This window comes from Molossus molossus, unplaced genomic scaffold, assembly GCF_014108415.1.
Source record: "Molossus molossus isolate mMolMol1 unplaced genomic scaffold, mMolMol1.p scaffold_m16_p_3, whole genome shotgun sequence".
NCBI lineage: Eukaryota > Metazoa > Chordata > Mammalia > Chiroptera > Molossidae > Molossus > Molossus molossus.
In genome coordinates this window covers 100219135-100477874 of record NW_023425366.1, presented here as the reverse complement: position 1 = coordinate 100477874, position 258740 = coordinate 100219135, and the positions used below count along the sequence as shown (strand labels likewise).

The window sequence follows — 258740 nt, the reverse complement described above, 5'->3', positions numbered from 1 at the left end:
GGTTGGATGAGGCCCACACACATAGGGGAGAACAATTTTCTTTACTCAGTCCACCAATTAAAATGCTAATGTTTCTTCCAGAAACATTAACAGAACACTCAGAAATAATGCTTAACCACCTATCTGGGCAACCATCCTGTGGCCCAGTCAAGTTGTCACATAAAGTGCCCTTGACCAGAAATGCGAAGCCTCGACTCCTTGGTCCACAGGCCAAAGCTCTAAACGCTGAGCCAAACCAACCAGGGCTCATATCTGTTCTTCTACAAACTGGTAATGCTGGTAGAAGGTAGGCTTTTTAAAAAATCTTTGTCAGAATTTAAAAATGTATAACCCTATGTGGGTCTCTTGAATTTCTAAAACATTTTACTTTCTTTTTTTTTTTTATGAATTTTTATTTATTTTTTTGTTACAGATATTTTACCTTTTTACCCCATTGGCACCCCCACCCCACCCCCCCTCCACCCTGTCCCCGGTTTAGTTGTCCATGTCCATTGGTCATGCATACATGCATATAAGTTCTGTGGTTTATCTCTTCCCACCCCCCCCACCCCCCATCCCCTCTTCTGAGGGATGTCAGTCTGTGCCCTACTTCCATGTGTCTGGGTCTACTGTATTCCTCAGACTGTTATGTTCAAAACATTTTACTTTCAAGGACTGTCCCAAATACAGAACCTTTGGTTTGAGATTTGGGGGACAAAAGGTGCGGTGACGAACTCTGCAGTAAGAACCACAGCCACTGGGTGGCAATGCTTGCCTATCAATTCTGTGGCTCCTGTTAACAGAAACAGGATAACCAAGCCTAAAAGCCAGTTTCTTCCATTGAAGAGCTGGACTAATAGTCACAACTGGGCTTTCATATTTTACTGTCAAAACTTGGTTGGGCCCTGGCCAGTTTGGCTCAGCAGTTAGAGCTTTGGCCTGAGGTCTGGAGAGACCTGGGTTCAGTTTCCGCTAAGGGCACGTACCTCGGTTGCAGTTTGGCCCTGGCCCTGGTTGGGTCGTGTGGGTGGCAACCACTCGACGTGTCCCTTTCACGTCGATGTTTCTCTCTCTCTCTCCCTCCCACTCTATCTGAACAAAATATCGAAAAATGTCCTTGGGTGAGGATAAAAAAAAAAAGAAAAAAAAACTTGGTTGGTTTTACATACTGGCTGTATGCTGGCAAATACGGTACATGCATTTTTGTCCAATTTGTTGCTTGGAAAAGATGGCCCCACAGCCGAAATCAGCTACTTGAATGTATTAAAAGATCTGCTAATGTTAGCTAAGCTAAATTTTCCCACCACATATAATGACATTTTCCTGTAGATGTTCTCATTTCTTTGTTAATTTAGAGTAGCTGAAATTCTCTAGTTTGAGAAAGAGTGAAGTTAATCTTATATATTTTAATTATTATCATTAACTTTTTTGCATTTTATTTTTTATTGAAAGTAAATTATTAATTTTCAGTTATACAACTAATATGATTTTTACCTTTGTAAAAAAATAAAACACTAATATGGATAAGGCTAAAGACCTCTTTAACTACATCTCACATATATCTGGTGCCATAAGAAAATACTTTATGTGTGTGGGTGTATGTTTAAAGAAAATTGGAATAATATGTATCTCATTCTGCAACTTTGTCTTTTCACTCAAAAGTATATTGGAGAGCCCTGGCCAGTTTGGCTCAGCGGTTAGAGCGTCAGCCTGCGGTCCACAGAGACCCGGGTTCGGTTCCCGCTAAGGGCATGTACCTTGGCTGCAGTTTGTCCCCGGCCCTGGTTGGGTCGTGTGGGTGGCGGCCACTCGATGTGTCCCTTTCACATCGATGTTTCTCTCTCTTCCCCTCTCTCCTTCCCCCTCTATCTGAGTAAAAAATGGAAAAAAAAAAATGTCCTCGGGTGAGGATAAAAAAAAAAAACTATATTGGACATAATTTATAACAGTTTTTGTTTAGGTCTACCCCATTATTTTTCACTCTTGCATGTTAGTATGAATAAACTACATCTTGTTTAACCATTCTTCTCTTGACGTTTGGACATTTCTGATTTTTGCCATTACAAGAAATATACTTGTACAAGTTTCCTTTTGCACCTGAATGAAGGTATCTCCTAGGTAGGTACTGATAAACAGACCTACTAGGTCATAGAAAATGCTCATGTTAAAACCTTAATAGATATTTTTAATTTGTTCTCCAAAAGTTGTGCTTCAATAGTATATGAGTGGGTTTATTTTTTCATATACTCAACCCCTGATACAGACTTTTTTAAATGTTTGTCAATCTGATACCTAAAGCAAATCTCATTTTTATTTACTTTGTATTTCTTTAATCTCTAGGGAGTTTTAACATCTACGGTAACTGACATTTCATGTTTCCTCTACTGAGAATTGTCTAGCCTTATCTTTGGCCACATTTCTATTGGGTTGTCTCATTCATTTATGGAAATAATTTATATGTATAGTCTGCATAGAAACTCTTAAGTGTTGAAATATGTTATTCTGTATTTACTTAGTGTCTTCTGATCTACAAAATTTTATTTTGATATAGTCAGTTTTATTAATTTTATTCATTAGAGCTTTTGCTTTCTGTCTTGTTTAGAAAGACTATTAACCAAGACATAAAGCTATTCTATAATAGTTTTAAAACACTTAATCTAATGCTTTAATTTTTTCATATTTAGATTTCGAGTTGATCTTTATGAGTGGACTGGACTGTATATTTATCAATATTTTTTCAAAAGATATTTGATGCTCTAAAAATAATTTTACCTTAATGGACTTTATCTGAAGGCTCGAAACGCCATTTATAACATATAATAAATTTCCATATACATGGATCAATTTCTGGAAACTATTTGTTTCTACTGATTTATCCTTGAAACATTATGACAAGTTTTCAACTGCTACAGCTTTATAATATGCTCTGATTTTTATTCACTCAAGTCACTCTTCTTTGTTCTTTTACAACATTGTCTTTGCTATTCATAACATTTACTTTGATGTAAATTTTAAAATCATCTTGTCAAGTTGCATTAAAAAATCCCACAGGGGTTTTTATTGGAATTGCATTAAATTCATGAGCTAATTGAGAGGAATTAACTAGGAGAAAGATGACATTTTACCATCTTCAGTCTTCTTATATCACATAAATGTGGTATACTCTAATATTACCATTGGTTTCAGTCATCTTCTTGAATGGTCTCAAACCTCTGCTTGTAGATGAATTTCTTCTTTTCAGTATTCTGAGAACAGGATCTTCCAACTTTTTAGGGAAGTAGTCTTCAAATTATTTTGATTACACAAGAGTAAAATTTGTGAGCATGAAAATATATATACAGATAATTTTACACATATTATTATACTAATACAGTTTATAAAATATACAAAGTAATTATGTCAATAATGAGATAAAGATTAACCAAACAACTTTTATTTTTTATTTATTTATTTATTTTTATCCTTACCCGAGGACATTTTTCCATTTTTTACTCAGATAGAGCGGGAGGGAGAGAGAGGAAGAGAGAGAGAGAGAAACATCGATGTGAAGGGACACATCGAGTGGCTGCCACCCGCACAACCGACCAGGGCGGGGGACAAACTGCAACCGAGGTACGTGCCCTTAGCGGGAACTGAACCCGGGTCTCTCTGTACCGCAGGCCGGCGCTCCAACCGCTGAGCCAAACCGGCCAGGGCCCAAACAACTTTTAAACAAATGTCTTATTTTGTTTATTAAACTATTGGCTCTCATTAGAAATCGTTGTGGTTAGACAGTAGCAGTGGTAAGATGATTTTAGTGAGAACAGTGTGCCTGCATATGCTCACATTAAAGTACTTTTAACATTTTATGATGCAGAAATGTTAAGGGCTGATTTTCTTAATCAATATGGGGGTGTAATTTATGTATTAATAAGCTGCATTCATTTAAACAGTAGTTTGACAATTTTTGAGAAATGTGTAATGTGACCTGGCCAGTTTGGCTCAGTAGTTGAGCATCGGCCTGCGGACCAGAGAGTCCTGGGTTCGGTTCCTGCTAGGGGCACATATCAAAAAAAAAAAAAAAAAAAAATGTGTAGTGTATTCACCTCTTTGAGCATCACCATAATCGCAAAACAGCATAATTCCATCCCCTGCTAAGTGTCCTTATGTCTTTTGTAGTCAATTGCTTTCTCCACCCCTGATGCTAAGAAATTTATATATTTTCCACCATTATGAAAGTTTGCACTTTCTAGAATAATATGTATATATAATCATAAAATACAGACTCTGTTATGTCTGGCTTCTTTGACTTAACATGATGATTTTGGAAACTAATCTATGTTTTTACATGTACCCAGAATTCACTTTTTGATTGCTGAGTACCATTCCATTATATGGACATAACACAATTTGCTTATTGATTTCCTTGTTGAATGACATTTAGCTTGTTTCCTGCATCAGATATAATGAATAAAGCTGCTGTGAACATTCATGTAAGAGTCTTTGTATTGACATATGTTTTATTTGTCTTAGGTAAATATCTGTAAGTGGAATGCCTGCATCATATAATGGGAGGATTTTCACCTTTAAAACTTTTTTATTGTACCTGGCTCAGGTTGAGCGTTGACCCATGCACCAAGAGATTGCCAGTCCGATTCTCAGTCAGGGCACGTGCCCAGGTTGTGGGCCAAATCCCCAGTGTGGGACATGCAGGAGGTGGCCAGTCGGTATTCTCTCTCATCAGTGTTTCTATCTCTCCCACTCCTTTCCTCTCTCTCTAAAAAAAGTCGATAAAGAAAAAAAATGTTTTAATGTTTTTATTGTAAAATATACATAACAAAATGTATCATTTTAACAATTTTTAAATGAAAACAGTGTATTGAGAATTTTTATATTTACATTATAAGTCAAAGAAGCCACTATCACACTGGTCTGTTTCATGCTCTATTTTTTATATTTTTTGTGATGTGTGTTGGTTTTGCTGTTTAAAATGCCCCTGAGGGGATTAAGGGGTGTCAATCGCAGAGGGCTTTCTGTGCACGTGAAACCCAAACGTGTGAAACCTGAACGGGAGCCTGTCCCCTCCAGAATGAAGGACTTCCTGCCACTGCTGCTGGCTGCCCTTCTGAGTGTGGAGCGAGCCCACTCCCTGGTGTGCTTCTCTTGCATGAATCAGAACAGCAACTTCTACTGCCTGATGCCCACCATCTGCTCCGACTCTGACAACTACTGTGTGACCATATCTGCTGCGGCCCAGCGTGGGGAACATGGTGGACTTTGGCCAGAGCCTGAACAAGGACTGTTCCCCGGTCTGCCCCACACCCCCCAACATCAACATCGGCATGGTGTCCATGGGCACCCACTGCTGCCAGTTTCCTGTGCAACATCAGCGCGGCTGACAGTGGGCTGCCGGCCAGCGCCACCATGCCTGGCCTCAGGCTCTTGCTTAGCCTGCTGTCGGCTCTGCTGCGCCCGGGTGCCTGACCACAAGGACCTGTGCCGGGCCCTGCCTCCCACAGCTCAGTAAGGAAAACCCAGCCCCACTCGACCCTCAACTCCTCGTCCTGCCCCATCCCACCCCCTCCTCCTCAGTCCCCACCGTCAGGCCTGTCCCCTGCACCCTCAATTCCAGGGTCAGTGATGAGACTGTCCTCATTTGAGGGTCCCTCTGGAGCCTTTGGGTTCAGTAGTCAGAACTGAGTCACAGAGACACTGGAAAGGATGCCTAACCCCAGGCCCTGCTCCCATCCGGGCCCTGTCTGCCCTGACAATGGCATGGGAACATGCAGTTGACCCCAGCTGTGTGGACGGATGTCTGTGAAGTCCTGCTGGCTGTGCTGGGGGAACAGTTGGGGGTACACAGCCCAAGAGCCCTGAGCTCCAACACCAGAGCTGGTTCTTGGGCACTTCTGTACCCCCCACTCCACAGCAGCCTCCAGGTCCAGGCTGTGGGCCCAGGGGTCAGCCCTTACCCCCACACCCAGCTCAGTCTCCACCATGCCCACCCCCACCCCCACCCGGGAGCCTCTTGCTGCTTTGGCACCTCAAATAAACATGCCCCCCCCCCTTAAAAAAATGCCCAGGAGGTGTTGTCTAGTGTTCCTAAGCACTAGAAAGGTATAATGTGTCTTATGCAGGAAACACTTGCTAGATAAGCTTCCTTCCACATGAGTTACAATGCTATTGGCTCTGAGTTCAACTAATGAATTAACAATATATCGTAAATAAGTTATCTTTAAACAGAAACACACATAAAACAAGGTTATATATAGCTGAGATCACAAAAATGTAATGGCTAGGCTGGCAAAAACCTAACCTTGTGTTTCCCCTGGGAACAGTGGTTCAGTTTTGCTAAGTCAATATTTACTATGACTTTATAGAACATTAGTGAATAAGGAGAATCAACTCTAACATAACAAATATTTTCAAATATCTTTTATTTTTTATTAATCCTCACCTGAGGATATTTTTCCATTGATTTTTAGATAGAGTGGAAGGGAAGGAAGGAGAGTGAGAGAGAAATGATATAAGAGACATATCAACTGGTTACCTCCCACACAACCCTGACCAGGGCTGGGAATGGAACCTGAGACCCTTCAGTCCACATGCCAATGCTCTAACCACTGACCCAAACCAGCCAGGGCTCAAACATCTCTTTTTAAAACGATGTCAAAAAAGCAGGTACTTTCTCAACTAATTATTTATCTTTACCTTGAAAGCCCAGATTAAAAAATACAAAAAAGAAAAATAGCCATCTGTTAGGAAACATATTGATAGCCACTTAGTGTGGCTCAGTTGGTTAGGTGTCCTCCCAGGCACCAAAAGGTTGCTGGTTTGATTCCCAGTCAGGGCACATGCCCAGGTTGAGAGCTCCATCCACCATAGGTGGAGGGTGTGCAGGAGGCAGCTGATGGATAGTACCCTCTCACATGTTTCTCTCTCTCTCCCCTCATTTCCTCTCTAAAAGATGAATGCCCTGGCTGGTTTGGCTCAGCGGTGGGAAGGGTCTGGGAAGGGTCTCGGGTTCAATTTCCAGTCAAGGGCACTTACCTAGGTTGTAGTTTTGAGCCCCAGCCCTGAAAGGGGTCGTGTGGGGGTCTATGTGTTTCTATCACATAGATGTATCTCCCTCTGTTCCTCTTTCTTTTTTTATCCTCACCCGAGGACATTTTTCCATTTTTTGTTCAGGTAGAGCGGGAGGGAGAGAGAGGAACAGAGAGAGAGAGAAACATCGATGTGAAGGGACACATCGAGTGGCTGCCACCCACACGACCGACCAGGGCCGGGGACAAACTGCAACCGAGGTACATGCCCCCAGCGGGAACCGAACCCTGGTCTCTCGGGACCGCAGGCCAACGCTCCAACCGCTGGGCCAAACCGGCCAGGGCCCTCTCTTCCTCTTTCTAAAAAACCAATGGAAAAATATCCTCGGGTGAGGATTAACTCCCCCTCCCTCAAAATCAATAAACTATTATTTTAAAAAAATGTCAGCATGCTTGGGACACTTTTTTGCAAAAGAAAATATGTATTAAAACACATTGGCTTCAAGACAGCAGTTATCTCTGGTCAAGGAAAGGCAGAGGAATGAGATCGTTGCCTTCAATTTTGTCTGATACTTCTTTAAAATATAAATAAGGCATGATGGACAGCTCATGACTGGTTGGCTGTCACTGACCCCACGGAAAGGTGAGGACACGCTGTTCCAGTTTATAACAATTCGATGGCTTCAAGGCAGCTTCACCCCGTCAGTGGAGTTGTGATCTCACTACAAAGCTACACATAGCAACCACACTAAAGTACATTAAATAACAGCAAGAAGGTACTCCACGTTTGGGGGCGGTGTCTAGGGATGAGGCCAGACACGTGCCAGCCACTCACTCAGCGGCTGGAGCCCGATGAGCCCGTCTGACCTTCAGCCCAGCCGGACTGAGCCTCCACACTCAGCGTGCAGCCGAGCTGGATTCTGCAGCACCGGAAACGGCAGCTCCCACTTGGGGCGCTGCGGACACACGAGTTGAGGCTGCCTTCCAGGAAGCCAAAAAAAAAAAAAAGGGAAAAAAAGAGAAAGAGAAAAAGGAGGGATAGTGGGGAGCAGGCCCTCGATCGCCGCCCACGCGCCGCGCCCCCACCTCTTCGCCGTCCGGCTGCTACCCTCAACCTTTGGCCGCTCCCCAGTGGCCTAGCCCTCGGACCCCGCGGCCTCCCGGCCGCTGCCCGCTGGCGGGACCTCAGGTGCGTACCCCACCCCCGTCGCCATTAAGAGTGGGTGCTTTTCTTGGTACTTTCTCCTTCTGCGGGCCTGTCGAAAGCTAGGCTTAGGGAGGCCGCCCGCCCAGGCGCACGGAAGGATGCTCCCCCTTCCCCGCCGGCCCAGCGGGCCCCGAACCCCGTTGCCGGCGGGCAGGGCCCGAGGAGTGGGGGTGGGGCGAGGAAGCCCAGCCGTGGGGGCAACGGTCGTACGCACAGAACGCGCATCCTTCTCCCTTCTGATTGGCTAGGCGGAGCGGTGGGGGAGGATGCTGCAAGCCCTTAGCTCTCTGGAGCCTGATGCGCGTAAGATCACGCCCCATTTGACGTACATGGGGCTCTTGAGCTGCCTGATTGGTTAGGTTAGGGGGCGGGGCTCCCCCTGTTGCCTGGTAACTACGCCCGGTTCCATGGCAAAGGCGCCTTGACTCCGCCCCTCACCTTGTGCGTAACCGAGTGGCCTGGGGCGTGGGTTTTGGTGGGGGTGTAGTCAGTCTTGCAGTCTGTAGCGGCTTGTTGGCGGAAAATAAACTCAGAGGCCTTAAGATGGGTCTCTGGCTCAAGACTGCAGCCCATCACTTATGGTTTAGAGATAAAGCGGGGGAAAGACGGGTAAGGCTGTATTTTCTGCCCTTTAAACCCAAGCTTTGCTGTGTAATAACAGCTTTAGTGTGATATGCCATAAAAATCACCCTTTAAAAGCGCACAATTCATTGGTTTATCGTTTATTCACAGTTTTGCAGCCATCACCACTATCTAATTTCAGAACATTTTCATCACCCAAAAAGAAACCCTGATTCCATCCAGGGGTGGGGAGCCTTTTTTCTGCCAAGGGCCATTTGGATATTTATAACATCATTCAAGGGCCATACAAAATTATCAACTTAAAAATTAGCTTGCTATATTTGGTCAGGCTAATTTGGTGAGGCGTGTGATGTTAGCTGGTATTGATTTCTCGGGCCTTATATGGCCTGCAGGCCGGCAGTTCCCCACCCCTGCACCCTGGACACAGCCAGCCTTAAAAACCACAGAGCAGCCAGCACAGAGAACAGACTTGGAGGAACAGCACTAAGGGGCAGTAGGCCCCTTGCTGCCATAGGGACCACAGAGTGCACAAGGAGACCCTGGAGCACTAGGTAAGGTTCCCACCCATGGATGCAGACAACAGGCCCCAGGCCTCAACTCCATAACCTCATCCACACTTCCTGGAGGCTATGGTAGAAGTCCCTGCTCTGTCATCACCTCTATCCCTTCCCCCCAAATAAATGAGAGGTAACAACCCAGGGTTGTCCTAGGTGTGGGCATGAGAACCCACATCTCGGGCATACAGGATGTTGTCCAGACCAACCCAACCCACCCCAGCCCTGCACGACTGGCTCCTCACCCGGAATCGCTCTTCCAGCAGGGAGAGTTCGCTAATGAGGTCTGTGATGGCATTGGTGAAGGCCTCCTGGGGGCTGTAGTCTGGTGTGGTTTGCACACGGATGATGATCTTGTGCTCCAAGGGGTGGGGGACTTTGTAGCCAGCAAACAGCACCTGTGGGTCCTTCAGCAGCTGTCTGCTCATACGGGTGAGCAGTGTGAGGAGGCTGAGCCAGTGCCCTGGAGCTCTGGCACCTTGTACCTTACCAGGCCTTGTAGCCAAGGGGTCTTCCCACCGGTTGAGGCCTGTAAGCAAATGTAGCTGGCAGCTGACACCAGGTGGTTCCCTGCTCTTGATTTTTTGTTTGTTTTTTTTTTCCACCCAAAATAACCTTCAAGTGAAACATACTTTGGAGAAGATATACCATATGGGGACTTCTCCCACACTCACCCCTATATCCTTGAGGATTAAGAACTTTAACTGGTAAACAGGGTTTCCAATAACCTCTTCCCTTAGGGGAAGTCAGGGACCCTGCAGTGCCCCTAAAGAGACCTCCCTTGGCAGTAAAAATCCAACCAAAGTTTAGTAAACCAGAACACAAAAGCCCCATTCCTAGCTCAAAAAGCACCTGGCACAGCAAATCAAGGTGCAGGGGGAGAAGGCCCCAGGCTCTGAGCAGTTGGGAAATGGAAGTCCTTTGGAAAGACATTGGCAGCTGCTGTCTGCCCACTAGGGTCCTGTTCTAGGAGGTGGTGAAGGGAAGCCAGTGTTGTGCACATGGGGGGTTTCTCCAGAGCAGCTTAGTCAAATGTGAGCACCTACAGGGAGGGCCCTTGCATAGGTGAGGATATGACTCACACAGCAGTAGAGCAGCAGGCCCCAGAAGAGCCAGGTGCACCACTGGCTTGGTGTAGGGTGGGGGTCATCCAAACAAAAGATGGGCAACGCTACCCTCTACTTACATCAGGAGACCAGACAGGCTTCAACCCAGTCTCAAACACACAAGCCTGGGGAAGGCCTGCTGCAATGATGGTACTTCTCAGCAGTGACAAGTCCTTGGGTCAGAGCATCAATCACATTGCTAGCCACCTACCTGGCCAGGACTTCACTGGTGTAAACAAACACCCACCAACCAATAACAGGTGCCCACCAGGGGAACGGGATAACCATTGAGCCCCATTTCTTACTTTTTCCCCTTATTTTACTCAGTCACAATCTCTGGCACATCTTAGAATGGCAGGTGTCACTGAGGTCATTGTCATAAACAGGCAGGGTGGGTGAGAACTAACCTTGACTATTTCTCCATGTTCATTAGCACAAAACCAGAAGTAGAACTACTTTTCTGTAGCTTCCTGCATCTTCACTTATTTTTTAGTCACATAAATGAGCCAGGGCAGGAATGCGGCTTTGTGAACAGATATAAGACTCATTTTGAAGAAAAGGCACTGGAATGAGTGAACTGCCAGAGCAGGCAACCAGAAGGACTTCGTGAAGCTCAGAGAGACTTAGGAAAACCTTCTGGGCCCTGGCTGATTTGGCTCAGTGGTTAGAGCGTTGGCCTGTGGTCCAGAGAGACCCGGGTTCAGTTCCCACTAAAGGCATGTACCTTGGTTGCAGTTTGTCCCCGGCCCTGGTTGGGTTGTGCGGGTAGCAGCCACTCGATGGTCCCTTTCACGTCGATGTTTCTCTCCCCCCCCCCCCCCCCCCCCCCCCACTTCTCTCTCCCTCCTACTCTATCTGAACAAAAAATGGAAAAATGTCCTCAGGTGAGGATAAACAAAAAGAAAACCTTCTGGAACTTGCACTTTGCCTCACAGAGCCCCCATTAAACTGTGACAGTCATTCCCCATTTCCTGCCCCTGCCCCTGGCTCTGCCTATTCTGGACATTTCCTGTAGATAAACTAAGGGGTCATTTAGGCCTGGTTTCTTTCTTTCTCTTTTATGGCTGAATAACGATTATATGGGTATACCACATTTTTATTTTCTGTCAATTTATGGAAATTAAGGTTGTTTCCATTTTTTGGCTATTGTGAATAATGCTGTGAGCATTCGTGTACACGTTTGTCTGTGCATATGTTTTCAACTCGGGTATATACCAAGTAATGGAATTTCTGGGCCAAGCTTTGTGTTTTAAGGGGGAAAATTTTTACAGTTCAGTTTCATGCTGTACTTTGAAGTAAACAGACGTCTATGTATAAGACTGGATTTACTCAGAGCTGCAAATGAAAAATTAAGCAGCCTTTTCTCCCTCTTTTCTTCACTTGGAGAGGAACGTGTGATATGTGTGACTGACCACCTCACCTTTAGTGGACACAGGGCTTGGCGCCAGCTGCCACAGGTGTTAATCTGCAGTAGCAACTTGGAGTGGGTCACCGTTCTTCCTGTTTGCCCCTGGTTTAGCCCCTGATGTTTGCTGCCCAGAGCGCCAGGGGTTTGCCCACACTTCAACCTGGACCGTTTCTTTCCTCAGAACTTGCTGAAGAGCCTTCACTCTCTCATGCCCTCAGTGGTTGATTCTGTGTTCCCACGTGCCCTGGACCATTCCAAGGGTGTCTGGCTTTTCACGGTGCCTTTATTACTTGCTATCCTGCCATGTCTGTGGTCTGCCTCACTTGAGAGCGCGGGAAGTGGATTTTACTCACCTTTGTTTCTTCCCTGCCCTTCCTGCCAGCGTGGATGTTTTCACATAGCAGGTGCTCAGTATACTTTTGGTGGTTATTGTTTTTAATGTTTATTCATTTATTGAGTTAAGCTAAAGTTCTTGGTTATTTGTTAATCGTTTATATTTTATTGAAAATATGTGTTGTTTCTCATTTTCTTCCATACTCCTTGATCGTTCCAGAATAGAATACTTGATTCTCTTAAAATTTCTTGTTATTCTTTTCTTAAAAATGTGTGCCAGTTTTATTGAGATAGAATTGACATATAACATTGTATTCGTTTTAGATGTACACCATAGCAATTTGATGTATATATTGTGATCACAGATGTTATATAATACATAATTTTTTGCTCTTTAAGAACTGGACATGTAAACTTAAAAATCTTTCAAATTTCATATAGTTTTCTCAGCAATCTTTGAAGACTTTCTCGACTTTTCAACGTAATAGTTACTAACGAAAAGTAAACATCTAGAACGGGTTAACGGTCTTCAGTCTGTGGGTCAAATCCAGACTGCCACCTATTTTTGTGAATAAAGTTTTATTGGAACACAGCCACACTCATTGATTTACAGCTTGTCTGTGGCTGCTTTGCTGCAGGGTTAAGGCACATGAAGAAGACCACATCTCCAAAGCTGAAAATATTAATTATCTGTCCCTTTACAGAAAAAGTTTGCCTGTTCTGATCTAGAATTCCTTTCCATCTATTAAAATTCCCATCACTTGGGCCCTGGCCGGTTTGCTCAGTGGTTAGAGCATTGGCCCGCAGACTGGAGAGACCTGGGTTCGGTTCCCACTAAGGGCACGTACCTTGGTTGCAGTTTGTCCTCGGCCCCAGTTGGGGTCGTGTGGGTGGCAGCCACTCCGTGTGTCTCGCATCAATGTTTCTCTCTCTCTCTTCTTCCCTCTCTCCCTCCCTCTCTATCTCAAGATAAATGCAAAAATGTTCTCGGGTGAGGATTAAAAAAAGGAAAAAAAATTTCCATCACTTGAAATGTCATCCACTCTGTTTATCAAACCTCTGAAATCTTGAAATGGATGCCTCGTTTATTTTTTTATGTTCCTAATTTTTATTTCCAAAGGTTAATATTTCAGGTCTCTGAGACCTTGACTTTAATTAATAAGTTCCTGAGGTGCCCATTTCTCCATAACTCAGCCCAGGCATACAGTAAAAGGAAACTACAAACTCAAGTGTAACTTACCAAAAAATTTTTATGACATGAACAGGTATTTCACCTTTGATAGTCAGAGATATAAAATGTAATTCTAATGAGGGTCTAGTTTACATTAGTTGAGGAATTTTTACAATAAAACTTGTTCCTTTTTCTTAAAAGGAAAGAGTAAATGGTCATTTTTACCATTTTTCTTCTTGCTAAATAAAATACGAAGACATAAACAATGTTTGAGCTCAGAAAATGAGTGTCCCACTTTGATTGTTTTTTTGAGAAACCTCTGAGCTTAGAGGTTGTTTCAAGGACATACAACAGTCATGTCCTTGGGATGTTTTTTTCATTTCACAAACCACCCACATGGGAACAATTTATAATGCATTCTCCAGGCACTGGAGATCGAAGGGAGTGCTCTTACTAACTTACCCGCAAGGCAGGGTGAACTGGGACTGATCTGGCCTGGGACATGTGGTCACCCGAATGAATCATGGGGCACCTGCCCCTTCGAGATCCTTTATCTGGGCTCTGAGTGGCTTTCAGTTTGCTTGTCTGCTCCTCCACTGTATCCCAGCCCCCGCTCCACCATGCATCAGCTGCACAGCCCTGAATAGGCTCCCCCCATTCTGAGTGCTTGCATGGGAGTAATTTTTCCCTTAGAGAGTGTGTATTAAATTGGATTATCAAAAAAGCACTGGCAGCCCTGGCCGGTTTGGCTCAGCGGTTAGAGCGTCCACCTGCGGTTCGGAGAGACCCGGGTTCGGTTCCCGCTAAGGGCATGTACCTCGGTTGCAGTTTGTCCCCGGCCCTGGTTGGTTGTGCGGGTGGCAGCCACTCGATGTGTCCCTTTCACATCGATGTTTCCCTCTCTCTCTCTTCCTCTCTCTCCCTCCCACTCTGTCTGTACAAAAAAATGGAAAAATGTCCTCGGATGAGGATTAAAAAAAAAAAAAGCACTGGCAAATAGTATGTGTTCTCTAAGTGTTAATTTCCTTTTTCTCCATCCAACCACTCTGATTTTGTTTGATTTTTAAAAACAGCTTTATTGCCCAGCCAGTGTGGCTCAGTGGGCTGAGCGCCGTCCCATGGACAGAGATCCCAGTTTGATTCCAGGTCAGGGCGCATGCCTGGGTTGTGGGCTTGATCCCCAGTAGAGGGAGTGCAGGAGGCAGCTGATCCATGTTTCTCACATTGATGTTTCTATCTCTCTCTCCCTTCCTTGCTCTCTAAAAGTCAATAAAAACATTTAAAAAATCAAAATAAAAACGGTTTTATTTAGGTAAAATTCACATACCACACAATTCACCCATTTAAAGTATACCTTCCAGCCTGGGCCAGTTTGGGTCAGTGGTTAGCACGTCAGCCCTCAGACTGGAAGGTCTCGGATTTGATTCCCAGTTGTGCCCGGGTTGCAGGTTTAATCCCTGCCTCAGTCAGGATCATTGGGGAGGCAGCCAACTGATAGGTCTCTCTCACGTCAGTGTTTCTCTCTCTCCCTCTTTCCCTTCCACTCTGTCTAAAAACCAATGGAAAAATATCCTCGGGTGAGGATTAATAACAAAATTTAAAAACTGTCATAAAATAATGTATACAGTCCAGTGGTTTTTTTTTTTAAATCCTCACTTGAGGACATTTTTCCATTTTTGTTCAGATAGAGTGGGAGGGAGAGAGAGGAAGAAAGAGAGAGAGAGAGAAAAACATCGATGTGAAAGGGACACATCGAGTGGCTGCCACCCGCACAACCAACCAGGGCCGGGGACAAACTGCAACCGAGGTACATGCCCTTAGCAGGAACTGAACCCGGGTCTCTCTGAACCGCAGGTCGACACTCTAACCGCTGAACCAAACCAGCCAGGGTGCAGTGGTTTTTAGGGTATCAATTTTGGAACATTTTCAGCACCCCAGAAAGAAACCCTGCATATATAGTGCAGTGAAGGCAGGGGTGTGGGGGGTGGGATGGTCAATGAATGGGGGTAAAGGAGGGACATCTGTAATACTTTCAACAATAAAGATAAATTTAAAAAAAATTTTAAAAAACCTATATCCCATAGCTACCCCTCCCCTCAGTCCTAAACCACCTCTGATCTTTGTCTCTGAGATTGTACTGTTCTGGACATTACATATGGATGGACTCATAAAATATGTGGTTCCCTTGATTTTAAATTGAGGGGGCTCAGAAATGGTCAGAGGTGAAGGTGATTGATTTAGTGTTTCCTTCCTCGTAGAGGAGTCTGGGTGCAGCTCACTGCGGTCACGGACTGGTTAATGGTCTGGGAAACCCACAACCTGGCTTTCTTGGCTGCCGATCCTGTGGGACCAGTGCCTCATGCCTCACGCTCCTTGAGCTGGTGTCACCAGCCTGGCCTGCTTTATTCACCTTTTGCTTACAAATATAATTAAGCCAACTATGGCAGGGGCGTGACAAGTATTCATTTTGCATGCTTTATTTTACAAAGTTTTCTATGGTGTCAGAGAAACTTTTCAAAGGAATTTTTTTTTTTTTAATCCTCACCCGAGGATACTTTTTTCCCATTTGTCTTCAGACAGAGCTGGGGGGGGGGGGGGAGAAACATGAATGGGAGAGAGACACATAGATTGGTTGCTTCCCACACGACCCCAACTAGGGTCGTGGACTGAATTGCAACCAAGGTACATGCCCTGGACCGGACTCGAAGCCATGACTCTGGTCTAACCGCTGAGCCAAACCAGCCAGGGTTCAAATAAATGTTATAATGCTAACTCGATACAGAGTTTGGCGAAATTTGGAGTGAGCTTTTATGCAGAAGTCCTAGCAGGAAAAGAAGGGATTTTATCTTCCCGTCTTTAGTATACAAACCCACGTATCTCCTTTTCTGTGCATGTGAAACAGAATGTGGTGTCTGGCACTGCCGTGCTGAAATCTGCAAAACGTCACTGGATCAGTAAGTTCATGCCTTCTCCTCCTCATCTAGGAAGTAGTTACCATGCTTCTCTAGCATAACACCTGAATTTACTTTATGAGGAGGTGATGTCTAGGTTTAGTAGAAAATATATCCACTATATGAAAGCATTACTATACAGAGATCTTGGGTAAATCAATGTCATTTAGTGTCAATTTCTTCAACTCTGAAGGAAGGTTTGAACTAGGTCATGTGGTGGATCTTTACAGGTCTAAATGTGTGTTTAACAAGACACTGGATTTCTTCCACTCACTTTCTTCTTAATTCTCTTGCGCAGGGATCATGGCACAAGTAGCCACGTCTACCATGCCCATGGAAAACGACGCATCCCCAGAGAGCAGGATGGTGGTGACGTTCCTCGTGTCTGCTCTGGAGTCCATGGTGAGATGGGGTACAGTTCTATAAGACGTTCCGCGGTTGGGTAACCATAGAAATAACACAACTGTGAAACACTTCACTGTCATTTTTAATATTCAATTAAAGTTTTCCATCTTGTCTATGTAAGCATAACCTTCATAGAGGATAATCGGATTGTCAGATAATTTTTTTTTTTAATCCTCACCCAAGGATATTTTTCCCTTGATTTTCAGTTAGAGTGGGAGGGGAGGAGGGAGGAAGAGAGAGAGAGAGAGAGAGAGAAAACATCAATGTGAGAGAGATAGCAATTGGTTGCCTCCCGCATGACCCCAACCAGGGCCAGGGATCAAATCGCAACTGAGGTATGTGCCCTTGACTGGAATCGAACCCGTGACTCTGATCCTTGGGCTGACGCTCTAACCACTGAGCAAAACCGGCCAGGGCTTGTCATATACTTTTTAAAAATTATCTTATTTTTGTTTTTCTTACATTATGGATAAAAATGTAAGCTTTTGCCCTGGCCGGTTTGGCTCAGCGGTTGGAGCGTCGGCCTGCAGTACAGAGAGACCCAGGTTCGGTTCCCGCTAAGGGCACGTACCTCGGTTGCAGTTTGTCCGTGGCCCTGGTTGGTCGTGCAGGTGGCAGCCACTCGATGTGTCCCTTCACATCGATGTTTCTCTCTCTTCCTCTTCCTCTCTCTCCCTCCCACTCTATCTGAACAAAAAATGGAAAAATGTCCTCGGGTGAGGATAAAAAAAAATGTAAGCTTTCCAGATCTGAAATTTTTATGAAGGCACCTGTGTTACCTTGTTTGAGAATTTGGTTTTTTTTAAATCCTCACACGAGGATATTTTCCATTTATCTTCAGATAGAGTGGGAGGGGTGGGGGGAGAAACATCAATGTGAGAGAGATACATCGACTAGTTACCTCCCTCATGACCCAACCAGGGCTGGGGATGAATTGCAATCGAGGTACGTGCCCTTGACCGAAATCGAACCTGAGACTCATTGGTCCATGGGCCAACGCTCTAACCACTGAACAAACCGGCCAGGGCAACCACAGCGGTTTTAACCTTCATCACAGAGGTTTGCCTTTCATCACTTTGTATCAGGTGGTTCATGACATCAACATGTCTAATCACTGGTAAGGTTCACCTTGATCACTTGGTCAAGGTGGTGTGATGATTAATTGTATGTGTCAAGTTGATTGGGCCAGGGGATGCCCAAATAACTGGCTAACTAATACTTTGGGGGTGTCTGTGATGGAGTTTTGAAAGAGATGAGCCCTTGAGTTTGTGACCTGAATAAAGCAGGTGGCCCTCCCGGCTATGGGAATGCATCCTCTACCCCACTGAGGGTCCAGCTAGAACAAAACGATGGAAGGTTGAATTTGTTCTCTGCCCGCCTGTTGAGCTGAGACACTGATCTCCTGCCCTCTGCACTCCTGCTTGTCAGGCCTTCAGACTCGGACCAGAGTTTACTCCATCAGTTCCCACTCCTCGGGCCTTTGACCTATACCACCGGCTTTCCTGGGTCTCTCTCTAGCTTGCAGACAGCAGACATGGGCCTTCTCAGCCAATCACATGGGCCATTTCATTGTAACAAACCTCATGTTGTATGTATACAGTCTCCTATTGGTTCTGTTTCTCTGGAGACCCCTGACTACTACAGGTAGCATCTGCCACATTTCTCCCTTGTCACGTTACTGTTTTTCCCGCTCCATGTCCTGTTCTGGGGAAGCAAGTCAGTAAGCCCAGCCCACAATTAGTGATTCTCAGTGCTTGTGATGGTGAGGTGGCATGGCCTCTATTATAGTGCTGGTGGGAGTGTGAGCCCCTCTGAAATACTATTTGTAATACGTTTCAAGAACCATAAATAATTTATACCCCTTGACTCAGGTGTTCCACATGTCTGATTCTGCCCACAGAAATAATCGAACATGTACAGAAACATTTATGTTCTTGGACGTTTGTTACAGTCTTATGAGTAACAGGAAAAAAACTTTCAATAATGTTATGGTTAAACTAACATTGGACCCAACTGGATAACTCAGGACAGATTATTATATATTTACTTAAAAATCATGTTTTTCAGGATTATAAATGCTCAAAAATAGTAAGTGAATAAAGCAGAAGGCCAACCTACTGTATAGTAATACGATTCTCATTTTGTTTTTAAAAATTATGCCCGGCTGGTTGGCTCAGTGGTTGAGCATCAACCCATGCACCAAAAGGTCGCCGGTTTGATTCCCAGTCAGGGCACATGCCCAGGTTGTGGGCCAAATCGCCAGTGAGGGGCGTGCAGGAGGTGGCCAGTCAATGTTCTCTCTCATCGATGTTTCTATTTCTCTCCCTCTCCCTTCCTCTCTCTAAAATCAATAAAGAAAAATAATTAAGAAATAAATAAATAAAAATTACGTATGTGTGTGTGCATATTTCAAAACGTAAATAGTGCTTAATTCTGGATAATGGAGTTCCAGGGGATTTCTTTTTTCTGTGTACTTTTCTGTATCTGCTAAAGTTTTATAATATGTATATTTCATAATGAGAAAAAATGCTTTTTAAAAATATATTTTCAATTGATGATAATGACACAGTAAGACTAAGAATGGGTAACTTCACCTGATACCAGAGTCTCTACGTCACATTAACTGCTGAATTTTTGGTTTATTTGACACAGAGAGATTTGCCATGAAGCTGAAGGAGCCTGAGTTCTGGGCTCCCCCTTGCACTGGCCCCTTCCACGGTCTTGGGAGGGTCCTAGCAGTATGTGCACATGTTTTTGTAAAATTTGCTGGAATAAGGTATGTTAGCCACATCAGTTAAGGTTGCTGTCTCCTTCTACTCTGACTTTCTTTGCCATAGCCCCTGTACTAGTTTCCTACAGCTGCTGTAACAAACCACACAAACTTCGTGCATATTATAAAATACACATATTATAAAAATTTTAGCATACATTTACTGTCTGAAGGTCAGAAGGCAGAAAATGGGTTTTGCAGGCCTAAAATCAAGGTGTCAACAGAGCTGTGTTGCTTCTGCAGGCTTCCGAGGAGAATCTGTGCCTGGACTTATCCAGCTTCTAGAAGCCACCCATATCACTAGGCCTGTGGCCCCTTCCAGCAAGGGCACCAATCTGCCCTCTGATTCCATTGTCTCATCTCCTTCTGCCTTCCTCTTTTCCTTATGAGCACCTTTGTGATTACATTGGGCCACCCTAGATAATCCAAAAGTACCTCCTTGTATCGAGATCCTAAATGCAGTCACATCGGCAAAGTCCCCTTTGCCATGTAAGGTCACCTATTCACAGGTTCTGGGGATTAGGACATGGACATCTTTGTGGGGCCATTATTCTGCCGACCTAATCCACCATGTCAGGTGATGTTGGAGCCGACATGGCATCTTTGGGGTCTTGACAAGGGGAAGATGGACTGAGGATACATTTAGTTTTAGTTTGGCTTGCTGTTATTTTTATATCCAAGTAAGTTATTGCTCAAAATCCCAGTGTAGGAATAGTTTCCAGGAATTTTTCTATAGTCCACTATGTCAACTGATCCGGTAACATGACATCAAGGGACAAAGCCTGGGGTTGTTTGTGGTGTGAGCATATCTGGGTAGCGGAGATGAAACAAGGTTTAGCCAAATGCTGGTCTGTGGAAAATTCTTCTGATCATTAAACAGGTAAAATTATAAACAGAGGATTTGTTTTTTATTGACGCCTTGTCGAAATATACCCATATATGGTCAGGAATATACCCAGTAATGTAGCATATGTAGTTATAAATACACCAAACATTCTTTTAACTCTTTGAAAGGAATTCCACATAGTACAGTGTGTCAGAATGCGTGTGTAGACCATATAAGCCTGCAGCACTACGATGAACAGCAAGTGTGTCTGTGTGTGAGTTTCATGTTTTATACGTCCCTACCATCAATAATGAAAATGTAATGAACCATGTTGGAGGACATATTAAATTATTAAGATGATGTTTAAATGATTATTGTCACAGGAAGAGGCAATCAAAGAGTTGACAGCCAAAACTAGAAAAAAAAGATTCTGCACCTAATTCCAATATATTGGGGCAGGTTTCCCACACAAACAAGCAATTCTCCGACCCCAGCTGGTATCCTACAATTCAACTCAGGTCTGACACTTTCTACCCAGAGACAGCATCCGGTCCCACCAGTTACGGGTTCAGTCCTACAGCACTGCCCCCCTTCAGGTGTCTGTTGCAATCACATTGTCACCTGTGCTTTTGATCTGTCATAAATGTGGGTTCTCATGACCCACTTCTCAGGTTTGATTAATTTGTTAGAAAGGCTCACAGAACTCACCTTTATCATTCTCTTCACTGGGAAAATTCCAAGGGTTTTAGGAGTGGTGTGCTGGGAACAGTGGACAAAGACCAAATATATATTCCTTATTGTAAATCACAGTATCACAGGTAGTCCATAAAACTATGTTCTCCTCGGGGTTCTATGATGGGTTTATGGTATTTGCTTGATACATTTGTTTTGGTTTCTTCTTGGTGATTTTTCTCATTCTAAAAAATGTTGCACCTAATTTTGTACTTTCTTAAAGCAGTCTTCTTAGAGCCCACAAAGTCTGGATCTGCCCTTGAATAGAACACTTTATTTTTGTATTTCAGTGCAAAGAACTGGCCAAGTCCAAGGCAGAGGTGGCCTGCATTGCAATGTATGAAACAGACGTGTTTGTCGTTGGAACCGAGAAAGGACGAGCTTTTGTCAACGCCAGGATGGATTTGCAGAAGGATTTTGCGAAATACTGTAGGTGTTAATATTTTTATCCTTTGTATTCAAACAAAATCTTAAAATATTTGCAGGCAAGTCTTATGTATCGTTTTTTTCTAAGATAAGCATTATTCTAAAGATAGTTCTGACACATCTCCTCTAACTTGGCATACCAGTGAATGCACTAACCCTGGAGAGTCCAAGAAACACTGTCAGTGTGTTTGTACTGGGACTCTGGTTTTGTAAACTAAATTTGAAGCACATAAAGTAAATTGTCTTTGATTCCTAAAATAAACCCACATTTATAAAATACTCTTATTTTACTCCTTCCCAAAGGAAAAGGTAAAACTCCTTGGGGGCTTATTTGGTATTATTTTTGGTTAATGACCATTTTACTCCATTTTCCCTATTTTTACTATGGGACTTTCAAACCTTACATGCCAGTATGTGTTGCGAGTGCCCAGGGGCATTAATGAGCGTATGTGGCCATGTTCGAGGGAAATTTCACTCTAAGGCAGCGGTTTTCAACCTTTTTCATCTTATGGCACACTCAAACTAATTCTGTAGCACACCAAAACATATATTTTTTGCTGAGCTGACCAGAAAAAAGAAAAAGGGTATAATTTTGATTCATTCACACCAGACAGATATTGTTGTGTTGGCTTGTTGTCATTTTTTTTATCTGACAATGTAAGGGGGAAGAGATCAGTGCCCCTGACTAAATAGGCAGGCATTGCATGTTTTAAAAATGCTTGAGGCACACTGGTTGAAAATAGCTGCTCTAAGGTGTTAAAACCTACATTTTGTGTGTTGATTATCTGTACCACTGTACATCATCTACCAAATACTGAGTTAACAATTTTGTATTTTCTGGAATCAAGCAGAAAAGAAAAAGGAAATTTTAATCAAAGGGTAAATAAAGATATATAGATATACATATAGATGTAGATTTATAGATATGTAGATGTCTCCAAGGATTGACAGAGGAGCTATATGTATAGATAGAGATATGATCTTGACTTGATAGATATACATTTGTTTTGTAGTAAAATTATGTATATGTCTCTCTGGCCCACACAGCATCGCCTCTGGTCAGACTAAAGGAGCCCCTCAGTGTAGTGTTTCCTGAGAGGAGCAGCTATGGAAGAAATGGGGGACACAGAACAGGACTAAAGTTGGAAGGGACCTTAGAGATACACAGTGAGAAAAGGGAGAGAGCACGCTCCTTAGAAGCTATTTCCCAGAAGCCAGAAAGGCAGGACATGTTATCAAGGGGCTCAGGGTCTAGGGAAGAGACCTTTACACCCACTCGGACATTAAGAAACAGGCTGAGATGGGACATGTCCACCAGCTCCCTTCCGAATCACAGAGAATTTCCCATGTGTGTGTGCCTCTGTGTGTGTGTGTGTGTGTGTGTGTGTGTGAGAGAGAGAGAGAGAGAGAGAGAGATTGATTCGTACTGACTTCTAAAACCAAAATTTAGGGTCTCTACTATCAAGAAGATAGATTAAAAATATGCTGAGTGTGTGATTGAGGAGGGTATTCTCGGTTCATTAATGTCTGCTGGCAATTAGATTTCTAATTGTTGAAATTTAATTACAGAGTTTTTTAAAGTTTCACAATTGCTTGGTAATTTTTCAGATATAGGATTATTCATGCCTTTTTTTTTTTGGTTACTCTTCACCTGAAGATATTTTTTCCATTGAGTGGAAGGGGGGGGGGGGGAGAGGGAGAGAGAACACAATGTGAAACATCGATGTGAAAGACACACATCAATTGGTTGCCTCCCATATGCGCCCCAAGTGGGGCTGGGATTGAACCTGCGACTCTTGGGTCTACGGGCTGACACTCTAACCACTGAGTCACACTGGCCAGGGCTATTTATGTTTTCTATTCCTCTTGTACCCAGTTCAGTAGACTTTATTTTTAATTTCTTTATTTCATGTCAGTTGTCAAATTTGATTAAATGGTTTATAATATTGGCTTTATAGCTTTAATCTCTGTATTGATAGCTCTACTTTAATTTCTGATATTGATCATTTGTGTTTTCTCTCTTTTTCTTGATAAATCTTGCAAGGAATTCATCCATTTTTCTTATCTTTCCAATGAGCCAACTTTTGGCTTTATGATTTTCTCTATTGTTCATCTTTTTTCCTTGTCAATTTTTTTTCCTCTTATCCTTATTATCTCCTTTTTTTATAATTTCTTTACATTTATTTGCTTTTAACTTCTAACTTTTTGATTTGGTAGCTTAGGTCATTGTCTTTTTAAAAAATATTTATTTAAAGTTATAATTTTCCCTTTAGGTTCTGCCCGAGCTGTACTCCAAAGACTTTGCATGTTGCGGTTTCATTATCATTTAGGTCAAAATATTTTCTAATACCCCTAGTAATTTTTTTTGACCCGTAGTTACTTAGGAACATGTTTCTCAATTTCTTAATATTTGGGAATTTTGGGATTATTGATTTCTAATTAAATTCCATTGTGTTCCAGAAATATACTGGATATGATTTTAATCTTTTTAAATTTATCAAGAACTAATTTATACCTTAGCACATCATTTATGTTGGTGATGATCCATAAGCACTTGCAAAGAATTTTGGATTCTGCAGTTAATAGATTAAGTAGGTCAGGTTGTTAAAATTCACCTTTATCATTTTTTAATTTGTGTACTTATTTTTATTAATTACTGACAAAGGATTGTTAAAATATCCAACAATATTGTGTATTTGTCTGCTTTTCCTTTTGGTTAATATATTTTGCTTCATATATGTTGAAGATAGGGATATGAACATGTTACTAAATACATACACATTTAAGATTGTAATGTTTTCCTGGTGAATTGTTTTTTCCCCTTATGAAATGATGAAATGTTCCTCTTTGTTTTATACCTAGTCTTAAAGTCTACTTTGTCCTGTATTAATATAGCCATATCAACTTTCTTATGATTAATATTTGCAATGGTATGTCTTTTTCTATTCAATTACTTTGAGCCTTCTGTGTCTGTATATAAACTGTGTCTCTTACCCTGGCCAGTTTGGCTCAGCAGTTAGAGCATCGCCTGTGGCCCAGAGAGTCTTGGGTTCGGTTCCCGTTAGGGGCACGTACCTCGGTTGCAGTTTGTCCCTGGCCCCGGTTGGGGTTGTGTGGGCCGCAACGGTCAATGTGTCTCTCTCACGTCAATGTTTCTCTCTCTCTCTCTCTTCCCCCCCTTCCTCCTGCTCTATGTGAGGATAAATGCAAAAATTTCCTTGAGTAAGGATAAAAAAATAAATAAATAAGAATAAAATAAAATAAACTATGTCTCTTATAAACATATGCAATTAGATCTTTTTAAAAAAACTGAAAATTTCTGATTTTTTCTTGGATTGTTTTATCCATTTACATTTAATGTAATTACTTATATGGTTTAATTTAAGGCTTTTATCTTGCTGTTTCTTTTCTATTTGTCCCATATTTACTTTGTTCCTTTGTGTGTAGTTTCCTACGCAGTTTTTTTTTATCCTCACCCGAGGACATTTTTTTTGCATTTATCTTCAGATAGAGCAGGAAGGAGAGAGGGAGAGAGAGAGAAACATCGATGTGAGAGAGATGCACCGAGGGGTTTCCACCCACATGACCCCAGTGGGGCCGGGGACAAACTGCAACCGAGGTACCTGCCCTTAGCAGGAACCTAACCCGGACTCTCTGGTCTGCAGTCCGATACTCTAACCGCCGAGCCAAACCAGCCAGGGCTAAAGTGAGAAATTTTTGTATTACATTTTCTCTCCTCTATTGACTTTTCAGCTCTTGGTTTTATTTATTTTTTTAATTGGTTGTTCTTGGGTTACAATATGCCCTCCTGATTTATCACAGTGAACCAAAATTAATATTTTACTGCTATACCTCCAGTGTAAGAACCTTTAACAGTATAATTCTGTTTACTTTCCTCTAGCACTAATATGTTATATATTTTTGTTGTTGTTGAGTTGTAGGAGTTCTTTATATATTCTAAATCTTAACCCTTATAAGACATATGAGCTCTTCCCTTTGCAGCCCTTGTAGAAGCACCAGCAGTCAAAATGAAGTTCAGTCCCTTTGTGACTTCTGCCGAGGGCAAGAACCATAAAGGCATTTCAGTACACCTTCCCACTTTCATAGGAAGGTTATGTCTTCTCCTCTTCCCAAAGAGCTGAGACAGAAGTCCAGTGTTCAATTCGTGCCCACCTAAAAGGATGATGAAGTTCGGTGTGTGCGAGGACACCACAAAGGGCAGCAGATTGGCAAAGTAGTCCAGGTTTACAAAAAGAAATATGTCGTCCTGTTGAATGAGTGCAACGGGTAAAAGCTGATGGTACAACTGTTCGTGTGGGCGTTCACCCCAGCAAGGTGGTTATCACTAGACGAAAACTGGACAAAGATCCTTGAACGTAAAGCCAAATCTCGCCAAGCAGGAAACGAAAGGGGCAAATACAAGGAAGAAATAATTGAGACGATGCAGGAATAAAGTAATCTTACAAACAACTTTCATTAAAACTTAAAATGAGCCCTGGCCAGTTTGGCTCAGCAATTAGAGTATCAGCCCAAGGTCCAGAGAGACCTGGGTTCGGTTCCCACTAAGGGCACGTATCTCGGTTGCAGTTTGTCCCTGGCCCCGGTTGGGGTTGTGCAGGAGGCAGCCACTTGATGTGTCCCTTTCACATCGATGTTTCTCTCTCTCCCTCCCACTCAATCTGAACAAAAATGTAAAAATGTCCTCAGGTGAGGATAAAAAAAAAAAAATTAAAATGGTGCTTACCTGGCAGGGAAGATACCATGATCACGAAGGTGGTTTTCCCAGGGCGAGTCTTATCCATTGCACTCCATTTGTGCTGACCCCTGCGATACCCCTCTCCCCCCCCAAAAAAACATTGAAAATAAAACATGATATGCAAATATTTATTCCCGTTCTGAAGTTTGCCTCTTAAATCCATTGATTTTTGTCTTTTCGTGCTCAAAACTTTTTAAGTTTGATGTAGTCCTATTTTTCTATTTTTGCTTTTGTTATCCTGTCCAAGAAATCATTGCCAATCTAATGTCTTGAAGCTTTTCCTCTGTTTTTCCCCCCTCTGGGAGTTTTAGGTCGTATGTTTAAGTGTTTAGTTCATTTTGAGTTACTTCTATGTATTGTGTAAGATAAGGGTCCAACTTTTTTTGCATGTGATATTCAATTTTCCTATCAGCATTTGTTGAAGAGACTATTCTTTCTCCATTGAATGCTTCTGGCACCCTTGTTGAAGATTATTTGACCATGTATATGAGGCTTATTTCTGGGCTATTTTATTTCATTGGTCTGTATGTCTGTCTGTATTTTGGTACTACACTGTTTTGATTATTGTATTATATTTTAATATCAAGACATGTAAAGTCTCCAATTTTATACTTCCTTTTCAAGATTGTTTTAGCTATTCAGGGACCCTTCAAATTCCATATGAATTTTAGGATGAAGTTTTCTTTTTCTGCCCCCCCCCCCCAATAATTTGGATTTTGATAAGGAATGTTATAAATCTGTAGATTGCTTTCGGTAGTATGGACCTCTTAGCAATACTAAGTCTTCCAATCCAAAACTTGAGATGTCTTTTCATTTATTTATGTCTTCCTTAATTTCTTTAGCAATTTTTTTTTAATCCTTACCTGAGGATATTTTTCCATTTATCTTCAGATAGAGTAGGAAGGGGAGAGAGACACAGAGAGAGAGAGAGAGAGAGAGAGAGAGAGAGAGAGAGAGAGAGAGAGAGAGATGGGAGGAGAGAAAGAAACATCAGTGTAAGAAAGACACATCAACTGGTTGCCTCCCGCACAACCCCTACCAGGGCCGGGGATGAACCACAACCGAGATAACGTGCCCTTGACCAGAATCGAACCCACAACTTTTTTGTCCACAAACCAACACTCTAACCGCTGAACCAACCAGCCAGGGCTTCAGCAATGTTTTATAGTTTTAGTGTACAAGTCTTACCTCCTCGGTTAGGCATGTCCCTACGTTTTTTATTCTTTTTTATGTTATTATAAATTGAATTGTTCTCTTAATTCCCTTTTGGATTATTTCTTATTAATGTATAGAAATTTAAATGATTTTGCTGTGTTAATTTTATATCCTTCAACTTTGCTGAATTTGCTTATTAGTTCTTACTGGGGTTTTTTGTATAATCTTTAGGGATTTCTACTTATAAAAGCATGTCATCTGTGAACAAAGATAATTTTACTTCCGTTCAAATTTTGATGCCTTTTATTTATTTTTTCTTGCCTAATTGCTCTGGCTAGAACTTCCAACACTATGTTGAACAGGAGAGCAGGCATCCTTGCCTTGTTCCTAATCTTTGAAAGAAAGATTTCTATCTTTCACCACTGTGTATGATATAGCTTTGGACTTTTCATAAATTGCTTCTCCTGAGATAGTTCCCTTGTATTCCTAGCCTATTGAATCTTTTTAATTATGAAAGAGGATTGAATCTTGCCCTGGCCAGGTGGCTCAGTTGGTTGGAGCATCATCCCATACACCAAAAGATTACAGGTTCGATTCCCAGTCAGGACACATACCTAGATTGTGGGTTCAATGCCCCATTCAGGGCACATATAAGAGGCAACCAAGTCTGGCTGGTGTGGCTCATTGGTTGAGCATCAACCCATGCACCAAGAGATCACCAATTCGATTCCCAGTCAGGACACATGCCCAGGTTGTGAGCCCGATCCCCAGTGTGGGGCATGCTGGAGGCGGCCAGTCTATGTTCTCTCTCATCAATGTTTTTATCACTCTCTCCCTCTCTTTTCCTCTCTCTCTAAAATCAATAAAGGGAAAAAAAATTTTTTTAAAAGAGGCAACCAATCATTGTTTCTTTATCACATCAATGTTTCTCTCTCTCTCTCTCTCTCTCTCAAATCAGTCAAAATGTATCCTTAGGTGAGGATTTTTTTAAAAAGCATCGAGTCTTGACAAATACTTTTTTCTATATCAACTGAGATATTTATGTGCTTTTGTCCTTTATTCTGTTAATATGGTGTATTATAGTGATTGATTTTCTTATGTAGAACCATTGTTGCATTTGAGGCATACATCTCACTTGGTTTAATCTTTTTAATATGTTCTTGAATTCTGTTTGCAAGTATTGGTATTTTTTAGGATTTTTGCATCAATATTCATCAGGGATATTAGTCTGTAGTTTTCTTATAATGTCTTTATCTAGCTTTGGTATCAGGTTAATGATACTCATTGTATGAGTTAGAAAGTGTGCCTTCATCTTCAGTTTTTTGGAAGAGCTTCAGGAAATTGGTGTTAATTCTTTAAAATTTGTTGTTGTTGTTGTTAATCCTCACCCGAGGATATTTTTTCCAATGATTTTTAGAGAGAGTGGCAGGGATAGGGGAAGGGAATAGAGAGAGAGAGAGAGAGAGAGAGAAAGTGAAACATCATGTGAGAGAGACACATCAATTGGCTGCCTCCCGCACGTGCCCTGACCAGGCCAGGGATTGAACCTTGGACCCAGGTAGGTGCCCTTGACTGGGAATCAGTCCTGTGACTCTTTGGTGCAAGGGCTGACACTAACCATTCAGCCAGTGCCAGCCAGGGCAATTCTTTATTTGATGGAATTCTCCAGAGAATCCATCTGGTCTTCAGCTTTCCAGTGTTTAGAGATTTTTCATTATTGATTCAATACCCTTACTCATTATTGTCCAGATTTTATATTTCTTCATAATTCAGTCTTGGTAGGTTGTGTGTTTCTAGAAATATATCTATTTCTAGATATATTTCGAGTGGCTGCCACCTGCACGACCAACCAGGGCCGGGGACAAACTGCAACCGAGGTACATGCCCTCAGCGGGAACCGAACCCAGGTCTCTCCGGACTGCAGGCGGACGCTCCAACCGCTGAGCCAAACCGGCCAGGGCACTTGTTGGTTTTTTAAATATTGATTTTCTATTCTCTATTTCATTTATGCTCTAGTTTTTATTATCTCTTTCATTCTGCTACCTTTGGGTTTAGTTTGCTCTTTTCTAGTTTCTTGGGGTGTAAAAGTTAGTTTGTTCATTTGAGGTTTTTTTTTACCTTGTTTTTTGAAAAATGTATCTTTATTGTTGAAAATATTACAGATGTCCCTCCTTTTTCCCCCCCACTGACTCCCCTTCTCCCCACTCCTGTCCCCCCCCCCCATCTTCCCCACACTATTGTCTGTAGCCATTGGTTATGCATATATGAATATAACTTCTTTGGTTTATTCCTGTCCTCCTGCCCCCCCTTCCCTCTGAGGTTTGTCAGTTTGTTCTCTGTTTCCATGTTTCTGGACCTATTGATTTATTTCAGAGAGAGAGAAAAAGAGAGAGCGAAAGAAACATTGATTTGTTGTTCTACTTATTTATGCATTCATTGGTTGCTCCTGGTATGTACCCTGACCAGAGATCGAACCTGAAACCTTGGTGTATCGGGTCGACGCTCTAGCCAGCTGAGCTACCCTTACCCTGACAGGGCTGAGATCTTTTTTCAATGTACTCATTTACATCTATAAAGTTCCCTCGTAGCATTGCTTTGGCTGTAACCCATAAGTTTTGGTATGTTGTGTTTTCATGTTCATTTGTCTCAATGTATTTTCTAATTTCTCTTGTGACTTTTTTGATCCATTTTTTAATTTGCACATATTTGTGGGTTTTCAGTTTTCTTTGTGCTATGGATTTCTAGTTTCATTCCATTGTGATAAAAAAAAAAAAAAAAAAAAGATACTTTGTATGATTTGATCTTCTTGACTTTGTTAAGACTTGTGGCCTAACATTTGGTCTATCCTAGGGAATGGTCCATGTGCACTTGAGAAGAATGCACGTTCTACTGTTGTTGGGTGAAGTATTCATAAAGTTTGTTATGTCTACTTGGTCTATATGTTGTTTAATTCCTCCAATTCCGTTTTTATTTTTTTTTTGTCCGATTGTTTTCTCCATTATGGAAAGTGGGTGTAGTGAAGTCTCCTACATTATTGTGTTGCTCTCTATTTTTTCCTTCATTTTTGCTTCATATATTTAGGAGCTCTGAAATTTGGTACATAAATATTTACAGTTGTTCTATCTTCCTTTTTTTCATTATATAGTGCCCTTCTTTGTCTCTAATAACAGTTTTTTATTTAAAATCTATACTGACTAATATAGCCATTCCCGGCTACCATTTGTATTACCATCACCTTTTGCATCTTTATTGGTTGTCATTTGCATGGAATATCTTTTTCCATCCTTTCATGTTCAGTCTATGTATGCCCTTAAATCTAAAGTGAGTCTTGTAGCTCTGGCCAGTTTGGCTCAGCAGTTAGAGCGTCGGCCTGAGGTCCAGAGAGACCCGGGTTCGGTTCCCGCTAAGGGCATGTACCTCGGTTACAGTTTGTCCCCGGCCCTGGTTGGGTCGTGTGGGTGGCAGCCACTCAATGTGTCCCTTTCACGTCGATGTTTCCCTCTCTCTATCTCTTTCTCTCTCTCTCCCTCTCTCCCCCTCCCACTCTGTCTGAACAAAAAATGGAAAATGTCCTTGGGTGAGGATAAAAATAATGATAATAATAATAAAGTGGGTCTTGTGGATGGCATAGTGTCCCATACGTCCTTTATGCTATCTTCACCTTTTTTCTTTTTTCTCCTCTAACTCAGTAACTTCAAATGACTTGTTTTTGAGTTTGTTTATTCTTTCTCCTGCCTGATCAAGTAGGCTGTTGAAATTTTTTAGTTCAGTTATTGTATTTTTCAGCTCCATAATTTGTTTGCTTGTTTTTTATAGTTTCCATCTTGGTCACTATTCTCATTTTGTTCATGTGTGATTTAGTTGTCTCTCTGTATTCGCTTTCAGCTCCTTGAGCATCTCTGCGTTATGACAGTATGACAGTTATTTTGAATTCTTCATCAGGCAGTCCATAGGTTGCATTTCTTTAAGATCATTTCTGGATTTTCATTTTGTTCCTTTGATTGTGTCTGTTTCCCTGTTTCTGTGTATGCCCTGTACTTTTTTTTTTCCCCCTGGAATTTGGGCATTTGAAAAAGCCACCCCACCCAGGCTTTGCATACGAGCTCTGTGCAGGGGAAGAAGACTGCTAGGACTGGACCTCTCAAACCTTTTTGAATATCTTTCTCCCCCTGGTGTCTGCCCACAGAACTGCAGCTCTGACATGCTGCTCACCCCTGTTTTCAACAACTGCCAAACTGTAGTATGGATCCCATCAGTGCTCTGATTGAGACAAGACAGAAACCATTTCCTCCTGCAGCCGCCAGACAAGCGAGAATATTGGACACACAATTCACTGTTTTGTTTCCATCTCAAGGGAGCAGCCCCAGCATGGGGTTTTCCTCCCAGTTACTCTGCTGCTATTCTCTGTAGAGGGAGAGACATAAATAGGCACATCCAATGCCAGGAATTTTCCTACCCCTTATCCTGGACTCCCCTCTCGTTTGTACAATGGCTTCGGTGCAGTGGCTTCTCAGCTGGTCGGTGGAGTTGTAACAGAAGTGTTCTGGTCTATCTGTTGTTAATTTGCTGTTATCTGTGGAGGAGGAAGGGTTGTTGCTTCTGAGTCTGCCATATTGCCAACGTCACGCTCCTTTTGTTTTTTGTTCTTTTAGCTCACAGGTCATACAAAACCAGGCAGTGAGTGTGCAGGATTTGGCCTGAAATATTGTCACTTCTCTACCACTCTATTAACTTCTTTACCTGTAAGCCAGAATTGTTTCAGTGACCAAATATACATAGGTTTTCAACTGCTTCCTTCAGAGATGATCATCGTGTTCATCATAAATCGCTTGTTCTTTGTTTTTATTTAAATCGACAAAGATCTTGTTTTACGTTTATTACTCTTTTCCCCTTTTTCCTTTCCATGTACCAGAAGCATAGAGATGAAGGACATGTGCGGTACAAATGCCTGGGTGCTGACTGCCGCTGCCTTGTTCACAGGTGTTGCGGAAGGCCTGCCGGAGGTGAAGCCCCCGCGCCCCGGGAACGGGGTGCAGCTCGACTCGGGAGAAACGGAAATACTCAGGAAAGCAGTCGAGGACTATTTCTGCTTTTGTTACGGTAAAGTGCACTTGAAGCATTAATTCTCTGACTAGTTCACTACAGAGCGGGACAGTGTTAGATCATCTTATTGGTGTGACTATTTAGAAGGTTTCTGACATCTGAAAATCCATTCTCATCGAGTGAAGAGCTAGTCCTTGAGTACCAGATGAAGTTCCCTTAAAGTACACAACTTGGTTTCCTCTGGTCCGTTGAAACCTCTGGATTGATCTTTCTTTGGGTTTCAATCTTTGCTCCCATTTTAGGGAGCCCCCCACTTGTCCCCACTCCCTGGCCATCCCAGTTACTAAAGATTTTTATTGCTGCTTTGGTCGCCTCATCTGTCTCTCCACCTACCCACATCTTTCCACAGGCATTCAGACGGGTTTTTTAAATACCTACATAGTGTTTTAAAGAGCTAGATAACCGAATAACTATACCAGTATTATATTTAATTGTGATATAAGCACCTTAGCATCTTAGGGCCTTGTTTATCATTCTTACACAGCTGCACATATATATGTGACCTGCAAGTCCCTGTGAGCATTTGACTTTGGGGACCCCCCAGCACAAGGGACCCCGGGATCTCAGGCTACACTTATCTGTGAGAAATGGGGCTCCATCACCTCTCGGCTGGCCAGTCAGTGCAGAAAGACACAGCCCCAGAGGGTGACATGAAGCCACTGTTGACTTCATAAGTTCTCCACAGGCAAGTTGGCCTGACTTGTTTGGTGTGACATAGGGCAGTTAAACTTTTTTAAAGTTTTATTTTATTGATTTAGAAAGAGAAACATCAACTTGTTCCACCCATTGATGCATTCCTTGGTTGATGCATGTGCCCTAACCGAGTCCGCAACCTTGGCATGTTGGGACAGTGCTCCAGCCAACTGAGCCACCCAGCCAGGGCCAGTGACAGTTGAGCTCTGAGTGGAGGCTCTGTGCTCTGTTGGCAGCAGCCTGAGTATGCCAGGGCAAGGACCCCAAATTGTACAACGTCGAAGAGAATGGAGGAAAAGACTTACTATTTTCTTTCTTATGTGAAGGTTTAAAGTAAATATTATAAATTTTTTTAGATTTTTTTTCTTTATTGTTGAGAGTATTACAGATGTTCTCCCCCCTTTAATTCCCCCCATAATATTATAATTTTTTTTTTATTTTGGCCCCTTGGTTGGGAATTTTTCTAACTTAGGATGTAGGATACCTTATGTTTCTAATGTATCTTCAAAGCCAGATGTCACCACCTATGTTTATTACACTAAATGAAACTGAGTGGTAGGGTTTTACACTTATATCATTTATTTTTATTTTTTAAATATTTTTTCTTTATTGATTTTAGAGAGAGAGGAAGGGAGAGGGAGAGATAGAAACATTGATGAGAGAGAACATCGATTGGCCGCCTCCTGCATGCCCCCCACTGGGGATCGGGCCCACAACCTGGGCATGTGCCCTGACCAGGAATCAAACCAGCAACCTCCTGGTACATGGGTCGATGCTCAACCACTGAGCCACACTTGCCAGGCTACACTCAAACCGTTTAAAGTCTGCCTTGCCTCTTCTTCTAGGTAAAGCGTTAGGAACAACAGCAGTGGTGCCTGTTCCGTACGAGAAGATGCTACGAGATCAGTCAGCTGTGGTAGTGCAGGGGCTTCCAGAGGGAGTTGCCTTTCAGCACCCACAGAACTATGATCTTGCAACTCTGAAATGGATTTTGGAGAACAAAGCGGGGATTTCATTCATCATAAACAGGTGACAGGTGCTATCCCATCATAACAGTATATTTGAAGATAAACAGCTTAATTTCAATTAGTTAATGTCCTATTATATTCAGAAATTGGTTATTCAGATGTTTAATTTGACGTTCTTGTGTGTTCACGCTGAGTAATAATGTTGCTTTTCTTGCAGACCTTTCCGAAGTCCAGCACATCAGCAAAGTAAGTGACAGCCTCTCATACTTAGTGACTGCTCTTGGCTGCTGAACCAGTTCCGCTATTCTAATTAAAATGCAGGGCTGGCACACCCTAAGGCTTGTTCATCTTCGCCCTCTCCTGATTGAGGCACTCTCTGACATTCAGGGTGGGTGGCCATGATGTTTGTGTGGTATACAGCTCAGGGAAAGACATACCCCGCCTAGAGCTGAGACACCACTGGCCCCGCTCACTCGCCAGTGAGTTTCTGCTCCCAGACCACTGACAGCAGTAGACCTACCTTGTCCTTGTACACTGGAGTGAGGATTCTGGGGTCACCTCCTCGTCTTTGACCACCAGCCAGAGGCCAGTTGATGGGTTTAGGAGTAGGTCTAGGATGTGTGACTGTTCCCATGCTTCTGAAACTCAGTCCAGGGGAAGGAATGAGACTGTCCAGCAGGTAACCAGGTGTGGCCCGAGCTCTCAGAATGGCTGGAGGAAATCCATGAGAGTCCCTGCAAAGCGGTTCAGATTGTGTGGTTGGAAGGGCTTCAGGGAGGAGTGGGCCCTCAAGATAAGCAGGGAGCCAGCAGGAAGCCCATGCCACGTGATCAGACAGAAACCTGTGTGGAAGGGTGTTTGAGGCCACATTTGGGAACCAATGACCCCTTATAATCTCCTGGACTTAGGACTCTGAAGAGACCCCCCCCCCCCAAAAAAAGTAATTTACTAGAAGTGTTCAGAGATCCACCTATGACTACTTCCTATTTTCTCAGATTATTATTCTGAATATAATTGGAAACCACAGCTGCATAGGAGAGATCAGGTCTAAGGAGGGTGTCATACTGAGACTGCATACGTAGAGATGGCCCAGGGGGCAGAGGATGGGGTGCACACAGTTCACAGGGCACAACGTGGGGTACAGAGGGCAACGTGACACGCCCTAGGTCTTCTGAGCACAGACTACTCGCAGAGCAAAGTCTGTTCTGGAAGGATTGTGAGCTCCTGGCCTCCTCCAGCTCGCTTTAAAGGAGGGACTTGAAGGTGAGGGTGGCAGGTGACAGGTGACTATTGTGCCAGAAGACTTGTATTTTCATTAGAGAATAATAATAATAATAGCAGCCGACACTTATTTTGTGCTTACTGTGTACCAGGCACTATTCGAAGCTCTTCACATGTATTAATTCTCACCTAACCACCATTTTTAGATGAGGAAACTGAGGCACGGGTGGTTTAATAAATCGCTAGAGGTCACCCAGCTGGTGAGCAGCAACGTGGGAGTCACACCTGCGCTCCAGCCCCAGGCTGCTCCTCGGCCCCCTTTCGGCCCACACAAATGGCCCAGATCATGGGGCCAAGGTTGAGATGGTCTCTCCCCCCACTGCTGTTCCATGATGACTTAGAGATGGGAGTTCTGTTCTCCCTGTATTTGCTTTCACTTGATCTGCCTTTGAATGCTGTCATATTTCAAAACGAGGAAAGGGCTAGTGTGTGTCTTTCTACTCCTGCGCAGGTGGGCCTGGAATCGTAACAGATGCTGAGAGATCAGTGACATCGCCACGTGAAAGGTGAGGGATAGATAGAAAACACAACCCATACCCAGCCCCAAAGTGTTACTTTTTAGACTAGAAAGTCTTCCTTATCTTGTTCCACAGCTGATTCTTGAGCAGCATGGGTTTGAACCACGCAGCTCCTCTTACACCGGTAGCGGACCAGCGCAGTGTAGGCCTGTGTTGCTCAGGGTCACCTGTACTTCTAGTCCACAGCTGGGAACACACGTATGTGGAGGGCTGGCATATATTATATTCAGATTTTCCACTATGTAGTGGATTGGTACCCCTAACCCCCAAGTGTCCAAGGGTCAGCTGTATATTCTTTTTTTTTAATTTAATATTTTTTCTTTATTGATTTTAGAGAGAGAGGAAGGGAGAAGGAGAGAGAGCTAGAAATATGGATGAGAGAGAATATCGATTGGCCTCCTCCTGCATGCCCCCCACTGGGGACTGGGCCCACAACCTGGGCTGTGCCCTGACCAGGAATCAAATGGCAACCTCTTGGTACACGGGTCGACGCTCAACCACTGAGCCTCACCAACTAGGCAACAGCTGTATATTCTTTATTCAAAAAGATGTTTGGGATTATAAGGCTAGATGCAGTTGACGCCTTTAATCTTGTAACACATCATTAAGAACGGTAATGGTAAAGTTGTGGCAGTTTTGCTGTTTGTCCTGCGGAGGGGAATTTGACAGCACGGAAATCTGGAGAAATGGAGTTCAGTGTCCACATACCCGTGTTCAGCTTCCGCCCTGCCCGCCGTGACCAGGTCCCTTCTCCTTGCAGTTGCAGCCTCATCCGTGTGAAAGCCGAGCCCATGGAAGACTCTGGTATGTACCTGTGCTTGTAGAATCCGGTAGTTAGCACGTTATCATTTGACGTCCTTCTTTTGTTTTACTTAAAAAAATGGGACTCTAAATAAACTAAGAATAGAGGGGAACTTTCTCCACTTGATTTTAAAAATTTACTAAAATATACAGCTAACATTATACTCAGTGGTGAGAAACTACAATCTTTCCCCCCAAATTCAGGAACAAGATAAGGCTACACCCTCTCCCCACTTCTTTTCAACTTCATACCAGAAGTCTGAGGTAATGCAGTAAGAAAAGGAAATAAAAGGTATACCAATTGGGAAGGAAGAAATAAAACTGTTTGTTCACAGATGACATGATTGTCTATGCAGAAAATCTGAGTCAACCAAAATATGAGGGCACTAACTTCAAATGGGACCTTATTTGAAGAATAATCATAATTTATTCAAATATCTAGAAAATAACCTTCTCATTCAGTAAATACTAAGTACCTGATCTTATTAAGTAGATATATTTGTGCACAAGATATTATTTTAATTATATTTAAATTAGGACCTGACTGGGAAATGAGTAAAAGGTCTTGAGCACACATTTGAAACTAAAATTGATTTACAAATGGAGCAGTGTGTTCATTTTGGACATGTTTTACTGCTTTCTTGCACTCTTCCATCATTTCTAAATGTTATACAATGAACATGCATTACTAAGACAATGTATATTAGGAAAAAAATCCCTCTTCAGTGGATGAGAGTAGTTTATCTCCATCCCTGCCTCTCCCCAGTCCTCAAAAAAGAAAAATGGGCCCTGGCCTGTTTGGCTCAGCGATTAGAGCATCAGCCCACGGACCAGAGAGTCACGGGTTTGGTTCCCGTTAAGGGCACGTACCTCGGCTGCAGTTTGTCCCCGCCCCAGTTGGGGTCGTGTGGGTGGCAACCACTCTGACGTCGATGTTTCTCCCCCCCCTTTCTCCCACTCTTTCTGAAGAAAATGCGAAAACGTCCTCGGGTCAGGATTAAAAAAAGAAAAGAAAAATGGCATTGATTGGATGGAAAATGTTAAAAAGTTAAAATTAGAATTTTTTAATAACTCAGCTGTTTAATCAAGAGATGGGAAAATATTGACAGTATTAAAAGTGGAAAGGTCAGAAAACCCAAAATAGTCAAGTACATAAAATTCAGACCTCAAAAAATTAAAAATGAACACAAGCTAGTTATAAAAGATTAAAACTAGAATTTAATAATGCTCACAAAAGCAACCTAGAATATGAAATAAACAGTTTTTTAAATGTAAAGTTAAAATCAAATCTAAGATAATCCAAAAGAAAAACAATACTCAATACTAAGAAGAAAAGATGTAGAAAAAGGGAAAAGAGACTTCGAGGAGAACTGAAGGCGGAGCACCAGCGCCGGAAAGCCGTCCAGGTGTGGTTTATCCTCAGCAGCCCCCCCAGTCACTGGGGAGCCTGGACCTGAGTGGACCAGTCTCTTTGCCACACCCAAGGGTCCCCAACTACAGCTGCAGGTGCTTGTGTCCCTCCCAGCCACAGGTAAATACGTGCTTAGTAGAAGTTCCACCTTCAGTGACAGAGTCTGAAAACAGTGACGCTCACCCATCTTAGTTATTGTAGGTAAAACCAACACGAGTCAATGAAAAGAAACGAGCCACGGGTCTCAGCTGAGCAGAATTCAGCTGTGGGGTCTTCATCTCTCATACATGACATGTCTTCAACTCTTGCCCGTTTAATCTTAGCCTTGGGCGCTTTTCAAAGTTCAGATATGTTCCTCTTGCAGTCCCCTCTTAGAAGGATGACAAGTGGGGCCAGAGGGAGTTGTCAGCTCTCCCCAAGGGCCCTTTCATGGATCCAAACCCAAACCTCCCCTCGCCTTTCTCACCAGCTGCTGGGCCCAGTGAGCATTTCCCTCCCACTTTAAAATAGGCCTCTTGTTGAGGCCTTTCTTTGGAGATGTGGTTCTGTTTAAACAAAAATATGCTCCCTGTTAATGAGTTCTGTGGACTTGATGATGCAATACAAATTGCTTCCAGCCGCCTGCAGGCTTCTGCGAGTGGCCGCCAATCAGCCTTATTTCTCATCGTATTTGTGTAGCACTCGTTACGCAGAACAAATGTTTAATGGTTTTGAATTTGAATTCCTTTCTCGGGTCTCTCCCTTTTCCTTCTCTTCCTCCCTCTGTCTCTTTAATTTGAGGAAAAACTGCAATAAATCTGTTTTCATTAGCATTTCAAACAAACTCTACCCTGTGAAGTCTGGTTTCAATTGCCTGGATTAAAGAGGAATTTTTCCTTGACAGCTGTGACATGTTTATCAGATGTTTCTGTTAGTAGAGTCTTTAGGGCCTAATCAACTTGGAATGTGTACTTTAATTAGAATTTTACTATAAAATATTACAGGAGTCATACATGTTTAAATTTTTACAAACTCAGACTTATAAGTAGTAATAAAGAATCCCTCCTCACCCTTTCACTTTCTCCTCTAAAGCTCCATCCCCCTAAGCCTCCCGCACACCTCAAACCCCTTCCCCATGTAAGGGCAACAACTTAAAACCAATTGGTGAAAATTCAGATCACAAATAAACACATAAATAGTATTTTTCCTTTTTATGCATAAGTTGATCTCCATTTGTTAACTTTCATTTTTCTATAATATTACCTTTTTGTCCCATTTCTGAGCAAATTCCTTAACTTAATCTACCATTTTACAAATATGGCCACCAGCCATATTCATTCTGTTCCTCGGTTGTTCTATCAAATGTTCCTTCTTGATAATCACATTTTAAATATTCAGTCTCTCTGTTCTTATACCGACAGCTGTTAATTTTCAGAAGACCCCTCAGAACTTGTAAATTAATGCTAAACAGTGAATTCCAAGCTGTGCCACAATTTTTGCTTTTGATGTTACTAACATTTATGGTAAAATTACATGTATACTTTAGTAGCAGTTATCTATTGCTGTATTAGAAGTCACCAGAACTTAGTGGCTCCGTGATTCTGTTCTCTCACAGTTCTGTGTGTTGGCTGGGCATTGCTTGGCTGCCTGGCCTGGGAGGCCTCGCTCCTGGGTCTGCCGCTGGAGCCAGGAGAGCTGGGCCCACTGCTCACAGCCTCCAGGAGGCGAGCTCGGAGGCACACCGGTTCAAGACTCTGCTTTTGTCCCATTGGCCAAAGCAAGTCACATGGCCAGGCCCAGCTAGAAAGGGTGGAGAAGTAGGCCTTATTTCTAGAAAATAGGAATAGGCAAGTCACATCACAAACAGGTGTGATACAGGATGGGCGAATATTGTGGCTAATTTTTGCAATCTACCACACCTTTCCCTGATAAGGGCTTTTGGTTTTACTATGTAGTTTACCCAGGTTTTCAAGTTCGTTCCATGGTAGTGGGTCAAGATTATATGTGCCACCCTGGCCGTGTGGTTCAATGGTTAAAGCGTTGCCCGCCCATGCACCAAAGGGTCCTGGGTTCAATTTCCGGTCAAGGGCATGTATCTGGGTTGCAGGTTTGATCCCCAGCCTGGTCCAGGTACATGCAGGAGACAACCAATCAATGTGTCTCTCTTGCATCAATATAGGTCCCATTACAGAAGAATATTTACATATTTCATATTAAATGCACATATATATTCAGCCATCTTAAAAGGAGACGTTTCCCCAAACTGGGATCTAGATCTATTTCTCTTCCCATCTTGTCCTCCCTCCATTTCTTCTTTCATCCTTCTCTCTCTCCTTTCCTTTTGTGTTAATTTTATATTATTTTATTTTTATGTTATTTATATTTTTATTCAGATAAGCCATTTGTTCATAGTGAGTGAGCTACAAGTTCTTTCGTTGATTATAATATTGCTGTGTTAATGAAAACAGAACCTGGAAGTTCTGTCAGCTGGTCACCTTTCTGTGTTGGTGGGTTTGGGCCTGACGTGTAATTCTGTAATTTCCATTGCATTCAAAGGCGTTTCACTGAAAGCAGCCGCTGTGTCAGTCAAGAAAGAAGCAGAGGACCCTAATTACTATTGCTATAATATGCAAGGTAATACTGTTTTATAGTCATTTTTTCCTCCCAAAGTTATTCATGATGAAAAGTTTTAATTACCACCCATCCGAAACACAGGCAAAGACTAATAAAGATCCATGCACGTTTACTTATGCTCTCGCATGCTGTCATTTAGAGCAAAAAGTTTACAGTCACTAATCCATATGCTCCCAGGCATGTATGAATGTAGAGGTATTTCTGGGTGCGTTTTATTGAGTTTGTCTTTTACACAGTCTTATTTTGTGTGTTCTATAATATTGCCCCCTTGCCCAGCTGGTGTGGCTCAGTGGATTGAGCATCGTCCCATGGACTGAGAGGTCCCGGTTTGATTCCTGGTCGGGGCACGTGCCCAGGTTGCGGGCTAGATCCCCGGTGGGGGGTGTGCACGAGGCAGCTGATTGATGTTTCTCTCTCACATTGATGTTTCTATCTCTCTCCCTTCCTCTCTCTCTAAAAAAAAATCAATAAAAACATATTTAAAATATTTCCCCCTTAATCCTTTCCAGTCTAGTCTGTCCCTCTGTTACTGAGAAAATATTCAAAGTTCAAAGAAATGGAGATGAGAGTTAAGAAATTCAAATGCCTGTTCTTAATAATAGTTGCTTCATTGACATCATGCAAGTTAAATGGGGAGCAGAAGACCATTGTTACCAAATGCACACAATTCCCAGATGTGGCACAGGTGGGCGCCCGTGCATGTCCGCGGCTCAGTTCTCTGCTCAAACACTGGACTCCTGCTGATGTTTGACGACATGGTTTGGCATACCAGACCGCGTGAAGCTTGACGACATGGTTTGGCATACCAGAACCGCGTGAAGCTTGACGACATGGTTTGGCATACCAAACCGCGTGAAGCTTGACGACATGGTTTGGCATACCAAACCGCGTGATGTTTGACAACATGGTTTGGCATACCGATGTGCATGTGGGCAGATGCAGGGCAATTTGAAATTTCATTTCTCAAACATTGTTATCACATTTAAAATGTTTCCTACAAAATCTTAACTTTGAAATCTTCCTACAGCATCACATAGCTCCATAAATTTTACTAAAACATTTTTTTCAAAAAAAATCTGAAGGCAGAGACTAATGGAAGTGCCTGTTATTGCTGTGCTGGACAGGGTCCCCACCTGCCTGTTGTAACCCCTGCTGACCAGTCTCCCTCCCTCTGGACAGAGAATCCCTTTCTAGTCCATCTTATACCATTCCCTTCCCCATAAATTTATTTTCTGAAAACGGGGCTAGGTCCACTGCCCTCTCATGCTCACAATGGCCTGTGGCTCCTCATCACCTGTAGAGTCACAGTTTATGGGCAGTGTGTCCACTGCTCTTTCCAGACTCTCCTCCTATTCAGTCTGCTCCCCCATCACCCTCTCTTGATTCTTTGGACACACTGGCTGGGTCTGGGATTCCTTAAACAGGCCCCAAATCCTCCTTCCACCGGCTTGTATATAACCCCATGTCTGTGACACCCTGCTCCCTCACAGACTCCAGATGAGTTCCACCCTTCCTCCTGGCCCGGCCAGAATCTCAGCTGCCCCGCGCAGTGTGTAGTGTGGCCTGCTGGGTTACGTCCGTGCCTTGCGGGGGACTCCCTTAGCTAGCAGCGAGCTCCTGGCGGGGAGACGCAGCATCTTACTCCAGCCCTGGAGCCCCAAGCCTGGAGCTTTGTACACACTGGGCACTCACAGGTACTTGTTGAGTTGAGCGTGTCCCTCACAAGGAATCAGTGTAACCTTTATTTCTAAATTACTGTTGTTTTGAAAAAAATTACTTATAATTAAATTATGTCTTGATTCCCAAGAGTATATTTTTGTTAATCCTCACTCAAGGATATTTTTCCATTGTTTTTTTTCCAGATAGAGTGGAAGGAGGGAGGGGGAGAAAGTAACATCAATGTGAGAGAGACACATTGTTTGGTTGCCTTTTGCAGGACCCCAACTGGAGCTAGGGATCACACTTGCAACCCAAGTATGTGCACTTGACCGGGAACAAACCCTTGACCTTTTGGTCTGTGGGGCCACCAGGGGTGGGGAACATCTGGCCTGCTGGCCGAATCAGGCCCTCGAAATCAATACCAGCTAACGTCACATGCCTCACCAAATTAGCCTGACCAAATTAGCCTGACCAAAATTAGCAGGCTAAGTTTTAAGTTGATAATTTTGTATGGCCCGCGAATGATGTTATAAATATCCAAATGGCCCTTGGCAGAAAAAAGGTTCCCCATCCCTGCGTCAAGTCTAACTGCTGAGCCAAACCAGCCAGGGCCCAAGAATATATTTTTGAACTTAAATGACCTTGGTGTTGATCAAAACATGTACAGTTGGGGACAGGCTACTTGTAGATTCTGCTCCCAAAGGTAGCAGTGAAATAAGTAAGTGATTAGGTAACTGTACCTGTAATCCTTATATCTTAATTTTTCAGAAAGAAGTACATTACCTTAAGAAAAACATTTAGGTGAACTGTATAATACATACCCTTCCTCATGCTTGGCTTGGAAATGACAGAACTATCCAAGAGATGCTCTGTGTAGAACTCCTTTAGTTCGGCAGCTTCCTTCTTTATGCCCAAAAAGTTAAAAATGCCAGATATCGTGGAATCTATTTCTAGCACTGAATGGTTTTATAGCCATTTAGGTTAAATATTCACATACTGAAGTATTGATGTCTTTGTATGTTCTTCTAGCAAGGGAGAAATTTTAAATCCATAAAAGGCAACAAATGCAACCTTCTCAGAATGGCGACTGGCTGTTGGGGAGTCACCCCCACACCCCCCACTAAAGTCAGCCATGGCCCCACAGTGTTCAGAAGCTCATGTAACATTTCTGTGCAAATCTGATTCCCCACTCAGCCCCCACCAGGACCTTATGCTCTGTTTGCAGCACAGACCTCTTGGAAAACTACACACACAGACACACACACACACACACAGTGGTCCCTGTGGAATCCACAGAAGACCCATAAGGTTGTTTACACATGCAGGGACCCCCATCACCAGGGCCCCTGGAAATGCAAACATATAGTACAAGCTTAGATGAGATACACTATGCCCGGGCTCCCCTGAAATTGGTGGATGTAAGAACATCAGTGCCCGGCTGGTATGGCTCAGTGACTGAGCACCAAGAGGTCGCCGGTTCGATTCCCAGTCAGGGCACATGCCCAGGTTGTGGGCTTGATCCCCAGGGGGGGCATGCAGGAGGCGGCCAATCAATGTTCTCTCTCGTCAGTGTTTCTATCTCTCTTTCCCTCTCCCTTACTCTCTCTCTAAACTCAATAAAGAAAATCGATAAAAAAAAAAAAAGAATATCAACACCATTCAGTTTTCCTCCCAGCTGACACTATGACTTGGGGGAGGAGCCTCCCACGCAAAGGGAGAAGTGGATGGAAAAACCCAAGACCAAGGAATTAACATTATCTTCTCACATCACATCACTCTGACACTGACTTCTTCCACATTGTGATTCCATTGAGCCCAGCTGGATAATGCAGGATAATATTTCTGAAGGTCAGCTGATTAGCAAATTTAATCCTTCTGCAACCTTAATTGCCCCTTGCTATGTAACAAAATATAGTCAGCTTTTGGATATCTTGGGGGAGGGAGGGCATCTGCCTACCACAAATACTATGAACTCTTGTAAGCCAACAAACTAAATAACCTAGATGATATGGACAAGCTCCTGAAAATGACTAAAGGTAAAATACAAACTCTGAATAGGCATATAACAAGTAAAGAATTTGAATTAGTAAACAAAAACTTTCTACAAACAAAAGCCCAAACCAAATGACTTCACTTGTGAATTCTACAAGCATTGAAAGAATGAATACCAGTCTTTCACAAACTCTTCCAAGAAACAGAAGAGGAGGAAACACTTCCCAATTCATCTGATAAGGCCAACATTAGCCTGGTATCAAAACCAAATAAAAACATAAGAAAACTTGGCCCTGGCCGGTTTGGCTCAGCGGTTAGAGCGTCGGCCTGCGGTCCGGAGAGACCCAGGTTCGGTTCCCACTAAGGGCATGTTCCCCGACCCTGGTTGGGTTGTGCGGGTGGCAGCCACTCGATGTGTCCCTTTCATGTCGATGTTTCTCTCCCCCTCTCTCTCCCTCCCACTCTATCTGAACAAAAAATGGAGGAATGTCCTCGGGTGAGGATTAAAAAAAAACAAAAAATCATAAGAAAACCAAAGATTAATATCCTTATTAATATACACACAAAATTTTTCAACAGAATACTAACAAATGAATGTATCAACATATAAAAAGGATTACACATCATGACCATGTTGGATTTATCCTATGAATGCAAGGTTGGTTCAGTATATAGAAATCAATCAGTGGAATACCACATATTAATAGAATAAAGAACAAAAACTCCACAGTCATTCCAACAGATGTAGGAAAAGGCTTATGACAAAATCCAACACCTTTTCATGACAAAAAGAAAACTCAACAAACTAAGAATTGAGGGGAGCCTCGTCAACTGAATAAGGAGAAGCTGCAAAATACCTACTGCTGACGTCATACTTGATGAAAGGCTAAGAGCTTTCCCGCTAAGAGCAGGGACAAGACAAGGATGTTTTGTTTCTTGCTACTTCTTTTCAACATTGTACTAGATGCTCTAGTAAGGGGCAGGGGGAGGCACCAGTTTGGAAAGGAAGAAATAAAACTATTTCTAGTTGCAGATGACATGTTCTTGTATATGGAAAATCCTAAAGAACACACACACACACTATTAGAGCTATTAAGTTTAGTGAGGTTGCAGGATACAAGATCAATATGCAAAAATCAGTTTTATTTCTATACATTAGCAATGAATAATCAAAACATGAAATTTAGAAAATTCCACTTACAATAGTATCAAAACGAATAAAGTACTTAGGAATAAATTTAACCAACGAAGTACAAGACTTATATACTGAAAACCACAAGATAAAACACGCTTGAAAGATATTAAAGACCTAACTAAATGGGAAACCGTCTGTGTTCATGGATTGGAAAACTTCCATAAGATCCATATGGAGCCCTGGCCAGTTTGGCTCAGCGGTTAGAGCGTCGGCTCGGGTACCAGAGAGACCCAGGTTTGGTTCCCGCTAAGGGCACGTACCTCGGTTGCAGTTTGTCCCTGCCCCGGTTGGAGTCGTGTGGGTGGAAGCCACTCAATGTGTCTCCCTCACATCAATGTTTCTCTTTCTCCCTCTCTCCCTTCCACTCTATCTGAAGATAAATGCAAAAAAAAAAAAAAAAGTCCTTGGGTGAAGATAAAAAAAAAAAATTATATAGAGATGCAAGGGACCCTGAATAGCTAAAACAATATTTTCAAAGAACAAAATTGGCCCAGACAGTGTGGCTCAGTGAACTGAGCACTGTCCCATGGACTGAGAGGTCTGGGTTTGATTCCCAGTCAGGGCACATGCCCAGGTTGTGGGCTTGATCCCCAGTAGGGGGCATATAGGAGGCAGCCAATCAATGTAGCTCTCTCACATCGATGTTTCTCTCCCTCTCTCTCTCTCTAGGGAATCAATAAAACATTTATTTTTAATTTTTAAATTGGAATTAAAATCTTACTGATTTCCAAACATACTACAAAGCTACAATAATATTCTGTGGAACTGGCATAAGGGTAGACACATGAACCAATGAAGCAGTCCAGAAGTAAACCATAATCTGAAAACTGATTTTAAACAGGGGGACCAAGACAGTTCAGTATTAGAACAACTGGATAGTCACAGGCAAAAAAAGTAAATCTGGATCTCTACCTCACACCATATACAAAATTAATTCAAAGTGGAGCAAAGGCATTTAGAAGAAAACATAGAGGTACATCTCTATGTGACTTGGATTAGGCAATGGTTTCTTAGAAATAACACCTAAAACACAAGCAGCCAAAGAAAAAATAGATAAATTAAACTTCACCAAAATTAAAAACTCTTGTGCTTCCAAGAATACTATTAAGAAAGTGAAAAACCACCAACAGTAATTGGAGAAAATATTTGCAAATTATATATGTGATAAGGCTCAGTATTCAGAATATGTAAACTCAACAGTAAAAAATGCAACTACTTAGTTTAGAAATGAGCAAATGATTTAAATAGATTTAAATTTCTCCAAAGCTATACAAGTGGCCAGTATGCATGTGAAAAGGTGTTCAACATAACTAATCATTAGGGATATACAAGCCAAAACACAATGAAATACTGCATACCCACTAGGATGACAATAATTTAAAAGGCTGACAATAACAAGTGTTAGTGAAGATATGGTGAAGTTGGAATCCTCATACATTTCTGGTGGGAATGTAAAATGGTCTAACCACTTTTTTTGTTCTGTTTGTTTTAGTAAAAAAAGAGCAGTTCTTTAAAAAAATATATTTTATTGATTTTTAGAGAGAGAAAGAGAAACATTGATGTGAGAGCGGAACATCAATTGGCTGCCTCCTACACACCCTCAGGGACAGAGCCCAAAACCCAGGCATGTACTGTGACTGGGAATCGAACCAGCATCCTTTTGGTGCACAGGACAATGCCCAACCAACTGACCCACACTGGCCAGGGCAGTCCAGCCACTTTGGAAAATAGTTTGGCAGCTCTTCAATAAGTTAGAGAGTTACCATATGACCCAGCAATTCCCCCTCTTAAATATCTATACAAGTCTATGTATATACCCAAGAAAATTGAAAACACATGTCCAAAAATATTATACTTCATTCCCGATAGCCAAACAATGAAAACAACCCAAGTGTCCACCAACTGATGAATGGATAAACAAAATGTGGTATAGTCATACAACGGAATATTATTCAGCCATAAAAAAAATGAAATACTGATACGTGCTATAACATGATGAACCTTGAAAACATGCTAAGTGAAAGAAGCCAAACACAAAAATACTACAGATTGTATGAATACATTTACATGAAATGTACAGAATAGGCAAATCCATGGAGACAATGTAGATAGTGATTACAGGCGTCTAGAGTGGGAAGGAAGTGGGGAGTGGCTGCTAGTGGGTACCCGGTTTCTTTTGGGGGTGCTGAAAATGTTCTGGAAAGAGGTAGTGATAATGGTTGTACAGCCTTGTGAATATACAGAAACCACAGGCTTGTATACTTTTAAAAAGGTGAATTTTATGGTATGTGAATATATTTCAATAAATTGAAGAGTAAGCAGATTCAACATAAGGTTAACCTGTATCTATAATCTGTATAAAATAAAATTTGTAAATAATTTTAACTTTTGAAAAGACTGATTATCAGATCATTTTCAACACATTTGATACCTATTCAATACATGTGGTTTTTGCTGTTAAATCTCTAGACCAGGAAAATATTTTTGTTATAACTGTCTATGGATAAATTTACCACAGTCCTTGTCCTGTTGGTAAGTTGACACTAGTCATCTTGTCACTCATCTTTCTATTTTTATATTACTGTGGTAGAATATACATAATGTAAAATTTCTTTTTTTTTTTATCCTCACCCGAGGACATTTTTCCATTTTTTGTTCAGATAGAGTGGGAGGGAGAGAGAGGGAGAGAGAGAGAGATACATCGATGTGAAGGGACACATCGAGTGGCTGCCACCCGCACGACCAACCAGGGCCGGGGACAAACTGCAACCGAGGTACATGCCCTTAGCGGGAACCGAACCCGGGTCTCTCTGTACCGCAGGCCGACGCTCCAACCGCTGAGCCAAACCGGCCAGGGCTAAAATTTCTTATTTTAACCATTTTAAAATGCACAAATTCTCTCTCCCATTTTTGGGAGGCAACCTAATTTTTGGAAGCCTTGTTTCAACAAGGCTGAAAAAATAAAAAAATGCACAGGTAAGTGGCATTAAGTACATTTGCACCGTTGTGTGGCAATCACCACCACCCAGCTCTAGAACTTGATCACCTTCACAAAGAGAAACTGTGAACCCCTTAACAACTCCCCATCCCCCTCCTCTCTGCCCCTGGCAACCACCATTCTTTTTGCCTCTGAATTTGCCTGTTCTAATTACCTCATATAAGTGGATTCATGCTATATTTGTCTTTATGTGACTGGTTTCTTTCACTTAGCATCATGTCCTCAAGGTTCGTCCCCGTACATGTGTCAGAATCTTTTTAATTTTGCCTTTTTTCTCTGTGAAATTACCTCTATATCTTAAACCAAATTTGATGACTAAATTTGTACTCCAAAGCAGGTCCTTTGAAGTTACTCGGCTGATGAAAAATTCCTCATGGTGAAGTATTTCAGATATATCCTCTGTCATGATCTAGAGCATGTCAGTATTTTAGAGTTAATATACATTGACTTTACTGAGTGTAATACTTAGCCCTGGGTTTGCCTTTTCGAAATGGAAGGAGGGAAAGAAATGCATTGGCTTACTTTCTCTTGCTTAGACTTGAACCTAACAAGAAGAATTTGTTTTTAAATTATTTACCTCTACTTCTATTCCGTAAAGTCATATAATAGCCTTTACATTAAAGTGGTTTGTATTTTGTATTATTTGTGGCTCCGTGCTGCCCAGCCTGAACAGTTTGATGATGCAGTTACTTGGTGTTCTTTCCATAAATGAGCCGAACATGGCCTCAGTGTTGGCCCCTAGGTTGTTCATTTCTTCACAGCAGGCTGAGACCTAATAGCTCAAAGCCTGCTGGTGCCAAGTTCCAAGTGTACCCAACATCTGCTAGGCATAGGTGAAGAAAACCCCAGGACTGGAAAGACCCCCAGCACTGCTGCTCTGCACCGCTCTGACCGGAGACCCCCATCCGTGCTGCTGAGCAATGTCACCTAGACACATAAGCCCCTTTCCTGTCTCCCTCTCCTCAGGTGTCCCCTTGCCCCTCCCCCTTCTGCGTGCTGGTCCCTCACGGAAGCCCCAGTACCTTTCATTCTGGGACTTGCCCCACAACCTGTCAAAGCCTCGCCCAGAAAAGGCTGAGTGTGCTGGCGCCACCTCGTGGTCAGATCTATTTATTCATCAGCCCTGAAATCCCTCGAACCCCCTACCTCAATTTGGCTGGATTGTGAAAGGAATAGACGGATTGCTGAAGCAGTTTGCAAATTCAGTTGCCGCACTACGCCCTTTAGCTGTAGAAAGGCCTTCCTTGAATCTGTTTTGCCTGCGAGCAGCCCAAGATTAACTTGCCCTATATGTCACCCCAGGCCCGTGTGTAACAGTGTGCTGCAGATTTAAGGCAGTGAGGACCGTTGGTGAAGGGGGCCAAGAGCCTGGGAATACACGGCCTCGTGTGAGCGCCGGTGCGAGGGCCACCAGGGGTCTGTCCTGGTCTGTGTGGGCTGCCCTCACCAAGAGCCTCTTCTCAGCCCACTCCCTGCCTCAGTCTCCCTCCTGTTCCTTCCCCCTTTCGATATGACCAAACATGGGCAAGAGGCTGGAAAGAGAAAAAAGCTTTCTTCAAATAATTGCAGAACTGGTAAATTAAATGGTAACTGTGCTGTCAGGCTGTGTCCCACTTGAAATATGTGGGGAGTCTTCCTTTAAGACCTCAGTTGCTCTGATTTCAGCCACCGGAATGGGAATTAAAGCCCCACCATGTTAGTCTTCCCACCTGGCCAGCAACAATGTGACAGGTTTCTTTTGATCACTCACTGGAATGAAAACTTTGTATCAGCCCTGGATGGTTTGGCTCAGCGGTTAGAGCGTCGGCCCGCGGTCCTGAGAGACCCGGGTTCGGTTTCGGCTAAGGGCACGTGCCTCGGTTGCAGTTTGTCCCCGGCCCTGGTTGGTTGTGCGGGTGGCAGCCACTCGATGTGTCCCTTTCACGTGGATGTTTCTCTCTCTCTGCCTCCCTCCCTTCTTCCCTCCCTCCCTCCCTCCCACTCTATCTGAACAAAAAATGGAAAAATGTCCTCGGGTGAGGATAAAAAATAATAATAATAACTCTGTGTCAGTAAGTTCCATGCCCATGTCTGCACTTCACAATAAGGAAAACAATAAAGCATAAAAGATGCTTTTGTTTTTTGTTGTTGTTGCTGCTAGCACACAGACATTGATTAATAATTTTATAATGTAGTTAGACTGATGATAAAAACCAAAATGTATTGGGATTCAGTATTTTTCCCAGCAAGTAAAGATTTGCTGAATTTCTCCTTTCTCTCTCTCTCTCTCTTTTTACTTAAAATAATTTTGGGGAATAAAACATAAGGCTTTGAAAAATAAGTCATAAAGTGTCCTTATTTTGCAACCCCTAATGTAACAGTGCGTCTCAGCTGTAATCAGCAGTGGCCATGAAAACCATTCATAACATGTTGATGGGACTTTGTCAGGAGTGGATCAGGCTGGCAGGTCCTAACTCACTCACTGGTCCAAGGTTAACCTCGCAAAGTCGAGGTAACCAGGTATTATGTGCCTCCTGACGGGATCTAGTAGGAAGTACACCTTTGGGATTCATGTCCCCCCAAATCAAACCTGTCTAACCCAGTCTTCAGACTTAACTACCAATTTGCAGGAAATATGGGAAATACAGGAACATGTGAAAACAGCACCACAAGGATGCAGGCAGTAAACCCCAGAATGGGAGAAGCTCGACAAGACAACTGTGCTGATTTCTTCGTCATATAACTGCAAGGGTTTTTTAAATGGAGAGAAACCTGTTCTATAGTAAAAGTTTTAAGAGACATTTCAACCAAAAGCAATGTGTGGGCTTTGTTGGGATCCCAGTTTGAGCAAATCAACTGCAAAAGGACAATTACTGCTTCCTGTGGGGTGCCAAATAATGACTGAAAAGTGGCAGGAATGCTGGAAATGGAAAGTCATTATTTTGTAACCATTATAATAAAAGATGGGATCAAGAAAGAATCATCAATGGATGCTAAATCCAGTACTTACGTGATCTTAAAGTTCCTCTCCACAGACTGCTTGTCAGTTGCGAGAGGGAGGGAAAAAAAAACAGTAATTATACAGTGGAGAAATCAAATAACACCTTAATCAGATGAACAAAATTCACATCACCAGAGAGAAACAGATGAACTCTGTCTCAGTCCATCTGGACTGCTGTAACAGAATACCATAGACCAGGGGGCTTAGAAACAACAAACATTTATTGCTCACAGTTCTGGAGACTGGGGAGCCCAGGATCAAGGTGCTGGCAGATCCAGTGTCTGGTGAGGACCCACTTCCTGGTTCAGAGATGAGCTCAATGTGTCCTGCCGTGGTGGAAGGGCAAGGGGGCTCTCTGGTGCCCCTTATATAAGGGCAGTAATGCCATTGATGCGGGCTCCACCCTCATGACCTCATCACCTCCCAAAGGCCCCACCTCCAAGTACCATCACATTGGGGGTTAAGATTTCAACATATGAATTTTGAGGAAACACAAACATGCAGTCCATAGCAACATCATATGCCTCCAGATGTGATTCCCTGCAGAGGACACACCATCACCCAGGCAGTATTCTGGCTGCAGATGCAAAACCTGGATCACATCATGAAGAAACATCAGACAAGCTCAAATGAGGAACATTCTGAGGGGCGGAGGTATAGTCTTTAAAAATGACAATGCCATAAATATCAAAGACAGACTGTGGAACTGTTCCAGATTAAAGGAGACAAGAGACGTGACAGCAAAAGACCATCCTGATGGCAAACTGGATCCGCGACAGAAAGCAGAAGAGCTGCAGATGACATTTGGGGCAACTGACAAAATTGGAATATGAACGATAGAATAAGTAAAAGTGTTGTCTCAACATTACATGCTGTGATTTTATAAGTAACACTGTGCTCATGTAAGACAATATCCCTATTCTTAGGAAATAAGCATTCTGAGATAAAGGTCCGTGATGTATGTAACTTTCTCTGAGGTAGTTTGATGGGGGAGTATGTATATATACATCTCTCTCTCCCGTGTAGGTAGATTGTGCGGAGGGAGGGGAGAAATTACAAATGATAAAGGAAACGGTAAAACGTTAACATGTTATCTGAGTAAATGGTTATATAAGCTTTGTTCTGTTTAATTTTTGCAACTTCTCTGTAATAGTTAAAACTATTTCAAAATAAAAGGCTCTTTTTAGAAAAAGACATTTGTGAGAAAACTGAGAAAATTTGAATGATGATTGGATATGAGATGATAATTAAAAATAATTTAATTTGGGGGCCATCGTGATATTGGGGTGATGCCGAAGGACGAGAGTTATTATCTTGTTGGTACCTACACAGTATTTGCACATTGAATTCTGTCACATCTGGGATTTAGTTTAAATCACCAGCAGGGTTGGGGTGGGAAGGGCACAGAGGAAACAGGATCACATGAGTTGATGACTGTTGACGCTGGGGGATGGGCATTATACCATCTCTCTGTTCTGTATGTTTACAATGTTCTGAAGGAAGAAAAGGAGGGAGGGAGGGAGGGAGGGTCATTTGTGCAAATTTTATTTCAAGGAGTCCAAGTATTTCATGTACATTTCTGTGACTGCCTGGATTGTTTGCACTGTTTTAAGTTATTCTTTTTTTAAAATTTGTGCTTCCACCTTTTTTTATATATCGTTTGCTTTCCTTTCAGAAAGCCATCAGTCTTCTGCGATCAATGAAGTAATAGAAATGGAATTGCCAATGGAAGGTTAGAACAATGAAGTATTTTATTATATATATATTTTTTAGTTTACAATATTTTACAGAAAACAGGGTCTTTTAAACACACATATTTGACAATAAAGAAGGGGACTTCCTGGCGTGCTTCCTTAGAGAACTGGCTGAGTCCTCCCTCCCTCTCTCTCTCTCTCTCTCTCTCTCTATCTATATCTCTCTCGTGATCTAAGTGATTCTGCTTCAAGCCCCTGGATGCAGAAGTTCAGTGGGAGGAAAACTTGGCACCGGTGCCATCTGTTGCTTTATTTCCTTTGGCCTTTTGGATGGGCGTACCCCAATTCTTTTGAACTGAGTTGAAAAGTGTTTTAGGAAATTATCTAAGTAGAACTAAAATTTGTTAATACTTCTCTACATTCATATAACTCTTGAGCATCCTATTTAAGGCCTGTACTCTTAAAGCGGTTTATACATGTCCACAGGAACATTAATAAAGGAAGCTTCCTCTCCAAATCCAGAGGCGTGAAATGCCTTTGTCAGCTTGCAGGCATGATGAACTTATTTTTAGGAGGTAGTCCATCTTTCTTAGTAGCAAAATGATTTGTATTTTTCTTTAAGTCAAAAGCATTTTCCAAGGAGCTGATTTGCAGTCTTTTTTAATAGCTTCTCTGATTTAGGGGGTCTATGTTCTTTCTAGTGGAGGACAACTCCAATGGCCCCTGAGTTGTTTGTCCAATTGGCTGACCTAAAAGAATTTGGATAGATTTTGCCAGAGAACATACTACGCTAGAGTCCGGTCTTAGAATTGTTCATTATATATATATTTCTTATTGTGGTAAAAAACACATAATGTGAAATTTACCATCTCAACCATTGTTAAATGTGCAGTTCAGTGCTGGCTGAGCCCATGTGTTGGGTATATTCACATGGTTGTGGAACTGATCCTGAGAACTTTTTCATTTTGCAAATCAATTCCCATTAAACATCCGCTCCCCCTTCCCTGCGGCCCCATTCTACTTTCTGTCTCCGAATTTCACTGCTCCCGGTGCCTCGTATGAGTGGAGTCATGTAGTACTTGTCCTGTTGTGACTGGCTTATTTCACTGAGCGTGATGCCCTCAGGATTCATCCGTGTCGGAGCATGTGACAGGATTCTTCCATATTGTTTTTTGTTTCATTTTTTCTTTTGCTTCAATGCAGTCTCTGACCTTCTCTGGGTATGGGGGAGGACAGTTGTTTTGAATTCTGTTGAAATCTATACCTCCCATACATTTTACTTTTCTTTGTTAAAGCCTGTTAAGATATTGTTTTTTTTAATGGATAGATAGTATTTAGAAACAAGAAAACCTACAGCCCTGGCCGGTTTGGCTCAGCGGTTAGAGCGTCAGCGCGGACCGGAGAGTCCTGGGTTCGGTTCCCGCTAAGGGCACATACCTCGGTTGCAGTTTGTCCCCAGCCCTGGTTGGGCTCGAGTGGGTGGCAGTCACTCGATGTGTCTCTCTCACATCGATGTTTCTCTCTCTCTCTCTTCTTCCCTCTCTCCCTCCCACTCTATCTAAAAAAAGAAAGAAAGAAAGAAAACCTACATAGGAAAAAGTTGTAGAATTGGTGTTGAGTGAGAGTCAGAAAGATGTCATTGGATGTTGGCCTTTGAATTGCTTTATTTCTGAAAACATTTTTATTATCACACTATAATGGGAAGCCCATTTACAACAGATCTGACTTATTTGTGTTTTACTTTTTATTCTGAAATAATTACAGATTCACAAGATGCTTTGAGAATTGTACGTTCACCCATTTTTTCCCAAAGGTTCCATCTTACATAGCAATGGTGCAATGTCAAAAGAGCTAAAATTAGTTTTGAATTCGAGTCTTTTTTTTTTTTTTATCCTCACCCAAGGATATTTTTCTATTTTTTGTACAGATAGAGTGGGAGGGAGAGAGAGAGAGAAACATCGACGTGAAGGGACACATTGAGTGGCTGCCACCTGCACGACAAACCAGGGCCGGGGACAAACTGCAACCGAAGTATGTGCCCTTAGCGGGAACCGAACCCGGGTCTCTCCGGACCGCAGGCCGACGCTCTAACCGCTGAGCCAAACTGGCCAGGGCTGAATTCGAGTCTTTACTAACAATTAATGTAAGCTTTGCCAAATCTTTCTAAAATGAGCCAGAGAGTTACATGAGATATCCTAGCCTGGCTTTTATCAGTATGTAGAATTTAATACTCTGTTGTAACCCTTGTCTACCAAAAAAAGTGATTGTGCTGCCCTGTGAGGACAGACTGAACACCCAGGGGCTGCTGGCAAATGGCTTTTTTTTTTAACCCTCACTCAAGGATATTTTTTCATTCAATTTTAGATAAAGTAGAAGGGAGGGATGGGGAGTGAGAGAGAGAAGCATCAATGTGAGGGAGACACATCGATTGGTTGCCTCCCACATGACCCTGACCGGGGCCGGGGAGCAAACCTGTAACCCAGGTACACGTCCTTGACCTGAAATCAAACTCGAGACCCTTCAGTCAGAGGGCTGATGCTCTAACCTCTGAGCCAAACGGGCCAGGGCACAAATGGCTTTTTTTGGTCATAGTAATTCCTGATGACAAGAAAACACTATAATCACATGAATTCCATTGGCTCAAATAGAATGATATTCTGTATCCATTTATATGGGTAACTTCATATTATTTGATAATTATCTGAAAGTTTCTTTTTTTTTTTTTCCTGTATTGATTTTAGAGAGAGAGAAAGTGAGAGGGAGAGAGAGATAGAAACATCGATGAGAGAGAACATCGATCGGCCGCCTCCTGCATGCCCCCCACTGGGGATCGGGCCCACAACCTGGGCATGAGTCCTGGCCAGGAATCAAACCGGCGACCTCCTGGTGCCTGGGTCGATGCTCAACCACTGAGCCACACTGGCCGGACTGAAAGTTTCTTATCTCTTCTTGACCCTTATAAGATTATCCTTTGTCATCCTATTATCCCTTCTAAAATTAAAATTACCTTTATGTTAATACCTTTATTAAGTACAAAGTGTATTTTAGATGCCGGGATAAGCTACATTTTTGGTATAGGAGCAGTAAAATGGTGGAACATGAGAATACATAACAATGAATGTCATTTTAGAAATTTTTTTTCAAGATTCTACTCAGCTTGTCCCTTCAGAGTCGAGTGAGGACCCTGACGCTGAGGTGAAAGTGGAAGGTTAGTCGCCAGAAGCCTCGCCATCCGCACTGCTGTCTCCATTTCTTCTGGGAGGGTGTTGTGGGGAGGTCGGAACTGACGTGTGAGCACTGCGGCCAGCGGTTCCTGCGGCCAGCGGTTCCTGCAAGTCCAGCGCTCCAGGCTTTACACTGAGCTGGGACGTGCAAGTCGGGGGGGGGGGGGGGGGGGCGCACACGGCCTCTGTCCCGGGGGACGACGAAGGGGGCGGGGCAGGGGGAGGAAAAGGAAGGAAAGGACCACTTCCCCCCACCAGTGTGGTGCACAGCTGTCAAGTAACACGGATCAGGCCCGAGTCAGTGAGCTCAGTGTAAGTGCAAATATCTAAAGGATGTGAACTTCAAAGTGTGCTTTTTTTAAAAAGATTTATACAATTCACTATGTAAGATTATCCTCTTTAAAATACTTACAAACTGCCCTGGCTGGTCTGTCTCAGCAGTTAGAGCGTCAGCCCTCAGACCAATGAGTCTCGGGTTCGATTTAGGTCAAGGGCACGTACCTCAGTTGTGGTTCATCCACAGCCCTGGTCGGGCGTGCGGGAGGCAGCCAACTGATGTGTCTCTCTCACATCGATGTCTCTGTCTCTCTGTCTCTCTCTCTGTCTCTCTCTCCCTTTCTTCCTCCCACTCTATCTGCTGAGAAACAAAAAAATATCCTCAGGTGAGGATTCAAAAAATAAAATAAAATGAAATAAAATACTTACAAACTGATATGTTTGATTTGGTGGTGGTTGTTTTTTTAATCCTCACCCGAGGACATTTTTCCACTTTTGTTCAGATAGAATGGGAGGGAGAGAGAGAAAGAGAGAAATACCAACATGAAAGGGACACATCAAGTGGCTGCCTCCTGCACGACCCCAGCCAGGGCCCAGGATGAATCGCATCTGAGGTACGTACCCTTGACCGGAATCAAACCTGCAACTCATTGTCCACGGGCCAACGCTCTAACCGCGGAGCCAAACCGGCCAGAACAAGGGTGTTGTTTTTTTTTAATGTGGCATAATATTTTTCTAAGACTAAATCTTTTTAAATTAAATTTATTGGGGTGACTTTTTTGTTCAATATTTGTTTGAATACTATACCCAGTAGTTATATTCTAAGGATAGTCTTTATAGTTAAAAGTTTGCTTTTTAAGTTTTTTATTTTTCATAGTAATGAGACCATTTATCCTGAAGTTTGTGGATTTTCAGCCCATTTAGTTCAAAGAATGTACTATTTTTTTCTTTGTTATCCATTTAGTAATCTGCTAAAAATATTTTTACCTCTGATGCTGAAACACGAGCTGATTTATAGTGTCTTTTTAATATGAGAACTTCTTTTATTTTATGTCTTTAATATTGTTATGAGCCCTGACCAGTGTGGCTCAGTGGATTGAGTGTCGTCCCATGCACTGAAAGGTCACCGGTTCGATTTCCAGTCAGGGCACATGCCCAGGCTGCGGGCTCCATCCCCAGTAGGGGGCGTGTAGAAGGCTGCCAATCGATACTCCTTTTTCACATCAATATTTTTCTCTCTCTCCCTTTCCCTTCCTCTCTCTTTAAAATCAATAAAAACGTATTTGTAAAAGACTATAAACAACCCTGCCAGTTTTGCTCAGTGGTTAGAGTATTGGCCCACAGACCAATAAATTGCGGGTTCGATTCTGGTCAAGGGTACATACCTCAGTTGCGATTAGTCCCCGGCCCTGGCTGGGATTGTGCGGGAGGCAGCCACTCGATGTGTCCCTTTCATGTCGATAGTTCTCTCTCTCTCTCTTCCTCTCTCTCCCTCCCACTCTATCTGAACAAAAATGGAAAATGTCCTCAGGTGAGGACTGAAAAAAAAGACTATATACATTAAAAGATAATAAAAATAATGTTATGAGGTCTCAGAATTAGTAATTAGGTATATAATTTTATCCTAGCACTAAATTAACCGATGTGATTTTGAATTAGTAAAATCTGAATTATAAAATTGCAGTTTTATTTTTCCAGTGGAAACATGATTTAACAAGAAGATAGTAGTATTTGGATAATAGTGTATAAACATACAAATTATGCTTTTAAAATATACATTTATGACCCTGGCCAGTTTGGCTCAGCAGTTAGAGCATCGATCTGCATACCAAAGAGTCCCGGGTTTGGTTCCCTCTGGGGACATGAACCTCGGTTGCAGTTTGTCCCCTGCCCTGGTTTGGGTCATGTGGGTGGCAACCAGTCAACATGTCTCTCTCTCGTCGCTGTTTCTCTCTCTCTCTCTCCTCCTCTCTTCCTCCCCCTCTATCTGAAATGCAAAAATGTCCTCAGTGAGGATAAAAAATACATATATACACATTTATGCCTTCGAAGTTGTATGTACTTTTTTTTCTGAGTGAGTCCTTTTTACTTAGAGATAATGTTACTTCCCTTGAAATATCACAGGGTCTGAACTGGTTCTGCCATGATTGGGGGAATTTTGAAATTGAATGAATGTTATTCCCATCCGAATTTGATGATTCCGTTGTGCTTCGGTTTTTTGAATTCTAAAAATGGTTTCATTGAGTTGATTACTTTAGGGGGAAAGAAACCTCTTTGTCATTATTTATAACAGAAAAAGTGGGTGCAATTTAGGTGCCCAACATGTAGAGAGTGGATTGTGGTGATCCATATGAGAAAATGCTCACAGTATGTTCAGTGAGAAGCAAAACTGTCTGGCTCAAGACAAGTTATACCCAAAACAGAGGGGGACTAAAAGAAATCACCATTTACAGTGGGATCTCAGTTTTGTTTAGAAAAAGCATTATACAGGCGTCCAGTCAAGATAACGGTGTAGGGAAATGCTGTGCTGACCTCTTCCCACAACCACATCAAAACTTCAACTAAACTACAGAACAACCATCATTGAGAACCCCCTGAAGTGTAGCTGAACAGAAGTCCTATAACTAAGGATATATAAAAGAAGCCACTTGGAGACTGGTAGGAGGGGCAGAGATGCAGAACAGGCTGGTCCCACACCCACGTGTGACAGTGTAAAATCTGGAGGGATATCGCAGCTTCACAGGCCCCACGAGGAGCGAGGGGTTGCAGACCCGGGCCAGGCTCTCCAGCCGGGGTTACAGTGCTGGGAAGAGAAGTCCCAGACTTCTGGCTGTGAGAATCAGTAGACGGTGGCTGAGTGAGACAGAGCACTGCTGGAGGCCCCGGTGTTCCTCTTCAAGACCCGTGCGTGGACTTACTCGGACTCACTCCCTCTGAGCTCCAGCACTGGGGCAGCAGCTCAAAAGGAGCCAGACACATATAGGAAGGAACTGAATTGTCTGGCTTCAAGGCAAGGGCTGGATGGACAGCTTTCTCCCAAATAGAAGTACTAGCAGGCACCATTGCTCCTTTGTTGAGCCCTCCCTCCCACCACAGCCTGCAGGCCCTGGCAAATGCCATATCTGAGTCTCCATCAGCCTGGCTAACACCATTCAGCCTGACCTGTTGATTCCCTGAGACCCTACCTTACCCAACTTGCAGGCCCACCCAAGCTGCTTTCATTGGCTTTTCCTGTCTTGGCTCATACTGCAGACTTTCCTAAAATCTCTTGAAGATTCACAAACCCCAAACAAGCAGCATCTGGCCTCAGCAGTCACTGTACCTCTTGCTAAGCAGCCTCAAGCCTGGACCAGCATCAGCCAGCCCCAGGTTGCAACTCAGCCTCTCCTAGGCACTTCCAAGCCCAGCACAAGTGGCAGCCATCTGCAGATCATTTTGAAGCTCATACCAGGTGGCCCCAGGCTAGGCACAGGCAGTGGCTTAACTTGGCCTAGACCAAAATCCCTTCTAAGAGGCCCTAGAACCAGCACACCTGGTGGCCAGCTTCAGACCACACCAGAGTACCACCCAACCACCTCAACAAATTCTACTCCTAAAGAGCAGGCTTTGCAGGCACCAGAGCCCTGCCAAAGTGAATCCTGCTCCATAGGGTCAGCCCCTGCACAACAGCTCCCCGACTGTAGTCACTGCCAGTCCTCATAACCAATCAGCCTGAGGGTCAGTCGACCTCCCACTACTGTGCCAACAGCAGTCACAACTCAACTACGACAGGAGGGCACACACAACCCACACAAGGGACAGACCTGGAGCACCAGCTCAGGTGCCCAGGGAGACTGCACCAGTTGGCCCCACAGGATACTTACTATATAAGACCATGCTACCAAGACTGGGAGACATAGCAGCTCTACCTAATACATAGAAAAAACACCGGGAGCCCTGGCTGGTTTGGCTCAGTGGTTAGAGCATCAGCCTGCAGTCCAGAGAGACCCGGGTTCATTTCCCGCTAAGGGCACATACCTTGGTTGCAGTTTGTCCCAGGCCCTGGTTGGGTCGTGCGGGTGGCAACCACTCAATGTGTCCCTTTCACATTGATGTCTCTCTCTCTCTCTCCCCCTCCCACTCTATCTGAACAAAAAATGGAAAAATGTCCTCGGGTGAGGATAAAAAAAAAAGAAAGAAAGAAAAAACACAGGGAGGCAGCCAAAAGAAGGAGACAAACATGTCCCAAATGAAAGAACACAACAAAACTTCAGAAAAAGAATTAAACAAAATGGAAACAAGCAGTCTACCATATGCAGAGTTAAAAACACTGAATATAAAGAATATCAATGATCTCAGTGAGGACTTCAGCAAAGACATAGGAAACACAAAAATGGAGATAGAAAACAAAAAAGAACCACCAGTCAGAAATGAAGAATACAATAACTGAAGTGAAGAATACATTACAATGAAGCAGAGAATCAAATCAACGATTTAGAATATAAGGTAGGAGAAAACACCTAGTCAGAGCAGCAAAAAGAATCCAAACAAATGAGGGCAGTGTAGGTGCTTCTGGGACAACATCAAGCATAACAACATTTGCCTCATAGGAGTACCAAAAGGAGAAGAGAGACAGCAAGGAATTGAAAACCTATTTGAAGAAATGATGACTGAAAACATCCCTAACTTGGCAAAGGAAATAGATATACAAGTCTAGGAAGTCCCAAACAAGATGAACTCAAATAGGCCCACACCAAGACACATCATAATTAAAATGCCAAAATTTAAAGTCAAAGGAAAGAATATTAAAAGCAGCAAGAGAAAAGCAGATACCTACAAAGAGCTCACATAAGACTTGCAGGCCAGAAGGGATTGGCACAGAATATTCAAAGTGCTGAAAAGCAAGGACCTCCTATCAAGATTACTCTACCCCAACAATTTTCAACTATTTTCATCTCATGGCACACATAAACTAATTACTAAAATTCTGCAGCACACCAAAACATGTATTCTTTGCTGATCTGCCAAAAAAAAAAAAAAATAGGTATAATTTTGTTTCAGGTTTTTTTTGGTTTTGTGTTTTTTTTTTAACTCATCTTTATTGTTGAATGTATTACAGATGCCCCCCCTTTTTTCCCCAGTGACCCCCTCCTCCTCAATCCCACCCCCTCCTGCCTTCCCCACACTATTGTCAGTGTCCATTGGTTATGCATATATGCATAGAAGTTCTTTGATTTATCTCATCCTGCCCTCCCCCACCTTCTCTTTGAGGTTCATCAGCCTAACAACCAATGTGTACTTCTTAATTTATTCATCTTTTTCACCCATTCCCCCTGCCCCTGCCCATCTGGCAAGCAACAAAAAGTTCTCTGTATCTATGAATCTGTTTCTCTTCTGCTTGCTCATTTTGTTTGTAAATTCAGTTGTTGATAGATATGTATTAATTGCCATTTTATTGTTCATATTTTTGTTCTTCAAAAATAGGTATAATTTTGATTCATTCACATCAAACAGCTATTGTGTTGGCTGTTGTCATTTTTTTTTATTTGACAATCTAAGGGAAAAGAGGTCCGTGCCCCTGACTAAATAGTCAGATATTGCATGTTTTATTTTGTTTTTTGTTTCGTTTTTTCTTTATTGATTTTAGAGAGAGAGGGAGGGAGAGGGAGAGAGAGATAGAAACATCAATGAGAGAGAACATTAATTGGCCGCTTACTGCATGCCCCCACTGGGGATTTGGCCCACAACCTGGGCATGTGCCCTGACCGGGAATCGAACCAACGACCTCTTGGTGCATGGGTCGATGCTCAGCCACTGAGCCACACCAACCAGGCAAGTATTGCATGTTTTAAAAAGTCTTGCAGCACACCGGTGTGCCATGGCACACAGGGTGAAAATCGCTGCTTTACCCAGCAAAGCTACCGTCTAGAATTGAAGGACTAATAAAGTCAAGACAAGAAAAACTAAAGGAGTTCATGAGCACCAAACCAGTATTACAAGAAATGTTAATGGGACTTGGAGGAGGAGGGGGAAGGGGGGGGGGGAGGAAGAGGAGGAGGAGAGAGGAGGGGAAACAAAAACATGAATAATAAAATGGCAGTAACTACATATCTATCAACAGTTACTTTAAAGGTAAATGGATTAAGGGTCCAGTAGGGTGGTGCTCCGTCCCTATTGCTGGAGAAGAAAAGTGCCCTGGATCCTTTCAGGACGCTTGGTCTTTGGGGCGCGACACAAATCGAGTGAGGGAAGGAGAAAAGTCCCCTGGATCCCTGAAGGATTTATTCCAAGAGGAAAGAGTAGAAAGTGGTCAACATGCAGAAGTCTTGCGAAGAAAATGAAGGCAAACCACAGAATGTGCCAAAGGTTGAGGAAGACCACGCTTCAGAAGATGTACCCCAGGAGGCAGAAGGGAAGACAGTGTACCCCGGGAGGCAGAAGGAAGTCCTCAGCCTTGGGAAGACAGTGTACCCCGGGAGGCAGAAGGAAGCCTCAGCCTTGGGAAGACAGCGTACCCCGGGAGGCAGAAGGAAGTCCTCAGCCTTGGGAAGACAGTGTACCCCGGGAGGCAGAGGGAAGTCCTCAGCCTTGGGAAGACAGTGTACCCCGGGAGGCAGAGGGAAGTCCTCAGCCTTGGGAAGACAGTGTACCCCGGGAGGCAGAGGGAAGCCTCAGCCTTGGGAAGACAGTGTACCCCGGGAGGCAGAGGGACGCCTCAGCCTTGGGAAGACAGTGTACCCCGGGAGGCAGAGGGAGTCCTCAGCCTTGGGAAGACAGTGTACACCGGGAGGCAGAGGGAAGCCTCAGCCTTGGGAAGACAGTGTACCCCGGGAGGCAGAGGGACGCCTCAGCCTTGGGAAGACAGTGTACACCGGGAGGCAGAGGGAACCTCAGCCTTGGGAAGACAGTGTACACCGGGAGGCAGAGGGAACCTCAGCCTTGGGCAGACAGTGTACCCCGGGAGGCAGAAGGAAACCTCAGCCTTGGGAAGACAGTGTACACCGGGAGGCAGAGGGAAGTCCTCAGCCTTGGGAAGACAGTGTACACCGGGAGGCAGAGGGAACCTCAGCCTTGGGAAGACAGTGTACACCGGGAGGCAGAGGGAACCTCAGCCTTGGGAAGACAGTGTACCCCGGGAGGCAGAAGGAAACCTCAGCCTTGGGAAGACAGTGTACACCGGGAGGCAGAGGGAAGTCCTCAGCCTTGGGAAGACAGTGTACCCCGGGAGGCAGAGGGAAGCCTCAGCCTTGGGAAGACAGTGTACACCGGGAGGCAGAAGGAAACCTCAGCCTTGGGAAGACAGTGTACCCCGGGAGGCAGAAGGAAACCTCAGCCTTGGGAAGACAGTGTACACCGGGAGGCAGAGGGAAGTCCTCAGCCTTGGGAAGACAGTGTACACCGGGAGGCAGAGGGAGTCCTCAGAAGCGCTGACCCAACCTGTCCAGGGATTTAAAGAGGACACTCCCGTCAGGCATTTGGACCCTGAGGAAACACTAAGAGGAGCAGATGAGTTGGGTGGTTTAGGGAAGAATAAGAAGCTAAGAAACTAGATGGTGATGATGCGTTGGAAGCAGACATTCACTCAGACGACTTATCCTGTGTGCTTTAGGCCTTAAATTCTTTTTTTTTTTTAACCTGATAGTAAAATCTAGCCCCTGCTTTCTTTCTGTTAGCATTTTGTGACATATCTTTTTACCTTCGCTTTACTTTTAATCATCAGGTGGAATTTTATTTTAGATAGTTTTCTTGTTAACCAGCATCTTACTGGATTTCATATGTTGACCTATTCTCCAGGTCTGTTTTTTAATTGGGAAGTTTCATACAAATGCATGAAAGTATCTTCATTCCATATTGTAAACTAACATAAGTTACAAAGTAGCTTATTTAGTATCAGCTCACAGACGTAGGATAAAAATCCCAAATTGTGTGCGTGCGTGCATGCGTGTGTGTGTGCATACATGCATACATACATACATCAAAAACTTAATTGCTTATTTCTGTGTGGTGTGAGTTTTCTTTTTTGCTTATATGTATTATTTAGTGAACTAGTGTCACAGACAATTAAAATTTTGTAATAAGTAAGGAAATCAAATAATGTGCAACCAGCTTATAAGAGCAATGGGGGCATCTAACTCCTGATGAAATAACTATTAAAATGTAAACCTCCAATCACCTCTGGATCTCTTGGCCAAAGGAATAAAACTGGCAATTATTACAAACAAACAAACAAAAGATATAGGGTGGCTGAATGGATAAGAAAATAAGATGCGCCCAGCCAGTGTGGCTCAGTGGATTGAGCATCCTCTGATGGACTGAGAGGTTCCGTTTTGATTCCTGGTCAGGGCACAGGCCCGGGTTGCAGGCTCGATCCCCAGTAGGGGGCGTGCAGGAGACATCCGATCGATGTTTCTCTCTCACATCAGTGTTTAGAGTGAACAATTAATTAAATGGCTTTTTGTACATTCACGGTGTAATGCAACCAACATCACCTCTATCTAGTTCCGAAACATTTTCATCGCCCCAAAGTAACACCCCATACCCATTAGGCTGTTCCTCTCCCTTTCCGTCTCCCACTCAGCCAGCCCTGCCAACCAGCGACTCACTTCTGTCTGTTGCTTCACCTAGTCCACATATTTCGTATTGATTTCACATATACAGTATATAACCTTTTGTGTTTGGCATTTTTCATTTAAAGTCTTCAGAATTTATCCAGGTTGCAGCATATGTCAAACTTCCTTTTTAAGTCTGACTACTATTCCATTGTATGTATAAATCAAAATTTATTCATTGTTCTATTGATTGTTTCCTTGAAGTATTTTTAACACTATAAAAGAAAGAAGTCCACATCAGAACCAAAGTCCAGCAGTGATTTGAATGCCAGAATGTTCCAAAGTAGCCTCTTTCCTGTGCTGTCTGCGGGGCACCATGATTGCACAGGAAGCGTAGGCTGAATCACCCTTCGTGCTGGATAGAAGTGTGTATATCAGATAGATAGATAGATAGATAGATAGATAGATAGATAGATAGATAGATAGATAGATAGATTTATTGGATAGATAGATAGATTTTATGGAGAGGGAGAGAGAGATAGAGACATCAGTGAGAGAGAAACATCAGTCAGCTGCCTCCTGCACACTCCCTACTGGGGATCAAGCTGGAAACCTGGGCATGTGTCCTGACCTCCTGGTACATGGGATGATGCTCAACCAACTGAGCCACACCAGCGGGTCTGGACAGAAGCTTTTATTTATTTATTTTATTTTTTTATCCTCACCCAAGGACATTTTTTGTTGTTGTTCAGATAGAGTGGGAGGGAGAGAGAGGAAGAGAGAGAGAGAAACATCGACGTGAAAGGGACACATCGAGTAGCTGCCACCCGCACAACCAACCAGGGCCGGGGACAAACTGCAACCGAGGCACGTGCCCTTAGTGGGAACCGAACCCGGGTCTCTCTGGACCGCAGGCCGACGCTCTAACTGCTGAGCCAAATTGGCCAGGGCTGGACAGAAGCTTTTAAATGGCCCTGGCCGGTTTGGCTCAGCGGTTAGAGTGTCGGCCTGCGGTCCTGAGAGACCCGGGTTCGGTTCCCGCTAAGGGCGCGTACCTTGGCTGCAGTTTGTCCCCGGCCCTGCTCGGTTGTGCAGGTGGCAGCCACTCGATGTGTTCCTTTCGCATCGATGTTTCTCTCTCTCTCTTCCTCTCTCTCCCTCCCACTCTACCTGAACAAAAAATGGAAAAATGTCCTCAGGTGAGGATAAAAAAAAAAAATTAAAAAAAAAAAAAAAGAAGAAGCTTTTAAATGAATTAACCAGCTTGGCCGGTGTGGCTCAGTGGTTGAGTGTCGACCCATGCACCAAGAGGTCACCAGTTCGATTCCCAGTCAGGACACATGCCCAGGTTGTAGGCCAAATCCCCAGTGGGGACGCGGAGGAGGGAGCCAGTCGATGTTCTCTCTCATCCTCTCCCTTCCTCTCTCTCTAAAAAAGATCAATAAAGAAAAAAACTAACCATGCCCTGGCTGGTTTGGCTCAGTGGTTAGAATGTCAGCCCATGGACCAAAGGGTTCTCGGTCAAGGGCACATACCTGCATTCAATCCCCAGCCCTGGTCGAGGTCATGCTGAAGGCAACCAATCAATGTTTCTATCTCTCTCTTTCTCTCCCTCCCTCTCTCCCTTCCACTCTATCTTAAAAAATCAAAGGAAAAATATCCTCTGGTGAGGATTAACAAACAAATAAATAAATAAAAGAATTATCCATAAATTATTTGGCAAATAATTTAGCCACTAACAAGCTTGCATCTAGCAATGGATTAAAAGCGTTTAGAAGTTCATTGTAGGAGTGTTCTTGTCCTTCATCTGACAAATATTATCATGATGGCTTGTAGCATATAAACCAGATGAGCAGTTTTAAACTAACTTACAAGGTTATTGAGCATTCAATTAAAATAGAGTCATTGGCCGGGCCGGTGTGGCTCAGTAGTTGAGTGTCGACCCAGGCACCAAGAGGTCACCGGTTTGATTCCTGGTCAGGGCACATGCCCAGGTTGTGGGCCCGATCCCCAGTCGGGGGCATGCAGGAGGCAGCTAGTCGATATTCTCTCTCATTGATGTTTCTCTCTCTCTTTTCCTCTCACTTCCTCTCTCTCTAAAATCAATAAAGAAAAAAATTTAAAATAAAAGTAAAAAAGAGTCATTGTTTATGATGTAAAGTAAGAGCTTTAGAGGAGTTAAGATTTGAACCCCTTAGTTAAAATGTCATCCATTTATTTGAAATGTGCAGCAGAGTTATTAAAATGGATTAACTGCCAATTTGTGCATTAATTATCATTGGGTTGTGATCACTTTTTAAATTGCGCTTGGTGTGTTTTGTGACACATTTCTATGTTCTGAGGAGTCAGTTTAAATGATAAAACATTAGCCCTGGCCGGTTTGGCTCAGCGGTTAGAGCGTCGACCTGTGGTCCTGAGAGACCCGGGTTCGGTTCCCGCTAAGGGCATGTACCTCGGTTGCAGTTTGTCCCCGGCCCTGGTTGGTCGTGTGGGTGGCAGCCACTCGATGTGTCCCTTTCACATCCATGTTTCTTTCTCTCTATCTCTTCCTCTCTCTCCCTTCCACTCTAACTGTACAAAAAATGGAAAAATGTCCTCGGGTGAGGATAAAAAAAAAAAAAATGATAAAACATTAGCACTTTATTAGAACATAATGCCTCATCTTCTGGCACGCTCTTTCTTGTTGATTCTGATGACCTGGCTTTGGTTCTGGGTGTTTCGGAGGCTCGCTGGTGTTAAGCACTCTGGAAGATCTCTCTTATGTCAAGATGCTGCTGGCGCCCCCAGTAGTTTCAGTAAAGCCTTTACTGTGGAGCCTCCCTGTTAAGAACTAGACCTTCCAGGATTTATTGGACTGATTTAAAAATGACCAATTTTAAGGAAAAGGGAAGCACATTTTCTCCAAAAGTTCTGTGTTTGAAGCAGCATGGAGCACTTTGGATAAACCGGAGGGCTTTTGTTGCCAGTGTGGCTCCTGGCGTCCCTCTAAGGTCTTGCTCTTCTGATGCATAATCTCAAACGCCCAAATGATCATTCACACAACATACGGACTGGGCTTCGAGTTCCTGGGAGAGGACTGGACAGTCTCGTTTACATTTCTCACCTAGAAATGAATGTTGTGTTTATCCTTTGACCAAAATACATGCTAACATCGACTCAGCTTTTACATGAACCCTGCCAGAGTGTTTGTTTCTGTGACTGTCAAATCGTTTTTCATAGGATGTCTGTCTGCTACTTAAATGTCCTCTTAGACACATTTATATGTCTTAGTTCCTTTTACCCCCTTTTAAACTGAGAATAGAAACAAAGGAAATATACTTTTAAACATCCTTCTTTTAAAATCTAGTTAGACTGACTGAACAAAGTCCTGGGGATAAGAACTAAATGAAAGCGGTGTGCCCTGTGCCCCTTGACATCACCATTGAACCGCGGAGACTCGAATAGTGATTCATGCCAAGCTGTCTTGTTTTCTTGCAGCTAAATGTTCTCAGGATGTTAAAATTTTCATTCTGGGCTTCTGAGTAGTGGCATTTCACATTTTTAGAGGAAAATTAGCCTAATTTTAAATTTCTGTTTTAAGGAAACACAGATTCATCCAATATTGCAAGTTCTGCAGCAGGTGTTGAAGATCTTAACATTGTTCAGGTGACAGTTCCAGGTATGGAAGTTTATCTGGCTTTATCACATTTATATTATATTTTTTATTTTGTTATGTTTTGACTATATTATGACATTGGACTAGTCTCTTGGATTCTGGGGGAGGTGAGGAGTGGGGAGGCTTAGTTTACCTGTCCACTATGGAATGACTTTAATTCAGGAATATAAACTATGCTGCAGATTCCCACACTGAATTACCTTGCTTATATCAAACATTGTTAATCAGAGATATTGATCTCCCAGCCATGCCCTGGCGATACCTGGAAAGTGCACCTCAGGGCAGATGGCTCCAAGCAATAGCTACCATTGAATCGGAATTGGCCACAGAGGTGAAATTTATTTGCTTCCTATCAAGTAATAAATGTATGTAAAATATATGTGGAGAGCTACCACAGAATCTAATACCATAATTCCTCCAGGGAAGGAAACCAAGAGCTAAGATAGGGATGGGAGAGAGACGTTTCACTATGTACTAGTTTATATCTCCTGAATTTTGAATCATGTAGTTGCTTTATTTACTCAAATTAAATAGAATAAAAATTTTAAGTATTTAAAAATATCTTCTAACCTTAATACATCTTATTTTCTTTACATGTCATATTGCATTGGATTTCTATTATAATGTTGAAGAGTTGGGGTTAAAGTGAACATCCTTGTCTTTCATGATACTGAAAATGTTCCCGAAAGTAGTATGTAGTATGTTTATATAGAGTTATAATTTGGAAAATTCTATACCATTTGTAATGGCTTCCATTTACGAATTTCTAAAATGCTTAATTGTTGGTAAAACTAAACTGAATGATAAGCCAGGTAAAATGCTTTTTCATATGCTAACAGGCATTTCCTCCAACACCTTTCTTGGGGGCAAATCTGTCAATAACCCTAGTTTGCTTATTTATTTAATTATTTTTAGATAATGAGAAGGAAAGATTATCAAGCATTGAAAAGATAAAACAACTAAGAGAACAAGTCAATGACCTCTTTAGCCGAAAATTTGGTAAGTTTTTATATCATTACATATCCAAAGCTTATATATTTAAAATATTTCTTTTTAACTGAATACATTACCTAAGAAACCGATCTTTCTGTGAAGGAGCTATGATCAAAATTAGTGTGTATTTTTACTGAAGAGCTTTTACATGGAAACACTATTTACAATAATAATAATAATAATTGCTATCTTTGATTTACTGCATTCTTACCATGGCTAAGCATTGTTTTTATTTATTTTTTTTATTTTTTTAAAATCTTTATTGTTGGATGTAAAATGTATTACAGATGTTCCACATTTTTCCCCCATTGACCCCCTCCTCCCCACTCCCACCCCCCTCCCGCCTTTTCCCACACTGTTGTCTGTGTCCATTGGTTATGCACATAAGTTCTTTGGTTTATTTCTTCCCACCCCCTCCAACCCCTTTCCCTTTGGGGTTTGTCAGTCTAGCAATGAATTTGTACTTCTTAATCTCTTCACCTTTTCACCCATTCCCCCAACCCCCCTCCCATATGGCAACCAACAAAATGTTCTCTGTATCTGTGAGAATGTTTCTGTTCTGCCTGTTCATTTTGTTTGTAGATTCCATTGTCGATAGATATGTATTCATTGCCATTTTGTTTGTACATATATTTTATCTTTTTCTTCAAAAAGACCCTTCATCATTTCATATAATAACGGTTTGGTTTAACTTTTTCTTGTCTGGGAAAGTCTTAATATGGCCATCGATTCTAAATGACAGCTTTGCAGGTTAGAGTAATCTTGGTTGTAGGTTCTTGCTTTTCATCACCCTGAATATTTCTTGCCACTTCCTTCTGGCCTGCAAAGTTTCTTTTGAGAAATCAGCTGACAGCCTTATGGGAACTCCCTTGTAGGTAACTAGCTGCCTTTCTCTTGCTGCTTTTAAGATTCTCTCTTTGTCTTGAACCTTTTGCATTTTGATGATGATGTGTCTTGGTGTGGGCCTCTTGGGGTTCATCTTGTTTGGGACTCTCTGTGCTTCCTGGACTTGTATGTCTGTTTCCTTCACCAAGTTAGGGAAGTTTTCTGTCATTATTGTTTCAAACAGGTTTTCAATTTCTTTTTCTCGCTCTTCTCCTTCTGGCACCCCCAAGATGCGAATGTTGGCACGCTTGAAGTTGTCCCAGAGGCTCCTTACACTATCCTCATTTTTTTGGATTCTTTTTTACTTTTGCTGTTCTGATTGGGCGTTTTTTGCTTTCTTATATTCCAAATCGATGGTTTGCTTCTTGGATTTACGTACTGTACTATTGAAGCTGTGTAAATTATTCTTTATTTCAGTTAATGCCTCCTTCAATTCTGACTGTGCATCCATCATTTCTGACTGGTCCTTTTTTATGCTCTTGAGGCCCTCACTACGTTCATTGAGCATCCTTATAAGCAGTATTTTAAACTCAGCATCTGTTAGGTTGCTTATCTCCATTTCTAAGCATTGTTTTTAGTGCTCAACATGTGATTGAACATTTAATCCTCACAAAAATATTTTTCAATAGATACTATGGTAATACCAATTTAATGGATAGAGAAACTGAATCTGCTATACTACCCATTGACAATTTCAAAATCAGTAAGATTATTCATACGTCATAGTACTACTGGAAATTAAAGTAATAATGGCTGATCACTACTGTTGTCAGTTGATGCGAATGATTTAAAATCTTGACATTAAAGCCTGGCTGGTATGGCTCAGAGGTTGAACGCCATCCCATGCACCAAGAGGTTGCTGGTTCAATTCCTGGTCAGGGCACATGCCCATGTTGTGGGCCCGATCCCCAGTGGGGGGCATGCAGGAGGTGGCCAATCGATGTTCTCTCTTATCGATGTTTCTCTCTCTCTCTCCCTCTCACTTTCTCTCTCTCTAAAATCACTAAAGAAAAACAAATTTTTGATAATAATAATAATAAAATCTTAACATTAAAGATAAAGCATGGAGCCCAGCTGGTGTGGCTCACTGTTTGAGCTTCGACCCATGCACCAGGAGGTCGCCGGTTTGATTCCCAGTCAGGGCACATGCCCATGTTGTGGGCCCGATCCCCAGTGGGGGGCGTACAGGAGGCGTCCAGTCAATGTTCTCTCTCATCAATGTTTCTGTCTTTCTCTCCCTCTTCCTTTCTCTCTAAAATCAATAAAGAAAAAATATTTTTAAAAAAAGATAAAGCATAGTTTGGCCTGGCACGTGTGGCTCAGCGAACTGAGAGGTCCAGGTTTGATTCCCGGTCAGGGCACATGCTGGGGTTTCGGGCTCGATCCCCAGTGGGGGGCAAGCAGGAGGCAGCCGATCAATGTTTCTCTCTCACATTGATGTTTCTATGTCTCTCTCCCTTTCTCTCTCTCTAAAAAAATCAATAAAAACATATTTTTAAAAAAGATAAAGCATGCTTTGGGTTAAATACAAGACAAGTGCAACTAATTTTTTGCTGTTTGTCTCATCACAGGTGAAGCCATTGGAGTGGATTTCCCTGTGAAAGTCCCCTACAGGAAAATCACATTCAACCCTGGCTGCGTGGTCATCGATGGCATGCCCCCGGGCGTGGTATTCAAAGCCCCTGGTTACCTGGAAATCAGCTCCATGAGAAGGATCTTAGATGCTGCAGAGTTTATCAAATTCACAGTCATTAGGTAAGTGAGAGTTCCCCCGCGAGGGGGGCATAGGGACCTGTACCCCAGGAGGTGGACAGTGGGTCCCTGCAGTCAGCTGCTGGGCCGAGCTGCTCTCAGCTCATTTTACCGCACCCTGCTTCTGCGCGCCGTGTGTCCCTGTTCCTGTTTCTGGGTGATCAAGGGCAGCTGTCTCAGTTTTCATTTCCCACTGCCTGGCATAGAGTTGACACTCCCAAAAGTCTGTCAAATAGAACTAAATGGACAAGAGAGGAAAAATGAACATTGTTGCATTCACCGATGTCTCTTTCTCTTCAGACCACTTCCAGGCCTGGAGTTTAGCAATGGTGAGTATTCGTGGTGGTGAGATCACTGCAGCCACCGCTGTGCAGAGGGAAGCGTCTTGGTGGGAACTGACCACGGGGTCCTTACTTCTTGAGCCTAGAGCAAAGCATGCTGCTCTCTATAAGCATTTTATTTTTCCTGCTTTTTGCAAAGTCTTTTAATTCTGTTCCTTCAGTTTTTTTGTTTGTTTTTTTTAATCCTCATCTGAGGACTTTTTTTTTTTTTTTTTTTTTTTTTTGATATTTTGTTCAGATAGAGTGTGAGGAAGAGAGAGAAAGAGAAACATCGACGTGAAAGGGACAGACGTGAAAGGGACACATCAAGTGGTTGCCACCCATACGACCCAACCAGGGCCAGGGACAAACAGCAACTGAGGCACATGCCCTTAGCGGGAACCGAACCCGGGTCTCTATAGACTGCAGGCCAACGCTCTAACCGCTGAGCCAAACCTGCCAGACTGTTCCTTGAGTTTTCTTAGCGAGGTTTTTTCCTCACACAGCAGACTTGATGTGTGCGCTCTTTATGGTCAGGTCTCATAGTACTGAACCACTCAGTCTCAGTTGGTAGAAAGTGACTGCCTGGCCACCCCAGCCCCACCCCCGAGACCCACAGTTCAGAATGGGTGCTCCCAAACCTCCCAACCCCTCCCCCATCGGTGCTGAATTGACATCTGTTCTGATTGAGCAATGCCCCAGGCACTCTGCTGATTAAATATTTTTAATGTCTCCCCTGGCATTTTTCCAAGCAAGTCAAAATATCCTATAGGGTGAGTGAGGCAGAAGGTGCAGAGGTGTTCTCAAGAGCTTGAATCACTAGGGAACCTCCTCACTTAAAATTTGGAAACGAAAATATTCTTTTTAAACATTCAATTATTACTCCTGAACTCATCTGGATACTAAATAATTTTTTACATTTTAATAGCTTTATTGCATAATTTGCATACCAGAAAATTCATTTGTGTAGAGCATACACAATTTGGTGTTTTTTAGTAAATTTAGGGAGTTGTGCAGCTATCCCCACAATCTGATATTAGAACATTTCCATTGACCCCCAAATATTCCTCCTCCCTATTTTCAGTCATTTCCCGTTCCCACCCCCAGCCCCAGGCATACCAACCACTAAGTTGACTTTCTGTCTCTATGTGTGTGTGTGTGTGTGTGTATACACATATATATACACACACACACACATATATACATTTTTTAATTTGGTGCCAAATTCAAGCATTTCATTTTCTATTGGCAGTCTACCAAAAGTGAGCCTTTATGTCTGTTCTCCCGAAGTAAAGCTTACCTGCATCATGGCCAGGTTCTTTACATTTAAAATGTAAGTTCTGTGCAATTCTCTGGCTATCACCTGTGTCTTTTGTAAGTCACAGCAGGTAAATCATATGCCTTCCGTGCTCATTCCCGTCTCTGATTTCAAAGTTCTCTTGAGAACCAAATGAAAAAATGTATGTTAAATGCAAATATACTTTCAAATCATTCCTGTTTAAACCAGATGTGGCAAACAGAGCTACTTGCTGAACTTCACTAAAATGTATTTTGTTTGGCTCATATACCTTTTAAAAATGGGAATTAGTTCCCAACATTAAAAATTTAGGGAGCCCAGCCCGGCCGGTGTGGCTCAGTGGTTGAGCGTGGACCCATGCACCAAGAGGTCACCGGTTCGATTCCCGGTCAGGGCACATGCCCAGGTTGCAGGCCTGATCCCCAGTGGGGGGTATGCAGGAGGCGGCCAATCAGTGTTCTTTCTCATCGATGTTTCTATTTCTCTTTCCCTCTCCCTTCCTTTTTCTCTAAAATCAATAAAAAAAATTTTTTTTTTCTATTTAGGGAGCCCAGCTGGTGTGGCTCAGTGGTTGAGCGTCGACCCATGCACCAACAGGTCACCAGTTTGATTCCCAGTCAGGGCACATGCCCAGGTTGTGGGCCCAATCCCCAGTGGGGAGCATGCAGGAGGTGGCCAATCCATGTTCTCTCTCACTGATGTTTTTTTGTGTTTTCTTTTAAATTTTTTTTATCCTCACCTGAGGGCATTTTTGCATTCATCTTCAGATAGAGCGAGAGGTAGGAAGGGAGGAAGAGAGAGAGAGAGAGGCATCGATGTGAGAGAGACACATCGACTGGCCGCCACCCACATGACCCCAACCCGGGGCCAGGATCAAACTGTAACTGAGGCACGTGCCTTTAGCGGGAACCGAACCCAGGTCTCTCTGGACCGTGGGCTGATGCTCTAACCGCTGAACCAAACCAGCTAGGGCTCTGTCACTGATGTTTTTATCTCTCTCTCCCTCTCTCTAAAATCAATAAAGAAAAAATGTAAAAAAAAAGCCAAGGCTTTTTCGTGAAAATTGATTTTCAGGTTTCCTTTAGAAATCTGAAGCTCCAGCCTCAGTGGGCCCACTTCCCTCCAGCAGCAGTGTGCTGGGGCGGAGTGTCAGCCGTCCCTGTCTGCAGGGCCGGGTTCCTCTCCAGTGGACCACACCCCCTCGCCACTTGATCTGTCCTGTTTATCATCATGCTTTTGCTGCTGTTTTTCTAATAGTAGAGCTCAAAGAAAAGTGAAACATCTCTTGTCTCCATGTCTCTATCAAAAGTGGGAAAAAGAAAGATAGACCAAGAGGGCCGTGTGTTTCAAGAAAAGTGGGAGAGAGCATATTTCTTCGTGGAAGTGCAGAATGTCCCTACATGTCTAATATGCAAACAGAGCATGTCTGTGTCTAAAGAATACAACCTAAGACGCCATTATCAAACCAACCACAGTAAGCACTATGACCAGTATACTGAGAAGATGCGTGATGAGAAGCTTCATGAGTTAAAAAAAGGATTCAGAAAGTACCTCCTAGGGTCATCAGAAATTGTGTGTCCTGAGCAAAAACAAGTGCTTGCGAATGTGAGTCCAAATGAAAATGCTGCCTTGCAGCCTGTAGAAGACGTGACTGGAAACTTATGGGAGAAGTTACGTGAAAAAATCAAATCATTTGTGGCATACTCTATTGCGATCGATGAGATCACAGATATTAATAACACCACCCAGTTGGCCATATTCATTCGTGGTGTCGATGAGAATTTTGATGTGTCGGAAGAACTTTTGGATACGGTGCCCATGACAGGTACGAAATCTGGAAATGAGATATTTTTGCGTGTTGAGAAAAGTCTTAAAAAGTTTAACATTGACTGGTCGAAATTAGTAAGTGTGGCCTCAACTGGCACCCCTGCCATGGTGGATGCGAACAGCGGGCTTGTTACAAAACTGAAGTCCAAGGTGGCCATGGTTTGCAAGGGTTCGGATCTGAAGTCTGTTTGCTGCATCATTCACCCAGAATCACTTTGTGCTCAGAAGTTAAAGATGGACCACGTCATGAATGTGGTGGTTAACTCCGTGAACTGGATATGCTCCCGGGGACTGAACCACAGCGAGTTCACAACTTTGCTCTATGAACTGGACAGCCAATATGGCAGCCTTCTGTACTACACAGAGATTAAGTGGCTCAGTCGTGGGCTGGTGCTGAAAAGGTTTTTTGAATCATTGGAAGAAATTGATTCCTTCATGTCATCCAGAGGAAAGCCCCTGCCTCAGCTGAGCTCTCAAGACTGGGTCAGAGACTTGGCCTTCCTGGTGGATATGACAATGCACCTGAACACCTTGAACATCTCTCTCCAAGGGCATTCACAAATCGTTACGCAGATGTACGACTTGATTCGGGCATTTCTGGCAAAACTGTGCCTTTGGGAAACTCATTTGGCAAGGAATAACCTGGCCCACTTTCCCACACTGAAATCAGTTTCCAGAAACGAAAGCGATGGCCTGAACTACATCCCCAAAATTGTGGAATTGAAGACTGAATTCCAGAAAAGACTGTCTGATTTCAAACTCTATGAGAGTGAACTGACCCTGTTCAGCTCCCCGTTCTCCATGAAGATCGAGAGCGTGCACGAGACGCTGCAGATGGAGGTTATCGATCTGCAGTGCAACACGGGACTGAAAGCCAGGTACGACAAGGTGGGCATACCGGAATTCTACAAGTACCTCTCGAGTAGCTACCCGAAATATAAAAACCACTGTGCAAAGATTCTCTCCATGTTCGGGAGCACCTATATTTGTGAACAGCTGTTTTCCATTATGAAACTGAGTAAAACAAAATACTGCTCCCAGTTAAAGGACTCACAGTGGGACTCCGTCCTCCACATCTCGACATGAAGAACACGCTCCTGGCCATCCCCCCTGGGGTATAAGACTAGAATCCTCTACACCCGAGGGATTTGGGGATGGGAAAATGAATTATTAAATGTTTCTTTTGTTCAGTTTTTTTTTCACTATGACTCAGAAATATAATTTGCAGTATCATACTGTTTTTATGCTATTTTATGCTTCACTATAGTCTAGTAAAAATCAAGAAAGTTTTCTTGTATTTCTAGGAGTTGCCTTTTCTTATGCCTGACCCGTGTGACTCATTCACATACTTGCTCGACCCCTGTGGCATTGGGGCGACATCTCCAGGTTTAAGTCAGTCAACAGAGACCAGAGGGAGATGGACAATGTGTGTATTCATTAAGGGGCACGAATGCACATGCATTTATCACACACACCCTTTTTGAATGGTATCCCTTGTAACCTAACATGATTCCAAGTTTAAGTAAAGTTGGTCGGAGACGTATTCACAGACTGTAGTATTTCCGTGTTATCAGCCTCTGCCTTCACATGAACTCGAAGGTAGGGCTTGAAATGGAAAACCCTAAAACAAATAACGCGTGCCTTGAAAAGGCAAAGAAAAGTGAGGTTTGGAAGTTGTCTCTTTTTCAACTTTATTTTGAAATAATACAAATTTATAGAAAAGTTGCAGAAATTAAAAATAGTATGAAGAACACTTACATGCCCTTTAGCGCGATTCTCATATTGCAACATTTTACCCCTGTGTTCTGTCATGTGTTTGCTTTCTCTCCTCTCTCTCGTTCACATGTGTACAGCATTGCCTATAAGTGTATAAATGAATGAGTATCTATAATTTGTATGTATGTAAACTTATGTGCATATTTTTTTCTGAAAATACTTCATGGAGCATTTTCTAAGAATAGGGATACTCTTACATTATCAGGATCGAGTTACCAACTCCAGTAAATTGGACATTGGTGCAGTACTGTCATGCAAGTCACCATTCATACTCCAATTTTGTCAGTTGACCCAATAATGTCCTTTCTTTTATAGCATTTTCCCCTGGAGAGTTGCCATTCGAAAGCATAGATGTAGGTATCTGTGTTCTAGTCTCTATCTGTCACTGGAATTAGTGACCCAAAATTGTGAATACTTTCCAGGGTGGAAGACTTAATCTGACTGGGGTGCAAAACAGCTGAGGCTCCTGACCTGATGACCCATTTGGGAAGCAGTGGAGAAGAAGCCTTCAATACAAGTGCAGGGAGGCTACAGGGGGGAGAGACCACCTCCAGGTGGTTACGTGCATAAGGCATGCAGCCCACTGGAGCCTGGTGCATGTCCTCAGACACACGGGAAATTACCCAACCCCATCAGTTCCTGTCCTTGGAAGGTCGACTGCAGGTACAGCTGGGTCCTGCTAGCTCAGGGCTCACTTCCTGGGGAAGAGATCCAGGATGGACTGGTGTACAGTGGGAGTAGGGGGACCAGCTCCTGGTGCACCTGAGCACATGTGAACCCGAATATCAGAGGTGGGGCCCTGCTTCAACCAGACTTGCCTGAGGTTTGGGATCTTGGGTAATCTTCAAATAACACGGAATGGCCAGCAGGAAGATTTATAAATCAGCCTTCTTGATTTATAAACAGGCAGCTGAGGCTCAGGGTGGTCGACTGGCCTGCCCAAGCCACACATCCAGTAGAGGAGTCTGGGATTCAAACCCAGGTCCGTGTGACTCCAAAGTCCACGGTCTATTTCCCTTTCCAGGTGGCCACTGTGACTGACATGGAGACCTGGTGTACAGCCTTAGCTCATCTGCATGTGTGTGGCCTTCTGGCACTTAGCCCATTGGTGACAGGGAAGGGACAGCAGGGTTCAGCCTGGGCTGCTTTCCGCCGGCTGGATCACGCCTGGGGTGCTTTGAAGCAACTCCTGAGGCCCCTAGATTCCTTCTTTACTCTGCAGTGTGTGTTGGGACCAGAGTGGCTTGACCAGCACTGTCACTCATGTGGTTTTCAGCAGTTATGGTGATGCCGTGTCTACCAATGGGCGCACTTTGGAGTGCTGTGGTCACAGAGATGGGGCCTGGATTTGACAGGTCCCTGTCCGTTCCCAGGCAGAGGTGCCCTGCATCTGTCTGAAGGCCCTGCATTCCCATCCAGGGTGGGTAAAGGGAAGAGCCCCTTACTCCTCCAACACAGGACTGGAAGCGGGGGCAGCAGAGGGCTCTGAAAGCTGTCCCACATCACACTCCCTCCTCTGAGCTCCCCTCAACTACCGCACCGCCCACCAGGACTGACGCATGAACTCTGCAGAGTCCAGTAGGGCTTTGGAATCAGAAAAAAAAAAAAAAGCCTGGCTCTACCTCCCACCTCTGCCACCTACTTGCCCTATTACCTTAAACCACCAACATTATCTGAGCCTTGGTTTCATCTGTAAGGTACCTACCTGACAGGGTTGTTCTCAGAACTAGACACAATGTAAAGAGCCCAGCACTATGCCTGGACTCAAGAAAACCAGCTGCACAGACAGTACAGGCCTAATTCAGACCCAGGCACCCACCAGGCAGCTTCTAGTCAGTTTCCCTGTGCATGGCAGAGGCCTGTGGGGGTGCCTTCCTGACCTCAGGCATACCCACCTCCAGGGTCCTCCACACCAGCATGCTGTTGTGGGGCCAGCACACCACCACCTCCAGGGAACCAGAAATACAGAAAAACATGGGGAGAAGGACTTGACCTTGAAAAAAAATGAAACTAAGAATTTTGAAAATAAGTATTTTATCTTATACTGTATACGTTATAATTGCAATTGAATAAGCTAAGGTTGGGGTTGCCTGTGGTTACTTTTTCCACAGCTTTGCACGACAGTCTTTGACACTGGACTTTTCCAGCAAACAAACGGGTCTGCAAAAAGCAAAAGGATTAAGGGCCCAGTGGTTTTCTCAAAGCCTCAATCATTTGATGGTCAATTATTCTCTTGAGAGGCACCTGTCCCCTTGCGGATTTTCTCTGATCTCTAAGGATACCAGCCTTGCCTACCTCAGGTAGCCACTCCCTCCCCCCACCCCACCCCAGGAGGAGCAGCTCTTCATGCCACCCTTGGCCTTTGTGACAAGCTGCATCTTTTGCAAGATTTGCAGCTCCACTGTGCACCTTAGAGTCTTTGCATTTGGGGAAAGACCCACAGCAGAGCCTTTGAGTCCATGCGCTGGCAGTAATGCTGGGGTAGGTGGTTAGGATCTGAATATTTGCTTTCTGGCATAGCCTCCCAACTGAGCATGCTGTCAGTGAAGAATCAGAGGCGCCTCCTTCCTATAACTATTGCAAATTTTTTGTCAGCTAAGGTGCACATACAAAGTCACTCACTGCCCTTACCCCCTCACTGCTTACTGTATCCAACCCTTCTGCAGGACTGTTCTGCAGCGGGGCCAGAGTTCGAGCAGGCAGTTTCTGACCAAACAAATGGCCAGCGGGGCCAGGAGTTCCTTTTGAATGTGGCCTTGTGCAAACGATCTTGGCCAAGGCCAGGGCAGTATGCAATCGGATTTGAGCTCTTGCAATTTCCCACTCAGCAGAGTTCTAATTCCCGTCCTAATTCTAACCCAGCACCCCTCGAGTCTCTGCAGAGCCTCTGTCTGTCCACTCCAAGCAACATTTATTGAGGGTGGCAGATAGCTAGGCGGGGCGGGGCCCGAAGCTGCCTTAGGTGTCCAGACCTCAGGCTCTAATCACAAACATATAGGGATGGGGCGTAAGGGGGCGGAGGGTCCAGGGCGCCATGTAGGGGCGGTGCCCGGCCTCAGACGCCCGACTCCAGCTTCCGCTTGGTGCTCTCGCTGCAGCGGTGCAAGATGACGTCTGCGCTGGGCCGCGGGGGCACCGCCGGCTGCGGCCTCGGGCTGTCGGTCTGCGGCTGCTCCTCTGCTGGCAGACGGCGCGGCCGGTAAGAGGCCCCGCTCCGGCCCTCGCCCCAGTTCGCACTCCCCGCCAGCCTCTCCTCACCCTCCGGCCCCGCCCCGCCCGCCTTCTCGCCCGCCCGCCTTCCCGGCCCCGCCCCGCCTTCTCGGCCCCGCCCCGCCCGCCTTCTCGGCCCCACCCCGCCCGCCTTCTCGGCCCCGCCCCGCCCCGCCCCGGGCCAGCACTCACTCAGCGGGCTCCCTGCGCTCTGCGGCCCCGGCCGCGCCTGGCGGCGGCGCTGCTGCAAAAAGCGGACGCTGTTGCGCCGGTAGGTGTCCTGGGTGAGGCGCTTTCGTGATCGCTGGTGGATGCTCTGCGCATTGCGGATGGATGACCTGGGCCCAGCAGGCCGGGAACGTCAGTCAACGCCCCGCCCCGGAGCGGCCGCGTCCCAGCCCTTGGGGACTGGCATGGCCACCCTGGGGTCCAAAGACTGACCCGAGGAAGTGGGGCGCGGCAGGGGCGGGGGGGGGGGGGGAGGTCCGGCACGGCCTGTAGGCGGCTGCCCTTGCGGTGCGGTAGAGCAGGTCCATTTCCCACGCCCTTCACCAGCCTTTAGCCCGCCCTCCCCCCAGGAAGCCCTCCGAACTGCCACAGCCGTCACAGACCATCCCCAAAGACGCTGGCCATCAGTGCCTTCACCCCCACCTCACACCCCTGCTGTCCCGCCGCCCGGTGCCAGCACCACGGCGCAGCGCGGGCAGAGGGGTGGGGGCGGGATGGGCGGACAAGTCCAGACTCTTGACCCGGTGAGGGTGCTGCCATCCCAGCCAGGCTCAGGGTCCCCACCCTGTCACCCCCGCTCCAGGCCTGCCAATCCAGGACAGCCCTCCTCAGCCCGCCCAGTCCCCCCAGCCCCAAGGACTCACCTTCGGGGCGGCGCTCCTCGGCTCTTGATCTGCTTTTGAGCCTGGGCTATATCCTGCCCTGCTTTCTGAAGGTAAATGGACGGGAAGTAGCCTGTGACATCGTCTTTCCTGCAACAGAGATGGGAGCCTGGTCAGTGGGAAGACGGGGCTCCCTCTAAACAGTTATGGTCAAAGCAGCTGGGAGGTTGCAAACATTAGGTGGGCCAACACCAGACCCTGCCCCTCTGGGCCTCAGTTTCCTCATCTGTGCAACACAGACCCTACTGGCTGTAAGTAGGGGTGGGGAGGAAATTAGCAGATCCAGGTCTCCCCAGGGACATGTGTTTGCTATAAAACATCTGCAATATTGTATTTGTCAATTTTTCTATTATGGTGATTGTCTTGTGTGTATGAAGAAACTTTTGCCAACTCCACTCACCAAGTTTTCCTATGCTTTCTTCCAAAAGCTTTTTAGTTTGGGGTTTTGTACTTCGTAAAACCTGTGATCCATCCCAAATAAATGTATATGGTGTGAGGTAGGGGTCTAGGTTTGTTTTTGGTTTGGAGTTTTGTTTTGTTTTCCGTATGGATATCCAGTTGTTCCAGTACCATTTGTCGAAAAGGTTTCTTTCCCCATTCTCACTATTACATTTAGGAGGGGGGAAACTTTACATAATACAAACTTCACTCAGTCACACTGATTCTTCTTGGATGGTGGAGAATCACAAGCAGATTCTCAGGGGCATGATAAGGGTTAACTAAGTGTGAATCTGAAAGGTTGAGAAACCCTGTCTCGGGTGGAAGAGGGTGTAGGGGGGATAAATGGTGATGAAAAATAAGATAAAAGAAAAACAAAGAAACCCTGTCTCAAAGCCTCCAGCCCAGGACCATGCTGAAGATGGGTGTTGTACACTGGGGTCATGGGTGGGCCCTGTGACCCAAGGCTCTGAAAGCATGTGCAAGACCTGGGGAGACCCAGTGGCTCCAGGAAAATATCTCTGCTTCCCCAAGAACTGGGGGAGAAATTAGTATGGAATTATAAGGAAAGATTTAAAAGGAAAACAGATGACAGGTGTGTCTTACAAGTTATCAAACATAATGATTAATACAGAAATTAGTTGTGTTGCTGAAGAAGGGATAATAGATGGACTGGTCAAGGGATGTGACCCCAAATCACAAAGGAAAAATGTACCCTCTCTGACAAGGACACTGAACCCAAGAGACAGGCAGGGTGGGACTCACTCATCTGCTACCATAATGGACACTGAGCCCAGAGAGAAGCAGTAGCTTACCCAGTGTCAGGCAGCCAAGACCACACCAAGTCAACCCTGAGCCCAAACAGACCCTGCCCCAGGCCAGGGCTGGTGCAGTGGGAGGGAGGCGTGCTCTCCTACCTGATGACCCACCAGCCGTCCAAGAGCTTATGAATGACCTCGATGTTTTCGCCCTCCTGGAGGGTCAACTCATCCTCCAGTAAAGCAGTATAGGCTTTGATGGTGACGTAGGGCTCACCTGGTGCACAGTGAGGGGGAGGGACATGGTATGAGGATCTGCCCAGCACAGGCCTCGCCACCCCTCCTCTCCTCTCTGAGCCTGGGGCTTCCTCCAGCTGGTACTTCTTGGTCTCCTGCAGGCTCCTTTCAGCCACTGTGGGGCATCCTGCAGTTCTGCCCTCTCTCCCCTCTGGACCCAGGGGAGTTTGCCCACTCCCACCCACCACAATCCACACCAGGGACCAGAGGTCCTATGATTTCAGAGCCCTGGTGAGGCAACTACGTAGAGATTGCAGGAAGTGTGGGACCAAAACGCCTGCCCACAGGGCACCTGAGCTGCTCGACTCCAGACAACGGTAGGCCTAGTATACACACCTTTTCCAGTTTTTAAAGAGGATCCATAAATCCACATAAAATTGTGAAATCTCTCCATTTTAAAATACGCGTAACCAATTCTAATAGTTTTCAAACTCCTCAAGGGGCTGCCAGTTTTTCCCTTCTAGTCAGCAATGATGCCCCCTCCTCCAGGCAGCCCTCTTTCCTGAACCTCAGGTCTACTCGCCATTCAGCTTCCCACTGGACCTGGCCCCAGCCGACGGCCACCCAGTGTCCCAGGCTGACCTCATCACCCCCACTTCTATTCCTCCTCCTGGTTCCCTGCCTTGACCACCTCCCACCAGAGCCCCAAAGCCAAACTGTGGGGTTTCAACCCTGACTCCCCAAGCCTCCATGAGGTCCAATCCCAAAGGAGTCACTTCTGGTTTCTCAATATCCCCAGGCTCCTCCCACCCCTCCCTCCCACACCCCTATGGCCATGGATGACAGGGGACACCTGCATAGTTGGGCTCGGGGTCCTCTGCTTCATCAGGACTGTCCAGGGGCTCCAAGTAGGAGGCCGGGACCCAGCCTCGCTTTGTCTTCATTTGGCAGAACCACCAGCCTGTGAACAGGGTGTGAGGCCAATCGTCAGGATGGGCCTGGCAGCCTCCCTCGGCCGTCGGGCTGGGGAGGACACTTAGACATACAAACATCCAACACCTGGACTCAGAAATGTCACCTTCACCACACTCCACACCAAAATCACACCCCACACACACAGAGTCACAGGATCACAGCTGAGAACCCACTCCACACTCATGGTGAGGAGTTGGCCTGCCCACCGGATATGACCCCGAGACGCGCAGTGAAGTCGGCAATATGTGCGGATACCCACAGCCACCCCAGGGTGCACGCACAGAGACAGGGTGACCCACAGTGTGAGAAGGACAGTCAGGGCCCCAGGGCCAGGCGGGGAGGAGGCCTGAGGCTGCCTGAGGGGCAGCAGGGAAGGCCCAGGCGGGGCAGGGGACTGACCACTCTCGCCCTTCTCCACGACGTCCACCACGTCGCCCGTGGCCAGAGCCATCTCGGTGCTCGAGCTCTTCGCGTAGTCAGCGATGGCTCGGTATGTCTGCAGGATGATGGGGCCTGTGATGTCTGGGCAGAGGGGGACGGGGTCAGTGGATGCTGAGGGGGTGAGCGCCTCTTCCTGGCTCTCCCTGGGCCCCCCAGAACCGGCACCTGCCTCCCCTCCCCGCGCAGCTGCAGTCATGTCCAGGAGGTGCCCCTGCAGGCTGGGGGCAGCGGAGTAAGCTCTGCAGCCCTGCGCACTGGGTTCCAGACCCTAGTCACACACTCCACCGGCTCTTTCTCATCTGATGAGGTTAGCAAGCCATCCCCTCACCTTGAACGTGTGCACAAACCACCCAGGGATGGAGCTGAAATCAGTTTCTGACTCCAAAGGTCTGTGGTGAGACCAGAGTCTGCAGTTTCAATCAGCCCCCAGGTGCTGCTGCCGCCATGCTGTGGGCTGAATTGTGCCCCCTACTCCGAATTCGTACACTGAAGCCCTAACCCGGTACTCTAGAATCTGAGTGTATTTGGAGAAAAAGTCTTTAAGGAGGTGATTAACGTGAAATGAGGTAATTAGGGTGGGGCCTGATCCCACAGGACTGGGGTCCTTATAGAAAGAGGAAGGCAGCAGTGGGTGCCTGTGCACAGAGGAGGGGCCATGTGAGGACACAGACAGAAGGCAGCCACCCGCAAGCCCGGGAGAGAGGCCTCAGCGGAAACCAACCCTCACACCTCGATCTCAGACTTCCAGCCTCCAGACTGTGAGAAATACATTCCTCTTCTTTAAGCCGCCCAGCTGGTGGTACTGTTATGGCAGCCAGAGCTGGACAAGACACTGCTGTGTCACCCGTGAAGGCCTCCCTTGCCCCCAACCCTGTTCATTCATCCAGCCACATCCGCCAGCATCTGTGCTGGGCTCTGCAGCCAGGGAGGCCAGGGCAGTGCCTTTATTTCCAAGTGACCCCGAAAGGTCCCATTAGTGTAGCTACCAACACCCTTCGCAACTGCTCTCACCTGCTCTTCTCCCTGTACACCCTGAGCTCTGGTCCCTGGCCCTGTCAACGGTCCCCTTAGGGTGGCCTGCACTGGCTGCCCCTGGCCCTCTCACCGGCAGCGTTAGTCTTGCCATCTTTAGGCATCAGGTACGTCTCCGGCTTTTTCACCCTGCAGGAGAGAACACTCTGGCTTAGACGCTCGGCTCCCCGCTGGGGAATGGGACTCCTGGTGGACCGCAGAAGAATCCCCACGAGGAAAAGGAGCGTGGGAAGTGGGGGCCGCTGCAGAGAAAAGGCGGTGGATTGGACTGGCAAGGAACGGGTATTGGGGTGACGGAGTGCTCGTTCTACCAGCCTGAGGCGGGGACCCCAAGGAGAAGGTGCAGCTGTCGAAGACAGCGCGGGCCTCCTCCCCGAGCTGGAGAGACAGCCGGTCTGGGAAAGGCTCTGGGGCCAGCTCCCTTCTTCCGGAGCCTGGAGAGAGCAGCCAGTGGGAAGTGGGTACCCCCACCCCGGGCCCAATGGGAGCTGCCCTTCCCTGCAGCAGGGGTGAGTTTAGGGGTCAGTGAGCACTGGCTGGAGTGATGGTCTATGGCAGCCCTGTCCTCCCACCAGTCTCCCCAACACTCAGTGAGCAGAGGGAGACAGAGAGGGTCCTTCCCGGAGTGTTCCCGAGACCTCACTCAGTGTTTCGGGTGCCTTCCATGCAGGGCCCTGAGGACAGGAGACCCCGGGGCAGGGGCTGGCAGAGAATGAGGTGACAAAAGGGAGCAAGGGCCCTGACCGGTGTGCTCAGTGGTTAGAGCATCAGCCCACACACTGAAGGGTTGCAGGTTTGATCCCCGGTCATCAAGGGCACGTAGTTGGGTTGCAGGTTTGATCCCCACCCCAGTCGGGGCACATGTGGGAGACAACCAATTGACGTATCTCCCTCACATCTCTCTCTCTCCTGCCCTTTCCCTCCCTCCCTTCCACTCTAAAAAATCAGTGGAAAAAATCTCCTTGGGTAAGGATTGACAACAACAAAAAAGGGAGCCAAGGGCCTGAGACCTGCTCAGCAATGAACAGGGCCACCAACCCCGACTTCCTCTCACTTACCCTCTGTGAGCGATCTCCATGGCACCCGGGACTGCACTGGGCCCTCACCACCCACCACACGCGGGAAAACTGCGTTCAGAACACTTTCAGACCCCCGCCCCCGGGGTTCCTGCAGCTGCAATGCTCAGAGGGGTCCAAGTGGAGATTTGGAAAGGATGCTGAGTGGCTGCAGGTCACATGGGCCAGGGTTGCCGTCTTGCCTCCTTCTCTTCTTGGCCGTGTGACTTTGGGAAGTCGCTTCCCCTCTCTGAGCCCCAGCCTCCTTATCTGTGAGATGGGGAAAGTCCCACCCGCCCCTATCTAGGGTGGAGTTTACCACCCCATATCCTCTCCCATCTGCCCCGGAACAGGACAAGGAGGCCACTCACTGGCTGTCCGTGGGGAGCTTGAGGTCGTCGGGGCGCACCTTGAAGAAGTCCAGGAGGTGTGGGCAGCGGGAGATCTTGACCGGCAGGCCCATGAGGGTATTGCAGTACTCGGTGAGGGTGCCCTGGCGGCTCTCCGCTGCCCGCTGCCCGTCAAACCACCTGGGTGCTGATCGGATCGGGGAGGGGTGCCAAAGAAACAGTGAGCACGTTCTCCAAGGTAAGTCCAAGAAGGGGTGGGGGTGGGGAGGGCAGGTGAGGGGAGCCAGGACAGGTGACCCGGCCCTGGTGACTCAGCCCCTCACCTGGCAGGTGGGGGATGATCCTGTTCTGTGGGTTGATGTCCCCTGCCTCAATAGGAAACATCTCCTTTAAGGTTTTCTAGACAGAAAAGAAAATATGAAGGGATATTTGTTCATTACAACACTGTGAAAGCACAACATTGGAAACAACCGAAATACCCTCTAACCGCTCGGGTTACGCATCTCTGCTGGCGTCTTTGACTTCTCTCTCTCTCTCCCACCTCACACCCAGCCCCCAACAGATCCGTTCGGTTCTACTCCCAACATCTATCCAGAATCTGACCCTTCTCTCCACCCACACCGCCACCGCCCCGGTCCCAGCTCCCCCCAGGCCTGGATTTTACTACCTTTTATGTCATGTCCCCCTTCCACCCTTGTCTGTCCTCAATCCAGCACCCAGAGGGGTCCTCTTTTTTTTTATCCTCACCCGAGGACATTTTTCTATTTTTTGTTCAGATAAAGTGGGAGGGAGAGAGAGGAAGAGAGAGAGAGAAACACCGATGTGAAAGGGACACATCAAGTGGCTGCCACCCACATGACCCAACCAGGGCCGGAGACAAACTGCAACCGAGGTGCGCGCCCTTAGCAAGAACTGAACCCGGGTCTCTCTGGACTGCAGGCCAACACTCTAACTGCGGCCAGGGCCAGAGGCGTCCTCTTAAAACCTAAATTGGGCTCAGCTGGTGTGGCTCAGTGGTTGAGCACTGACCCATGCACCAAGAGGTCGCCAGTTCGCGTTCCGGTCAGGGCACATGCCCAGGTTGTGGGCCTGATCTCCAGTGGGGGGCATGTGGGAGGTGGCCAATCGATGTCCTCTCTCACTGATGTTTCTATCTCTCTCCCTCTCCCTTCCTCTCTCTCTAAAATCAATAAAGGGGGGGAAAAAGTTTAAAAAATGCCCTCTTAACTGTGGGCTGGTGGGGGCAGACTTTGGGCCCCTCAGCTCCCAGCTAACACCTGGGTCGCTCTCCTCCCCAAAAAGCAGAGCTGGGACTGGGTGTGGTGTGCCCTCCCCGCCCCCTGCCCCCGGCACTCACATGGAACTCATAGATCTCGGTGAACCGCCGGTAGACCACCTTCTCAGACAGGTCTTGCCACTTCACCAGGAACATGTACACCTGGGGGTGGGAGGACCCAGGTCAGCTGCCTAGGGGGCCTTGCCACATACTGGGCAGCCCTCCACCCCAGGTGGGAGCCTGAGGGACTTTGGGGCAACCTGGGTCATAGGAAGGACACGAACTTCATAGACCCCGGAGCTGCACTCTCAGCTTTAGGACCCAGGACAAGATGAACAACTGCTCGCGTATCAACTTAAACTCCTCACCTGTCATTGGAGATAAAAGTAGGACCTCACCATAGGGCTACTATGAGAGAGTTTCAGGAGACAAGACACAGAAAGGGCTGGGCTCAAACAATACAAGAACTCAGTAGGGTATTGTATGGGTTCACGTATATAAATGTGCAGAACAGGCAAGTCGATAAAGACAGAAAATAGATTAGTGGTTGCCAGGTACCAGGGGTGGGGGTGGGGGGAGGAATGAGGAACAACTACTGTCAGGATAGGGCTTCTTTGGGAGTGAAGAAAATCTTCTAAAATTGGTTGTCGTAATGATTGTGCAACTCTGCGAATATACTAAAAACTATCAACTTGTACACTTTGCATAGGTATACTGTATGGTATGAGATTTAATTTCAATAAAGCCATTATTTTAAAATATTAAAAAGAACTCAGTAAAGAAAAATAATAGGAGAATACTACTCAGCCACAAAAAGGAACAAATTGCTGATCTATACGACGACATGGATGAATCGCAAGATTCCTCGTGAAGAACCGAGGCTGACTGACAGCTTCAGCACAAGGAACGAGAGAGGCCCCCAGAAACAGGTCGGCGCTCGGGCGGGACAGGCAGGTGGGCACCCCACCCAACCACTGCCCTGCAGTCGCCTGCCCTAGGGCACAGCTTAAAAACAGCGGTTTAAAGGACACCTGGGCTGTATAGGAAGGAAATCAGTTTACTAACCCTAGAGCATTTGCCACGTGGGAAAGGAACTGTGAGAAGTTTCTCTGGGTTGAAGGCGACAGCGCACCATTTGTGCCCCCACTTCCTGATCCGGGCTGCGCTGCCCCCTGTGCCCCAGGCCCGCAGCAGCTCTGCCGCTTGTCCCTAGGACTCTGGCCAGCCGGCTCCAGGTCCAGAGCCTGAGGGGCCCTCCAGGAAGGCTCTGCACTGCTTGCCCTCAGGACTCTCCGCTCCACACCTGTCCTGGCTCCAGCTCCGGCCCAGGTGTGGCTTGTCCCCTGGACTTGCTGTAGACCATGCCCACTGTAGCTACTGCCCCTGCGGCTCACACCTGCTCCAGCTTCAGTTCCAGAGCCTGGTTCAACCTGCCCCTGGAGCCTTAGTGAAGCCTGAGCTCATTCCAACTACAACTGCTGCCTGCCTGCCAAGGCAGCCCTGGTCCAGCTTGCCCACTGGCTTCCCTTGGCCCATGCCCATTCCACCTACAGCTCCAGCCCAGGGGAGCTTGCCCCCAGGCCTCCCTCATGGGCCATGAATGCTCCAGCTCTAGTCCCAGCTCCAGCTGGCCCACCAGAGCCACCTGGCACACCCAGGCTACACAGGGACGCTCCTCCACAGCGTCACTCCTTCAAGACCGGGGGAGGCTGCTGTTCCACCTAATTCTTACAAACGCAGCCAGCCAAAGCGAGCAGACAGAGAATGTGCTCCAAATGAAAGACCAGGACAAAAGCCCAGAAAAACAACTAAATGAAACAGAGACAAGCAATCTATCAGATAAAGAGTTCAACGCACTGATTATAAGGATGCTCCATGAACTCAGGAGAAGAGTAGATAAATTCAGTGAGAAATCTAACAGAGATAGAAAGCACAGAAAAAGAACCAGTCAGAAAGGAAGAATACGGTACCTGAAATGAAGATTACGTTAGAAGGAATCAATAGCAGGTTGATGCAGAGGCAGCATGATGGAAGGCAAGGAATTGGAAATCACCAATTCAGAAGAGCAAAGAGAATAAATAACTTTTAAAAAATGAGGATAGTTTAAGGGGCCTCTGAGACAGCACAAAGCATACTAACATTTGAATCACAGGAGTCCCAGAAGGAGAAGAGAAAGGACAGAAAACCTAGTTAAAACCTAGTTAAAGAAAACCTAGTTAAAGAAGTAATGGCTGAAAACTTCCCCAGCCTAGTGAAGGAAACAGACACCCAGGTGCAGGAAGCATAGAGAGTCCTGAAGAAGGTGAACCCAAAGAGGCCCACCCCAAGGCACGGCATCATTAAAATGCCAAAAGTTAAATCAACAGGATTTTTTAAAAACTTCAAAGTTGGAAACAGAAACAAACTTACACACACACATACATCTCAGATTGGTAACAACCATATTAAAGAAAAATGGAAAAGAAAGAATCCCAGTAACTTTTAGCTATGGTATATTCACTCCTCGCAATCTGACGATAAAAGGACCAAAGAACTGCAAAGAAAATTTAAATCTGACTTCATAGTTTTATTAGGTTTATTATTGTTAATAGTGGTATGGGCGTAGTAATTCAGAAACAAGTTTATGTGTGCTGTAGAATTGAGCAAAGGAGTAAACATATGGATGTTGCTGGGGGCCAGGCCTCTCACGGTGAGAGAAAGGAGCCACAAATATAAAATGGCGGAAGGCAAGAATGATATGAAATGGCTCTTCTCGCCAGTCTGTCCACTGGAAGGACATGAGCAATGACACCTCAGTGGCAATGAGCTTCTGGATCTTTTTTTTTCTTTCTTTCTTTCTTTTTTTTTTTTCCTCACCCAAGGACATTTTTTGCATTTATCTTTAGATAGAGCGGAAGGGAGAGAGGGAGGAAGAGAGAGAGAGAAACATCGATGTGAGAGAGACACATCGACTGGCTGCCATCCACACAACCCCAACCGGGGCCGGGGACAAACTGCAACCGAGGTACGTGCCCTTAGCGGGAACCCAACCCGGGTCTCTCTGGTCCTTGGGCTGACGCTCTCACCGCTAAGCCAAACCGGCCAGGGCTAGCTTCTGGATCTTGGGTTCTAATGTCACTCCTCACTAAAAAGAAGCAGGGGTCCTTAGCAAAATGGCCGAGTGCAGGGCTGGGGCTGGGAGAGTGAGCCTGGACCATCTTGTCCAGAAGTAAGAATGCGCCCCAAGAATGACAGGCACAGAAGCCAGCTTGAAGGAGCTCCCACCGGCAAAGCTGGGGCAATCTGAGCATCAAAATAAGTAATGATTGCCCTGGCCGGTTTAGCTCAGCAGTTAGAGCGTCGGCCAGTGGTCCAGAGAGACCCAGGCTCGGTTCCCACTAGGGGCACGTACCTCGGTTGCAGTTTGTCCCTGCCCCGGTTGGGGTCGTGTGCGTGGCAGCCGGTAGATGTGGCTCTCTCACATGGCTATTTCTCTCTCTCTCTCTCCCTCTTGCTTTATGCAAAAATGTCCTTGGGTAAGGATAAAATACACACACACACACACACACACACACACACATATGTGTGTGTGTATATAAATACATATAATAAAATAAGTAATGATAGTAATGGATCATAACCCATTGAATAAAATCAGAATCCATGGACCCATATTGACAGAATTAATAAATAAGGGAGCAGGAAAGATCCTTACAGTAAAATTTTAAGTAATAAATGCAAAAGGAATGAGTGAGTTTAACAATCACAACCTGGCCCTGGCTAGTGTGGCTCGGTTGGCTGAGCATCCTGGCACGGCGCTGAGAGGTTGCCGGCTGACTCCTGGGCAGGGCACGTGCCTGGGCTGCTGGGGGGATCCCCGCTCAGGGTGCCTGAGGGAGGCAGCCAATGGATATTTCTCTCACATCAGTGTTTCTCTCTGACATCGATGTTTCTCTGTCTCTCTCGCTAAAGTCAATACAAATGTATACAAAATCACTATCTGGCAATCATTATAGTGCTTTGATTCAGGCAAGAGCCATCACTTCCTAGGAGGAACAGGATAGTCATATAACTTCAGATAATCTCCCCACAGGTTAGTTATTTAGGGGAAAACAGTAACTTCACAGCAGAGAACCTTGGAGGACATGCCCAGGACGTGGTGATCAAAGTTAACATCACTGATATGGGGACAAGTCACAGTCTCCTGCCTCCTGATAGGATCAATGCGAAGAACATAGAATCACTTCTGGGGTTGTCCTGCCTGAATCTAATGAAGGATAAACACCAATCAAGGGACATTCTACAAAATAACGGTCCCATCTCTTCAAAATGTCGAAGCTGAGAGGACAAAGACAGACTGACCCAGGTGAAGAGCCATGACAGCTGAAACGCAACAGGTGGTCCCGCTTGGATCCTGGACCCGCAGTGTTCTTACTGCAGAGGACAAGTAGGACAACCCGAAGTCTGAATAAAGTCTGTGGGCTGGATAACAGTGCTTCATATCAACTTCCAGACAATTTGCATTATTGTTATGTAGGAGAATGTCACTGATTTTTAACAAATATACAGCACAGATTTAGAGGTTAAGAAACAACTTCCCCAACTTACTCTCAAATGTTCCAGACGTTTTATATTCGGAGACACAAGGGATAAGGGAGGGAGGGAGGGAGGGACAGCGAGAGAAGCAGAATGATCTTCCTGGGCCCTCCTCTGGGCTTGAGGACTCCGTGGTGGGGTCTATGTCTGCACAGACACCTCCCCAGCTCCCCGGGAGCAGGAGGGGGCACTTTTTTGCCCCCCGCCCATGGTGGTGTCACCCTACTAGAGGAGACAGGACTCTCAGGAAACGACCCCACGGGGCGGCTCGGGCACAGAGAGCCCTCCGCCTCCCTCCCTCCCGCGGAAGGATCGCTCCCTGGGAGCGGGGATGGTCCGGGAGGGCTGCCCGGAGGAGCGCGCCCGGGACCTGGGCGCCGGCCGGCTGCCGGGACGGGTACGGGGAGTGGAGAGGGGACTCCTGGCTGGGGCGGGAGCGAGGTGGGCTGGCGGGGCCGGGGCGCCAGGGTGCGCATCCCTTTAAGGGTCCCACGTGGACCCAGACTGAGGCCCAGACAGGGAGCCGCTCGCCCACGAGCTCGCCCGGCCGTCCCAGCGCCCGGGGAGCCGGTTCCCCGGCGGCGGCCCTGGGCCGGGGACCGCGCAGCGTCGGGGCGCCCTGGCCCGGCGCTCCCGCGACTTACGAAGTGCTGGCTGGGGACGAAGCGCTTCTCGAAGCCCAGGAGGGCGATGTGGCGGATGAAGGGGTCCCCCATGGCGGGCTGCGCGTCCTCCCTCCCGCGCGGCCCCGGGCTGGCATTAAATGGGCTGGAAAGAGGAAGTCGCCGCCGGCGCGGCCGGGCTGGGGCAGGAGGGCGCGGAGGGCGCAGAGGGCTTCCTTCTCCTTTCAGTTTCTGGGGCGCCCCGGGCTCCCCACAGGGGTGCGCACGGCCGCTCGCACGCCTGTGTGCGAGGACGAGTTTGTCCGCATCCTCCCCGCGGCCCACGGGGCCTCACAGGTCGGGGGCCTCATCCACCACCCCTCTGGGCTCCCGGGACCCCGCCAGCCGCCACCGCAGGGCCGGCCAGGCCGCCCCCGGGGCCATCTCCGCCCACAGAGCTTTCTCTAGGGTGCTGCTCAGATGGCGCCGCCTCCGAGAGGCCCTCCATGATAACTACACATAACAGCAAACTGCGGCTTCCCCCATGCTGCTGTCTGTTTTACTCAGAGTACAGTACTTACCACAACCGGCATATTACCTATTTTATTATTATTTTCTTTACAATTTCTCTCCTTGCCAGAGTGTGAGCCCCGTGGGAGCAAGGGCTCGGGCGCGTGGGCACCCAGTGGACCCTCCGGAGACACCTGGGTACCAGCGTGTGCAGCAGCGCGCCCATCCCCGTGTGAGCCTGGCCGGGGCCCTGGCGACTGGGACAGACTCTCTGAACTGGGTTCAAATCCTGATCAAAGGATGGCCCCTCAGAGCTGACCCAGTGTCCTCCTGAGTGAACCGGGACCACCCACTCTGCCCAGAAGGGGGTTGGGGAGGAAGAGGAGGAGGGGAGGGCATGGCTGAAGAGTGGCTGCAGCCTCTCACTAAAGTCTGGGGCTCTAGGGCCAGGGTGGCACGGTGCTGGGATGCTTAGAGGTTATTGAGCTGGTCCAAGGTCACACAGCAAGCGGCTCAGACCCAGGCAGTCTGGCTGCAGGCTCAGGTGGACGGGACCAGTTTGTGGCCCAGATGCGCAGATTGCAAGATTGAGAAACATGGCAAAGGCGGTCAGCACCGGGAGCATGCAGAGCCATGGGTCCCCTGGACTAGCGGGGGTGAGGGCTGGCATCTGTCTCAGAAAGATTTGCTTGGGAGGTCCCCTTCAGTCACTGATGCTCCCCGCCCCTCCACCTGAAGGTCACCAGCCCTCAGTGTGACAAGCCTTGCAAGTCCTTTCTCTGGTCATATCAATTTACGCATCAAGGATTTTCCCACACAGAAGGGTACACTACCCAACAATGAAAAGGAACTCCCATGCCCTGGCTGGTTTGGCTCAGCAGTTAAAGTGTTGGACTGAAGGTTGTGGTTTGGTTCTGGTCAAGGGCACCTGGGTCACAGGTTTGATCCCTAGCCCTAGTTGGGGTCGTGCAGGAGGCAACCAATCAATGTGTCTCTCTCTTCCACTCTCTCTTTAAAAAAAAAAAAAGAAACAGAAAAGTAACTGCACACACACATGGGTGACCCTTCCAGACACGGCGTGGTGGGAGAGGAGGCAGACACAGCACACCTGCAGAACATGTTTACCCGCTCGGAACTGCCCACGCCAGTCCATGGTGTTGGAAACCATGGAAACCAGGGCGACTGGGGTGGCGATGGGGGCCTGGAGTGACTGGAGGGGAGCAGGAGGCAGCAGGGAATGGGCCTTTTCTTTTTTATTATTATTACTATTTTTTTATCCTCACCTGAGGACATTTTTGCATTTATCTTTAGATAGAGTGGGAGGGAGAGAGGGAGGAAGAGAGAGAAACATCGATGCAAGAGAGACAAACCGAGTGATTGCCACCCACACGTCCCCGGTGACCCCAACCAGGGTCGGGGACAAACTGCAACCCAGGTACGTAAGTGCCCTTAGTGGGAACTGAACTGGGGACTCTGGTCTGCGGACGGATGCTCTAATCATGGAGCCAAACCGGCCAGGGTGGGATGCTAGTCCCACAAGTGTGCTCAAGGCTAGAAGATTTTCAGATGGTTCTGTTCTGTGGCTATGTCTTACTTTAATAAAAAGTTGAAAACAAAGAATGGGTCAAGTGGGGTCATATGATGGATGACTGTCCTCACTAAACTTCATGTCAGGAGGGCGACCCCTGGCAGCACTTGGCTCACTGCTGAGCGGCTTCCTTTATTCCGTAAATGCCCCTCCCTGACAGACTGTCTGTCTCTGGTCTTTCCTCTGCCACAGGTGCTGCCTCGAGGTCCCTGCACAGAGGCGGGACTCACAGCATTACCTGGGGCACGGCTGGGGCAGGGCTGGGGGAGGCGAGGGGCGGGCAAGCAGGACCTCCTCCTGAGCACTGCATCCAGGGCCCCCAGCACTTCCTCCACGTCCTCCCAGAGGCCTTTCCACTCTTGCATAACTGGAGGACACCAGTCACAGCTTCCCACTTCCCTCCAGTGGCCTCTCCAAGGCTCGCCTTACCCCTCACATGGCACCCGGCAAAGAGGCGTCCAAGGCACAAAGCGGTAAGAACTCAGTGTTACCCCGTAATGACCTGTCAGCTGGCTCATAGCCCTTTGTCAGGATGAGAGAGGATTGTCTTTAATGCATAGATGAAACAAGTGAGTGGCCAAATGATTGAAAATTAAAAGGAATATGCCCTGGCCAGTTTGCCTCAGTGGTCAGAGCGTCTGCCCACGGACCAGAGAGTCACAGGCTCGGTTCCCACTAAGGGCAGGTACCTCGGTTGCAGTTTGTCCCCAGCCCCGGTTGGGGTCACCGGGGTCGTGTGGGTGGCACCCACTCGGTGTGTCTCTCTCGCATGGATGTTTCTCTCTCTCTCTTCCTCCCTCTCTCTCTCTCCTGCTCTATCTGAAAATAAATGGAAAATGTCCTTGGGTGAGGATTAAAAACAAAATTAAAAGGAATAAACAAAAATGCAGGAAGGAGCCCTGGCCAGTTTGGCTCAGCGGCTGGAGAATCGGCCTGCGGACCAGAGAGTCCCGGGGTTCGGTTCCCGCTGGAGTCACGTACCAAAAAAAAAAAGGAAGTAATAAATAAATATAATATGTGGGGGGCGTGAGATACAAACTTTGTTTTTTATGTTTCTCCTTTTTCCCCCTAGACACGCTCCTCCTGATCCCCCCCCCACACCCAGCATTGCTGTCTATGTCCATTGGTTACGCACACATGCATATAAGTTCTTTGGTTTATCTCATCACTTATTAAAAGTTTTAAAACTTTTAAAGTGTGAAATATGTAAAAACTGTAGAAAATGTATGGTTTATTATAAAAATCTTGTTATTAGAAAGTAGATATCCAGCTATTTATATCACCTGGTATGAGAACAATCCGAGTCCCCAGAACCCCCCACTTCCCATGGAGTGGAGGACGTATTCTGGGTCGGGGGTGCTTTATATCTATGATCACATCTTATCCTCACAATGAGGTGAAGGAGGCACTACTATCATCCCCCCTTTACAGAGGGGAAAGCTGGGGCTCAGGGAGGCAAACAGGTTGTCACAACTGCGAAGTGGAGAACTGGGACTTAAACCCGGCAGTCTGCATCCCAGGTCCACTTCCTAACCCTAACCACTGGGCTCCCTGCTTCTTCTTTTCTTTATTGATTTGAGAGAGAGAAGGGGAGGGCGAGAGAGAGAAACATTGATGAGAGAGAACATCGACTGGCCGCCTCCTGCATGTCCCCCATTGGGGATTTGACCCACAACCTGGGCATGTGTCCTGACCGGGAAATCGAAATGGCGACCTCTTGGGGCATGGGTCGACGCTCAACCACTGAGCCACACTCACTGGGCTTTTTGTTTGTTTGTTTTTATCCTCACCTGAGGACATTTTTCCATTTTTGTTCAGATAGAGTGGGAAGGAGAGAGAGAAACATCGACATGAAAGGGACACATCGAGTGGCTGCCACCCACATGAACAACCAGGGCCGGGGACAAATGGCAACCGAGGTACGTGCCCTTAGCGGGAACCGAACCCAGGACTCCCGGGTCCACGGGCCGACGCTCTAACTGCTGAGCCAAACTGGTCAGGGCTGGTTTTTTTAAATATATAAATCCTCCCCAGAGTATATGATTTTTTTTTTTTTTTGAGAAAGAGAGAAACATCACTCATTTGCCTCTTGGACGCGCCTCAACCAGGGATCAAAGCTGCAACTTGGGTATGTGCTCTAACTGGGAATTGAACCCATCACTTTTTGGTGCGCGGGCTGATGGTCCAACCGTGCTGCCTGGCCAGCAATGCTTTGTTCTTGAACAGTGATAATGAAGGATGATTGGGGGTTCGCAAGAGAGGAGCCAGCCTGTGTGATTGCCCCAAAAGAGGGAGACTATCATATCAGGCTGGACTGGGGGAAGGCAGGGCTTCCCAGTCTGGCCTCAAGAAATTTGGCTTCTCAGCAGAGACCACTTTCTCCACCCTGAGGCCTCAGCCAGATGAGCTGGGCTGACCAGTTCCTCAACCAGGAAATCCCCAAGGCTATGCCATGGACAAAGGCTCTGTGGAGAAGGGTTTAGCATCTCAGCCTGAGGCCCAGGAAGTGCTTCTGAGGGGAACTGGGACAAATTAGCCCTCACTCTAGGACACTTCTTTCCTGAGTTTAACTCAAAGCCCACCTGCCCCTTCTCAAGCGAGAACAGCCTGGGTCCCCATGCAGGTCCTGTGACGAAGGCCTCCTGGGTCAGCCCACAGGACCAGTTCTCACCTGGTGCCCAGAGTAGATGGGGCCCCTAGTCACTGCTGACTGGTAGGCAGAGGGGCCACTTGGTGGTGATGCCAGCTGGGGACGGGGGGGGGGGGGGGGAGGCTCTACCCGCAAGCAGATGTCTCTGCAGGAAAGCCAGCCACTCACGATCTGCTTCCCAGGGGACCCTGAGTCTTCCTTTCTCAGCCAAATCAGACTAGGAATGGGCTCTGGCCAGGTCTGGGATGGACTTTGGCTACTCATCAGAAGGAAACCAGGTCCCTGCACACCCCTGGGAACCACACAACCCAAACTCCTTCTCCCCTTGGCCTCTGGACATGAGGACGGGCACACGCCGACCACTGGCTTGACAATCACAGACCTGCTTTGAACTGATTCTTTCTAGTTGTGTCCTTTGGCAAGTTAACACTAACAAGTGTACCTATTTCTTGGTCCAGTGTCCCATGATAGTAGGTATCCCAGGTTGCTGGGACTACCTGTGCAAAGCTTGGACCATGGGCTGGCCTGTGTTCTTTGTGGGAACTGTTGGCAGAGGGGTGGGGGGGAGTGTGTGGTGCAGCCTCTGGTCTAGAGCCGGCGGAGCTCAGCCTTTGCTCTGCCTGGGCCAGAGCCTAGGGCAAGGCCACGAACAGGAGCCTGGGAGTCCTGGGTTCAGGGCCGTCTGTCCCACGGTAATGCAGCTAGCTCCGGCACAGCTCCTGACACCAACTGGGCCCTTGGCAAGTACCTGGTGAATGGGGACTGGACTCTGCAACAAGTCCCCAGGGCCTGCTGTGCCCGCCCCCTTCCAGACCCACCTCCAGACACCCCTCCTCGTGAGCAGGCCCAGATGCAGTGAGTTATCTGAAGCCCATCAAGCAACCACCAAAGCTAAATCGAGCAGCAAGCTACGACCACAGGGTTTTATGTTGTTTGAATTTGAAACGAAGTCCCCGGGGTTAGGCACCTTTTCTTCGTTTCTCCAGCCCTGACAGTGCCGGAAAGTCAGCTGGCGGCATGATGAAGACAGGCCGGGACTTGCCAAGGGCTCAGTACCTTTGCCCCTTCCAAGGGGATACAGGACAGTGAAGACACACAGGAAGGCACAGGTCTGGAGTGAGGGGCAGGTCCCCTGTAGACAGGCGGCTAACAAAGGTGTGACGCGGCTGGTCTTATCAAGCCCCAGGATCGTGCCACCTGTGGAACTGAAGCTCCCGGAGGCCAGCAAGTGGACGGCTGCTATGGCTTTATGACCACACACCATGGTGGCCGCTCCGACCTGGCCTTTTTGGACACCTGAACTTGCCTTCTTTTACCACGGATTCTTCCCAGGGGACCTAGACTTGTCATCATAAAGGGGGGGACACTTCTGGTCTAAATTGCACAGCATCAATTCAATAGGCCCTTTGGGGACTTATCTAGATGGTCTCATGTCCTAGAAGGTGGGCTGTCTCTTAATGAAACAAGTGGGGACACCCCTCACCAGGTCCTCTGGGGCACTGCTAAGGGCAGTCTCTAACGGTTACCATTGCTTTACAGAACTCGAGGCGCTGCGGACTTCAAACGAGACCACGCGCGAAGCTGAAGCTACAAAATACCCGTAAACCACCTGCTCTTGCTTCTGAGAAGGAAATCCGGCAGGAAACACCTTTACAAATAGGTCTTGTATCACAGTTTGCTTTCAGTGCTAATTTTTCTGTCACTTCCCCAAAATAAAACCACGAGGTATGTGTGGTGTGGAGGTGAGGCAGGGCGGGAGGGGGAGGTAAAGGGACAGCCACGGCCGCTGTTGAGCAGGGTCGGGAAGCTCAGCGATCCTGCTTTGCTTTCCCCCCGGTCCAGAGGTGAGGAAGACCCTCCGGGGCGGCCAGGCCAGGCCAGGCCCACTCACTGTTTTGTCAGCAGGCCCCCAGGCTCACGGGAGTCAGGATTTCTACAACCTGCAAGCTGCCTCGTGTTCCTCGAGCCAGGGTTGGCAGCCAGGAGGCGAAGCACAGAAAACTAATGATCTCTCATCACACATTGGGGCGAAACAATGCAAACTAGAGAGGCTGGGGTAAGCAAGTTTCATCCGACCAGACGCCATGTCTGAGCGGCAGTGAAGTCAATACACTAAAGTGGCCACAGGTCATCTCGGTTCCTGAACTCCTGCCCCTCTTCTTCCCCGTCAGAGGGAAAGCGAGGCGTCCCTGGAAGAACTCATCTTCCAGACACACACCTCCATCGAGGAAGACGAGTACCGGGCAGTACTTCAGAGACGTGCCCCATGCTTAGGCCCAGCAAGTTCCCTGAAGTTTGGACAAGGGCTAGGTTAAGTGGACACTGGAGAGGCCTGTCCACTCAGTCCTCTCCAACAGACCTTTTGGTGCCTGGGGAAAGTAAGCAGAAAAGGAGGCCGGGAGGATGCTCAGAATTACAACCTACCTAAAGAGGGAACTGGCTGCCTCCTGTAAACAGCTCCGTTTTGGGCGGACTGAGGCTACAGACCTGGGCTCGGGTCCTGGCCCTGTTGTAAGATGAGGCACATGGGAGCACAGTGAATACACCCAGTCTCACTTTCTGGATCACAGGCAACTTAGACCAACAGAGAAAGGTCTGATGGTATGTTACCTGCTGGAAAGCGTAAGCTTAGTGCCCAGCACACAGAGGCCGGCACTCAGTCCCCCTTGCTGCCCCCCCTGCCCCCCAGGGCAGAGGCTGCTCCAGGTAAGAGCTAAAGGTCCAGAGCTTGGGATGGGGGTTAGCACTTAGCCCAACTCCACTGACAGTATCTGATTAATACCATGTGGACATTTCCTTGGTTTTACTGTTTTTCTGATGGAAATTTCCTCAAGAAAACAGCTGTCTAGAAGTGGAGCTTGGATTTGGCCACAAAGCCTATGTTCTTAGTCACTCTACTAAACTCCCTGGTAAAATGTTTAACCTTGAACTATTATGGAATCAGGATGTTGTTTCAGAAACACCAAGCATATTGAAATTACTAGTAAGACCTATTTGAACAATCTTTTTTTTTAATTCTCACCTGAGGATATTTTCCCACTTATTTTCAGATAGAGTGGGGTGGGGGGAGAGAAACATCAATGTGAGAAACATCAGCCGGCCCCCAGGCTCCGAAAGACACCGACCAGGGCTGGAAATTGAACCGCCCCCAAGGTGCGTGCTCTTGACCAGAACTGAACCCAAAACTCTTTGGTGAGGCCGATGCTCTAACTGCTGAGCCAAACCAGCCAGGGCAGTGTTTTAAGTCTGGTCTTTACTGACCTCATTAAAGATCTTGGTGGACTAGTCCCCACCCCCAGAAGAATCATGCTATGTATCAGTCGGCTCATTTATGGATGCACCGAGTACTCGTTAACACAGGCGGCCGCAGGCTTCGCCTTAGTCCGGGCTCTGGTTCAGCGGGCCAGGGCCACACCGCCACCAGCCTTTAAACAGGCCCACGGTGCTGAAACCAGGGCTCATTTTGCCATGTGGTTAAGGAGGCAATTTACCAGGAAACAATGCTGTTCCAGGGATTTACTGAGACACCTGGCTGTAGGAAGCACAAACTGAGTAAGACTCGTTAAGTGCCTCAGGAGACAAGTTAACAGGAATGCCTTGTCTCACTTCCACGCTCTTCCCGCCTGAGGTCCAGCATTTTTCTTGAATTAAGCCTGTTTTGCTTAGGGGAGAGAACCAAACAGGAGGGCTTTCCTCAAACCGTTACAAAGTTATGAGGATGCAGCACTGATTCTGTGCTGTTATCCAGAGCACAGAAACTGCTCTTAGATGTGACGTTTTTTAAAAAAATGCTAATAGCCCTGGTCAGTTTGGCACAGCGGTTGGAGTGTCAGCCCACGGACCAGAATCCTGGGTTTGATTCCGGCCAAGGGCATGTACCCCGGTTGCGGTTCGTCCCTGGCCCTGGTTGGGGTCGTACGGGTGGCAACCAATCGATGTCTCTCTCTCACATGGATGGTTTTCTCTCCTCCTCCCTCCCGCTCTATCTGAAGATAAATGGGAAAATATCCTTGGGTGAAAAAGAAAAAAAAAAGGCTAACAGTACAGCCCTGGCTGGTTTGGCTCAGCGGTTAGTGTCGGCCCACAAAGTCGTGGGTTCAGTTCTGGTCAAGGACACATACCTTGGTTCAGTTCAGTCCCCAGCCCTGGTTGGGGTCGAGCGGGAGGCAGCCAGCTGTGTGTCTTTCACATCAATGTTTCACTCTCTCCCTCCCATTCTGTCTGAAGATAAATGGAAAAATATCCTCAGGTGAGGATCGGGAAAAAAAGCTAATACTGTATATAAAAACAAAAACCGTGTATGCATATAACTTTTTATACTGGATAGGAAAATAAATCTCTTTGGTAAGTCTCTGATCCCACAATATTTTTGTTAAAAAAGGAGTTATGTATAGGAGCTTAACGCCCTTTACAAGGCATCTTTGGGGAGATGCTTCTCTAGTAGGGGAGGTGGCAGGCGTGGGCGAGGGCAGCACGGCCGGCTCCCCTTGGAGGACACTTTAATAAAAGACCCAGGAGATTCTACTGCAGAAGCGTCTCCTCCTAATTTCGGTTGTAGATGACTTGAGCACAAATGTGTAGGGTACAGAAGAGGCAGAGGGCTATACTGAGAGAAAAACTATGCTGAGCCAGTGTGATTTTTATGTGGGAGGAGCTAGACTGTATGTGCTTGTCTGGGAGGGGTTCCGACCTCAACACCACCCTTCAGCAGCCTGCCGCTGGCATGTATGCTACAAAGTTGGGGTCTCCAGCCTTGGCTCAAACTAGACACAGTGGTCTCAGAAGCACCACAAATGATGGTGTCCTTCAGAGGACCTGCCCTCCAAGCAGTGCCCACCTAACCCTCATTGCACTCCACCTACCACGGAACCTCCCACCGTCTCCCCCGACATAATCATGAAAACACCTTAGAAATGAATTAGTGTGTGAAAGGCATGGATGGATTTTATTTATTACCCTATATCTACATTTTAATTTGAGGTAAAATATAAGCAACACATAAAAATGCCTATTTCTGCTACCATGTAATATAATTCTCCATTATGAATATTGTGATAAAGCTAATGAACACTCTATGCCATCACATACTCTAGCTTTTCATATAGCTGGTATTTTACAACTCTTATTGTCTGTGAAATCTCAACACACGTAAGATTCTCCTACAAATGGCGCAGAATATCAGCGGGTGCATAAAGTAGCTTATGACCCCTCACTCCCCACAGTGGAGCCTCAATGTTACAAGAATTATAAAATAATGAAGGCAATGAAAACCCCTTGAGATTGATCCAAGCTGGAACAGTGTTCCAAAGAAATCCCCACACTAGGCTAGGCGACAGTGAGCCGTGAGTGTCACTCAGCCGAACACTCACACCTGGCCTCACATGTCTGGTACTCCATGCATTTTATTTGGATGGAAAGTAAATGTGGAAGAGGTGCTCTGTTTTCCGTCTATAAGCCACACGCTGAGATACTGACCTCTTACTGGCTATTAGGTAATCCAGATGGTTGTTTTTTTAATTATGACAAAAAAGCATATGAACCATGATAGATAGCTTAGGAAAAGGTTTAGTCAAATATACAGATACTAACTGTTCACTCAGTCATTAAGGAGAGCCGTGAACAAAAGGATCATTTAAGTGATTTTTCAAATAGAAAAACTAAAGAACTAAACTATCATAGGTGTTTTCTTCACTGCAGAAGCTGAGATGTTCCAGTAGGAGATATCTTGATATCTTCACTTGATTGGAAAATAAACACCATAGCTGAAGGCTCTGCTGAATCCGTAAAAAAATCTGGTGAGATTCATCCCTGTCGTTTTCCCTGTCGTTTTCCAGCATTGCTGTAAAATCCTTATAATACATTCCAAAGTGAACCAGCCATTCCAAATCTACAGTCACTCTGCTCTTTAATTCAATTCACAGAACTGCTGAAAAAGTAGACATTTCTATCTAAAAGTAGAAAAAAAGGTTTGTATAGAAGGTATTTCTGTTATACAAGTATATTACACAGCTTGGGGCAGTAACAGGTCCGAAAAGCTCTTCTCACCCACTGATACTTTAAGCTAAAATAGGAGAGAAGACAAGAAAACAGGTTAATCTGATTGTAAGAATTTAACATTCACAAACACCACAATTTAGCACTTTGATCCAGGAACGGACAGAACACGGCAAGTCTCTGCACAGAAATGCACGGCCGGGGCAGACAAGGACTGCCGAGCTGGATCCTGGGATCACCGAGACGGTCAGGACTCTGCTTGGTGAGGCTCCACAGGCACGAGAACCAAGTTCTGCTGATTCTTGTCTAGGGCTGCCCTCCTGTTACTAATCTGGCTAAACAAGAAGTCTGGAATAATAGGACCAGGCTTGTAATTTACTATGCAAGATGCACAATGGACTGGGAAGCTCAGCCAGACTGAATACTGTCATTGTCATTAGGGGGCAAGTGTAGTGATACTGACTCAGTGAATTCCGGTGTGAAAACAAGATTTCCTATGCATTAAAACAAACATTTTCTGCCCTGGCCAGTTTTGCTCAGCGGTTAGAGCATCAGTGGACCAGAGAGTCTTGGGTTCAGTTCCCGCTAAGGGCATGTACCTTGGTTGCAGTTCGTTCCTGGCTCGGTTGGGGTCCTGTGGGTGGCAACCAGTCGATGTGTCTCTCTCACATTGATGTTTCTCTCTCTCTCCTTTCCTCTCTCCCTCCCATTCTTTCTGAAGATAAATGCAAAAATGTCCTCGGGTGAGGATAAAAAAAACAAATTAAATTAAAACATTTTTCTTTTAAGGCAAAAGTATGTTTATACCTTTGACTGACAGACATATATTAATCCAAGGAAAAATCTCTGCTTGAATCTTCTAGCTAAAAACTATCCTGTGTGGCTTATACTTGGACCTCACGTGCCCTGAAGGTGGGGCCACCATTTAAGGCTGAAGCAAGGAAAACACGTTAGCTTATGAATACGCAGGTGGGTTCAGACGGACACTACACAGCACCATGGACACGGAGCGCAGTTACCCTAGGAGGGAAGAGGTCTACCACGTAGGGTCTGGTTCTTGCTTGATCTGCGAGCTTCCATCAGTCTCCTTTATTTCTATCAAGAAAAACAAAAGGGGACCGTTTAACTGCTCTATTAATGCAAATCTGCTCAATTGTAAATCCACTCATTAAACAATTTACTAACATGATTTAACAGGAATAATAAGATACTAAAAATGATTACATTTTCAGAGATAGCAATGTTTCTCTAGCTATAAGTTCTAAATTTTGCTAGTTAGGTTTTCAAAGTAATTACATATGTATGTAAAGGACCCGAACTATCCAGATTATGTAGTAGTCATTCCACGGTTTCAGAATTCATTTAAGAGTCATTTGGGGGAAATGGAGCAAAAGAACTCATGAGTCATCTCTGAACACAACGTTTCTGGGCATAAACTATAAATCCAATTCACCCAGAAACAAAAGAACAAAACCACCACAGTTTTAGTTTAAACGCTGTAAAAACACAATTAATCCTTTGTCTTAATACAAATCTCAAGGAACTTCAGTTTTTGACAACCAGACTACCCCTTTTTACCTTCTGTTGCAGGAACCTCCAACTGGCTTGGCTCAGCTGATTCTGAAAAGAAACACATGAAGATTTACTGTAACACTGTCCAAAAGCTGCTTTCAATTATGTGGACACCAGAGGGAGAAAAAGGAGAGAAAGCTCTCCAGACAGTGCACACAAATCACAAGTCTAGGATGAAACAACTGCTAGAGACTTGGGATTAAACACACAATTACTCAACCAGACTTTCAAAAACGATTTCTATGAAATGTGTTGTTAGCTTACATAACCGAAGCCTTAGATAACAACCCAAATTAAGACAGTTCTAACATGAAAGTCAGAAGTTCCTTTTTTGCCACCCCCCCCCCCACTTTCTTCTGTGAGTTCCCTTTTAATAAAAAGCCTTTCATTACTTTCAATGAATCACAGTAGCAGGTCTAAACACTTGTTTATAAGGAACTTTAAAAACCACAATGCATACATTTCCATCCAACACAATTTGGCTTACAACTACCATTATAAACAAATGGCATGAAAAATAAAGTTAAAAAGATGACCTTCTCACTGAAAAATTGCATTCTATGCCATTGATCTGAGGGTTCCTGACCTTAGACTTGACCTGGGACAGTGGGATCAAATGGCATGTGGTCCACAGTTCTCAATCAGGACCTACAGACTGAGCGTACACAGGCTATCAAACACAGGAGTCCAAGCAGCAAAGCCTACGTGCATGCATACACTTGTGTGTGCTGTGTAACTGACTCAAGTTAGACAAACGTAAGCATGTGAGGCTACACAATTGTGTCTGATACATTTTACTGGAAAAGTAGGAGTATTTGTTTTACCCTCCCTTATTTACCTTGTATCACTGGGCCTTCTGACTCACTCTGATCCACCAACTCTGAAAACAGAGCAAAGTCATTTAATAATTTAAAGACAGCTGTTAACATTTGAAAAGCATTTTTACATACATTGTCTATTTTGATGCTCCAATTTTTCCATACGACACTATTTTCCTTATAAGAAGGGAACAAACATTAAGAGTTCTAGTATGTCCCATCAAATAACTAATTCATAATAATTACCACAAAATTCTATTATAGACCTGGCACAAGGATGAGAACAAAACTGAACATTTTAACATAAAGTAAAAGGGCAGAAAAGATAAAACACAATGTCTTTTGAAACTAAAAATTACACAGAAAACAGGGGAATTGGGATTAATTAAAAAAAAATGTAAAAGAAAAATAATTATCATGGGATTTCTTTAAATAACAAAGTTTCCTAATGTGATTAAAGCTGAAAGTCACAAAAATGATTTAAAATCTACGAAGCAAGATATACCTCTTTCATACTGACATCACCAGATACTAACATACTTGGTTCCGAAAGAGCGGATACTAAAAATAGAATTTATATAAAAAAAGAATTCATGGATCAAGGATACAAGCAAATGAATAAATGTCAGGATAAATCAGAACTTGGAGGCAGAAGAGATGTAACCAAATCCATGATCTTGAAGAGTGAAAGCCAGAGGACAGGGTCAGCAGTGTGAAGCTGTCCAGACTGGCAGGGGATAGATGCAATGACAATACCTCTCTTGGACCAGGAGTGCAAATCAACAACTCACAAGGTTCTGTCACTCAGTGGTCACTGATTAACGCCTAAACATGAAACTGAAAAGGCTTACATTTTCCCAATGAATAAACTATAGAGTTGAATGGATGTATTTTTAGAAAGTAGAATAATAATACAATTTGGAAAAAAGATGGAAATGCAAATAGTATTAGAAAAGGATCATTCTCATAAAATTTTTAATATAAAGTCAATAGAACAAAACATACGCAAGCATAATTAAGTCTTGCTAAAAACAACTATGCCATAAACAAGCTGGCCTGCCAGTGTTTTAATAAAACTTTATTTACAAACCTGAGCAGGAGTTTGCTGATCCGTTTTAGATGCTTGACATATGAGTCTTTATTTAAAATGTTGTAGTACAGCCCTGGCCGGTTTTCTAAATGGTTAGAGCACTGGCCCACGGACCAGAGAGACCCGGGTTGGGTTTCCACTAAGGGCACGTACCTCAGTTGCAGTTTGTCCCCAGCCCCGGTTGGGGTCGTGTGGGTGGCAACCACTCGAAGTGTCTCTCTCATGTTGATGTTTCTCTCTCTCTTCCTCCCTGTCTCCCTCCAGCTCTATCTGAAGATAAATGCAAAAATGTCCTCGGGTGAGGACAAAATAAATAACTAAAATGTTCTAGCCCAGCCGGTGTGGCTCAGTGGACTGAACGTCGTCCCATGGACTGAGAGGTCCCGGTTTAATTCCTGGTCAGGGCACATGCCCGTATTTTAGCCTTGATCCCCAGTGGGGGACGTACAGGAGGCAGCCAAAAGATGTTTCTCTCTCTCTCTCTCCCTTCCTCTTTCTCTAAAGAAAATCAATATAAACATATTTTAAAAAAAAAAAATGTTCTAAAACTCCCCAAATGAGTACTAATATTATTATAATTTCATAAATGAGTAAGCTGAGATTTTAAAAAGTTAAGCAACTTGCTCAGTGTTACATCCTAGTGCTTTAACACTGAAGGCTAAAGTAACAATGACTTTGCATGGTTGGTTACTGCTACAGGTATAGTACATTTTTACATTCTTGTGAGCTAAGTATTTAGACACACAGGCACACCCTCTCATATTCAAAAAAAGAAAAAAACAGAGACTCTATGAAATACTCACGGTTATTAATCACAAGTCCTGGAAATGGTCTAAAGAAATAAACAAATTATATAACAGTTTAATTTTACGCTACAAGAATTTACAGGTATATTCAAATTTATACAACAAATTTTTAAACCATGTCACTTATATGCTAGAATGAGAAATGTTATCTGCTACTTTTAAATCTTATGTACTTTTCAATCAATCGACTGATAAATATATATAGATGAATAGCTACTATGGAACATGAAAAACTTTTACACTAAAGATGATGGAAAAAACAAAAAATAGAAACAAAGAAAAGGGAATAGAGTAATTCTGGTGAAATGGTCTAATGTAAGGTGTTTTCCCATACCCCGGGGAATGGCATGGAAAATAAACACTGTTTATGTGGAACAAAAATATGGGAATCATAGGGAAAGAGTATTGGGAGAAGATGAGAAAAAGCCTGGGGAGGGTAATGCATTTAGCTATTTTCTGAGTGCTAGTCCTAAACCATTTACACTAAAGACTGTGGGAACCTGACAATGAACTGACTAGATTTAGTGATGGTTAAGTTTAAAAGTGAAAACTTGGGACTTTAAGTAGGTGTATGGAAAAGACATTTGTTGTACACTTCTTGTGGTAAGCGCATGTCAATAATGTTAATTTTCACAACCATCATTCCTACTTTGTGGATCAGGAGCTGATGCTCTCAAAGTGAACAATTATAATCTCTTTGTATAGACAAGAAAACAGAAGTGACTTGGCAGACTTGGAACTGAATCCCTAAAATGCCAAAGACAGAAGCTGGCAAAACTTTTCTGTAAAGGTCAGACCATACCGTCTCTGTTCCAATGACTCAATTTTACCACTATAACATAAAAGCAGCTGTAGACAATATGTAAACAAACAGATGTTGAATGAGACTTTATAAAAACAGGAGGCAGGCAGGATCTGGTCCACGGGCCATGGTTTGCTGACCCCTTGCCTTAAAACACCAGAGAATTAAAGAGCTAGAGAATCTAATAGTACAATAACTGAAATCTTATTTGTTCATTATACAATGATAAACTTGATCTTATTACTACAAATGACTACATTTTAGATGACTTAGCCTCATGATTTGAAGATTCACTCTTATGAGCAAGCAGGAAACTTTCACTTACCTAATGACTGTGAATTTAATGAACTCAGCTGAATCTAGAATTCTTCTCATGGAGCTAATTTCCAGGTAACTGGGGGCTTTGAAGGACACTCCAGGAGGCATGCCATCAACCACCACACAGCCAGGGTTAATGGTGATTTTCCTGTAGGGAACTTTCACAGGGAAACCCATACCAATAGCTTCACCTATAGTAAGACAAACAACATAAAAGCATAGATCAACCTATCACCTTAGGGAATGTTTAAAAAGCACATGACCAACATTTATTTTTAAGATTGTTTCCACTGTTAGCTAAGGTCTTTGTACACTCAAACAACCTTACACATAAACTTTATTCACTTTAATATTGACCACTATCAATAAATAATATACTACGTGTAATGTTTTCTTACTAAAAAACTTTAGCAAAACCAAAATACTTATTTTATAACTTTATTTCCTTTTATATAAGATTACAACTATCTGAGTATAATCCACTTATTATGTTTCTTACTGAAACAATTTCCTTGCTTATTTTCAAGCTGTACTATGCAAATGGAAAACTCACCAAATTTACGACTGAAGAGATCATTAACTTGCTCTCTTAGCTGTCTAGCTTTTTCAACTTTTGAAAGTCTTTCATTATCATCATCTAAAAAAAGTTAAGAAAAAACATAATAAATAATTTTAATTCCAACTAAATTTTTAAGTTCTCTGTGTAACTCACGTTGTTTTTGGAATATTTAAGTATTTTAAACTAATCAAGATTGAAAGGATTTAACAATAAAACCAAATTGAAAATGCTCCAACTTTATTCTTGTTATAAAGAATTTTACTTGCTGTTTTGTAAAGATTTTTTATAACATGACACTAGGTATCTGGGTGGTCACCAGGTTTCAGGTCATGCCAAGTCCAATTAACTGCCTAGAGACCATTAGCAATAAACTGACAAGGTGGTGTATCTGGTTAAGTTCTGCAGGGGGTGGGAAGGAGATTGCAACAATATGCCATATACTCAACATCCCCAGGAATGCATATCTTAAGTGAAAAAATTGAAGAGGAAACCACTCCACAAACTATGACAAAGGCAGAGAAATCATACCTGGGATTGTCACCTGAATAATATTTAGATCTTCAACACCAGATGCAGTAGTATTAACATTGGGCGATGAATTTATTTTTCCTTAAAGTAAAAACTTAAAATTACAACAGATACAAAATAATTAAATCTTCTTTAATAATGAATGTGTTTATAATTCAGACTATACAAAATAGTGTTTTAACCCAACTTTTGTTCAAGGTTTGTTCCTTTTCACGGAATGTTTTGTCACTTCACAATATTAAGCTTTCTGAAAGGCTTTTTACTTTTTTCTCTTTCTTATGATGCTTAGTATACAGCAAACACAGAGATTCTCAATTATTAAAGAACTAAAAATCATAAATTAGCCACAACCATAATCTTGTGGATTGTTTTCTTTTTCTTCTTTTATCTTTTATTATATTTTCTACAACCCCAAATTTTTAAAAACATTTTTATTGATTTTTTTGAGAGAGACAGAAACATCGATGTGAGACAGAAACATTGATCAGCTGCCTCCCGCACAGCCCTACTGAGGATGGAGCCCACAATCCCGGCCTTGCCCTGACCGGGAATCAAACCAGGATCCTTTAGTCCAAGGGATGACGCTCAGTTCACTGAGCCACACTGGCTGGCCTACAACCCTAATTTTAAATGAGCTCAGTATGAGGTTTTAGCTCAATAGCTGGTCTTTCAACAATTTTTTTAACCACTGCTACAAAATACATTTCTAATAGCATGTTTTCTATAGCAAGAACTTACTTGGAGGGCTCTTAGAGGAGGAGGTACTCTCCTTAATTGCTGTCTCAAACATTTCAGGCCTAAAAACAACAAAAGAGAAAAAACATGTATGCTAATTATCCAAGAGTAAAACATTAAAAATTAATAAAAGATTTTACAACCAGTAATTCTCTGTGAATATACACCATGTTCTTATTAATGGAAGAACAGAAAAAGCAAGGTTATCTAAAGGAATAGATACAAAAAAACTAATTATGCCTGGCTGGTGTGGCTCAGTGGTTGAGGATCAACCCATGCACTAAGAGGTTGCTGGCTTGATTCCCGGTCAGGGTACATGCCCAGGTTGTGGGCTAAATCCCCAGTGGGGGGCATGCAGGAGGCAGCCAATCTATGTTCTCTCTTATCCATGTTTCTATCTCTCTCTCCCTCTCCCTTCTTCTCTTTCTAAAATCAATAAAGAAAAAATTTTTTTTAAAAAGACTAATTATAATTGTGATTATAATACCCACCCAGCACTATCTAATTTAAATAGCTTCTTCTTCCTAGGATTTCAAGATATCCTCGAAAGACTCAGTATTAGACTTGAGAATGGAAATAGGAAGCACCCCGTGTGCAGGTACCATGGGAACATAAGACAAGCTGTGAAAAATTGAGCAAGAGTCTTTCTTCTTAAAACACTTGAGCAAGAGTCTTTCTCCTGAGGAAGCAGAAGCAGAGGCATACCTCTACAGGCTTGGATGAAAGTACAAAAGGTGGCCATCATGCTTGGCAATGTCAGCTCTGATTATTTGACAGCATTTCTGGGTGACTCAAAAGTAAGCATTAATAAGCAAAACCTAAAATTCATTTCAATTACTTTCAAATAATTATTGAGCATCGTTATGTATTTTCTAATTCTAACTATTCTCATCTATTTCAATTGTGTTGGCTTAATTCATAGATCGCCAAGCAAATAGGAGAGAAATTTAATATATTGTGTACGTTGGAGAAATAAAAGGGTATTATAAAACTGAACCACTGCTTAAATTCCAGCAGCATCAACCATTAAAAGTACGAATGCAGTAGACTGAACAAAATCAAGTTGCTATCCCTCTGACAAGCTAGAGCCCTCTCTTCCTCTTTTCGCCAATCATGAAAAATTTTAAACATATACAAAAGTATAGCTTAAAGAGCTTTTCTGACACTAGGGCTAATATAGTCCTATCACCAAGGTGAATGAATCCGTGAACCCACCCTCCCAGTCAAATGGTACAGTATCTACTCATGGCCAATCTCATTTCATCTAATTTCCTTACTTTTTAATAATGAACTTAATTTTGGCTTTGTTTCTGAGTATCTTCTCCAGCCTTGGAATGCCAAAAGTAGATGGTCGTCGGAATGGCACACCCTCAGGTAAGCCTTCCACATAAAAGTCTTCTGGGAAAGACTCAAATAATGCAAATGGCACTTTCACAGCTTGTTTAAGGCCGAGAGCTTCACCTACAAACACACACACACACATTTCTCACATTTATAACTTAAAAAAATAAAATAAACCTTTTTGAAAAAAATGCATTTTATAATACATTTTGCAGCAACTAAAATTACATTTAAAACTCATATTAATTTTAATTTTTAAAATTTTAAAAAAGTTATCAATGCTCAGGTAAGTGGGAGAAATTATGAAACTCATGCCTGCAAAACTATACACTTCCAATAATAGCATACTTTAAATTCTTCTATTTTTAAAAAGCTGCCTTATAGTTTAATAATAATGTTTCAAAATAAACTTACCACATTTTTCATTGAAAAGATTTTCAACTTTTTGTTTTAGGTCTGTGATTTTGGCATTCCAGGCCTCTGCACGTAAAAAACAAAGCTAGTTAATCTGTTAATAATATTTACGAATATACTTCCATGGTCAGGAATTTATTTTATTGTACATCTTTAAGTACAAAATGAGAAAAAAAGTAAGATTTTTTAACCCAGTCATGGCTTGACAACTACTCTAAATCCTGACACATTATTTAACTGTTTTATTATATTACTACTATGGTGGCTACAAATAAATGACATATGCTAAAGCAAATAAAAAACAAAGCCCCCAAACCACCCAAAAGACAATCATAGTACCTACTATGTGCCAGGTATATTTCTACCCTGTAAATGTATTTATAATCCTCATTAATACCCTACGAAGCAGGAAGCGATGTTATCCCCATTTACAAATAAGGAAACTGAGGCACAGAAAAGTTAAGCAGCTTGCCCAAAGTCACAGAATTATATAGCACCGGCATCAGATTTTAACTCAGTCTGACTATAGTCTGTTTTTAAGTGCTCATATATACTGCTTACAATTAAAAAAAAAATTCTCCTACTAAAATAAATTACTTTTATGAATTCCTTTTACTTTAAATGACAAAATCAAGAAAAATAAAATAGATATTTACCAAAAGAAAACTCTCTCCCTCGAGGCTTAAAGGGAACATTAGAACCATTAGTCTGAGTAGGGGTTCGAACAGCTGAGGTCTGAGGGCTGTTGTTATTAGGGCCTAAAGAAGAATTAAAAAAACAACACAATCAACACACATGGGTAATCTTGCTTACTGAAGCATACCTAGCCTGCACTGGAAGCCAAATTCAGGGTCACTGAAAATGGGCACTGCTGCTGGTTCCACAGACTTCCACCCATCTTTCTTACTTCCATCTCCACAATTACATTCTCCTCCAAAACAGAATTAGCTTTCTGGCTCATTCGAGGTACGTTCAATTCACTTACTGCTTCAGAATCATGCCCTCTTGGAGCCACATAATCTTTGGTCATCTATGTTTGCTTATATGTTTTTCTTTCAACCCCTGAACAAAAGCACAACTTTACATATAATTATCTCAACTATGAAGTTTTCCTTTGGATTCTCTAGCTGACCCTGACATATCCTTTCTTTGAATTTACAACTTAGAAACAATCAGTTTATAGATTAAATAAAAATGAATGCTTCAGTTATCCTTATAAATAAACCCCAGGCCCTAACTCTTATTTATGTAGGGTCATCTAGTGTTTCAAAAATAAGCTTATCTTAATCTGAAGCCAACAATTAAAAACAAAAAACAAAAGAGCCAAAATAATGGCAATATAAAAGAAATTAAGTGTCTTCAGATTTCTTTGGGAAAATAACCAACATTCTAAAGATACATACATCCTGAAACACTGAATTTCCCGATTTGCAGAAATGTTTGTTCAGACTCCTGGATTTCATCTGAATTACCATTCTATTGAGTTATCTACTTCTTATGTCTCTCCTCACATGGAGACTTTTGCTTAATGAATAATTTCTGCAGCAATACTACTAACAGTTAAAAGTACATACCAGTCACTGTACCAAACATATCATATGTAGAAACTAATTTAGTTTTCAAAGACATCTCCACTTATGGAGAAACTGACTATGGGGGTTATGTGGTCAATTACATGACTGGTAAACAGTGGAGCTGGGATACCGACCTTCAGAGTCTGGCTCCTCAGCCTTCACCACTACACTATCTCCCTGACACATTTAATAAGACTTTCATGAACCACTTTTTAGATCTAAGTGATGAATAGCAAATACACCGCACACATACTGCCACTCCTATCTTCCTTTCTTAGCCTAGACATGGGCTTAGAATCCGTAAGAGTATCAGAAGTGTCAGGTGGGAATGGGGAATGAAGATGAAATTTATCTGTCATTCCCTATAAGATGTCAAGATTCAACATTCTAATCTTAAAGTATCTCAAAACTCCTGAATAAAAGCCACAGCTTCCTTAGACAGTATAGTGATGAAAGCAAAGTGTTTCTGGACCACGTGGCTCCAGTAATTTGGTTTACTTGGCAGATATAATATAGAGGAAATCAGTACATCCTATTAACCATAATTCTGTACCAGACTAATAAGGTAATCTAACTAACATCTCTGATTAAACTCAAAGCTCTCGAAGCAACTTCTTAGTAACAACAGGGCAAGACAGGAAGAAGTTTATGATCAGCTGACAGAACTGAGTTGAGTGGAATATCTAGTTCATATTCTAACTCAATAAACTGGCCTTTGGTTCATACTTCTGTGAAGTAACACTGTACACTCACTAGAATAACTTAATTAAAGAGAATAATAACACGAAGTATTGTAAGGATGAGTAGCAACTAGAATTCCCTTACATTCCTAGCAGGAGTATAAAATAATAAAACCACCTTGGTAAATAAACTGTTAGGCAGTTTCTTAGAAAAATAAAATCCGAGCAATTCCACTCCTAAATACCTACTCAAGAGAAGGAAAGCATGTCACATTTGGTACACAAATGTTCACAGCATCTTTATTAGACAAAGACTAAAAATAAACCCAAATGTCCACTGAAAAATGTATAAACAAAATGTGGAGAATGCACACAATGGCATAATCCTTGATAAGAAAAAGGAAGTACTGCAACAGTCAACAAGTATAAATTTAAAAACATTATGCTGAGCAAAAGACACCAAGTATAAAAAAGAAAAGATACAGCAATATTCTATTGATATGAAATCCTAGAACAGACAGAAGTATTCTGTGGTGACAAAATGGTTGCCTGTGGCCTGAACTGCATGGGACTGACAGCTAAGGAACATGGGGAAAACATTTTAGGGTGACGGAGATGTTCTATATGACATCTAGACTAAATGACATAAACATTTTTCATAATTCAAATTATACAATGAAAACGGGTGCATTTTATAATGAATAAATTACACCTAATTAATTTTATTTTTAAAGTAATTAAAATATTCCACTTATAAGCATGATGCATAAAATTAAAACAAAACACCTCCTCATCACTACACAGACAAAAAGTTCATGGACAAAGACACAACCATTCACTACTTAAATTATTTTAACGTATAGATAACTAGCTTATGGTATTTTAACCTACATAAATTAAATGAGTGCATTTATAACAATAGAAAGCCACTGTGGCACAAGAACCTCTATTACTGGCACGAGTAAGGCAAAATACATCTATTAACCCCTTTCTTTTGAAGCAGACACCAAAAATACAGAGGAAGATGTAAATGTGTAAAGTGAGGATTTAACACTAAGATGGTATGTGTTTCAATTTAGAAACACAATGTCTTGTGTAATAAGTAGGTTTGTAACCCATACCCATAAACTGCACAAGGATTCCTGATGCCTTTCAGGTGAAAAAGCACGTTCTCTGTTAGTATACAAGATAACCAAACAGGGATGGACTAAGGCTCCACTTAACATCAACATGAAAACTCAATATCAAGCTTGAGGTTATGTGACAACAAAGAATTACCCTAATAAAGTTATCTTTTTCTTCTGCATTAATGACAAGACGGAAGGAAATACCCACACCTAAGAGTATAGATTGAGGATTTTCTTTAATATTGTACGAAGTACTTTAATACTGTGATCCTGAGAAGATAAGAATCCCACAGACCCAGTGGAAGCGGAGGAAAGGGAGTAAGCCTGAGGATATAGAAAGAACTAGTTTAATCCAAGGTATTGCTTTAAATCATCCCTAAACTTTCTCTCCTGAAAAGAATAGGACAGAAAGGAAAAAAGAAAAAATCCCACACATTCCTGTCTGTACCCTCACTGTCTTAATAGGACAGAAAAGAATTTCAGGAATTTTCTTCCAAGCAGTTTACAATATGCTCAATGAACATCATGTTAACTGTTTTGAAAATTTTGATTAGAAACATTCAGAAATTTAGCTTTAATCAGGTAGCCTATTTACATCTAAATCCCGTTTTGTAAAAACTCATTTGCATAAAAATATACATAGTAATCTGAAGAATCAACAAGCATGACTAGTGAACTGGAAAATCAACAGAAGTACGCCACACAGTGGCCTCACCTTCCACAGTGACCTCAATTTCAGGAACTTTTGAATTACTCCCAGGGCTTCGTGGTCTTTTCGGGGACTGCAAGGCTGTCAAGTAAGCACACGATTACTTTTGCATATTGTAAAAAAACTGAAGGAGATGCTTTATAAGAGCAGAGTATTAAAATTCATACAGTTTGGCTCTTTTCAAAGAAACCTGAAGAATTAAACTGGTAGTGTAATCCTCCACATGAGTCTCAACAAAGCTGTGGAAACATGAATGAAGGAGGATTGCAAACATGAAATTCTCAGTGAATGTTTGAAAAAATAAAAGGTCCATTAATTTAAAATACCTTAAAAATACTGGCCAATGATTCAGTATGATTTAGGTAACGTTGAAAAATAACGTTTTAAATGCACTGAAGTATAATAAAGATTATATACAATCTCTTACCTTTAGTGTTTATTTTACTAGCCATTCCAGGAGGTAAGTAGGAAATAACTAGTTCGGGTCTAGAGAAAAAAATCAAGAAACATTATAATAACTAGCTGGTCTTCACAGCTGGTAAAAATGATCATGATCAATGTTTTTTATAAAGATGATCACAAGATCATTCTAAATACAGCAATAATGTCTGGACCAAAAAAAAAATCACTTTTCCTTCCTACAACTACCTGCTACTTGATTTCAGGAAGAGTAAATAACTACTTTCATGGAAATGAAAACACTAGTTTATTCAGCTACTGAAATTCTGGAGACGTGTAAATAAGGAACTTAATCATTGAAACTCAGTTGCCCATAAATTTAACCAGGAATAAGAGAGAAGATAAATATCAGCATTTTCATCCTCCATTCAAGTATTTAGGCATACTGAGAGACACAGTGTCTTCTAACCAACTCACACCACTATGAGGAGGTGTTACAATTCTCCCTGTACTAATGAAGAAAAATCAAGTGCAAGGTAAAGGATTTGCAGAGGCAATGGACAATGCCAGGGCTGTAGCTCAATGCTACAAGTTTTCCATCATGGATATCAAAGCCTTAGCTGTCACATATAGTTAGAAAATAATTTAAACAGAAATGTAACTCTGTCGTAATTCCAGAAATGACTACATTGGCAAACAGAACTTACTTTTTAACAACAAACTTGATTTTATTACTGCCACGAACAATCCTTTCAAGTCGTGGAATTCCAAACCAGGTAGGGCTTCGAAAGGGAATTCCCTCTGGCAAGCCTTCTACGTAAAGGAACTCAGGATTTGACTCAAACACAGGGTATGGTACTTTTACTGCCTCTGTGAGTCCAAGAGCTTGAGCTGAAATTGTAAAAAAAAAACAAAAAAAAACACATAACTTATAGAAGGTAAAATTTTACAATCTCTTATTTTTGTCTGACAGCATTCTTTTTATTGAGGTATAATTTGACATATAACATTGTATTAGTTTCAGGTGCACAATATAACAGTACAGTATTTGTAAATACCGCAAAATGATCACAATTAATCCAGTTAACATCCAGGCGTTCTCAAATATGTTATGCAAAAGTTCCCTACAATCTACTACTATCCATTTAACATGAAGGCACTTTACTTAGTATATTGTACAAACCTGAAGAAGAAGCCTAAAAAATAAGTACTTTTCAGGTGAACACTTTAGCACTTCAAATCAAAAGGACAGTTATATTAATAGTCAAAATTATCTCTGTGCTCTGGGCAGAATGAACTAGTCATTCCACACTGAAACGGCTTGTACCCTGCCTTTGTGTTATCGCCTAGATGCAAGTTTGCTGTTTAAATAACAAGGTGCATATGATGTATATAAGCAGAACTCAAGTTAGAGATCTGAGGTAGAGTAATTAAGATTCCTGATCTAGGACACAAATGCCAATACCAGGTATCAGAACGACAGATGGGACGGCCCAGGGAATACTCTATCACTCCCACTCCTTACTTCCTTCTCCATGACAGACACACCCAATCAACTGAAACACTTGCTGAGCCTCCTCAGAATCCTTCTCAAGACAGCGCTCCAGGAAACCGCTGTCAACAAATCTAAGTTGAAACAAATGGTGAAACCTATTGGCCATTCGGTGTTAGCCAGAGTAGAAGTACAGACAGTGGAACTGAGACTTAGCCCAACTCCTCCCTTGCTCTCCCATTTTGACACATGAGAAAACTGAATCCAAGAGAATTACAGTAACTTGTTCAGTTTCAGTAGCGAGTTTAGAAGCAGAAATAAACTAAAATTACTGAATTTTAGTAATTCTGGGACCCTCCTTCTTTAGGCCCTGAACTGCTATAATTCATTCAGAACACTGCCTTTCATTTGTTTTTAAATTAAGACATAATCACTGAGTTTCACTTACCAAATTTCAAATTAAAAATCTCCTCTACTTGCTTCCGTAGCTTGGTAATTCTGACATTCCAATCTTCTTTGACTAGAGCAAAAATAAATCTATTAACAATGCCCCTTTTTGGTTCTGACACAAAATTAGATTAATGCCATTCTTTCCAGTGATGCTCTTTTTAAAAAATTGAGCTGTGTTTGACATATAACACTGTATTCGTATTTGGTGTACAATTCAGTGATGCTCTTCATTCAGTTTTGTTTAAAAACAAAAACTCTGGGTCTTAAGAAAAACAATGATTTCCTGCATTTGTCAACTATCAAAAGAACTGAGGGGGACAAAACTCAAATTTAAGTCCACAATGCAAATAAAAAACTTGTTTCTAGGACTGCTCTAAATGAGTGGTTTTCAGACACTCCTCCTTGGAGTCACACCAGGGAACCCTGTGAGGACTGGGAAGGACAGCTGTACAAGACTCCAGGCCTCCTGCACCAGGCTCAACCAACAGCTTCACTTGTCATTGCTTCCCATATAGGCATTCCTTGTTTCATTGAACACATGTGTGTCTACAAATCCACATAAAACAAAACCTTACTAACCACAGCAAGAAATAAATGGTAAAGAAATGGAAATAAATGATAGAAATAAATGTTAAAGAAATTAGAAGTTGTCATTCAACACTTCTCTCATCTACAATCTGGTTTATTTCCTTAGAAACATGGGCATTTATAAGACAACCATTCCTTTTAAATGTAACATTAAGAAAAAAAGTCATTATAAAAGATACATAGGATGTCACTGTGACAGATAACCAGGGCTTGTTGGACAAGGTTGAGGATGAAAAGGACGGATTTGGGGGGCAATGAAGGATGGTTAGAGGCACTGGATGAGGAAAGGTGGTAAACGAGAGTCCAAGAAAGGAAAAAGGGCAGAGTGCAAGAATCACATTTTGTGTGAAAGTCAATGTTTGCTGACAAAGGCAGTGGGAGGAAGATGTTGGAGTTCTGAAAATATTATCAAAAGTTGATGGCTTCAGAAAGTCTTAACGTTTCTTTTACTGTAAAAGAACTTGAAAAGTTTTACTTTATTTATTTATTAAATTTTTTATCTTTATTGATTTTTTAGGGAGAGAGAGGGGGGGAGATAAAGCATCGATGAGAGAGAACATCGATTGGCCACTTCTTGCATGCTTCCCACTAGGGATCCGGTCCACAACCTGGGCATGTGCCCTGACCGGGAATCGAACCAGTGACCTCTTGGTGCATGGCTCAATGCTCAACCACTGAGCCACACCGGGTGGGCAAAAAGCTTTACTTTAAAAGAAAACCTAGCATCTCAAGGATTTAACACAGTAGTTCAACCATTTCAGCCAGAGTAACTCTGGTATAAACCAAATCTGAATCATTATTATAAAGACATCTAGCCTCTCCTTCTCCAAGATAAAGAGCTTCTGTTAACTTGTTGCTCGGTCACCCCTTCTGCCTCATCCCACACTTCCTTCTGTGGTGTTTGCTACTCTAATACAAAAGATCTCTGATGACTCCTCACAATAGTAAAGTAGCACCTTATCATTTTTCCCATTCAAAGCTCAATTATCTGACTAGCTCAACAACGGTCTCACAGTTGACATATATCTTTTATCAAACTGAGGGCAAAGTGCACCCACAGTGTATTTAAGCCTACAACTGTTACCTAATCCCAGGTATGCCAAGAACTAAAAAAACATTGCTAATGGCAATAGTGACTAACAAAATTCTTCTGTGTGTAGTCTATGACTTGAGTTAGCAAACGACTAATGGCTGGTTCACTGGCAGACCACGTTAAAATTTTGTTGAAATGAAGACTGATTTCTTTCTAAAATCTATGACTGACAGGAGGCCAAATACTGTAAATGATTCAGAGAATCAAGATTCTTTTGATAACAGGCCTTAAATTATCTATGCTAGAAGACAGCAGATCAAGTACTGCTGAAAAATGATATTATTCAATCCTTGGAGTAACATCTGTGGTGCCTGTATATCCTTTCAATGATACATTTTTAACATTCTCAGTTCGCAGCTGTGACCACATTGATCACAACCTTGAATTGAGGTCTGTCTTGAGAAATGAGCGCTCATACAAAGATTTCCATCATATTCTGGCTCATCGATATTAAAGTTCTGCCTTTGGGAATAATTTTTTCCTATTACTTCCCTTAGTAAAGTCTGAGTCACCTCCAATCTTCAACTCACCATTAATAATACTTTGCTTCGTTGCCTAAATCAAAAGCATGCTGGCCCAGCTGGTGTGGCTCAGTGGTTGAGCATCGACCCATGCACCAAGAGGTCGCCAGTTCGATTCCGGTCAGGGCACATGCCCAGGTTGTGGGCCAAGTCCCCAGTAGGGGGCGTGCAGGAGGAGGCCGATCAATGTTCTCATCAATGTTTTTTTTTTTTTAATCCTCATTTAATCCTGAGCCAACCTGGCCAGGGCTCTCATCAATGTTTTTATCTGTCTCCCTCTCCCTTCCTCTTTCTCTAAAATCAATAAAGAAAAAAAAAAACATGCTGAGGAGATTGCTGTGCTGATTTTAAACTTTAAAAGATGCTCAACCTGCCCCGGCTCAGCGGTTGGAGCGTAGCCTGCGGTCCAGAGAGAACTGAGTTCGGTACCCGCTAAGAGCACATACCTCGGTTGCAGTTTGTCCCCAGCCCCGGTTGGGGTCGTGTGGATGGCGACCACTCGATGTGTCTCTCTCATATCGATGTTTCTCTCTCTCTCTTCCTCTCTCTCCCTCCCACTCTATCTGAACAAAAAATGAAAAAATGTCCTCAGGTGAGTATAAAAAAAAAAAAGATGCTCAACCTAATTGTTAAGCATTTGATTATATCTTCTCCCCTGCAGGATTCCTGGTACAGGATAATTTTGTTTCCCTAGTTCAATATCTCTCAACCACTTTTCATGCCATGACAAACACAAAATTATTCCATCTATTTGGCACACTGGCTGAACTTCACCAGTTACCCATGGTACCCTATGAACTGAAAGGTAAGTACAAATAACCTCATCTTGTATAATAGTTCAGCTTAGTATTTACTGCACAAATTTAGAAACAACCATTGGTTACTGGCAACAAAAGTCCCTAAGGTTGTAAAAGATATACAAGTTGTGGTCACTTTTCTGACACTATGCAATGGTAAACAAAAAGATGGGAAAGAAAGAAAAGCTGATTTACAGCTCAAATAAAAAAATAAAACCATTCACACAACTGAGACTGAGACTTCATAGTTCCTTCTTTGGGTCAGTGCAGCTGCTGGAATTACAGTATTTGGCATTTAAAAAACAGGGTTTGGCCTGGCTGGTGTTGCTCTGGTTAGAGCACTCCCTCCCTGCCCCCCACCCCAAGGGCCATAGGTTCAATTCCTGGTCATGGGCATGTACCTGGATTGCAGCTTCCACCCCTGGCACCAGTTGAGGCTCGTTTGGGACGCAACCAATTGACGTCTCTCTCTCACACAGATGTTTCTCTCTCTCTCTCCCTCCCTGCCTTCCTCCCCCTTTCTTCTACTCTCCAAAAATCAATGGAAAAAATATCCTCAGGTGCCCTGGCCAGTTTGGCTCAGCAGTTAGAGTTTGGGCCCTTGGACCAAAGAGTCATGGGTTCGTTTCCAGTCAACGGCACGTACCTCCATTGCGGTTCGGCCCTGGCCCTGGTCGGGGTCGTGTGGGAGGCAGCCAATCGATGTGTCTCTCTCACATCAATGATTCTTTCTCTCTCTTTCAAAAAAAAAAAAAATCCTCAGGTGAGGATTAACAAAAACAAAACAAACAAAAGGGGGTGTCTAGCCCTGGCCAGTGCAGCTCTGTCCTGTACATCAAAAGGTGGTGGATTCGATCCCTAGTCAGGGTGCGTATGGGAGGCAACTGATCAATGCCACTCACTCCCCCCACCCTTTTTCCTCTCTCTAAAAATCAATGAAAAGCATATCCTTGGGTAAGAAAAATAATTAAAAGACAGTGGGTGTAAATAAGGATTAAGGTCTAAATCTACATGATCTGCATGGCCTGAAACATCAGCCACATTTGGCAATGGAGCACTTGAGACATGGCTACTTGAATTAATACAGAATGTAAAACACATATGGGCATTTAAAATAGAATATAAATATATGAAATGAAAAATGTAAACTCTTCATTATGTGTCTTTTATATTGATTACAAGTTGAAACATAGATTTGGTTAGAAATTTGAAATGACATATGTGACCTGTATTTGTGACACACAGTTCATTTCTACTGAACACCAATGATCTAAATTCAAAGCTCAAGTTTTCTCAAATTGCTTATATTCATATTGATAAATCAAGTTGTGCCTGTATTAAGCTTTCTCAAAATATATTTTGCGAGAAAGAATAATTCAATTTCTTTAAAGGCTTTTTTAAGAACTTAAAACCAACTGATCGCCCTGGCCGGTTTGGTTCAGCGGTTAGAGCGTCGGCCTGCGGTCCAGAGAGACCCGGGTTCGGTTCCCGCTAAGGGCACGCACCTCGGTTGCAGTTTGTCCCCGGCCCTGGTTGGTTGTGCGGGTGGCAGCCACTCGATGTGTTCCTTTCACATCGATGTTTCTCTCTCTCTCTGTTCCTCTCTCTCCCTCCCACTCTATCTGTACAAAAAATGGAAAAATGTCCTCAGGTGAGGATAAAAACAAAACAAAACAAAACAAAACAAAAAAAACAAACCAACTGATCTACTAAACTTTTTTTTTTTTTTTTTTTACAATTTATTTCTTTTTATTGATCGATTTTGAGAGAGAGAGAAGGAAGGAAAAAGAGATCAATTTGTTGTTCCATTTGTTTTATTTAAAACAAATATTTTTTATCCTCACCCGAGGACATTTTTCTTCTTTTTTAAATCCTCACCTGAGGACATTTTTCCATTTTTTGTTCAGATAGAGTGGGAGAAAGAGAGAGAGAGAGAGAAACATCGATGTGAAAGGGACACATCGAGTGGTTGCCACCCGCACGACCCAATCAGGGCCGGGGACAAACTGCAACCGAGGTACATGCCATTAGAGGGAACCGAACCCAGGTCTCTCTGGACCGCAGGCCGATGCTCTAACCGCTGAGCAAAACTGGCCAGGGCCCGAAGACATTGCATTTATCTTCAGACAGAGCGGGAGAGAGAGAGAAAGAGGAAGAAAAAGAGAGAGAAACATCGATGTGAGAGAGACACATCGACTAGCTGCCACCCCAAGACCCCAACCAGGACTGGGGACAAACTGCAACTGAGGTACATGCCCTTAGCGGGAACCGAACCCAGGACTCTCTGGTCCGTGGGCCAATGCTCTGTTGAGCCAAATCGGCCAAGGCTGTTGTTCCATTTATTTATGCATTCATTGGTTCTTCTTGTATGTGCCTGAGCGGGGATCGAACCCACAATCCTGGCATATTGGAACGATGGTCCAACCAACTGTGTTACCAGGCTAGGACTAACAAGCTTTTAGAAAAGGAATTCACAATTATTTTACCTGGTGTATTTGTTCTTGGCTGAGTAACTTCAGTAGTACTATGAGTCAGAAGTTCTGGTCTATAAAAATACAGCTGATATTAGTAACAGAGCATTTAGGAATGCCTTAAAAGTCTTCCCCACACATCTACATTGTCATTGATTTTCAATATGGTTCATTCTGCCTTTTTGTGTAGTGAAAAATATCTTTCTGGTGACTCTGAATTCTTTTGAAAATAGAAAGACAGATTCAGGTGGGATCACCTGTATGTTCTCAAAGGCATTTTAAGCTTAAATGCATAAAACAGTCAGTCACCTTTCCCTCAACCAGCTCAATCTTCTGTTTCTAAACCTCAGATATACTATACCATAATACATATATACATAATACAGCTGGAAATATCTAGTTATGTTACCCTAAAGTTACCTTTCCCTTATACTGTTAGTCCCAACAAACACACACAAATGCAAAACCCCCAAACAGTAAGCAAGGATTAGAGTCTACTCCCACCACAACCCTTCTGTATTAAAGACAGGCCTTCCATTCACACTCCCTGATTCCAAAATTACCCATTCTGCTATCTTTTGAACCCAAGTCAAAGAAAGCATTTCTAAAATGCAAATCCAAATTATTTTAAGATTAATCAGCATTAACGGTATTTAATTACTCTACTAATTGTACAAGACACAAGGCCTTCCCTCCATGTGGCTACCTCAGTCTGCCTATCATGCTATGCCCGTAAGGCACTAAAACTCACTCCAGAATGCTGTCGTTATGTACATTTGATACCTCCCTGCCCCCCACCTGTATTATTTCCTTTATTTGAAACACCTTTTCTCCAATCTCTATGTACAACTAACCAATCCATACGATACCCCTTGTCTTCTCCCCCAAAGTGCATAGTGACACTTAACTGCATTGATGTCTGTAACAAGCCTTCCAAAGACAAGGCTCCTGTCATACCCAATTTTGTACAGCAGGTGACTGGTACTAAATAAACATTTGCTCAATAAATGAATCTAAATGTAACATCTTAGTTCTGAATCCTAGAATAAGTCCAACTGAGAGAGGCAAACAAAAGGTCCATTTTCATTAATCTTTAAAACATTAAATCTGTTTTTGCAGATTATAATCTTACCTTTTAATGACAAATTTAATTCGATTGCCCACTTGAATAATTTTTTCCAGCCTTGGGATCCCATACCACGAAGGACTTCTAAAAGGAATGTTTTCTGGTAATCCTTCCACGTAGAGATCGTTAGGATGTGCCTCAAACTTCTGGTAAGGGACAGCCTTGGCTTCAGTGCTCCCCAAGGCTTCAGCTTCACACACACACACACAAAAACAAGCAATTCAGGAGACTAAGTTTCTGCTGTAATCATATTTTGGTACAATCCAAAGCAATGTACACGTTAACTTTTTAAAAAGCCAAGTACGTTCTGGAAACATACATTAACTACAAAATAAACGAAACACAGCAAATGTAAGGGTAAAGGGCCACTGTCAAGGATGACTTGTGGTGGACTTAACATTTCCTGATTCTAAGACCATCTTAATAACACGAAGATCTTACGAAAATTTTTTCTGTATACTTTGGGAAGATATTAGAAAATAATGACACAATAAAGAACATAACTACTACTTTTTCAAATATTTGAAGACAAGACATCTGCAACTTTTGAGTGTAATCCTCCTCTTACTGGCTCTTGCAACTGTGAGATTAACTTATTGCAACTGTGCAATTACCTTCTTTACCCTTTAAACATCATGACTGTGCCATTTTACAAGAATGCAAAGAATTCATGAAATATGCCCTGGTTGATTTGGCTCAGTGGTTGGAACGTTGGCCTGCGGAACAGAGTTCCAGGTTCAGTTCCCAATAGGGGCACGTACAGAAAAACAAAAAGAATTCATGAAATAGGAAATAAAAAATAGTAAGTGGACTGGTTTAGATTAAAAAAGACATATCAACTAAAGTTAATGCATGAAATTTGTTCAGATCCACACTCAAAGCAAAAACTTTAAAGATACTTTCTGGATGAAAGAGGGAACTAAATGAAAGACCAGAATAAGAGTGGATACAAAGAAATAGTTAATCCTGTCATATGATAATGACATTGTGCTTATGGAAGAAACTGTCAACACTGTTCATGGATGCACACTAAATAAGTAAGATGACACAACACCTATGATTTTACTTATAATAGTCCTACAAAGGAAAAAAGAAGAAAATATAAAAGATAAAAAAATGTGGAAAAATCATAATGGTTGCCGAATATGAAAATGGGTGTATTTTTCTACTTTTGAACAGATGTAGAATTGAAATTTTAAAATGTAAAAAAACGAAAGGTCCAAATCCTGCTCTGAAACCACATCCAAACAGAGTTGTTTTAAAAATTTTTTTTTCTTTATTAATGTTAGAGAGAAAGGAAGGGAGAGGGAGAGAGAAACATCGATGAGAGAGAACATCGATTGGCTGCCTCTTGCATGCACCCCACCGGGGATTTGGCCCACAACCTGGGCATGTGCCCTGACTGGGAATTGAACTGGGACCTCTTGGTGCACGGGTCGACGCTCAACCACTGAGACACATGGGCTGGGCAAAACAGAGCTTTTTTAAAATTTTTATCCTCACCAGAGAACATTTTTCCATTTTTTGTTCAGATAGAGTGGGAGGGAGAGAGAGAGAGAGAGAGAAACATCGATGCGAAAGGGACACATCGAGTGGTTGCTACCCGCATGACCCAACCAGGGCTGGGGACAAACTGCAACCAAGGTACATGCCCTTTAGTGGGAACCAAACATCGGTCTCTCTGGACCACAGGCCGACGCTCTACCTGCTGAGCCAAACTGGCCAGGGCCAAAACAGAGTTTTAATAAAAGAGTCAAACAAAGTTCTGGTCAAGATGATGGCGTAGGTAAAAATGGTACTCCCCTCCTCCCATAACCACATCAAAACTACAACTAGCCCGACCAGTGTGGCTCAGTGGATTGAGCATCCTCCCTTGGACTGAGAGGTCCTGGTTTTTGCCCCGGTAAGGACGCATGCCTGGGTTGCAGGCTTGATCCCCAGTAGGGGACATGCAGGAAAACAGCCAATCTATGTTTCTCACATCGATATTTCTCTTTCCCCCTTCCTCTCTCTCTCAGTAAAAAATCAATAAAACATATTTAAAAATCAGGATATCTTAGCTATGAAGGTCCTCCCTAAGGAGCAAGGGGTCTCTGACCCATATCAGGCCCCCAGCTCAGGCTTCCAGTGCCAAGAAGAGAAGTCCCCGTAACTTCTGGCTGTAAAAACCAGTGGAGATTGAGGCTGAGGCTGCAGGAGCCCCAGGTAGTTTCTTATAAAGGACCTTACTATGACCCCCTCCCTCCAGGCTCTAGCATGGGAAGGCAGTTTGAAAGGTACCAGAGACATATGGGGAAGAACTGAGTTGTCTGGCATCCAAGCGAGAGCTAGAGAGGCAGCTTTCAACCGGACAGACGTGCTGGTGGAGGCCATTGTTTTTTTGGTGAGCCCTTCCCCCACAGGGCAGGCAGAGTGACACCATATCTGGGACTCCAGCAACCTGGCTCACACTGTTTGCCCCACCCTGGTGATTCCTGGAGACCCTGCCCCATCCAACTTTTAGGCCTACCCATGGTGTTTCCAGAGGCTTTACCATAGGACTGGCCTGTCTTGCCTCCTGCTTCAGATTTTCCTAAATTCTCTCAAACAGCATCTTGCCTCAGTGAGCCCCATACCTCTAGCTAACTGGCCCCAGGCGTGGCAATAGAAACAGCCAGCCTTGGTTCACAGCTTGGCTTTGTAGCTATCTGCTGATTGCTTTGTAGCTTATACCTGATGGTCAAAGGTAGAACACAGGCCGTGGCTGACCTTGCCCCAGAGCCAGCACACCCAGTGGACAGCTTCAGACCACATCACAACGCCACCACCCAACCACCTTCACAAGTGACACAGTCAAGGAGTGGACTCAGTGGGTACCAGAGCCCTGCTGAAGTAAGTCTTGCTCTGTGTGGGGGGGCCCCTGCACAGCTGATCCTCCAAGGCAATCAGAGGCCAGTGGTTAGTGGGCACAGCCAGTCCTTGCAACTGATCAGCCTGAGTAAATCCCTCCCATTGACATGCCAACAGCAATCAAGACTCAATTACAACAGAAGGGTGGACAGTCCACACGAGGGGTGTACCTCAAGGGCCCAGCTGGGGTGACCAGAGAGGCTGTGCCATAGGACTCTAGAGGACACCTATTACAATAGGTGATTCTACGAAGCCTAGGAGTAGTAGCAACTCTGCCTAATACACAGAAACAAACACAAGGAGGCAGCCAAAATGAGGAGACAAGAAAACATGTCCCAAATGAAAGAACAGAACAAAACTCCAGGAAAAGAACTAAACAAAACGAAGATAAGCAATCTAACAGATGCACAGTTCAAAACATTGGTTATAAGGACACTCAATAAACTTGGTGAAAACCTCAAGAGCATAAAAAAGGACCAGTCAGAAATGAAGGCGGCACTAACTGAAATAAAGAATAATTTACAGGGAATCAATAGTAGAGTAGGTGAAGCCAAGAAGCAACCCATCGATTTGGAATATAAGAAGCAAAAATAACACCCAATTGGAACAAAGAATCCCCCAAAATGAGGATAGTGTAAGAAGCCTCTGAGACAACTTCAAGCGTACCAACATGTGCATAATGAGGGTGCCAGAGGAGGAGAGAGCAAGAAATTGAAAACCTATTTCAAAAAATAATGACAGAAAACTTCCTTAACTTGGTGAAGGAAATAGACATACAAGTCCAGGAAGCGCAGAAGAGTCTCAAACAAGATGAACCCAAAGAGATCCACACCAAGACACATCATCATCAAAATGCAAAAGTTAAAGACAAAGCCCTGGCCGGTTTGACTCAGAGGTTAGAGCATTGGCCTGCAGTCCAGAGAGACCTGGGTTCGGTTCCCGCTAAGGGCACGTACCTCGGTTGCAGTTTGTTCCCAGCCCTGGTTGGGTCGTGTGGGTGGCAGCAATTCGATGTGTCCCTTTCATGTTGATGTTTCTGTCTCTCTCTCTCTCCTTCCCACTGTATCTGAACAAAATATGGAAAAATGTCCTTGGGTGAGGAAATAAATAAATAAATAAATAAATAAATGAATGAATGAATGAATGAATGAATGAATGAATGTCAAAGAGAGAAGCCTGGCCGGTGTGGCTCAGTGGATGAGCGTCAATCCATGCACCAAGAGGTTGCTGGTTAGATTCCTGGTCAGGGCACATGCCCAGGTTGTGGGCCCAACCCCCCAGGGGCCAATCGATGTTCTTTCTCATCGATGTTTCTGTCTCTGTTTCCCCTCTCCAAAAGCAATAAAGAAAATAAATAAATAAAGACAAAGAGAGTAGCTTAAAAGCAGCAAGAGAAATCAGTTCCCTATAAGGGAGCTCCCATAAGAATGTCATCTAATTTCTCAAAAGAAACTTTGCAGACAAGAAAGAAGTGGCAAGAGATATTCAAAGTGATGAAAAACAACGACCTAAAACCAAGATTACTCTATCCTGCAAAGCAATCATTTAGAATCAGTGGATATATAAAAAGTTTCCCAGACAAGAGAAAGTTAAAGGAGTTCACCACCACCAAACCAGTATTATATGAAATGTTGACAGGTCTTCTTGAAGAAGAAAAAAAATATGAACAAGAAAATGGCAATAAATAAGTATCTATCAACAATTGAATCTACAAACAAAATGACGAAGCAGAACACAAACAGACTCATAGATAAATAGAACGTTTTGTTGGTTGCCGGATGGGAGAGGGCTGGGGGGCTGGGTGAAAAACATGAAGGAATTAAGAAGTACAAACTGGTTGGTAGACTGAGGAACCTCAAAGGGAAGGTGGGTGGTAGGACAGGAAGAGATAAACCAAAGAACTTCTATGCATATATGTATAACCAATGGACACAGACAGTAGTATGGGGAAGGCAGGAGGGGGTGGAAGAGGGGAGGATGGCATCAATGGGGGGGGGGGGGGGGAAGAGGACAGCTGTAATATATTCAACAATAAAGATAAGTTTAGAAAAGAAAAAAAAAAGTTTTTAAAAAATTATTTAAAAAAAGAGTCAAACCCTGGCCATTTAGCTCAATGGTTAGAGCGTCGGTCCGCAGACCAATGAGTCCTGGGTTCAATTACGGTCAAGGGCACATACCTTGGTTGCTGTTCATCCCCAGAACTGGTGGGGTCGTACAGGAGGCAACCTGCAGATGTGGCTCTATCACATCAATGTTTCTCTCTCTATCCCCTCTCTCCCTCCCTCATATGATAATTAGTAGAAAAATAGCCTCATGTGAAGGAAAAAAAAAAAAAGAGTGAAACAATTTACACAATATCAGCATATACAGGTTTCCCTTGGTATTCTGTATGGTATTTTTAAATATTCTACAATATGATGGTTTAACTGTGTTATCCTGAAAAATTAATTTGCACCCTGGCCGGTTTGGCTCAGCGGTTGGAGCATTGGCCAGCAGTCTGGAGAGACCCGGGTTCAGTTCTCACTAGGGGTGCATACCTCGGTTGCAGTTTGTCCCCAGGCCTGGTTGGGTCGTGTGGGTGGCAACCACTTGATGTGTCCCTTTCACGTCGATGTTTCTCTCTCTCTCTTTCCCTCCTACTCTATCTGAACAAAATGTCAAAAAACGTCCTCGGGTGAGGATTAAAAAAATAAAAATTTAAAAAATTTAAAAAGTAAATAAAATATAAAAAAAAAATTAATTTGCAATTCTTTGATTCTTAGATTGACTTTTCTCTCAAATTTAAAGGCCTTCCATCTGAAATTGTTGCCTTCACTTCACCAGCATCAAATCTGAAGAGCCCAAGTAAAAGATCTCTTTGATATATATAAGAAATGTATATTTGAAAAACCACATACAATGTAATGAAGATCATAGCTATTAAAAGAAACATTCCCTTTAAAAAACATGGTCATCTTGGTTGGTTTGCCCAGAGGTTGGAGCACTGGCATGCGGAACAAAGGGTCACAGAGTAAATTCCTGGGCATGGTTGGGGTTGTGGGAGAGACAACCAATTGATGTGTCTCTCTCACATGGATGTTTCTCTCTCCCTTCCTCCCTCTCTCCTTCCCACTCTGCCTGGAAATCAATGGAAAAAATACCTTGGGTGAGAATTACAAAAAAAAAAAGTCTTAGAAATACAGTTTTTTTTGTGTGTGTTCTTTTTTAATGTTTTTATTGTCTGGCTGGTGTGGCTTAGTGGTTGGGCGTCAACGCATGTACCAAGAGGTCAACCTGGTTAGGGCACATGCCCAGGTTTCGGGCCCAATCCCCAGCAAGGGGCATGCAGAAGGCAGCCAATCAATGTTCTCTCTCATCAATGTTTCTATCCCTCTCCCTCTCCCTTCCTCTCTCTCTAAAATCAATAAAGAAAAAAAATTTTTGTAATGTTTTTATTGATTTTTTTTTAGAGAGAAAGGAAGGGAGATAGAAACATCAAGATGAGAGAACAATATCAATAGGCTGCCTCCTGCATGCCCCCTACTGGGGATTGAGCCCACAACTCTGGCATGTGCCTTGACCAGGAATCAAACCAGGACCACTCAGTCCATGAGATGACACTCAATCCACTGAGCAACACCAGCTGGGCAATATAGTTTTTAAAGTGGTGAAGATATTTTTATTTATTGTTCATCAGCTGATTTTGATAGAGTAAGAGGAGATACATTATCACTAAGATTCTATATTTGTGTTGGGTAATTAGGATATTGAAGAGGAAGGAAATATTCTAAAGATTTTTTTTTTTTTTTTTTTAATCCTCACCGGAGGACATTTTTCCATTTTTTGTTCAGGTAGAGTGGGAGGGAGAGAGAGAGAAACATCGATGTGAAAGGAACACATCGAGTGGCTGCCACCCGCACAACCGACCAGGGCTGGGGACAAACTGCAACCGAGGCTCGCGCCCTTAGCGGGAACCGAACCCGGGTCTCTCAGGACCGCAGGCCGACGCTCTAACCGCTGAGCCAAACCGGCCAGGGCTGAAGATTTTTTGATGCATAAAATTCTCAGGGAGTCCTGTCTCGCGTTTGATTCTAGTCAAGGTCACAGGTTCAATCCCTGGCCCTGGTTGGGGTTGTGGAGGAAGCAACCAATTGATGTGTCTCTCTCACTTCTCTCTCCCATCATCCCTTCCTTCCACTCTATCAAAAAAATCTATGGAAAATATCCTCAGTGAGGATTAACCATAAAAAATTTTTTTCTCAGGGAGTTAAATAGTATAATGAGCTCAGCTAGTGTGGCTCAGTGGATTGAGCTTCATCCAATAGACTTGAGAGGTCCCAGTTCGATTACTAGTCAGGGCACATGCCCAGGTTTCAGGCTCAATCCCCAGTAGGGCACATGCAGGAGGGAGCTGTTTGATGTTTCTTTCTCACATCAATGTCTCTCTCTTTAAAAAAATCAACTGAAGCCCTGGCCAGTTTGGCTCAGCGGTTAGAGCGTCAGCCTGCGGTCCGGAGAGACCCAGGTTCAGTTCCCGCTAAGGGCACGTACTTCGGTTGCAGTTTGTCCCCAGCCCTGGTTGGTCGTGCGGGTGGCAGCCACTCGATGTGTCCCTTCACGTCGATGTTTCTCACTCTCTCTCCCTCCCATTCTATCTGTACAAAAAATGGAAAAATATCCTCGGGTGAGGATAAAAAAAAAAATCAATTGAAGAAAACAGTATAACGAGTAAAAGGCAAGTACATGGATTCTGCAAACACCACATAATTAGTGACCTCAGTTTGCAGCTGCCATTTGAGTTGCACCTAAAAATTGGTTTATCGCGACTTTGAGGCCCAGTGCCATGCACCCCTCTTGGTAACCACAGGACAAACAAGAATCCCCACCCAGGAGACTTGGCTTTTTTTTGTGGTGAAACTCAAATGGTTTATTTCATAAAAGAAGGAGAACCACCGCGGTGCTTGGGAGTCTCTGTCCTAACCATACACACTGCTCTCCATTGCTGTCTTCCATGCCCATGATAGCTGCAGTTCTTCTGTGCTTCGGTCTTTTCAGTGTTATAATTTAGTGAGGCACAATGTATGCTATGTGATGGAAAGGCTTTAAAGACACTGACCCATTCAGTAAATATTTGTTGATCACCTGACCAAGCACCAAGGACAGTTCTACCAGTAAACAAGAGACAGGATCAAGGCAGTCATAGCACTGTTTTATAGTAAGAGGAAACAGACAACCATTAGTGTGCTTCGAGGAAAATGAAATCGTGATGCACGTATAGCATGATTAGTGGTTTATCCTAGACGGATACTCAGTGAAGACCTCTTCAGTGTGGCTACATTTAAATTGAGATATAGCCCGGCCGGTGCGGCTCAGTGGATTGAGCTACGTCCCATGGACTAAGAGGTACCCAGGGTCAGGACACATGCCCGGGTTGTGGGCTCAATTCCCAGTAGGAGGCATGCAGGAGGCAGCCGATTGATGTTTCTCTCTCTCTCACACTAACGTTTCTATCTCTTTCTCCCTTCCTTTCTCTCTAAAAAATAAGTAAAAACATATTTTTAAAAAATTTTTAATTGAGATGTAAATAAAAAGGATAGTCACTAAAAGACCTGATGTAAAAGCATTCCAGAAATAACACTAACAGTGCAACAGTCCCAAGGATGGTATGACCTTGGAAAAACAGAAAACAAGTAGATGGTCATTACAGCTGGTATGAACTGAGCAAGTGGGATGGGGAATGAGGAAACATTAAAGGAAAGGCACAATGGCCACAATCAAGGACTGTGGAGTTTACTCCAAGTACAAAGGGAAGCCAAAGAGTTTATCAACAGGAAAGTGAGATGCTCGGTTTTGTTTTTTAATGAGATTAAAACTTGACCGCTTTGTGGCATTTTCTTTGAGTATGGTGATAGATCTCAATGAAGTAGAAAAGGGTATGGATTTGGTGTATATTTTAAATGTAGAGTTAGCAAGAGGTCTTGTGAAAATTTTTGAAAATCAAGAATAAATCCTAGAGAGTGTGGCTCGGACAGCTGGGTAAAGTGTGTGGTGCCCCGGGGTAGAGACTGCGAAAGGACATGTTGCAGAGGGAAATCGGGGTATTCAGAACGCGTGAAGTGTGAACGGGAACCAAACAGGTAGGTGAATATAAAAGTCTCGTGGTAAGGGAAGTTTTTAGGGCTAGGAACTTAATTTGAAAGTCATCAGAATATAGACAATATATTAGTGTTAAAATACGAGGTGAAGTGTGATTATTTTGAAGAAAACCTAGCAAGAAAAGAGAAAGAGGGCTCAGGATTGAGCTAGAGAACCACTCCCAAAACTTAAAGACGGAACAAAATGGAGGTGCCATCAAAAGAATAAAAATGACAGCCAATGAGAAAGAAAAAAAATCAAGAGTCAACAAGGTTCAAAATATCCAACTAAAATAGTTTTAAGAAAACAACAACAACTATGTTGCTTGGCCTGTGTGGGTCAATACATTGAGTGTCATCCCATGGACTGGGAGGTCCTGGTTTGATTCCTGGTCACGGCACATGCCTGGGTTTCAGGACTGATTCCCAGTATGGGGTGTGCAGGAGGCAACCTATTGATATTACACTCTCACATCGATGTTTCTCTCTCTCTCTTCTTTCCTCCCTCTCTAAAAAAAAAAAAAAAAAATCAATAAAAACATATTTAAAAAAACAACTATGTTGAATGTTGCTAAGAAGTAGGATAAAACAGGGGAGAGAGTGACTTTTACAAAACGTGTTGCAATGATAAACCAAATCTAAGTTTAAGTGTGTAGGGATATAAGCACAGCAAGCACAACAAACAAGATAACCACATCTTACATTTTCTGATAACCACCAGGGTGCCACATAGCACTCCAGTGATACCCTGCCACTGACTGTCTCCTTCATTCCAGAGAAACAAAATACATATTGTTAAAAGATCCCAAGATAAAATGATTCCAAAACTGTGAAAACCCCTATGCTGAATAACCTATACTGTATAAAAATATTCAACAGTAGCCCGGCCAATGTGGCTCAGTGGCTAAGCATCGACCCATGGCACCAAGAGGTCGCTGGTTTGATTCCCTGTCAGGGCACATGCTCAGGTTGTGGGTCCGATCCCCAATGGGAGGCGTGCAGGAGGCGGCCAATCGATGTTCTCTCTCATTGATGCTTCTCTCTCTCTCTCCCCCTCCCTCCCTCTCTTACATCAATAAAAAAAAATTATTTTAAAACAGAAAAATTCAACAGTAAAAAGTATCTGGGGGTTCCTTACACTATTCTCTCCCCTTCTATACGGGTTTAAAACTTTTCATAATAAATATATATTTGGAAACAACAGAGGAAAACTGGAATTAGTCATATTCATTGTATTTACTTTCTTAAAAGCAAAGTTTTTAAATTTATCTTTATTGTTCAAAGTATTACTGATGTCCCCGTTTTTCCCCAAAAAACCCCCTCCTCCCCACTCTCACCTTCCCCTCTGTCCGTTTCACCACACTATGGTTGTGTCCATCGGTTATGCATATATGCAAATTGTTCCGTAACATACTTTAGTTGGGGGAAAATACTACTTACCAAATTTTTTGCAGAAAAGCTGATCTACCATCTTTCGTAATTTAGTGATTCTGGCATACCACTCTTCCTTTACTGTAAGAATAACAAATATACAGATTTCCTATATATGATGGAATTAATATATTACAATTATGAAACAGGCAGTATTATTTTTCTATTCTGACTAAAATTATTCCTAAGATTTCAGAATGTACTTATTAACTAACAATGCTAACACTGAACAAAAAGAGCAAGAATAAAACAATGACAAAATGAAAATTGATAATTTAACAGTAATTTTACATGGGTACTCTAAAGTGTCATAATTAAAGCAGAAAACAGCACAATTTGGTTTACTCGAGAATAGCCAGCAGGAGATTTGCAATGATAAATTTAGGCATTTAAGACTACTGGCAATCATTCCATTACACAAACTCTAAATGATGCTAATTCTTTTTTTCCTCCCCTTTATTGATTTTTCCCCCCTTCTTTATTGATTTGAGAGAGAGAGGCAGGGGGAGAAGGGGGACAGAGAAAGAAAAATATAGAGGGAAAGAAATGTGCCCTGACCAGGGATCAAACCTGAAACCTTGGCATATCAGGATGATGCTCTAACCAACTGAGCTACCTGGCCAGGGCTCAAATTCTGTTTTATATACCCACCCCATTCGACTCCAGAGAAATAGCAACCAAGTGAACAAATCATGATTATATTTCTTTCAAAGTACATCTAACAAACAAATGATGATACTACCAGTTATATGCTTTAAGTATATCCTTTTTAAGTATATTCTGGGTATAATGATGACTGAATATTTAATATAGACTTGAGTATTAAATTATTCAATACTTTATGACAGATAATGTTTGCATCTCAAAAGTAGAACAGACATGCTTCTTTTAGTATTCTCAAAAATATGATGCTGATTTGTACTTATTCATAATGGGTTATTAAGAAGTATTAAATAATACTTTAATGTTATGTATATTTCTTCTTCTTCTTTTTTTTGTTAATCCTTACCCAAGGATATTTTTTCATTGATTCCCAGAGAGTAGGACAGAGGGAGGGAAGGAAGAAGAAAGGGAGGGAGAGAAGGAAGAGAGGGAGGGAGTGAAGGAGGGAGGGAGAGGAAAAGAGACAGAAACATGGACTGGGGGGGAGGGGGTCGAATATGCAACCCAGGTATGTGCCCTTGAGCGGAATCGAACTTGAGACCCTTCAGTCCACAGGCAAATGCTCTAACCGCTCAGCCAACTGGCCAGGGCGACATTGTGTTATTTCTTTTTTTTTTTTTTTTGATATTTTGTTCAGATAGAGTGGGAGGGACAGAGAGAGAGAGAAACATCGACGTGAAAGGGACACATCGAGTGGCTGCCACCCGCACGACCAACCAGGGCCGGGGACACACTGCAACCGAGGTACGTGCCCTTAGTGGGAACCGAACCCGGGTCTCTCTGGACCGCAGGCCAACGCTCCAACCGCTGAGCCAAACCGGCCAGGGCCATTGTGTTATTTCTTAAACATAATGTTCTGATTTGACAGAAGACTGGAGACCTACCTCCTGAAGCTGGTTTATCAAGCTGTAAATCTTCACGTGTTGAATTCAGAAGTTCATGTCTGCAAGGTGAGAAATAGTACTAAATATTCATAAGGTAATATCAAGCAAAAGTAGTAAGTAGTACTTATTTAATATTGTCATCAAGACTGGTTTAAAAAGAAAAGACAGCCCAGCCAGTGTGGCTCAGTGGATTGAGCTTCATCTCATGAACTGAGAGGTCCAGGTTTGATTCCCATACAGGGCACATGCCCAGGTTTGTGGGCTCAATGACCAGGTTTGTGGGCTTGATCCCCAGTGGGGGGCATGCAGGAGGCAGCTCATCAATGTTTCTATCTCTCTCTCCCTCTCTCTAAAAAAACCAATAAAATATATTTAAAATATTACAAAAATAAATAAAAAGAGCCCTGGCCAGTTTTTCTCAGTGGTTAGAGTGTCGGCACGCAGACCAGAGAGTCCCGAGTTCGGTTCCCGCTAAGAGCATGTACCTTGGTTGCAGTTTGTCCCTGGCCCCAGTTGGGGTTGTGTGGGTGGCAACCAGTCGATGTGTCTCTCACATCGATGTTTCTTGTTCTCTCTTCTCCCCTCTCTCCCTCCTGCTCTACCTGAAGATAAATGCAAAAAATGTCCTCGGGTGAGGATAAAAAAATTAAATAAATAAATAAATAGAAAAGACAATCTGAACGCCTGTGTACAATTAAATCCTAATGTCCTGAAATTTCCTCAGAGTAATAAATGTAAATGATAATTATAAATTGTTTCATAAGATGCTTCACAGAGCCTGTATCCTCACAGGAAAAGAGTTAACTTTGCAACCCAAAGGTATTTCATAAAAGCATAACACCAAAGTAAACAAACTATGAAAAAAATTTTTTTTTGGTACATGCCCCAAGCAGGAACTGAACCCGGGACTCTCTGGTCCACAGGCCATTGCTACAACTGCTGAGTTAAACTGGCCTGGGCAAACTATAAAAATTTTTAATGAGATCCTTTAATTTTATATTTCACCAAGACTACCTTACTTCAACATATCTATAAATTGGTGAAAAGAATTCTAAAAATATGTCAATACTAACATATGCAGGACAATATAGTTACTTTTTAAATTTTTTCCTAATACACTAATGGCCCATAAAACTTAATCGCAAGATGATATAATTTTCAGTCTAACTTTCATACCACATATTACTCTATTTTGTTGTAATGGCCTAAAGTAAGTAGGGGTGGAGAGAGCAAAGACAAGCATAACCATGCCTATATAAACAATCCCCAAAATGATGAAAACTAATATAGAATTAAGTAAATGATATACATAATATTGGATCAATATTAGTGAGCTATGAAATAAAATATGTGCTAATTCTATAAAATCACCCGTCTAAATAAACAAAACAGTTTCTGTTTATTAACTAACCACGCTAACCTTTAGGGAAAAGGCTTTACAAAGTCCTTTTCAAATGTGGAAGATGGTTTCCTATAAATGAGTATACGGAAAGGCCTTGAAACAGGATATGCATAGCATAAAGGACTTTGTGATGAGCTTACATAAACATTTAAACATTCAGTGTTTTACATGCTTTAATATAAACAAAACCTGTTATGTTTTGTTATGCAAAACGTGGGCTTTTTAAAAATTTTCCTTTATTGATTTTAGAGAGAGAGGAAGTGAGAGGGAGAGAGATAGAACATGGACTGGCCGCCTCCTGCATGCCCCTCAGTATGGATTTGGCCCATAACCTGGGCATGTGTCCTGACTTGGAATCGAACCTGCGACCTTTTGGTGCATGGGTCGCGACACAGGCTGGACACAAAAGAGTTCTTAAAACAGTAAACTTAATACATCAACGCGTAGGTAGGAGGGTGATTCTTGTTTATGGCTCTAGGCTAGTGTCAGGGTTTTAGAATAAGCCATTTTTTTACCATTCAATTTCTTTTCTTTTTTTTTTATCCTCACCCGAGGACATTTTTTTCCATTTTTTGTTCAGATAAAGTGGGAGGGAGAGATAGAGAAACATCGATGTAAAAGGGACACATCGAGTGGCTGCCACCAGCACGACCCAACCAGGGCCGGGGACAAACTGCAACCGAGGTACGTGCCCTTAGCGGGAACCAAACCCAGGTCTCTCAGGACCACAGGCTGACACTCTAACCACTGAGCCAAACCGGCCAGGGCTCTTTTCTTTTTTTAATCCTCACCAAGGATATTTTTTTATCTTCAGACAGACTGGGAGGAGGAGAGAGGGAGAGAAAAGGAGATAGAGAGAAATAACTATGTGAGAGGGACACATCAAGTGGTTGCCTCCTGCATGACCCCAATCAGGGCCGGGGATGAATCACAACCGAGGTACATGTCCTTGACCAGAATCGAACCCGCGACTCACTGGTCCGAGTGCCGATGCTCTAACCACTGGGCAAAACTGGCCATGGTACCATTCAATTTCATAAGAGACTATTAAATCTTTAAATCACAATTTATTGAGGGGAAAAATCTGTTAGCAAGTTCCTCTCTATGAATGACCTGGTTTTATTCTCTAGAACCAAATGATCCTTTCCCCTTTATTTTTACTTTATGAAGTGACTCATTTTTTATACTTTCCTTCTTTTTACACTTTAAGTCAGATGTTACTAGATGAGGACTCAGTATCCTTTCTTGGGTCTCATCTACACAATCTTTTTTACATTTACAAGACTACCAACGCTCACCCTGGCCAGTGTGGCTCTCATTTGGCTGGGCAATGTCTTGTGCACCAAAAGGTTGCTGATTTGATTCCTAGTCAGGGCACATGCCCAGGTTGTGGGCTCAATCCCCAGTAGAGGGTGTGCAGGAAGCAGCAGACAGATGCTTCTCTCTCACATTAATGTTTCCCTGACGTCCTTTCCCTCTCTAAAAATCAATAATAATAATAATAATAATAATAATAATAATAATAATAAAACTAACAATCCTCTAGCCCTGTCACTGAAAACTTGAGTTTAAAAATTACATTTTATCATTTCCTAGACAACTATTCTCCAATTGTTCCCTTTTACAAATATATCTAGTACCCTTTTCATAGACATAGTAGGAAATTTCCATATATTTGCATTGCAGAAATATGTTGATAAATACCCTCTTAGTTTTTTTTTAATCCTCACTCAGGGACATTTTTCCATTTTTTTATTCAGATAGAGTGGTAGGAAGAGAGAGAAAGAGAGAAACATCAATGTGAAAAGGACACATCGAGTGGCTGCCACCTGCACGACCAACCAGGGCCAGGGACACACTGTAACCGAGGTACGTGCCCTTAGCGGGAACTGAACCTGGGTCTCTCTTGACCGTAGGCCAACACTCTGCTGAGCTAAACCGGCCAGGGCACCCTCTTAGTTTTTTAAACTTTTTACTGTAATCTTTTTGTTGCTGTTGTTAATCCTTACCAGGGGATAATTTTCCATGGATTTTTAGATAGAGTGGCATTGCAGGACCATGACGGGTCAGGGATCAAACCTGCAACCAGGTATGTGCCTTTGACAGGGAATTGAACCCAAGACCCCTTGGTTTTGCAGTCCAATGCCCTAACCGCTGAGCCAAACTGGCCAGGGCCTTTTAGTGTAATCCTAATAGAGTAGAAAATTAAAAAATGTGTGATGTGGCTGCCTTGTTTTTTTTTTAAATCTGTACCCAAGGAGGGAATTTTTCCACTGATTTTCAGATAGAGTGGGCGGAAGGGGGAGAGTGAGAGTGAGAGCGAGAGCGAGAGCGAGAGAGAGAGAGAGAGAGAGAGAGAGGAGGGAGAGGAAGAGAGAAAAAGAGAGAGAGAGAGAAAGAGATGTGAGAGAGGCACATCAATTGGTTGCCTCCCTCGAGACCCCAATCAGGGATAGGGACTGAATGACAACCAAGGTATGTGCCCTTGACCAGAGTCAAACCTTCAAATCTTTGGTCTGCAGGCTGACACTCTAATTGCTGAGCCAAACCAGCCAGGGCATGGCTGCCATTTTTAAATGGAAACATTTACACTTCCAATTCAACAGCTACACTTATTTTTTTTTTTTTTAATCCTCACCCGAGGATATGTGTATTGATTTTATAGAGAGAGGAAAGGGATGAGAGAGAGAGTGAGTGAGAGAAACATTGATCAACTGTCTCCTGTATGTGCCTTAACAGGGGCATAGAACCCACAATCTAGGTATGTTCCTAGAGTGGGAACTGAATCCGAAATCTTTTGGTGTACAGAACAACACTCCAAGCTACTGAGACACCTGGCCAGGGCTGCACTAATTTTTTTTTAAAGCTACTTGCTACACCCTTTATGTCAATTCTAACAAATTTATAGCATCCTACTATCTTAGTTTTTCTTTCCATTCTTACTTTATTTTTAATCTTTAATTTACGTGTATTTCCACAAATGCTTAAAAAAATTCAGACCCAAAGACAAAACAGTAATACTGTATTACTGTATTACTACTTTCTTTAGCATATTTCGCAGAAAACTAGATAAGAAAATGACAGTTGTATGCAAGTATGGGCAGGTATTCATGTTCCAAAAGCCAGCTCTGGCATGACTGACATAGACCCACTGACAAGTGGAAAATAAAACAGTAGATAATAAATATTAAAACCTGGTTAATGAATATTTGAAAACAATATAAAATAACACACTAATCATGAACAAAGAGTACAAGAGTCTTACTTCTTAATCACAAAACGAATCCTTTCTTTTGCAAGTAATATCCTCTCAAGGCGAGGAATTCCATAAGTAGATGGCCTTCTAAAAGGAATTCCTTCTGGAAGTCCTTCTACATAAAGATCTTCAACATGTGACTGGAAAAGAGGGTACGGGATCGTCACAGGACCTTTGGCTTTTATAGCTTGAGCTTTAAGGATAAAAAGAGAAAGAGAAAAATCATTAAATGACAAGGATCAAGCACAAAATAGCTGAATATGTACTGCTCTGCAATTTTTATAGCTTAATCTTTACTTGTGTTTATTATAATTGAACCAGAAGAAAATAGTACAGAAGAACTAAAAGGAAAAGAACACCTAAAATGCCAATGCTCTATTTAATCAAATATGCAATGAACTACTGTATACTTTGAAGTAATGTAGACATAGCCAGACTTTCTCTTGAAATCTGAACCACAAATAAACCCAGAAAAACATACCAGTTAATATCAACTAATGTATACAGTATGTAATTAAAGAAAATTAGTATTTTTTTTTTTAACCTCACCCGAGGACACTTTTGCATTCATCTTGAGATAGAGCAGGAGGAAGAGAGAGAGAGAGAGAAACATTAATGCGAGAGAGACACACTGAGTGGTTGCCACCCACACAACCCCAACTGGGGCTGGGGACAACCCGCAACTGAGGCACATGTCCTTAGCGGGAACCGAACCGGGGCCTCTCTGGTCCATGGGCCGAAGCTCTAACCGCTGAGTCAAACCGGCCAAGGCAAGAGAATTAATATTTTTTAAACATTTAAAATGTTAGTGTAAAAGGATTTTCTTTTTTAAAACTGAAGCAGAAGATTTAACTAAAAATTCTGCTAGATTTATTTACCCAAGAGGAAAATAATGCAACAGCTACAAAGAAGTCAAAAGCCTGGGGAGTGTTTAGAATCAAATATACTCAATAATATAAAATTTTGTATGCTGACAAATAGTTACTAGACTTATGGTGATGGATCACTTCGTAAGGTATAAATGTCAATTCATTATGGTGTACACCAAAACTAAAATAAAAATGTATGTCAACTATACTTTATTAAAAAAAAATTTTTTTTTTCTTTATTGATTTTAGAGAGAGAAGGGAGAGAGAGATAGAAACATCAATGAGAGAGAACATTGACTGGCTGCCTCCTGCATGTCCCCAACTGGGGTTTTGGCCCACAACCTGGGCATGTGCCCTAACCAGGAATCCAACTGGCGACCTCTTGGTGCATGGGTTGACATTCAACCACTGAGCCACACTGGCTGAGCTGTCAACTATACTTCAATTAAAAAAAGAATAAACTGCCCTGGCCGGTTTGGCTCAGTGGTTAGAGCATCAGCCTGCGGTCCAGAGAGACCCGGGTTCGGTTCCCGCTAAGGGCATGTACCTCGGTTGCAGTTTGTCCCCGGCCCTGGATGGTCATGCGGGTGGCAGCCACTCGATGTGTCCCTTTCGCATCGATGTTTCTCTCTCTCTCTTCCTCTCTCTCCCTCCCAACTCTATCTGTACAAAAAATGGAAAAATGTCCTCGGGTGAGGATAAAAAAAAAAAAAGAATAAACTGCCCAGCCACTATAGCTCAGTGGTTAAGCATCATCCCATGCACCAAGAGGTCTCTGTGGATTCTATTCTGTCAGGGCACCGGCCTGGGTTGCAGGCTCGATCCCCAATAGGTGGCGTGCAGATTGATGGTTCTCTCACCTGGATGTTTCTATCTCTTTTTCCTTCTCCCTTCCTCTTTCTAAAAATAAAAATATATATATTGAAAAAAAAAAAAAAAGAATGAACTATAATGCGTAAGAGTTGATTTTATTAAAAAAATTATAAAGGGTCAGTTTTTCTGAATAAGTGACATTTAAATATCACTATGTATTAAATATGTTTTTATAGATGACAATGGAACTGAGTTGCCTTCCTCTCACCAAACTCTCCATTGAAATGCAGACTTTTGAGAGGTAAAATGATATGATGCCTGGGACACTGGAGTTTTAAAATATTCTTGCATCAAAAAGAAATGGTTCTGGCCTGTATGGCTCAGTTGGTTGAGTATCGTCCCATGTATCACACTTTCAATTCCCGGTCAGGGCATATGCCCCAGGTTGCGGGCTAGAATCCTAGTAGGGGGCAAACAGGAGGGCAGCCAATTGATGTTACTCTCTTATCAGTGTTTCCCTCTCTCCCCCTCTCCCTTCTTCTCTCTAAAAATCAATAAAAACTATTTTTTTAAAAAGAAATGGGACAGAAGAAGAAAGAAAATACTGTAAAATGTTGAAGTTTTTGAACTTGAGCAACGGATATGAGTCTTTGATTCTTTACTTTTGTTTTTATTTGGAAATTTTTATGATAAAAAGGTATTCAGTATCAATTATGTTCAACTATAACAAGCACATTTATACTTAGTATTAAAATTTTCACAAGGCCTTTGTCACTAATTAAAGCAATCCCAAGTTTTCTATGACTAGACATATACCATACACATTCCATTATTCTTTCAAACATTTCTATTTCATTTAAATCACAGACTAGTTACCTAAAATACTTTCTAAGTTGAAAGAAAAGCAGAGGTGCTATTGACAGGGCCAAAAAGGTCCCAAAGCAAAAATGATTCCTATGTATTCCCCTCAACCTCTCCTACCTCAGAAATTCCCATCAGAACAGCTCCACATTGTTGCTGGCATTTTATGTAAAAGTCTATTTGCTAAACATTACTATTTGTACTGAAGTCCTTGGTTGCAGTTTGTCCCCGGCCCTGGTTGGTCGTGCAGGTGGCAGCTACTCGATGTGTCCCTTTCACACCGATGTTTCTCTCTCTCTCTCTCTCGCTCTCTCTCTCTCTCTCTCTCCCTCCCACTCTACCTGAACAAAAAAAGTGGAAAAAATGTCCTCGGGTGAGGATAAAAAAAAATATATATATATATGTGTGTGTACTGAAGTTTCAAGTATATCATATTACACATTAATAATGAGTTAGATTTGCCCAGCCGGTGTGGCTCAGTGCTTGGGCGTCAACCCATGCACTAAGAGGCTGCCAGTTCAATTCCTGGTCAGGGTACATGCCCGTTTGTGGGCCAAATCCCCACTGGGGGCATGCAGGAGGTGGTTAATCGATGTTCTCTTTCATTAATGTTTCTCTCTCTCTCTCCCTTCCTCTCTCTAAAATCAATAAAGAAAAAATATTAAAAACAAAAAATAAGTTAGATTTAACATTGTTTGTTGATATACATCTGAAAATCTTATTCACATATACAATAAAAATAGCTTCCCCTAAGGCAATCATCATGTTACAGTGCTTCTTCCTTTATAGAATATGTTATCAGTTTTTGTTTTGAAGAGGACCAATTAAAATCACTAGCAAAAGGCTCTATTGAAAAATGTTTTAACTAGCTAAGAGGACCTTTAAAAAAATGACTGAAAATATGAAGGAAAAGATATTTAATTAATTATTAAACTTATTTGAACCCCAGAATGTCACTGAGGGGCAGGTAATCATCCATGATGAAGATAGAAAGGTTCACTTCAGGTTTATTAAAGTAAATAATGCCAATGTGGCCCTGGCTAGTTTGGCTCAGATGTTAGAGTGCTGGCCCAAGGACCAAAGAGTCTCTCCAGGTTCAATTCCCAGTCGAGGGCACGTACCTGGATTGCAGGTTCAATCCCCAGGCCCAGTAGGGGTCCTGCAGAAGGCAACCAATCAATGTCTCTCATATAAATGTTTCTCCCTCCTTCTCTCCCATTCTATCTACAAAATTAATAGATAAATCGTGGGGTGAGGATTAACAACAACAAGAAAATCAATGGAAAAGTATCCTTGGGTGAGGATTAACAACAACAGCAGCAAAAACTAACGTGGTTTATCATTTAAGAACTTCACTTTTAGAAAAATTCAGTTATACAGGATAGCATCAATGAAATTAGATTTTGAAATTAAAATTAAGTATATTATGTAACGTTACAGTTGACTACAAAGAATCCTCCAAATAACAACAACCAAAAAAGGCCCAGCAAAACATGATATTTTAAGTAGTTGTTACTATTTTTAGGAGAGTATTTAATATATACTATAATAATGAATTCCTTGTTTCTTTGACCACAATATGAAGTATAGAATAGTAAAATAAAAAGAAAACAATTTGTGATCTAACTTAAACTCACCTTTACATCAAGATAAGAGAAAATAAGGACATCTAAATGAATACTAGATTTAACAACAGATTAAGAAAGATTATTAAGAAAAGAATCTTCAGCCAGGCTGATGTGGCTCAGTAGACTGAGCGTTTGAGAGGTCCCAGTTAGATTCGAGACAAGGCATATGCCCAGGTTGCAGGCTCAACCCCCATTAGGGGGTGTGCAGGAGGCAGCTGAGGGATGTTCCTATCTCTTTCCCTTTCTCTCTCTCTCTAAACATCAATAAAAACATATTAAAAAGAAAACAATCTACGTCCTAGTTGGTTTTCTCAGTGGTTAGAGCATCGGCCTGTGGACCCAAGGGTCTCGGGTTTGATTCCCAGTCAAGGGCACATACCTGGGTTACAGATTCAATCTCTAGACCCAGCCCCAGTCAGGGTTGTGCAGAAGGCAACCAATTGATGTGTCTCTCTCTCTCACATTGATGTGTGTTTCTCTCCCTACCTCCCTTCCACTCTATCTAAAAATCAATAGAAAAATATCCTCAAGAGAGGATTAAAAAAAATAGAAAGAAAATAATTTTCAATTAAGTCTCCAAAAATCAGGACTTTGCAACAAATACAGGGTGGGGCAAAAGCAGGTTTAGTTGTTTGTATAAAAAAATAATACAATAAATAAATACAAGAATAAACTGTGTTTCATATACAACTGTACATCGACTTTTGCCCTACCCTGTATATAAATACCCAAATATACATGCTGAGGTTTAAAAGAAATATTTATTTATACTTAAAGAGAAAAAAATTTTTTCTAAGCTTTGTAGGAATCTAGAAACAAAGATTCTAATATTTGGACAGTTACTATCCATTATCTTTGGGCGGGGATAGATATACAAGTGAAGTAAAATTCACTAGTAGAATTGGACTTGCTCACATTTGATGAACAGTAACTACATTGTTTAAAAGCTTATAAAGAAACTACTACGCCCTGGACAGTTTAGCGGTTAGAGCATCGGCCCACAGACCAATGAGTCTCGGGTTCGATTCCGGTCAAGGCCATGTACCCTGGTTGCCATTAGTCCCCCGCCACAGCCCAAGTCAGAGTTGTGTGGGAGGCAGCCTATTCATGTGTCTCTCTCACATCGATGTTTCTCTTTGTCATTCTCTCTCTTTCTCCCTCCCTCCCACTATCTGAAGATAAATAGAAAAATAATCTCGAGTAAAGATAAAAAAAATACTACAAGAATTTTGCAGTTTAGACTTACCATATTTTCTTTCAAACAACTCTTCGACTTGTTTACGAAGATCAGTAATTCGAGCATTCCATTTCTCTGAAAATTGAAAGTTAAATCTCAATAATAAATCCCTATTTGGGGGCACTAAACAGTTCGTAAGATGACCCAACATCTAATGACATTTTTCTACATAATACATCCTAATTTTTAATAATACATCTTCATCTATTAATTTTACTGTTTTCCTTTTTGGTGGCTCTTAGAATTGGGTTCAATTGGAGGTTATAGGAGATGTCTTAAAGTTTATTTTGAAACACTTCAAACAAAGTACATCTTTTTAGCCTTATACTTTCTGAAAAGCAGGAGAGCAGAAAAAAACCAATGCAATACAACACTACAAAATGAAGGCCAAAAAAAAAAAAAAAACAAAAACGGAGGTCTCCCAGGTCATTCAGGAAACTTCCTAAAACATGTCTAAGATGTATGGAGATGAGATTTTACAAGTTAAAATATTAACACACTATCTTACAAAATGTATACAAGCTAAATGTTCTACCTATTCAAAACAGAGATAAACACAATTCTCCATTAATATTTATTTTATTTGTCCTTTCAAAAGGCTACATATATCATCCATTGGGGTTTGGTTAGATTAGCTGCAGGCAGTTACACAGAGCAAGAAAAAGGAAGATTTAAAAATATATCTAAGCCCAGCCAGTGTGGCTCAGTGGATTGAGCATCGTACCATGGACTGAAAGGTCCCGGTTCGATGCGCTGTCAGGGCACATGCCCAGGTTGCTGGCTCGATCCCCAGTAGGGGGCATGCAGGAGACAGCCAATCGATGTTTCTCTCTCACATTGATGTTTCTATCTCTCTCTTTCCCTTCCTTTCTCTCCAAAAAAAATCAATAAAAACATACACACACACACATATATATCTTAAGGTTTTAAAGCTAAGAAAAATAATCTGATTACTAAGCCATTAACACTGATTTAAAGTCTACCTACCATCAGAAGATACAATGTCTGTGCTTTGGTAAATTGAAACTATGTTTAAACAATGTAAAAGTTTCAACTGTCCATGATTTTGCTGATTAGACTACAAAACAGTAATACAGTTTAAAGAATGACCCTAAAGAATGCTGTAACTTTTATCAGTAACAGAATAAAAAAAACTGGGGCTTGCCCAGCCAGTGTGGCTCAGTGGATTGAGCATTGCCCCATGGAGTGACAAGTCCTGGCTGGATGCCCGGTCAGGGCACATGCTGGGCTTCGGGCTCGATCCCCAGTAGGGAGTGTGCAGGAGGCAGCCTACTGATGTTTCTATCGCCCATACTCTCTATCTAAAAAAATCAGTAACAACATATTAAAACAAAATTTAAAAAAAAGAAAAAAGGCCTGTATTTAATCAAGAACTTACCAAAGTTGAACTCCCTCACTTTCCGTTTTCCTGCATTGGCAGGTTCAGTGGCTGGTGGCTGGGGTGGCTCATTGCTCTTTGGTCTCTTGGTAGGTGGAGAATAATCATCATCTTGAAAAAGAAAACTGTCATCACTGGAGGAACATACTAATGAGTGAGAGCCACCACCTGTTAAATCCTCAACATTCAGAAAATGAGGGGCTTTTAAATCATTATTTCTGTATTGTCACTTTCAGCATATTTTTCCCAGTTACATTTGAATCCTACTATTCTGGGGTATGCTCAAGTGAATATATCTAATTTTCCCTGTCACTTTCATTTTTTATTTACTTTGCTTAATTTGAATTGTCTTTACACATTTCCCCTTCTCCCCTCATAACTGCTGAGACAGCTGCCTAGAATTATATTTTATTTTCTAGAACTATATTATATTTTGTCTTTCAAGAAAAAGGCTTTAATGGAGAAAGATACCTACATTTATATAAATATATAAGGAAGGGGAGAGAAAATTGAATGGAAAAATATTTAAACTTATATGCATACATAAACAAGGGAGGTTGAATAACTATGTATCAACCACTTAAACACAGAATTTATAAAATTAAATAAATAGGACTCCATTATTTTGAAAAAGGTAATCCTGATTTAGTCAACAAAGACCTATGTAGAAATGAGCAATCAGATATTTAAGCACAGAATATAGACTTCTCAAGACACATGTATAAGAGTTCATGCTAATTTCCTCATGGATATGTCTGCAATTCAACCCTGCTATGATACTTTACTATATCTAATACTAGAATTGAGGACATTTGGCTCAAATAATAAGATATCACTGTCATATTATAGTCCCTAAAAATGTCAAGTGGCACAGTACTAAGTTTTCTGCTCAAGCACTCTGTGTAAATTATTGAAAATATAATTTTAAGACATCTGTACTTAAAAATAAATATGAGCTAGAAAAGAAAATAATTACTGTCTTAAAGACACAGTAATAACCAAAAGATACCATTAAAATACAAAAGTTATCTTTTTAGATCAGTGTAATTTTCATTGTTATTTTAAGAAACAGGCTCAGAGAATGTTATATGACTTAACCATGTCACATCAATAGATAGTACAGCTGAGATTAGTTTATGGGTATAACTTTTCCCATTAAACTAAGAGGTAAACTCTCAAACAGAAAACATAACATGAAATCCAAATTCAGCCCCATATACAGTGTCACCTGGGAGAACAATAGGTAACTTTTATATACTTTGTATACTAGTCAAGAAGAAACTCTGACTAACACCTAGAATACTTATATCTCCTTGCTATCAGAGTACACAATCAGACTTTGTTGCCCTGGTATACTGACTTTGGGTTCTTTCTATAATGTCAACAGATACTCTGGTAACCTGAAATTATTCACTGACTATTCTAACCAATAGGAGAAAAAGATACCAATGTCACCAATACCAGATAAAGTGTCATTATGACCCAATTATGTTATGAGCTGGGAAAGACAAAAATGCTAATATAGGCGATACTATTTTAGGAAAACATCATATAGACAACTTATGACACTATAAAAACTGTCATGTATTGAATACCACTGTAGAGACGCATGTTCAAATTCAGAAAAAAAAATCTATGGTAGAAAACTATTTAAAAATGACGGGCTTCTGGTCAAGATGGCAGGGTAAGTAAACACTGTATTTGCCTCTTCCCACAACCACATCAAAATTACAATTACAAACAACCATCATTCAGAACTGGCTGGAATCTGATAGAATGGAAGTACTACAACTAAAAAATTAAAGAAGCCACAAAGAGACTGGTAGGAGGAGTAGAGGTGCCGAACGGGCTGGTCCCACACTCACATGTTGCGGTTTTTACTCGGGAGGGATATCTTGGCTATGGAGGTCCCCCCTGAGGAGTAAAAGGGCTCAGCCCCACACCAGACCCTTTAGCCTAGGGTTCCAGTACCAGAAAAAGAAGTCATCATATCTTTAAGGTGTAAAAACCAGCAGGGATCATGGCTGAGTGGCATGAAGGCTGCTGGAGTCCAAAGCAGTTCCTCTTAAAGGGCCCGAGAATGTACTTATTGAGACGCACTCCCCCAGAGCTCCAGTGCTGGGGCAGCAGCCTGAAAGGAACCAGGCATATATGGGGAGGAACTAAATTGTCTGGCATCAGAGCAAGAGCTGAGGGGGGCAGCATTCTCCCAGATAAAAGAGCTGGCAGAGGCCACTGTTCCTCTGCTGAGCCCTCCCCACCAAAGAGCTCACAGGCAGGCACCATATCTGAGTTTCCATCAACCTGGCTCTCACTGTTTCCCCAGCCCTGGTGATTCCCAGAGACCCTGCCCCACTGAACTTGTGGACTCATCCAAGCCATTTCCCATGGCTTTTCTATACAACCGGCCTCTCTTGCCTCATGCATTGGACTTTCCTAAAATCTCTCAAACAAGCAGCAAATGGTCTCAGCATGCCCCGTACCTCTCCATAAGTGGCCCCAGGCTCAACACTAACAGCAGCCTGCCTTTGTTGACAGCTTGGCCTCTCCTGGGTACCTCCAAGCCCAATACAAGTACCAATCATCTGAAGATCACTCTGTAGCTCATGCCAAGTAGCCCCAGGCAGGGCACAGGCAGGAGCTAATTTTGCACCTCCTAGGAGACCCCAGAGCCAGTGCACCCAGTTGTCAGCTTCAGACCATGCCAGATTACAACCCTACCATCTCCACGAGCAACACACTCAGGGAGCGGACTCAGTGAGCACCAAAGCCCCCTGAAGCAAGTCCTGTCCATAGGGTCGGCTCCTGCACAGCAGCTTTTCTGCTATATTAACAGCTGGTCCTCAGATCCAATTGGCCTGAAGTCAATCCCTCCCAGTGACGCCAACATCAATGAAGGCTCATCTACAACAGGAAAGTGCACACACAGTCCACACAGGTGTATACCTGGAGTGCCCAGTTCAAGTGACTGGGTAGGCGGAGCCTCTGGGACCTCACTACATGACACCTATTACACAAGGCTACTCTCCAAGTCAGGGAAACATAGCAGCTCTACCTAACACATAGAAACAAACACAGGGAAGCTGCAAAAATGCAGAGACAAAGAAACATGTTGCAAATGAAAACAGAAATCCCCAGAAAAAGAACTAAATGAAATGGAAGCAAGCAAACTACCACAGAGTTCAAACAATAGTTACAAGGATGCTCAAAGAATTTAGGGAGAAAATCAATAGCATAAAAAGATCCAGTCAGAAATGAAGGATACACTAACTGAAATGAAGAGTAATTTACAGGGAATCAATAGAAGAGTAAAGGATGCCAAAAATCAAATCAACAATATGGAATATGAGGAAGTAAAAAACACCCAATCAGAACAGCAAAAAGAAAAAAAGAATCCAAAATATGAAGATAGTGCAGGGCACTCTGGGACAACTTCAAGTGTACCAACATTCACATCATGGGGGTGGCTGAAGGGAACAAGAAATTGAAAACCTATTTAAAAAAATTATAACAGAAAATTTCCCTTACCTGGTGAAAGAAAGTCCAGGATGCTCATAGAGTCCCAAACAAGATGAATCCAAAGAGGCCCACACCAAGACACATCATAATTAAAATGCCAAAGAGAGAATCTTAAAAGCAGCAAGAGAAAAGCAGTTAAGTTACCTACAAGGGAGTGCCTGTTAGACTCTGGTCAGCTGATTTCTGAAAAGAAACTCTGAAGTCCAGAAAGGAGTGGCAAAAAATATTCAAAGTGATGAAAAGCAAGGACCTACAACCAATATTACTCTCCCTAGTAAAGCTATCATTTAGAATTTAAGGTCAGATAAACAGCTTCCCAGAAAAGAAAAAGTTAAAGGAGTTCTGATCACCACCAAACCAGTATTACATGAAATGTTAAAGGGTATTCTTTAAGAAGAAAAAATAAGATAAAAAATATGAACAATAGCCCTGGCCAGTTTGGCTTGGTAGTTAGAGCGTCAGCCTTCGCATCAAAAGATCTCCGGTTCAATTCTGGGCAGGGGCACATACCTAGGTTTCAGGTTCGATTATGGCCCCAGTTGGGGTCATGCAGGAGGCAACCAATCGCTGTTTCTCTCAAATCAATGTTTCTCTCTCTCTCTCTCTCTCTCTCTCTCTCTCTCTCATACTCAAACTTACTCTCCCTCCCTTCCCCTCTATCTAAAAATCAATGGAAAAATATCCTCAGGTGAGGATAGAAAAAAGAAACAATCTTTAGGGAAAAAGGAGAAACATCTCTAACAAAAATAAAAATTTTAAAAAAGAACAATAAAATGGCAATAAATACATTATCCATCAACAACTGAATCTAAAATTCAAAATAAACAAACAGAACATAAACACAGTCATAAATACAGAGAAAATTTTGACAGTTGCCAGATGAGGGGGATGTTGGAGGAATGGGTGAAAAAGGTGAAGGGATTTAGAAGCACAAATTAGTAATAATAGTGTAGTCATCAGGGTGTGAAGTACAGCACAGGGAATATAGTCAATATATTCTAATAACAATGTATGGTGTTGGGTGGATATGAGATTTTTCAGAATGATCACTTAATAAGTTTTATAATGTACAATCACTGGGGTGTACACCTGAAACTAATATAATATTATATGTCAACTGTAATTGAAAAATAAGAAATTATTTTTACAAAATGACAAATGTCCGGCTGGTGTGGCTCAGTGGTTGAGCGTCAACCCATGCACCAAAAAGTCACTGGTTCAATTTCTGGTCAGGACACATGGCCAGATTGTGGGCTCAATCCCCAGTGGAGATCATGCAGGAGGCAGCCAATCAATGTTCTCTCTCATTGATGTTTCTATCTCTCCCTCTCACTTCTTCTCTCTCTAAAAAAATCAATAAAGGAAAAAAATTTTAAAAAACGCCAAACTACTCAAAATAAAACTTGAATATGTCACCTGAGCTTATAATTATTAAATTACTATAAGGATTAAAAATGGTCAAAAGACCTATAACATATTATTAAGTCATTAGATTCAAACCTAAGTAGACACATTTGGGAAAACATTAGGTATCTTTAAAACATTTGGCCTTCAGCCCGACCAGTGTGCCTCAGTGGATTGACTGAGAGGTCCCAGTCAGGGCACATGCCCAGGTCTTGGGCTCAATCCTCAGTAGGGTCCATGCAGGAGGCAGGTGACTGATGTTCCTCTCTCATCAATGTTTCTCTCTCTCTCTCTCCCCCTTCTTCTCCCTCTAGAAAATCAATTAAAACATATTAAAAAATAGCCCTGGCCGGTTTGGCTCAGCAGCTGGAGCGCAGGCCTGTGGACCAGAGAGTCCCGGGTTCAGTTCCCGTTAGGGGCATATACAAAAAACATATTAAAAACTAAAAGATGGCCCTGGCCGGTTTGGCTCAGCGGTTGGAGCGTCGGCCTGCGGTACAGAGAGACCCGGGTTCGGTTTCCGCTAAGGGCACGTACTTCGGTTGCAGTTTGTCCCCAGCCCTGGTTGGTCGTGCGGGTGGCAGCCACTCGATGTGTCCCTTTCACATCCATGTTTCTCTCTCTCTCTCTCTTCCTCTCTCCCTCCCTCCCGCTCTATCTGAACAAAAAATGGAAAAATGTCCTTGGGCGAGGATTAAAAAAAAAACAAAAAAACTAAAAGATGTATTTTCCTATAGGCTAAATCTCACCTAAAATATCTGTAGACAATCATTTAAACTGGTTAGTAACTGAATTACATAAAATTAAAGCTGAAAGAGTATAAAATGAAAACACAAGACAGCTACAGGATGATAGTAAAGTTATATTAATTATAATTAATAATTATAATATATAACTAATATTATACTAATTGTATTATTAATTATTATAGTAATCTCAATTATAATCTGAACTGCTGAAATTGAGGCCAAGGTGAAACGCCAAGAGCGCTTTTCTTTAGCGTCAAGAACTTGGTTCTTCATTCTGACCTATTTTACAACAAAAAGGATTTAATAGTATAAATAAGAAAAAAGGCAAATCTGGGAGAGTGTTTTTTAACAAGACAACAAATGACTTATAATCTTTAATGAAGATTATAAAACATTGAAAAGTGATATCACATTTCTCAAGTAACAAGTAATGAAGTTCAATCTATTAAATGTGAACAAATACAGAGAATGAATTTAATTATCTGTGATGATAAGATTTCACACCACACATTATATTAAAAGAGTAACCCGTTTAAATCATAGTAGCAATGAATTTAACCACAACTTCCATTTTTTTCTCCACTCTGCTAAAAATAGAAAGCTGTAACTGGTGTTGAGAAAGGATGAGAAAATGTTTTTATTGACCTCAAAATCAAAATTATTTCTCTGCAGCAGAGACTATCAAATAAAGCTCCACGAGTTTCCCTCTAATGACTCAGTCCTGCAATAGCACTGTTTTCTAAATATCATGGTGTTTCAATATTATAAACTACCATTTTTGTGTAAAAAGACACTATTTCAGGATGCTTCAAAATTAAGCCCAAACTATTTATAGCATCAAAACTAAAAGCTTATAAAAACAAGTTTCAAAATATTTTCATATGCAAAAGCTATTATTCAGGAATATATAATAGTTATTCTACTAGTACTAACACGAGGGGCTCTAAAGCAAAAAAAAATGGCAACAGTCCCTAACTCAAAATGTATTAAAAAAATATATGTTCTTCTTTTGGTATCATATTTACAATACACTTATAGCTAATACAGACTTCAGAAGTAAAATTTGTCAGTGCAATCTCATTGATGAATGCATTAATAGAATATAAAACATTTTCTGACACTTATTTTCCATATAATCAATTGTAATGTTTTATCATACAATCTGAAACCTATTCAAAGTAAACAAAAAGAAATCAAAATAAACCAGTCAGTGTATCTCTTTTGAAATTACTCAAAGCCATTAATTACCGTACATGCTTCAATGTAATAAATGGCATTTTTCACCCATGGATCCAGGTCATAACCATTCTAACACAAAATTTTCAAATGTGCCCTGGCTGGTGTGGTTCAGTTGGTTGAGCGTCATCCCATGCACCAAGAAGTTGCTGGCTGGATTCTATTTCAATTCTGGGTCAGGGCACATGCCCAAGTTTCGGGCTCAATTCTCAGTAGCGGGTGTGCAGGAGGCAGCCAATTAATGGTTCTCTTTCTCTCTCCCTCCCTCCCTCCCTCTCTCTAAAATCAATACAAAACTTTTTTTAAAATCTTCAAATGCTAACCTACTCAACCAGAGATTCTACGAACTATCCAGTTACATTTATAAAATAAGCATAGCAATTACACAATGACAAACAGCAAAGGTATTGGCTCTATCTTTAGAACATACCCAGAACTCAACCCCTTATGCACACTGCTACCATCCTATTCTAAAGCACTGAAAAGCCTTCTATGCTGGAATTCTTGCTTCTACTATGTATGTTCTGATCTCAGACTTCCAAAACACAGCAGTCTTGCTTCTCCAAAGTAAAGGACAAAACCTGTTGCTCCTTTGTTCAAAACCCTCCCATGGACTTTGCCTACCTTGTTCATTCCTAAATCCTTGGTACCTAGTACACAGTCCCTCCCCAATATGTACAAGTTGCTGGTTATTTGCAGAATGATGAAATGAACATTTGAATAGTGTAATCGTTAATTATATGCAGCAGCCAAATATTTACCAAGATCCTAAGCACGAATTTCACAAAAAAGGATAGCACCAGAAGATGACAGGTACCACCACCCCAGGACCAAAGGGTTAGGGGTTTGGTTCCCAGGTCAAGGGCACAGACCTGCATTACAAGTTTGATCCCAGTAGGGGTGCATGCAGCAGGCAACCAATTGATGTTTCCCTTTCTCCCCCCCCCAACTCTGAAAATCAATGGAAAAATATCCTCAAGTGAGGATTAACAACAACAACAATAACCCCCCACACACACACACACACAAACACAAAGTACTATGGAAAATCTGACAAATTTACATGATAACCAAATTCTTTAATCTTTTCTATAAACTATTTGAAAAACACAGATATATACAAAAGGAGAAAATAAAGGTCATCCATGGGCATGCAGGATTATCTTCATTTATCTCATTCCAGTATTTTATTGAACAAAACTAACATCATTTTCTATATATATACACTTTTGCTTTTAAACTTGCCTTGTTCATGAAAGGCAGGAAATTTTTCCTCCCATTAAACAAAAGACAATAGGGGTCTTTTTTTGGATCACTTACATTAAAAATTTAAAAATAACAATTTCAGCTCTGGCCAGTTTGGCTCAGTGGTTAGCGTGTCAGCCTGTGGTCCCGAGACCGGGGTTCGGTTCCCGCTAAGGGCATGTACTTCATTTGCAGTTTGTCCCCGACCCTGGTTGGGTTGTGTGGTGGCAGCCAGCCACTTGATGTGTCCCTTTCACATCGATGTTTCTCTCTCTCTCTTCCCCTCTCTCCCTCTCACTCTATCTGAACAAAAAAATGGAAAAAATGTCAAGTGAGGGGGAAAAAAAACAACAATTTCGGTGCCTGTGTATTTTTTCTATTATGAGTATATACCAAAAGTCAGGTCTCTAACTATAAATATTAAACAAGTTTCTACCATTTTGTAATAATCTTTCCGGACAAAAGTAAGTATTTATGAAACAGATGTGCAAGTTATCATTTGACCTTCATTGTTAGTATCATGGACTTAAAATTTTACCCTCCTTAATATATGGATAAAAAACAATTAGCAATTTAATTAAGGCTGATACAGAGTTTGTTCACAAGCATACATGCCACAGAAAATACTACTCTATAAAGAAATTACTTACACAGAAATCGTATTTCACTGGTCTTCTGAACACAAAGCCACCCACATAGTAAAATTCTACTACTTATTGACAAATCTGGATGATAAAGCTCAGTGTAGTACGTATTAGTTTTAAAAAAATAAGATTTATCACTCCCGCCAAAAACTTAAAATTGAAAAGATGGACACGTTTCAGGTTCATGAGCCACTTAATTTATGATTATCATTAACATCTATTTAAAGGTCTTATACTGTAAAAGTATGTATTTACTTTCTAAACAATTTTAATACAGCTTTCATCTGCTCTAAGATTTGATAAAAATAACTTGGTTATTTTCCTATTTAAAGATTTGTCCTAATAAATTTTAATAATAATCTATTTTCCCTATCTGTATAGAAAGGACAAAGTTCTCAGTATTTATACTATTTATACGCTTGTAAGATTTTCTTCTCTGATGGTTAATAAGATTTATAACAAAAACCAAATTAAATTATTTAATGCTAAATTGAAACAACTGAAACTGCTTTAGGTTAGTGAAATTATATTAATAATAAAAGAAACATATATATTATTTTGAGACATAAAGGATGAAAAAAATTCTCATGTTAGGTGAAAGCTAGCAATCAACATATATTTTAGTAGCAATGAACAGATATATTTTGAGTAGTTAGTTGTAAGTAGCCAAACACCATAAATAATCAAGTGACATGAAGAGTACATAGGCTATTAGAGGGAGAGACAAAAATCAAGAAAGGTTATGCAGCATTAAAAGAATAAAAATGAAGTACCAAGAGTGTGGTTATGGAAAAAAAAAAACCTATGGTAAATGTGATATATGTGTATTTTAAATGTTCATTATAATGTTGTATGCTGAAAGCATCTATGTATTTTTATAAAATTATATATACACATGTATACATACACACATCAAAATTACTTTTAGATGTATATACAATAAAGTGAGTACAGGGGCTTTAGAGCTGAGCAGGTATAAACATAACAGAATAATTTGTTGCACTGTTTCATTATTTTTCCTTAGGAAAGAATTATTTTGAGGGGGAAATTTTATAGAGGAATAGTGTGAGACAATTTAAAAGGAAAAAATCAATATGTACTTTATTAACTATGAAATGATACTGTTAATAATTATATTAGCTGAATTTTTAAATAATTCAGGACAAACTTGCTCATCTACATTACATGCATTATCTGTGAAAAAGAAAAAACTATGTTTAAAGCAACTTTAGCTATGAGATTAGTTTAAAATATATTGTAGGCACTGCTTCAAAAAACAGTTTTTAAGAACAGGTTATATTTATATTAGCCTCTAATAGTATTTGAGGGGGGAAACTCACTTTAAAAATGGACTGAACTATCAACACTTTTCTCCTCCACTTTATTCAAGTAGATATCAGGGTTACTGATACTAATTAGACCTAGCTATCACAACAACCCAATAACAGATTACAAAATCTGGTTTCATGTGCATCCAGTCTGGTCATAGTTTTTATTTTTGATTCTCAATTCCCAATGGTAGGAGGTATGGCCTGGTCCACTACTCTTTTTCACGGCTTACTTTTTTGTCTAAAACTCCCAAAGCACTGGGTGCACTGCTGGGAAGTGGGCTGCTTTGGTCACACATACACATATATGCTTCAATTTTATCACAAGTTTCCTTTAAGAATGAATGAAATGCATACTTAGAAATGTGAATGTGACAAGTGTTTTTATGACCAGAAGTAAACTTTTGGAATCAAGGCTTTTCAATAACTAACCTTCAATAGTCACCTCAACTTCAGGGTCCTCACTTGTTTCTGAAGGGACATGTTGAGTAGAATCTTGAAAAAAATAAAATTCTAAAATGACATTCATTATAAAGCACTTTCTATATGTTCCAACATTTTATTGATCTGATACTCCAAAAGCAGCCTACTATAAAAATTTACTGGCATTTTAATTCATCTCATATTTATTAAAATATATGACCCCTTTAATTAGAAATAGGGATTTTTAAAAATTGAAAAATTCTGGAAAACTATTAGATAATACCAAGTTATCTGCATTAATGGATTCAAAATAACTTGTATTTTTAGAGGAGTAAGATTATAATGAAGTCACAGTTATTTTTCTGCTGTAACTACAAAATGCTAGAATAAAAACAAATACTTTTTTTTTTTTAACTACTACTTCTCTACGTTCTGAAATCCTATGAGTGGTTTATAATATTGTTAAATAAAACCACAATTTTTGCAGTGGGGACCTTCAGACCAAGAAAATGACTATAAAAAATACACACAGAACTATATCCCCTGACTTTATATGCAAGATACTTTTAAAAATTAAATATTTTATTAATATTTGTGTTACTGCACAAAATATATGTACATCAGAATGTTAGTGCTATAAGCTAGAAAGTATCTTTATCAACTCTCTTTAATTTTGCAAAGGTTGAAAGATTAATTGATTTGCCAAAGATTATGTTTACTGGTTAGTAAAGAAATAAAGACCAGAACCCAGGTTTGATTCAACTCTATTAAACACTGTAATATGACAATACAAATCTCCTCAAAAATATGTATTTGAAAGCCTAATATCTAAAGATAAAATTGTAAACTGTGAAGTAATTCATAGTGCCTAATGAACCCTGTCCCATGTATTTTATATACAGGAATTTCGTTGTAAATACTACCAATTCAAAATAGAAGATTTTGTTACAGATAAAAGATCTGATAACCTCCACACAGTAAAACATAAAAAAAAATTCACGCACACTATCTTCTATAAAAAGAGCTAAAAAAAAAGCCTAAAATAGTTTAAAATGAGCATCTTAATATTTCTGCAAGAAATGTATTCCATTTAGAAACCATAATTCCAAAATTGAATTTGGACCTTAAGAACATTCCAGGGACCTTAAGAACTCCCTCCACTCAGAGAGGGTAAAAGACCAAAGTAATGATTTTTTTAAATAAAATAAAAAAGCACATACACAGAGTAAAAAGTTACAGAATACTTTCAATTTTTACCCTAGAAAAATAAGGTACAACACGACCAGATTATGAGAGAAATAATAATTCTAAAACAAGTTTCAGTTACCTTACCAGTCATTTTCCTTGGAAACAATCTACAAAAACTCTTTTGAAACAATATAAACCACTTAGAAATAGGAAGCCATTTTACATGCTAACAGTTTAACTCACGACTCCAATAACTTAAAAAGCTGTATCACAGTTAAATATTCATTCAATCCTGAGAGCAAAGGAAGATGGCTGATAGAAAAAGTTCATGAAGTAGTTGTGGGTATAAAAATAAGTAGAGAGTAAATCTTTCCTTTATTAATTTTATGCAGAATATATTATCCTACTTTTAAAAAGGCACCATTGCCCTGGCCAGTTTGGCTCAGCGGTTAGAGCGTCGGCCTGCGGTCCGGAGAGGCCCGGGTTCGGTTTCCGCTAAGGGCATGTACCTTGGTTGCAGTTTGTCCCCAGCCCTGGTTGGTCGTGCAGGTGGCAGCCACTCGATGTGTCCCTTTCACATCAATGCTTCCCTCTCTCTCTCTTCCTCTCTCTCCCTCCCACTCTGTCTGTACAAAGGATGGAAAAATGTCCTCGGGTGAGGATAAAAAAATAATAATAAAAAAAAAATAAAAATAAAAAAAGGCACCATTAGCCCTGGCTGGTGTGGCTCAATGGATTGAGCATCATCCCATGCACTGAGAGGTTGCTGGTTCAATTCCCAATTAGGGTACATGCCTGGGTTTCCAGCAGAATACCCAGTAAGGAGTGTGCAGGAAGCAGCTGTTCAATGTTTCTCTCTCTCATGGATGTTTCTTGATCTCCCTCTTTGTTATTCTATCTCTAAAAAAAATCAATAAAAAACTTTTTTAAAATAGCATATTAAATAGAATGTTTAAAAATGAAATATGAACAGAGCCAGGAATAATTATAATTCTAAAATACTAAAACATGCCTGGTTGGAGTGGCTCAATGGGTTGAGTGTCGTCCCATGCAATGAGGTCACAGGTTCAATTCCCAGCCAGAGTACATGCCCAGCTGTGGGCTCGATTCTCAGTTGGGATTGTACAGGAGGCAGTCGATTGATGTTTCTCTCTTTCTCCCTCTCCCTTAAATTAATTTTAAAAATATTCTTTAAAAAATATAATACTGAAAACTTTCCTTCTTTAGAAAATGTTAATATTACCCTGGCTGGTTTGGCTCAGTGGTTACAGTGTTGGCCCACAGACTGAAGAGTCTCGGATTCAATTCCTGGGTTACGGGTTCAATCAATCCCCAGCCCCAGTGGGGTCATGCAGGAGGTAATCTCTCTCTCTCTCTCTCTCTCTCTCTCTCTCCTTCTCTCTCTCCCTCCCACCTATTCTATCTAAAAATCAATGGAAAAAATATCTTCTGGTGAGTATTAACAAAAAATAAAAGAATAAAAATGTTAATATGGCACAAGATGACCAGGAAAAAAAGGACAGCATTTTGCATCAGGAAGAGTTTTACTTACCACTTAAGTTTTCACTGCCATATGCTTTATAATTCAGTACAGTAAAAGAGTATAAAAAAAACCTGTTGGCTAAGAAGGCATACCAAAAACAGTCATCTTTTTATTTCCAAATAAGGTGTTTTAAGGATAGTAATTTCTATAATATAGAACATAATGCAAATACAGCAAAATAAAAATCCCTTTATTTCTAACCTTCTGCTGGTACTTCCATTTCTGTTCCTTCATTGCCCTCTGAAGAATGATGGCTTCCTAAAAAGAAAATAAACCACATATAATAAACCAGTAAAATATTACAATGAAAGAAGAAAAACTAGGTAACAATGCAAACAATTTAAAACATATAATACAACATATACAAACTGATTCTTTAACTCAATAGTTATTTCAAACTATGTGCTCTAATTCAGAAAAGATTTAAAAATTCATTTGAAAACTCAAGAAATTATTATAAAATGTAAAACATATAGTGTAAACCTAAGTAAGTTTGGGGATTTATAGTCAGTTACTATAATTACACAATATAATTACTCATAGATGTCAGAATTTGAGAAACAGAACAATTTTGTTTCGGAGTACCATGCTCATCTGAAAATGACGCACACACAAAGAAACTACAAATCAGAGTAAATTCTTTCTTACAGACTATTAAATCTAGATATACAAGTTCAGGTTTTGCTGTGAAATGTTTCCTGCTTTCCATTTTTACTATGGTGGAAGCTATGGAAACTCAATCCCCAGTATTTATTCAAAGATGTACTTAAAGGAAATTTGTAAGTTAAAATTTAAGATACTACCTTTAGTCTCAAAAGCATTTTAATTCAGGTAATATAATCTGCCTGCTTCTAAAAATTGGAACATAAAGCAATATATCAGGTTAGGCAGTCACAAGGTAAACAGGCTCATCCTACTAGCGCAGAAGCTTTACTTATAAATAGGAAAATAATCCACTAAAACATTAGAGAGCCACTTAGATTAAGTACCCAAACTGCCCCCAAAATATTAATCCTCTGTCCTTAAATGTGTAAACTACTAACATGGAAAAGATTGAAAGTCACTGTTTTTGTGTATAAATATATTAGCTATAAGTAAAAATAAATCCCATGGGGGAAAGGGAAACAAAACTGAATTTATTTGGTCATCCAGTGATAACTAATTTCAGAAACTATACTGAACACACAACACTTAGATACAGGTTTTAAATAAATTTTATCTTGATTTTAAAAAAGCACTGATTTTGGTTTCAAAAACTGTCACTCAGTGTCTAACACTTTTGAATTTAAAATGCCACCAATATCTTGGGATTATTTTTCACTTCATATTATGAAACTCACCTGAGCTCAAAACACTAGGTAAATCTATAAATCTAGAGCCATGAATTATTCTTTAATAAAATTTTTCAGTATACTTTCTGAACACACCATCCCTTCCCTCTATTCTTAAAACTTCTAAGATTTGGATTTATGAAGCATTAGGTTCTTTGACTCTAATATCGAAAACAAAGATGTGAGGTCAAAGTGATGACAGAAGAGACCAGTACTTAAAAAAGAAAACATTGGGTAAAGAATAAGAACACTTAAGGTGGTTGTTCAACCTTCACAATATTATAAAAGTACATGTAAACAATGATTCTTTGTGTCCTTTTTGTTCTTTTTAAATCTGAAATAAACAATTACATTTACATTAAAAGTAAAGCTACAGAAAATAAATCTTATGCGCTCAAAACCAGGACAGAAAGAAATAAAAGCCATCACTAACAGCATATGATCATCAAGTTAGGGAACACTATACAAAAATTCTCAAGAAAGTATTCAATTAACAACTTAGGGATTTACAAGTGGTATTTTACAACCTTTCATAAAGCTAAGTATCAACATGACCTTATCGATATTTACATTACTAACTATACAATAAAAACCTTACTTCTGACTATTCTGATATAAGGTATAAATGTGTACTTTACCTTAAATATGAAAGTGTGTCATGTACCCATTTCGAGATTCATTACTAGATTCACAAAAGGAAAATTGGTTTTGAAAAATTGTTGCTTGTGAAGTTCATTTATATGTTTTTTTTAAAAAGGCCAATACATTTTTTTCCTTTTCCATTTAGAAAAGTAATAATACAGATATAAATACTAAAACACAGTCTGTCCAATATAAAGAAACATTAAATAAAAACAGTATGTGTGAAAATGGAAGCGAAAAGTTATATATACCTTGCAAAGACTTCGAAAGGGGGAGTTTGTCATCAACATCATCAGTTTCAGAAGGGCCTGCTTTGGAATACAAAGATAATACTTCAAAAGTAATCCCAAAAATATATTTTGGGTCACTTTAGTAAAGAAATTTAAAATATATGGAATAATATAGCCTTTTCATGAACAAAAAAGGCAAAATATTTAAAAAATGACTGACAAAATGAGTGGTGCCAATTTATGGTCTCAGGAAATGGAAAAAAGTGTGCTCAGATAAATGAATATATAGACAGTCAAAAGAAATTCTGAAAATGACTAGACATATGGATTGAATGGTAATGATATGTCTAAAATGGTGAATATGGATATATTTTTTAACAGTAAAGGGTTCATAACAGCAAACTGCAACTTTTATGTCATTCAGATTATAAGTGCAGGTTTATCTTACAAGATATATTTGTTCCTTCCTGGACAAATATTTGTTTAATCTTTTGTCATACTGAAGAAAATGCAGAATCAAAGTGTTAAAGCTTTCTCAGGATCCCTAAAATCATGTAATTAAACTATCAGTAAGCTTGAATCTCCTTTGAAATAGAAACATGACAAACTAACAGTTAATTCAGAATCCCCCTTTCTTGCAGATTTATAAGCACTTTTTAATAACATGGTTCTTTTCCAATTATTAACATATAAAATATTTTGGGTTAATTAAACCTTCACAAAATGCTATAGAAATTAATGTAACACACCTGCATGTACTATTCAAGCATTTTAAATAATGAAACAGAGTTAAACAAAAAAAAGTTTTCAATAGCTACTTAACATAAAACATGTTCTCACATGAATAGGATTACAAACCACCTCACTAACTATCTCTGAATAATATGCTTTGGCAAATATTCTAAGACTCTTGAAAGGCTTGCTAATGCATGAAAAATTTCACAGAGACACAAACCCACACATTGTTAAGCAAAAGATACGTCATAGAGAAACACAATTTTATTTAAAAAATGCAAAAGTTGTTTCTATTTGGAATTTCAACTAAGAGCAAGACACTGAATGAAAGAGACCTGAATTCAAATGCCAGATTCACTGCTTCCTAGTCATGTGATCCTAGGTAAAGGTATACAGAAAAAAAAAAAAATTAAATTATAGCTAAGGGTAGTAATTGACGTCTAAATACTGCTTTAGCTACTTTTTCACAAGTTTAGCTATATGGTATTAAAATACTGTTCTGTTCTAATTCTTTTTCATTAGGCATTCTTTAAGTCAAGGTGAATTTCTTAGGATTCCTATTACACAGAATTTCTATTTTTTTAATCCTCACCCGAGGACATTTTTCCATTTATCTTCAAATAGAGTGTGGGGGGGAGGCAGAGGGAGAGACAGAGAAACATCGATGTGAGAGAGATCAATGTGAGAGAGACACATCGACTGGTTAGTTCCTGCACGACCCCAACCATGTCAAGGAACAAATCGCAATGGAGGTTCATACCCTCGACCGGAATTAAACCTGCAACTCTGGTTCGTGGGCTGACGCTCAAACCGCTGAGCCAAACCAACCAGAGCTAGAATATCTATTTTAAATAACCTGTTTATTACTCAGTTCTAAATTACATTATGTTTAGGGAATTTTAAAGGCTATCTGTGAACAAGTATAAAGTCAATTTTTGTAAAAGATTCATGCTTTATAAAAAAAACATTTATTTGCTGGGGACAGAGTTCTGGATATCCATGAACTAGCTCATGTTTTTAAACTGTAAGGTTCAAATATTCTACTTATCATTTTTAAGTACTCAATGACTTAGATCTGTATGTATGTCATAATTCTGTCAATTCTTTATTTCTACTTTTATTTTGAGGCTACCTTGTTAGGTATATAAAAGTAGCAATAGTTTTACCAATTTAGTGACTTATTATTATATTATGTATTATTCTTTATACCTGTTACTTTTCTTTTCTGGGCTCAAATTAATATTGCTAAACTTTTATTTCATTTAGCATACTGTCACAGATCATTAAACATTCAAATTATCTATGGTGCATCATTTTAGTTACATCTGTTTAAACCATATACATTTGGATTTTATTCATCATATCATAGGCAGCATATCTGACTCACACACTCAAAATGCTAGTAGGTCTACCAGTCATTGAAAATTGAATGTTACCAACACTCACATCTGAGTACCACTACCTTTGAGGAAGACTGACAAGTACACAGAGATATATGTCCAAGACTATTTGGGAATACCAAAAGTTTTGGAAGAAAACATAAATGTCCTTATGTAAAAGAATGAACAAATGACCACACAAAATAACCACTACAATGACAGTATTAAATGTACATGTGACAAAATACATACATCTTGAAAACTTATACTGAATGACTGACACACACTAACATATACACAATATATAAAATATGATACCTACCATTTGTGTCAAGCTTAAAAAATGAGAAAATACTACACATAAAATGTATGTGCATGGATATACACACACACACTGATACTTCTGTGGAAATATATATACAGTAAAAATATAAAATTATTATCTGGAAGAAAAATCCTCATATCAAGAAAATGGTTAATTCAGCTGGAACAGGGAAAAATGAAAAATATTGGAGAGCTCAAAAAAGGGTGTCAATTACATATTTAACATGTAAGTCATGTACAAGACGGAGACAACAAAATATTAAGATACAGTAAACCTGGGCAAACAGACATTTTATTTGTAGATTTTAAACATTTCATTTTAAAAAGCATTTAGGTCCTGGCTGGTGTTTGGCTCAGCGGTTAGAGCATCAGCCCACAGACCAAAGAGTCATGGGTTCAATTCCGGTCAAGGGCACATGTACCTCGGGTGCACTTCGGTCCCCGGCCAAGATTGGGGTTGTCGGGGAGGCAACCAATCAATGTGTGTCTCTCTCACATCAATGTTTCTCTCTCTCTCTCACCCCTGCCTCCCCGTACTCCATCTGAAGATAAATAGCCCTAGCGGGTTTGGCTCAGCAGTTAGAGCCTCGGCCCGTGGACCAGTGAGTCGCAGGTTCGATTCCGGTAAAGGGCAAGTACCTCAGTTGCGATTTGTCCCCGGCCCTAGTCCTGGTAAGGTCATGCGGGAGGCAACCAGTTGATGTGGCTCTATCACTTCGATGTTTCTGTCTGTCTATCTGTCTCTCTCTCCCTCCCTACCACTATATCTGATAATGGGTAGAAAAATATCCTCAGGTGAGGATAAAAAAATAAACAAGCCCTGGCCGGTTTGGCTCAGCGGTTAGAGCGTCCACCTGCGGTCCAGAGAGGCCCAGGTTCGGTTCCCGCTAAGGGCATGTACCTCGGTTGCAGTTTGTCCCCGGCCCTGGTTGGTCGTGCGGGTGGCAGCCACTCGATGTGTCCCTTTCACATCGATGTTTCTCTCTCTCTCTCTTCCTCTCTCTCCCTCCCACTCTGTCTGTACAAAAAATGGAAAAATGTCCTCGGATGAGGATTAAAAAAAAAAAAGAAAAAAAATTAAAAAAAAATTTTTAAATAATAAAAAATATTTTAGAAACTATATTACAGCGCAGCCTGTGTGGTTCAGTGGATTGAGCATCGTCCCATGGACTGAGAGGTTCCTGGTCAGGACACAGGAATTGGGGTTGTGCACTTAGGTCCAGTGGGGGTACGTGCAGGAGGCAGCAGATGAATGTTTCACTCACACTGATGTTTCTCTCTCTCTCCCTTAAAAAGAAAAATAAATAAAAACATATTTAAAAACAAGAAATTATAATACAGCAATACAAATAAATGAAGTACACTCAACAATATGTCTTACATTCTATTTTACAAAAGAAGTCTAAAACAAAAGAGTAAATGCTGAAGGATTCTATTTATATGAAATATAAAACCAGACAAACTAATCTAGGTTGTTACAAGTCACATCAAGGGTTGGTTGCCAGAAATGTAGCCCAAGGGAAGGGAGCTTCTAACATACTGATACCTAACAAGGGACCTTTAAAATACACACAGCACAAGTGACAGATATGAAAAGAGAAACAGATAAACGCACATAGACAGTTGGACATGTTAAGACTCTTGCACATTACAGAACAAGTAGAAAGAAATATCAATAAGGATATAGCAAATCTGTTCCAAATTATCAACCAACCTTAACAAAATTAAAATAACTAAAATTATACAAAGAATGTTCTCTAAATACAGTGAAAATAAACTGAAAATCAGTAACAGAAAGATATCTGAAAGTCCACAAGTATAGGGAAATTAAAACTACACACGTCTAGCCCTGGCTAGTTTGGCTCAGTGAACTGAAGGGTCATAGGTTCGATTCCCGGTCAAGGGCACATACCTGGGTTGCACATTCGATCCCAGCCGTGATCAGGGTCGCAGAGGAGGCAACCAATCAATGTGTCTCTTTCAAATTAATGTTTCTCTCTCTCTCTCTCTCTCTCTCTCTCACTCGTACTCAAACTTACTCTCCCTCCCTTCCACTCTATCTAAAGTTCAATGGAAAAACATCCTTGGGTGAGGATTAACAAAATAAAAAACAAAACAAAACAAAAAACACACTACACACGTCTATATAAACCACAGGACAAATAGGATATCACAAGAGAAATTAGAAAATATTTTGAGTCCGGCTGGTGTGGTTCAGTGTTTGAGCGTCGACCCAAACCAAAGATCGCCGGTTTGATTCCCAGTTAGGATACATGCCGAGGTTGTGGGCCCAATAACCAGTGGGGGGCATGCAGGAAGTGGCCAATCGATGTTCTCTTTCATTGATGTTTCTCTCTCTCTCTCCCTCTCACTTCCTCTCTCTAAAATCAATAAAGGAAAAAAAATTAAAAAGTAAATATTTTGAACTGAAAGAAAATACAAATCAATGCTTATGGGGTATTGCAAAACTAATGCTTAAGAGAAAAATTTACGGCATTAAATGCTTATATTGGAAAAGATCTCAAATCAGTGATTTAAGCTTCTATCTTAAGAAACAAAATTAAGCCCCTCTGGTGTGGTTCAGTGGATTGAGCTGAGCTTCGCCCCATGTACTGACATGTCCCAGTTCAATTCTGGGTCTGGGCACATGCCCAGGTTTTGGGCTCGATGCCTGGGTTTTGGGGGAGCTTGCAGAAGGCAGCCAATCCATGTTTCTCTCTCACATCTATGTTTCTATCTCTCTCTCTAAAAAAAAAAAAAACAATAGAAACATATTTTAAAAAAAGAAAAACAAAATTAAAATTAAAGCAAGCAGAAAATAAAAGAAACATAAGAGCAAAAATCACAAGTAAAAGCTGAATCATTGAGGAAAAGTTTGGTTTTTTTATCCTCACCCAAGGACATTTCTTTATTTTTTGTTCAGATAGAGTAGGAAAGAGAGAGGAAGAGAGAGAGAGAGAGAGAGAGAGAAACATCGATGCAAGGGGGACACATCAAGTGGTCGCTCCCCTCACAACCCAACCAGGGCCAGGGACAAACTGCAACTGAGGCACATGCCCCTAGCGGAAACCGAACCCAGGTCTCTCTGGACCACAGGCCGACGCTCCAACTGCCGAGCCAAACCGGCCAGGGTGAGGAAAAAGTTTTTTGGGCCCTGGCCAGTTTGGCTCAGCGGTTAGAGCGTCCGCCTGCGGTCCGGAGAGACCCGGGTTCGGTTCCCGCTAAGGGCGCGTACTTCGGTTGCAGTTTGTCCCCGGCCCTGGTCGGTCGTGTGGGTGGCAGCCACTCGATGTGTCCCTTCATGTCGATGTTTCTCTCTCTCTCTCCCTTCCTCTCTCTCCCTCCCACTCTATCTGTACAAAAAATGGAAAAATATCCTCGGGTGAGGATAAAAAAAAAAAAAAAAAAAGTTTTTTGGAAAAAATTATAGAGCTGAACCTGGTCTCTACTGGGAGTAATACTGTTTCCCAGGGGACATAGCAATGTCTCGAGACCTTCTCAATTGTCACAACTAGGAAAACACTACTGATAGATATCTGGTGGCTAGAGGTCCCAGAGGCTACTTAAACATCCTACAACACAGAGCATACAACAGATATCCATAGCAATGAACTGTTTGACCTAAATATCAATATTGCCAAGCTTGACGAACCTGAGCTAGGTCAACCAAGAAAAAAAAAAAGGTAAGGCAAATTACAAAACTGGAAATGAGAGATCACAATAAACCTTACAAACATTAAAATAAAATAAAAAACTGCCCTGCCTAGTTTGACTCAGCAGTTACAGTGTCGCCCTTGGTTGCAGGATGGATCCCTAGCTGAGGTTGGGGTCCTGTGGGAAGTAACCAATCAATGTGTCTCTCTTACATCAATGTTTCTCTCTGTCTCTCTCTCTCCCACTCTATCTAAAAAAAAAAAAAAAAATCAATGGAAAAATATCCTCGGTTGAGGATTTAAAAAAAAAAGAAAACTTGCCCTGGCCGGTTTGGCTCAGCGGTTAGAGCGTTGGCCTGCGGACCAGAGAGACCCAGGTTTGGTTCCCGCTAAGGGCACGTACCTCAGTTGCAATCTGTCCCCGGCCCTGGTTGGCTGGTGCCGGAGGCAGCCACTCGATGTGACCCTTTCACATCGATGTTTCAATGTTTCTCTCTCTCTCCGTCTCTCTCTCTCTTCCCCTCCCAATCTATCTGAACAAAAGATGGAAAAATGTCCTCAGGTGAGGATTAAAAAAAAACAACTTAAGACAAAGTAGACAAATTCCTTAAATGATACAATTTGTCACATCAATCAAGAAGAAATACATAAACCAAACAGTCCTATAACAAAAGAAATTAAAAATTTTTTTAATGTTTTTATTTATTCTTTAGAGAGGGGAAGGGAGAGGGAGAGATTGAAACATCAATGAGAAAAACACTGATCAACACCAATTGGCTGCTTCCTGCATGCACCCTATTGGGGGATCAAGCCTGCAACCCAGGCATGTGTCCTGACCAGGAATCAAACCAGTGACCACTTGGTGCATATAGGTCAATGCTCAGTCACTTAGCCACACCAGCCAGGCCTATTAAAAGAAATTTAAAAATTAACAGAGTAGGGTTTATTATTCCAGATATACCTGGCTGACTCAACATTTGAAAATTAATGTCAATTACCATTTGAACATTCTAAACAAGAAAAACCATGTAATCACCTCAATAGATGCAATAAAAACTTTTCAAGAACACCCAATCACCATAAAAATGATTCACAAACTGACACAAGGGAACTTCCTCAAACTGAAGCAGGGCATTAACAACAACAAAAAATATCCACAGCTACCATACTGAAAGATTTCCTCCTAAAACTGTGAACAAGGTAGGGGTGTCTGCGCTCACTACTCCAGTTCAATATACCACTAGATGATCCCAGCCAATACAATTAACACAAGAAAAAGAAAAGGAAAAAAGGAAAAAACCAATGTTTACTTAGAAAATCCCAAAGATTTTACCAAAAAGTTGCCAGAACTAATAAGTGAATTTTAACTAGGTCACAAGATATAAGGTCAAGACATAAAAATCTATTGCAGTTCTATATATTAGCAATAAACAATTAGAACCAGAAGTGTAAAAGTACAGTAACACTTATGACAACACCAAAAAACATTAACTACTTAAATATATCTTACAAAGTATGCATAAGATTTCTATATTGAAAACAAAGCAATGATGAAAGAAACCAAGGAAGAGCTTAAGTGATAAGACATATATGCCATGCTTATAAATCATGAGAGTCCATATTAAAATATTCAACCCAAGTTAGTCTATGGATTCAGTACAATCATCACTAAAATCCCCAAGGGACTTTTAAACTAGTCAACAAGCTAATTTTTAAAATTTTTATGAAAAGATAAGGAGCTAAGATAGGCAAAATAATTTTTAAAAAGAACAATTTTGATGAATTCCCACAATCTGACTTCAAACTTACTATAAAATTACTTTACTCAACGTAATTTTGGTAAAAAGATAGACACAGATCAATGTAACAGAATATACTCAAGAATAAAGGTAATGCAACAGAAAAAGGACAGTCTTTTTAATTATTAACATAACGCTGGAAAAACTAGATATTCATATGCATAAGTTCCAGCTCAATATCTTGCACACTATATAAAACCTAGGTCTAAAATGATTACAGACTTAAACATAAAAATATTTATGAAACACAGAAGAAAATCTCTGTGACACTGAGTCAGGCCAAGATTTCTTAGCTATGATACTTAAGTAAAATCCATACAAGGGGAAAAAAACACATACCTTTGACTTCATCAAATTAAACTATTTGCAAATCACACCACAAATGACTTTTACTCAGAATATACAAAGAATTGTCAAAATTCAATTAAGAAAAATATACAGCCCAAGCCAGTTTGGCTCAGTAGTTTAAAAAGAAAAACAAGCCCTGGCCGGTTTGGCTCAGCGGTTAGAGCATCCGCCTGCGGTCTGGAGAGACCGGGTTCGGTTCCCGCTAAGGGCATGTACCTCGGTTGCAGTTTGTCCCCGGCCCTGGTTGGTCATGCGGGTGGCAGCCACTCGATGTGTCCCTTTCACGTCGATGTTTCCCTCTCTCTCTCTCTCTTCCTCGCTCTCCCTCCCACTCTATCTGTGCAAAAAAAGGAAAAATGTCCTCGGGTGAGGATTAAAAAAAAAAAAGAAAAAGAAAAACAATATTTATTATATTTATGCATGTTATTAAGGTACTAGCTGTTATAAAGGATAAATATTTTCCAAAATTTTAACTTTTTAATTAAAAATCCTCAGAACTATCTCAACCTTTTCGCCATGCAATTTCTAATGTCACAAGCAATAAAAGGTTCAAAACTGACAGATAAAATCCATTATGAAATGCATTAATATGTATCAGGTATTTATTCACATGATTATAAACCAGAATAAAATTTTTAAAAATGTTTTTGATTTTTTTAGAGAGAGAGGAAGGGAGAGAGAGATAGAAACACTGATGTGAGAGAGAAACATCAATCGGCTGCCTCCCGCATGGCCCCCATTGGGGATGGAGCCCGCAACCCTGGCATGTGCCCTGACCGGGTACGAACCAGGACCTCTCAGTCCATGAACAATGCTCAACTCACTAAGCCACACCAGCCAGGCAAGGCTTATCTTTTTAAATCAACTAAACCTATTAAGTAAATAAATATTAAAATTAAAATAAGGGACCGGCCAGTGTGGCTCAGTGGTTGAGCGTCGACCCATGGCACCAATAGGTTGCCAGTTCAATTCCCAGTCAGAGCACATGCCCAGGTTGTGGGCCCAATCCCCAGTGGAGGGCATGCAGGAGGTGGCCAATCAATGTTCTCTCTCATCAATGTTTCTATCTCTCTCTATCTAAAATCAATAAAGAAATGTCCTTTAAATGAGGTGTCATGAGACGGTCACTAAAATGGCTAAAAAGAGTAAGACTGACCACATAAGTGTTGACAGGGATGTGGAGCAACTAGAACTATCATATACACTGCTAAGGAAATGTAAAATAGTACATGCACAGTGCAAAGCAGTTTGGCAGTTTCTTGAAAAGTTGAATACCTACCATATGTCCATGCTATTGCACTTCTAGGACTATACTCAAGAGAAATGAAGGCATATTTCCACACAAGAATATATACACAAACATTGACAGTAGCTTTTTTTTTTAAATAGCCCTGAACTGTAAACAACCAAATGCCCATCAATAGACAAAGGGATAAACAAATTGCCACATAAGCAAACAATGGAATAATACTTAGAAATAAAATGGAATTAGCTATTGATACATGCAAATCCATAGATGAATTTCAAAACAATTATGTGGAATGAAGTCTTTCACAGCACCCACCCATAAAACAGTACATACTTGATGATGATTCCATTTACATAAATTTCTAAAATTGAAAACTAATCTAAAATGATAGAAAATAGATCCGTGATTGGTGGGGGGGCAGTGAATGACAAAGGGATATAAGGAAACTTGGAGGTTAGGGTCATTTCATTATCTTGATTGCAGTAAAAATAGTTTGATAGACATATACAAAAAAACTAATCAGATTTTGCCCTTTAAATGTTTTGATGTACTTTATGCATCTGTAAGTTAAACTTACTATTAATCTAGAAAACATTAATCTAAACTAAAATCCATTGATGCATAAAAGTGAACTACACTGTGAAATTATGACCTTTAATATCTTCCTCATAGTCAAGCAAAAAGATATGTAACAAAACAAAAAATAGCTAAAATTTATTCATGGCTTACCTTTTATAGATTTTTAAGATAATGATAATGTTTATAGTTATTTTTGTTGTACGAGTAGAGCTATTAGAGTTTCAGGAGACCTTAGTGCCCTTGCAAATAACATTAGAAACTGGAATTAAATTCTAAACTGTGCCACTTTCGCTTGCCCTTTTAAGAATGTTAATGGCTATTTTACAATTTCCCTGTAATTGTTTAAGTTTATTGCATTGCTCAATCGTTAAAATCTATTTTATTCTACTGATAAATTATAAGTACATATGCCAATCAAGAAACAATAAATAAGAAGTATTTAAAGAACTCAGGTAATTGATAAATTTAAATTTTTACCACTGATAACTTTTAGAAAGAAAGACCGTATTAGATAGTATTACCTTGAATGTTATATTGATAGTAATCGGGATCTTCTGATTCTTCCTTTACTGTCACAGCTGCCATTTCCAAGGAAATACCTGTAAAAGCAAATACAATTATATAATTATACTTCAGGGCACTCAGTAAAATGGTAAGGGAAATCTCTTCTGCCCTCCTAATAATGCAGTGTAATGCATATATATTTTAATGACTTTGAAAGGACAAAAGTATTCTAGATAACAGGGAGTCAAATTCACCTAAAACCCAACCTAGACAAAGTTTTAAGCACTATTAATATTCTGGGATTATTTATGGCTAATTTTTTCCCTCTGGAAGTTCTACTCTTTGTATTTAAAGAAAGTTAATCATGCCCGGCCAGTGTGGCTCAGTGACTTGAGCGTCGTCCTATGAATTGAGAGGTCCCAGTTCAATTCCCGGTCAGGGCACATGCCCAGATTTCTGCTCAATCCCGGTAGGGGGGTGTGCTGGAGACAGTCAATCAATGTTTCTCTCTCACGTGAATGTTTCTATCTCTCCCTTCCTCTCTCTCTAAAAAATTTTTTAAAAAAGGAAGTCAATCAAACTATATTCATTCACTATTAAAAATATTTTTACTGCCTTGGACAGTGTGCCTGCGTGGTTAGCATGTGGGCCCTGAGCACCAAAGGGTCATGGGGTTGGATTTCCAATGAAGAGCATGTACCTGGGTTGCAGGTTAGATCTTGGCCCCAGTTAGGGTGCATGCAGGAGGCAACCAATGGATATGTCTCTCTCACATTGATGTTTCTCTCACTCTCTCCCCCTTCCTTTTATATTTTGGATTAGCTCTTTGTAAATCAAACACAACAATCCTTTGTCAGTTGTCTTACAAATAGTCATTCCCTGTCTTACATATTCCTTTGACAAATTTTAACATACTACATTTTTAGCTTTTTCATTAGCCAAATACACTGCTTAAAAAGCATTCTAAGTATTTTTTTCAAGTGCTTTTAACCTAAACTTTTATTATATTTGGAATTTTTAACACTTATTGAAACAAAATCAGATTATAAATGTTTTGTTTTTAGTAGCCTTGTTGATTCTCTTTGTGTTCTATAAACATAATATAACCTGTAAAAGTTAATGGTGCCCTCCACTTTCTAATTACTTACACCTCATATTAGTACTGGTTTCTATGTCTAGAACACTGGTAAGAAAACTGATGACAATGTGCTTCTTTGTCTTACGAGGAGTGCTTCCAGTAGTTAACTATGAAATATAATGACGGCATATACAATTACATATAATAGTCCAACCAATCATGTTAAGAATTTCTGCTGCCTTTTCATCATCTACCCAGATGATATTACTTTTAATTAGTTCAATAAAATAAGAAAGTAAATTAAGAGATTTTCTAACAAAATCATCCTTGTATTTCTAAATTCACCACATTAAAGATACGTACTTATTTTATTTTTTTACAAATTTTAGACCACAGTAAAAGCCTCACAATGACTGACTCTCCAACAGTGAGAATTCAGATATAACAAAATTATCTACTGGCTCCCATTCTCTGCAAGAGGTCAAACAGAGGTAACATTATTTTGCAATGATATGAAACTGCATTTTACCCAATGGAAATGTTTAGACCCTACCTATAGCCCATGCTCAGGTTACAGTTTAAATATTCCTTTAATAAGAAAATACTGTAAATATCCATTTTTCTTTGCTAATCACAGAAGCTAATTATAAAATACATATAATGATTTTTTAAGGATTATATAGTATTGCCCTGGCTCGTTTGGCTCAGTAGTTAGAGCATCAAGGGCACATACCTGGGTAGCAGGTCTGACCCTCGGAGCCCCAGTCCAGGTCGTTCCGGAGGCAACCAGTCAATGTGTCTCTCTCACTTCAATGTTTCTCTCCCCCCCCCATCCTCCCTCCCTCCCCTTCAGCTCTATCTAAAAATCAACAGAAAAATATCCTCAGGTGAGGATTAACAAAAAAATAAAATAAAATAATAAAAATTATGTATTATTTTTTAAAGATGAAGTTGCTTTCATTCTGAGTTTTATCACACGATAATAAAAAATTTTAATAGCCCAACTGGTGTGGCTTAGTGGTTAAGCATGGACCCATACACCAAGAGGTCGCCAGTTCGATTCCTGGTCTGGGCACATGCCCAGGTTATGGGCCAAATCCCCAATGGGGGCCATGCAGGAGGAGGCCAATCAATGTTCTCTCTCATCAATGTTTCTATCACTCTCTCCCTTCCTATCTCTCTCGAAAAAAATGAATAAAGAAAAAAAAAACTATAACAATAAAATTTTAATCAGGTGAGGAAGAGCTGTGTCCTCTTTAAATAAGCAAAAATACTTGTACCGCATGGCTAGTATGGCACACACCCAGGCTGTGGCCCAATCCCAGTGGGGGGCATGCAGGAGGCAGCCAATCAATGTTCTCTCCCATCAATGTTTCTCTCTCTCTCCCTCTCCCTTCCTCTCTCTCTAAAATCAATAAAGAAAAAATACTAAAATACAAAAACAAAAGACACTTGTGCCCTACAAATAGAACATGGCAAGAAAGCAAATGTTAAGTAAAATTTCCCAGATCACACTGAGATCTAAAAGAACTTGAACAGTAAAAATCATTTTAACTATATAGTAAAGGTGGGAAAAGGAAAGAAGTACTAAAAGTAAATAGCATAATAATGATATCTTCATTTTCCCTGCGTTAATAGGCAACAAAACCAAACTTTAGAACTACATGAAATACAATGTATTACTGACATAAAAACAAGCATTAGAGTTCAATGGAATAGAAATGAGAGAAATTTGGCCAACTGATTTTTGACAAAGCACAGGCAATCCAATGAAGAAAGGTTCTTTTCAATAAATGGTGTTGGGACAACAGTATATACCCATACCCAAAATGATGAATTTAGACTCTTATAAAAATTAACTCAAAATGGGTCTTAAAGCTAAACATAAGAGTTAAAACTATAAAAGTCAAGAAGAAAATATTATCATAAAAATCTTTACGACTTAGATGGGCAAAGTTTTTCTAATATAACACCAAATGCACAAGTTATTAAAAAAAAAAAGGAAAACTGGGTTGTATCCAAATTTTAAAATCTTTTAGGCTTCAAAAGAAACCACTTAAAAATGAATAAAAAAATGCCACAGACTAGAAAAATATATTTATAAAACCTTATTTCTGAAAATAGGCTTATACCCAGAATATATAAAGAATTCAGCCTGGCCAGTGTGGCTCACTTGGTAGAGATCGTCCCATGCACCAGGCAGTCACCAGTTCAATTTCTGGTAAGGACACAAGCCCAGGTTTTGGGCTCGATTCCCAGTATAAGGTGTGCAGGAGGCAGCCGATGGATGTTTCTGTCTCATCCATGTTTCTCCCACTCCCTTCTTCTCTCTGAAATCAAAAAAAACATATTTTTTAAAAAAGTAATTCATATAACTAAAAAAAGAGGCAAGAAAACAAACCACCCAATTTAAAAATGGACAAATAATTTAAATAGACAGTTAATCAAAGATGATGTAAGAATGACTAATAAGCACATAAAAAAAATTCTACATCATTAGGAAAATGCAATTAAAACCACAATTATATACATTCTGGAGATAGTAAAAAGATCAGTCAGGGCTAGGTACTAAGGGAAAGAGATGAACAGGCAGAACACAGAGAATATTTAGGGCAATGAAACTAACTACTCTGTATGTTACTATTAACAGTGGATACATGTCATTATACATGTGTCAAAACCCACAGAATGCACAAGACTGAACCCTAATGTAAACTATAAACTTTGGGTGATCATGATATGCCAAAGTAGGTTCATCAATATGAACAAATGTCTCACTCCAATGTGAAATGCTAATAGCAGGGGAGGCTATGTATGTGTGGAGGTAGAAAGTATATTGAAACACTCTGCACTTTCTAATTTTTTTTTTATCCTCACCCGAGGATATTTTTCCATTTTTTGTACAGATAGAGTGGGAGGGAGAGAGAGAGAGAAACATCGATGTGAAGGGACACATCGAGTGGCTGCCACCCGCACGACCAACCAGGGCCGGGGACAAACTGTAACCGAAGTACGTGCCCTTAGCGGGAACCGAACCCGGGTCTCTCCGGACCGCAGGCCGACGCTCTAACCGCTGAGCCAAACTGGCCAGGGCACTTTCTGTCTAATTTTGCTGTAAAACTAAAACCACTCTAAAAATAAAGTGTCTATTTAAAAGCAAAAAGAGCCCTGGCCGGTTTGGCTCAGCAGTTAGAGCGTCAGCCTGAACACCAGAAAGTGCCGGGTTCAGTTTCCGCTAGGAGCACATACCTCAGTTGCAGTTTGTCCCTGGCCCCAGTTGGGGTCATGTGGGTGGCAACCAGTCAATGTGTCTCTCTCGCATTGATGTTTCTCTCGCTCTCTCTCTCCCCTTCCCTACCTCCTGCTCCATCTGAAGATAAATACAAAAATGTCCTCAGTTGAGGATATAAAGAAAGAAAGAAAGAAATAATAAAAGCAAAAAGCAGAGTCTGCCAGTGTGGCTCAGTGGTTGAATGTCAACCCATGCACCAAGAGGTCGCCGGTTCGATTTCACATGCCCAGGTTGTGGGCCTGATCCCCAGTGGGAGGCATGCATGAGGCAGTTAATGGATGTTCTCTCTCCTCAATGTTTCTATCTTTCTCCTCCTCTCATTTCCTCTCTCTCTAAAATCAATAAAGGAAAAAAAAAAATCTTTAAAAGCAAAAAGAGAAAAGAAAGAAACACCCACTAGGACAGCTATAATCAAAAAAGGCAGACAAGCCCGCCAGTGTGGCTCAGTGGATTGAGCATTATCTCATGGACTGAGAGTTCCCAGTTTGATTCCCAGTCAAGGCACATGCCCGGGTTGTGGGCTTGATCCCCAGTGGGGGGTGTGCAGAAGATGGCTGATTAATGTTTCTTTCTCACATTGATGTTTCTCTCTTTCTCTCTCCCTTCCTAAAATCAATAAAAATATATTTTAAAAAAAGACAGATAATAACAAGTACTGACAAAGACAGAGAGAAACTGAAACCCTTATACACTGCTGCTAAGAACATGAAATGGTGCAGCCATTTGGGAAAATAGTTTGTCAGTAGCTCAAGTTAGAATTACCACAGAAATAGCAATTCACTCCTAGGAATCTACCCATGAGAAACAAAGACACATTTCCACACAAAGACACATATGTGGATGTTCATAGTAGTGGTATTCAAAACAACCAAAAAGTGGAAACAACTTAAGATGTCTACCAAACAGTACATAGATTTTTTTTTTTAATCCTCACCTGAGGACACTTTTCCATTTTATTTATTTATTTATTTTGTTCAGATAGAGTGGGAGGGAGGGAGGGAGGGGGGGAGGGAGGGAGGGAGGGAGGGAGGGGGGGAGGGAGAGAAACATCGACATGAAAGGGACACATCGAGTGGTTGCCACCCGCACGACCCATCCAGGGCCGGGGACAAACTGCAACTGAGGTACGTGCCCTTAGCGGAAACCAAACCCAGGTCTCTCCGGACCGCAGGCCGATGCTCTAACCGCTGAGCCAAACTGGCCAGGGCAGTACACAGATTTTTAAGAAGGTAGTATATCCATACAATGAAACAACATTTAGGTATCAAACACACTAAAACATTTTTTGAAGATGAGCCTCAAAACGTGATGCAGAGTAAAAAGCAAAATGTAAAATATTATGTACTGTTTGATTCCACTTGTATTAAATGTCTATAAAATCCGAATTAGAAGTGTACAGGTAGTGACTGAAAATGGGAACTAGATTTCTAGCTGGGGTGATGTGAAATGTTCTAAAGTTGAATTGTGGTGAACACTGCAAAACTGTATACTTACTCAACATCACTGATTATACACTTAAGATGGGTAAATTCTGTGGCATATAAATTATATCTCAATAAAGCTATCAAAAAAATCAATATGAAGTAACATTGTAAACATAACATTCAAAAATAATCAAATAGCCCTGGCCAGTTTGACTCAGCAGTTGGAGCGTCGGCCTGCGTTCTGGAGAGACCCGGGTTCGGTTCCCGCTAAGGGCATGTACCTCGGTTGCAGTTTGTCCCCGGCCCTGGTTGGGTTGTGGGGATGGCAGCCACTCGATGTGTCCTTTTCACGTCGATGTTTCTCTTTCTCTCTCTGTCTCTCTGTCTCTCTGTCTCTCTCTCTCCCTCCCTCCCTCCCTCTTTATCCGAACAAAAAAAATGGAAAAAGTGTCCTCGGGTGAGGATAAAAAAAAAAATTTTTTTTAAATCAAACAGCAAGAAAATTTGGGGGTTAAAAACTGTTTCTTTGGACAGTAGAAAACGGGTATGCAAAGGGAAAAGGAGATTAAGAGAGTTATTACATTAATTTTTGTAAAAAGCACAGCAGAACTAGCTGACATTTTACGCTATTATTCCTGTATAATTGGGGGAAAAACTATTAATTTTGTCTACATGTAATTAGCAGCAACCTTCTAGCTACCATTTATCAAACGAACTATCTTTTGAGGTTTCGTATCATAAGCTAACAATAACAAACAATGTCACCACTGAAATCTATTTGTCCACTTCTATTCAAAACAGTAAGTATTGAGTCAAAATATAACCTATTAAAGACTTTCTTACTTAAATTATATGACTGATTCTAAAAGACTAGTACATACCAGAATCTTCTGTGGGTTCAGTTTTCACTTTGATGGGGCCACAACTGAAAGGAAAAGGAAACCCTGATGAAGCTACGCACTGGTGAGGGCCACTCACGCAGCGTTCCGATGCACTGGACCTGCGTTCCGATGCACTGGACCTCAGTATAAACTCACTCACCTGATCAAGCTGAATATAACACCAACTCAACTCTAAAATTTACATATTTATTTCTTGCATAAACATCACTTGTCAACTGAATTTAATATTGTAATTCCAATTTAATTTTGGGGGAGGGTTAAGTACTAAACAAAATTAATGTAAAGTAGCAAATTAACTTTCAAATTCCACTTTACCAGAAGACCTTACATCTACAATGTGATCATCACACAATCACATTCGTATCACCCAGTACTACTGTCATTCAAAATAGTAAGTCAAAAACTGTATTTTCACAAGATCTCAAAATGATTCAATTGCATATTAAACTTCAAGACATGTGACATAGGCCTTTTTAATATTCTAATATCTCAATAAACTAAAACTTGGTGAGGTGTGCAAATTTATTCGTACTAATGAAATGTTTTACCTTCCACCTGGAGATAGCATTGACCTTTCAGTATCAGTTACCATCACACGACCACCTATATGTATAAAAAAATCAGATTTAGGTTCTCCCAACACTTCAAATTTGACAAATATTTGCAAAGTTCCTAAATATAGAATGAACTGGGAAAGTGGGAGTTCACAGCTCTGAGTCATACTAGAATGAGTATTGCATTAGTTTATAAAAGTGTCTTTTGTTCTCCTTCATAAAAAAAGATAATTGGGGATGATAATCATAACAGTTTTTATCCCCTCACCCACAGCACCTTTCCTTAAATGAAAAAGTTCTTATTTTTATCAGTGGAACAAATACAGCAATATACTATTACTCTACTACTATAGAATAAGCCTCTACTAATGTATAAATGATAAAGACTTCTATTAAGAGTAGATCTGGCCCTGCCCAGTGTGGCTCTGTGGTTAGAGCATTGGTCCACACATGGAAGGGCCGTGGGTTCGATTCCAGGTAAGGGTACATACTTGGGTTGCAGGTTCAATCCCCAACCCAGGTCAAGGTGCAGGCAGGAGGCAATCAATGGATGTGTGTCTCTTTTAAATCGATGTTTCTCCCTCCTTCTCCCTCTCCCTGCCCCTCCCTCCCTCCCTTCCACTCTCTCTAAAAATCAATGGAAAAAAATATTCTCTGGTGAAGATTAACAAAAAGAAAGAGAGAGAGTAGATCTTGCTCTGAAGAACAGGAAAACAGGGACTGCTGACAGGTACATGATTTCTTTTTAGGGTGATGAAAATGTTTGGAATTTCTATAGCAGTGATAGATGTACATCTTCTAAATATACTAAAACCCAATGAAATGTAGACTTTAACATTGTGAAATTTATGTTTGTAAAAAAAGGGGGGGGGATGACTCTTCCAAATACTAATGAAAATGTAGCCTCATACACTGCTAGTGCAAAGGAAACAATCATGTAAAAAAAGTCTGGCAGTTTCTTAGAAAGTTAAATATATAACTACCATATGATCTAACCATTCCAACTTTATGTACTTACCAAAGAGAATGAAAATATATGCCCATATGAAGACTTGCACTCAAATATTCATAGCACTTTCTTGCCATTTTTTTTGTTAATCCTCACCTGAGGCTAGTTTTTCCACTGAATTTTAGAGACAGTGGAAGTGAGGGTGGGGTAGGGAGGAAGACAGAGAGAAACATCGATGTGAGAGAGACACATCGATTGTTAACTCCCACACACGCCCCGACCAGGGCCAGGGATTGAACCTGCAACAAAGGTATGTGCCCTTGACTGGGAATCAAATCTGCAACCCTTTGGTGCAAGGGTCAACGCTCTATCCACTGAGCCACACCGACCAGGGCATAGCACTTTCTTTATAATAGCTAAGTCATGGAAACTCAAATTTTCATGGACAAATGAATGAGGAAACAAATTGTAGTGCATCAATACAATGGAATACTACTCAGCAATAAAGATATTTGACTACTAATACATGAAACAACATGGGTAAGTCTCAAAATAAGAAGGGAAACAATTTTTTTAAAGTTGAAAATAAAAACCCACTGCAATCACAAGTTTTGGCAAACCCATCCACTTGGACCACTCATTATAAAACACCCTATAGAAATATTCCTTAATTAATAACCAGGCCGCAATGCTTCAAAGCAAGTTTCTAAAATAAAAGAGTTCACCAAATACAAATGGCAGACTAGGGCTAATCTAGAAAACTTTAAGGAAAAAAAAAATACTTATCACCAAAAAGGCTGAATCTTAATTTAAATGTAACAAATAATTCTTTTCTTTCTCAGTCTTAAAAAGAACATATACCAAAAAAAAACAACAACAGTTACATCTTAATGGTGAAAGCCTGAATGCCTTTCAGCTAATATCTAGGACAGGATGAAATTCTGTATTGGATGTTCTAGCCCAAAAGTAACAGAATTAAGAAATAAAAAGCATTCAGACTGCAGAGGTCAACTGTCTTGATTCACATAGACTATGACTCACCATTGAGAAAGCCCAGAAATAAACAGTCGGGGTCAACTAACTTTCAACAAATATGCCAAAGCAATTCTGGAGTTAAGGATAGTCTTTTCAATAAAATATGCTAGCACAACCGAAATATGAATTTATGCCCTTACCATGTACCATATACCAAAATTACCTAAAAATTGAAATTAGATCTAAATGTAAGAACTCAAGCTATAAAACTTAATGGAAGAAACATAGCAAATCTCTATGACCTTGGGTTAGGCAGATTTCTTAGATAATGATGTGAAAAGCAGAAGTGGTAAAAGAGTAAAATGAATTTCATAAAAATTTATAAACTTTTGCTCCTCAAAAAAGTTCATCAAGCCCGGCCAGTGTGGCTCAGTGGATTGAGTGTCATCCCTTGGAGGTCCCCATTCAATTCCCAGTCAGAGCACATGCCTGGGTTGCGGGCTTGATCCCCAATAGGGGACATGCAGGAGGCAGCCAATTGATGTTTTTCTCTCACATCAAAGTTTCTATCTCTCTCTCTCTCAAAAAAAAATCAATAAAACCATATTTTTTTTAAAAGAACATTAATCAAGCAAGTGAAAAGGCAACTTGTAGAAACAGAAAATATTTGTAGGGAGAATATACAAAAAACTCTTACAACTCAATAATAAAAATACAAATAACCCAATTAAAACATGGGGAAAGAATCTGAATAGACATTTCTCCAAAGAATACATATAAATGCCCTGGCCGGTTTGGCTCAGCGGCATTGGTCTACAGACCAGAGAGTCCCAGGTTCGGTTCCCACTAAGGGCACGTACCTGGGTTGCAGTTTGTCCCCAGCCCCAGTTAGGGTCATGTGGAAGGCAACCACTCGATGTGTCTCTCTCACATCGATGTTTCTCTCTCTTTTCCTCCCTCTCTTCCTCCCGCTCTATCTGAGAATAAATGCAAAAATGTCCTTGGGTGAGGATAAAAACAAAACAAAACACATAAATGGCCAAAAAGCACATGAAAAGATACTCAACTTTAGTATTTAGGGATACACAAACCAAAACCACAACAAAATACCATTTCAATACCATTAGGATGGCAAAACTCAAAGGGTCAAAGGGATGTGGAGAAACTTGAATCCTCAACTGATACTAATAAGAACATAAAATAGTATAGTCACTTTGGAAAACAGTTTGTCAATTTCTTAAGTGAAAATTACATTATGACCCAGCATGTTCACTCCTAGGTATATATCTCTAAGAGAAATTAAAGTATACATACAGATAAAAACTTGTTTAATTATGTTCACAGTATTACTGTTAATAATAGCCAAGTGGGAAAAATCTAAATGTCTATCAACTGGTGAATGGATAAATAGGTGATATATTGATACAATGGAATACTTAATAATCAATGATAAAAAGAAAAAAAAAATTACTGATATACCCACCAACAACCTGGATGAATCTCAAATGAATTATGCTGACTGAAAAAAGCTAATTTCAAAAGGACATATACTGTATATTTCATTAATAAAACATTCAGGAAATAACAGATGGGGATGATAAAAAAAATTCTAAAATTAGATTGTGACAATGGTTGTAAAACTCTTTTTAAGTTTTTTCATTTTACATTTTCAAAATATCACTGAATTATATACTTAAAATTGGTGAATTTTATGGCATGTCAAATATACCAAAATAAAGCTTCTAAAAAATTAATCTTTTCAGCATGGTGAAGACAAAATAAAGGTTATTTAACAAACAAAAAAAACTATGTCTGGGTGTGTATACATTATTGTCCTTTCATCCTTACATTAGTTAAGAGACTGCCAATGATAATGGTTATTTACTTTCAGAAGACTCATATAAACCTGGCTCCAAAGCATACCTATCTTCTCAATGTCACTTTTCCCTTCAAATAGAACGGCTCAATTTCCTAAAAGAAAATTCTGTTGAACTCCTCCCTCATTTCTTTAAGGACCTATCTTTTGAATTTTTTTTTTTTAAGAATAGTTTATTGGCCCTGGCCAGTTTGGCTTAGCAGTTAGAGCATCAGCAGGTGGAGTCACAGGTTTGATTCTGGTCAAGAGCATGTACTTCGGTTGTGGTTCATCCCCAGCCCTGGTCAGGATCGTGAGGGAGGCAACCAGTCGATGTGTCTCTCTCACATCGATGTCTCTCTCTCTTTCCCGCTCTATCTGAAGATAAATGGAAAATATATCCTTGGATGAGGATTTAAAAAATAGTTTTTTGATTTTTAGAGAGAGAAAGAGGAAGAAGAAAGAAACATGGATGTGAAAGTGTGAACCTAGCCAGCAACCTTTTGGTGCACAGGACGATGCCCAATCAACTAAGCTACACCAGCCAGGGCTTCAAAGGCCCATCTTAATGCCCTCTTTCTCTTGAAAGCCTTCCTGGACTTTGAAAGAATCCTTCCTCCAACAAAGTTCCACAGTACCATTCCTGTGGCATGTACTTTATGTTGTTGCTGCAGTGACTTTATGGATTTTATTGTTTTCATTAGACTACCAGCACTCAAAAAGCTTTAATGCTTACACATAGTTGTATGTCCTTCCCCATCCAATCTTTTGCCTAATAATTCCATTCCTGATCTATAAACATTAGGTAAATTAAATCATCCTCAAAATTCTGGGAAGTGAGGGTACATCCATTATATGATCTTACATATTACAAACACAAAACCTTAAATACACATCATAAAGCAAGAAGCAGAGCTGAAAACAAGTCTACTTTTTCAGCTCAAAGACTTTTCACTAGTTTCCATAAATATCGTAAGATTCCACTACAAAATATCTTACATCATATTCTCAAAGTAAAAGAGAAATCATTATAATGTATTAAATTTGGCAAAACAGGTTTAGGAACTCATCCAGCTATCATATAAGCAAAGCAATCACTTACCTAGGTGCTTCTTTGGCTCTAGGAAAGGTCTGCATTAAAACAAAACAAAAAAATATATACATGAATACACAAACCAAAATTACTGTAAAGCATACATTTAAATGACTTCCACAGTAAGCATGAATTTTTAAAATATATTTTAAAAAGCTTATTCAATTTTATATAAACAAACTGTTGGTGAGCAAAGGAGAAAAGTACGTTACCTCTTAATGATAAATGAAATCCCGGCTTTGTTCTCCAAAATCCATTTCAGAGTTGCAAGATCATAGTTCTCAGGGTGTTTAAAGGCAACTCCTTCTGGAAGCCCCTGCACTACCACAGCTGACTGATCTCGTAACATCTTCTCATATGGAACAGGCACCACTGTTGATTTTCCTAAGGCTTTCCCTGGGGTGGGAGACAGTGGTGAGGTGAGATGGAAAGAAGATGAACATCATTAAATGTTAAGATTAAAAAACTAAACCATTTATCACAGCTCACTAAAGAGCATTCACGCCATTATGTAATACCTGATTTCAAAACTACTTTGAAATACTATAGGGCCCTACTCCAATGTAAGCAGAAGTTCTAAACCTGAAATGAAGCCAAAGGGCCATAATAAAATTATGTAAAATATTTACTTAAAACCTACATAAAAGGATAGGAACAATGGTTGATTTCTTGCACTATCTTATCTTTCTTCACAGACAGAACTCTGGTATAACACTCCCACTCTGGTATAACACTATCTTTCCATATACAATTCAGCCTCAGGACATGGAAACCTGACTAATGCAGGCAATTTAGGTTATCACTGAAAGTTGCTGTTTTTTTAATCCTCACCCGAGGATATTTTTCTACTTATCCTCAGATAGAGTAGGACTAAGAGAGAGGGAGAGAAAGGATAGAGAAACATCGACCTGAGAGGGACAACCAAGACTGGGGACAAACTGTAACCAAGGTTTTTGCCCTTGGCTGGAACTGAACCCCCGGACTCACTGATCCTCAGGCCGACGCTCTACCGCTGAGCCAAACCGGCCGGGGCTATCACTGAAATTTATTAAATGAACACAACCTATTTTTACAAATAACTGCATTCTATCAGGCGGTCAGTGTGTACAAAGCAGTGAGCCCAGCCCAGAGATGCTAGAAATTCCATTACCCAGAGTTGTATTTTACGTAAAACCCAGTGTAATCTGTATCTTCCCACTTGGACCATTTTTTTCTTTAAAAGAGCTTTGCCGGCCACATAATTGGATTAACAAAGAGTGGTTTCTTGGGAAATTGTCAAAAATAAACAATTCTGGCCCTGGCCAGTATTGCTCAGCAGTTAGAGCGCTGGCCCGCAGACCAGAGAGTCCCAGGTTCGGTTCCCGCTAAGGGCATGTACCTCAGTTGCAGTTTGTCCCCTATCCCAGTTGGGGTTGTGTGGGTGGAGACCACTCAATGTGTCTGTCACATGTCGATGTTTCTCTCTCTCTCTTCCTCCCTTTTTCCCTCCCGTTTCTGTCTGGAGATCAATGCAAAAATGTCCTTGGTGAGGATAAAAAAAAGAAAAAAAATTTTTTTAAATAAATAAACTATTCTGGCCCTGGCTGGTTTGGCTCAGCAGTTAGAGCATTGGCCCGCAGACCAGTGTGTGCTGGATTCAGTTCCGCTAAGGGGACGTACCTCGGTTGCAGTCTGTACCTGGCCCCAGTTGGGGTCGTGTAGGTGGCAACCACTCAATGTGTCTCTCTCACATCAATGTTTCTCTCTCGCTCTCTTCCTCCTTCTTTCCCTCCACCTCTATCTGAAGATAAATGCAAAAACGTCCTCGGGTGAAGATAAAAAAATAAACTATTTTCTTTGCATGGTGATGATGTGCCAATGCAGCTTCTCTAGAGAGGTATACTGATAGTAAAGGGCTATGCATGCATGTCTTAAGGCAAAAGATATATGAGAAATCTCCATATCTGCCTCTTTATTTTGCTATAAATCTAAACCTGCTCTAGCCCTGGCTAGTTGGGCTCAGGAGTTAGAGCGCTGGCCCACAAACCAAAAAGTCCCAGGTTTGATTCCGGCCAAGGGGCATGTACCTCGGTTGTGGTTCATCCCTGGCTCCAGGTGGGGTTGTGCAGGTGGCAACCAATCGATGTGTCTCTCTCACATCAATGTTTGTCTGTCTGTATGTCTCTCTCTCCCCCATCTCACTCTGTCTGAAGATTAATGTAAAAATATCCTCAGGTGAGGATTAAAAAATAAGAAATCAAAAACAACACCCAGGACCTAGGTGATCTGGCTCAGTGGTATGACCGTCACCTACTGGGTCTCAGGTTCGATTCCCAGGCTGGGTCAGGGTTCTGATAGAGGCAACCAATCAGTGTCTCTCTCTATTTATCTTCTCTTCCTCCATCCCTCCTGTCCACTCTATCTAAAATTCAATGAAAAAATATCCTCGGATGAGGGTTAACAAAAAGATAAAAATAAAATAAATTAAAAATAAAATGAAACAATAACAACATCCAGTTCTAATAGCTATATTTGTTTCTGGGTTCTTTCACACTGTAAATAGAAAATAAGGCTATTCCTAATGTTAAACCAATATTTATAAATTCATTTATTCAATCTGTGAAAGCATGTTGTATGCTGTTAAATCTATTGTTTAGAAAACTCAACGGCATAATGTATCTTTTAGAAAATTCAAGTGTATAACCTTACCATAGCAAAAGCAGAAGTAATCCTCAACTGTTTTTCTGAGTGTTTCAATCTCTACAGCATCTACACTCATCCGATTTGCCTGGGTTGTAGATTTCATTTTATGCATTTCTGCAGCCTTTTCTTCTTCTTCAACACCTGTAAAATAATTAATGATATATGAAGGCCTGTAGAACAGGTTTTCTTCCTATAGTCTAACATTTATGTATTATATAAAAACGGAAAAGCAGCCCTGGCCAGTTTGGCTCAGTGTTTAGAGCATCAGCCTGCGGTCCAGAGAGACCTGGGTTCGGTTCCCGCTAAAGGTATGTACCTCGGTTGCAGTTTGTCCCCAGCCCTGGTTGGGTCGTGTGGGTGGCGACCACTCGATGTGTCCCTTTCACGTCGATGTTTCTCTCTCTCTCTCTCTCCCTCCCTCCATCTGAACAACAAAAAAAAGAAAACAGAAAAGAAGAGGGGAAACTTACAAAATAAAAAGCTAGTTGCCCTGGCTGGTTTGGCTTAGAAGTTAGAGGGTCAGCCTGAGGACCAAAGGGTTGAGGATTCAATTTCCAGTCAAGGGCACACACCTGGGTTGCAGGCTTGCTCCCTGGCCCTGGTTGGGGTCATGCAGGAGGCAACCAATTAATGTCTCTCTCACACTGATGTTTCTACCTCCCTCCTTCCCTCCCTCTCTCTCTCTCTTTTCCACTCTATCTGAAAATCAAAAAATATCCTTGGGTGAGGATTAACCAAAAAAATAAAAACAGAAAAAATAAAATAAAAAAGCTAAAAGACATAAATTACTTGAATAAACATAATAGGACATTATGATCATCTCTGAAATAACTGTAGCTATAGCTAAAATTCCTACAATTAACTATTAGTTTTATTTTTTTAATAGTTTTTTAAATATGTTTTTACTGATTTGAGAGAAACATCGATCGATGTGAGAAACATCGATCAGCTGCCTCCTGCACGCCCCCTACTGGGGATCGAGCCCGCAACCCCAGCATGTGCCCTGACCAGGAATCAAACCAGGACCTCTCTCAGTCCATGGGACTAATGCTCAATTCACTGAGCCACACCAGCTTAGCTTTTTGGGGTTTTTTAAATTGATTTTAGAGAGAGAGAAAGAGAGGGAAGGGGAGAGAGAGAGAGACAGAGAAACATCAATATGTTGTTATACTTATTTATACATTCACTGGTTGCTTCTTGTATGTGCCCTGACCAAAGATTGAAACCACAACCGTGGTGTATCTGGATGACACTCGAACCAACTAAGCTACCGAGCCAGAGCAGCTACTAGTTTTAAAAAGCAAAGAAAGCCTGTCCGGTGTGGCCCAGTGGTTTAGCATCGACCCATGCACTAAGAGGTCGCAGGCTCGATTAGCAGTCAGGGCACATGTCCCGGTTGTGGGCCCAATCCCCAGTGGGGGGGCATGCAGGAAGCGGCCAATAGATATGCTCTCCCACCAATGTTTCTATCTCTTTCCCCCTCTCCCTTCCCTTCTCTCTAAAATCAATAAAGAAAAAACATAGTTTTCAAGAAAAGACACCTTAAGGATAATTTATCAGCCACAAACTTATATAAGGCAAGATTAGCAACACAAACAAATATTCTAAGGCTTGCAAAGTCCAACCACAATAGCCACTAGACATTTGTGGCTACTGAGCACTTGAAACGTGACAGTCTAAATTAAGATGTGTTTTAAGCCCTGGTCAGGTGTCTCAGTTGATTGGAGCATTGTACTGTACACCAAAAAGGCTGTGGGTTTGATCCCCAGTTGGGGCACATACAGGAGGCAACTGATCAATGTTTCTCTCACATACTGATGTTTCTCTATCTCTCTCCCTCCCTCTCTCTCTCAAAATGCAAAAAAAAAAAAAAAAAAAAAATCCTTAGGTGAGGATAGAAAAAAACAAAAGATTGAAAAAAAAGTGTTTCAAGTTTGCAACACACACTGGATATGTGTGTGAGTGTATTTTGTTGTTCTTGTTGTTAGTCCTCATTTGAGGACATTTTTCCTTTTTTTTTTTTAGAGTGAAAGGGAGGGAGGGAGGGAGGAAGGGAGCAAGGGAAACATTGATGAGAGAGAGGCACATCAATTGGTTGCCTCCTGCACAACCCCAACCAAGACTGGGATTGAACCTGCGATCCAGGTATATAACCCTTGACCGGGTCATCAGGTCAACGCTCTAACTGCTGAGCAAAACTGGCCTGGTCCACACTAGATTTTGATGACACAATACAAAATTATCCCACTAATAATTTTTATATTGATTACATGCTGAATGATAATATTTTAGATTATCAGGTTTAAACATAACCACTAAAATGAATTTCACTTATTTCTCCTTACTTTTTACTTACAATGTCTTAACTAGAAAAAAAAATTTTTTTTAATCCTCACCCGAGGACATTTTTCCATTTATTTTTTATTCAGACAGAGCAGGAAAGAGAGAGGAAGAGAGAGAGAGAAACATCGATGTGGAAGGGACACATCGAGTGGCCGCCACCCACACGACTCAACCAAGGCCGAGGGCAAACTGCAGCTGAGGCACATGCCCTTAGCGGTAACCGAACCTGGGTCTCTGTGAACCGCAGGCCGACGCTCTAACCACTGAGCTAAACCAGCCAGGGCTTAACTAGAAAATTTTAAATAACATGAGTGATTCACATTATATTATTTCTAGTGCCTTTCTAAACCCTAGAAAAGAGCTTAGAATTCTCCCAAAAATGTTCTGAAACTGACTCACAAACCTACTGATTAAGCTTCAGAAGACCTCTATCGATCTTCATCTGCAAAATAAATCAGAGAAATATTAGGTACCCAAGAATTCTATCCAAAGATTATTTTCCATGGCACCAAATTAGTGGCAACAAAAAGAAAGAAAGTATCACCTTTTGGTTGAGCATCCTCCCATGCACCTCTGGTTGAATTCCAGGTCAAGGCACATGCTAGGGGTTGCAGGCTCAATCCCCAGTAGGAGGCGTGCAAGAGGCAGCGAATTGATGGTTCTCTCTTATCCATGTTTCTCTCTCTCTCTCTCCTTCTCCTTTCCTTTCTATCTTTAAAACGTAATAATAAAGTCTGAATACCAATAGGCAGAGACTAAAATTTGCAACAGAGGACAATTTCCCCAATGCTTAGTTCTAACCAGTGGAGAACCACATAAGCAAGGCAGTATAGGAAACAGAAATATAAATACAACTGCCAATCGAACTACAGTATTCATGGGACAGATGGCAGCTGATATAAACAACATAATCAAAACAACATGTAGTTTAACTTAAAAACCCAATCAAATTCTTAAAAAGTCTCAAAATGATATTAAATAAAAAAAAATTTAAATAATTACTACCACAAAGTTTAAAAGATCACAGTTGGATGGGGAGGAAGGCATATAGTGAAGGGGAAAAGGTTTTTCTTTTTAATTCTTTTCTTTACTGATTTTTAAAGAGAGAGGGAGACAGAAACATCGAAGAGAGAGAATATCAACTGGCCACCTCCTGCACACCCCCACGTGGGGATTTGCCCCACAACCTGGGCATGTGCCCTGACCGGAAATCGAACTGGCGACCTCTTGGTACATGGGTCGATGCTCAACCACTGAGCCACACTGGCTGAGCAAGATAGGTTTTTTAAAAAGGACTAAAAACACAATTGAGAATTGAAATTAATGAACTAAGAAACCTATTTTTATTTACCCATGATCTGCTAGATTTATCAGAAACTGGATCTAACTCGACAATGGAAATTTAAATTGGGGTCTTAAAGACATGCATGCATATTATATGCATATAGATAGATATACCCACCTTTATTGTTCTTTCTGTGTTAAAATAAAATACTGTATTGCAAAGTTAATATAAAAATCTATGGGCAGGGAGGGGGCATCAGTAGGGGAAAAAGGAGAAACATCTGTAACAAAAATAAATTAATAAAAAAAAAAAATCTATGGGCAGTGTTAGGGTAAACACATGCAAAATTGTCATTCTGTGAAGAACCATACATATTAATATCCTAGAGAGTGAATTTCTCTACTGCACTGGTTCCAGTGTCAAGTAAATTCACAAACTGGATGAACTCCCAACTGGAGGATCACAGAACTCAATGAAGACTAACAAGTGGATTTCACTAAGGAAGTTGGGGAGAACTGTTTAACTTTGCATCATGCTTACAAAACGTTAATGCACAGAGAAAGGCTTGTTTCAACACACCTTTTATCAATCAAGAAAAGAACTGCTGTCCTGGCTGGTTTGGCTCATCAGTTAGAGCATCCGGCCTATGGACCAAATGGTTCTGGATTCAATTCCCGGCTGGGGTCCCATAGGAGGCAACCAATCGATGTTTCTCTCTCACATAGATGTTTCACTCTCTTCCGCCCCCACCCAGTCCTTTCCTCCCTTTCCACAAAAAAAAAAAAAAAAAAAATCAATGGAAAAAATATCCACGGGTAAGGATTAAAAAATCAAACAAAAATATCCACTTATTGCCATTTTCTTAAAGTCTTCAATATTTACCTTTATATATTATCACGTCAGTGATTCATTTTGAAACGTTTCCATGGACAGTTCAGAAAGCATTATTTTAGTAAATCTTTCTGCTTTAGAATACAATTTGACATGTGTTAATGCATAAATATTTACGTTTAGTATTTATGAAGTACAAAAAATAAAAATACAATACTCACAGTATTTCACGAAATCTTTCTGAAAATCCTTTCTAGTGTTGACAAAAGCACGTCCTCTCTCGGTTCCAACAACAAACACGTCTGTTTCATACACTGCAATGCAGGCCACCTCTGCCTTGGACTTAGCCAGTTCTTTACACTGAAATAAAAACAATAAAGTGTTATATACAGATATTAACTTAAAAGCACTGTTTCTGTTGGATGAACAATAAATCTTATCACTTAGCCCTGGCTGGTTTGGCTCACTGAGTTCAATTGCAGCCAAGGGCACATGCCTCAGTTGTGGTTCAACACCGGCCCCAGTTGGGGTTATGCAGGTGGCAACCAATCACTGTGTCTCTCTCACATTGATGTTTCTCTCTCTCTTTCTCTCTCCCTCTCTGTCTGAAGATATATGTAAAAAAAAAATATCCTTGAGTGAGGATTAAAAAAAGAAAATCTTATCACTTAAACTGTCTTAATACATAATCTGGAAATGGACAAAGTTCCTAGTTTCCGTTATATACAAAAACGAAGTGTTCCCATTTTTTTACAGTACCTCTTCTTTTGAACAGTTTTATCCTTGATTTTAAACAGAAGAAAAAACAGAATTTATAAGAAAAAATGCAGAGATCCCTTATATCCTAATTCTCAAGAAACAGACTCAGTGGTCGAGCCATGCACCAAGAGGTCACCAGTTCGATTCCAGGTCAGGGCACATGCCCAGGTTGTAGGCCTGATCCCCCCAGATGGGGGCATGCAGGAGGTGGCCATTCGATGTTCTCTCTCATCGATGTTTCTATTTCTCTCTCCCTTTCCCTTCCTCTTTCTCTAAACTCAATAAAGAAAAAATAATTTTTATAATAAAAAATAAAAGAGTGCTTAGTATAGTGAATAATCCACTTATTGGTTGGTATTAAAATGAAATAGTGTTGTACCTTAGACATTTTTCTGTAAATCGGCATATTCTTTGCTTATTTTCCTACTGTGCTAGTAGTGTTTCTCCATTGAGGAATAAAAAATACCTCACTGAGCCCTGGTCAGTTTGGCTCAGCAGTTAGAGCGTCGGCCCGCAGACCAGAGAGTCCAGTGTTCGGTTCCCACTAAGGGCCCGTGCCTCAGTTGCAGTTTGTCCCCAGCCCCTGTTGGGGTCGTGTGGGTGGCAACCAGTCAATGTTTCTCTCTTTCTCCCTCCCGCTCTATCTGAAGATAAACGCAAAAAAATACCTCATTAATCTTAGGCACAGAAAGCTGCTTACAGAATTAAAAACAAAATTACATATTTTTTTTTTTTTTCCATCCTCACCTGAGGATATTTTTCCATTGCTTTTTTAGATAAGAGTGGGAAGGAGGGAGAGAGAGAAACATCAATGTGAGAGACACGTCAATTGGCTGCCTCCTATACAACCCCCACCAGGGCCAGGGATCAAACCCAAAACCCAGGCACCTGCCCTTGACTTGGAATCTAAACCACAACCCTTTGGTCTGCAGGCTGACGCTCTAATCGCTAAGCCAAACCAGCTAGGGCAATATTTTTGTTTTTTTAAATTTGTTTTAATATAACTAGTTTTTATTTTTACTTATCTAGGATTTAACTTGGTACATGGTAAAAAATTGAAATTTTCTTTTTTTTTTTTTTTTTTTTGCCAAATAGCCTATGTTCTCATTTGTCTTTGATTTGCACAATTTCTTTTTTTTTAATCCTCACCTGAGGACATTTTTCTATTTTTTGTTCAGGTAGAGTGGGAGGGAGAGAGAGGAACAGAGAGAGAGAGAGAAACATCGATGTGAAAGGAACACATCGAGTGGCTGCCACCCGCACGACCGACCAGGGCCGGGGACAAACTGCAACCGAGGTACGCGCCCTTAGCGGGAACCGAACCCGGGTCTCTCCGGACCGCAGGCCAACGCTCTAACCGCTGAGCCAAACCGGCCAGGGCTGATTTGCACAATTTCTTAAACGCTCTAACCGCTGAGCCAAACCGGCCAGGGCTGATTTGCACAATTTCTTAAATGGAAATTACTTGAATAATAATATTACTTTAAAACATTATCTTGGCCCTGGCCAGTTTGGCTCAGCGGTTAGAGCGTCGGCCTGCGGTCCGGAGAGACCCGGGTTCGGTTCCCGCTAAGGGCGCGTACCTCGGTTGCAGTTTGTCCCCGGCCCTGGTCGGTCGTGCGGGTGGCAGCCACTCGATGTGTTCCTTTCACATCGATGTTTCTCTCTCTCTCTCTGTTCCTCTCTCTCCCTCCCACTCTACCTGAACAAAAAATAGAAAAATGTCCTCAGGTGAGGATTAAAAAAAAACAACAACAAAAAACATTATCTTGAACAATGTTATACCTACTACAATGATCAGAAATCTTCTGAACTCTATCAAAGCCACAGTAGAAAATTTCCAACCTAGAGGTAAGCCAAAAGTTGTTCCCAGTAAGAAGAATCACGCTGTACTATCATTTTGTTACACTGCATTTATATGAGATGCACTTTGGCTGCTTATCTGTAACAGTATATTTACTTACCTTGTGATAAATGAGAGTGCATTTTTGTTGCGTTATCTACCCTCTTAGTTGGACAGCCCTATCACCAAAGGCAGAATTTATGAAACAGCAAAGCAAGGTTCATGTACTGCCTAAGGATTAGATCAAAGAAACCTATAGGCCAAGAGAAGGATGAAGCCAACCTATACATCTATAAGTATACTTCATAATAACAACTGGGAACACAGGAAAGATACTCCTGCTGGTGAGAAGGTAATAAAAGCTGAGAATAATAAAGTGACTGTCAAAGATGAGAAAACTATGAAGAAATTCTACAGAAGAGAACAGGTCCTATGTGACCCTATGTTATTCTATGTAGAGATTAGTAGGAAAGAAAATATTTTAACATCAACAGAATGGAATTTAATCTCTAAATTAACCTTTAACATTAAGGCACAAATTTTGGCTGGTTTTATGATCACAAGGCAAAAATAAGTAACTTCCCGAAAATGAAAATAAATAGCCACTAACCATTCTAAAATTTTTTTCTTTAAGGAGATAATTTTTTTTTTTAATCTTCATCCAAGGATATTTTTCCATTGACTTTTTCTTAGATACAGAGAGAGAGGGAGGGAGAGAGGGATGGAGGGATGGAAAGAGAGAGAAAAACACTGATATGAGAGAGACATGACCCCGACTGGGGCAGATCGAACCTGCAACCAAGGTATGTGCCCCCTTGACCAGGAATGGAACCTGCAACTCTTTGGTCCGTGAGCCAACACTCTGACCACTGAGCAAAACTGGCTAGGGCAGGAGATAATATTTTAAAATTCTTAAATAGTAGAAAAAAGAAATGAATTGCCCTAATGGGAATAAAGAAAAGAATCTACAAACTATGTCATACTGAGACCTATGAGGTTTAAACACTATCTAATATTAGTCAACACTTAACACAGAAAATATATAGTTTCCTCCTACTTAGAATACTTCCTTTCAATGGGTCAAAAAACAAAAACAAAAACAACCTAAATTTGATGCTTTTTGTATCTATGAGCTCAAATATTAGATTTCCAGCCACATATCCATAAAAATATAAAATATATATATATATACACACACACACACACACAATAAACAAATCATATTACTAATAGTTCTCTATAATTACATACGATACAGGTCTTTTGAAAATAAAAGCTGTCCAGCCTATGTGGCTCAGCGGTTGAGCGTCGACCCATGCACCAGGAGGTTACCAGTTCGATTCCCAGTCAGGACACATGCCCAGATTGTGGGCCCAATCCCCGGTGGGGGACATGCAGGAGGCGGCCAACTGATGTTCTCTCTCATCAATGCTTCTATCTCTCTCTCCCTCTCCCTTCCTCTCTTTCTCAAATCAATTAAAAAAAAAAAAAAATTAAAAAAAAAAGAAAAGAAAAGCTAACATACTATGCATTTAATATTAGGTGGCCAAGTAAGGATAACTGTGTATAAATAGCACAATAAAATAAAGGATATAAAATAGTAAATATGCTCTTATGGCCAAAATTCTGGTACTTTTTTTAAATCACATTTATTTTTATTTTTTAATATTTTTTCTTTATTGATTTTAGAGAGAGAAAAGTAGAGAGAGAAAAACATCGATAAGAGAGAATATTGATTGGTTGCCTCCTACATGCCCCCCACTGGGAATTGCGCCCACAACCTGGGCATGTGTCCTGACTGGGATTCGAACTGGCGACCTCTTGATGCATGGGTCGATGCTTAACCACTAAGCCACACCGGGCAGGCTCCAGTAATTTTTTCTACAGAAAAAATAAAACACCAGCACCACGCTATAATATATCAATTCATTCTGAGAAACTTCAAATATTACACATAAATTCAAAGTTAATGACTGGAAAACAATGGGTTGCCTAAGATATTTGTAGGTAAAAAGTTAAAATTAAAGCCCTGGCCAGTTTGGCTCAGCGGTTAAAGCGTTGGCCTGCGGTCCTGAGAGACCTGGGTTCGGTTGCCGCTAAGGGCATGTACCTCGGTTGCAGTTTGTCCCCGGCTCTGGTCAGTCGTGCGGGGGCAGCCACTTGATGTGTTCCTTTCACATCGATGTTTCTCTCTCTCTCTGGTCCTCTCTCTCCCACTCTACCTGAACAAAAAATGGAAAAATGTCCTCGGGTGAGGATTTAAAAAAAAAAAAAAAAAGTTAAAATTAAAGTAAAATATTAAACATTTAGATAAATTAAGAATATTCTGAAACATGGTGATAAAATTAGATTTGAAAGACTTAAATCCATAACTACTATTCAAGGGAAACTACACTTATTAGTAGACTAAAAAACATGTTATATGTTTTACAAGAACAAATCAATCTTATCCACAAGCGCAATCCCACCCAAGTGTAAAGCCATCTCACCATGGATTCAAGAGCAGACATGAGAAATGTCACCACCATCCTGCTCTCTGAAGACTCTTCATCTTCAACTGGCAGAGAAGACATTGCTACTTGGGCCATGATCCCTGTACAAAAGAAATAAAAAGAAAGTGAGTGGTAGAAAATAGTGTCCTGCTAAACATAAAGTTATAGATGTAAGATCCTCCACAGACTGCCTTAATTTACATTGTACAAGAGAAAAATAAGGTTCAAAAACCAAGTATTATTTGCAAAAAACTCCTATCCCATCTAGTTTTATTTCCATAAAATTAGGTCAGCATCATCCCCCAAAATAACCGGTAAAAATTTTCCAGAACCAGTGAAAATTTCTCCCACGTAAAAGGAAGAAGTGATACACTTCACAATCTAGTGGTAGTTTATCAAAATTCAACATAGGAAACTGATGCAAATTCACTTTCTTTCATACTCACACTGATTATATAAAAGAGTGGGTAACATAAACTGAGACTGGATGAAGATAATTTCTTCTTTCTTACTAAAGATGAAACAGGTTGCAGAACAAATGCTAAGATTCCTTTATAATACAGAAATCTTACAAAACATTGTTTGATACTTTGATACCAGCAAAAAGCCTCAGCTGAATTTCTAGCACTATAAAAATACAACACGTAAACACTGAATAGTAAATGTTGGCAAGGATGTGGAAAAATTAGAACCCTGAGCATTGCTGTTAGGAATGCAAAATGGTGTACCCACATTTAGCAGTTTCTAAAAAACATTAAACAGAATTACTGCCTAGTCAGAGTGGCTCAGCAGGTTGAGCATCATCCGTCCTTTGCACCGCAAGGTTCCTGGTTCAATTCCCAGTCAGGGCACATGCCTGGGTTGCAGATTTGACCCAGGGTTAATCAGTATATGGAAATCAATAAATTGATGCTTCTTTCTCACATCAATATTTCTCTCTCTGTGTCTCTTTCTCCCTCTCACTCTAAAATCAATTTTAAAAACTTAAGCGCTGGAAGTATGAGCAGGAATTCTAAAAATACATCCATGTATATAATTAATTTACTGAATACCTGGGTATCCCTTAACTGATGTCCCAATATTCCAAAGAACATACAGAGCTGTTAGCATAAAAATCATTTTGGTTAAAAAATGTACCTAGCCTGGCCAGTGTGGCTCAGTTGTTGAGCGTCGACCCATGCACCAAGAGGTCACAGGTCCGATTCCTAGTCAGGGCACATGCCCAGGTCGTGGGCCAAATACCCAGTGGGAGGCATGCAAGAGGAGGCTAATCGATGTTCTCTCTCATGATGTTTCTCTCTCTCAAATCTACAATCGAAAAAAAAAAAGCTGTGATCTTCCATCTGCTACCATGTGAATTAAATGCTAGACTACATTTAGGAATCAATGAGTAATAAAGTATCCATACTGAGGAAATAAAAAATGATAATAGCCCTGGCCTATGTGGCTCAGTTGGTTGAAACATTTTTTTAAATTTATAATAAAAAAAAAAATGATAATAAAATCAGTTAACACTTATCTCCATTTATCTATGAACAAATAAAGCAATTTTATTTCCCAAAACAAGATCTCTATCCTGAATGGAGATAGAATCAGGGAAAGCACCAAGAAAGAGTGATTAAAATCAGAAAAATTGTTTTCCCTAATTCTTTTCTCTTGGATGAATAAATTTAAATAAATTAGTATTACAATATGGCTCAGTCAAAATGGACAACGAAAGCATATTATTTTTCCATAAAGAGAACATTCACTTAGACTATACTGCATTATTTCTGAAAGCTTGTATTTCTTAATAATCTCACTTTTCCTTTAATTCTCCAGCAAAAGAAAAAGAAAATGTGTTCTCATTTTGCAAACACAATGACCTGTCAAGGTCAAAAAACCACTATTAGAGCCAGAACATAACACCAGGACAATTTTTTTTGCCCACTGCTATTTCCACTTCTCACCTTAAATTGCCATAAATCTGATATGATGTCATTCACAATCAATGTTAAGAAACAGGAGACAGATGCCACACCAACATCCCCATACAGGGTGCCACAGGCAATGAGAGGTCCTATTTCATTACCAGAACTTTTCGGGAGGCATCTTCAAAGGAGGAACCTTGGAGGTGACCAAGTTTACTTTCTGCTCTCTAGAAATGGGTACATTTGGATTACAACAGAAATTCACTGAGCTGTTCTTTGACAGTCCCAAAATGTAATTTCCCTTTAGTCAAGACTATTCATGGAACAACTTCCCTGCACCCATCATTCAGTGACTGCTGCCCCTCTTCTCCCTTTCCCAAAAAGAAAATGCCTCACACAGTGGCGCTGAAGTTGAACACCAGAGGACATACCAGGCCAGTGAGGTAAGCTTCTGGAGCGAGAGGCATGAGCCAAGAATGCCAGGTTGTGGGTTACCCAGACCACTAACAAAGTTTGTAACCCAAGTAGGCTGCACCCAGGCTCCTCTTCGATGAACAGAGACATCAATCATTTACTATAAAGGTTTCTGACTTTTCATAGACCCCATCATTTTAAAATAAGAGTTGAATACACAAAAAAAGAAATAAATATTTATTGAATATGCCTATCATGCTTTATTGGTCATTTTTTAAATATTCACAATGACTCTATGAGGGAATTAAGAGCCGAAAAAAAAAATGGAAGTATTTAAAGAGCCTAGGGAAAAAAACCTTTAAAGATTGTGTTCCATAAACCCCTGGAGCAGAACAAATGCGTCTTTTTAAGGTTTAAACAAGGTGTGCCTGTGTGTGTTATCACTAGAAATGAAAAACAACAGCCCTGGCTGGTTTGGCTCAGTGGTTAGAGCATCGGCCTGTGGTCCAGAGAGGTCCGGGTTTGGTTCCCACTAAGGGCTCGTACCTCGGTTGCAGTTTGTCCCTGGCCCTGGTTGGGTTGTGCGGGTGGCAGCCACTCGATGTGTCTCTTTCACGTCAATGTTTCTCTCTTCCTCTCTCTCCCTCCCGCTCTATCTGAATAAAAAATGGAAAATAGTTTTGAGTGAGGATAAAAAAAAAGAAATGAACAACAAAATCAACAGAATATGATCTACCATATCTATCATGTCAAAACTCCGAAGTCTCCCAATAAAAGAGGCCATGATACAAAAAAAGTTAAAGGAACTAGAATGGGACAGTTAGCTCTGCACTCATAAGGAATGCAAATATGCATGACTTGTACTTCTGAATTTCATCAGTAATAGTTCTTTAGAACAAAAAGCAAAATGACCAAAATGGTCATGTACTCCATAAAACATTAAATACAAAAAGGATGATTTCATCCCTTTGAATCTTCAAACATATAGAGATATTTATAATCTATGATAATTTTAAAATCTCAAGATTTTGCAGGTATATTTCTATTGTTTTGGCGGTTTTTGCTCACAATCATGGTACTGCATCAACCCTTGCACCAAGAGGTCGTGGGTTTGATTCCCAGTCAGGGCAAATGTCCCGGTTGTGGGCCCAATCTCCAGTGGGGGGGCATGCAGGAGGTGGCCAATCGATGTTCTCTCTCATCAATGTTTCTATTTCTCTCTCCCGCTCCCTTCCTCTAAAATCAATAAAGAAAAAAAAATTTTTTCGCCCTGGCCGGTTTGGCTCAGTGGTTAGAGCATTGGCCTGCAGTCCAGAGAGACCCGGGTTTGGTTCCCGCCAAGGGCACGTATCTTGGTTGCAGTTTGTCCCCGGCCCTGGTTGGGTTATGTGGGTGGCAGCCACTCGATGTGTCCCTTTCGCGTCAATGTTTCTCTCTCTCTTCCTCTCTCTCCCTCCCACTCTATCTGAACAAAAAATGAAAAAAAGTCCTCGGGTGAGAATTAAAAAAAAATTTTCTTTAATGATTTTATTTTTTACCCTCACCCGAGGACATTTTTCAATTTTTTGTCCAGAGCCTTCTCAGCTTAATTGAGAAGGGTCTCCTATATGACCCCTGAATTTTGTATAGGTTCTGAACTTTGATTTCTGAGCCTCTCATCTCACAAAGTTTTTTCTTTCTTTTCTTTTCTATTTTTTTTTAGAGAGAGTGAACCATCGATGTGGTTGCCTCCTGCACGACCTCAACCAGGTCTGGGGATCAAACCTGCAACCCAGGTATATGCCATTGACCAGAACTGAACCTCCGACCTTTCACCCGAGACCCTTTGGTCTGAGGGCCAACACTCTAACTGCTGAGCCAAACCAGTCAGGGCTCACAGGGTTTTTAAAACTCAAGTTCCTGTGGTTAAACTGGCAAATGCCCATAGAGCAAAGGTAATTCTGACTTCAAGTATGAGAGTTCCCATTTTCATTTTATTGTTAGCCTTTTCACATTACCCCTCCAAAAGTCCTATCTTATCAACTTTGTGGTGTTTTAAAAACATTTTGCTTTATAATTTTATAACATTCTTATGTGCTCCACCAACTTCAGGAACCACATCTTATAATGTTTTTTAAAATATATTTTTTATGCCCAGAAGTGGGCCCGATTCCCAGTGGGGGGCATGCAGGAGGCAGCCAGTAGATGTTCTCTCTCATCAATGTTTCTCTCTCTCTCCCTCTCCCTTCCTCTCTCTCTAAAAATCAGTAAAGAAAAAAATTGTTTTTAATTATAAATATATTTTTTATTGCCCTAGTAGGTTTGGCTCAGAGATTAAAGCGTCAAACTGCGGACCAAAGAGTCCCAGGTTTGATTCCGGCCAAGGGCATGTACCTTGGTTGTGGTTCATCCCAGGCCCTGGTTGGAATCATGCGGGTCGCGGCCACTCGATGTGTCTCTCTCGCATTGATGTTTCTCTCTGTCTCTTCAACCTTTTCTCCCTCCAGCTCTATCTCAAGATAAATGCAAAAACATCCTCGAGTGAGGATTAAAAAATAATAATAAAAAATAAAAACAGCCCTGGCCAGTTTGGCTCAGCGGTTAGAGCGTCGGCCTGCGGTCTGGAGAGACCCGGGTTCGGTTCCCGCTAAGGGCACGTACTTCGGTTGCAGTTTGTCCCCAGCCCTGGTTGGTCGTGCGGGTGGCAGCTACTCTATGTGTCCCTTCACGTCGATGTTTCTCTCTCTCTCTCTCCCTTCCTCTCTCTCCCTCCCACTCTATCTGTACAAAAAATGGAAAAAATATCCTCGGGTGAGGATAAAAAAATAAAAATAAATAAAAAAATAAAAATAAAAACAAAACAAATATATATAAATGTTTTTTATTTTTTTTGTTGTTTTTTTTAAAGAGGAAGGAACAAAAGAGATAGAAACATTCATGTGAGAGAGATACATCGATTGGCTGCCTCCTGCACATCCCTTACTAGGATTCAAGCCTGGAACCCGGGCATATGCCCTGACCAGGAATCAAACCAGGACCTCTCAGTCCACTGGACTGATGCTCAATCCATCAAGCCACACAGGTCAGGCATATTTTTTATTCTCAAAAGCAAGTAATGAAGCCCTGGAAGGTTTGGCTCAAGGGTTAGAATGTCGGTTCCCGGACCAAAGAGTCATGGGTTCAATTTCAGTCAAAGTTGCAGTTTGGTCCCTGGCCCTGCTCTGGGTCGTACCGAAGGCCATTAGTCAATGTGTCTCTCTCACATCCATGTTTCTCTTTCTCTCTCTCTCTGTCTCCCTCCCTCCTTCCCTCCCTTCTTCCCACTCTATCTGAAGATAAATGGAAAAAAATATCCTCGGGTGAGGATTAAGAAAAACAAAAAACAGTCCAGCCAGTGTGGTTCAGCAGTTGAGCGTCAACCCATGCACCAAGAGGTCACCAGATGGATGCCCGGTCAGGACACATGCCCAGGTTGTGGGTCTGATACCCAATGGGGGCATGCAGGAGGTGGCCAATCAATGTTCTCTCGCATTGATGTTTCTACCTCTCTCTCCCTCTCCCTTCCTTCCTCTCTCTCTAAAATACAGGAAAAATAAAAAAATAAAACAATCTTATAAAAAACAAGTACTAAATTAGCCAGAAATAGTAGATTACGAGGTTACAAATTCTAAATTCAAGCCATCCAAAGTAAAGAAGGGAATTTCTATTTTTATTTATTTATTTTTTACTTCGGTCTAAAGGTTGCACTAACTCCACACACAGCTAGCTCCAAGAACACACATATGTTGTTAGAGTTAGCTCTACCCCCTCTCTGTGGGCCTGCCTCACTTCTTGAGCAGATGGGTTTCTTCCCTAAAACAGAGATGACAGCCACATGCATCTTTAAGTTCACCACACACATACTGTAATCCCAGAGGACACAGACTATCACATATCCTATCTTCTTACCATTGTTTTCACAAAAGTTTTAGGGGTTTGTGTCACAAGCTTATCCTACCCAAGCCCAATTAACTATGACTAGTCAGAAAAATATTACCTGGGGATACACTGTGATTAGCAATGTAGCTAGACCCACATGAAACAGAAAGATGGCAGCTACTCAGAAGGCAAAGCAGGACACTTATCTGGAGAAAAGCATGCCAGGAACACAAAACATAACAGCTCCCTGAGTCTGCTATATCTTCTTTCAATTTTGTCAATTCCCTTAATTCTTCCATTCTGAATATTTATCTTTTGTGTCCCTAATTTGATTTTAATCCTCCTTTATGAGTTAAATATGAACTAATTGGCCTGTTCCTGTATCATTTCCTTATCTTTTTATCCTCCTCAGCTATTGTTTCATGGATGCATGGCCTTCTTTTATCTTTCTGAAAACAGACTCCAGCCATTCTTTAAAAATCTTGTTTTTCTTGTTGGAGATCCATTTCAGGGACTATACTTATCTATGTCCTTACTGATCCATTCTACCTCAATATGCCAATAATTAATTCCATATAAATTTTTTCATTTGCCCATACTTCTGCTTTGAATTTACTAATCCTTGCTGTTAATACTGAATAGCAAAAGAACAAAAATTTTAGTGAGTCGAAGAGAATTGAAGATTTTCACACACATCACCATCATGCTAACACAATAATTAATACTTTTTTTAAATCCTCACCTGAGGATATTTTTCCATTTATCTGCAGACAGAGTGGAGAGAGGGAAAGAGAAAAAGAAAAAGAGAGAGACAGGGAAACATCAATATGAAAGAGACACACTGATTGGTTGCCTCTCGCACAACCCCGACCAGGGTCGGCACAAACTGCAACTGAGGTACATGCTCTTGACCAGAATCGAACCCTCATCTCTTTGGTCTGAGGACCGACGCTCTAACCACTGTACCAAACCGGCCAGGGCAATAACTGATATTTTTAATATTTTTTATTATGCTGATCTCTAAAATATTACTAAATTTTCAACATATATCTCAAATTAAGCTTCAGGTCAGACTGCTAAGTAGAGGAGGTACCATAAACCTTATCTTGTTTTTTTATTACATTCATGCCCTATTTCTCTCTTGTGCTATTATGTTGTTTTGACCAAACACCTTTCCATTTCAATCTCAGATCAAAAACAAAATTCAAGATATTTTACTCCAACAACTTTGTTCTATTATTTTACAAATGAGAAGCCCAACCCAGAAAGATTAGCCATTTTGCCAAGGTCATACAGTTAATTTTATAACAAGAGACTAGAATCCATATCTCCAAATTCCAAACTACCTTTTTTTGTGCACAATAATAATCAAAGAAAGGCAGGTTAAAAAAAAAAGAAAAAATATAGCCCAAGGTGAATAAATTAAACAGTAATTAGACTGTAAGCAATCTTTATGAGGCAGTAAATTAACTGCCACTCATCATAACCAAACTGAAGCAAAAGTATATCTCTTTTGTCCATGACAAAATGATTATGGTTGATGCCCAACAGGTGTGGCTCAGTGTTGAGTACTGACCCATGCACAAAGAGATCGCTGGTTCGATTCCATGTCAGAGCACATGCCCAGGTTGCAGGCTCGATCCCCAGCAGGAGGCATGCAGGAGGCAGCTAAAGGATGTTTCTCTCTCACATGGATGTTTCTCTCTCTCTCTGGAAAAAAAAAAAAAAAAAAATCAATAAAACAAATAAAAAATAGTTTTTTAAAAAAGATTGATTTTGGGCTGGCCAGTTTGGCTCCACGGTTAGAGCGTCAGCCTGCGGTCCAGAGAGACCCGGGTTCGGTTCCCACTAAGGGCACGTACTTCGGTTGCAGTTTGTCCCCGGCCCTGGTTGGTCGTGCGGGTGGCAGCCACTCGATGTGTCCCTTCACGTCGATGTTTTTCTCTCTCTCTCCCTTCCTCTCTCTCCCTCCCACTCTATCTGTACAAAAAATGGAAAAATATCCTTGGGTGAGGATAAAAAAAAAAAAAAAAAGAATGATTTTTTTAGGTCAAGGATTTTAAGTTTTTATATGAGGCTATGCTTACATTTTAAGATACCAAATTCTTAAATTCTATCTGCTGAAATAAAGCTGATAATTATATCAATAAAAACCAAGTGATCCCTCAGGAAGAAACAAAATATATTTAAAGGGTTAAGATCTAAAAAGATCTGCAACTGTATTATATTAACACTTTAAAATGTATACCCTTCTCCAACACATTTCCAAAAAAATGTTGAAAGAGCTAACAGAAATAGATTTTTTTTTTAATTAAGCTGGGTGAAGGGAAGAATGACAAAATAATAAAGGAGGCCAGGGAAAGAGAATCTGCCCAAACAGAAGATCACAAGTTCAATTCTGAGTTTCACAGTAGCCAAAACAAGGTCCTTGAAAAACAAATTACAAAACCTTATCAGCTATTCAGGAACATCCACAACTTTTTTTGGCACTACAGTTTAAGAGAAAATTTTTACAAATGCATAAATTATACATTTAAATTGACAGTCCAGATTTTTTAAAAGCTGCAGCTTGTAGACAAAAGCGTGTCCTTTTGACCTTACTCCAAATTTAAAAATCATTGGGTACTGGAAAAGCTGGATCACTTGTTCTTTTTCTAATTTTGTATGAATTGGAAGAGGAAATGAAAATCAAGTAATTATGATGTAAAAGTCCATCTTTGTGTTTTTGAATGTACTGTTCCCAGAAGGCAGGCAACACAGCAAATCTATTATGAACACCAATTTGGGAATCAGGTCAAAGTTCTGAATTCAAGTTCTATCTCTAATACTAGATATGACTGACCTTGAAATTCTTTATCTTTTTCTTTTTTTTTCAATCCTCACCCAAGAATATGTTCCTATTGATTTTATAGACAAAAGGAGAAATATCGGTGTGAAAATCATCCGTCGGCTGCTTCCCATACTCAAACCAACCGGAACTGAACCCGAAACCTAGGTATGCACCCTGATGGGGATTCAAACCCACAACCTTTTAGTGTACAGGACAATGCTCCAACCAACTGAGCCACTCAGCCAAGGCAAAAAAGGTAAATTGATCTATCTGTTGGGTAACCAGTTCCAGAGACTATTTCAATGATAAATTCATTAGTTGCAAGGTATACATTATTCTTTATAATACAGTATATATATATATATATATATATATATATATATATATATATACACCACATACATTAGAAGTGTATAGGTTCTGTCTATAAACCAGAGCTCATTTTAACGAGACACCTTAAATAAGACCTCTTCACTATTATATCATAATATTATCATATACAGTACTTTTTTTTTTAAACCCTCACCTGAGGATATTTTTCCATTTATCTTCAGATAGAGTGGGAAGGGGAAAGACAGACAGAAACATCGATGTGAGAGAGACACATCGACTGGTTGCCTCCTGCCAAGACCCCAACCAGGGCCGGGGACTAACCACAACCGGGACATGTGCCCTTGACCAGAATCAAACCCGAAACTCTTTGGTCTGCAGGCCGCCGCTCTAACCGTGGGGCCAAACCAGCCAGGGCAAAAACAAAAACAGTTTAACAGTCACAGTCACAAGGGGAAAATCCCAGGAAGAACAAGTTCTTGCCCTCACAGACTTTATATTCTCCGGAGTTTCTGGAGCTTAACCTTGTAGTCAATATTATTTGTAAAACTGTTATTTCCTTAGAAAATTCAATTTTTCAAAAGTATTAAAACAGTATTTTTATGGCTAACATTTATTTAAAGCTTGCTGTATGCCAGATGCCATCCTAAAGCACTTAAACTCATTCTATCTTCACAACCCTCTAAAAGAGAAACAGGTTTATCATCATCCACCTTTTCTAAAACAAGCAGACTAAGACACAAAGATGTAAAGTGACTTGTCCAAGGTAACACAACCAGGAAGTGGCAAGAGGCAGGATTTGAATCCAGGCAGTCTGATTTCAGAACTTGTATTTTTAATCACAAAACAATATTCCTTCTCTCAACTATAAGTCATTTTGCCTCACAAGTTGCACTTTTTAAAAAAAAATTTTTTTTCCTTATTGATTTTAGAAAGAGAGGAAAAGATGCCCTGGCCGGTTTGGCTCAGTGGTTGGAGCATTGGCCTGCAGACCAGAGTCCTGGGTTCGGTTCCCGCTAGGGGCACGTACCAAAAAGGAAAAAAAAAAGAGAGGAAAGGAGGAAAGAGAGAGAGACATCGATAAGAGAACATCGACTGGCCGCCTCCTGCATGTCCATCACTGGGGATCGGACCCACAACCTGGGCATGTGCCCTGACCTGGAATCGAACCAGCAACTTCTTGATGCATGGGTTGATGCTCAACCACTGAGCCACACCAGGCACCTTTATAGTTTTAATCAAGTTATAACCAAATCCTCCATCAACTTTTGAGAATCCATTACTACCATCAAACTTTCTCGCCCTGGCTGGTTTGGCTCAGTGGTTAGAGCGTCGGCCTGTGGTCCAGAGAGACCCGGGTTCGGTTCCCGCTAAGGGCACGTATCTTGGTTGCAGTTTGTCCCAGGCCCTGGTTGGGTCATGCGGGTGGCAGCCACTCGATGTGTCCCTTTCATGTTGATTGTTTCTCTCTCTCTCTCTCCCTCCCACTCTGTCTGAACAGAAAATGGAAAAATGTCCTCGGGTGAGGATAAAAAAAAAAACTTTCTTTTATGTTCCCACTAGGCCAAAGTGGGAAACAGCAGAATAGTAGTGCCAGAAACAAGCATGAAATACAAAGGCAAGGACTGTAGAAACAATGAGGAAAAAGAAAAGAAAAACTGCAGTAATGAGAGTTCCAGTGAAGGACAAGAAAGAAGGAAAATGATAAAGGCAGAAAGAGGGGGAAAATGAAGAATGAAGAATATCAAGATTAATACCCTTAGCACTACTGATTTAGCTACGTAATTTTTCCAGTATACATACTTCTTCTAAATTATGAATTCTTAATTTTATTGCTCCAGGCAGGTAGCCTCAGCTACACTTTGGTTAATTGAATAATCAAATATTATTCCTCAAATTGGTTGCTGTCATTTTAAGCCCACTGAGTACAATAAATCTCAACTCTACAATTATAATGAACTGATTAATTGAATTTCTTATGTTCTTTCAATTAGTAGCAATGAATAAACTTACCCCAAATAAATGTATACAACTTTTGAAGAAAATGCTATGTATGATCTTTAGTAATTGCTGTTTTTGTTTTCTTAAATATTTTTCGTTTATTGATTTAAGAGAGAGAGGAAGGGACAGGGAGTTAGCAACATCCATGAGCGAGAACATCAACTGGCTGCCTCCTGCACGCCCCCCACTGGGGATTGGGCCCACAACCTGGCCATATGCCCTGACCAGGAACTGAACCAGAGATCTCTTGGTGTATGGGTCGATGCTCAACCACTGAGCCACACCAGCCGGGCCATAGATTGCTGTTAATAAAGTTCTTAACAATTATCTTTCAAATAAATTGCCTCTAATGCGTATCTGAAAAGTGAAATACCATTCTCAGAATTATTACTTCTCAAACGACTCTTCAAAAAAATGCTTTCCGCCTGGCCCGTGTGGTTCAATGGTTGAGTATCAATCCATGCACCAGGAGGTCACTGGTTCAATTTCCAGTCAGGGCATATGCCTGGGTTACAGGCTTGATCTCCAGTAGGGGGCATGCAAGAGGCAGAGATCAATGTTTCTCTCACTGATGTTTCTATCTCTTCATCTCCCTTCCTTTCTCTATAAAAATCAATAAAAACATTTTAAAAATAAAATGCTTTCCCTAGATGTCTAGGGACAAAAAGGGGCCACATGCTAACCTGACAAGCTCAGGTAAGGCCTGCATGGTGGCCCTGCAAACGCAGAGACATGAAGTGACCACAAAGGATGATCTGAAATTAAAACTTATTTTTTGTTAATCCTCATCGGAGGATATTTTTCCATTGATTTTTAGATAGAGTGGAAGGGAGGGAACGAGGAAGGGAGAGAGAGAAATATCAACATGAGAGAAAAACATTGGTTGCACCTTCCGTACAACCCTGACCAGGGTTGAGGATAGAACCTGCAACCCAGGTACATACCCTTGACTGGCAACCAAACCCACAACCCTTCAGTCCGAAGACAGATACTCTAACCACTGAGAAAAACCGGTCAGGGCTGAAATTAAAACTTTTTAACAAAAGGCAGTTTATGGCAAGTAGTCATGTCCTAGGCTAGAATCTTCCCTAACAGAAGTCAATCTTTACCTTAACTAAGCCTGTATGTCAGGGTAACTCCCCTTTTCCAGACTCCTCAGGGCACAACCAATGCAGAGTGGATAGCATAAATCCTCTCGTTGTTATTGTTATGATGTTGACTGTTAATTATCCAGTACCCACCTATGTAAAAGATGTATGTATCTATCACTTTACTTTTCACCCAATCCCAGGGGTTTCCCTACTTTGCTTTCTCCCACCTCCCTAATCTATCACAGGTGGTTTTCATGTAACCCACTTGCGTCTTCCCTTTTGTTTTTTTTTCCCTTTATTGATTTTAGAGAGAGAAATAGGAAAATCAATGAGAGAGTACATTGACTGGCTGCCTCCTGCATGCCCCCACTGCGGATTAGGCCCACAACCTGAGCATGTGCCCTGACCTGGAATCAAATCAGCAACCTCTTGGTGCATGGGTCGATGCTCAACTACTGAGCCACACTGGCTGGGCTATAGTGATATTCTTAAACATAGCCAAATCCTTGGAGGTGGGAGAAGGGGGCAGGGGGTTGGAGCTCTGGCTGCTCTGTCAGCTTCAGCCTGACCCAATGACTCCACCTGTTCCTGGTTCCCAGACTTTATACTCCTAAGTATAAAGGGGATGGTTTGGGGATCCCTAAAAGAAGAGAAATGCCTGTGCTGAGAATAAATTAATAAATGAATGAGGCCTGGCTGGTGTGGCTCAGTGGTTGAGCCTCAACCCATGCACCAAGGGGCTGCCAGTTCAATTACCAGTCAGGACACATGCTCAGGTTGTGGGCATGCAGGAGGCGACCATTTGATGTTCTCTCTCATCAATGTTTATATCTCTCTGTCCCTTCCTCTCTCTCTAAAATCAATAAATAAAATAAAATAAATAAATGAATGAATGAGAGTGAAAAAAAAGTAGACACTATTACATTCCTAATTTTATTCTGTAGTTAAATTCCCTCGACTCTTTTTGAAACTGGAGACTTTTTATATTTTAAACTCTTAATTTTGTAATCATGGCTAACAAAAATTCTTAATTCTCAATAAGTTTTCCAACCAATAAGTGAATAGTTTAAAGTAGATCTTTTTTGCCCTGGCTGGTATGGCTCAACAGTAAGAGCATCATCTGGGGACCAAAGGGTCCCAGGTTCGATTCCAGCCAAGGGCACATACCTCGGTTGCTGTTCATCCCCAGCCCCAGTTGGGGTTGTGCGGGTGGCAACCAATCCATGTGTCTCTCTTGCATTGATGTTTCTCTCCCTCTCTTCCTCCCTCTCGCTCTATCTGGAGATTAATGTAAAAATGTCCTCGGGTGAGGATTAAAAAAACAACAACTTAATTTCCCATTGTGAATGGTTCCAAAGTATGGACACCACCAGGGAACTAGTTAGAAATACTAATAACGAGCCCCACCCCAGACCTGCAGAATCAGATCTGGGGTGGGCCCTAGCAATTGTGGTTTTTTTTTTCTTGAGTTTAGAGAGGAAGGAAGAAGGAGAGAGACAGAAACATCAATGAGATGCCCTGGCCAGTTTGGGGCAGTGGTTGGAGTGTCAGCCTGCGGTACAGAGGGACCGGGGTTCGGTTACTGCTAAGGGCATGTACTTCAGTTGCAGTTTGTCCCTGGCCCTGGTTGGGTCATGCGGGTGGCAGCCACTCGATGTGTCCCTTTCACGTTGATGTTTCTCGCTCTCTCTCTCTTCCTCTCTCCCTCCCACTCTAAAAAAAATGGAAAAATGTCCTCAGGTGAGGATAAAAAAAAAATTAAGAAAAGAAACATCGATGACAAAGAACATCAATCAGCTGACTCCTGCACGCCCCCTACTGGGGATCAGGCCCACATCTTGGGTAAGTACCCTGACTGGGAACAGAACTGGTGACCTTTTGGTGCATGGGTTGATGTTCAACCACTGAACCACACCGGCCGGGCCAGCAATTTTTTTCAACAAGCCCTCCAGAGGATGCCCATGCTCACAAGTAGTTTGAGAACCACTGGCTTCAAGGTTAAGAGTCAGGTTGTCTCTATTCAAATCTTGGAGTCAAGGTTTACTTGAGTAATCAAGAGTAAATTACCCAGCCTCTCTAGGCTTGTTCCTCATCTATAAAACGGAATTATGGGGTTGTTCTGAAGATTAAATAAGAAAACATATGGTAAAAGCTTAAGAGCGATGCCAGGCATATGAGAAATATTCAAATATTAGTTGTAGTCAAAGCACTTTGACAGTTGTAGATTGGAAAGGGGAGTGAGGAAAGCAGAAAAGGCTTACTCCCTACCCATCTAGGAGTTTAATACCTAGTGACTAGGCCAGACACATGTAAACAAGGCAGAATCAAATACTCCTAAAGGAAATAAAGATGCCCTTCTAGGAGGGGCAGTCAAGTTGATTAGGATCATGTAAGAAGAACAGGCAATTCTGACCGAACAACATAGGCTTTAAAAAAGTGATTACATACAAGTTAAGAAAAGCCTGTAGAAAATAAAAAATCATTCCAGCCTACAGGTGTGAGCCAAGATTCCAGAAGCAGACCAAAGAAAAGGACAAGGCAGTAGACCATAATGATAAGAATAGATAAAGCAAAAATAAGTACAATAGTCCCTCCTTATCCACAGGGAATGTGTCCCAAAACCTCCAGTGAATGCCTGAAACCACAGATAGTACTAACTCCTATATATACTTTGTTTTCTTCTATACATACATACCTTCCTCCTTACTCAACTTCTTCAACTCTGCCGGAAATGTGGCAGCAGCTTCTTCAACAGCAGATGGAGCCTCTCCAGTAATTTTTACATTTCTCAGTCCAAACCTATTCCTGAATCTGTGTAACCATCCCTTACTTGCAGAAAATGGCTTGGTTTCACTCCTTTCAGAGGATCCCTTGCTGAAGTCTTCGTATAGGCTCAGTGCTTTCTGGCGTAAAGTGCTGCCATCAACCGGAACACATTTTCTGTTCTTGTCTTCCACCCACAAACTTAAAGCCTTTTCCATCTTAACTAAGCACTTATCACGTACTGTGGCTGTAACTTTTGCAGTTTGAGGTGCCACAACAAAACTAGCACGAATTTCTTTTTCCTTCTTCACAATTTCCCGGATAGAAGATTCATTCTTACTGTAGATTTTAGCAACCTCAGCATAGGATTTTTTTTCTTTCCTTATTAAGTCAAGAATTTTCACCTTTTCACTTAAAGGAAGCACTTTACGGCTTCTCTTTGGTATATTTGAATTGCCAGCATCACTACTCTTCTGCTTTGGGGCCATTATTAATTAAGGAAAATAAGTGTTACTTGAATACCAGCACCACAGCAGTATCAAAACGGAGATGGCAACGAAGTGTCCAGCGGCTGGTAGTGTGTATAGCGTGGATATGCTGGACAAAAGAATGATTCACATCCAGGGTGGGACAGAAAAGGAGTTTATCACGTTACTCAGAACGGCGCGAGAAATTTAAAACTTATACATGATTTATTTAAGTAATTTTCCATTTAATATGTTCTGACCTCGACTGGAACTCGGGAAGTATGGTGGGGAAGGGGGAAGGGTGTGCTGCTGTAGAAAATGAAATCAGTCATCCTAAGTCATAGGCTTTAGGGGGAGAGAAGGGTTTGGGAGCCCTACCTCCTCAGAGCAATGTAACTGTACATTCTCATTTGCAAACTAACTTCCCTTTTCCTTTCCTTAGCACCCAGAGACTACTCGTAGGCACTGCGGCCTATCAAGCCATTGTCTGCAGCAAAGTTGAATGCAGAGAGGGTGAGAAGTCTGCACGGGGTCCCGCATTCGCAGGAGTGAGCCTACTTGCACAGGACCCGACATCTGAACACTCTCAGCCGCAAATTAGCGCAAAACCATAACACTAAAAAAAAACACACACAGAAAACCTCGCTTTAATAAAGGAAAAACTTGGATAAGAAAAAGTGGAAGGGGGAGGCAAGGGAAAGAAGACAGCTTTTTGTCTTCTTCCTCCCCTAAAATCCGTCTGGATGCTGGCCCAATGCAGACGGCTTATTTTCATGGCCTGAAGGCTGAGGTTTTCCTTCCGGTCATTGTGTTTATTTCCCCACAAAAACAGGCCCCGCGGGGCAGGCGTGCCCGCCGGGCTGGGACAAAGCCCACTGCGGGTCCCACCTGGGCGCAGGCAGGAAAGGACTGGGACGGAGACGAAGAGGGGCGGCGCTCCCCAGCCAGCCAGTCCGCCCGCCAGCCAGCCGGCCGCAGTTACCAGGCAGCGTGGCGCCGACCCCGCCCCCGCCGCCCGCCGGCCAATCCGGCGAGTCTTGCTGCCCGGGCGCACCAGCCCCCGAGACACCAGGCTGAGCGCGACCCCACGGCTTGGGCCTGGCACCGCGCGCGCACCCGCAAAGCCCGAGCCGGCCAATCAGCAGCCGGGCATGCGCAGCCGCAGGCTCGCTCGCGCGCGGGCCTCACGCGTGAGACCCCCCCCACGCAGCGCCGGCGCGCGCGCCCCTCCCCCATGAGTACCCAGGCGCGCGCGTGCAACTGTCGTCCCCCGCGACCGCATCTGTTCCTGCCCCACCCCCAACGCTAGCTGCCTGGAGTTGGGGGGCCACGGTACCCCAATACAGCCGCCGACGGTCCCCAGACTCCTGTCCGTGCAGGCCCCGGAGGGGTAGTCTCAAAGGCCCGGCTCGCAATGGCAACTGGGGCGGGGGACAGGGGATGAAGCGACAGGGACTCACCCGAGTGCAGCCGCCTCCAGGCAGCGCCGGGGTAGGGGTGCCGAAGGGAAGCGAGTGTGGGCCGTGCGCGAGCTGCGGCCGCGGAGGAGCAGCCTCGGGCTGAGGCGAGCTGACTAGCGGGCAGGAGGTGAGAGGGCGAGGGGCCCGAGCGTCTCAGCCGAGCTTCTGTCACCGCCGCATGGCCGCCCCGGCAGGGCCTCGCTCAGCGCCTAGATCCAATTGCCAGGGACCGAGAGAGAGGCCGGGGTAACCGCGGCAGGCAGGCGGCCTCGGCTGGAGAGCGCGTGCGGGGAAGCGGGGGGGGGGCGACCAGTGGCCCCTTTTCTCTGCTCTCCGAGCTTCTCTCTCACCCTCCTCCTCTTTTTTTTTCTTTTTTTTTTCGGTTTTTTTTTTTTTTTTTTTTTTGTTCCTCGAAGGCTCGCTGCGCTTGCGCACCCTCCACGCCGCCCAACGGGAGTTGTAGTTTCTGATTCGTCCCCGTTAACGCGATGTGGGGGGGAGTGGACTACGATTCCCAGGAAGCGTCGCGCCGGCTAACCCTGAGCCCAGGGACGCCGGAGCGCGACGCCCGGCCCTCTCCGGCAAGGACTGTCAATGGAGGCGTGGGGTGGTGGGATCGAGAACATGGCTGCACCTGGGGCCTGTTCGGCTGCCCGAGTGGGGGAGGGGAGCTGGGGCGCAGGGGTGCAGATCTAGGCCGGTGATGGCTCCAGCCTGCTCCCGCCGAACTCCAGCCGGCGCCTCCGGCCGCCCAAGACTTGCACTTACTCTTGCACCCGAGATTCCCTGCAAATTGAGAGACCGGAACACGGCAAAGGCCCGGGAGCTCCAGGGCGGCCTGCCGGCTCTGCCGAGGGATCTCCTCCGCCCTGCACTACCCTCTGGGACACAAAGAACTCTGTTAGTTTTGAAAATTTGCCGCAAAAGAGACAGTTTGCCCGGACTTGACGGGGAAGGGGTGGGACTCTTCTGTTTTTATTTACTCCCTGAGGCTTTGCTCACGTGTCTACACTCGACTTTTAGAAAGTTGACGAAAAGCCATGGAGTGGGAGCAGATAACCTGATTGAAGCCCGTTTTGTTCTTTCAGCCACTAAGCAGTTTTTGTCGAACCCATCCCCCCCATTTTATTTTTTTGCTTCTCAACTTTCATTAGCTCATGAATTTCGAGACTGCTGAGACGTTGCTGTTCACCTAAATTAAATTCAACGTTTAAAAAACTGGACCCAGAGATGTTAGATGTGAACGTAAAGCGCAAAATTGAGTGATTTTGTAATTTTTCTCCCCACCGGGATTCAAGCCACACCGGCCATCCTTCCCCTCCCCCTCCTCCTCCACGGTAGGTGGCGACCACAGAGGCTTTTCCAGCCCGTGTCGCTGGCAAGAAAACTTTCCAAACAGCCAGTCTTTTGATGTAGAGCAGTCCCCCCTTATCCGCGGGAAATACCTTTCAAGACCCCCAGTGGATGCCTGAAACCCCAGATAATACCAAACCCTGTATACACTGTTTTTTCCTATACATACATACCTTCCTCCTTAATCAACTTCTTCAACTCTACCGGAAATGTGGCAGCAGCTTCTTCAACAGCAGGCACAGCCTCTGCAGGAGTTTGTACCTTTCTCAGTCCAAACCTATTCCTGAATCTGTGTAACCATCCTTTACTCGCAGTGAATGGCTTGGTGTCTCTCCTTTCAGAGGATCCCTTGCTGAAGTCCTCGTATAGGCTCAGTGCTTTCTGGCGCAACACAGTGCTGTCAACCGGAACACATTTTCTGTTCATGTCTTCTACCCACAAACTTAATGCCTTTTCCATCTTAACTAAGCACTTATCACGTACTGTAGCTGTAACTTTTGCAGTTTGAGGTGCCACAGCAAAACTAGCACGAATTTCTTTTTCCTTCTTCACAATTTCCCGGATAGAAGATTCGTTCTTACTGTAGATTTTAGCAACCTCAGCATAGGATTTTTTTTCTTTCCTTATTAAGTCAAGAATTTTCACCTTTTCACTTAAAGGAAGCACTTTACGGCTTCTCTTTGGTATATTTGAATTGCCAGCATCACTGCTCTTGCCCTTTGGGGCCATTATTAAGTTAGAAAAAAAAAGGTTACTTGAACACCAGCACTGCGATACTGACACAGTGGATCTGATAACAGAGACAGCTACTAAGTGACTCATGGGCGGGAGTGTCTACTGCGTGGAGACGCTGGACAAAGCATGGTGTGTGTGTGCGTGTGTGTGTGTTAGAAAGTGAGTTGTTAGACTAAAGTTTATATGGTCAAGATTACCCTTGTCATAAAAAATTTGGGAGATAGTCCTTTGCTTCTATTAATCTGTATAATACAGTGGAATTTTGCTGCTGCTGCTGCTTCATAAGCAACTCCAACTTCATTGATGTTGAAGCTGCTCCTAAAACTCTTTTTGTTTTTGTTTTTGTTAATTTTCACCCGATAATATTTTTTTCCATTGATTTTTTAGAAAAGAGGAAGGGTGGGGAGGAGAGAGAGAGCGAGAAACATCAATATGAGAGAGACACACTGATTGGTTGCCTCCTCCACATACTCCCATAGTGCTGGGATGGAACCTGCAACCCAGGTACATGCCCTTGACCGGAAATTGAACCCGAGACTGTGTGGTGCCTGGTCAGATGCTCTAACCACTGAGCACACTGGCCAGGGCATGCTCTTAAAACTCTTAAATCCTAAAGCAGTTTCTAAAACTTTAGCTGGCTTTGAATTGCATCTAGAGGGAAAGCTGGCCCTTTGTGGACAGTGAACAGTATATGGAACGGTGTGTGGTTTAAACAGCATGTGGAAACCAAGCCTTTTTCTCAGTGTACTGATATTGATAGGTGTAACTCTCAAATTTATGTCTAAAGCAGCGATTTTCAACATTTTCTTTTTTTTTTTTTTTTATGAATTTTTATTTATTTTTTTGTTACAGATATTTTACCTTTTTACCCCATTGGCACCCCCCACCCCACCTCCCCTCCACCCTGTCCCCGGCTTAGTTGTCCATGTCCATTGGTCATGCATACATGCATATAAGTTCTGTGGTTTATCTCTTCCCACCCCCCCACCCCCCGATTTTCAACATTTTCATCTCATGGCGCACATAAGCTAATTACTACAATTCTGCAACACACCAAAAAACATTTTTTTGCCAATCTGACCAAAAAAAAAATATTTTGATTCATTCACACCGGATGTCTATTGTGTTAGCTATTGTCCTTTTGTGTGTGTGTGTGTGGTATGTGCCCCTAGCAGGAACTGAACCTAGAACTCTCTGGTCCGTGGGCCGACGCTCAACCGCTGAGCCAAACTGGCCAGTGCTTTTTTTGTTGTTTTTTGTTTTTTTTATCCTCACCCAAGGACATTTTTTCATATTTTGTTCAGAGTGGGATGAACAGAGAGGAAGAGATAGAGAGAAACATTGATGTGAAAGGGACACATCGAGTGGTTGCCACCCGCACGACCCAACCAGGGCGGGGAGCAAACTGCAACCAAGGCACATGCCCCTAGTGGGAATTGAACCCAGGTCTCTCCGGACTGCAGGCCGATGCTCTAACCACAGAAAACCAGCCAGGGCTGTTGTCCTTTATTTATTGGACAATCTGAGTGAAAAGAGGTCAGTTCCCTGACTAAATAGCCAGGTATTGCATGTTTTAAAAATTCTTGGGGTACACCAGTTGAAAATCACTAGTCTATAGTTATTAAATATACTTTTTTAGTCTTCCCTAGAGCCTGGCTCACTACCTTGGCCATTATTGTTATACTACCACAAATTGCTATTTGTTAGCCAATTTCTCCCTCCCCTCATTAGTACAGATGCTTTGTTAATTGTGATAATTGTTATAAACCATTTTGGATACCATCTCTCAGCACAGCCGCTTGTTTTTCCCACACAGGATCAAATTGATGTCTTTTGGGTTGAGCAACAGATAAAAGAAAAAAAATCATTGATTTGTGTTTAGGAATGGTATAGTAAGAAATTCTCCTTTGTTTAATTCAACTTACTTTGTTTAGAATGACATTCAATGTAAAAATATATGTGTACCAAGAGTGAGATTACAGTCCAAACGGTGTGGCTCAGTGGATTGAGCGTCGTCCCATTGACTGAGAGGTCCCAGTTTGATTCCAGTCAGGGCACGTGCCCAGGTTGCCTGGTCTATCCCCAGTAGGGGCATGTAGGAGGTGGCTCATTGATGTTTCTCCCTCATGCCAATGTTTCTATCTCTCCCTTCCTATCCAAAAAAAAAGAAAGAAAGAAAGAGAAAAAGAAGGAAAGAAGGAAAGACTGAGATTGCCAAAAGAGCAAATGAGCAGCTCTTTACTCTTCTCACTTAAGACAAAGTGCACAGAGGCCACAGGTGGCAGAATCTTGCATGTTATTTATTTCAAAATATTCCAAATATTTATCTTGTTTATGTTTAACCTAGTGTATGCAATCCTGCAGATGAGTGTTCATATAGTGTGATACTTCCATTCTATTGTATACTTGGGATTCTAAGCCAGACTGGTCTAGGCCAAGCTAAAGATGGATCTAGACCAAATGTAAGCTCTTCTGCCAACTCAAATTCATTCTCACATGGACTCATGTCGACTCCTTTTATTTATTTATTTATTTACTTACTTAATTATTTACTTATTTATTTATTATCATCACCTGAGGACATTTTTCCATTTTTTGTTCAGATAGAGTGGGAAGGAGAGAGAGGAAGAGAGAGAGAGAAACATCAATATGAAAGGGACACATTGTGTGGCTGCCTCCCGCAGGACCCAACCAGGGCCGGGGACAAACTGCAACCGAGATACGTGCCCTTAGCAGGAACCGAACCCGGGTCTCTCTGGACCGCAGGCCAACGCTCTAACCACTGAGCCAAACCGGCCAGGGTGACTTTTTTTTTTTTTTTCTTTATTGATTTTAGGGAGAGAAAGGGAGAGGGAGAGAGAGCTAGAAACATCAGTGAGAGAGAACATTGTTTGGGCCGCCTCCTGCATGCCCCCTACTGGGATCAGGCCCACAACATGGGCATGTGCCCTGACCAGAAATCAAACCAGTGACCTCTTGGTGCATGGGTCAAGGCTCAACCACTGAGCCACACCAGCCAGGCTTGTTGACTGCTTTTATTTTTTATTTTTTTAATCCTCACCTGAGGATATTTTTTTATTTATCTTCAGATAGAATGGGAGGGAGGGAGATAGAGAGAGAAACATTGACGTGAGAGGGACACATCAGCTGGTTGCCTCCTGCATGACCCCGACCAGGGCCTGGGGCAAACCCCAAGCGATGTATGTGCCCTTGACTGGAATCGAACCTGCGACTTTTGGTCCGCGGGCCGACACTCCAACCGCTGAGCCAAACCAGCCAGGGCTTGTCAGCTGCTTTTGAAAAAACAAGGGCTCTGGCCTTGTTTTTTAGTCTTGTTGACTGCTTTGAAAAAACAAAGGATCTGGCCCTAGCCAGGTAGCTCAGTTGGTTAGAGCGTCCTCCCAATATGCCAAGGTTGTGGGTTTGATCCCCAATCAGGGCACATACAAGGAGCAACCAGTGAATGCATAAATAAGTAGAACAACAAATTGATGCTTCTCTTTCTCTCTCTTCTTTCCTCTCTCTAAAATCAATTAATTTAAAAAATAATTTAAAAAAACAAAACGGATCTGGTAATATTTGAATGTCTTCACCAGTCCTGAAGAATAATCACCTCTCCTTGGGTTTTCAATACTTGGTGTCACAAGTGGGCCTTCTTTGTTATCACATAACACATCCAGAATAGGAACCCCTGACCACCCATGCTGACAGAACCACCCTTATACCACTTGGTCAAGGTCATTGTTGTTGAGATCATTTAGTGCTCCTTTTATTTTATTTTATTTTTTAATTTTATTTTATGTACAAAGAGATAGCTTTCTGTGGTAAGGTAGATGTCTTGGATGGCCCATTCATGGAAGTTCAATTAGTCCAACTTAATGAAACCGAATTCCTTTGCGTACTGACCGAAGCGCTGGTGGCACATATTGAGGCCATGTTTCCAGATCAGACCATGCTGGTTTGAGCAGACGCAGCAAGAACGGGAATGCTGGCCGAATTTTCTCCGATGGCTCCAGTAGAGTTGCTGGTGACCCATCTTGTTCGCTCAGAAGCAACAAGGCAAAAAGGAAACTTTAGTGCTCCTTTTAATGATGTTCTTTTGCATGACTGGTGTGGCTCAGTGGTTGAGCATTGACCCATGCACCAAGAGGTCACCAGTTCTATTCCCGGCCAGGACACATTCCCAGGTTGTGGGCCAAATCCCCAGTTGGGGCATGCAGGAGACAGCCCAATCAATGTTCTCTCTCACTGATGTTTCTATATCTCCCTCACCCTTCCTCTCTCTCTAAATTCAATAAAGAAAAAAATGTTTTTTTAATAAAAATAAAGATGTTCTTTCCCTTTTTTTTTTTTTTTTTTTATCCTCCCCCAAGGACATTTTTTTATATTTTGTTCAGATAGAGTGGGAGGGGGAGAAAGAGAGAGAGAGAGAGAAACATTGACATGAAAGGGACACATCGAGTGGTTGCCACCCACACGACCCAACCAGGGCCAGGGACAAACTGCAACCGAGGTAGGTGCCCTTAGCAGGAACCGAACCCGGGTCTCTCCAGACCGCAGGCCGACGCTTTAATGCTGAGCCAAACCAGCCAGGGCTAAAGATGTTCTTTCAAGCCCTGCCTTGTTTGGCTCAATGATTAGAGTGTCAGCCCGTGGATCAAAGAGTCAATGGTTCGATTCTGGACAAAGGCATGTATCTTGGTTTCAGTTCGGTCCCCAGCCCTGGTTGCAGTGATGTGGAAGGCAACCAATTGATGTGTTTCTCCCACATCAATGTTTCTCTCTCTCTCTCTCTCTCTCTCTCTCCCTCCCTCCCTCCCTCCCTCTCACTCTATCTGAAGACAAATGGGAAAATATCCTCAGGTGAGAAATAAAATAAAAAAAAGAGCCTGGCAGGTGTGGCTCAGTGATTGAGCATCGACCCAAGCACCAAGAGGTTGTTGGTTCATTTCCTGGTCGGGACAGATGCCCAGGTTGTGGGCCTGATCCCCAGTGGGGGACATGCAGGAGATAGCCCAATCAATGTTCTCTCTCACTGATGTTTCTATCTCTCTTTCCCTCTCCCTTCCTCTCTCTAATATCAATAAAGGAAAAAAAAAATTTTTTTTTATCCTCACCCGAGGACATTTTTGCATGTATCTTCAGATACAGGGGGAGGGAGAGAGGGGGGAAGAGAGAGAGAGAGAGAAACATCGTTGAGAGAGAGACACATGGAGTGGTTGCCACCCACATGACCCCAGCTAGGGCCAGGGACAAACTGCAACTGAGGTACGTGTGCCCTTAGCGGGAACCAAACCCGGGACTCTCCAGTCCGCGGGCTGATGCTATATATAACCAGTGAGCTAAACTGGCCAGGGCAAAAAAAAATTTTTTTAAATGTTCTTTCAAATCCAAACTCAATAATCTTTTTGTCACTCTGTCATATAGTTTAAATTGACCAAAACCATAGTTGAGACCCTCTTGACACAATTTTTTACAACATATCCAGTCTTCATGAATACTAAACAGATCTTTTTTTCCATAACTGCTTAATGCAGGCCCAATATCTTCTGGGTTCAATTTCTTGTTTTTTCTTTACAGTATACATAGTACAGTATAGAGAATGGAATGTAAAATATATAGCTATCATTTGTAAGATAGCAGTTTTGTCTTTTAGATCAATGTTCTCAGTTAAGATTTGTATGCCCAGTTCCCACCACAGGGGTTAGTAACATCTTAGCTGTTAAATGGTGTCTGCACTCTTGGAGGTAGCCTACACCTTTGTTGTTACTGCAAGTATGCTTTCTTAACTGATTATAGAACACTGTTTTTTATTGTTGTTTTTTGTTTGTTTTTAATCCTCAACCAAAGATATTTTTTCATTGATTTTTTTTTTTTTTTTTTTAGAGTTTGAGGAAGGGGGGAGAGAGAGAGACATGTGAGACAAACACATCAATTGGTTGCCTCCCACATGACCCTGACTGGGCCAGAGATTGAACCTGAAACTGAGTATCTCTGTCACATCAGTGTTTCTCTCTTTCTCTCTCTTTCCCCCTCCCACTCTATCTGAAGATAATTGGGAAAAAATATATCCTCAGGTGAGGATTAAAAAAAAAGTAAAATCTCTGTAGTATTATCCTTTTTTTTACACTTCAGATTTCTTTTTTTTTTTTTTTGGTACGTGCCCCTAGCGGGAACCGAACCCAGAACTCTCTGGTCCGCAGGCTGATGCTCCAACCGCTGAGCCAAACCGGCCGGGGCTCTATAGTATTTTCTTTGCCCTAAGGATTTGGTGGATCTGATGATATGTAAATGAAAATAGTTATAAACTCGCCCTGGCCGGTTTGGTTCAGCGGTTAGAGCGTCGGCCTGCGGTCCAGAGAGACCCGGGTTCGGTTCCCGCTAAGGGCATGTACCTCGGTTGCAGTTTGTCTCCGGCCCTGGTTGGTCGTGAGGGTGGCAGCCACTTGATGTGTCTCTTTCACGTCGATGTTTCTCTCTCTCTCTCCCTCCCACTCTCTCTGTACAAAAAATGGGAAAATGTCCTCGGGTGAGGATAAAAAATAAAAAAAATAAATGAAAATACTTATAAACTCTTAATTAAATGTTATATAAATGTTAAATGTAATAACTTAGTGGTGGCTCAGAATTTAAAGCTTTAGCCCTAGCACCAAAGGGTCTCAGGTTCAATTCCTGGTCAAGGGCACATACCTGGGTTGCAGATTTGATCCCCACCCTTGGCCAGAAATCGAACCCAAGACCCTTTGGTCCAAGGGGTAAACACATTGAGACAAAATGGCCAGGGCTAATTCTTTTTTTTTTTACTTTTTTTTTTAATCCTCACCCAAGGATATTTCCCCATTTATCTTCAGATAGAGTGGGAGGGAAAGAGAGAGAAACATTGATGTTTGAGAGACACATTGATTGATTGCCTCCTGTGCAACCCCAACCCAACCGAGGTATGTGCCCTTGACCTGAATTGAACCTGAGACTCTTTAGTCTGAGGGCCCACACTCTAACCACTGAACCGAACCGGCCAGGGCTTAACTTCTTTTTTTAAACTTATTTTTATGGTTGATTATATTATCCCATTGACCCCCTCCTCCCTTAACTTTTTTTAAAATTGATTTTTAGAGAGAGAAGAAGGAAGAGAAAGAGAACATTGCTTTGCTGTTCCACTTGTTTATGCATTCATTGGTTGATTCTTGTACGTAACCTTGGTGTTTTGGGACAATGCTCTAACCAACTGAACTACCTGGCCAGGGCAGTTTCTTGATTCTTTATCTTTGGATATTTACCAAGCCTTTCCTTTTTTTTTTCTAGTGAATCATAGCAATCCTTTTAACCCCCTTCAAGACCTATGTTGATTATAATTAAGGTAGATACACTTGGGAAAGTTTTCATCTAAGAATAGAGAATGTTTGAACAATGGATTAGAGGGGGAAAAAGAAGCCAATAATAACGATACTGTTCAAATGTGAAATTACCCCACAATCAGTGTATCAAACTTTGTTTTTTCCAGCAGTGGGAAAGTGTTCAATTATCCTCTCCCTTCCTCCTGAACCTAGGAAGGGGGCTGGCCAGGCCCCAGGTACACTTTAGAGCCTGGCCAGCCCCCTTCCTAGGTTCAGGAGGAAGGGGGCTGGCCAGGCTCTAAAGTGTACCTGGGGCCTTTGACTGACTTCATTCATTCTAGCAAATTGTGCTCTTCAATGCCAAATGAACTCAGATTGGCCCCTGGGTAATGAGTAAATGAGGAGCATCAGGAACAAGCCTGAACACCTATTAAATTTTGAAAAGTCTAAAAAACCCTCTCTGTCCTCCAGAAATGTATAATAATGGCTAACATTTATTGAGCATTCCTTTGGTGCCAAATGCTGTGCTCAACGCTTAATAGATTATCTCATTGCATGCTGACAATGCCCCATGGTAGGTGCTTAGAACCTCCCCGTACAATAAAAAGGTTCAGAAAGGTTAAGCTACTTAGCCAAGGATACACAGAGGGCAAAATCCAGATTCTAATCTATGTGTCCTAGCCTGAATTCTTAAATACTGCTATTTTTAGGCTACAGGCAGATATAGTAAATTAATCAAATACAAAGTACACTCAGGTAAAAGTCAATACATAATAGGAGAAGGTTGAAGATGAAGCAGGAACTTTTTCATGGAGGAGGTAAATTTGCAATTAATATGAAAGGCTATATGGGATTTTAAAAAATAAAATAACAAGAGAGGAACTCTCTTAGCCTTACTTCTAATCAAAAGCAGCCTTTCAGAAAAAAAAAAAAAAATTATGTTTATAGTGGGCATATACCTATACTTTTTAAAAAGGTATAGAAATGAGCTCATACTATGCAAATTATTCTTATCAGTCCCTAAAGATGGACATTTAGGTTGTTTCTTCTATTTTTGTTACGTTATTGCTTGGCATGTTTTATGAGTATATTTTTAAAGCAAATTCTTAGTAAAATTATCAAAAAGCATCTGTGCACCTAAAATTTTGATGCACATTGCCAATTTACCCTCCAAAAAATTGCACCACTGTTTATTCTGGTGGAAATAGCATTTTTAAGCAGTTTTTATATGCATATTAACTATGCAAAGTTGGGCATCTTTTCACACTTTTATTAGCCATTTGCATTTATGTTTCTGTAAACAATAGGCATTTACATTTTCACAATTAGATCCTATGCGTTTTCCTCATATTCTGTTGTATGAGTGCTTTATAAATGAAAGAAAATCGCCTTTTGTTTGTTATGTGTGTTACAAATATTTCCCCAGTTTGCCTTTTGACTGTGACATCTTTTTTATGTTCTTGTTATACTGGTTTCATTTTTACATGGTCAGAGTTATCCATTTTTTTCTTTATGTCTTCGGTGTTATAAAATCAATGGTGAGAAAAGCCTCCCTTACACCAAGATAGATACAGAGAAAGAGATTGAGACATATATTTATTATATGTATGCATATACACACACATTCTTTTCACAGCAAGATTTCTATATTTCTATCTGTAGCATCTTCCTAGTTTGTGTGGGCTGTCAGGGGCTTTCCATTTCAGGGGCCCTTTAAAGTTCTGCCTCAAATAGGCCACCCGCTCCCGTCCAAGGGCAGACTTTGTTGCTGTCCCTCTGGGCGATGGGCGGCCTCCGAGGACTCACTGGGCTTCCAGCACAGAAGCCGCAGGCTCATCACTTCCCTAGCCAAGCGGGGCCATCGTTTTCCAGCCGCAGCGGAAGTCCTCCTCCGCCTTAACCCGGAGCCGCAGGCTCGGGACCCAGCCTTAGCGGCTTCTTCGGTGCCTGGGATTCCGCTGGTCCTGGGCATCCTAGGAAATCGCAGAGAACGTGGCCGAAGGAGTGTTTTGGGGGGGAGGGGTACTTACGTACTGGGTGAGGGAGGTGGGAAAAAGGACCCACGATCCTCCTGAATCCTGCTGCAATCTCGGGCACCTGGCCAAATAGGGAAATCCCTCCTTAGGGATTTCCAAACAGCTTTGAACAAAAGCCGGGTTGGACCTTCTGACAATTCTGTTCCTCAGTATAAACTGTGAATAGATATTCTGATTTTATAGTTCAGTCTTGGCGACTTGCTCAGGAGTTAGCCTCCCCAGTCCACCTCCCAGTCCTGCTGAGACAGACAGCATCATTGACCTAAATAGTGAAAACATACTCTTTCAACCTCTAAAAGAGAAAGTCTCAGTTTGGTATGGATGTTGTCTTTGTTTTATTGTAGTAAAATATATAACAAAGTTTATTATTTAAACCATTTTTAAGTGTACAATTCAATGGTATTAAGTACATTAACAGCCCTGGCCGGTTTGGCTCAGCGGTTAGAGCATCGACCTGCGGTCCTGAGAGACCCGGGTTCGGTTCCCGCTAAGGGCGTGTACCTCGGTTGCAGTTTGTCCCCGGCCCTGGTGGGTCGTGTGGGTGGCAGCCACTCGATGTGTTCCTTTCACATCGATGTTTCTCTCTCTCTGTTCCTCTCTCTCCCTCCCACTCTACCTGAACAAAAAAATGGGAAAATGTATGTCCTCGGGTGAGGACAAAAAAAAAAAAAAAAGTACATTAACAATGTTGTGTAACCATCACCGCTATCTATTTCCAAAACTTTGTTCATCACCCAACAATAACTCCCACTCATTAAGCAATAATTCTCCATTATCCTCTCTCCCCCTGCTCCTGGTAATTTTTATTCTACTTTCTGTCTCTTTGAGTTCCCTTAATCTAGATACCTCATAAAAGTGGAATCACAATATTTGTCCTTTGTGAGTGGCTTATTTCATTAAGCATGTCTTCAATGTTACATGTAGCATGTATCAGAACTTCATTCCTTTTTATGGCTGAATAAAATTCCATTGTGTATATATATATACACACACCATATTTTGTTTCTCCATTCATCTGTTTGGGTCATTTCTACCTTTTGATTAATATGAATAATGCTGCGATTAACATTTTATATACAAGTATCTGAGTCCCTGTTTTTGTTTCTTTTGGATATATACCTGGAAATGGAATTGCTGAGTCATATGGTAGATAATTCTGTTTAGTGTTTTGAGGAACCACCAAAAGGTTTTCCACAGTGGTTGCGCCGTTTTACATTCCCACCAGTAATTCCTGAGGGTTCCAATTTCTCCACATCCTCACTAACACTTTTGATCTGCTATCTTGTTAGTATGTGTGTGTGTTTAATAATAGTCATCGAGCCCTCGCTGGTTTGGCTCAGCGGTTAGAGTGTCGGCTTGTGGTCTGGAGAGACCTGGGTTCGGTTCCCACTAAGGGCACGCATTTCCGTTGCAGTTTGTCCCCAGCCCTGGTTGGATTGTGTGGGTGGCAACTACTTGGTGTGTCCCTGTCACGTCGATGGTTCTCTCTCTCTTCCTCTCTCTCCTTCCCACTCTATCTGAACAAAAAATGAAAAAATGTCCTTGGGTGAAGATAAAAAGATAAAAACAAAAAATAATAATAGCCATCAAAGCCGGCTGGTGTGGCTTAGCGGATTTAGCATCCTTTCATGGACTGAGAGGTCCTGGTTAGATTTCCCGCCAGTGCACAAGCCCAGGTTTCGGGCTAGATCCCTGGTAAGGGGCCTGCAGGAGGCAGCCAATTGATGTTTCTCACATCAATGCTTTTATCTCTCTCTAAAAAATCAATAAAAACATTTAAATAAATAAAAAATAGCCATCCTAGTGAGTATGAAATTATTTTATTGTGGTTGTTTTTATTTTATTTTCCCTAATGACTAATGAAGTTCGTGCATCTTTACAGGTGCTTATTGGCCATTTGTATATCTTTGGAGAAATTGAGTCCGTGGTCCAATTAAAAAAAATTTTTTTTCCCTTCATTTATTCTAGAGAGAGAGGAAAGGAGAGAGAGAGAGAGAGAGAGAGAAACATTGATGAGAGACATTGATTGGCCGCCTCCTACATGCCCCCTACTGGGGATCACACCCACAACCTGAGCATGTGTCCTGACGCAGAATTGAATGAGGGACCTCCTGGTGCATGGGTTGACGCTCAACCACTGAGCCACACCAGCCAGACATCTTGGTCCATTTTTAAATTGAGTTGTTTGTCTTTTTTAATCCTCACCTGAGGATTTTTGTCCATTGATTTTTTAGATAGAGTGGAAGGGAGGGAGGGGGGGAGAGAGAGAGAAACATCGATGCGAGAACAATACATCCATTGGTTGCCTTCTGCACGACCCTGACCAGGGCTGGGATTGAACCTGCAAACGGGTACATGCCCTTGACCCAGAATCGAACCCGAGAGCCTTCAGTCCAAGGGCTGATGCTCTGACCACTGAGAAAACCAGCCAGGGCATAAATTGGGTTATTTGTCTTTTTTTGTCCTTGAGATGTAGTGTTGTTTTTTAAAAAAAGAATCTTTATTATGTTGAGGAAGTTTTTTTCTACTCCTAATTTATTAAATGTTTTTATCATTAAAGTTTGTTGGATTTTGTCAAATTATTTTTCTGCTTCAATTGAGATAATCATGTAGTTGTTTTTCTTCTTTCTGTTAAAGCTGTGTATCACATTAATTTTGGTATGTTGAATCACCCTTGCATTCAGGGATAAATCCCACTTGGTTGTAGGGTATAATCCTTTTAACATGCTGCTGAATTCACTTTGCTATCATTTTTTTAGGATTTTTGCATCTATATTATATTCATAAGGAATATTGATCTGTAATTTTTTTTCTTGCAGGGCCTTTGGATTTGATATAAGGGTAATATGATTTCATAAAATGAGTTAAGAAGTATTTATTCCCTCCTTTTCAATATTTTTGAAAAGTTTGAAAAAGTTGCTATTAATTTTTCTTTATTTCTTTAAATTTATTTATTTATTTATTTTTGTTAATCCTCATCAGAGGATATTCTTCCATTTTTCTTTAAATAAATGTTTGGTAGAATTCACCAGTGAAGCCATCTGGTCCTGAGATTTTCTTCATTGGGATATTTCTGGTTTCTGATTTAATCTTCTTCCTTGTTATAGGTCTGTTGAGATTTTATTTTTCTTTTTGAGTCAATTTTGGTAGCTTCTGTGTTTTTAGAAACTTGTCCATTTTACCCAGGTTATCCAATTTGTTGGCATACAATTAACTGTTCATAGTATTCTCTTATAAATCTTTTTATTTCTGCAGAGTTGGTAGTAATAGCTCTACTGTCATTTCCAATTTTAGCAATTTGATTCCTCTCTTTTTTCTTAGTCGATTTTGCTAAAGATTTGTCAGGTTTAAAAAATATTTTATTTATTTATTTATTTATTTATTTATTTATTTATGTACTTATTTATTTGAGAGAGAGAGAGAGAGAGAAACATTGATTTGTTGTTCCATTTATTTATGCCTTCATTGGTTGCTTCTTTATGTGCCCTGACTGGGGATGGAACCTGCAACCTTGCCATATGGGACAATGCTCTAACCAACTGAGCTACCTGACCAGGGAAGTATAATGTGTTTTGTTTTAATTTATCTCGAAGTACCTGAAAAGTTTTAGAGCAAAAGCATGCCCTAAATAGAGGTAGTTAATTTTCAAGGTATCTTCCTTTGGTGAACTGTCTTAGTGGTCATCCGGCCTTTCTCAAGGTGCCTCATTCACACCTATAAACTTTTGCAAAGTCCAACGACACTTGCTTCAATAAATTTTCTGTAGCTGGGGCAAATATTTATGAATAAATATTTAGCTTAGCATTATTCATAATAGCAGACATTTAAAAATAGTTTAAATGCTCATTTAAAAATAATCTAAATACTCAAGAATAGAACAATAAATAAAATAATGTTGGTGCATCTATATTATAAGATAAAATGCAGCAGTTTTAAAAATCAGCACTCTGAAACAACGACATGGAAAATGCTCACACCATACCTTGGGCAACTAAAAGGCTATATACATGACATGTCAGTTTTATTATGCTATATACATAAAAAATAAGATTGGAAGAAATATACCAAAATGTGTAGAGATATTACGGTTTATCAGATGCCTGATAAAATAAATATTAGTTAGCCAATTGTTGCCAACCAGGAACATCTTGTCAACTGATTTTCTGATTTAAGAGAAGTAAGAAATTTGAATTTTGGTAGAACTCTCTTGAATTTTAATCATATACATATTCAGAGTTCAAAGATAAAAAAAGTAAAATAATGTGAGAAGAAGGAGTTTACAATGAACACCACTGGAACAGTGCTAACTTCTTTCAGCGCAGCAGTGACTGGTTTAGGGTTTCTGGAATCTGAAAACGTCCTGGAGCTCATTTGGTAACGTGACAGTCTGTGTGTGCTCACCTAGTCGCATTTAGCACCCAAACATTGTTCACCAAACAAGCAAAAGAAGAAATCAGAAAGAGCTAACTAGAAAATTAACTATGAGGAAAATTTTGTTTCTCTCTGTCATGTAGTTGTCATTTTAAAAAAGTATTTATTTTAATGGAAATATATTTGACATATAACATTGTGTAAGTTTAAAGTGTACAGCATGTTGATTTTATATATTTATACATTGTAATATGATTGACATTGTAATGTTAGTACCTTTATCACATCACTTTATTTTCTTCTTTTCAATTAAAGTTCCTTCCTTCCTTCCTTCCTTCCTTCCTTCCTTCCTTCCTTCCTTCCTTCCTTCCTTCCTTCCTCCCTCCCTTCCTTCCTTCTCCTCCCCCGAGGACATTTTTCCATTTATCCTCAGATAGAGCAGGAGGGAGAGAGGGAAGAAGAGAGAGAGAAAAACATCAACATGAGAGAGACACATGGACTGGTTGCCACCCACAGGACCCCAACCGGGGCTGGGGACAAATTGCAACCTAGGTACACACCCTCAGTGGGAACCGAACCTGGGTCTGTTTGGTCCGTGGGCCAACGCTCTAACTGCTGAGCCAAAACAGCCAGGGCTTTTTTTCTTTATTGATTTTTAGAGAGAGAAGAAGGGAGAGGGAGAAAGAGATAGAAACATCGATGTGAGAGACATCAATTGTCTGCTTCCTGCATACCCCCTACTGGGGATCGAGCCAGCAACCTGGGCATGTGCCCTGACCAGGAATCAAACCAGGACCTCTCAGTCCATGGGATGATACTCAATCCATTGAGCCACACTGGCCAAGCTATATTTGTTTCTTTTTATTTTATTTTATTTTATTTTATTTTATTTTATTTTATTTTATTTTATTTTATTTTATTTTATTTATTTATCTATTTATTTATTTTTTAAATCCTCACCTGAGGGCATTTATTGCATTTATCTTGAGGGAGAGAGGAGGGAGGAAGAGAGAGAGAGAGAAACACTGACGTAAGAGAGACACATCTAGTGGTCACCACCCACACGACCCCACCAGGGCTGGGGACAAACTGCAAACGAGGTACGTGTCCCAAGTGGGAACCGAACCCGGGCCTTTATGGTCCGCAGGCCGATGCTCTAACCACTGAGCAACCGGCCAGAGCTATTTGTTTCTTTATTAAATAAAAATGTAAGAACAAATTGAAACAATCATATTGGGCAAAATTCTAAGAAACTGATGAGTCAAAACAGATGGAGGTAATCTGATAGATTACCTGAGAAGATCAACAGGTCCAAAATGTTGATTAAGTTAAATGAAACTATTCATTCAATGAAGTAGAATTAAAAACTAAAACCACACTTTATCTTACTGTCACCCCTTGCTGGTTTACAAAAGATAAGGCGCAAATGAATGAAAATCCTTTATTTAATCTGGAAAGGGTGCTGAAATTTGGTTCCATCACATTTTTCATTTTTGTTGATGTATTTTTTGTTGTTCGATGTAGTTTTAATTTTGTTGATATAATCAGACGAGAGCACGCATTGTGAGTAGTTTTATAAAATTTCAAAGTGAGCACATCGTGCACTCAGAGCCCAGAGGAAGAAAGAACAGTAACAACATCTCAGAAGTCACTGCCCCCCACCTGTGATAACTACGCCCTGACTTCTCTTCCCAAAGGTCCATTTTGCCTCTCTTTGAACTTTATATAAATGAAATCATGACATGCATGTACTCTTTGTATCCTTTTTTCTCACTCAATATTATGTTATGGGATTTGGTAATAAGTAGCAATAATTTGGTTTCATCATATTTTGATGATAGGTTTAATTCTTATAAAAACATAAAGTGGAATATAGGTGCTAATTTCTAAATTGCATTATTTTGGGTAGTACTTTGAAGTAAAATATAGAGTACAATTTTATGTTCTACCAGTGACTTGGAAAAGGGGAGAAAAGAAGTAACACTTGGGCCCAAATAAAAGATTTACTTTGTTGCCCGGCTGGTGTGGCTCAGTGGTTGACTATGGACTCATACACCAAGAGGTTGCTGGTTCGATTCCCGGTCAGGGAACACACCCAAGTTGTGGGCCTGATCCCCAGTGGGAGTCATGCAGGAGGCAGCCAATCTATGTTCTTTCTCATTGATATTTCTATCTCCCTCTCCCTTCCTCTCTCTAAAATTCAATAAAGAAAAAATATATATATATATTTACTTTGTTTTCAAGTGAAGTGAAATGATCTTTAATCTATTTTCTGACATATTGAGGACAGACATAGGATATTATTATTATTTTTTAAATTCTGACAAGGAAAGTTCACTCTCTCAAAACCAAGTTTCAGAAAACAAAATGGACAAAACTTATTCACAACAAATATCTGAACATTTACTATCTTCCAGCTATATTCTAGGCACCAGCAGAGACGATAAATTTATATTTTTATTTATTTTATTTTATTTTTCTCACCTGAGGACATTTTTCCATTTTTTTGTTCAGATAGAGTGAGAGGGAGAGAGAGAGAGAGAGAGAGAAACATCGACGTGAAAGGGACACATCGAGTGGCTGCCACCCGCACAACCAACCAGGGCCGGGGACAAACTGCAACCGAGGTACATGCCCTTAGCGGGAACCGAACCCGGGTCTCTCCAGACCGCAGGCCGATGCTCTAACCGCTGAGCCAAACCGGCCAGGGCGAGACGATAAATTTATAAACTGAAGGGAACCTTATGTTTGGTTCCTTACACGTATGGTGGCCACATAATCCAAACTCAAATTCTAGCAAAAATGCAAGCAGTGCTGGCATGAACCCTGTTAATAAAACCAACCAGGTTTTTATGATAAAATATAAAACACAGCTGTGACTGAAAGCCCACCAAAGAACTACAAATCCATTGGCTGAACTATTCCCTTTGATCCATAGTTAGCTGCCTCCTTTGAGATGGGGTGTAGTAAGGTTCCATGGATTAGGTCCCTCTAGGGTGAAGGGGAGGAACTTTTAAAAATGTTTTTATTGCCCAGCCCGTGTGGCTCGGTGGTTGAGCATCAACCCATGCACCAAGAGGTCACCAGTTCAATTCCGGATCAGGGCACATGCCTAGGTTGTAGGCCAGATCCCCAGTGGGGGGCATGTAGGAGGCAGCCAATCGATGTTCTCACTCATCAATGTTTCTATCTCTCTCTCTCCCTCTCTCTTCCTCTAAAAAAATCAATAAAGAAAACAAATTTTTTAAAAATGTTTTTATTGATTTTTGGGGGGGTGAGGGAGAGAGAAACATCAATGTGAGAGAGAAACATCAATGGGCTGCCTCCTGCATGCCCCCCAGTGCGATGGAGCCTGGCACCCAGGCATATGCCCTGACCAAAGGAATGGAACCGGGACCTCTCAGTCCATGGGACACCAGCCAGGAGGGGAGGGACTTTTTTTATGTTCTTATTCCTCACCTGATTATATTTTTCTGTTTATCATCAGATAGAGTGGGAGGGAGGGAGAGAGAGAGACAGAGAGAAACATCAGTGTGATAGAGCCACACTGACTGGTTGCCTCCTGCATGATCTGACCAGGGCTGGGGATGAACTGCAACCGAAGTACGTGCCCTTGAACAAAATTGAACCCACGACCCATTGGTCTGCAGGCTGACACTCTAACCACTGAGCCAAACAGGCCAGGGCAGGGAGGGACTTTTTTTTTTTATTCTCACCTGAGGACATTTTTTCATTTTATGTTCAGATAGAGTGGGAGGGAGAGAGAGAAAGAGAGAGAGAAACACTGACGTGAAAGGGACACATCGAGTGGCTGCCTCCTGCACGACACAACCAGGGCCGGGGACAAACTGCAACCGAGGCACGTGCCCATAGCAGGAACAGAACCCGGGTCTCTCTGGACCGCAGGCCGACGCTCTAACCACTGAGCGAAACTGGCCAAGGCTAGGGCAGGACTTTTTTAATGAGAGCCAAGGAAGAAACACTTGAGTCGGGCTTTGAAGGATAAGTGGAACTTTCCTAGGAAAGGAGGTGGGGGTAGAGGGTATTGAAGAAAAAGTGAAGGTGGGTACCTGCTGTACATTCTGGTTCATGCTGGTACAGATAGCAGAGGGGAGGAGAGTCAGTTTGTATTCATTCATTCATTCATTTTTCCATCCAGCAAATGTTTCCCGCTATTTGTGAGCCTTTCTCCTATATGAGCTCCCTAAAGACAGGGACCAACCTTCACGCACAGTCCTACCCTATGAGCCTAGGACAGTGCCTGGCACACAGTACACATTTGGTGTTGACTGAGTAAATGAAGGTAAAGAACATAGGCTTTGAAACCTTAGATTTAGCTCTGCCACATCCTGCCTTTAAGATCTTCAGCATCGCCCTGGCCGGTTTGGCTCAGCAGTTAGAGCGTCGGCCTGCGGTCTGGAGAGACCCGGGTTCGGTTCCCACTAAGGGCACGTACTTCGGTTGCAGTTTGTCCCCGGCCCTGGTTGGTCGTGCAGGTGGCAGCCACTCGATGTGTCCCTTCACGTCGATGTTTCTCTCTCTCTCTCCATTCCTCTCTCTCCCTCCCACTCTATCTGTACAAAAAATGGAAAAATACCCTCGGGTGAGGATTAAAAAAAAAAAAAAGATCTTCAGCATCATTGCCCGAAGTCTGAGTAACATTTTTCTCACCTGCAAGTTGGGGAAGAACATATCTTTCTTTTCTTTTCTTTTTTTTAAATTGATTTTTAGAGAGAAAGGAAAGGCGAGGGAGAGAGAGATAGAAACATCGATAAGAGAGAACATCGATCAGCCACCTCCTGCATGACCCCCACCAGGGATCAGGCCAACAACCTGGGCATGTGCCCTGACCGGGAATCGAACCGGTGGGTCGATGCTCAACCACAGAGCCACACTGGCTGGGCAAAACATTTATTTCTTAGGAAGGCTGTGAGAATTTATTTAGCAAACTTATTTTGGCCTACCATATTGCTTAACAGGCATTCAAGAAACATTTTGTTGCCATTTGGGGGGGACGTGCTAGGTATTGTGGGGGATGCAGAGAGAAACATGGCACTGTCCTTGGCCTCAAGGAGATTACAGCCGTGTAGGAGGCCAGGGCAGTAAACAGGTTATAACAGAGGAGGACCAGTGCACGGTAATGAGAGCCCAGGCAGGAACACTTGAGTCAGGCTCTGAAGGCTGCGTGGAACTTTCCTAGTGAAGGAGGTGGGGTGGGGCTCTTGAAGTCACAGAGAAGAGCATGTCAAAGAAATGAAAGTGTCAAAATGCTCAGCTCACCGCGGGAATGGCAAAGGGGTTGTGCTGCCTGGGGCTCAGGGCCAGCAGCCGATTGGGGCTCAGGGCTGGAGAGACTTCGGTCTGATCACAATGGGCCTTCTGTGCCACCGCAGTAGTTTGTGCAGGACACGTTCGTCGGGATGCCTGTCATTCCAGCCTCCATTTCCAGGCGAAATTGTGCCACCCACTCAGGGAAGCTGGAATACGCTGCTTAGAAGAAAAACAAAGCAAAACAAAACTTTTATTCAAGGATTTTATTTACACAGGATAAAATGATTTGTTTTTATGTGTTTAGTTTAAATGAGTTTTGACAAATGTATTTACCCCACCACATCAAGATACAGAACATTTCCATCACTCAGAAGACTCCCTTGCGCCCCTTTACATTCGGCGAGCCCTTCCCTGCCCCGCAGGCCCCGCAGTTCCGGACCTGCTTTCTGTCCCTAGTTCGTCTGCGCCAGTTTTGTGTAAGTGGATTCATCCAGTATGTAGCTTTTGTGTCAGCCCATTTCACCCCCTCAGCCTGATGTTTTGGAGATGAATTCTTGTTGTGCGTGTATCAGTAGCCCACTCCTTTTCCCTGCCGCGTGGTATTCCGTAGCGTGGGAGTGTCGGTCTGCTCGACCCGCGTGAGCTCCGACTGTGCCCAGCTGGGCTGTCACGTGTAAAGCTGCTCTGAATGTCCCTGTATGTCTCTGTGTGGACATGTTTTCACTTCTCTTCCAAAAAACGATACTGTTGGGTCTTAGGGTAAATGTACACTTAACTTTTTAAAAACTGCCAAACTGAGAGAGAGGAGGGGAAAGAGAGAGAAGGCGAGAAGGAAGAAAGAGGAGAGAGGAGAAAGGAGCGAAGAGGAGGAGGAGCCGGGAGCACACACCAGCTGACATTCAGCCTCATTAGGGCCAGTGCTGGGGACTCACGGGGGTGGGGGGACAGTCAGATTATCCAGGTGAGGGGAAGGGGGGAGGAGATGCTAGGCATTCCCCCATCACTGGTCCACACACCCACATGTCCATTCCAGCCCTGGCCACCACGGCCACCGCTAGCATCCTGAGCAAGTCACCTCTCCCAAGACACGAGCCAGAACCCTCATGAAAATGCCAGGGCAGGTGGGACCAGAGCCTGCAGCGGCCTGGCGACAGGCAGTGGGGCTTCCAGAGAACTAGGCCTAGGGAAGGCAGGAGGCGGGACAGGGTGCGAGCTGGGGCTTGTGAAGGGGCGATGCCTAGCAGAACTTCCGGGGAGCTCGCAGGGCCGTGGGCTCTGAATGGAGGCACCTCCCTGGTGAGCCCCCTGCCAGGCCCCAAAAGCGGCCTGTTGGTGCACAACCGGGGGGCTCCCAGCCCTGCACAGGCAGCCAGTTCCTTGCAAACCTTTGAGGGGTAAAAGAGACGCTAGAACTATGTGAATTAACCGCACAGTAACAAAAGCAAAGGGAGAGGGGAAGAATAACAGTGTTGAGGCTTCAGTGAGGGCTCCTCCCCACCCACATTCCTGACGCCCCACTTTAGCAACATGGGAGACACCGCAGGCTGGCGCAGCTGCCGTGTGCCCTGGTAGTGCTACACATTCGGCTGTAGGCCTGCGCTGGCCCCACTCTGCTAGGAACACCTTCCACCCGGGAGCAGTTTCCAGAATGCTTTGCAAAATAAGAACGCAGTGGTTTTCAGTGTGGAGACATTAAGAAGCTGTTCCTAATGGGCTTCCTGTCGCCATCCTCAGGGCACCTGTTCGCTGCAAGTTCCTCCTGGATCCAGGCTACTTTGACCCTGAGCCAAGTGGGCACGGGAGGCACAGACCACATTGGGAGGCATAGGAACAAATCCTCAAAGGGAAACCTGCGGAACAAGATTGCGTCTTTTGTGAAATTTCCAGGCCAGAGCTCTGAGCCCCCAGGCCTCTCTCTGCACCTGGCCCTGGTTTGATCTCCGAGGTGGTTGCTGTTCCCTTTTGCAACTGGTTTCATGTCGGGTTTCAGCCCCAGGTTGCTCCTGAGAACCCATTCTGCAGGTCCATTCTTGTATAACTTGAAAGACTTGACCTTTCCCAGCTGCCACACGCACGCTCTTCTCTGCTCATCCAGACGGAACCTGGAGCAGCAGCTCCACGGAACCGGCGTCAGTGCCCCTGCAGGCGGACTTTGTCCCACTCTCGGTTCTGTAAAGAGTGCGTTTAAGCGTGTACACGTGTCCGTGCGAGAGGGTGTGTGAGCGTGTTTTACGTACTTATTCATAAAGTTCACGTTTTCAGATCTTCTGCTTTTTCTTCAGCTAAGACAGAAGAGATTTACTGTACACGTTACAGTCAGCCCGAAAGGAGAACAGAACCAGTCCAGCATGTCACAGGTCCAGAGCAAAGGACCAAAAGGGACTGCTTTTGTAAGAGCAGGGTGGATGTCTCAAAAGGTGGTGGTGGAGATCAGATGGCATGTATGTCCTGGATCCATGGAGAAGTGCTACACAGCAGGCATGCAGTCCGGCAGTTTGTAGCAGGGTCCCTGGCCTCTGGCTTCCCTTATTTCTGCTTCTGTGGCTTCCCCGGGTGCACAAGCCAGCGGTTTACTCGAACCTCTGCCTCGTCTTTCTTCTTTTGCGCTTCAGCCTGTGCATTTGCTCCTTCCTCCACTTGGCTCTCATGGCGCAGAACCTCCTGAGAAGACGGCGCTAAGGCCGAGAGCAGAGCTGCTTTTTGACTGAACTTGGTGTGACACAACTTTGGTTAAAAACGTTTGCTTGCACAAAAAGACGAACATCGCGATTTTCCTTGTATGCAGTACTTAGAGTAGTCACACTCATTGAGACAAATAGACTGGTGGCTGCCAGGGGCTGGGGTCTTGGGGGAATGGGGTGTTGTTGTTTAATGAATATAGAGTTTTAGGTGTGCAAGATGAAAGGAGTTCTGGAGATTGGTTGTACAACAATATGATTGTACCTAACACTGCTGAACTATACATTACAAATGGATAAAATGGTACATTTTATGTAACATGCATTTTACCACAATTAAAAAACCATTTGTGCCCTGGCCGGTTTGGCTCAGCGGTTAGAGCGTCGGCCCGTGGTCCAGAGACACCCGGGTTCGGTTCCCGCTAAGGGCACGTACCTCGGTTGCAGTTTGTCCCCGGCCCTGGTTGGGTCATGCGGGTGGCAGCCACTCGATGTGTCCCTTTCACGTCGATGTTTCTCTCTCTCTCTCTCTCTCTCTCTCTCTCTCTCTCTCTTCTTCTCTCTCCCTTCCACTCTATCTGAACAAAAAATGGAAAAATGTCCTCGGGTGAGGATAAAAAAAAAACAAAAAAAAAACATTTGTTTGATCTATAGAAGATGGTGAATATTTTGTGGCTTTGTGGATGGCTTTGTGTAGGACAGTCATCAAATACAAGCTCTTTGCAGGCACAGAATCTAATCAGAAGTTAGGATGGGCCATCGATGTGGTTCGGATGCTGTAACAAGTGTGTTACAGATATGCAGTGTGGCACATCCCAGGGGATGCATAGCCCCTAACAGAGACATACCTAGACTCCAGCAACCTGAGTTTTGCTTTTGGCTATAAGTTGCTACCATGGGCTGCCCTTCCCCTTGGTTCCTAAGGCTGCAAAACAGAGAATGTCTCTGTTTTGTAGACAGAAATTTCAGTGCACATTTATTTTCTACCAGGACATGTCAGAACTACGTTTTTACAACAAGGTCTTGTTTCGTGTGCTGTTATTCCTGGGAAGGAAAGGAGTATGAAAATGTTTGGGTTATAATACAGAATGGTTTTTGTGTTTGTTTTTTTTTAATCCTCACCCGAGGACATTTTTTCATTTTTTGTTCAGATAGAGTGGGAGGGAGAGAGAGAGAGAGAGAAGCATCGATGAAAAAGGGACACATCGAGTGGTTGCCACCCGCACGACCCAACCAGGGCCAGGGCCAAATTGCAACTGAGGTACATGCCCTTAGCGGGAACCGAACCAGGGTCTCTCTGGACCGCAGGCTGACCCTCTAATCACTAAGCAAAACCGGCCAGGGCTTGTTTTGTGTTTTAATGTAGGGCTTATTTTGAAAACTTAAGAGTTCATTTCAAACATATGCAAGACACCTCCCAGAGAAAGATAATATTACAACAAATTATTTTTGATCAGATGGCATGGGGGAAATGTCGGGAATATTCACATTTGAAAATTCCTTATAATAAATGCCTCTGACTTAAAAACTAACCAAAAATTGCTAATATTTTCATTAGAGGGGCTTAACAACTCGGTTACAACAAATAAAGTGCTTAATAAAAAACTCTGAATTTAAGCATCATTTTGGGGAAGAGCTGGGGTGGGCATGGAAGAGAAAAAGAAGGAGGTGTTGAAGCCATATCCTGGAGGAGTCAGCTAGTGCCTTTGGCGATTTGGATATTAATTCCAGCAGTGTCCTTATAATTATATTAGAGATCTCTCAAATTATAGGCCACAGATATCCACTTTCAGTGTTGAATAATTCTACAAAGATGCTAGTTAAAATGCTCCTCGAATCCCAGAATGAGAGTATGCCCATTTAACTCGGGGAGGTCAGGCCAGCCTTATACCCCAGGGGACCTGTTAGGTGGAATTTGAAGCAGCTGTTGAACAGATTCATTTAAGCAAAAGCTTTGGTTTCTTGGCTGGCAGTGTCCTCAGCAAGGAAACCATGTGACCACTCAGAGTAAGGCAGAGTCCCTTCAAGGACATTCAGAGGCTTACAGAGTGGCTGCTTCAAGATCCGCCCCAGCCCAGAGGGACTGTGTCACTTGTCCCCTGGTGGGGTGAAGGCTCCTTGGTGGTTCCGATGTGCAGCCAGGTTTGAGAACCAGCCAAGAATTAAGTGACAAGAAGGTGATAACTTTGATTTTACTTCCATACAAACTGGTGGGTAAAAATCTTTTGGTGACCTGATAAATATTTGCTATAACTACAGTCAAACTTAAGAGTTTTAAAAGTGTTTTCAAGGACATTCTCCCCTTCGCACTCTACATTCCTGTGAATAGGTATTGTCATAATGTTTATGGTTGAAAAAACTGGTTTAGAGAGATCAGGTGAGGGGCCCAGCTGGTAGGAGGCGGAGCCAAGGCTCAGACTGGCCTAATCCATCTGCCCCTTTGTTCAGTCTGAAACAATTCTCTTCTGTAAGGGCCTATCCATTCTACTTTTTGTTCTCTGCTGCCATTCAGCTAGCTTGATTCTTTTCACTCACAGTGTAAATTGAGATCAGTGTAATTTCTGAGAAAATAGAAATTAACAGGGCAGGCAGCCTGAGAGTGGAAAGTCAGGGACACACTCAATCAGCCTTGAAGCATGAAACACTTCCAGATGCCAAAATCACTTCCCGGTGCTTCACTGTGTTTGGCAGGGCTAAAATTAAATGCCGCTTCCCAGGAGCTGTGGTGGGAGCTGAATTTTGCATCTTCATTAGACTGGTTGGAAATGACCTTGAAAGATAGAAGAACCTCAATTTGTGTTAGTTGGTAGAAAATAGCATCAAGAAAACAGCGACACTTGAAAACAGGTTTTTCATTTTTAAATCAAGAGATTTTCTAAAGCACAGAGTTTCTTAAAAAAATAAATAAAACAGGCCAACTGAAAATGTATGAAAGCAGTGTCTTTAGTAGCAAAGCAAAGAAAAAGGAAATCTCGGGCAAGATCACATTTTTCCACAACTACTTGAAGAACTGCTGCCACCTCATGGAAAATGTTCAGAAACTTTCAGTTTAGCCAAGAATCCAGGTTTGCTGTCTTCTCGGGTCTTCCTCTGCTCACTGCGACTGTGGAATGTTCCCTCAGACCAAAACCCCGGGGAGTCTTTGGCCTGCAAATGGCCGTTTTGATGTCACTGAGGGTCATTTCCAAAGTGGTTAGAATATCAGAGAAACAATGTGATTAGAAATCAGGAAATAATATTTCTTTTAAAAAATATGTTAAATGTAAACATTGTAAGTTGAAATTAAAATTTTAAATGTCTTTTTTAAAGGAAGAACCATCATTTCAGTTGTCATTGAAATGTGCAGAGAGGACAATGATTAAGAAAACTGTTCCCTTGCCCTGGCCAGTTGGACTCAGCGGTTGGAGCGTTGGCCTGTGGATCAAAGAGTCTCGGGTTCGATTTAAGTCAAGGGCATGTGCCTCGGTTGTGGTTTGGTCCCCAGCCCTTGTGGGGGTCGCGTGGGAGGCAACCAATGATGTGTTTCTCTCACATGAATGTTGACGTTTCTCCCTCTATTTCTCTCTCTCTCTCTTCCTCCCACTCTATCTGAAGATAAATGGAAAAATATCCTCGGGTGAAGGTTAAAAAAAAGAAAGAAAACTGTCCCCTATTTTTATCCCCTTATTTTCAGAAGGATGCTTCTGTAACAAACAGACCGATGCTAGCTGAGCACAGTGAGCCCCTTCATGCCTGTCTGTTTTCACACATACCTGAAACGACCTTCCCATGGTTGGGTTCGAGTGAATTCTTTTTTTCCAAGGTTCCGCTAAGGAATGGTTCTCCCGTGGAAACACCCTCAACTCATCCCAGTAGAATGGGTTGTGTTCTCTTCCTTGTTTCTTCAAAACTTTCTGCCCATTGCCAGGGTCGTATTTATTGCTACCGTATTTACTACCAGACCACTGTATGTGTTTTATTGTTTTTTTTTGTTCAGGTAGAGTGGGAGGGAGAGAGAGGAACAGAGAGAGAGAGAGAGAAACATCGATGTGAAGGGACACATCGAGTGGCTGCCACCCGCACAACCGACCAGGGCTGGGGACAAACTGCAACCGAGGTACGTGCCCTTAGCGGGAACCGAACCCGGGTCTTTCCGGACCGCAGGCCGACGCTCTAACCGCTGAGCCAAACTGGCCAGGGCCCACTGTATGTGTTTTATTGTGATCACTTTGTAGAGGGAATGAAGAATATGAGAGCTAAGAGCTTCCACTCCAGGCTCAAATCCTGACTCCCATCACTAGCTGTGTAACCTTGGGCAAATTTTCTCTGCTATAAAAGGGAGTTAGTAGTAGCACCTCAAAGGGTTGTTTGTCGTGAGCCTTGAATGAGTTAACATTCATCAGGTGCTTAGAGCAGGGCCCTGCGCAGAGGGAGCACTATGGAGGTGTGAACTCTCATTGCTACTGTCCACCTGTAATTGCCCACAAGAGGTCTGGCTCTCCCAGCAGACTGGCTCCTACAAAGAAGGATGGTCTTTGTTCACCTCCGAGGCCCCCGTGCTGAACAGTGTGTGTCAAGCGGTGCTCCACTGTGTTTGATGGCTGCAGGTGTGCACACGAGACCTTTCAAACCTCCTTTTCCTCACATATATCATCACAGTAATGATCTCGGAATGAGTGTGTGTGTGCTGGAGCCACAGCGCTCTCCCTCTGCCCTGGCACATTCTAGCTCCACAGGCCAAGTCCAGCCCAACACGTGCACATTATACTAGGCTGAGGAGGTGCCAGGCTCCGGGCGCCCTCAGGCATGCAAAGTTGACAATGGCTAATCTGTAACCCAGAGCAGAACTGGCGATGTGCACGTGATGGGAATCTATCTGTGTCAGAAGCCCAGCACAGGAAGTAAGGTTTCCTTGCAGACCCCAAGCCACAGACGCTGCCAGGTGCCTCCCAGTTGCTCCCTTTTCCCTGTCATAGTTATTGTGTTAATTTCCTAGGGCTGCCGTGACAAAAGATCATAAACTAGATGACTTAAAATGATCAGAAATTTATTTTCTCATAGTTCTAAGTTCAAGATCAACATGTCAGCAGGGCTGATTCTTTCTGAGGATGATCAGGGAGAATCACCACCTAGCTTTTGGTGGCCTCTTCCTGGCCTCTCTCCTAGCTTCTGGTGGTTTACCAGCAATCTTAAGCATTCTTTTGCTTTCATGTGGCATTCTCCTGTGTGTCTTAGCATGGCCTTACCCATCTGTGTGTCTGTCTCTGTCCAAATTTCCTCTTTTTATAAGAACACCAGTCGTGGATTAAGATGGCTACTGTCCTATGAGGGAATGATTCAGCACAAAAATCCCAGTGCCCTCTAAATCTCGAGTCTCTCCACACAGTTTCAGTCCAGTCTCCACACAGTCTTCCCTCCCTCTGCTGGAGCCCAAGCACAGGCTAATCAGGAGCGGTGCCCCAGCCCAAGCAGCAGCAAGACTAAGGCAGCTGAGACCTGTCCCTGACAACTGCAGCAGCAGATCTAGAGTGGAGACCCTCCCCCAGCATCAGCAAAGTCCCAGGAACTGAGCATCCTCAGCCCCCAACAGCAGCAGAGGATTGGGAGCTGAGAGCACCCCCTGGCAACAGCAGCAGCAGTAGCAGTGCAAACTCGAAGCTGACACTTGCACCCAGCAGCAACTGATCAGGAGCTGAGCCCCACCAGGCAGCAGCACACCCCAGCAGCACACCAGTGTGACCCATACACCCCAGAAGAGCACCAGTAGGACCCATACAGTCCAGCAGATCACCAATGGGACCCACATACCCCAGCAGCGTACGAGTGGGACCCACACACCCTAGAAGAACACCAGTAGTACCCATCACCCCAGCAGCATACCAGTGGTACCCACACACTGCAGCAGCGCACCAGTGGGACCCACATACCCCAAGAGCACCTAACACAACAAACCAATACCAGCTGCCAGTTTTCAGTTCTCGAGGACCCACAGCAGGCAAGAGGTGCCACACACCAAAACAGTCTGGGAGGCACAGCCGCCTTATTTGATACACACCGACCTGCCTACACATTCCAACATCCCTCACCAGGCCTAGAACTACCAGAATGCTAAAATGGTGAGACAAAGAAACAACACCCAAATGAAAGAAAAGGAGGAATCACCAGAAAAGGAACTACATGAAATAGAAGAAAGCAATTTGTCAGATAAAGAATTCAAAGCAATGATTTTAAAGGTGTTCGAACAATTTAGTGAGAACTACAAGCAACTTAATAAGAATTATGAAGAGCTCAGTGGGAACTACATCAGCTTAAAAAAGAAGTAAAAGCTATGAATAAAAATCAAGAGGAAATAAAGAATGACATAGCTGTTATGAAAAATACCTTAGAAGGATTCAATAGTAGAGTAGAAGAAGCTGAAGATCAAATCAGCGAGTTAGAAAACAAGGTAAAAAAAAAAAAATACACCTAAATAGAGCAGCAAATGGGGGATTAAAAAGCAGGAGGAGAGTTTAAGGGAGCTTTGGGACAATATGAAACGTAGCAACATTCACATCGTAGTGGTACCAGAAGGAGAAGAATCAGAAGGGAATAGAGAACCTGTTTGAAAAAATAATGACAGAAAACTTCCCTACATTGATGAAAGAAAAAAAATCACACAAGTCCAGGAAACACAGAGAGTCCCAAGCAAGATGAACCCAAAAAAGACCCACAGCTAGACATATCATAATTAAAATGGCAAACCTTAAAGACAAAGAAAGAATCTTGAAGGAAGCAAGAGAGAGACAGAAAGTTACCTACAAGGAATCTCCCATTAGACTGTCAGCTGATTTCTCAATAGAAACATTGCAAGCCAGAAGGGAGTGGCATGAAATATACAGAGTAATGAAAGGCAAGGGTCTGAATCCAAGACTATCTATCCAGCGAGGCTATCATTCAGAATTTAAGAAGAAATAAAGAGCTTCACAGACAAAAAAAAAAAGCTAAAGGAGTTTACCACCACCAAGCCAGCACTGCAAGAAATGCTTAAGGTACTACTGTAAGAAGGAGAAGAAACAGAGAGAGAAAGAGGAACACAGGCATAAAAATTAAAATGCCAACTAATAACTATCTATCAATAATAACCTTAAATGTAAATGGCTTAAATGCCCCAATCAAAAGACACAGGATAGCTGATTGGATAAGAAAACATGACCCATATATATGCTGTTTACAAGAGACCCATCTCACAACAAAAGACTCACACAGGATAAACGTGAAGGGATGGAAAATAAATTTCTAAGCAAATGGAAATGAAAAAAAAAAAAGCTGGTGTAGCAATACTCATATCTGATAAAATAGACTTCAAGATGAGGGCCATAATAAGAAACAAAGAAGGTCACTACATAATATTAAAAGGATCAATCCAACAAGAGGATACAACCCTGGTAAACATATATGCACCAAATACAGAAGCACCAAAATATACTTAAAAACTTCTGGAGGACTTCAAGGGAGAGATCAATAGCAATACAATCATAGTGGGTGACTTTATCACCCTGAATAGATCTTCTAGACAAAAAATTAACAAGGACACAGAGTCCTTAAATGACAAACCAGATCAGTTGGACTTAATTGATATTTACAGAACATTTCACCCCAAAGCTGCAGAATATACATTCTTCTCAAATGCACATGGGACATTCTCAAAGATAGACCACATGTTAGGACACAAAGTAAGTCTCTACAGATTCAAGAAGACTGAAATCATATCAAGCATCTTCTTAGATCACAATGGCATGAAACTAGAAATTAATTACAACAAAAACATTCAAACACATGGAGACTAAATAGCATGTTATTAAACAATGAATGGGTTACCAAGGAGATTAAGGAAGAAATTAAACTTCCTGGAAACCAATGAAAATGAACACACAACAACACAAAATCTATGGAACACACAGTGAAAGCAGTTCTTTTTTTTTTTTTATCCTCACCCAAGGACATTTTTCCATTTTTTGTTCAGATAGAGTGGGAGGGAGAGAGAGGAAGAAAGAGAGAGAGAGAGAGAGAGAGAGAGAGAGAGGAGAGAGAGAAACATCGACGTGAAAGGGACACATCGAGTGGCTGCCACCCGCATGACCAACCAGGGCCGGGGACAAACTGCAACCAAGGTACACGCCCTTAGCAGGAACCGAACCCGGGTCTCTCTGGACCGCAGGCCAAAGCTCTAACTGTTGAGTCAAACTGGCCAGGGCAAGAAAGCAGTTCTGAGAGGGAAGTTCATAGCACGACAGGCCTACCTCAAGAAACAAGAAGAATTCCTAACTGCCTTTCTAACCCTACAATTTAAAGAATCAGAAAGTAAACAAAAAGAAAAACCCAGAGAAAGTAGAAGGAAAGAAATAGTAAAGGTCAGAGCTGAAATAAATGACATAGAAACTGAAAAATCAATTCAAAAGATCAATGAAACAAAGAGCTGGTTCTTTGAAAAGATAAACAAGATTGATGGACCCTTAGCCAGACTCACCAGGAAACAAAAAGAGAGGACACAAATAAACAGAATCAGAAACGAAAGAGGAGAAGTAACAACTGACATCACAGAAATATAAAGGATCATTAAAATATGCTATGAACAATCATACGCTAACAAATTGGACAATCTAGGCTAAATGGACAAATTTCTAGAAACACACAGTCTCCCCGCAAAGGCCTGGACAGCTTCATGGGAGAGTTTTTTTGTTTTTTTGTTTGTTTTTTATTTATTTATTTATTTATTTATTTATTTATTTATTTTTTATCCTCACCCAAGGACATTTTTCCATTTTTCGTTCAGGTAGAGTGGGAGGGAGAGAGAGGAACAGATAGAGAGAGAGAAACATCGATGTGAAAGGAATACACCGAGTGGCTGCCACCCGCACGACCCATCAGGGCCGGGGACAAACTGCAACCGAGGTACGTGCCCTTAGCGGGAACCGAACCCGAGTCTCTCAGGACCGCAGGCTGACGCTCTAACCCCTGAGCCAAACCGGCCAGGGCTTCATGGGAGAGTTTTACCCAACATTTAAAGAAGAACGAACACCCATTCTCCTCAATATATTCCAAAAAAACCCAAGAAGATGGAAAACTTCTAAACTCATTTATTGAGGCCAGCATAATCCTAATTCCAAAACCAGATAAAGATACTACAAAGAAAGAAAACTATAGGCCAGTATCACTGATGAACACAGATGCTAAAATCCTTAACAAAATATTAGCAAATCGGATCCAGCAATACATCAAAAAAATTATTCATCATGACCAAGTGGGATTCATCCCAGGGATGCAAGGATGGTACAATATTCGCAAATCAATAAATGTGATACACCACATAAACAAAATGAAAGATAAAAAACATATGATCTTATCAATAGATGCTGAAAAAGCATTTGACAAAATCCAGCACCAATTTCTGATAAAAACGCTTAGCAATATGGGAATAGAGGGATCATATTTTGACATAATAAAGGTCATATATGAAAAATCTCCAGCCAACATCATCCTCAATGGGCAAAAACTAAAAGCGAAATCCTCAAGAACAGGAACAAGACAGGGATGCCCACTTTCGCCACTCTTTTTTTTTTTTTAATCTTTGCCCGAGGACATTTTTCCATTTTTTGTTCAGATAAAGTAGGAGGGAGGGAGAGAGAGAGAGAGAGAGAGAGAGAGAGAGAGAGAGAGAGAGAGAGAGAGAGAGGGAAACATCAACGTGAAAGGGACACATGGAGTGGCTGCCACCCACACCACCCAACCAGGGTCAGGGACAAACTGCAACCGAGGTACATGCCCCTAGCAGGAACCGAACTTGGATCTCTCTGGACCCCAGGCCGATGCTCTAACCGCTGAGCAAAACAGGCCAGGGCACGCCATTCTTATTTAACATAGTACTGGAAGTCTTAGCCACAGCAATCACACATGAAGAAAAAATAAAAGGAATCCAAATTGGAAAGGAGGAAGTGAAACTGTCATTATTTGCAGATGATATGATATTGTACATAGAAAACCCTAAAGACTCCATAAAAAAATCGACTAGATTTAATAAATGAATTTGGCAAAGTAGCAGGATACAAAATTAACATGAAGAAATCAACAGCATTCTTTTTTTTTTTTTTTTTTATCCTCACCCAAGGACATTTTTGCATTTATCTTCAGAAAGAGCAGGAGGGAGAAAGGGAGGAGGAGAGAGAAACATCAATGTGAGAGACACACATCGACTGCTTGCCACCCACACAACCCCAACCGGGGCTGAACCACAAATGAGGTACGTGTCTATGTGCCCTTAGCGGGAACTGAACCTGGGACTCTCTGGTCCACGGGCCGATGCTCTAACTGCTGAGCCAAACTGGCCAAAGCTCGACAGCATTTTTTTTTTTTTATCCTCATCTGAGTACATCTTTTGCATTTATCCTCAGATAGAGTAGGAGGGAGAGAAGGGGGAAGAGAGAGAGCGAAACATCGACATGAAAGAGACACATCGACTGGCTGCCACCCACACAACCCCAACGGGGGCTGGGGACAAACCACAGCTGAGATACGCGAACCAGAGAACCAAACCCGGGACTCTGGTTCGCAAGCCGACACTCTAACCGCTGAGCCAAACCGGCCAGGGCATACAGCATTCTTATACACCAACAGTGAACTCACAGAAAGAAAAACTAAAAAAACAATCCCATTTACCATTGTGGCAAAAAATGAAGATACCTAGAAATAAACTTAACCAAAGAAGTAAAGGACTTCTTCGCAGAAAACTACAGGTCAGTGAAAAAGAAATAGAGGAAGATATTAAAAAGTGGACGCATATATACCTTGTTCATGGATTGGAAGAATTAACATCAGTAAAATGTCCATACTATCCAAAGCAGTCTACAGATTCAATGCAATCCCCATCAAAATACCAATGACATATATCACAGAATTAGCCACTATGGAGAAGCTCTGGAGGTATTACTGCTGGAGGATTGGCAGAATTATCACATTCTCAAGCTTCATAGTGAAGTTGGAGCTGATGTGATATAGTATTTCCGATTTGAGGACTACTATTTTTTTCTAGTTTTTTTTTTTGAAGTGTAATTGACATATAACAGTATACATTTAAGTTGTTTATATATTGACCTACGTATATTGTGAAATACTTATTTTTTTTAATCCTCACCTAAGGATATTTTTCTTTTTTTTTTTTATCCTCACCCGAGGACATTTTTCCATTTTTTGTACAGATAGAGTGGGAGGGAGAGAGAGGAAGGGAGAGAGAGAGAGAAACATCGACGTGAAGGGACACATCGAGTGGCTGCCACCCGCACGACCAACCAGGGCTGGGGACAAACTGCAACCGAAGTACGTGCCCTTAGCGGGAACCGAAGCCGGGTCTCTCTGGACCGCAGGCCGACGCTCTAACCGCTGAGCCAAACCGGCCAGGGCAAGGATATTTTTCTATTTATCTTCAGATAGAGTGGGAGGGAGGGAAGAGAGAAAGAGAGAGAAACATTGATGTGAGAGAGACACATCGACTGGCTGCTTCCTGCATGACCCTGACCAGGGCCAGGACGAGCCGCAACTGAATTACATGCCCTTGGCCGGAGTTGAACTCACGACACATTGGTCCTCAGGCCAACACTGTAACTGCTGAGCCAAACCAGCCAGGGCACACTACTTGGTTTTAAAAGGGCACAGAGATCAGCCCAGATATTCATTGCTATATTATTTATAATGATCAAATAGAAGAAATATCTGAAAGTCCCACAGTAGGAGGATGGTTACGTGGATGATGATGATGATGTTGATGATGATGATGATGAACTGTGCCGATGAATTTATATGAAAATTACCATTTAAGAATAAGTTATGATTTCTCAGCCTGATAAAAGGCATCTATAAAAAAACCCCACATCTAAGATCATACTTAATGGTGAGAGACTAAAAACTTTTCCCTTAAAATCAGGAACAAAACCAGGATATCCATTCTTGCTATCGATATTTAACCTCTCACTGGACGTTCTAGCTAGGGCAATCAGGGAAGAAGAAGAAATGAAAGTCATCTAGGTTGGAAAGAAAAACTAACTTTCTTCTACTTGCAGATGACATGATCATGTATATATAAATCCTAACGAGCCCATAAACACACACACACACACACACACACACACACACACACACCTGTTAGAGCTAATAAATGAGCTTAGCAAGGCTGCAGGATACCAGACCAATATAGAAGAAAAAAAAAATCAGTTGTATTTCAATCCAAAATGAAATCAAGAAAATAATTCTACTTATTAAAGCATCAAAAAGAATAAAATATTTAGGAATAAAATTTTAAAAAGAAATGTAAGAGTTTTACACTGAAGACTACAACACATCCATTAAAGAAATAAGGAGCTCTTCCTTATTTCAGAGTAGGCATGCACATTCAGACACAAGCAATTCTGTTCAGTTACTGAGCTGCAGGCCAAATTGACTTACAATAGTGAATTATGCAAAATAGCATCTACCTGCTGCAAAGCAAGCTCTCTAATAATGTCATAACTGAACATGAGGATGTTCTCAGAATCTCCTAAGTTTATCTATAAAATAACAAGGAGTTTCAAAATAAAATGTTTAAATATAAAAATACCATTCTAAATTTAAATATATATATTTATAAAGGAAGAAAACAAAAATTAAGGTTTAAAAACCAACTGGCGCCCCTGGCTGGTTTGGCTCAGTGGTTGGAGCGTCGGCCTGCGGACCAGAGAGTCCCAGGTTCGGTTCCTGCTAGGGGCACGTACCAAAAAAAAAAAAAAGCCCTGGCCAGTTTTGCTCAGTGGTTAGAGCATTGGTCTGCGGTTCGGAGAGACCCGGGTTCAGTTCCCACTAAGGGCTCGTACCTTGGTTGCAGTTTGTCCCCGGCCCTGATAGGGTTGTGTGGGTGGCAGCCACTCGATGTGTTCCTTTCACTTCGATGTTTCTCTCTTTCTCTTCCTCTCTCTCCCTCCCACTCTATCTGAACAAAAAATGGGAAAATGTCCTCAGGGGAGGATTAAAACAAAACAAAACAACAACAACAACAACAAAAATAAATAATTTTTTTTTTTTTAATCCTCATCCGAGGACATTTTTCCATTTTTTGCACAGACAGAGTGGGAGGGAGAGAGAGGAAGAGAGAGAGAGGGAAGCATTGATGTGAAAGGGACACATCGAGTGGCTGCCACCCGCACGACCAACCAGGGCCGGGGACAAACTGCAACCAAGGTACATGCCCTTAGCGGGAACCGAACCCGGGTCTCTCCGGACCGCAGGCCGACGCTCTAACCGCTGAGCCAAACCGGCCAGAGCAACAAAAATAAATAAATAAAAACCAACTGGCATTTTAAAAAGTCTATTCAGCCCTGGCTGGTTTGGCTCAGCAGTAGAGCATCATCGGCCCACAGACCAAAGAGTCGCGGGTTCAATTCTGGTCAAAGGTATGTACCTAGGTTGCAGTTTGGTCCCTGGCCCTGGTAGGGGTTGTGTGGGAGGCAACCAATCAATGTGTCTTTCTCTCTCTCTCCCCCATCCTATCTGAAGATAAAAATGGAAAAAAGTATCCTCAGGTGAGGATTTAAAAAATAAGTCTGTCCAATAATTTGCTCTCAAGATCAATAAACAAAAAAACAAGTTAAGGAGAACCTCAATTAATATAAAGATATTGTGCCCTGGCCAGTTTGGTTCAGTGGTTAGAGAGTCAGCCCACAGACCAGAGAGACCCAGGTTCGGTTCCCACTAAGGGCACGTACCTCGGTTGTAGTTTTTCCCTGGCCCCGGTTGGGGTCAAGTGGGTGGCAACCACTCAATGTGTCTCTCTCACATCAATGTCTCTCTCTCTCTTCCTCCCTTTCTCCCTCATGCTCTATCTCAAGATAAATGCAAAAATGACCTCGGGTGAAGATTAAAAAAAAAAAAAAAGATAGTGTGCCCTGACCAGTTTTGTTTAGTAGTTAGAGCATCAGCCTGAGGACCAAAGAGTTGTGGGTTCAATTCCAGTCAAGGGCACGTACCTCGGTTTCGGTTCGGTTCTGGCCCTGGTTGGGGTCATGTGGGAAGGCAACCAGTCAATGTGTCTCTCTGACTTCAATCTCTCTCTTTCTCTCTCTCTCTCCCTCCCACTCTATCTGAAGAAAAATGGAAAAATATCCTCAGGTGAGAATTAAAAATTAAAATAAAATAAAAAAATTATAAAAGTGACTATGACTATGAACTTGATCTTTCCAACATCCAAGCCATGTCTGGTTCTGATGCTTGCTGTGTCTCTTTAAATTGTGTTCTGTAGCTTAAAAAAAAATCTCTATGTAGATATAGATATATCTTGGCCAGTGTGGCTCAGTGGTTAAGCATCAACTCATGTACCAAGAGGTCACCATTTCAATTCCTGGTTAGGGCACATGCCCAGGTTGTGGGCCAAACCCCCAGTGAGGGGCATGCAGGAGGCGGCCAATCGATGTGTTCTCTCATCAGTGTTTCTATCTCTCTCCTTTCCTTTCTCTCTAAAAATAAATAAATAAAGATATAAATATCACATGTTCATGGATCAGAAGACTTTATATTGTTAAGATGGCAGTGCTCCCCAGACTGATTTACAGATTCAAAGCATTTACTATAAACATCCTAACTAGTTTTTTTAAGAAATTGAGAAGCTGATCCTAAGTTTATATGGAAACCTAAGGGACCTTGAACAGCCAAAACAAAGAACGAAGTTGGAGGACTTAGTACTTCCTGATTTCAAAAGTACTACAAAGTTATAGTAATAGATAGAGTGCAGTACTGGCATGAGAATAGACATACATGTATATATGTGTATATATGTGTGTGTGTATATATATCTTTTATCTCTCCCTCTCCCTTCTTCTCTCTCTGAAATCAATAAAAACATATTTAAAAAAATAGTAGTAGTTGCCCGCCTGGTGTGGCTCAGTGGTTGAGCGTCAACCCATGCACCAAGAGGTCCCCGGTTCGATTCCTGGTCAGGGCACATGCCCAGGTTGTGGGCCCGATCCCCAGTGGGGGGCATGCAGGAGGCGGCCAATCGATGTTCTGTCTCATCAATGATTCTCTCTCTCTCTCTCCCTTCCTCTGTCTGTAAAAATCAATAAAGAAAAAAAAAATAGTAGTAGTAATTATCTACCCTTTTTACTTCAAAGTGATTTTTAAAAAAAATTTAGGTGTTTATACTTATATATCAGAATTTCTGGTACCAAAAATTAACCATTCAGACAAAACCTTATTAGGCAATATGACCAATAAGATGCAACTCTATTATATGATCTCTATATATTTATGGTTCAAACAGGGCATTCACACTGGATGGCTATTGTTGTGTTGGCTTTGGCTTTTTTCTTTTCCTTTTTTTAAATATGTTTTTATTGAATTTTTTTTAGAGAGAGAGATAGAAACATCAATGTGAGAATTGAACCAGGACCTCTCAGTCCATGGAACAACACTCAATCCACTGAGCCACACCAGCTGGGCATAACTTTTTTTTTAAATTTTTACTGGAAGAGAAGATATTTTTCCATTTATTTTCAGATAGAGTGGGAAGGAGGGGGGGGGGGGAGAGACAGAGACAGAGAGACAGAGAAACATCGATGTGAGAGAGACACACTGATTGGTTGCCTCCTGCATGACCCCAACTAGGGCCAGGGTTGTGTCCTTGGCCAGGGTCAAACCCACGACTCATTGTTCCGTGGGCTGACGCTTTACCTCTGAGCCAAACCGGCCAGGGCTCAACTTTGCTTTAAGCAAATTTTATTCATTGTTTTAGAGAGAGAGAGAGTAAGAGAGAGTGAGTGAGAGAGAGAGAGAGAGAGAGAGAGAGAAGCATTAATTTGTTGTTCCACTTATTTATGCATTCATTGGTTGATTCTTATATGTGCCCTGACCAGAGATCAAACCTGAAACCTTGGCGTATGGGGGTGATGCTCTAACCAAATGAGATACCTGGCCAGGGCCTTCAAAAATAAATCTTGTCCTGGCCGGTTTGGCTCAGCGGTTAGAGAATCCGCCAAGGACCAGAGAGTCCCAGGTTGGGTTCCCGCTAAGGGCACGTACCTCCGTTACACTTGTCCCGGGCCACCGTTGGGGGTCGTGTGGGTGGCGACCACTCTGTGTCTCTCTCACATCGATGTTTCTCTCTCTCTCTCTTCCTCCAACTCTCCCTCCAGCTCTGTCTGAAGATAAATGCAAAATAAAATAAAATAAATAAAAAAATAAATCTTGCCCTGGCCGGTTTGGCTCAGCGGTTAGAGCGTCCGCCTGCGGTCCGGAGAGGCCCGGGTTCGGTTCCCGCTAAGGGCATGTACCTCGGTTGCCGTTTGTCCCCGGCCCTGGTTGGTCGTGCGGGTGGCAGCCACTCGATGTGTCCCTTCACGTCGATGTTTCTCTCTCTCTCTCTCTTCCTCTCTCTCCCTCCCACTCTGTCTGAACAAAACATGGAAAAATGTCCTCGGATGAGGATTAAAAAAAATAATAATAATAAATAAATAAATAAATAAATAAATAAATAAATCTTGATTTCTCAGCTTCCTTTGTAGCGAGGTACCTCCACATGGACATATTTCTGGCCAATGAAATATGAATGGAAATGTACAGAAAGAACTTCTGGGAAAACTATTGTCTGTCTAGTAGTATGTCTTACGTATGATTTTCATCAGAGTCACCTGGTATGTGCCTGTTAGCTTTTGCCTTCCCTCTTCTTCCTCTCTGGAATGTGGACTCAGTGCCTGGAGAGCAGAGCCATCTCGAGACTGTGGGGACCAAAGTCACACCCTCAGGATGGGAAGCATAAGATGGATCATGTGCCTTGGCGGCTGCAGGAACCTGCATCACATATCAAACACTTTTCTCATTTAAGCCACTGTTTAGGTGCTGAACACAGTTCTGATGACCTTATGACCCATCTGCATTTAAAGAAAAAAAGGGAGAAAAATTGTGTGTATGTATGTGATTAATTATATGAGCCTAGAGATGAAGGATGCATGTCTTGTCATTAACATTGACAGTTCATAGCAAGGGATAAGCTTGGAAGCAAAGGAGAGATCATTAAGTTTTTATTTTCACTCTATGTTGTTTACATTGTAGCATCAAACATTTGTTAATTTTGTGATAAAATAATGTCCAAAACCTTATAAAAAGAGGGAGAAAGAAAAAAAGGGGCTAACAGCATTTTGGAATTACCTGTTGTCACTCAGCCAGCTCAGGCTCAAGGCAAGCTGGGCTCCAGTGACCGGGTGGGCACTGGGCTGAGTGTGGGGAGCCTGGCAGGGATGGGCAATTTGCAGGGCACTGTAGCACCAGCTTTAGTGTTGTTCTGCAGGCCTTGGTGTGAGGTTCAGGCCCCAGCCCATCTGCTTAACACCGCAGGCATCCAGGAGACTGTCACAGTAACCCCGGGGGCAGGAGGCTCAAAGGGGCAGGTGCAGCCTGGCAGAGGAGAGCAGTGGCTGGGGGAAGCTGGAGCCCGGGGTGAGGGGTTGCAATGCAGGGGCCCTGGTCTGTGGCCTAGCACAGCTGTGGCATATAAGGCAGGCTCCA

At 42.2% G+C, this 258740-nt stretch overlaps 5 protein-coding genes and 2 pseudogenes across 20 annotated transcripts; 4 read left to right on the top strand and 3 right to left on the bottom strand.

The window, feature by feature from the left end:
* The first annotated feature begins 5047 nt into the window (after positions 1-5047).
* LOC118642114 lies at positions 5048-5442 on the top strand (annotated as a pseudogene).
* A 2707-nt stretch (positions 5443-8149) lies between these two features.
* GTF2IRD2B (GTF2I repeat domain containing 2B) lies at positions 8150-77199 on the top strand. 2 transcript variants are annotated; one of them, XM_036279360.1, is made up of 16 exons: positions 8150-8190; positions 16612-16715; positions 21337-21475; positions 32364-32483; positions 34025-34208; positions 34365-34393; positions 35880-35934; positions 36707-36750; positions 40694-40771; positions 53271-53327; positions 56435-56497; positions 68898-68975; positions 69888-69971; positions 72422-72605; positions 72903-72931; positions 75529-77199. In XM_036279360.1, the coding sequence occupies exons 2-16, from the start codon at positions 16617-16619 to the stop codon at positions 77130-77132; spliced, it is 2847 nt and encodes a 948-aa protein (XP_036135253.1). In that variant the 5' UTR covers positions 8150-8190; positions 16612-16616; the 3' UTR covers positions 77133-77199. The 2 variants fall into 2 exon arrangements, with proteins under 2 accessions (XP_036135253.1, XP_036135254.1); XM_036279361.1 differs by lacking the exon at positions 56435-56497.
* Positions 26209-26385, top strand: LOC118643061 (annotated as a pseudogene).
* LOC118641799 (transcription elongation factor A protein-like 8) lies at positions 63084-64318 on the top strand. The gene is made up of 3 exons (XM_036279362.1): positions 63084-63173; positions 63292-63367; positions 64194-64318. The coding sequence occupies exons 1-3, from the start codon at positions 63084-63086 to the stop codon at positions 64316-64318; spliced, it is 291 nt and encodes a 96-aa protein (XP_036135255.1).
* A 2246-nt stretch (positions 77200-79445) lies between the features above and the next one.
* Positions 79446-93806, bottom strand: NCF1 (neutrophil cytosolic factor 1). Its single transcript, XM_036279363.1, has 11 exons — positions 93704-93806; positions 88566-88646; positions 87532-87607; positions 87230-87395; positions 85877-85932; positions 84730-84852; positions 84209-84316; positions 83278-83395; positions 81905-82012; positions 81234-81370; positions 79446-81002 (listed from the first exon to the last, which is right to left on the bottom strand). Exons 1-11 carry the CDS (start codon positions 93773-93775, stop codon positions 80878-80880), a joined length of 1170 nt encoding a protein of 389 aa, XP_036135256.1. The 5' UTR covers positions 93776-93806; the 3' UTR covers positions 79446-80877.
* Positions 93807-103327: 9521 nt separating this feature from the next.
* Positions 103328-219124, bottom strand: GTF2I (general transcription factor IIi). Of its 15 annotated transcripts, none has more exons than XM_036280776.1 (35): positions 218957-219124; positions 200265-200368; positions 195395-195533; positions 190721-190855; positions 188245-188428; positions 188042-188070; positions 183155-183209; positions 182586-182629; positions 175928-176005; positions 165362-165421; positions 163339-163395; positions 160416-160478; positions 149859-149969; positions 148469-148534; positions 143061-143244; positions 138394-138452; positions 136856-136927; positions 126420-126603; positions 125303-125361; positions 119816-119887; positions 118583-118766; positions 117904-117962; positions 117483-117557; positions 114043-114144; positions 113387-113452; positions 112909-113092; positions 111635-111693; positions 110897-110977; positions 110363-110446; positions 109817-110000; positions 108687-108715; positions 106814-106855; positions 105982-106023; positions 105423-105498; positions 103328-104470 (listed from the first exon to the last, which is right to left on the bottom strand). In XM_036280776.1, the coding sequence occupies exons 2-34, from the start codon at positions 200361-200363 to the stop codon at positions 105440-105442; spliced, it is 3000 nt and encodes a 999-aa protein (XP_036136669.1). In that variant the 5' UTR covers positions 200364-200368; positions 218957-219124; the 3' UTR covers positions 103328-104470; positions 105423-105439. The 15 variants fall into 15 exon arrangements, with proteins under 15 accessions (XP_036136669.1, XP_036136670.1, XP_036136675.1 ...); XM_036280777.1 differs by having other exon boundaries at positions 165362-165418; XM_036280782.1 differs by lacking the exon at positions 218957-219124 and adding an exon at positions 217431-217778.
* Positions 219125-223383: 4259 nt separating this feature from the next.
* LOC118641366 (40S ribosomal protein S29-like) lies at positions 223384-226418 on the bottom strand. The gene is made up of 2 exons (XM_036278526.1): positions 226400-226418; positions 223384-223565 (listed from the first exon to the last, which is right to left on the bottom strand). The coding sequence occupies exons 1-2, from the start codon at positions 226416-226418 to the stop codon at positions 223384-223386; spliced, it is 201 nt and encodes a 66-aa protein (XP_036134419.1).
* Positions 226419-258740: the final 32322 nt, after the last annotated feature.

Bases quoted from the DNA above. Each gene is read 5' to 3' on its own strand.
- GTF2IRD2B (XM_036279360.1), top strand. From the start codon at position 16,617: ATGGCACAAGTAGCCACGTCTACCATGCCCATGGAAAACGACGCATCC. The intron at 36,751-40,693 runs GTATGTACCTGT...TTGCATTCAAAG, and splicing joins CGAGCCCATGGAAGACTCTG to GCGTTTCACTGAAAGCAGCC. The intron at 69,972-72,421 runs GTAAGTTTTTAT...GTCTCATCACAG, and splicing joins CCTCTTTAGCCGAAAATTTG to GTGAAGCCATTGGAGTGGAT.
- LOC118641799 (XM_036279362.1), top strand. From the start codon at position 63,084: ATGCAGAAGTCTTGCGAAGAAAATGAAGGCAAACCACAGAATGTGCCA. The intron at 63,174-63,291 runs GCAGAAGGGAAG...GTACCCCGGGAG, and splicing joins CAGAAGATGTACCCCAGGAG to GCAGAAGGAAGTCCTCAGCC. The intron at 63,368-64,193 runs GTGTACCCCGGG...AGTCCTCAGAAG, and splicing joins TCCTCAGCCTTGGGAAGACA to CGCTGACCCAACCTGTCCAG.
- NCF1 (XM_036279363.1), bottom strand. From the start codon at position 93,775: ATGGGGGACCCCTTCATCCGCCACATCGCCCTCCTGGGCTTCGAGAAG. The intron at 88,647-93,703 runs GTAAGTCGCGGG...TCCCACCCCCAG, and splicing joins TCGTCCCCAGCCAGCACTTC to GTGTACATGTTCCTGGTGAA. The intron at 84,853-85,876 runs GTGAGAGGGCCA...CCCTCTGCCCAG, and splicing joins TGGCAAGACTAACGCTGCCG to ACATCACAGGCCCCATCATC.
- GTF2I (XM_036280776.1), bottom strand. From the start codon at position 200,363: ATGGCCCAAGTAGCAATGTCTTCTCTGCCAGTTGAAGATGAAGAGTCT. The intron at 183,210-188,041 runs GTAAGTGATTGC...TTATACATATAG, and splicing joins AGAGCCAAAGAAGCACCTAG to GTGGTCGTGTGATGGTAACT. The intron at 182,630-183,154 runs GTAAAACATTTC...TTTTCCTTTCAG, and splicing joins ATGCTATCTCCAGGTGGAAG to TTGTGGCCCCATCAAAGTGA.